This window comes from Pantherophis guttatus, chromosome 17, assembly GCF_059756535.1.
Source record: "Pantherophis guttatus breed Tessera chromosome 17, ASM5975653v1, whole genome shotgun sequence".
NCBI classification, from domain to species: Eukaryota; Metazoa; Chordata; class Lepidosauria; order Squamata; family Colubridae; genus Pantherophis; species Pantherophis guttatus.
The window spans coordinates 4,425,529-4,711,919 of record NC_142079.1 but is presented as its reverse complement, the minus strand read 5'-3'; the positions used below and the strand labels follow the sequence as shown (position 1 = coordinate 4,711,919).

The window sequence follows — 286,391 nt, the reverse complement described above, 5'->3', positions numbered from 1 at the left end:
TCCAGGTTGCCTCGACTGGCACCTGCAGAACATCTGCCAATCAACTTTAACAATGGGTTGCTGAATGCCCAGACATAAGGTGAAAGGTAAAGGTTCCCCTCGCACATCTGTGCTAGTCGTTCCTGACTCTAGGGGGCAGTGCTCATCTCTGTTTCAAAGCCAAAGAGCTTCTGCCACTGTCCGAAGACATCTTTGTGGTCATGTGGCTGGCATGACTCAATGCCGATTTATATTGATCGTTTCCTAGTATGATTTGATTGCTTATTTGTACCCTATGACTATCATTAAGTGTTGTACCTTATGATTCTTAATGAATGTATCTTTTCTTTTATGTACCCTGAGAGCATATGCACCAAAGACAAATTCCTTGTAGGTCCAATCACACTTGGCCAATAAAAATTCTATTCTATTCTATTCTATTCTATTCTATTCTATTCTATTCTATTCTATTCTATTCTATTCTATTCTATTCTATTCTATTCTATTCTATTCTATTCTATTCTATTCCATTCCATTCCATTCTTTTCTACTCTACTCTATTCTATTCCTAATTCTATTCTATTTCTATTTCTATTTCTATTTCTATTCTGTTCGGTTCGGTTCTATTTTCTATTCTATTCTATTCTATTCTATTCTATTCTATTCTATTCTATTCTATTCTATTCTATTCTATTCTATTCTATTCCATTCCATTCCATTCTTTTCTACTCTACTCTACTCTACTCTATTCCTAATTCTACTTCTACTTCTACTTCTACTTCTACTTCTACTTCTACTTCTACTTCTACTTCTACTTCTACTCTACTCTACTCTACTCTACTCTACTCTACTCTACTCTACTCTACTCTATTCTATTCTATTCTATTCTATTCTATTCTATTCTATTCTATTCTATTCTATTCTATTCTACCCTACCCTACCCTACCCTACCTTACCCTACCCTACTGTACCCTACTACTACTCTACTCTACTCTACTCTACTCTACTCTACTCTATTCTACTCTAATTCCTGGTTGTTGTTGTTTTGACACCTCTTTTGGATGTTTTTTGTTCAGGCGGATCTCCTTCAAAGGCTCCCTGTCTGAGGCCCAGATCCGAGAAGGCAGTTTGGAAGTGCTGAAGGGGTATTTGGCAGAGATTGTGGACGCCATTGTGGGTTCAACCGAGAACTGCCCTCCGCTCATGCGAGTGGCTTTCAAACAGCTGTACAAGCGGGTGGAGCTACGCTTTAAGGAAGCAGAGAACCAGGTAAGAATCGATAAAAGAGAATATTTGTAGAAACAGGGTTGAATTGTGGGGTCCTTGGTGCTCTCTAAGCTTGGTGGTTTTCTTGCAGATGTTTCATGACCCAACTAAGGAACATCTTCAGTGCTAGAAGGCAGTGGGGTTTATGGAGAGGAGGAGGAGGAGGAGGAGGAGGAGGACGACGACGACTGTGGGGTCCTTGGTGCTTCCTGAACTTGGTAGTTTTCTTGTAGATGTTTCAATACCCATCTAGGTAACATCATCAGTGCTAGAAGGGAGTGGTGTTTGCTCTCTGTTTATATACAGTGGCTTGCCCTGTTGACAAATATAACCTATTCCCTTCTAGCACTGATGATGTTACTTTGTTGGGTAGTGAAACATCTGCAAGAAAACCACCAACTTCAGAGACCCCCACGGACCCCCACACTCAAGGGAGTCTTTGAGGACCTAGTGGGCTGTTCCAAAGAGGTGAAGTCAACAGCTCTTCTCTTGATATGTGTTGTTTTCTAGTCAACAGAAGATGGGAAAGAGCTAGAAAGAAGCCCAGGTTGATAATCCAAAGAACCTGGTTTGGGGAGGGTGCAAAAGAGGTTGAGACTCTAGAAAAAGTGCGGAGAAGAGCAACCAAGGTGATGAGGGGACTGGAGACTAAAACAGGAAGAACGGTTGCAGGAACTGGGCATGGCTAGTCTAGTGAAGAGAAGAGAAGGACCAGGGGAGACAGGATAGCAGTCTTCCAATATTTGAGAGGCTGCCACAGAGAGAAAGGGGTCAAGCTATTTTCCAAAGCACCCGAAGGCCAGACAAGGAAGAATGGATGGAAACTGACCAAGGAGAGATTCAACCTGGAAATAAGGAGGAACTTTCTGACAGTGAGAACAATCAACCGATGGAACAGAAGTTGCCTTCGGAAGTTATGGGAGCTTCATCACTGGAAGCTTTCGAGAAGAGACTGGACTGCCATCTGTCAGAAATGGTGTAGGGTCTCCTAGTTTGGGCAGGGGGTTGGACTAGATGACCTACAAGGTCCCTTCCAACTCTGTTAATCTGTTAATTTCAGAGGTTCTGAGGTTGTTCTGGGTGCTTCCACATTTATAATTCAAATTTAGCAGGACAAGCCCTCCCCCCATAAGCGTGACTGGTTCTGTCTGTGCCTTCCTCATTCTTGGTGATCTCCTTCCAGGAAGCCAAATATATCGCCATCAGTGGTTTCCTCTTCCTCCGTTTCTTCGCCCCTGCAATTCTAACCCCGAAACTCTTCAGTCTCCGAGACCATCATGCAGATACGCAAACCAGCAGGACTCTCTTACTTCTGGCCAAGGTATATCTGAATGAGTTTCACCTAGGACGGGTGTCGGCAACCTGCGGCCCGAGAGCAGCATGCGAATCGTTGAGCCCTCTCTTGCGGCTCCCTGCCGACCCGGAAAAAGGAAAAACAAGAAATGAGAGGGAGGGAGGGAGAGAGAGAGAGAGAGAGAGAGAGCCATTTCCTACAGAAAACACCAAGAGACATGAAAAGCTGGGTAGGCGTGGCTGGGGTGGTCATGTGATTGGGTGGGAGTGACGTTGAGTTGGCCACGCCCACCCAGGTTTTGTGGCTCCCGGTGTTTTCTTTTCTATGGGAAACGGGTCCAAATGGCTCTTTGAGTGTTTTAAGGTTGCAGACCCCTGACCTAGGAGTTCCTCTAAAGCGATGTTTTTTTCAACCTTGGATACTTTAAGATGGGTGGACTTCAACTCCCAGAATTCCCCCAGCCAGCATGCTGGCTGGCTAGAGAATTCTGGGAGCTGAAGTCCATCCATCTTAAAACTTGCTGGCTGGAGAATTCTAGGAGTTGCAGTCTGTAGATCTTAAAATATGCTAATTAGGAATTTCTGGGAGGTGATGACGTCTACACGTCTTAAAAGATATTAGCTGGGGAATTCTGGCAGTTGAATTGGACACTTGTTAAAGATTGCTGGCTGGGGAATTCTGGGAATTGAAGTTCGGCCATGTTAAGATTCCCAAGACTAGAGAAAAACACTTCTCTAAAGGGAGCATTTGAATTTGGGAGTTCTGGAAAGAAAGAAAGAAAGAAAGAAAGAAAGAAAGAAAGAAAGAAAGAAAGAAAGAAAGAAAGAAAGAAAGAAAGAAAGAAAGAAAGAAAGAAAGAAAGATGGAGGGAGGGAGGGAGGGAGGAAGGAAAGAAGGAGGGAAAGGAAAGGAAAGAAGGAGGGAAGGAACGAAGGATGGAAGGAGGGAGGGAGGGAGGGAAGGAAGGAAGGAGGGAGGGAAGGAAGGAAGGAAGGAGCGAAGGAAGGAAGGAGGGTGGGCAGGCGGGTGGGAAGGAAGGAAGGAAGGAAGGAAGGAAGGAAGGAAGGAAGGAAGGAAGGAAGGAAGGAAGGCGGGCCATGGGTGTTGTCACTAAATGGCTACCACATGCAGAAGAGTGTTAACTCATGTTTGATACGTTGGCTTGTTCTTGTGTGGGTCAACTAGCATCTTTATGCCAATGGTTCCCTCTCTCCCTGGCAGGCAGTACAAAGCATTGGCAACCTCGGGCTCCAGCTGGGGCATGGGAAGGAGCAGTGGATGGAGCCTCTACACCCCTTCATCCTTGCCAGCATTGGGCGTGTCCAAGAATTCCTCGATAGACTCATAGATGTGGACACGGAGATGGGTGAGTCACCACATGACGCTATATTGCAGTGGTGAGACGACACTTGAAATACCGAATCCAATTCTGGTCATCATATGTGCAAAAAATCTATTGAGATCCTAGGAAGGGTGTGTTGTGGCTCCGTTGCCTGAGCCTGGGCTATCGACAGATGCAGACTCTGAGAGTGAGGAAGAGGAGTTGGCAAGGCCTCCCTCTCCAGGACCCTCCTCTCTGGCAATGCCTCCGGAGGACACCGAAGGCCAAAAGATAGGCTCAGAGCCAAGCACGTCCCCGCAGCCACAAGTGGACAGCAATGAAGGAGATAAGTGCTGGCTGGACCCTCGCCAGAGGTGCAGGGAGAAGCGTGCGCAGCAGAGGGGAAGGCGTGCCAGAGATTAGCTGAGTCACTGGACCACACCCCACAGGGTATAAATGTGGGTGTGGTGGCCGGTTCAGTTTGTGATGAGCAAAAACTAGAAATAATTCATGATCTCTGCGTTACTGGACTTTGCCTGCTTTATCGGACTGCATTTGGATTAATCCTTGTATTGTTGAAAACTCTGCCTGTTTTATCGGAATGCTGGCAGTCTAATCTTTGTTTTGTGTGAGTAAAGTCTGAATTGGCAGCTAACCACTGGGTTGCTGCCAGCTTTATTTTCAAAGAATTTTGTCGTGTGGCTTATTAACTCCGCGCCGTCTGTGGGGGTGCGTGAATGGAACGGGGACAGAACAGGATGCAACAAAGATGATGAAGGGATTGGAGGCTAAAACATACGATGAACGTTTGCAGGAAGTAGGTAGGTTTAGATCTAATGAAGAGAAGGACTATGGGTGACTTGAATGCAGTCTTCCAATACTTGAGGGTGTCAGGCCTGGAAGCCATCTTTTTACGTTGGGTCTTCAGACCTTCCGCATTTTCTACTGTGAAATATCTTCACAAGTTTTCATTTAATGGAGACATTCCCCCCACCCCACCCCCACCCTCTAGAAGGAAGCGAAAAACAACCTTGGACCCTCTTCCACTCTTCGGCCATCATCAAAGAAGGTTACCTGCAGAAACGTAAAGCAGAAGGGGTCCACCTGGTGTCCCGTTTCACCTTCAAAAAGCGGTACTTCTGGTTGAGCCATGAAAGCTTTTCCTATTCCAAATCTCCAGAGTGGCAGGTAAGAACTGGTCGTTCGTCGGCCTGCCTGCCTACCATCTATCATCTCTCCCACTCTCTCTCTTTATCTATCTATCTATCTATCTATCTATCTATCTATCTATCTATCTATCTATCATCTCCATACATACATACATACATACATCATCCATCCATCCAACTATCTATCTCCATCCACTCATCCATCCATCCATCCATCCATTTATCATCCATCCATCTCTCATCCATCCATCCACTCATCCATCCATCCATCTATCTATCTATCATCCATCCATCCATCCATCCACTCATCCATCCATCCATCCATCCACCCATCCATCCATCTATCTCCATCCACTCATCCATCCATTCATCTGTCCATCCATACATCCATACATCTATCATCCATCCATCCATATCTATCTATCTATCTATCTATCTATCTATCTATCTATCTATCTATCATCCATCCATCCATCTATCTCCATCCATCCATTCATATCCATCCATCCATCTATCATCCATCCATCCATCCATCCACCCACACACCCCTACCTACCTGCCTGCCTGCCTGCCTGCCTGCCTACCTACCTACCTACCTACCTACCTACCTATCTATCTCCATTCTCTCTCTCTCCATTCTATCTATCTATCTATCTATCTATCTATCTATCTATCTATCTATCATCTGTATCTGTTTATTTATGTCTCTGTCCGTCTGTCTGTCTGTCTGTGTCTGTCCGTCTATCTATCATCTATCTATCTATCATCTATCTATCTATCTATCTATCTATCTATCTATCTATCTATCTATCTATCTATCTATCTTATCTATCTATCATCTCTATCTATCATCCATCTATCATTCCATCCATTCATAATCTATTTATGTATCCATCCATCCATCGCTTCCTCCCTCTCTCTGATAGAGAGCGAGAGCTTTCTCATGGGAAGCCTTTCAGAAAAGACCCTTCCCAGAGAGTAAAAAGGGAAGGAGGGGAGAAATACTTGTCGCCTTGCAAGATGCTATTAATGTAACTTTACCCCAAAGGTAGCCTTCACCTTCTAACAGCAATTTGGGATCAGAACGTCTGTCACTAAGCCAGGCAGTCGTTAAGGGAGTCGTGCATGATTTTATTATGTTTTTACCAAAGCTGATGAGCAATTTCCTGCAGTTGTTAAGCGAATCACGGTCCTTAAATAAATCCCTTCCCTCCCCCCCCCCACCCCGTTGACTTTACTTGTCAAAAGGACAAGGACCCAGTTTGTGGGGGCAATAAGCTGACTTTGTATAAATATACAAAAGGATGAAGGCTATTGCTTAACGCACTGTAAGCCGCCCTGAGTCTCCGGAGAAGGGCGGCATATAAATCAAATAAAAATAAATAAATAAATAAAAAAAGTAGAGAAGATTGCAAATGGCGATCAGAGGAGCCTGGGACACGGCATGCCAGCTGTCAATCACCCCAATTTTGATCCCGTGACTGTGGGGATGTGTGCCACAACCCTAATCACATAGTTTTCCCAAGTGCCGTTGTAACTTCAAAGGGTCATTGAATAAACGGTTGGAAGTCAAACCAAGAGCGAGTACTGCTGGGCGTGCTTTTTATCTGGACTACCTCGCAGGGCTGGTGTGGTTTTTTTTTTTTTTTCTTTTCTCCATGCTCAGGTCCGTACAGCCATTCCAATCCAACGAATCTGCGCTGTGGAACGGGTGGATGAAAATGCTTTCCAGCAGCCCCACGTGATGCAGATCGCGACGAGAGAAACGGGGGGCCAGCTGTTTACCATGTACATTCAGTGTAAGGTAGGCCTGGTTTTAGGCTTACAGGCAGAGGTGGGCTTCAAAAATTTTAGCAAGGGGTTCTCTGCCTGGTTGCTGTGTGGGCGTGGCCATGGTAGGCGTGGCCTACTCAGCCTCTTGCGCCACAGCACGGGAGGGGGGGCATTTTTGCCCTCCCCGGGCTCTGGAGGCTTTCCTCGAGACTCCGATAGGGTGAAAACGGCCTCCCCAGGCTCCGGAGGCCCTTCCCGAACTTCCAGTAGGCCTGTTTTTCACCCTCCCTGAGCCTCTGTGCACGCCCTGCACTTACCTGCATCCAAAACAGGCCGTGTGGGGACTCCTGGGAGGGGCGGGGAGGGCCGAGGTGGGCGGGGCCAACCAGGAGTGGGATTTGCAGAGAATCTTATCTAGAGGTTCTACCGAACCCCTACGAACCCCCAGCAGCCCACACATTCGGCACATTCTGAGTTACGCTCTTTCAGCCGTTCGTCGAGCACGGATGCCGTGATCCAATTAGATTGTGAACTTCATCCGCCTTCCATCTTTTTTTTTTTTGGCAGAACGTCAACGAGCTCAACCAATGGCTGTCCGCCATCCGAAAAGCCACCGTCTCCAATGAATGCATGCTTCCCTTTTGCCACCCGGGGGCCTTCAGAGGCAATCGCTGGACTTGTTGTTTGCAGACGGACCGGGCCGGTAATCCGATTCTACATTGTAGAATCCCAGGGTTAGAAGGAAGCCTCTGACACATGATGGAAGAAAGGCTGATCTCCTGTCAAGGGTTCTCTAGAAGTTCTAGAACCGTAGGACTTGAAGGATTCTGTAGAAGTTCTAGGATTTGAAGGGTCCTCTAGAAGTTCTAGGATATCAAGAGTTCTCTGAAAGTTCTAGGATATGAAGCATTCTCTGGAAGTTCTAGGATTTAAAGAGTTCTCTAGGTTCTAGCATTTGAAAGGTCCTCTAGAAGGTCTAGGATTTGAAGGGTCATCTAGAAGTTCTAGGATATCAAGGGTTCTCTGGGAGTTCTAGAATATGAAGCATTCTCTGGAAGTTCTAAGATTTAAAGAGTTCTCTAGGTTCTAGGATTTGAAGGGTCCTCTAGAAGGTCTAGGATTTGAAGGGTTCTCTAGAAGGTCTAGGATTTGAAGGGTTCTCTAGAAGTTCTAGGATATCAAGGGTTCTCTAGAAGTTCTAGGATTTAAAGAGTTCTCTAAAAGTTCTAGGATATGAAGGGTTCTCTAGAAGTTCTAGGACATGAAGGGTTTTCTAGAAGGTCTAGGATTTGAAGGGTCTTCTAGAACAGGGGTCTCCAACCTTGGCAACTTTATGACTTGTGGACTTCAACTTCTGGCTGAGGAATTCTGGGAGTTGAAGTCCACAAGTTGTAAATTTGTCAAGGTTGGAGACCCTTGTTCTAGAAGGTCTAGGATTTGAAGGGTTCTCTAGAAATGAGGGCTCCTTGGTGCTCTTTGAACTTAGTTGTTTTCTTGCAGACATTTCATTTCCCAGCTAGATAGCATCATCAGTGCTCGTCCTGATTTTATTACCTAGTTTACATTATGAAACATCTACAAGAAAACAACCAAGCTCAGAGAGCATCAGGAACCCAACAGCCTTCCTCCTTGTCCCCTTTTCCTCCACTCTGCAAACCCCACTTCCTTCTAGCACTGATGATATTACCCAGCTGGCTAATGAATGATCTGCAAGAAACAAACCAAGCTCAGAGAGCACCAAGGTCCCCAAAGGAACAAATACACCTGGAGAGATCTTCGTTCTAAACTTCCTTTTCCCCATAACCCAAACTCAGATGAGAAGCTATTAGAGATTGAGGATTTGCATCTCTCTCCGAAGGTTGATCGATAGCAAACTTTGGTTTCTCAACCCATCAGCCCCATTGACCGAGATAACTGGCTATTGTAAATTAGCAGTATGGTGTGTGACAATTCACGAGGTTAGCATGCTGGGCTGATGATCAGCAGGATTGTGTTCAAGACCCGTTGCTGCTGCAGGGAGAGGTTGAGTTCCCGTCAGACTCTCCAGCTCCTTGCTGACCCAGCAGTTCGAAAGCAGGTAACCGCGAATAGATTAATGGGTACTACTTCAGTGGGGGACATAAAAGGAGCCCCCAACTTGGCATTCCACAGACAATGGTGATGATGTCACTGGCAAATCCTTTAATCCCAGAAGCACCTTGGTGTCTCCAACACAGGGGGAAAAAAGTTAGTAGTATCACAGGACTCTGTTCCCCACCTCTGGGCTACACAGCCATCTGTTCCCTCAACTTACAGGACCATCTGTGTGGTTGTGCTTTGGTTACAGTTCGGGGATGCAGCCGTACGCATTCTGCAGTGACCCTGGGCGATTGGAGCGACCCACTGGATCCCGACACAGAAGCTCAGATGGTGTACAAACAGCTTTTGTTGCATAAAGACAAGCTCAGGTTTGTACGGGGCAAAAGGATTGGTCCGATCCTATTGGACGGGGGGAAGGGGAGCACCGTACAGGCAGAATTGCATCCGAAGAAGAAGATACGGATAGTCCTTGACTTACAACTACAAGTAACTACAAGTAAATGCAAGTCAGGCTTCATCAGACTGAAATAGGTTTGATTATCCTTTTTGCCGCGGTCATTAAACGAGACACCACAGAATTATACTTGCGATCTTATCTGCTGGCTTCCCCAATGACTTTGCAAATAGCGGCGGTGGTTTAGAATGCAGGATTGGCCTTTTTTCCAGGGCCGTTGTAAACTTTAACCGGTCACTAAACAAAAGCTCGTAAATCAAGGACTAGTTGTACTAGAATTTATGCCCATCCTGCATAATCCGTCGGGTGGGGAGGAAATGCCTCCAGGTTGACACATCTGGCATGGTGTTGTCCTTTCGCTTGGCCAGCAGGAGGCAGTACACAGCGAGTTTCATTCCTGTTTGATGTTTATCAGGGCTTAAATTTCGCAGAGGTTTCCAGCAGAGGGCAGCCCCAGTTAAGAAATTGTCCCAAGGTTGTCAAGATGATGATGATGATGATGATGATGATGATGATGATGATGATGAAGATGATGATGATGATGCACAATAAAGCAATTAGGCTTGAACGAGGAAGTTTAAAAAGGTTGGAAGAGCAGATAAAGGATGCAAGAACATGAATGATGTGCTTGTTAAATGATTCATGAAGATGTGTGAGGTCGTCTTGGTTATTTGATGATGATGATGATGATGGAGGAGGAGGGGGGAGAGGAGGAGGAGGAGAATAGGAAGAAGAAGAAGAAGAGGAGGAGGAGGAAGATGAGCAGGAGGAGAAGGAGGAGAATAGGAGGAGGAAGAAGAAGAAGAAGAAGAAGAAGAAGAAGAAGAAGAAGAAGAAGAAGAAGAAGAAGAGGAGGAGGAGGAGGAGGAGGAGGAGGAGGAGGAGGAGGAGGTGGAGGTGGAGAAGGAGGAGAATAGGAAGAAGAAGAAGAAGAAGTAGAAGAAGAAGAGGAGGAGGAGGAAGACAAGCAGGAGGAGAAGGAGGAGAAGAAGGAGGAGGAGGAGAATAGGAGGAGGAAGAAGAAGAAGAAGAAGAAGAAGAAGAAGAAGAAGAAGAAGAAGAAGAAGAAGAAGAAGAAGAAGAAGAAGAAGAAGAGGAGGAGGAGGAGGAAGATGAGGAAGAAGAAGAAGAAGAAGAAGAAGAAGAAGAAGAAGAGGAGGAGGAGGAGGAGGAGGAGGAGGAGGAGGAGGAGGAGGAGGAAGAGGAGGAGGAGGAGGAGGTGGAGGTGGAGAAGGAGGAGAATAGGAAGAAGAAGAAGAAGTAGAAGAAGAAGAGGAGGAGGAGGAGGAAGACAAGCAGGAGGAGAAGGAGGAGAAGAAGGAGGAGGAGGAGAATAGGAGGAGGAAGAAGAAGAAGAAGAAGAAGAAGAAGAAGAAGAAGAAGAAGAAGAAGAAGAAGAAGAAGAAGAAGAAGAAGAAGAAGAAGAAGAAGAAGAAGAAGAAATAGTTAAATTGCTCTGCGACTTCAGAATGTAGACAGACAGGCACCTGCCAAACTTAACAGTTGTCCCTAAGAAAGAGAAAATGGATATGTGGCAGTGCCTGGACACAGCAGAAGAGAAGAGAAAGAACTGGAGAAGAGAACAAAATACAAACACCTACAAATAGGAATAGAACGACTATGGCCAAAGCAAGCAAGGGTAGTACCAATATAGTCATAGGCGCCTTGGTTGCAATCCCAAAACAACTGGAGCACCATTCGAACACCGTCGGGCATTGACAAATTCACCATCAGTCAATTGCATGGAACAGCTTCCATCCCGCGACAATATCTGTCACACTGTCGAACATCCAGATCTGCCTTTCCCAGGTCTTTGGTAAGGACTCGATAGGTAGACAATGATCTTGATCTTGAGTATAATTGAGTATACTTAATTATACATTAAAGATTGGACACCCCTGCTTTACAACATGCCTTTTTCTTCTTCTTTTTCATTCCTTCTCCTCGAAAGAGCCACTGTAAATAGCAGAGAAAGCTTGCATGCTCCTTTTCTCCAATATTCAACTGGCTTTTCTCATTCGGAGTTTGGATTGAAAACTATTTTTTAAAATCGGTGCTTTCTCTCTCTCTCTCTCTCTCTCTCTCTCCCTCCCTCCCTCCCTCCCTCCCTCTTTCTCTCTCTCTCTCTCTCCCTCCCTCTTTCTCTCTCTCTCTCTCTCCCTCCCTCCCTCCTTCCCTCCCTCTCTCTCTCTCTCTCTCTCTGCATTGCTTACGTAAAGGCCATTCCAGGTGTTGAAGATGTCCCGTATTCCTCGTGAGACGTCTGCTCCTAAACATTGTAATTAATGATGTCGGATGATTAATTGCCCCTTTTCAATTCGCTTTTAATACTTATTGGCCTGTGATTAATGGCTTGCTTTTCCTACGGTCCCTCTAGGGAAAAGTACCAGGAGATTTCCAACACGGAGGCTACGCAGGAACAAAGCAGTACAGCCAAAAAAGGTAGGCCGGAGTCTTTCGGGTTGCCTAGAAGCTGGGATGGAGGACAGGAAGAGAGGGGTAGAAGGTAGATAAAAATAAACCACCGCAGTGGCTTTGGCGCCATGCGTGATCAACCATGCGTAACTCAGTCAGCGTGTCGCTTCCGTTCAGTAGCTTGACTTTGGCGCCATTCCTCTGCTGTCATCTACACCCAGAGATCTGTCTCCTGTTTTGCACACCGCAGGACCATCGATATACACAAACAGGTTTGCGTACTGTTGCAATGGTCTGTGAGAAAGACCTTGGGAGACAGGAGGAAATGAGATACTGCCTAGGAAATGGACAGAGAAGTGACAGATTAGCCCTCAGCTGCATAGAGGGCTGTAAAAGAGATGGAGGAGACACTATTGCGGCTCGCCAGTGGCCAGCGGATCTGGCAGTAGATTCGGACAGTAAGGAGGGTGGGGAGAAACATGGGCCAGTCCTGGAGTCTGGAGAAGGCTCTGATGAGGGCTCTGCATTGGAGGCAGAGAGGGGGCCAGGGCGAAATGACAGGTATCAGCTGCCTTTGTAGTCAGACATCCGTGGCTCCAGAAGTTAGCAAACGGGCCAATTCTGGCCTCTGGAGGGCCTCCGGGGGGAGTGGGGAAACCTGTTTCTGCCCTCCCCAGGCTCTAGAGCCTGAGGATAGCAAAAAATGGGCCTACCAGGCCCACCGTGTCATCGCATGTGTGGGGTGCGGGGTCCATATAATTATGGGTATGGGCACGCACACACACAACCCTCCCGTGCTCCCCCACTTTTGGCATGCGATGGCAAAAAGGTTAGCCATCCCTGTTCTAGATGCAATGGCATTTTAGTGGGATCTTTCAAATCAAACAGGCATTTCTGAACTGAATCTGGGATTGGAGAGAAATCGTTCAAATCAAACAGAATCCCCCAGTTGGTTGGATAATTCAGAATGGGTTCATCCATCCACAGAAGTCCCATTTCCCTGTTGACTTTTGGATCCCTACTTGTCTTCCCCGATTTTTGGTTTATGAGCAACCCCATTAGATTTCTCTGGCCAAGCTGAGCAAGGTGGTGTTGTGGCTCCATTACCTGAGCCTGTGTCATCGGCAGGAGAGGACTCCGAGAGTGAAGGAGAGGAGTTGGCAAGGCCTCCCTCTCCAGGACCCTCCTCTCTGGCAATGCCTTCGGTGTCCGCCGAAGGGCAAGAGATAGGGCCGGGGCCAAGCACGTCCACGCAGCCACAGGTGGACAGTGATGAGGGAGATGAGTCTTGGCTGGATCCTCGGCAGCGTCACAGAGATAAGCGCGCGCAACAGAAGAATAAGGCATGCCAGAGATTAGGCTGAGTCACTGGACCACACCCCACAGGATATAAAAGAGAGCGTGGTGGCCAGTCAAACCTTGTGACGAACAAAGCTGAAAGCTTCCACGCCATTCTGCATTGCCGGACTTTTGCTATAGACTTTGCTGGTTTATCTCTGGACTTGATTAACTCCGTAATTATTGAGCTGTTTCTTTTGATGTATCAGAAGTGGGGAGAAGTTATCTCTCCTCTTTGTAAATAATAAACTCTTGGCAGGCAGCCACTAGGTTGTTGCCAAGTTCCGTTATCATAAGGAAAAGGATTTTGCCGGCTGGTTTGGTCTTTAACTCTTGAACGTCTGTTGGTGTGTGTGCGTGTGGTTGGGGACAGAACAGGTGGTGGAATTCTAGAAGAAGCACCATTAGAATGTCCGTCTTTGCTAACTCAAGGTTCTTTCTCTCCTTCTCTTCTCTATTCCATACCCAGCTTCAGACAAAAACCAGCGAAGGTTGACTGCAGCTGCCCATCTTCTAGAAGTCATCCAAGGACTCGAGCAGGCCCACAAGGCTTTTGAACATCAAGAAGATGGAGAGAAACCAGGGACTGGCACTGGCACGCTCCCACCCTCCTAGGTGTCATCTCCCGTTGGGACCCAGGTTGTTTCGTCTGTGTTGTCATGATGACGTCGTCTTTACGTCTGTTTGGAGGAGAAAGCAACTACCTACACTGCATTTTATGCTCTTGCTGAACAATGAAGGAGAACAAGAGACTGAGAAGAACATGGCAGAAATTAAAACGCCTTTCTGTTCAACCGGTGTTCCACACGAATCTTTCTCGGAAAAATAGGATGCGAGTCCAGGTTTCTGCTTACCACAGAGATGGATGGAAGTTCGTTCCTCAGGCCCACAAGTCTTCTGTAGCCTAGATTGTGGGTCTGGGCACCATCGTTAATGGTGAAGAGCTCTCTCTCTCTCTCTCTTTTCATTATCTTCGTTTAACAACCCCATAATCCCTTGCAGAGAGTGTTTACTGGCCAGATGCCCTTCCTGTTGCCAGTACGGAGTTTTGTTCAGCAGATATATTCTCATTGTGCCCAGAAAGAGAAATATCTGGCTCTACCTAGGATTGAACTCACAGCCTCCTGATTGTGAGGCGAGAGCTTCACCGCTAGGCCACCGCACCACTCCTTAGCGCTCTCTCTCTCTCCCCCCCCATCTCTCTCTCTCTCTCTCTCTCTCTCTCTCTCTCTCTCTCTCTCTCTCACACACACACACACACACACACACACACACACACAAAGTTTCTAATCTTTATCACAGAATAAGCTTGAAAATATTGGGGAGGAAGGTCCAATCACGAGAAGAGAGGCTGATGGTTGCACAACGTTTTCAGAGGGGCTGAATAAACTCCCTCTATAACTCTTTGAGCTGTTCTTCTGGGCTGGTAAAATGCGGGCCACGTAAGCAAACTTTGAAAACCGGAGAATAAAGTCATATAAAATGTGGAAATCGTTGGCTGTGTCTTGCCTAATTTGTCTGGATCAGGGTTCTCCAAGCTTGCAACGTTAAGACTTGTGGATTTCAAGTACCAGAATTCCCCACCCAGCATGGAAACCTCTGGTCTAGATCACCCAGCGTGCTGTTCTAATGAACTGGGATATCTTGGCTCTGGAATGTCAGTTTTCTATGCCCTCCTTCTTTCTTTCTTTCTTTCTTTCTTTCTTTCTTTCTTTCTTTCTTTCTCTTTCTTTCTTTCTTTCTTTTATTAAATTTATATACCGCCCTACTCCCAAAGGACTCAGGGCGGTGAACAGGCACAGAATAAAATACTGGTGTTTGTTCACCTTTGGTCCTCACCTGGTGCTCAGCTTTTCCTTCCTTCCTTCCTTCCTTCCTTCCTTCCTTCCTTCCTTCCTTCCTTCCTTCCTTCCTCTATCCATCCCTTCTCCCATTTCTCTCTCCAACTTCCTTCCTTTCTTCCTTCCATCCCTTCCTTCCTCTATCCATCCCTTCTTGTTTCTCTCTCCAACTTTCTCCTTCCTTCCTTCCTTCCTTCCTTCCTAGCTTCCTCCCTCTCTCTATCCATCCCTTCTTCCATTTCTCTCCAACTTTCTCCTTCCTTCCTCCCTCTCTCCCTCTTTTCATCCCTTCTTCCATTTCTCTCTCCAACTCTCCTTCCTTCCTCCCTCCTTCCCTTCTTCCATTTCTCTCTCCAACTTTCTCCTTCCTTCCTTCCTTCCTTCCTAGCTTCCTCCCTCTCTCTATCCATCCCTTCTTCCATTTCTCTCCAACTTTCTCCTTCCTCCCTCCCTCCCTCGTTTCTCTCTCCAACTTTCTCCTTCCTTCCTCCCTCCCTCCATCCATCACTTCTTCCATTTCTCTCCAACTTTCTCCACCCTCCCTCCCTTCTTCCATTTCTCTGTCCAACTTTCTTCCTTCCTCCCGCCCTCCCTCCCTTCATCCATCCCTTCTTGTTTCTCTCTCCAACTTTCTCCTTCCTTCCTTCCTTTCTTTCTCCCTCTATCCCTCCCTCCCTCTATCCATCCCTTCTTCCGTTTCTCTCTCCAACTTTCTTCCTTCCTCCCTCCCCCCTCCCTTCCTCTATCCATCCCTTCTTCCATTTCTCTAATTTTCTCCTTCCTTCCTTCCTTCCTTCCTTCCTTCCTTCCTTCCTTCCTTCCTTTCCTTCCTTCCTTCCTTCCTCCCTCCCTTTTTTTTTCTTTCTTTCTCTCTGACTGTTTTAACCACACCCTGTATGCTCCCCTGCTCAAATTCCCTGATCTCTGAAGGGAACCTGTGCAGTGCCACGGTGTCCTGCCACAGATGGTGAGGGATGTCAAAAATTACCCTAAGCCACCCCCATTATCCTCCCTTCTTCTTCTTCTTCTTCTTTCTCTAGCAAAACAGTTCGGCAGCTAACAGGAAACATGCCACCAAATTAGACTTAGAGGGCCAGAGGCAAACACATCTGTTGGTACCCACTGCAACCTCTCTCTCTTTCTCTCTCTCTGTTAAACAGATGGTTTAAATTTAAACAAAATAGAAAATACCTCCTGGCAGAGAAGGGCTGCAGTCTCCAGCGTGACCTTTATTTCCGAGAGTTGAAATCAATGTCCATCCTCATTTCCCCTTTATCCTTCTCTCCAAGTGTTATGAAGATTTAATTTATTTTTCATTGCAAAAGGGGGGAAAAAAATGAAATGCTTCATTGGAAGTCACTGCCGTTGGCTCATTGGAGGATGTTCCTGTCACCTCCAAATAAGGTTAGGAAAGACTCCAATTTGAACATCTGGAACATAAATCAGGGGCCGGATAGAGCAAGTTAAGAGAAACCAGGATTTTGAATTTTGCATAAGGCTGCTTGTCCTTCTCTTCGCTAGAATAAATGTACCCAGTTCCTGCAACCCTTCTTTGTATGTTTTAGCCTCCATTTATAACATGACAAAGCAGAGATGCCCCCCAGGTGTCCAGAAATGTACCTATCAGATACCTTTTTTTTTTAATTGATTTATATGCCGCCCTTCTCCGGAGACTCAGGGCGGCTTACAATGTGCTAAGCAATAGCCTTCATCCTTTTGTATATTTATACAAAGTCAGCTTATTGCCCCCACAAACTGGGTCCTCAATTTACCTACCTTAGAAAGGATGGAAGGCTGAGTCAACCTTGAGCCTTGGCGAGATTCGAACCTGCAGTAATTGCAGGCAGCTGTTCTTAATAACAGGGTACTTTAGACCACTGTACTCTGCTGATCCAGTTCTACAGGGGAATTATTGCACCTCTATAACTGTCTGGTTTGGCTCTGCAACCCAACAAGAGAGACCCAGACTTCAGAGGATCATTAGAACTGCAGAAAATACAATGGCTACCAACCTGCCTTCCATGGAGGACCTGTATACTGCACGAGTCAAAAAGAGGGCTGTGAAAATATCTACAGACCCCTCGCATCCTGGACATCAACTGTTTCAACTCCTACCCTCAAAACGAGGCTATAGAGCACTGCACACCAGAACAACTAGACACAAGGGCAGTTTTTCCCCCAAACACCATCACTCTGCTAAACAAATAATTCCCTCATCACTATCAAACTATTCACTAAGTCTGCATTACTATTAATCTTCTCATCATTCCTATCACCCATCTCCTCCCACTTATGACTGCATGACTGTAATTTTGTTGCTTGTATCATTTGTATCCCACGACTATCATTTTGTACCTTATGATCCTTGATGAACGTATCTTTTCTTTTATGTACACTGAGAGCCTATGCACTGAAGACAAATTCCTTATGTGTCCAATCACACTTGGCCAATATTCTATTCTATTCTATTCTATTCTATTCTATTCTATTCTATTCTATTCTATTCTATTCTATTCTATTCCATTCCATTCCATTCCATTCCATTCCATTCCATTCCATTCCATTCCATTCCATTCTATTCTGAGCTCTCTGGAGCTTCTCATGATGTTTGCTGACCAATCCTGCACTGGTGACACCACGGCCAATCAACATTTTGCTCTGTTTCGTCCCATTTTTATTTATTTTTTTATTGTTGCTGTTGCCGTCGTTATTGCATCTGCTTGATATGGACCAAAGCTGTGTATAGAAGTTACATTTTCTCCTGTAAAAAAGTCATTTCCATCCAATTTGGCAACTTGTCCCAGTCTTGCCCTCACATCTGGATAATTGAACATGCTACATAAGACGGTGGAGGATAGAAAGTTCACCAGCGCTGGCCCGGATGGGACCATCTCTTCCATCTCATCTCCAGAGCTGATCCAGGCTGTTACAAGAAACCAGAAACATTCTGGTCATTCGCTCTTTTTTTGTTTTCTTTCATCTTGCAACGTAGGAGAACCTCAAATTGTCACACGGATGTCAAGCAAGGGGAGACAAAGGAGGTGGCATCTTATTGGCTAAAGGCCTGGTCCTTTTCAGGAGTGGCAGAAGCAATGGGAGCAATTGCCTTCCCCCCCCACTCTCCCAGCTTCAGACATGCCAAGATCTCCCAATGGATTGGTACTTTGCTTTCACCATGTAGGAGGACGATTGTTCTCCAAGGCTTCAGAATATGGGCAGGGGTGGGCTGCTGGGAGTTCGCAGGAGTTCGGGAGAACCTCTAGCTAAGATTCTGTGCAGTTCGGAGAACCCGCAAATCTCACTCCTGGCTGGCCCCGCCCACCTTGCCCCTCCCTTCCCAGGAGTCCCCACGTGACCTGTTTTGGATGCAGGTAAGTGCAGGGCACATGCAGAGGCTCAAGGAAGGTGAAAAAAGGGCCTACCGGAAGTTCGGGAAGGCTGGAAATGGGCCTGTTTCTGGCCTCCGGAGCCTGGGGAGGCCGTTTTTGTCCTCCTGGAGGCTCGAGAAAAGCCTCTGAAGCCTGGGGAGGGCAAAAATGCCCCCCCTCCAGCCGTGGTGCAGGAGGCCGACTAGGCCACGCCCACCATGACAATGCCCACCCAGCAACCAGGCAGAGAACCCCTTGCTAAAATTTTTGAAGCCCACCCCATTGTCAACGAAGGACCAAAAAAAGTAGAATAGCGAAAGGGATGCAGATATTCGGTGTCGCGGGACGCAAGGAATCCGTCCCTCTTTCCATCACCGCCCAAGCGGTCCAGAATCCAGGTCCAAAACTTGTCTATTTTGGTGTTTGAGGAGATGACGAGAAGATGATGTACGACCGACCGTCAGAAAGGTCCGCTTGTTCAAGAATTGTGGGTGGGAGTCAGTGGTGAATTTCAATTTTTTTTTACTACCGGTTCTGTGGGTGTGGTTTTGTGGGCGTGGTGTGGCTTGGTGGGTGTGGCTTGGTGGGCGGGGCAGGGGAAGGATACTGTAAAATCTCCATTCCGTCCCCACTCCAGGGGAACTGCAAAATCCCTACTTCCTCCCGATCAGCTGGGACTTGGGAGGCAGAAAGTAGATGGGAGCAGGGCCAGTCAGAATTTTTACTACCAGTTCTCCGAACTACTCAAAATTTCTGCTACCGGTTCTCCAGAACTGGTCAGAACCTGCTGAAACCCATCACTGGTGGGAGTATTATAAAGGACCAAGTATCTGGTTTATCCTGCAACGTATAATTGTGGGTTTGTTAAATAAATAGCCAACCAAAGGGAATCTGTGTGGATTATGGGAAAGGAGATCTTGTGGGCTTTCCCACTCTTCATCCGCTGTAGCTCCACTTAGAAAAACCTCCCCCATTTTGCAATATATATATATATATATATATATATTTAAGAAAAAACATTGCGGCCCCTCAACCTTTGGGACACCAGGAACCGGTTCCATGGAGAGGGTTTTTTTTCCACGAATTGGTGTGGTTTGGCATTCTGCCGACATCCTGCGGATGGGGCTTTGCTTGTTCGCACGGTCCGGTTTCTGACATGCCACGGACCGGTGCTGCTCCACGAACCGGGGTTGGGGGACCGCTGAACTAAGAGGGCAAACTTTGCATTTGATCAGTGAAAGAGGCTGGGAGTCAAGAGACAGAGCCAAAGAGACGAGGCCCTTTTAAGTTGCACGGAAGGTAGACACGACAAAGCCGGTCGACAACGGATCTACCCCGTTTGTGAAGCCACAATGTCTGCCCTTCCTTAGGTGCTCCACTTGGATCTTCTTTCCTGCTTCTCTGGACAGAGCCACAAAGGCAACCCGAGAAAAAAGCGAGGAACAGAGACAAAAGGAGGCAGGACAACCTGGACGTGAGATTTTGAGTAGTTGGAGGTGGAGGGTTTGATGGGGTACTGAGCTTTGAACCCATGGGAATGGCCAAGAAATATACACCTATGTAGGGAAAAAAAAAAAGAAGAAGAGAAGAGCAAAAAGCTTGCATGGGTCGTTGCTCACTCACAAAGCTTCTGATTTGTTTCTCCGGGGAGGGAACCCCGGGATCACGTTGCGAATCCTGCCAGGGATGGTGGAGGAAAGCACCCTGCATCCTCCATGGTTGGAAGTCAAGCTAGTCAAAGCGACTTGGGAAGGTGGAAGGAACCATCCCAAACACAGCTGCCTCACCAGTGGGCGAACACAAGACACGGACAGACAGATGGAGGAGAGGAGAGACAGGCAGTGGCTTGCGCTGCACAGGGTGAAATGGAGGCAGGAGGAACGTTGGGTGGAGGGAGGAAAAAAAAAACCCCGCACACCTTCTCAGTCCTTCAGGTTGGCTTCCAAGACCCCCTGGGCCGTCAGTTCAGCCAGGACATTGTCCAGATAGTTCAGGTCAGGATAGCCGTGGCCAGTGAGGTTGGAGCCAAATTCGGTTTTGTGGTGGATCTCGTTCCACACCACAGTGTCCGATTCACCAGTCGTGTTCGAGGTTCCGATGGTGAAGATGAGCCGGCGTTCCCAGGCCACAATGAGGAGTTTCAAAATCTGGAGGAGGAGAAGGTAATATATATATATATATATATATATTGACTTTCCACAACCTCCCCAGTTCCTTCTTCAGGCCCTGCTACTTCTCCAGCTTCTCATACTTTTTCTTCCTGGTCTTGTTCTCATTTGGCACTTCTACAGCTATTACCACTACTGTCTTCTGGTCCTTCTACTAACCATGATGTCTGGATGATTGGCTAGCCCCTGTCTTCTGGCCCTTGTCTAGCACCATGATGTCTATTCGATTGGCTAGCGCCTGCCTGGACTGCCACTGTCTTCTGGTCCTTCTACTACCATGATGTCTGGATGATTGGCTACCACTTGCCTGTCTATCTGGACCATGATTGTCTTCTGGTCCTTGTACTACCACAATGTCTGGTTGATTGGCAACCACTTGCCTGTCTATCTTGACCACGATTGTCTTCTGTCCTTCTACGACCACGATGTCTGGTTGATTGGTTACCACTTGCCTGTCTATCTGGACCATGATTGTCTTCTGGTCCTTCTACTACCACAATGTCTGGATGTTTGGCTACCACTTGCCTGTCTGTCTGGAAGTCCCACAGGTGGTAGCTAATCAACATCCTGGTGGTAGACAAGGACCAGAGGACAGTGATGGTGATAGATGTAGTGGTGCCAACTGAGAGCAACACGAGGAAGAAAGAGAATGTGAAGTACCAGGGCATATATAGGAATACCATCAACACAAAACAGAAGCAATGAGTTCACGAAGGCAAGGAACGGTGACTACTTAAGTATGTTCTACTTGAAGCCCACTAAGGTCAGGGAAAGGGACATAGTGGCTCAGTGGCTAAGACGCTGAACTTGTCGATCGAAAGGTCGGCAGTTCAGCAGTTCGAATCCCTAGTGTGCTGCGTAACTGAGGGAGCTCCCGTTCCTTGTCCCAGCTTCTGCCAACCTAGCAGTTCGAAAGCAAGTGAAAAATGCAAGTAGAAAAATAGGGACCCCCTTTGGTGGGAAGGGAACAGTGTTCCGTGTGCCTTTGGCGTTGAGTCATGCCAGCCACAGGACCATGGAGATGCCTTCGGATAGCGCTGGCTCTTCGGCTTTGAAACGGAGATGAGCACCGCCCCCTAGAGTCAGGAACGACTAGCACATATGTGCGAGGGGAACCTTTACCTTTACCTTTTAAGGTCAGGGAAAGGGAGCACTTACCTTTCTGCCTTTCTCATTGTCCGGAAGGTAACAGTGACGTGGGAATCCTCGTGCGGTGAACTTTTTCCCAGGATTTGGATGCTCTATGCCCTGCTTAAGCAAAAAAAAAAAAAAAAAGAGTTGGGAAAGGCAACAAAACACGCGTCTGTTCCACAATGTGTGTCTTATGGAAGGGAGTACAGATAATCCTCGATTTACAACCGGTTGAAGTTACAATGAAGTTATCATCCATTAGAAATGACAGGTAGCCGTGGTGGCGCAGTGGTTAGAATGCAGTACTGCAGGCTACTTCTGCTGACTGCCAGCAGTTTGGCAGTGCGATCCTGACTGTCTCAAGGTTGACTCAGCCTTCCGTCCTTCCGAGGTGGGTAAAATGAGGACCCAGATCGTTGGGGGCAAGAGGCTGACTCTCTAAACTGCTTAGAGAGGGCTGGAAAGCACTGTGAAGCAGTATATATGTCTAAGTGCTATTGCTATTGCAGGCAAACTCTGCCCATTGCCAGGAGTTCGATTTTTCACCGGCTCAAGGTTGACTCAGCCTTCCATCCTTCCGAGGTGGGTAAAATGAGGACTCAGATTGTTGGGGGCAAGATGCTGACTCTGTAAAGCGCTTAGAGAGGGCTGTAAAAGCACTGTGAAGCAGTATATAAATCTAATCTATCTACCTATCTATCTATCTATCCATTCATCCATCCATCCATCCATCCATCCATCCATCCCTCTATTGTCTGTCTGTCTGTCTGTCTGTCTATCTGTCTGTCTGTCACGGTGGCGCAGTGGTTAGAGTGCAGTACTGCAGGCTACTTCTGCTGATTGCTGATTGCTGGCTGTCCGCAATTTGGCAGTTCAAATCTCACTGGCTCAAGGTTGACTCAGCTTTCCGTCCTTCCGAGGTGGGTAAAATGAGGACCCAGATTGTTGGGGGCGAGCGGCTGACTCTGTAAACCGCTTAGAGAGGGCTGTGAAGCACTGTGAAGCGGTATATAAGTCTAAGGGCTATCACTATTGCTGTAGTCCGCAACAACGACCCTGAAAATAGGGACTTATGTCTATTTCTCACACTTACGCCTGTTGGAGCATCCCTAAAGACTAACTCAACCACTGCAGTGATTCACTTAACAAATGTGGCAAGAACGGTCGTAAAACGGGGCAAAACTCACTTATCACAAATGTTTCACTTAGCCATATACATTTCAGGCTCCATTGTACGTCAAAGGCTACCTGTAATGCATTCTCCTTCTCACCTGGATCCCCGCAGGAATGTTGTACACAATGCGGATAGTTTTGCAATCCGGATAGCCAGGGAGAGAGTGAGGGATAATGTGGAATTCCATCTTTCCAGGAGGCTGAGTTCCCGTCTTCTCCCCATAGATGGCCTTGCAAGTCGGGCACTGGAGACTCCCATCCTGGGAGGCAGAAGAAAGCGAGAAGGTGAGGAGGAGGTCTAAGGACTTATTTACAATCTTATTTCATTTTTCAACATAGTGACTAAATTAGTAGACCAGCACAATACTATGGACAAAATGTACTTAGACCGCTTTTATTATTATTTTTTTTTTTTACAAATAATTCAAAGCAACAAACACACATAATAGTTTTTCCTCTTCCTATTTTCCCCACAACAACAACAACAACCCTGTGAAGTGATTTGGGCTGAGAGAGAGGGACTGGCTCTAAGTCACGAGGCTGGCTTTCATGCCTGAGGTGGGATTAGAACTCACCGTTTCTTGGTGATTGGCCCAAAGTCACCCACTAAGCCTTCAGGCTTCAAATGGAACGATAACTCACTGTCTGCTGCTTTCTAGTCTTAACCACTAGACCAATCTTTCTTTCTTTCTTTCTTTCTTTCTTTCTTTCTTTCTTTCTTTCTTTCTTTCTGTCTGTCTGTCTGTCTTTCTTTCTTTCTTTCTTTCTTTTCCTCCCTTCCTTCTTCTTCCTTCCTTCCCTCTTTCTCTCTCAACTATCTATCATGTCTATATCCATCCATCCATCCATCCATATCTATCTATCTATCTATCTATCTATCTATCTATCTATCTATCTATCTCTATCTATCTATCTATCTATCTATCTATCTATCTATCTTCTATCTATTTATCATGTCTGTCTTTCTGTATCTCTGTATCTCTCTATATCTATCATCTATCTTTCTATTATCTATCTTATCTTATCTTAATCTCTATTTATCTATCTATTTATCATGCTTGTCTGTCTGTCTTTTTGTATCTATCTATATCTATCTATCTATCTATCTATCTATCAATCATCATGTCTGTCTTTCTGTATCTCTCTATATCTCTCTATCATCTATCTATCTATTATCTATTATCTATTATCTATTATCTATTATCTACTATCTACTATCTACTCTTCTCTTCTCATCTCATCTTATCTTATCTCTATCTATCTATTTATCATGTCTGTCTTTCTGTATCTATCTATCTATCTATCTATCTATCTATCTATCTATCTATCTATCTAATTTATATACTGGTCATCTCACTGTTTGGGGTGAGTCCATATATTTCTTTATTTATTTCTATTTCTTTTCTGTTTCCAAATTCTCTAAATTCTAAAGCCATTTGGGCTCAATTCTATTTTCCATGGGGTGGGGGAGGGAGATTGAGACTCTCTGCCCCCAAACCAATAATGACCCCTCCCCCCCCGATTCCCCCCAGCTACCCATTGGAATCCAGGCTCACCTTATTGCCGTTGTTGTACATGGCAACGAGACAAAGGAGGTGGTACATGTGCCCGCATTTCCCCAGTTTTCCTACCAGTTCCGGCTTGGCACCCTTGTGCCTGAGGATACCCTCATAACCCGAGGAGGACACCAATCTCTCCATGCAGATGGTACAGTCCTGTTGGGGGGGGAGAACAAATAGGGGGTGTCAGCAATAATTAATAAGGAGGGAAGTTGGATTCCAGGGAGCTGCAAAGCACTGGGAGTAAATTAAAAACAATGAATATGGACTAATAGGGAGGGACCTTGGAGGTCTTCTACTCTACTTCTAGCCCTAGTTCTAATCTTGTTCTAGAGACAGATTGTTGCTGGGAGATTGTTTGTGCCAAGGATGAACCAGTTATTTATTAGGAGCTTCATGTCGGCACTTTCCAAGTGCAGCCAACTCTGACCCCACGTAATTTACGCCCCAATCATGACCCTGTTTCCCCCCTGCCCCCCCAGGGTGTGTCATCAATCACATTCGCCAACTGGAGCAATTTCGAGGATTGTAGAAATCACTCCCCTCCGGCCGCTGTGGGTAACCCTAGGAGACAGCCTTGAGAGAGATATGTCTGGAATGTGCCTTTGTTCTTGGCTGCCGTGCTGCTTCGTTGGTTTCCCATCCCCCCTTGCCTATGGCAACTCGAGAGCAGGCCAGGGATGCTTTGCGAGTTGACAGAGAGATTACCTATAGATCCAATTCTTCTATCTTCAATCCCCCCAAAAACAATCACTGGAGTTAAGAGAGAGACTGGCCCCAAAATTTTGTGGTTCAGGCTGGGAACTGAATTCTGGGTTTCCCTGGTGGCAACCCAGCCTCTGAACCACTGGACATGCTCAAGCAATCTCTGTGGGTGGAAATACATATTCACCGGTGCCTTTCAGTGACTCAGAATCCTGAAATGTATCACAAACTATTTCATGATAATAACCTGCACCACCTTGGTGCAAATATAAGCACTTTCCTGTTGCTGGAAATTAAAACACCTGAGATCTCACGTCTAGCAGCTCCTTTGCTCCAAGTCATTTGCTTTCTATTTTTAATCCTTATTTCATCTCAAACCTCTTCTTCTTTTAAACACCTCGAGACTGCAGGATCTCTCCTCCTTTTACTCCGCAAACAGCCTTGCAAAGTACGCTAAAACATAGAATAATAGGGTTGGAAGAGACCTTGGAGTCCAACTTCCTTCTCAAGCAGGATACCCTATATCACCCCAGACAAGTGGCTGTCCAATCTCTTCTTGAAAAGCTCCAGTGATGGATTTATATTTACCGACAAAGAAATAAAGGGAGGCTAGTATAGAATCTATTTCAAGCTATTTAGCTCTCATCAGCTAGCCATACCCTTTCTGGGACTCAAATCCTGGCTGCTTGCATATTAGGTAGATGTATTAACCTCTAAGCCACGGGCTCTCCTCATTTTGTCAGCTGTACCAGGGGAGAGATTAAGTGTTTTTTTTTTTTCAATCAGGGCAACCTGGTCTACCCAAATAATGGGAAGGAGGATACTTCGCAGGCATTCATTTTCACGACAAACTATTTTTGTGTTGAATTTATATTTACTGACGAAGAAATAAAGGGAGACTAGTCTCTTTATTTTAGATTCTTTACTAGTCTGTACTAGTAAAGTCCCTTTATTTCTTCGTCAGTAAATATACCATATTTTTCGGAGTATAAGACGCACCTTTTCCCCCAAAAAAGAGGGTGAAAATCTGGGTGTGTCTTATACTTCAAATGTAGCCTTGCCCAGCCTCTCAAACGAAGGTTTCAGAGGCTGAAAAAAGCCTCTGAAAGGAAGCTCCAGAAAAAAAGCCTCCAAATAGAGCTTCAGAAAAAAAAGCCTCTGAAAGAAGCTTCAGAAAAAAAAGCCTCCAAATAGAGCTTCAGAAAAAAAAAGCCTCTGAAAGAAGCTTCAGAAAAAAAGCCTCCAAACAGAGCTTCAGAAAAAAAGCCTCCAAACAGAGCTTCAGAAAAAAAGCCTCCAAACAGAGCTTCAGAGGCTTTTTTTCTGAAGCTCTGTTTAGAGGCTTTCAGAGGCAGGAAAAAAATTTTTTTTTCTGAAATGAAGTTTCAGAGGCTGAAGAAAAAGCAAGGCACAGAGCTCAATGAACCTGTTGCTAAAATTCACCTCTGGGAACAGCTGATTGGGGGTATTCCGGGAAGGCCGATCCACCCGCCAATCATCTTTTTTCTTATTTTCCTCCCCAAAAGCTAAGGTGCGTCTAATACTCCGGTGTGTCTGATACTCCGAAAAATACAGTAAATTTAACGCAAAAATAGTTTGTCATGAAAGTGATTGTCTGCGAAGGCTCCTGGATTGGGGCCGAAAGGTGAAAGGAAACCAGTATGCTCCATCCCACATTTGGGACACCAGGTTGCCCTGATAGGAAAAACACTCCAGTGATGGATCACCAGCGGTGGGTTTGACATTATGTTACTTCCAGTTAGCCATGCGCGTGCCCAGTTTGCACGCACACCTGCCTTCCACACATGTGCCCGGCCTAAAAAATGTGCCTAAATAGGATGGCATTTCCGCTACCAGTTCGGGCGAACCGGTTTGAACCAGCTGAATACCACCTCTATGGTGGTATAACTTCAGAAGGCAAGCTGTTCCACTGATGGATTGTTCTTAACGTCATGAAATACTACATTGGGAAGAGGGATCAATCGACTCATGTCTGGCTATTTGACCCTTTTTCTACCACAATGGTGTGTCAGAAAATAGGGTAACTCACCTCGTCGGGAGGGTTCTTCACTTTCTGGATGTAACGTCGCACCACATCCTCAGGGTTTCTGCCTGGAGAGAAGAGAAGAGTCAGTGCTGACTCAAAGGCACGAATACACCCACACCCATAGAGACAATGGAAATTGTCTTCTTAGACACGGTGACTGCTGCTGTTAGTTCACTGCTCTAGTCCTCATGAAAACCATTTTATGCCTCTCCATTCCCACCTGCGCCAATCAGTTTCAGTCAAACCAATGCAAAGTCTGATCCTATCCAGAGCCAAACAGTTGACTCTCTACGGCCTTTCAGAATTTCCCACAGTGCTCAGGGTACTTGATGCGGCATGCCACCTGGTTAGGATGCAAAATGGCCGCCAACCCTAAAAGGGTCCAAAAGGCAGTGCCCAGCGTGAGACCCCACATTTTAATCCCTCAGAGACCAAGGAGGAAGACAGCTTACTCTTCTTCAAATGTTTCTTCTTGGTTTTACGGCAAATGCCGGTAATGCCCGGCACGGCCTTCATGTCACTCTTGTTGACAGGCGGCGGGTGCAAGATGGGCTTTGGAGCTCGCGTCAGACAGACGGGCAAACCTGCTGCACACATCAAGATGCCGGTCATTCCTGGAAGAGAGAAAGAAAGTGATTCTAACAAAACTAATCCCATATGTTTTGATTTAACAGACCTTTGGATTTAACAGACCTTTGGATTTAACAGACCTTTGGATTTAACAGACTTTTGGATTTAACAGACCTTTGGATTTAATAGATTTTTGGATTTAACAGACTTTTGGTTTTAACAGACTTTTGGATTTAACAAACCTTTGGATTTAACAGACATCTGGATTTAACAGGCATGACGTCCTGTCAAACAGTTTGTTAAATCAAAGTTTTCACTGTTCCTTAATAAAAAAAAATCAGACGGGAGCACCTTTTCTGTCTAGCATATTTTACTAAAAAGGCATCATTTCATTTACTACTTTTACCTGCCAAGGCAGGGTGGACTGGACCAGTTCCATTCAGATTCTTCACTGGGAGAGCAGGAACCCTGGAAGAGAAAGATGGAGGAGATTTGAACAGGAATCCCTTGAAGGAACGCATGCTTTTGGAACATCCCAAAAGGATATTATTTTACCCTTCAAAATCTTCCCTTGCAGCCTTGCCAAGCACCTTAGTCCACCTGGCTTTCAAACAAACAAACAAATCACTTTCTCATAGTAGACAATGTATCTACTCAGGTTGAGTATGTTGGGTTCTCAGAATTTGGTTGATTTCCTGCAGATGTTTCATAACCAGGGTAGGTAACAGCATCAATATCCCAAAAATTCAAAATACTATTTTTCCCCCTGGGAATTCTTTGTAAAATATTCTTTAATTTGAAAGTTCTGATCCAGCTGGTCTCCTCCTCCTCCTCCTCCTCCTCCTCTTCCCCCCTCCCTTTCCCTTCTCCTCCACCTATTCCTTCTCCATCTCCTCCACCTCCCCTTCCCCTTCCCTTTCCCTTCTCCTCCACCTATTCCTTCTCCATCTCCTCCACCTCCCCTTCCTCTTCCCTTTCCCTTCTCCTCCACCTATTCCTTCTCCGTCTCCTCCACCTCCCTTCTTCTCCTTCTCTTTAGACTCTGTGTTTGCACTTGTGTGTGTTAGTATATATGGGTATGTGCATCGGTCAGTGTACAAATATGTGTCTATGTGTATGTATGTGGTTGTGGGCATATATGGTTATTTAACAGATTAACAGAGTTGGAAGGGACTTTATAGGTCATCTAGTCCAACCCCCTGCCCAAGTAGGAGACCCTACACCATTCCATACAAAGGGCTGTCCAACATCTTAAAAGCGTCCAGTGTTGGAGAATTCACAACTTCTGAAGTTTAAGTCGTTCCACTGGTTAATTGTTCTCACTGTCAGGAAATTCCTCCTTAGTTCTAAGTTGCTTCTCTCCTTGATTAGTTTCCACCTGTTGCTTCTTGTCCTGCCCTCAGGTGCTTTGGAGAATAGCTTGACTCCCTCTTCTTTGGGGCAACCCATGAGATATTGGAACACTGCTATCACGTCTCCCCTAGTCCTTCTTTTCATTAAACTAGACATACCCAGTTCCTGCAACCGTTCTTTATGTTTTAGCCTCCAGTCCCCTAATCATCTTCCTTGCTCTTCTCTGATACAGATGTTCTCAAGGATTATAAGCAGATAAAGAGAACATTGACTTTGTCAAACATTCATCAGTAAACTGTTCCTTTGTCACCAGCAGGATTAACTCCCGACCGATTCCTCTCTAGCGCAACCAGATGGCCGACCACATTTCGCTTGCAACTCAGGGGTCTTTGGTGGAAGGGCCTGCAAAAACATAACCAACCCCCCCACTTCCCCCGCCCCCCCCAGCAAAATTCTCTTCATCCTCCAGATGGTCTTACAAGCAGAGCTGCTAAAAATAACCACATTCCCCTTCTCTGCCAACAGGGCTGGTTTTGACAACTACGATGAGTTATTTCTCAAAGAAAGACACTCCCACCGTGTGTGTGTGTGTATGTTTTCCTAGTTTTATTCTCACGACGACAACTATGTCTGGAACCCGCACTGCATATCGGACGTTATTACAATTGAGCGCGTCCAGAAATATTTCGCAAGAAGAGTCCTCCACTCCTCTGCTCGTAACACAATACCTTATGCCACCAGACTTGAAATTTTGGGCTTAGGCAATTTAGAACTACGCCGCTTTCGGTATGACCTAAGAGTAGCTCATAAAATCATCTGCTACAATGTCCTATCTGTTAATGACTACTTCAGCTTCAACCACAACAATACACAAGCACACAACAGATGCAAACTTAAAGTGAACCGCTCCAAACTCGATTGCAGAAAATATGACTTCGGTAACAGAGTTGTTAATGCCTGGAATGCACTACCAGACTCTGTGGTCTCATCCCAAAACCCCCAAAACTTTAACCTAAAACTGTCTACTGTTGACCTCCCCCCATTCCTAAGAGGCCTGTAAGGGACGTGCATAAACGACTAGCACGTATGTGCGAGGGGAACCTTTACCTTTACCTTTTAACCATGGTGTGGAGATACTTGACAAAGGCCCCAATATCACAATTCAGGTAGTCCTCAACTTATGACCATTGGAAGGAAGTGTCTTAGAACTAACCTTCACCTTTGCTACAGCGTCCCCACGGACATGATCAAAATTCGGATGCTTACAAATGGCATGTATTTACGGCGCATCCCACGGTCTCATGAATGTCATTTGCAGCTACTCAGGGGGCAACTGACAAGGAAAATCAATAGGAGAGAAGCCGGATTCACTTAAGAACCATGTGGCAAAAAAAAGAGAAAAAGGTAAAAATGTTAACTGGGAGCCAAATTTCCTTCTTTGGCATCATTTTTGGGCCAAAATACCTGATTTTCACCTGCTGTCAGCAACTAACCTTACTACTCTGTTCCTAGCCTGGATCTCCAAATATAACTTGCAGGAGCGCTGGTTCCAGACATTCAAAGTCCCCTAAAAAATGCAAAACTCACAATCTAAAATGATCGCTGCACCCTTCAAGCACGGTAACCTGCTCGCACTCTTAAAGGTAAAGGTTCCCCTTGCACATATGTGCTAGTCGTTCCCGACTCTAGGGGGCAGCGCTCATCTCCGTTTCAAAGCCGAAGAGCCAGCGCTGTCCGAAGACGTCTCCGTGATGATGTGGCCGGCATGACTCAACGCCAAAGGCGCACGGAACGCTGTTACCTTCCCACCAAAGGTGGTCCCTATTTTTCTACTTGCATTTTTTTAACATGCTTTCGAACTGCTAGGTTGGCCGAAGCTGGGACTAGTCACGGGAGCTCACCCCGTTACGCGGCACTAGGGATTCGAACCGCTGAACTGCCGACCTTTCGATCGACAAGCTCAGCATCTTAGCCACTGAGCCACCACGTCCCTCCTCGCACTCTTACACAGACACATACAAAAAAAACTCCACACGTTCTTCCTCTCCGACTCCTTTTTTTTTTGCTGACAGTGACAGTCATCTCCGGTGCCGGCAGCAGTAAATCTCAGGACAGCAATTTGCCCATTGGCTCATCTTACCTAGTTGTTGACATAGCAGATCCTGCAAGGAGGAATAATCGTTGTGTAACATTCACAATCGCAACAGCCAAAAGAAAAAAGAAAAAAAAAACCCGAACAGCACTAGAAGGAAGTGCGTGCGAAGTGCAGCAAGAAAACAATGTTTGCAGGTGCTTAGCTTTTCTGGGTGTAAAAGGAACTTGCTCTAAACCTTCGCCACTTTCATTTTGACTAACAAATAAATATAAATAGCCCTTTCTAGTATGCCAACCTGAAAAAAAAAGTCTCTCTTCTGTAAATTGAGAAGATTTAGAATAACAGAGTCGAAAGGGACCCTTGGAGGTCTTCTAGTCCAACCCCCTGCTTAGGCAGGAAACCCTCCACCACTTCAGACAAATGGTTGTCCAACATCTTCTTAAAAACTTGCAGTGTTGGAGCATTCACAACTTCTGGAGGCAAGTTGTCCCACTGATTAATTGTTCTAACTGTCAGGAAATTTCTCCTAAATTGCTTCTCTCCTGGATTAGTTTCCACCCATTGCTTCTTGTCCTGCCCTCAGGTGCTTTGGAGAATAGCTTGACTCCCTCTTCTTTGGGGCAGCCCCTGAGATATTGGAAGACTGCTATCATGTCCTTCTTTCCTAGTCCTTCTCTTCATCAAACTAGACATACCCAATTCCAGCAACCGTTCTTCCTATGTTTTAGCCTCCAGTCCCCTAATCCTCTTTGTTGCTCTTCTCTGCACCCTTTCTAGAGTCTCCACATCTTTCTTACACCGTGCGACCAAAACTGGATGCAGGATTCCAAGTGTGGCCTTATTACCAAGGCCTTATAAAATGGTATTAACACTTCATGTGATCTTGATTCTATCCCTCTGTTGATGCAGCCTAGAACTGTGTTGGCTTTTTTGGCAGCTGCTGCGCACGGCTGGCTCCTATCTAAATGGTTGTCCACTAGTACTCCAAGATGTTTGACTAATAGATGTTTGACCCATATGTTTGACTAACGACTAATTCTATGCCAAAATGCACTGTATGGCATAACTATGAACAAATACCTGGGTTGGCTCTCCCAAAGGTGCTTTTTTCAAGAGGCAGCTGGACCTTCAGGTTTTTCTTTGAAGACGTTTTCACTTCTCATCTAAGAAGCTCCTTCAGCTCTGACTGGATGGTGGGGAGATGAAGAAGCTTCTTAGATGAGAAGTGAAAACGTCTTCGAAGAAAAATCCGAAAGTCCAGTTGCCTGTTGAAAAAAGCACCTTTGAGATAACCATGACCTGGATGGCCGAGAACCTCCATGGACACTTTGATGGCTCTTTTTATTTTAGCAATATGTAGTGTTTTCGTGCAATGTTTTCTCTTTCTCTTCCCATTTTATTTTCCTCTTAATGTTTTATGCTGGTTTTGATTAAGGGCCGGAATGAAAGGTTGAAGATCTTTCTCGCCTTTAACCATTGTTTAGGGAGCTTTAACGTCCGTGAAGTGAGTTTTAATGCTTTAAGAGCCTTGATTGTACAGTGGTTTAATGCACCCTCTTATTAACACAGCTGCCTGCAGTTACTGCAGGTTCGAATCTCGCCAGGCTCAAGGTTGACTCAGCCTTCCATCCTTTCTAAGGTAGGTAAAATGAGGACCCAGTTTGTGGGGACAATAAGCTGACTTTGTATAAAATATACAAAAGAATGAAGGCTATTGCTTAACGCATTGTAAGCCGCCCTGAGTCTCCAGAGAAGGGCGGCATATAAATCAAATTTAAAAAAAAAATGCTTGAAACAAATAAATAATTTTTGTGAGCAGAAGGCTGGAGATATCGGCTCTGGCCCCTGCCTTATTTCTGTCATAAAAAGGGGGAAAGGACTCTGGAAAAATTCTTGGTTGCTTTGTACGCAGAAGAACCGAGAGCTGGGTTTAGATATTGTGCTATTTATTATGAATAAATATGCTATTATTCAGACAGAGCTCATAAATTCGTAGGGGGAAAAAAAAGAGTGACGTGAGCCTATTTGCCAAACGCAAAGATGCTGATCTGAAAACACAGCCTACAATCCTTTGTCCGGGACCAAAAAAAAAGGAGCCTTGGTAGTACAGTGGTCTAAGGCACCCTGTTATTAAGCTGGTTATTAAGACCAGCTGCCTGCAATTACTGCAGGTTCGAATCTCGCCAAGGCTCAAGGTTGACTCAGCCTTCCATCCTTTCTAAGGTAGATAAATTGAGGACCCAGTTTGTGGGGGCAATAAGCTGACTTTGTATAAATATACAAAAGTATGAAGGCTATTGCTTAACGCATTGTAAGCTGCCCTGAGTCTCCGGAGAAGGGCGGCATATAAATCAAATTAAAAAAAAAACAAACCCATGAAATAGATTAAGTTCCTCCAAAACTACAAAATCATTTACTGTAGGAGACCTCATGAGATGGCCATTGGCCAAAGTTTGGTCAGATGCTGGAAAATGTGTAGGGAAAGGCTCAATCTCTCTGTAGAACATCTGTTGAAGAAGATGACGTGAAGGGAACAATGAAACAATGAACAATGAAAAGAGGCAGTGAAACACAGCTATGGGAGGCATAAACATCTGGACAACGATACCTTCCATCCCCTATGGATCCCCTATGGATATAGACAGAACAGAAGAGCTGTGCGGATAGTTAATGACTGGCTGGCTGGCGATAGGTAGACAAATGGATAATGGAGAGACGATAAACAGATAAGTGAGGGAAAGACAGATTGATAGAAGATAGGTAGTTATGTAGATAGGTAATAGAGAAGGGATTGATAGATGAGGAAGTAAAAATAAATAATATATAGATGGTGATGATGACAAAAAGACGACAGAACAGAGTGAGATAAATAATGTGCAAAGGATAGATAGATAGATAGATGAGAGATCAATAGATGAGAGATAGAGAGATAGATAGATAGATGAGATAGATGGAAGATCAATAGATGAGAGATAGATAGATAGATAGATAGATGAGATAGATGAGAGATAAATAGATGAGAGATAGAGAGATAGAGAGATAGAGAGATGAGATAGATAGATAGATAGATATAGATAGATGAGATAGATGAGAGATAAATAGATGAGAGATAGAGAGATAGATGAGATAGATGAGAGATAAATAGATGAGAGATAGATAGATAGATAGATAGATGAGATAGATGATAGATAAATAGATAGATAGATAGATGAGATAGATGAGAGATCAATAGATGAGAGATAGAGATATATAGATAGATAGATGAGATAGATGAAAGATCAATAGATGAGAGATAGATAGATAGATAGATAGATAGATAGATAGATAGATGAGATAGATGAGAGATCAATAGATGAGAGATAGAGAGATAGAAAGATAGATAGATGATATAGATGAAAGATCAATAGATGAGAGATAGATAGATAGATAGATAGATAGATAGATAGATAGATGAGATAGATGATAGATAAATAGATAGATAGATAGATGAGATAGATGAGAGATAAATAGATGAGAGATAGAGAGATAGAGAGATAGATAGATGAGATAGATGAAAGATCAATAGATGAGAGATAGATAGATAGATAGATAGATAGATAGATAGATAGATGAGATAGATGAGAGATAAATAGATGAGAGATAGAGAGATAGAGAGATAGAGAGATAGATAGATGAGAGAGATGAAAGATCAATAGATGAGAGATAGATAGATAGATAGATAGATAGATAGATAGATAGATAGATGAGATAGATGATAGGTAGGTAGGTAGATGATAAATAGATGATAATAATATTTCTATTTTTCTTATTGTTGGAACAGCTGGTGAAATTCTAAGGGCAGCTATTTTTTAAATCGCTTATGATGATGATGATCGTCATCATCGCTTTAATTATTAGCTTAAGCTTTTAATAACTTACAAAATAAATTAAACGCTGAATAAATAATTAAATATTTAGCTGAACCGCAGAGTAAATTATTAATAACATCCAACCACATTAGACTTCCGTCTAAAAAGCATCGTCCCAAATGCCATTGCCATTGTTATTAATACCGGGACCAGTAGTAATACTGCTAGGAATAGCCATGTAGCAATAGTAATAATATACAGATCATAATATATTCCACGCGTGTAAAACCATCCCTGACGATAAAGCAGGAAACATTGTTTTTGAAAAGAACATCGCGAGAAAGCAGATTTTTCAGGTGCCTATTAAAACATGCTAAGGAACTTATTTCGTATTTCAATAATTGCAGACGGCAGTAACAATTGGCTTTTAGTATGTATGGCTGATTGTTGTAACTCCTCTGAGTGAACTCTGAATAGCTTTTCTCTGTGATTAAACAAGGATGCTTAACTGGGGCACTTATATTTGAACTAAAAGCTAACAATCTTGACAGCATTTGGGGGAAGCCCAAAAGAGGTTTAAATTCAAATATTGAATTCAATATTGCGCATAAATTGCTTATGCGCAATATTGGAAAGGAAATAATGTACCACCAGAGGGATTAATTATTCAAAAAATATTGGAGTGTGCCAAAATGAATAAATTAACTTTAGAATTAATAGAAAAAGAAGATTCAGAATATTATGCGGTGTGGGATAGATGGTATAGGTGGATTGATAACCGAAATAAAAACAAATAATGTTTAGAAGAAAGTTAGGCTTTTTTTCAGGCAGCCAGCAAGCACTCTGCTGCCCATTGGGAGACTAAGAAGACTAAGATAGATCTATTTCGGACTTATTAGTCCTCATCAGTTAGCCACACCCTCATCCCATGTATCCTCCCTGTAAAGGTACAGTATTTGTTTTTTTTTCTTTTCGTAGGCCTTTATGTGTATTTCTCTTTAGCCAGGTTCTTCCTACGTAAACCAAGATTTTTATGCAGCCCTGGTTCAGTGAAATCACTGAAAGCTAAATCCAAAAATTCCTGGAAGCTTGGCATTCAGACAAATCGGCTATCAACAGACACACAGAGATAAGTTACATTTACTCACCATTCAAAATAAAAAGCTAAGAAGGAAGGAAACAAAAAGACCAAACCGCATACTCTCCAGCAGCCAATACCCAGATAAGCAGGGATTAACACCAGACAAACAATCAAGAAGAAAGCAATATCCTAATCAAATACCAAGGGGAAAATTACAACTCCACCAACGTTGGCAGGACAAGTTATTGTATGTAAAGAAGGAGCCAACCTCGCACTCAGTAGCACTGTTGAGGTTACCTAGTAAGGAAATGAAATGTCTGCAAACAAATTATTATGCTCAGAGAGCACCAAGTTGGGTATTGAAACATCTACAAGAAAACCACCAAGCTCAGAGAGCACCAAGGATCCTACAGTCTTCCTCCTCCTCTTCCTCTTCCTCCTCTTCCTCCCCCCCCACAAACGTCACTCCCTTCTAGCACTGATGATGTTACCTAGTTTAAATTTTAAATTTTAAACATAAATTTTTAATCTGTTTAATTAAGGGGGTATTTTAAAATTCAGCCTAAATTATTTAATTTGTTTTAATTTATTTTAGATTTTGTATTTCCTGTGTTTTATCTTCTGGCTGTTCACCGCCCTGAGTCCTTCGGGAGAAGGGCGGTATAGAAATTTAATAAAATAAATAAATAAATAAATGAAATGTTTGCAAGAAAACAAGAAAGCTCAGAGAGCACCAAGGACCCCACAGTCCTCGTTCTCCTCCTCCTCCTCCTCCTCCTCCTCCTCCTCTCCACAAATCTCACTTCCTTCTAGCACTGATGACGTTACCTAGTTGGGCTGTAAAACATCTGCAAGGAAACCACCCAGCTCAGAGAGCACCGAGGACTCTGCGGTCCTCTTTATTTTCATCCTTGACCATTTGACCTCGATGCGTTGGTGGAACACCAAAAGTTTCCGACACTTACCCTGGTGGGATGGAGGCTCTGCTACTTAAGATGGCGGCACGCTGTGTCCCAGGCCGGTTCAGGTTATTTTGACCGGGCACTTGTGTTGTATTGTTAGGTGCGCTCTGGCTTCGGGAGAAAGTGGCGGTAGCTTGCATCCCGTTGGCAGAACGGGACTGCTCCATCTTGGACATCCCTCCCGCTTGGACGGCGCCCAAAGACCACAACGCCGTCCCGTTGAAAGTATTGCTCTGGCGGACGGCCAAGGTCCCGTTGCTATTGCCCGAATACACCTTCCGGCGTTGGGAGGCCAAGATGGCATTTGACGCTGCCCGGGTGCTGTTGACCAGCAGACACTGCTGACACGAACAAGGATGGCCGGAATTGGTCCCCACCGGCCAGGATTGAGATTTCGGGATGGAGCCCATGATGAGCGGGTAAGCTAAGTCCATGCGTCTCCGGAGACGGCGCTTCCTCTGCGTCTGGCGGTTCACCTGCGACATGCTGTTGAAGTAAATCAGGTAGCAGAAGCCCAAGGAGGAGAGGTCCAGCCACGGATGCTGCTTCTCGTAGGCGTTCTGGATGGTGATGCAGATGTCCATGTCGTAAGGCGTCCAGGAGTTGTTGTCGTTCTCCCATTCCCACACCACCCCTTTGCCAGGAGCGGAAGAAGGATCGTAAAAATTCCTCCGGACCGGGCGCATGGTCCCTGCGAGAAAAGGAGACCACCAAGTGATATTAACGGATGCAGCACAGGAAATGGAAGCCCCCACCCACCCCCCCAAAAAAAATAGTTGCATTGCTGGGCAATTTTAAGGAAAGGCGAGACAACCAGCTGCTAAAGGTTTTTCTTGTTTTGTTTACATGACCTCTTATGGTCCCAAAAGATCAGGGGTGTCAAACTCAAGTCCCCGGGGCCCAGATCCGGCCTGCAAGCTGCTTAGTAACAACAAAGGACCAGCCTTGTGGTGCTTCTGCCAACGAAAAGGGAGGGAGGGAGGGAGGGAAGGAAAGGAAAGGAAAGGAATTAAGGGAAGGAAAGGAAAGGGAGGAAGAAGGGAAAGGAAGGAAAGGAAGAAGGGAAGGGAAGGAAAGGAAAAAGGGAAGGGAAGGGAGGGGAGGGGAGGAGGAGAGAAGGGAGGGAAGGAGGGAAGGAAGGAAAGAGGATGAGAGGAGAGGAATTAAGGGAAGGAAAGGGAAAGGGAAAGGAAAGGAAAGGAAAGGAAAGGAAAGGAAGAAGGGATGGGAAGGAAAGGAAAGGAAAGGAAAGGAAAGGGAAGGGAAGGGAAGGGAAGGAAAGGAAAGGAAAAGAAAGGAAAGGAAAGGAAAGGAAAGGAAAGGGAAAGGGAAAGGGAAAGGAAAGGAAAGGAAAGGAAAGGAAAGGAAAGGAAAGGAAAGGAAAGGAAAGGAAAGGAAGAAGGGACGGGAAGGAAAGGAGAGGAGAGGAAAGGGAAGGGAAGGGAAGGGAAGGATGAAAAGGAAAGGAAAGGATGAAAAGAGAAGGGAAGGGAAGGGAAGGGAAGGGAAGGAAAGGAAAGGAAAGGAAAGGAAAGGAGAGGAAAGGGAAGGGAAGGGAAGGGAAGGGGAAGGAAAGGAAAGGAAAGGAAAGGAAAGGAAAGGAAAGGAGAGGAGAGGAAAGGGAAGGGAAGGGAAGGGAAGGATGAAAAGGAAAGGAAAGGATGAAAAGAGAAGGGAAGGGAAGGGAAGGGAAGGGGAAGGAAAGGAAAGGAAAGGAAAGGAAAGGAAAGGAAAGGAAAGGAAAGGGGAAAGTCCTCCCACAGTGACCTCTGATGGAATCTGCTGAGAGTTGAGGAGCACAAAACGGAAAGGGATCACCAGAATGGTGACATCAGCAAGAACATCTGAACAGAAGCTTCCCTCCCTCCCTCCCTCCCTCGGCTGCATGGAAACCTCCACAGGAAAGCTGGCATTGTTCTACCTGACAAGGCCTGGCAAGGTAGAACAATGGCTGGGCTGACCGGTCGGAATGGCCAGAGGGCAAAGTCCTGTGACTAACCAACTCTGTTCCAAACTGGCGAGGCGGTTGAAACAAAGGGAGGAGCCGGCATGGATGGAAAGATACCCAGAAGAAGGAATGTTTGCTGTAGCAACACCCAGAGGGCGTCTGGAGGCAGCAGGCAGACAGGTGTGCTTTGGAGACGGGAAAAAGATGAGTGGGCAGACCCAATTTGGCCCGAATGGTCCCTGACCCTTAGGTTAGCAAAGCTGGGGACTTAACACCCGATATAAGATTTCTTATCATTGTGGTTTGTTTCGGGAAAAAATGGAATTGGAAGAGCCGGCTTGGTCTGGTGTTTGGACCACTTGGATAGAAACCGGGAGACTGGGAATGCTAGTCCTGCCTTGGCCATGAAAGTTGGCCTGGTGACTTTGGGCCAATCACCAGGAGACGGTGAATTGTAGTCCCGCCTTAGCCATGAAAGCTGATTGGATGACTTTGGGCCAATCACCAGGAGACGGTGAGTTCTAGTCCCGCCTTAGCCATGAAAGCTGATTGGATGACTTTGCACCAATCACCAGGAGACAGTGAATTCTAGTCCCACCTTAGCCATGAAAGCTGATTGGATGACTTTGCACCAATCACCAGGAGACGGTGAGTTCTAGTCCCGCCTTAGCCATGAAAGCCAGCTGGGTGAATCTGAGCCAATCACCAGGAGACGGTGAGTTCTAGTCCCACCTTAGCCATGAAAGCTGATTGGATGACTTTGCACCAATCACCAGGAGACGGTGAATTCTAGTCCCACCTTAGCCATGAAAGCTGATTGGATGACTTTGCACCAACCACCAGGAGATGGTGAGTTCTAGTCCCGCCTTAGCCATGAAAGCTGATTGGATGACTTTGCACCAATCACCAGGAGACGGTGAATTCTAGTCCCACCTTAGCCATGAAAGCTGATTGGATGACTTTGCACCAATCACCAGGAGATGGTGAGTTCTAGTCCCACCATAGCCATGAAAGCCAGCTGGGTGAATCTGAGCCAATCACCAGGAGACGGTGAATTCTAGTCCCACCTTAGCCATGAAAGCTGATTGGATGACTTTGCACCAATCACCAGGAGACGGTGAGTTCTAGTCCCACCTTAGCCATGAAAGCTGTTTGGATGACTTTGCACCAATCACCAGGAGACGGTGAATTCTAGTCCCACCTTAGCCATGAAAGTTGATTGGATGACTTTGCACCAATCACCAGGAGATGGTGAGTTCTAGTCCCACCATAGCCATGAAAGCCAGCTGGGTGAATCTGAGCCAATCACCAGGAGATGGTGAGTTCTAGTCCCACTTTAGGCATGAAAGCCGGCAGGATAACTTTGGGCCAATCACTAGGAGACGGTGAATTCTAGTCCCGCCTTAGCCATGAAAGCTGATTAGATGACTTTGCACCAACCACCAGGAGACGGTGAGTTCTAGTCCCGCCTTAGCCATGAAAGCCCAGCTGGGTGAATCTGAGCCAATCACCAGGAGACTGTGAATTCTAGTCCCACTTTAAAAGCTGATTTAGTGACTTTGGGCTCCTCTCTCTCTCTCAGCCCAACCCACCTCCCAGGGATGTTGTTGTTGTGGGGGAAAATTGGAGGAGGAAAGCGTGTTGCATATGTTCGCCACCTCAAATTTATTTTATTTATTTTATTTTATTTTGAATTTGTATACCGCCCTTCTCCCTGAGGATTCTTTGCAAAGAAGAATAAAGGCAGGATGCATGCAAACAAACGGGGATTTTGCTCTCTATTTTTTAGTCCTGGCGTGGTTGATAATGAAGGGCTCCATTGCTTAGGATGTACACGCAATGCACACAGAGAGAGAGAGAGAGAGAGGGAAGATACGTAAACACTTTCTGCACTACCTCCCCTCCCTCCTTCCCTCCCTGGGTTGCTGATGCAGCCCGCGCCACAGTCCATGCATGCAATCAATAATGATGTTTGAAGTGTTGCGTTAACTATGCATCCCTCCCCAGGGGCTCGTAAAACTAAGCAGCAGTACGCCAGCAGTTTCCGTGGTGTTTGCTTTCAGCCAGCACGGTTTGGCAAGCGGCCTGCGGCTTCGGCTTGCAACCGTCTCCAGCAACAAGATCCCAGGGGCAAGCGGGGTGAGTGGGTGGGAGATGTTATCCAGAAGGCAGGGGAGGGGGTCTGAATCTAGGTTGCAAGGGGCGCAGCGAACCTGAAAATAAAGGCTGGACAAGCTAAAGTGGGCTCTAGCACACCTACTTTAAAAAGGTAAAGGTTCCCCTCGCACATATGTGCTAGTTGTTCCTGACTCTAGGGGGCGGTGCTCATCTCCGTTTCAAAGCCGAAGAGCCAGCGCTGTCCGAAGACGTCTCCGTGGTCACATGGCCGGCATGACTCAACGCCAAAGACACACGGAACGCTGTTCCCTTCCCACTAAAGGTGGTGCCTATTTTTCTGCTTGCATTTTTTTTACCTGCTTTCGAACTGCTAGGTTGGCAGAAGCTGGGACAAGGAACGGGAGCTCACCCCGTTACGCGGCACCAGGGATTCGAACCGCTGAACTGCCAACCTTTTGATCGACAAGCTCAGCGTCTTAGCCACTGAGCCACCGCATCCCTACGCCTACTTTTAGCACACCACAATACAAAAAAAGATGTTGGCACCCTAGATGGGTGTTTTAATCTGTGTTTCGGCCAAAATATTTAATAATTTTAAGGGACTTTTAATGTTTGTGTTATCTGTATTTTCTCTTATCCTCCGGGAGTAGGGTGGTATAGAAACTTGATAGATAGATAGATAGATAGATAGATAGATAGATAGATAGATAGATAGATAGATAAATAAACAAACAAACAAACAAACAAACAAACAAATAAATAAATAAATAAATAAATAAATAAATAAATAAATAAATAAATAAATAAATAGAAAGAGTGCAGAGAAGACCAACGAAGATGATTAAGGGGAGCTGGAGGCTAAAATGTACAAAGAACATGGCAGGAATTGGGGATGTCTAGTTCAATGAAAAGAAGGACCAGGGGAGACATGATAGCAGTGTTCCGATATCTATGGGGCTGCCTTCTCCTGACTTCTTCTGGATGTTCCTCACTCCAAAATTGGAAGGACAGCCCTCTTGTTACTTGGTTCGCCTCAAGTATTAGTACTGCTTTACAAAGCCTCAATAAGACCACACTTTGAATATGTTAAGGCATCCGCTTTTGGTACCCATATTATAAAAAAGATGTGGAGACTCTGGAAAGAGTGCAGAGAAGAGCAAGAAAAAGGATTAGGGGACTGGAGGCTAAAACAGATAAAGAACGGTTGCTGGAATTGGGTAGGTCTAGTTTAATGAAAAGGAGGACTAGGGGAGACATGATAGCAGTCTTCCAATATCTCAGGGGCTGCCCCAAAGAAGAGGGAGTCAACCTGTTCTCCAAAGCACCTGAAGGCAGGACAAGAAGCAATGGGTGGAAACTCATCAAGGAGAGAAGCAACCTAGAACTAAGGAGAAATTTCCTGACAGTTTAGAACAATTAATCCGTGGAACAACTTGCCTCCAGAAGTTGTGAATGCTCCAACATTGGAAGTTTTTAAGAAGAGGTTGGATAACCATTTGTCTGAAGTGGTGTAGGACTTTCTGTCTAAGCAGGGGGTTGGACTAGAAGACCTCCGAGGTCCCTTCAAACTCATTTATTCTATGTTCTATTGCGGTTTGCTAAATGATTCAACTCTGCCTAAACAAAAAAAAAAGATAGAATAAAATAGAATCTCAAAAAGCTCTCCCCCCCCCATCTCATTAAAAAGAAGTAAAAAATTTTTTTTGATTTCCTATGATATCATTCCGACTCCACCCAACCGGCTTCCTGACTCAGTTCTAACCTTTCTATTGAAAAGGATGATCTGCTCAGCAATTTTGCCTTATTATTATTTCTCTCTCCCTCTCTCTCTGCCTCCTTCCCTCCCTCTCTCCCTCTCTCTCTCTCTCCCTCTCTCTCTCTCTCCCTCTCTCTCTCTTTCCCTCTCTCCCTCTCTCTCCCTCTCTCTCTTTCCCTCTCTCCCTCCGTCCCTCTCTCCCTCCCTCTCTCTCTCTCCCTCTCTCTCTCTCTCTCCCTCCCTCCCTCCCTCTCCCTCTCTCTCCCTCCCTCTCTCTCTCTCCCCCTCTCTCTCTCTCTCTCTCCCTCTCTCCCTCCCTCTCTCCCCCCCCTCTCTCTCTCTCAAGCCATCTGATCTTACCATGAAGACTTGCAAACTTGACCAAACATGGTTAAGATCCGGGAGATATTTTCATCTCGGCTATTTTCCGTCCTTCCTTAATTGTCATTCATTAAAGCCGTGTGGCGTTTCGGGTAATGAAAATGGCTCTCGACCCCATGTTCTCTATTCTTTCCTCTGATTGAGATTTTTAAACAAAAAAACATCCTTTCCAACGAGGGATCGGCAGAAAACCTCATTAACCATCCAATCACCTCTGGATTTCTAATGCATTTATCCCCCTGGCGTGTTTTTAACCATGTGTCTCCGAGCACTTTGAAAACGGCCTCGAAGAGGAAAAATCTCACACCCCACGGCTGCCCCGCACAGATATTCCACGGACCGCTCCGTCTAGCCGAAGGAAAAACTCTCAAAATAAAAAGCAAAGAGAAATCAGGGTTTTTTTTCGTTCACAGATAGTCCTCGGCTTAACGACGTTTCGTTTAGTGACTGTTCGAAGTTTAAAAACAGCCCTGAAAAAAAAAAAGGGACGGATGTGGCCATTTGTCACACAGACAACCCGTGGGATGGTATTGGGATCAAAATTCAGAGGCTCCCTCCTAGCACTGATCATGTTACCCAGTTGGGTCCTGAAACGTCTGTAAGAAAAGAAGCAAGCTCAGAAAACACCAAAGATCTCACAGCCTTCCTCCTCCTCCTCCTCCTCCTCCTCCTCTCCACAAACCTCCTTCTCTTCTAGCACTGATCATGTTACTTAGTATGGTAATGAAACGTCTGCAAGAAAAGGAGCAAGCTCAGAGAGCACCAAAGATCTCACAGCCTTCCCCCTCCTCCTCCTCTTCCTCCTCCTCCTCCTCCTCCTCCTCCTCTTCTAGCACTGATCATGTTACCTAGTATGGTAATGAAACGTCTGCAAGAAAAGAAGCAAGCTCAGAGAGCACCAAAGATCTCACAGCCTTCCTCCTCCTCCTCCTCCTCCTCCTCCTCCTCCTCTTCCTCCTCCTCCTCCTCCTCTTCTAGCACTGATCATGTTACTTAGTATGGTAATGAAACATCTGCAAGAAAAGAAGCAAGCTCAGAAAGCACCAAAGATCTCACAGCCTTCCTCCTCCTCTTCCTCCTCCTCTCCACAAACCTCCTCCTCTTCTAGCACTGATCATGTTACCTAGTATGGTAATGAAACGTCTGCAAGAAAAGAAGCAAGCTCAGAGAGCACCAAAGATCTCACAGCCTTCCTCCTCCTCCTCTTCCTCCTCCTCCTCCTCCTCCTCCTCCTCCTCCTCCTCTTCTAGCACTGATCATGTTACCTAGTATGGTAATGAAACGTCTGCAGGAAAAGAAGCAAGCTCAGAGAGGCACCAAGGACCCCACAGTTCAACCCTGTGCTGCAAATATATTCTCTTCCCTTGGTGCAATGCGTTTCCTTGCGGTTTGACTCCAGTAATCCGTTTTCCCACGGCCTCATGACACCACGGACCCTAAAAAGAAGGGCTGACATTCCACAACACGCAAATTTAATAAATTGTGGTTGTCGAACTGTGGGGCGTTCCACAAAACGCGTCCCATAATTTCCAAGCTACCTCTTTAATCACGGCCTCTTCCTCCTCCTCCTCCTCCTCCTCCTCCTCCTCCTCCTCCTCCTCCTCCTCCTCCTCCTCCTCCTCCCAAACAGTTTGGGGCAATTATTAAATGAATAACTCAGCAAACCACCTCTCGTCAACCAGATGTTGACTTCCCAAAACAGCTTCTGCTTTTTTGGTATTTGGAGACAGGGGTGATTTAAAAAAAAAAAACCCCGGGGAGATCCAGTCACAGCTGCTTTCGTGAGGCTGCCGGCCTGCTGTTGTGATCTGGTGCATGGAGGATTCCAGCAACCGCCCGAATGGTGCATTGCTCCCTGAGCCAATACTGCAGGAGCCGTTGGCATCCCTGCCTGGTGCTTGGACGAGATTCCTGGGTCACCCCCAAGCAGGTAGACAAGAGCTTTGTCACAACTGAAGAAACTTCTCTATCTTCTTCTGAGCTGGAGCCAACGAGGGAGAGGGAGGGAGGAAAAGGAAGGAAGGACGGAAGGAAGGAAGGAAGGAAGAAAAGAGGGAGAGAGGGAGAGGACGGAAGGAAGGAAGGAAGAAAGAGGGCAGGAGGGAGGGAGGAAAGAAAAGGAAGGGAGGGAGGAAGAGGAGGGGAGGGAAAGGAAGGAAGGGAAGAAAGGAAAGAGGGCGGGAGGGAGAGAGGAAGGAAAAGGAAGGGAGGGAGGGAGGGGAGGGGAAGAGGAAGGAAGGGAAGAAAGGAAAGAAAGAAAGATGGCGGGAGGGAGGGAGAGGAGGGGAGAGGAGGGGGAGAGGAAGGAAGGAAAGAAAGAAAGGGCGGGAGGGAGGAAGAGAAGGGGAGGGGAGGGGGAGAGGAAGGAAAGGAAGAAAGGAAAGAAAGGGAGGGAGGGAGAGAAGGGGAGGGGAGGGAGAGGAAGGAAGGGAAGAAAAGAAAGAGGGCGGGAGGGAGAGAGTAAGGAAAAGGAAGGGAGGGAGGAAGGGGAGGGGAGGGGAAGAGGAAGGAAGGAAAGAAAGGAAAGAAAGGAAAGAAAGAAAGAGGGTGGGAAGGAGGGAGAGAAGGGGAGGGGAGGGGGAGAGGAAGGAAGGAAAGAAAGGAAAGAAAGAAAGAAAGAAAGAAAGAAAGAAAGAAAGAAAGAAAGAAAGAAAGAGCGGGAGGGAGGAAGAGAAGGAGAGGGGAGGGGGAGAGGAAGGAAGGGAAGAAAGGAAAGAAAGAGGGAGGGAGAGAAGGGGGAGGGGAAGAGGAAGGAAGGAAGGAATAAGGGAGAGAATGCAAAGGAAGAAGGGAGAGGAAGGAAGGAAGGAAGGAACAGAGAGAGAGTGAGAGAGAAGGGGAGGGGAAGTTCTTGTCAACCGCAGGAAAACAGAAATCAAGGCAGTTCAGGTTTGTTGCACGTTAACACTTCTCCCTTTTCACAACCCTGTAATCCCTTAATTCAGGGCAGAGTCAGGGCGACTGGATGGAGCTGAGCCTTTATTAGCCGGATGCCCTTCCTGATGCCTATGCGGAGTTCAGAGCAGAGATATTTTCTCTTTGCGCCCGGAAAGCAGAGGAAACCTCTGCTGTCACCTGGGATTGAACTCTCAACCTTCCAAGAGGGAGGCGAGCGTCTTCCCCACCACTAGGCCGCCACGCCGCTCAGTATTGCACGCTAACGCTCTCTTACAACATTCTGATCTACTAACGCTCCAAGTAAATTGTTGGTCGACAAGAGTCAAGGAGGGCTGGGCTTAGATCGGTTGTGGACGCGCAGGGACTCCAGGCTGATGATACGCTTGCTCCCTCCTCCGCCTCCCTCGGGCATAGCCTGGTCATCTCCTACGATACGTTCGTCACCCATCCAAAGTAGAAAAAGCAGCGATCGCTTGCTTTTTCTGCAAACAGTTCACGCCCCGTCGCCCAGCTGTGAAGCCGAGCGGTCTCTTATGTAATTGTTTGCAACAAGACCCTTCATATCCGTTCTGGCCAATTCGGGTTTGGAAACGCTGCGGCCAGCCGAGCAGAGACCCCTCTCCAGACTTTGCACGGAAGGAGGAGGAGGAGGAGGAGGAGGAGGAGGAGGAGGAGGAGGTTGAACGAGGCAACCTGGGATTACTCCCAGCTGTCAGCTTCCCTAGGCCGCCTTCTCCACCCGGAGAAGGAAAGGAACTGATTCAGCAAAAAGCAGATGTCAAATTCAATCTTCTGCTTTCTCGCTAACACTGCTTAGAAGGCAGTTGATTAATAGCCATAATTACAGCAATTAACCAGGCTGGACAAACAGAGATTGGGGTGGGGTGGGGGCTGGGGGAAGAACCATGTGAGGAGGAGGCTTGCCCGTGGAAAACCTTCCTTCTAGGTTGCGTAAAAGACCGACAACAGCACCAGGCAGGGAAAGGGGGCAGTTGTGTGATGAGATCAAAATGGTCACAGTCCTAAAAGATTTGTATTTACGTGTCAAACATGTACAAGATAGCAGGTATAGGTATAAGGTCGGTATAGGTCAGGTGTCAGCAACCTGCGGCTCCGGAGCCGCATGTGGCTCTTTGGGCCCTCTCCATTCCCTCCCCACTCCTGGGGGAAGAATATTGCAAAATCTCCATTCCGTCCCCACTCCAGGGGAAGGATACTGCAAAATCTCCATTCCGTCCCCACTCCTGGGGGAAGGATACTGCAAAATCTCCATTCCGTCCCCACTCCTGGGGGAAGGATATTGCAAAATCTCCATTCCCTCCCCACTCCGGGGGAAGGATACTGCAAAATCTCCGTTCCCTCCCCACTCCAGGGGAAGGATACTGCAAAATCTCCATTCCCTCCCCACTCCAGGGGAAGGATACTGCAAAATCTCCATTCCCTCCCCACTCCTGGGGGAAGAATATTGCAAAATCTCCATTCCCTCCCCACTCCTGGGGGAAGAATATTGCAAAATCTCCATTCCCTCCCCACTCTGGAGCCAGCCAGAGGTGGTATTTGCCGGTTCTCTGAACTACTTAAAATTTCCGCTACCGGTTCTCCAGAACCTGTCAGAACCTGCTGGATTTCACCCCTGATATAAATGTTATCCTTGGATTTACTTTGGGTTGGTCCAAGACTAAATAAAATCAACGGAACTGTGTAAACCGTAGTTTCTGGCGGCTTACATTGAGGACAATCCAGCCACCGAAGTTTATACTTAAGAATCCGTGGCTTAGGCTGAGGTGTAAAATCCCACTGAAGTCAAAGATGAACTCTCTTGAAAAGTTGCAGCCAGAACTTTCAAACAATGCAGGGAGGAAACTAATGCTGTTTAAGCAAAAAAAGGGGGGGGAAAGCCCGTAAATCAAGTTTGGTAAGTTACTATATAAATAAATTAAACTCCAGGAAGTCACAGAGGCCAAATGCTTGACTAGAAAACAGAATAGCAGAATTGGAAGGGACCTTGGAGGTCTTCTAGTCCAACCCCCTGCCCAGGCAGGAAACCATTTCAGACAAATGGTTGTCCAACATCTTCTTAAAAACTTCCAGTGTTGGAGCATTCACAACTTCTTGTGGTCCCACTGATTCATTGTCCTCACTGTCAGGAAATGTCTCCTTAGTTCTAAGTTGCTTCTCTCCTTGATGAGTTTCCACCCATTGCTTCTTGTCCTGCTTTCTGGTGCTTTGGAGAATAGCTTGACTTCCTCTTCTTTGGGGCAGCCCCTGAGATATTGGAAGACTGCTATCATGTCTCCCCTAGTCCTTCTCTTCATCAAACTAGACATACCCAGTTCTTGGAACCATGTTCTTCATATGTTTTAGCCTCCTAATCCTCTTGGTTGCTCTTCTCTGCACTCTTTCTAGAGTCTCCACATCTTTTTTACATCATGGCGACCAAAACTGGATGCAGGATTCCAAGTGTGGTCTTAGCAAGGTACTCTTTGATAAGCTACTATCCAATTCAGCTTGTCCTGCCCTCAGGTGCTTTGGAGAAGAGCTTGACTCCCTCTTCTTTGGGGCAGCCCCTGAGATATCGGAAGACTGCTATCATGTCTCCCCTAGTCCTTCTCTTCATTAAACTAGACATCCCCAGTTCCTGGAACCATGTTCTTCATATGTTTTAGCCTCCAGACCCCTAATCCTCTTTGTTGTTCTTCTCTGCACCCTTTCTAGCGTCTCCACATCTTTTTTTTATATCACGGTGATCAAAACTGGGTGCAGGATTCCAACAGTGGTCTTACCAAGGCCTTATAATGCAGTACTAACACTACAGGTCTTCTCGTCCAACACCCTGTTTGAGCAAGAGACTCTGTACCATTCCCGACAAATGGCTGTGCAATCTCTTCTTGAAAGCCTCCAGCGATGGAGCACCCATAACTTCTGAAGGCAAGCCGTCAGGAAATTTCTCCTTAGTTCTAGGTTTTTGTTTTTTTTTTTAATTTGATTTATATGCCGCCCTTCTCCGGAGACTCAGGGCGGCTTACAATGCATTAAGCAATAGCCTTCATCCCCTTTGTATATTTATACAAAGTCAGCTTATTGCCCCCACAAACTGGGTCCTCAATTTACCTACCTTAGAAAGGATGGAAGGCTGAGTCAACCTTGAGCCTGGAGAGATTCGAACCAGCAGAAATTGCAGGCAGCTGTGTTAATAACAGGGTGCGTAAACCACTGTACTATCAAGGCTCTTTGGATCTCTCTTTAATGATCTTCTACCTGTTGCTTCTTCTCCTGACCTCAGGTGCTTTGGAGAAGAGCTGGACCTCCTCTTCTCTGTGACAGCCCCTCAAATATTGCAAGGCGGCTCTCGTGTCACAATAGGAAGAAGGACTTACGGAGAAAGAAGCATTCTTGGCCACTGAATCGCTGCTGTTCATTTAATCATGCTTGCCTCTTTTTAAACCGTAACTTTGGTCTTCTGTTTTTCAGTTTAAATGTTTTATTTTACACCACCCAGAGTCCCTCTTGGGTGCCCAATCGCACTTGACCAATAAAGAATGCTCTGTTTTATTTCTATTTCTAATTCGATTCTCTCTTCTCTTCTCTTCTCTTCTCTTCTCTTCTCTTCTCTTCTCTTCTCTTCTCTTCTCTTCTCTTCTCCTCTCCTCTCCTCTTCTTCTCTTCTCTTCTCCTCCCCTCCCCCTCTCCTCCCTCCCCATCTCATCTCATCTCATCTCTTCTCTTCTCTTCCCTTCTTCATCCATTTACTTCCTTCTCTTCTCTTCTCTTCTCTTCTCTTCTCCTCTTCTCTCCTCCCTTCCCTTCCTGTCTCTTCTCCTCCCCTCCCCCTCTCCTCCCTCCCCATCTCATCTCTTCTCTTCTCTCTTCTCTTCTCCTCTCCTCTTCTCCTTTCCTCTCCTCTCCTCCCTTCCCTTTCTTCCCCATCTCTTCTCTTCTCCTCCTCTCCCCTCCCCCCATCTCTCCTCTCCTCCCCTCCCCGCTCTTCTCTTCCCTTCCCTTCCCTCCCCATCTCTTCTCTTCCCTCCCCTCCCCTTCCTTCCTCATTCCATTTCATTCTATTCTTCTCTCCCCTGCCCTGCCCGGCCCGGCTCTCCCTTCCTTTCTCCTCCCTCCCGTCCCCTCCTCCCCTCCCCTTCCTTCCTCATTCCATTTCATTCTATTCCATTCCAGAGATGGGCAGTTCCAAATTGTGATCCATAAATCGATAAAAACAAATACATAATTGCTTTTGACAATGAGCAATCGTGCCCCCCTTCTGTTGAATCCCCGGGCCTATGGCATCAAAACGGCACCTGGTCCAGTTCTCCTCTGCAGCTGGACTTCTCTCTGCCAGCCTTTTCTTTGGAAAGCGATTTCTTTCCTTCCTTGAAAGATTGCCAGTTTCAAAGCTCCAGCATTAGAGTCTATGACAGGTTTGCTACAGAATAAATGAGGGCGACTTTCTTTTTTTTCTTTTTTCTTTTTTGGGTATTTCAAAGGATAATAATTAAAAGAAAAGAAACAGGGAAGGTAGCAATTAGAAAGAACAGGAGACACCCTGCGTCTGTTGGTGGAGCAGATCAAAGGTTTTAATAGCCAGGTAAGGATTCCTTTCCTATCCTTAAACAAAATACTCATCAAAGGAAGAAAGGAGATGTAAAGCGATAAACATTCTTGCATTTTAAATTCTAGGCCATCTTCAATAAACAGCGGGAGAGGGAGGGAGAGAGGGAGGGAGAGGGAGAGAGAGAGTGGAAGAGGGAGGGAGAGAGGGAGGGAGAGGGAGAGAGAAAGTGGGAGAGGGAGAGGGAGAGAGAGAGAGTGGGAGAGGGAGGGAGAGAGGGAGGGAGAGGGAGAGGGAGAGTGGAAGAGGGAGGGAGAGAGGGAGGGAGAGGGAGAGGGAGAGAGAAAGTGGGAGAGGGAGAGGGAGAGAGAGAGTGGGAGAGGGAGGGAGAGGGAGGGAGAGGGAGAGGGAGAGAGTGGGAGAGGGAGGGAGGGAGAGTGGGAGAGGGAGGGAGAGAGGGAGGGAGAGGGAGAGAGAGAGTGGGAGAGGGAGGGAGAGAGAGTGGGAGAGGGAGGGAGAGAGGGAGGGAGAGGGAGAGAGAGAGTGGGAGAGGGAGGGAGAGGGAGGGAGAGGGAGAGAGAGAGAGAGAGGAAGAGAGTGGGAGAGAGGGAGGGAGAGGGAGAGGGAGAGGGAGAGAGAGGGAGAGAGGGACCTCAGAGGTCTTCCAGGCCAACCTCCTGCTCAAACAGGAGATTCTGTAATCCATACCATTTCAGACAAATGGCGATCCAATCTTTTCTTAAAACTTCCAGTGATGGAGCATCCACAAATTCTGAAGGCTAGCTGTTCCACTGGTTTATGGTTAATTCCAATAACATTATAAGAAAGAAAGAAAAAAAGAAAGAAAGAAAGAAAGAAAGAAAGAAAGAAAGAAAGAAAGAAAGAAAGAAAGAAAGAAAGAAAGAAAGAAAGAATCCTCGTGTGCCTCTCTGGGTTAAACCCAAGGTGTGAACCCCCTCTAGGATAATTCTCCCAAATCCATTCTTCTCCCCATCTACTAACTAGAGTAACTTTGGAGTCACAGATGGGTTTTTTATTTTTATTTTTAGGTTTTTTGTTTGTTTTTTTTTGCAAAGCAGGGCAGCTGATGAAATCTTTCCGATCAGACCCGCCCCTCTCCAAAGCTTGGTGCGAGATGCTCAGCTGCCCCCTTGGCTGCTGTTTTGGAAACATCGCGCCTTCTGCAGAGGGAGATGGCTGCACGTACGCACACACACACACACAAATACACACAAACACACACAGAGACACTTATGGGAGGGGACCTCTGCAGGGAGGCAATTGTGTTGATGATCCGCAAGTGTAGTTCAGAGGCCCCGGGGGAGCCACAGGCGAGACTCAGAGGGAACGAGACCCAAAAAAAAAATAAAAATAAAATGTTTTCGTTGTTTTCCATAGGGACCTTCGTCACTAAGGGAGAATTAGTGTGACCCACACTGCACCGTCCTAGGAATAAACACAACTGTTGTTTTCTTCCAATCAGGCTGGGAAAGGGCAACCGGAAAATTTGCAAGCTTGGGGGAAAGCTGGAGAAAGGGATATTTAGATCTGGGTTGATGAGACAATGATGGTTTATTTCAAGCCAGCCAAAAAAAGAATTAACAATCAACCTTGCCTCCAGAAGTTGTGAATGCTCTAACGTTGGAAGTGTCCACTCGCAAAGCATCCCTGGCCTGCTCTCGAGTTGCCATAGGCCATGGGGGATGGGAAACCGGGGCGAAATGGCACAGCAGCCAAAGACAGATCCACATTCCGCGCTTCTCTCTCTCAAGGCTGTATCCCAGGGTTACCTACAGCAGCTGAGGGGAGTGACCTCTACAACTCAAGAAATTGCTCCCTTGGCGAATGCGATTGATGACACGCCCTGGGGGGACGGGGGGAAACAGGGTCATAATTGGAGCGTAAATTACGTAGGGTCAGAGCTGGCTTCACTTTTTTTTTTTTTTTTTAATTTGATTTATATGCCGCCCTTCTCCGGAGACTCAGGGCGGCTTACAAGGCGTTAAGCAATAGCCTTCATACTTTTGTATATTTTATACAAAGTCAGCTTATTGCCCCCACAAACTGGGTCCTCAATTTACCTACCTTAGAAAGGATGGAAGGCTGAGTCAACCTTGAGCCTGGGGAGATTCGAACTTACAGTAATTGCAGACAGCTGGTCTTAATCACAATGCTATCAGTCTGCTGAGCCACCAGGCCCAGTCACTTGCCGATGAAGCTCCTTCGGCTTTGAAACGGAGATGAGCACCGCCCCCTAGAGTCGGGAACGACTAGCACCTACGTACGAGGGGAACCTTTACCTTTAAAGAGTATTGTGTTCAAAATGGTGGAACCAGGAGTGAAATCCAGCAGGTTCTGACAGGTTCTGGAGAACCGGTAGCAGAAATTTTGATAGTTCAGAGAACCAGCAAATACCACCTCTGGCTGGCCCCAGAGTGGGGTGGGAATGGAGATTTTGCAATATCCTTCCCCTGGAGTGGGGAGGGAATGGAGATTTTGCAGTATCCTTTCCCTGGAGTGGGGACGGAATGGAGATTTTGCAATCTCCTGGAGTGGGGAGGGAATGGAGATTTTGCAGTATCCTTTCCTTGCCACTAAGCCACACCATGCCCACCAAGCCACGCCGACAGAACCGGTAGTAAAAAAAAAATTGAATTTCATCACCGGGTGGCACCCGCTGTGGCTGTTAATTTGACTTTTCCGACCTCATCCCTGGTGCTCAGCGTGAAGGATGATGGGGAACGTAGTCCAATCCGCTAGAAAACGTAGGTTTGTCTTGCCATCTATCAAGCCAACTCAAAACAATTGTGGGTTGTTGGTTTTTTGTTTGTTTTTTTTCCGGTGATCAAATAAGGATGTTCGAAGTCTATCATGCATGAAGATTTTTGAAAGGCTGACAGGCCGAGACGCTCAGCTGATCAGGCCGTTTTCGGTTCTGTTAAAAATAATCAACTCTCTTCCGTTGAAAATACACGCACACAAACAGACACACACACACACACACACCTGTTTCAACAGTCCCTCTGGATTTCTTTCACCCAAAAGAGGAAAAGAGGACAGCTAACATCAAAAATGTCATCAAAAAAAGCACAACAAAGAATGTTCTTTCTGCGCCAACTCAGAAAGCTCAAACTGCCCAAGGAGCTGTTGATCCAGTTCTACAGAGGAATTAATGGGGTCTGTCATCTGCACCTCCATAACTGTCTGGTTTGGTTCTGCAACCCAACAAGACAGACACGGACTTCAGAGGATAATTAGAACTGCAGAAAATACAATGGCTACCAACCTGCCTTCCATGGAGGACCTGTATACTGCACGAGTCAAAAAGAGGGCTGGGAAAATATTTACAGATCCCTCACATCCTGGACATAAACTCTTTCAACTCCTACCCTCAAAACGACGCTATAGAGCACTGCACACCAGAACAACTAGACACAAGGACAGTTTTTTTCCCGAATGCCATCCCTCTGCTAAACATTTAATAGAATTTAATAGAGAAGAGAACAGTGAAGGGAAAAGAAGAGAAGAAGAAAAGAGAGTAGAATTAGAATGAATAGAATAGAATTAGAATTTAATAGAGAAGAGAAGAGAAGAGAAGAGAAGAGAAGAGAAGAGAAGAGAAGAGAAGAGAAGGGAAGGGAAGGGAAGGGAAGAGAAGAGAAGAGAGAAGGGAAAAGAAGAAAAGAAGAAAAGAAAAGAGAATTTGAAAGAATAGAATAGAATTAGAGTTTAATAGAGAAGAGAAGAGAAGAGAAGAAGAAAAGAGAATAGAATTAGAATGAATAGAATAGAATTATAATTTAATAGAGAAGAGAAGAGAAGAGAGAAGGGAAAAGAAGAGAAGAAGAAAAGAAAAGAGACTTTGAAAGAATAGAATAGAATTAGAATTTAATAGAGAAGAGAAGAGAAGAGAATTAGAATGAATAGAATAGAATTAGAATTTAATAGAGAAGAGAAGAAAAGAGAAGAGAAGAGAGAAGGGAAAAGAAGAGAAGAAGAAAAGAAAAGAGAATTAGAAAGAATAGAATAGAATTAGAATTTAATAGAGAAGAGAAGAGAAGAGAAGAGAAGAGAAGAGAAGAGAAGAGAAGAGAAGAGAAGAGAAGAGAGAAGGGAAAAGAAGAGAAGAAGAAAAGAAAAGAGAATTAGAAAGAATAGAATAGAATTAGAATTTAATAGAGAAGAGAAGAGAAGAAGAAAAGAAAAGAGAATTAGAAAGAATAGAATAGAATAGAATAGAATAGAATAGAATAGAATAGAAAAGAATAGAATCTGGAAGGGACCTTGGAGGTCTTCTAGTCCAGCCCCCTGCTTAAGCAGGAGAACCTATACCATCTCAAGACAAATGATTGTCCAACATCTTCTTAAAATCTTCCAATGTTGGAGCCATTCACAACATCTGGAGGCAAGGCGTTCCACTGATTAATTATTCTCACTGTCAGGAATAGTTCTGTATTTTTCTTTTTAAATAATTCTGTATTTTTTTTTTTTGAAACTGAGAAGCAGGGCCAAAGAGACGCTACGAAACAAGCAAATCCTGTTGCTTGAATCCAAAACAGCTTCTAACGTACCTCCGTTCCCTCTCCCTGCCCTCCATGAGATCTAGAAGCTTATTCTTCAGTGAATTATTTTCCGTTCCGGAGCTACACCCCGCTGTCTATAGCAGCAAAGCATAAGAAGAGTCTTAGGGTATCAGATGGATGCTCTTAGGGTCCCCTAAGCCCCCCTTTCCCCCCCCTCCCTTTACACCCAAATCCATCGGGCCGCCACCCCCACAAATCTGACCAAGATGACTTGGGCTTCTCAGCCGCAGAAGCTCCCAAAAATCAGGCCCAAAAATCTTGTTTTGTTTTGAAAACCAACCTGTTTTTCTATTTTAAAAAAAATAATAAGATGACCACATCTTTGGCATCGTAGCTCCACGCAGGAGGGGAAATAAAAAAAGAAAAAATAACGCTCAACCCACACGCACAATTCTGGTCCAAAAGCTTAACCGCAGAGAGGGGTTCCTATTGATGTCAATAAAGCCGCCCGTTGCTTTCCATGGGTGTAGGACGGTGGAGCTAGCTATCACCCTGCAATGCTCCATTCTTTTTTGGGGCGGGTGGGGGGAGCTGGATGCAAAGCCGAAGGGTAGGATTGGGGCCTTGTCGTAACTCTACCCGGATTGTTGTTGTTATTTTCCTTATAATTACGATTGTACAGCGAAACACTGAAGAATCCTGGAGTACCAAAAATCAGACCTTAAACCTCCAAATATCTACTGGGTGTAAGCCTCGCTTTTTCAATCAATTGATATTGATTGTTTCCTAGCATGATTCGGTTGCTTATTTGTACCCTCTGACTATCATTAAGTGGTGCACTTTATGATTCTTGATGAATGTATCTTGTCTTTTTATGTACACTGAGAGCTTAAGCGCCAAAGACAAATTCCTTGTGTGTCCAATCACACTTGGCCAATAAAGAATTCTATTCTATTCTATTCTATTCTATTCTATTCTATTCTATTCTATTCTATTCTACTCTACTCTACTCTACTCTACTCTACTCTACTCTACTCTATTCTATTCTATTCTATTCTATTCTATTCTATTCCATTCCTTCCTTCCTTCCTCCCATTTTCTCCCTTCCCTTCCCTCCTTCTTGAACTTTCTCTCTTTCATTCTATTCTTGATTCCCCCTTTATACCTCTCTTTCTCTTTCTTTCTCAGCCTCTTCTTCCTTCCCCATTTTCACTTCATTTCAACTTTAAGACTTGTGGACTTCATGATTGCTTTGTACCTTATTTCCCAATTGCTTATTTGCACCCTATGACTATCATTAAGTGTTGTACCTTATGATTCTTGATGAACGTATCTTTTCTGTTATGTACATTGAGAGCTTATGCACCAAAGACAAATTCCTTGTATGTCCAATCACACTTGGCCAATAAAGAATTCTGTTCTGTTCTGTTCTGTTCTGTCCTGTCCTATCCTATCCTATCCTATCCTATCCCATCCTATCCCATTCCATTCTACTCTACTCTACTCTATTCCTTATTCTATTCTATTCCTTATTCTATTCTATTCTATTCTATTCCATTGCATTGCATTCCATTCCATATTTTCTATTCTATTCTATTCTATTCTATTCTATTCTATTCTATTCTATTCTATTCTATTCTATTCTATTCTATTCTATTCTATTCCTAATTCTATTCAATTTCAATTTCTATTCTATTTCTATTCTATGCTATGCTATGCTATTCTAAATTCTACTCTACTCTACTCTACTCTACTCTACTCTACTCTACTCTACTCTACTCTACTCTACTCTACTCTACTCTATTCTATCCCTAATTCTATTCTATTCTATTCTATTCTATTCTATTCTATTCTATTCTATTCTATTCTATTCTATTCTATTCTATTCTATTCTATTCTATTCTACCTTAACTTGTATTTTCAACCTTAACGTCTTGGTTGCTACTGCTAGTATCTTTGTTGGGATCATACCACCCTTCTAGGGATGGCGAGCATCGGTCTTCTGGAAGGGCAACGATCTGGCGTCAGCTAAAAAGATGGAGATTTGCACATACATACACACACACATATATATCTCAGTTCCTTCCTGACCCAACAGGGAACCAAATTTGGAAGAAATGGCGATTTGAACGCTCTTCTTCCTAGGTGCCATTTCCCTGCAGGGAGAAAGCTAGCCTGGCAGGGATGCCCTTCCAGGTAGAAATCTAGCAAGTCAGGGTTGTTTTCTTTTCTTCAATCTGTCCTGTTTTTTCAGCGCGCGATCCCTCCCTCCCTCGACTAAACCCCACATATATATAATTTAAATTACGATTTAAAGGAAGGGGTTTTAATCGTCCCTCCACGCAGCATTTACCATCGATGATACGCCGTAAGCCTTACCTGTATCCTGGCGGAATTGATGCATGGACTGTAAATCTATAATGTACGGAGACAGCTGGGCATCTACCTGTCCGAGGACTACGCTGCCCCGCGCATCTTCCTTTAAGATGTTCTCGATGTGGTGACAGACGGCCGCCGTGTAGGGCCTCCACCGGCTGTGCTCATTCAGCCATTCCCACACCACGACTCGGGCCACGTTGCTGGGAGGGAAGCCCAACCCGTTGGCGAAGAGCAGCGCCCCCGGACCAGGCCTTGCCATGATGTTGCCTTCTTTGGGCCAGGCATGGGCAGCCGGCAGCCTTCTTCTCACTTCTTTGGGGTGCCCCAGGATGGTTCAGGAGTAGCTTTCCCACCCCCTTCCTCAGGCTCTTCTCTCTTAGTGCCCAAACTGCAGCTCCATCCAGCCTTGGGCGATACTACGACTACGACGGGAACTGTGCGAAGCGGAGGAAGCAAGCTGAAAATTGGGCAGGAGGGGGCCAAGATGCCCAGGGCAAGGATGCAGCCAGTTTTTCCAGATCCGCAGGTCAGTTTCAAGCCGAAAGGATGAATTGAGTTTTTTTGCAGGTCAGTTTCAGGCAGAAAGGAAGAATTGAGTGGAGCAGAGGACTGAAATGCCAAAGTCCATCCTTTCAAAAAAGGGCAGTTGGAGCAAAGAGGCTCAGGACGGGACCAGAGCAAAAGAGGTGCCTGATTTTTCTGCAGCAGCTTTGGGGGGGAGGGGGGTGCAAGGAGAGGAGGGGGGCCGCAGCGTCCTCTCTTCCTTTCCTTCTGCTCAGAAATAGATGGAGAGCTTCTTTTGCCCAGGTGTTATCCCTAGTTTCCAGCGGCAATCTTCTTCCACCCCCCGACTCTGCTTTGAGGGACCCTCCATCAAGTTTGGAGGACCGACTCAAGCACCCCTCCAAGGCCCCCACGGAATAGACCCCCCCACACCTCAAGTCTCGGAGGGGAGATCCGTCTCCAGCCGATCGGTCCGGAGGGGTAGAGTTGGTGGAGGGTGGGTGGGTGGCTGGATGGGTGGGGAGGGTCTCCTCCTTCTCGGCCCCCAATTAGAGGAGAGCAGGGGGAGCCCCCCCAGCTGGAGATTCACCTCCTCCGCGAAGCCCCATCTTCCTGGTGCTGCTGTCACCGGCGAGACGGTGTCACTGGCCCGTTTGGCGCAAACCGGCTCCCAAACCTGATTTGGCTCCTGATGGATGTGGAGTTGGGGAGGAGCTGGAGAGACAAGCCTAGAAAGGGGTGGAGGGAGGGAGGGAGAGAAGAAAAAACGAATGAGGGTTGGGGGGGGAGGAGGAGAGAATCCAAATCCGGAGCTTCTCCGGATTCAACAGCGCTGACCATTCCCCGCTGCTGTGGTCTCCATCCGTCTGTTCCCACTTTCTCGCTCTCTCTCCCTCTCCCCCTTTCCTTCGTTCTCTCTTTCTCTCTCTCTCTCTCCCTCTTTCCTTCTCCTCCCTCTTCCGCTCTGTCTTTCCCTCTCCCTCCTTTTCCTCTCTGTCTTTCCCTCTCCCCTGCCTCCCCCACCTCTCTCTCTTTCTCTCCCTTCCTCCCTCTCCCCCTCTCCTTCTCTCTCTCTTTCCCTCTCCCACTGTCTCCACCTCTCTTTTTCTCCCTTCCTCCTTCTCCCCCTCTCCTTCTCTCTCTCTTTCCCTCTCCTACTGTCTCCCCCCACCTCTCTCTCTTTCTCTCCCTTCCTCCCTCTCCCTCTCTTTCCCTCTCCCCCTCTCCTTCTCTCTCTCTTTCCCTCTCCCCCTTTCCTTCTCTCCTTCTCTCTTTCTCTCCTCCCTCCCTCTGCCCCTCTCTCCCACTCTGTCTTTCCCTCCACTAACACCCCCCCCATCGCCCTACCCTCCCTCTCTTTGGGGTTCACAGTCTTTGGTTGGAATGAAAAGACCCCCCCTCTCTCTCTCCCTCCCTCTCCCCCCTCCCCCACACCCCAGCTGCCTCCTACCTGGCCGCTGGAGGTCCAAGCGCCAGACACAAAAGAGGGAGGGGGAGGCGAGACGGAGACGGACGGGCATCCAGTGGGTACCGTCCGGATGGCAGGCAGGACCACCCTCCACTCCGGCTGGGCTCTGCCCGCCCGTTCTCTTGCTCTCCTCGCCCACCCACCCAAAGATGCACAGCTGGCCCTCACCCCCCCCCTCCTCCTCCCGGCCAGGCTGCACACACGTCAGAATGCCTGGGAGGCTGAGAGCGAGGGTACCCAGGGAGGGAAGGATGGAGGGAAGGTGGCAGGGGGTGGGCAGAGAGAGGGGCGACGCCTCCCGGCTGCTAAGAAAGAACCAGGAGCGTCGCGCTCATCCTGCAGCACCCCCTCCCCTCCAGCCTTCCTCTATCCCCCCCCCCACAAAGTGGTCCAGACCCCTCCCCGCCTTCTCGCGCACTGCCCCTGAGCAAGAATGGCGCAGGCTAAATGTTGGCAGGGGTGGGGAGGGGTGGGGGTGGGGAACAGAGGGAGGGAGGGAGGGAAGGAGGGGAGGGGGGGAATCCCTGGCCCCTCCTATGGAGGCGGCTAGAAACCGCAGAGAATCAGCCGCCTGGCCTTCCTCCTCCCTCTCTCCTCCTCCCCTCCTTCCCGGGTACCACGTCCCCCGCATGGATAAATGCCAACTTCACTTCTCACCAGTCCCGCTTCCCTCCCTCCCTGCCCCTCGGGCCTCGGGCTCGCCTCTGAGCATACACAGAACGCCCCGCGGAAGAAGCCGAAGGGCCCATTCCCCGGATCGATCGAGGATCCCTCTCCTGTCGATCTGCTCCAGTGCCCCCATCATCACCAAGGCTGGAGAGATCTACCTGTCCGGTTCTTTATTAGCATCCTTACCTAGGAGGAACCCTCCACGCGTAACTGAGCCCTTTGAAAGAAAGCCAAGCTACCTTTAGGCTCAGCCGGGGGGGGGGTCGCGGCAAAGCAGGGGTTAAGCCAGTGAGTCCCCCCCCGTCTCCCCCTCCAGATGGCTTCGGTGGGGCCCCATAGGGAGGAGCAAGGAACCTGTGGCCCTCCAGATGTTGCAAGTGCAGAGAGAGAGACTGCACAAGCGGGAGGAACGCTGGGAGATGGAGTTCCAGGACATCTGGCACTTCGGAAGGACCCCTCGTAAACCAAGAGGCTGAAAGAGAGAAAGGTGCCCTGATGGTGTTCCCTAGTTGGGTAATGAGACGTCTGCAAGGGGAAAAAACCAAGCTCAGAGAGCACTAAGGATCCTACAGTAGTTGTTGTTGTTGTTGTTGTTGTTGTTGTTGTTGTTGTTCTTCTTCTTCTTCTTCTTCTTCTTCTTCTTCTTCTTCTTCTTCTTCTTCTCCTCCTCCTCCTCCTCCTCCTCCTCCTCCTCCTCCTCCTCCTCCTCTCATCTCAACACACCCCATCCCTTCTAGCACTGATGATGTTATCTACTTTGGTAATTAAATGTCTACAAGAAAACAGCCAAACACAGAGAGGATTAAGGACCCTACAGTTCTCCTCCTCTTCCTCCTCCTCTCCACACACCCCATCCCTTCTAGCACTGATAATGTTATCTAGTTTGGTAATGAAATGTCTGGAAGAAAACAGCAACACAGAGACCACTAAGGACCCTACAGTTCTCCTCCTCTTCCTCCTTCTCTCCACACACCCCATCCCTTCTAGCACTGATAATGTTATCTAATTTGTCTATCTATCTCTCTCCTATCATCTATGATCTATCACTATATCTCTATCTATCTATCTATCTATCATGTCATCTATTATCCATCTATCCATCTCCTATCTCTCTCTCTCTCTCTCTCTCTCTCTCTCTCTCTATCTATCTATCTATCATCTATCTACAGTATTATTTGTCTATACATCTATTCTCTATCATTCTCTATCATCTATCATTATTTATCTATATTTATATCATTATATCTGTCTGTCTGTCTATCTATCTTCTATCATCTATGATCTATCACACACTCTCTCTCTATTTATCATGTCATCTATTATTCATCTATCCATCCTCTCTCTCTCTCTCTCTCTCTCTCTCTCTCTCTCTCTCTATCTATCTATCTATCTATCTATCTATCTATCTATCTATCTTCCTAGTTGCCTTTCAACGAGCACAGACCCTGGGGAAGCTGGCAGGGAAGGCCACAAGTCACAGTGCTATGACCATGGCAAAAACGGTCATAAAATCAGATGCAGTCATGCACTCACTTAACCACCACAGAACAATAAATTTTCCTGTCCCTATTACAGTTGTAAGTTAAAGGCTCTCTGTAATTTCGGAACCGAGTTGTGGGTTGCACAAACACAATCAGGGAGAAGAGCAGGGAATCAGTGCGAGAAACTGCACTGCACATGTCTTCAAATCCAAGACTGTCATTTAATTTTACCTGGAGGAAAATTTTAGAGAAACCACACCCCATTTTTTTTCCCCTCTTCCCTTGGCCTATTCCTGCACCTTTGCTTTCCGGCTGTGTTTCGTTATCCTGTTTTTCAAATTGTGACTCCTGTTGCTGTTAGTACTTTAGGAAAAAAAAAAAATCAATTCACACCCAACATCTGCAGAGCTGCAGCCCTGGCCATCATGCAGGTTAGGAAGACCTCCGTTTCCGCAGAAGGGGGAGATCCGTTCAGCCCCAATTGTGGGTCGCTGACTGCTGCTTCTGACGAGATTAGACCATGATTAGACCACGCACGAAACCAGGCCAATGATTGTCTGCATTTTCCTGTAATGCTAACTAAGAGGAAGGATAAGATGAAGGATGAGCCAGAAGGCTAAGGAGTGACTCATAGCTCTTTAGCGCCTCCTGCTGGACCCAAGTGGCCCAACATTTCAGTAAATAAAGATAACTTAAAACTGGAAGGAAGGTAAAAGTTAAAGGTTCCCCTCGCACATAAGTGCTAGTCGTTCCTGACTCTAGGGGGCCGTGCTCATCCCCATTGTGTATGTCACATGTGTATGTTTCCTTAACTTGTGTATGTTAAGGAAAAATATATAAATAAACTGTTTTAAAGAGAGAGAGAGAGAGAGAGAGAGAGAAAGAAAGAAAGAAAGAAAGAAAGAAAGAAAGAAAGAAAGAAAGAAAGAAAGAAAGAAAAAGAAAGAAAAAGAAAGAGAGAGAGAGAGAAAGAGAAAGAAAGAAAGAAAGAAAGAAAGAAAGAAAGAAAGAAAGAGGAAGGAAGGAAGGAAGGAAGGAAGGAAGGAAGGAAGGAAGAAAGAAAGAAAGAAAGAAAGAAAGAAAGAAAGAAAGAAAGAAAGAAAGAAAGAAAGAAAGAAAGACAGCTTCACAATGGCCTCCTGGGAGGGGGACTCAAATTCTGCCCCCAACTCTTTGAGCCTGCCCCCTCCCTTCCGCCTCACACAGGAGCAAAAGGCTCATAGTCTGACATTATTGGGTAGTTGGTCTGACTATTGTTCTCCCTCAACCAATCAGGGAAGGTGAAACCAGACCCTCATTTGAATGCAGGAACCTATATAAGGGGGCGCCTGGAGTGAGACCCTCCTGATTTTCTAAAGACCAAGAGGAATGAGAAAAGAAGCCCCACCGAAAATCTGGCTGTTCTCAGAATGCAAAGGAGGTCTTATCTGATAAGCAGCAGGTGGAGGAGGAGGAGGAGGAGTCAGAAAAGGAGGCGGAGCCAAGTGAAAAGGAGGAGGAACCCAGTGAAAAGGAGGAGGAGCCGAGAGAGCAGGAGGAGGAGGAGCCCTCTGAGGAGAAGAAGACCTTGGAGGACATTGGTCAGAAGAAGGAGGAAATTACCGGTCAGATCCAAGAAACATATATGCATCATAAGATTTCCCAAACGAGGTTATCGGATGAATTGTCCTCTCATGTCCTGGTGTTTTGACCGGTGGATACGGGGCAGCAGGATTCCATTCCAAGTGTCCAAACCTCACCCGTCGTGTAAGAAAAGTGGCCCCTGCCTTAGGATGCCCTTCCGAGTTAGACGTAGGCCCAAGAAGAGACCCCACGCCCAACCTCGTCGCTGCCCGAACTTCCTACGCGCGGCCTTGAGGGAGATGGCCAAGAAGGAAGGGGCAAAACGGACAATGATGTCGGCGACCAAGAAGCGAAGGCATTACTCGGACGATGAGATCTTCTACAAGTTGGCCAACTCTCTGTCGATGAGGAGAAGGCAAGACGATGCTGGCGTGTCCGACAGAAGGTCTGAGGTGGTAGCCCCCGTGATATCTCAACCGACTGGAGAAACTTAAAAGACATCTGCCTCTCTCTTCTTTGAGGAACGTGCAGGAGAACCAACATGGAGAAGAGAGAGAGAGAGAGAGAGAGAAAGAGAGAGAAAGAGTGAGTGAGTGAGTGAGAGAGAGAGAGAGAAAGAGAGAGAAAGAGTGAAAGAGAGAGAGAGAGAGAGAGAGAGAGAGAGAGAGAGAAAGAGAGAAAGAGAGAGAGAAGTCAAGAACCTGCCCTACTCCAAAGATCCAGCAACCTTCAGGAGTCCACCTGGGCTGATATTTCAGTCCTGCAGGAAGGACCTTTTTCCCTGAACCTTTCCAACTAGTTGTATCTACAGCTGGAAGGCAAGGAAGAAGCAAGAACTCAATTCGAGGAGAAACGATCTCCCTCGGTCCTGACGGCAGTGAGATCGTTGTCACCAGCGATGGTCTCCTGCCCTGAACACACTCAAGGGATTTTTTTTTTCGTTTCGTTTTTGGGAAATATAAATAAAACTGGATCTTTTGCAACATGGACGCTGCATCCTGGGATGCTCAGGGGCTGCGGGGGTGGGTGTGTTTGTGTGTAGAGGCATTCCCCCCCCTCCCCAGTATGTGAGTTCAGGGAGAGTTTTAATCAGGGGTGAAATCCAGCAGGTTCTGACAGGTTCTGGAGAACTGGTAGCGGAAATTTTGAGCCGTTCGGAGAACCGGTAGCGGAAATTTTGAGCCACTCTGGCTGGCCCCAGAGTGGGGTGGGAAAGGGGATTTTGCAGTATCCTTCCCCCAGGAGTGGGGTGGGAATGGGGATTTTGCAGTATCCTTCCCCTGCCACACCCATCAAGCCATGCCCACAGAATCGGTAGTAAAAAAAAAAAAATTTGGAGTTCACCATCGGTTTTAATAACTCCGTTGAATCTTTTCAGATTCAGTGCAAGTTTTCTAATGCATGATTTGCAAAAAATCAGAATAGGAGCGTGAAGGCGATGGGGTCGTTTTGTCTTGAAAATTCTGCTCAGTACAGATAGACCTTCACTTACAACAGTTCGTTTAGTGACCAAAGTTACCACAGAACTGAAAAAAAGTGACTTGAATAGAAAATAAAAGAATAGAATAAGAATCTGGAACAGAATAGAACTTTATTGTTACTTTAAATGTACATGGATCAGCATAGAGTGGTCCTCACACTTACAGCCGTTGCTGCCTCCCCGTGGTCACGAAATCAAAATTCAGACACTTGGCAACGGATTCATATTTATGACGGTTGCAGTGTGAGCCCCTTTTGTGACCTTCCAGCGAGCAAAGGTCAACGGGGAAGCCCGATTAACTTAACCACCCTGTGACTAACTGAACAACGGCAATGATTCACTTAACAACGGTGGCAAGAAAGGTTGTAAAATGGGGTAAAAATTCACGTAACAAAAGCTTCACTTAGTGACAGAAATTTTGGGCTCAGTTTTGGGTTCAAGTCGAAAACTATCTGTGCTTATCTTATCTTTCTGAACGTGGAAACATTCTCAGCCAACAGGACCAAGACTAGGGGTGAAATGCTGCCGGCTCTATCTGGCTTGTGGGAGCCGGTACCGCAAGTAGTTCGGAGAACTGGTAGCGCCGGCAGCGGGAGGCTCCGCCCTCCGAAACCGGGATGTTGTTACGTCTCGGTTTTGACCATCTGCGCATGTGCAGAAGACTTTGCGTGCAGACGACGTGCACCTCAGCGAGCCGATAGGAAAGGCAAGTACCATTTCACCCCTGACCAAGAGCAGTGGTGGCATTCAATCGGTGTAACAACTGGCTCGTGTAACAACTGGCTCGCTTTGCGTGCGTTTTGTGCGCAATTTCTCACTTCCCTCGCACTGAACACGCGCTTTGCGTGCGCATGACGTAAGCTTGAAAACAGCTCTAAAACTTACCTTCTACTGCAGTCACGGTGAGTAAAACAGCTGAGGCACGGCAATCCACTCTGCCACGCCTATCAGCTGGGTTTCAAACAAAGGAAATATAGGTTGGTATAGTGCAGGGGCGGGTGGGCGGGCCCAGCTGATCGTCAGAGCGAACCAGTTTGCTCTCAACTGATCGTTGGAGCTACAGGTTCGCCCGAACCAGCTGAATCCCACCCCTGACCAAGATTCCTTCAAGAACAGGTGTATTCAGAATATCTCTCTCAAGTTTGATATAAATTCCTATCATTTCAGGGCAATAACCCAACCCCTTTGTGTCAGGTACAAAGTATCCGGACAATCCTTTAGATTGCAGCATGGCAGATTTTTCAAGGCTGCACAGAGGATGCTGGTCAACTAAATTCAACACTAAATTGGCATCAGATAAGGCCCAATGGGAATTCAGGCCTTGGAACCTTTGTGGCAACATAAAGACTCTAAACTGATGATGCGCTTAACTCCACCTCCAGCTCTGCCTGTCCTCCTTCTACTACGACGTTGGGAGTTGGGAGTTTTATTTTTCTCTTTAGCATTGGCGTCAAACCGACGCAATTTGTTGGTCTTCCTTGCCCCAATTGTTGAGCCGATTCTTTCCGAACTGAATTAACAACTCCACGTTGTGCCATCCTTTGCTTTTTGAAACTTAAATCCAGCCCCTTTCTCCATCTCAAAATGTTAAAAAAACAAAACACCCCATCCCTCTTAGTTGGGCCCACCCAGGAGTGGGCTTCAAAAATTTTAGCAAGGGGTTCTCTGCCTGGTTGCTGGGTGGGTGTGGCCATGGCGGGCGTGGCCTAGTCAGCCTCCTGCACCACAATGGTGGTGGGGGGGCATTTTTGCCCTCCCCGGGCTCCGGAGGCTTTCCTCAAGCCTCCAAAGGGGCAAAAACAGCCTCCCCAGGCTCTGGAGGCCCTCTGGAGGCTGGAAACAGGCCCGTTTCTGAGCTTCGTGAGCTTCCGGTAGGCCTGTTTTTCACCCTCCCCAGCTGCTCCGCGCGCCCTGCACTTAACTGCATCCAAAACTGGCAGTGCGGGGACTCCTGGGAGGGGAGGGGAGGGATGGGCGGGGCGGGTTCTTCAAACTGCACAGAATCTTAGCTAGAGGTTCTCCCGAACCTGGAGCCTGGATAGCTCAACGGACTAAAAGCCTGTTATTAACATTCAGTTGTCTGCAATTATTGCAAGTTCGAATCTCGCCAGGCTCAAGGTTGACTCAGCCTTTCATCCTTTCTAAGGTAGGTAAATTGAGGACCCAGTTTGTGGGGGCAATAAGCTGACTTTGTATAAAATATACAAAAGGATGAAGGCTATTGCTTAACGCATTGTATGCCGCCCTGAGTCTCCGGAGAAGGGTGGCATATAAATCTAATAATAATAAAAAAAAAAACAGCAGCCCACCCTTTAAATTCATCCTATTGACTCTAAAATGTTAATTTTTAAATATTTTCTTTGGGAAAAGAATTCACGAGATAGCGAGTTGCGTTGCAAAAGATCCTGCTTTTATTAGGATTTCGAGATGGATATCCTTTGAGGAACGGGGAGTTCGATAGGACGAAGAGTTATTCCATGGTCGCTATGATAGGATGGGAGATATCTTCACCATCCTGGTCGTCTTGTGGTGCTACTTGGTCTTCTTTCTCCAGGTGGCAAAATTCCACTGATGGTTCGAATGATGTTTCCCCCTCCCCTCACTTCTTTCTCTTTTAAGGATTGATAAATACTAATTTCATCAAAAACCGGGTACAGGATTGAAACGTGAGTGCAGGTGGCACTCCCCCATTATTACTGGATCTTTTGTGATTGTTAGTGGCTTCTTGGTGTTCTATTGTTCTATCTCGGCTCTTCTTGAAGCTTGCTCTGACGTGCCGAGAAGAAGTGAGGGCCATTCATTTAGCTGAAGGCTTCTTGCAATTCATTGGCAGTTGGTTGGGGTATCGCAGGAGGGTGGGAGGCTACGTCCCCCACCTCTCCCTCAGTAGGGGAGCCATCTGCATCTTCTGATACGGAGGAACTGTTGGCCAACCTGTAGAAGATCTCATTGTCAGAGTATCTTCTCCTCTTCCTGGTTGGTTCCACCACCCACTTGGCTCGTTTCTTTCTGGCCACTTCACGGAGCGTGGCTCTCAAAACACGAGGTCCCCCTCGGACAAAGGGCTGTGGCTTTCGTTGCCGGTCAAGCCTGAGAGAGAAGTTCTGGTGAGTGTCGGCTATGCAAGGGCTCAGGGAATGTCTACTCTTGTGCAAGGCAAGGACATCATCTCGCATCTTCCTGTTGAAATACCAGGACATCAGAGGGCACGAGGTTAAATAGCTGCTTCTGGGAAATCTTATAATGCACATGTTCCTCTTGGGTTTGGCATGGATCTTGCCACGTTTGATAACAATCTTGGCTGGTTTGTTGGGCCGGGTCCTTCTCAGAACCTCGCTCTTCCTCTCTCTTTTGACAACAGCCATGGCTTGTGATGTTGACGTCAGCACAACTGAGTTGACCCACCTGCGAATGATGAAGACCAGCTCTGAGCCCTGCCCTTATATAGTGATCAGTATTCAAATGAAGGGGTGGTTCCAGATACTCTGATTGGTTGAAGTGGAACAATAGGCTGTTTTCCCAATAATGCCATCTATGAGGTGTCGGCCCCGATGCAACCAAACTTGAGCAGCTGTTAATAGAGAGATTGAAGGTGGAGTGGAGGATTTGATGGGTCGTATATTGTAACCTAGGCCCAAGTAGTTATTACCAGACACAATCAGCCCTAAACAAACATATTTTATTAGAACAGCTGAGAATTACTTCATTCCCAGCTTAGTCCAAATTAAGTCCAAAACAAATTCTTCATAAACAGTCCTTCGGCCTTATCGCCAACCTTTGTCTATTTTGGCACCCTGCCAAAGGCTTTTCTTGGCAAAAGTTCAGAAGCAAGAGACGCCGACAAGAAACAAATGTAGCAACGTTTCTTTCCTACAAAGATCCCAAGAGCCGTTGCTGCTCTTTTAAGCCTTCTGAGAGGGACCAATCATCTCCTGGCCTTACTCCTGAGTCGTCCTTTTTGCTTTAGCTGCTCTTGCCTTCTGGCAGCTCTTCGCATGCGTGTACTAGGAACAGGCTCCTCCTGTTCCTCTGCCTCTCTGCTATCCGCCTCTGGAGGCTCCGGAGTCCGCGCATCGCTCCCAGATGGCCCTGGCCCCATCTCTGCCTCCGACACAGAGCCCTCGTCCGGGCCTTCCCCGACTCCAGGACTTGTCCTCCCCAGCCTCCTCACTGTCCAACTCTGCTACCAGCTCCGCAGGCTGCTGGCAGACTACAAAAGGTCGCTTGCAAACCTCTCACCCATAAAATCCATTGGCATAACTAAGTGTGGCAGTTATTCCACTTCCTTGTTCTGTTTTTCTTGTTATCTTGGAGGACGTGAATTGAAGTCAGGTCATCCAAAGGATTTTCAGCCAGAGTAGATACTACTACTACTACTACTACTACTACTACTACTACTACTACTACTTTAGAGCTTCAGCCGCCATTGAGGGGAGAGCTGACCAGGAAAAGCTGTTTTTTCTTCTTCTTCTTCTTCTTCTTCTTCTTCTTCTTCTTCTTCTTCTTCTTCTTCTTCTTCTTCTTCTTCTTCTTCTTCTTCTTCTTCTTCTTCTTCTCCTCCTCCTCCTCCTCCTCCTCCTCCTCCTCCTCCTTCACCTCCTCCTCCATTATCATCATCATGAAATAACCAAGGCAGCGTCACACATCTTCATGAATCGTTTTAACAAGCACAACATTCATGTTGTTGTGTCCTTTATCTGCTATTCTAACCGGACTGAGCAACCTTCTTCAACTCCGTATTTGCCCAAACCTTCCTCGTCCAAGCCTAATAGCTTTATTGTGCATTTCTCGGAATTAACAAACCCACAACACACTTACTTTTTCACATTTCCCAACAACCGAAGAGCAAGGATTGAGTGGCACGCCCTCGGCCGAGCCGCTGTGTGCCGCGCGCCCTGAATTTGATTCATTGGATTAGGATTTTGACAAAAATATTTTCCCAGGCACAGGAAAAAAAAAAAAAACACTCCCTCACGTTCCCAACAGTTTTTGCATTGTGCCTGTTGACCACAGCTTTCTCCCAATTGTCAATCACAGAATGTAGTCTTTACGCACAGACATGAAAACGTATCTCAACAAGACTCTGGAAGCAAATCATATCCATCTGGGTTAATTACAGCCATACACTTCTGGTCTATTTATATATATATATATATATATATATATATATATATATATATATATATATATATATATATATATATATATATATTTCCGTACCATAGCTGACCACCCGTCTCATTGGTTCCCCCGAACATTTACAGCATTTATTTCAATTTCCCCCTTTGACATTATCACCTCACGCAGATCTCCAAAACCCCTTTCCTCCGCCCAAAAAAATAATCCCACCTGTCTTGAATGTTAATTTGACTCCATTTGTGGCGCATCCTTTTTTGGCTATCTTCAAAACAAATCACCTGGCCATTTTGGGGGCTCTTTTAATTCCGCTTTTATTGATCAGAATGTTCTCTCTGGATTTAGAAGAACGAAGGCAGAAGCCGTAAGACGAGGAGGACTCACAACTGGTTGGGTTCCAACCTTGGGCCCTTCTCGGCCATCTCGCAAACTTCTGCGGAAACGTCACAATTGCATTTTATCAATGGCGGATTCGTCGACAACAGAAACATGTCCAGATTGAACTGGGATGAGAGTTTTCTGGACAAGGGAACGACTCATGGACATTATATCCATAACCAGGTCTTGCTATGGAATTATGGTCCTTCTGAGCCAAGAGTTGGAAGGGACCTCAGAGGTCTTCTAGCCCAACCCCATGCTCAAGCAGGAGACCCTAGATACGCGATGGCGAACCTATGGCACGCGTGCCACAGCTGGCACGCGAGCCATCCCCAGCTCAGCTCTACCACGTATGCGCCTCCCGCCGGGCCAGCTGATTTTTGGGATGCGCGGGGCACATGCGGGAGACATGCGTCCATGCGCAGGGGAGGTCGCATCGCATGCATGGGGAGCATGGGGTCATGCGCGCATGCATTGATGCGCATTGCATTATGGGTGCCGGCACATGATGAGAAAAAAGTTAGCCATCACTGTCCTAGATCATTCCGGATACCTCTTCTTTAAAAACCTTGGGAAACGATAAAATCCACGGGGAAAAGAGCACAATAAACTTTAACAACTCGCACCCGTCTTAAGTCAAAACCATTCAAAAAGAAACGTTGCCGAGCCCCCAATGAAGCCACGAGTCCAACCCACAGCTGTTGCGCATAGACCTTCGCCGTGGTGAAGCAGCTTCGGGGCCTTGCAATGCCCAATGCGACAGATGGAACGATTAAACGATTCAGCTGGCTGGATTACGCCAAACTTAAATTAACATTGTTTTCGTTTGCCACTCAATGACCTTCTGTCACTCCGACAACCCTCCCTGGGGGGTCTCTGTCCCCCCCACGCCTCTACTTTCCTAGCCAGGAGAGAAGATGCGGTTCCCGATTCTTGCATAACATTGTTGGCTTATTCTTATTCTCCATCAGAATTGGACAACTCGCCACAGTCACCTTGCCACGGCCAACTCAACAGTTCAATGTAATCATTTATATATATATATATATATATATATATATATATATATATATATATATATATATATATATATATATGCATATTCTTTCTAGCCAGGTTTTACCTACGTAAGCTAAGATGTTCTACAGCCCTAGTTCTGTGAAATCTCGTTCACAAGTGTCTGGGCTTTTTGTATCTTGCTGACAAGATACAAGAACATCTTAGCTTACGTAGGTAAAACCTGGCTAGAAAGAATATGCACATAAAAGCCTACGAAAAAGAAATATATCTATATCTATATATTAAAAAAAGCATTTTAACTTTTGTCATTAACATTCCATATTGTCCCTACTTTGGCATCCTTTCTTTTAACGCTTCTGTTTGACTATTTCTTCGAAATAGGTCTATTAGTGTCATTCTTGTCCCACAGCGAGTGGCCAGTTCTCCCGTGGCCAGTTGTCCTAGACCCGACCTCCATAGCGGTGAGACGAAAGCATAGTAGGAAGACCCACCGTCTTCCATCACAGGGCTAAGAGGTGAAGTAGGGTGATGGCAAGAGAGGGCCCCAATAGCTCTCCTCGGCTACGAAGAACAAAATAACAAAGAGTTGGAAGGGACTTCGGAGATCTTCTACTCCAACCCATCCAATCCACTCAAGCAAGAAACCCTAACCCAAGAGAGACCGCAAGCTTCAAAGAGCAACGCTTTTATTTGCAAACGTCCAATTCCACGTTGCCGCCGAGCGTCCCAATTCCAAGCGCGGCATTTTTTTATTTTATTTTTTTTGGGTGGGTGGGGTGGGGTGGGGGGTTTTGGGCTGTGCAAAAAAAACAACATCACTGGAGCATTTTGCTCTCGAAAAGGCATGCCAAAGAAAAGACCTTTTTAAAATCGTTTTTATTGTAAGAAAATACACAGTTTGAAAGAGTGAATAATGCAATATTTATGACCAAGATTATCCGGGATGGGGAAAGGAAGGGGAGGGTGTCAGAGGTGAGGTGGGGTGGGTGGGTGGGTGGGGGGCAAAGGTCAAGGAGCAGGAAGAGAGCAAGAGGGGGGTGGGGGCGGGAAGAGGGTCAAGGTGATGTGATTTGATAGACAAGTGTTCAACTCCAAAGATTTGACTTGGAAAAAGAGGCGGTGGGGAAGGAGGGGGGGGCAGGAGGAGAGGCCGGGGAGGTAGAGGGTTCGGCGTGGCTTGGAATGGGATCGAGGATCAGGAAGGTAGGTAGTAAAAAAACTTCTGATCAGAGAAACAGTTAAAATACAATATGAAAATAAGTAAATTTCTCCTTAAATTTCCTTCTATACACAAAATACACAATTTTGAGAAGGCCCAATTTGTGCTCTGGGTATCCTCTGGCCTTCTTCTCTCTCTCTCTCTTTTTTTTTTTTTTAAATTTTTTTATTATTATTTATTTATTTATTTATTTATTTTAAGTGTATTCACATCCTCTGCGACAGCAGAAAATGATTTATGATACAATCAAGAATGTGCCAAAGGCCAAGGCCAAATTGTACCCCCGCGCACCCACCCCGCTGGCCCGGCCTTGCCCTTTCCAAAAAAAGAAAGAAAGAAAGAAGGAAGGAAGGAAGGAAGGAAAGAAAGAAAGAAAGAAAGAAAGAAAGAAAGAAAGAAAGAAAGAAAGAAAGAAAGAAAGAAAGAAAGAAAGAAGAAAAAAAATTAAAGTTATAAAAAAAATTTTTCACGCTCTCCCTCTTTCCAACTCCCCCCACCCTTTCCTCCCCACCCACGAAGAAATGTCGACCACTGATATGTACACCACAATTCAGAATTCGTCATTATTAGTATTAGTATTAGTATTATTTTTTTTCTGCAAAAGGTTATCAAATTTCTCGATCCCTTCCTTAAAACGGTTTTATTATTTCCACGGAATTTCCTTTATTCCTGATGAATCAAGACCGAAAGGAAAAAAAATAAATAAAATAAATTAAATTAAAAAAAAAAAAAAAGGAAACGGTAACAAAATTCGAAAACGAAAAAAATAAAAGAATGATGGAGCAGCGGATTCAGGTAAAGGCTGCGAGATCTCCACGGACGTTATTTTTATTTATTTATTTTTTTCCTCTCCCCTTCTCTGGCGAGGGGTAGGGGGGGAAAAACGCTGAACGCTTCTGTTTTGTTTCTTTTTAAAATTTGTTTTTTTCCAGAAATAAATAAATTAAAAAAAAGAAGAAGAAGAGAGATGCTATTTATTCGGAGGGTTTTTGTGTGGTTTTCTTTCTTTTTGTTTTTCCAGGTTCCTTCTGAATTTTTGTTGGTTTGTGTGTGGTTTTTTTTTTCCCTCATGGGTTGGTGGCCATCCAGGAATGATTGCCCGAAAGCCAAAAAACTTGAATTTCCTTGTTTTTTTTTTTTTTGTGGTTGGCGTTGATCGGTTGGTTGGTTGGATTCATTGGAACGGTCTCCAAAGTTTGCACCGAAAAGGTAAATCGGAAAAAAAATATAAAAAAAAAAAGAAAAAGAAGAAAAAAAAAGAAAAAGAAAAGAAAACCAAAATGGCTTCCACAGAGACATCGATATTGTGAGACATTATGAAGTTTCCAGAAACAGCCAAGCATGGTCCAGGCTCCAACGAGACACTTGGTGGGAAGGTGGGAGGCCCTGATGGATTAAAAAAATTTTTTTTTACAGGCACTAAGTCCGACAGGACGTCAGTTAAGAGACAGAAAGAGAGAGCGAGCACGGCCATGAACTTGGGGGGACGGAGTGGGGAACGGGGGCCATGTTGGTTTGAGATATTTATTTTTTTTCTTTCTTTTCCCCTCCTTGGTTTGTATTTTTGCTCGTGTGGGTTTTTTTGTTTTTGTGGGGTTGTTGTTGTTTTTTTTGTTTTTTTGGAAAATGGCCAAAGGAATTTAATCTCATCTGTAGTCCTCCTTAGGAAATTCTAATGTCACCAAGTTTCCGAAGCCCATCCGTAAACTCTCCATGTCAAAAGTTTCAATCTCTCGCTCTTGCCTTTCCAACAAAACCTTGATCTTCTCGCTACGTTCCTTCTGCAAGGCAGCCAACTCCTCTTCAATCTGAAAGTGGGGGGGGGGGGGAGAGAAGAGGGGGGGAGGGCAGGGGAGAAGAGGAGAAAAGAGAATGTGAGATGATGGGGAGATGATGCCTTCTCCACATACATACAGACACACGCCCCCGACTGCACCCCAATTTTAGGTTCCTGGGACTGTGAGAGAGCTGAATGGAAGAGAAGGAGCAGCCGTTGCAACGAAGGAGAATATGGGTATATTCTCAGGGTTGAAAGGAAGGGTCCTGGGGGGGGGGTGCTCCCTGAGCTCGGTTACTTTCTTGCAGGCGTTTCATGACCCTAACTAGGTAACATCATCAATGCTAGAAGGGAGTGGAGTTTGGGAGGAGGAGGAGGAGGAGAACGACGACTGTGGGGTCCTTGGGGGGGGCTCTCTGAGCTTGCTCCTTTTCTTGCATTTCATTACCAAACTAAGTAACATCATCAGTGCTAGAAAGGAGGGAGGTTTGTGAAGGAGGAGGAGGGGGGGTTAGGGTCGTTGGCTGTTGTTTTCCTTGTGCTGCCCACCCATCACCTCCTAAGTGCTGTATTTGTCAGACTGTAAGACGCACTTTTTGGTCTCCCAAAAGCGGGTGAAAATGTCTGTGCATCTTATAAACCGAATATTGCCGAAGCCCCGCCCACCTGCCAGCCATTTTTTTTTGGCCTCCACATGCCTGTTTTCGGGCCTTTTCTCGGCCCTTTTTGGGGGGCTTTTTTCAGCCTCTTTTTGAGGCTTTTTGGCCCGTTTTCAAGGCTCTTTTTTGGATGCCAAAAAAGCATCCAAAACGGCCTCGAAAATGGCCCCCAAAAGCCCCAAAATGGCCCAAAAAAGGCCTAAAAATGGGCTTAAAAAGCCTCAAAAATGGCCCCCAAAAGCCCCCAAAAAAGCCTCGGAAACAGACCAAAAAAGCCTTGAAAATGGGCCAAAAAAGCCTCGAAAACGGCCCCCAAAAGCCCCAAAAACGGCCCAAAAAAGCCTTGGAAACAGACCAAAAAAAGCCTTGAAAATGGGCCAAAAAAGTCTCAAAAACGTCCCCAAAAAAGCCTCGAAAATGGGCCCAAAAAGCCGCAAAAAGGGGGCGCAAAAAGCCCCAAAAATGGGCCCCCAAAACGGCCCAAAAAAGCCTTGGAAACAGACCAAAAAAAGCCTTGAAAATGGGCCCAAAAAGTCTCAAAAACGTCCCCAAAAAAGCCTCGAAAATGGGCCCAAAAAAGCCGCAAAAAGGGGGCCCAAAAAGCCCCCAAAATGGGCCACAAAAAGCCTTGAAAATGGGCTGAAAAAAGCCCCCAAAGCTGGCCAAAAAAAAAAAAAAAAGCCTCAAAAATGGGCCAAAAAAAGCCCCAGAAACAGGCCAAAAAAAGACTGGAAAAGGCCCCAAAAAAGGTAAGCCAAAAACTTTTCGTTGTTGTTGTTTTCCTCTTCTAAATTTAGGTTCGTCTTATAGTCCGAAAAATACGGTCCCCGATAAGCTGGTGGTAAATCAGCCCTTCAGCTGATTGACCAGGGAACCGTTTCCTGGGCTTCAAGCACTTCCCCGGCTGTTTTTGCCCCTGCTTGTCCAACAATCTTAAGTCTTAGCTGCAAAACTCAATGGATCCTCTCTCCCGTACCTTTTGCTCCAGATGTGCTCTGCGCAAGGACACCCTCTGCTCCAACTTCTGGAGCTCCCGTTCGTGCTGTGCTTCTGTCTGCATCTTGATTTTGCTCTGGTAGGCGTTGAGCAGTTCCATCTCTTGCTGCAATTGCAGCCTCAAGGCTTGGCATTCCGCTTCCTGAGCCTCGTCTAGCCGCAGCTGCAAAAAAAGGCAATCGAGAGAGTCAAGGGAAGTGGCGCTCATTGGTCATCTCCTTTTTTTTTTTATGACCCCGTAATCCCTTGTGGTGGGGTGGAGTCTGGGGCAACTGAATGGAGCAGAGTGTTTTACTGGCCGGATGCCCTCCCTGTCGCCAATGAGGAGTTATATTCAGCAGATATATTCTCATTGTGCCCAGAGAGAGAAATATCTGCCTTTACCTAGGATCGAACTCACAGCCACCTGATTGTGCGTTCACATCTAGGCCACCGCACCCCTCAGCTGCTGCAGCGCACTGCTGGCTCATATTTAAGTGATTGTCCACCAGGACTCCCAAGAATCCTGCTACTGAGCCAGTTTCCACCTAATCTGTAAATCTTTGATTTTTCTTGCCTAAGTGTAAAACCTGATTTTTCACCTTAATTCCTTAACACCTACATCATCATCATCATCATCCTACTCATCCTTCAATCTTTGGACTGTGTCATGTTCGTGGCTCTTTCATACGTTCCCCAAATTCCTTTCTATTTTCAGATTTCTAATTTCCTATTCTCACGCCAGTAATGTCCCCCTTCTAACTGGGAGAACTGGAAAGTGAAAAGGAGACGATTTATACACCAAGGGCCGCTCGAGATTAAGAGAGGTCCTTCCTCCTGCTCGCTCTTAGCCATCTTCCCAATCATCATCATCTTTTAAAGAATCCTGGGTAATGCGGGTGGAGTCTGGGGCAATTGAATGGAGCTGAGTGATTACTGGCCGGATGCCCTTTTTGTCTCCAGTACAGAGTTTTGTTCAGCAGATATATTCTGTGTGTGCCCAGAGAAAGAGATATCTGCCTTTTCAGGTCTTCAGATGTTTCCACCTTGACAGTTTAAAAAGACGTGGAATTGGGTCTGATGGGCCACCTTATAGTCCTACTCAATTCCCAAGATCTTCTGTAAACGCAAAACCAGTTTGGTCTAATGGTTAAGGCGCCGAGACAGGAGACGGTGAGTTCTAATCTCGCCTTAGGCACCAAAGCCGACTGGGTGGGGGACTTCGGACCGATCGCCAGGAGGAGAAGGTGAAATGTTGTCCTGCCTTAGGCATGAAAATTGTCTGGGTGACTTTGGGCCAATCACCAGGAGAAAGTGAGTTATAGTCCTACCTTAGGCACAAAAACTGACTGAGTGACTTTGGGCCAATCACCAAGAGATTATAAATTTTAGTCCCGCCTTAGGCATGAAAGCCAGCTGGGTGACTCTGGGCCAATCACCAGGAGATGGTGAGTTCTAGTCCCGCCTTAGCCATGAAACCTAGTTGAGTGACTTTGGGCCAGTCCTTTCTGCCCAGCCCACCTCACAGGATCGTTGTGGTGGGGAAAATAGAAAGAGGTTTAGGTTTAGGTTTATTAAATTTGTATACCGCCCTTCTCCCGAAGGACTCAGGGCGGTGAACAGCCAAGATTAAAATACATGCAATATAAAAATTAAAATAAATTAAATAAAAAGGAAGAACGTGTTAAATATGTTTGTTGTCTTGAGGGACTTATGCACTCTAATGAAGGCTGGATGAAAATAATTCAATAATTCCAACATGGCTTTTATTTTACTTGTTTTTTAGGGCGGGAAGGGGCATTTCCTCACGAGCCTTTCTTCCCCAGGGACTGTAGACCACCCATCCCACCCAGTGGTGAAATCCAATTTTTTTTACTACTGGTTCTGTGGGCGTGGCTTGGTGGGCGTGGCAGGGGAAGGTTACTGCAAAATCTCCATTCCCTCCCCACTCCAGGGGAAGGATATTGCAAAATCTCCATTCCCACCCCACTCCTGGGAGAAGGATACTGCAAAGTCCCCATTCCCTCCCCACTCCTGGGAGAAGGATACTGCAAAATCCCCATTCCCTCCCCACTCCAGGGAAAGGATACTGCAAGATCTCCATTCCCTCCCCACTCCAGGGAAAGGATCCTGCAAAATCTCCATTCCCTCCCCACTCCTGGGGGGAAGGATATTGCAAGATCCCCATTCCCACCCCACTCTGAGGCCAGCCAGAGGTGGCATTTGCCGGTTCTCCGAACTGCTCAAAATTTCCGCTACCGGTTCTCCAGAACCTGTCGGAACCTGCTGGATTTCACCCCTGACCCCGCCCCTTCTTACCGCTTGCGACGCCATCATTTCATTGATGCTCTGCTCATACTGTTCCGCCAGGATGGCGAGCTTCCTCGTCTGCTCATCCTTCAGGCTTTTCAAAATAGTTTTGTGCTCACTCTTTGGAGTCACTTCCAGCTGGTGATTCTTGAGCGCTTTGTACTGCTTCGTTTGCACTTTGCACGTGTCTTGGAACTGCTTCTTGATCTGCATTTCCATGGCCTGCAGAGGAGAAGCGGGAAGAAAGTAAGGCCCAATATTATCAGCCGTCGGCTACCGTGATGGTTCTCTCCAAATGACGTTAGAATAAACTGAGTAGCAAAACTGAAAGGGGCCTTACAAGTCTTCCAATCCGATCTCCTGCTCAAGCAGGAAACCCTCTGCCATTTTAGCCAAGTGGCTGTCCAATCTCTTCTAAAAAAACCCTCTAGTGATAAGGAAGGAAGGAAGGAAGGAAGGAAGGAAGGAAGGAAGGAAGGAAGGAAGGAAGGAGAAGAAGGAAGGGAGGAGAGGGAGGAAGGAAGGAAGGACGAAGGAAGGAGAAGAAGGAAGGAAGGGAGAAAGGAAGGAAGGAAGGAGAAGAAGGAAGGAAGGAGAGGGAGGAAGGAAGGAAGGAAGGAAGGAGAAGAAGGAAGGAAGGAGAGAGAGGAAGGAAGGGAGGAGGAAGGAGAAGAAGGGAGGAAGGAGAAGAAGGGAGGGAGGGAGGAAGGAGAAGAAGGAAGGAAGTAAGTGAGGAAGGAAGGAAGAGGAAGGAAGGAAGGAAGGAAGGGAAGGGAAGGGAAGGAAAGGCAAGGAATAGCTGAATAACAAAATAACAAAGTGGAAGGAACCTTGCAGGTTTCTAGTCCAATCCCCTGCTCGAGCCCGAGACCCTCTACCATTTTAGACAAGTGGCTCTCCAGTCCCTACTTATGAATAGTTACAATAATTATTCTCTATGCCTGTGTTAGAAGAATTTCCCCCAGACTGTTTGCCTTCTCTCTGGGAACGGCCAAATAAGACTTCATGGATCTTTGCTGAAGTCAAGCTAATTGCCTGCTTGCAGCTATGCAACGATTCCAAGCTAGATCCTCACTTGACGCCTCCTTCCACCTCAACTGTCAGTTTCCGAACTTCAAGCTCTAGGAGGGGGGGGGGTGTCACCTAAGCCTCCCTGGGCTGGGGCTCCCACCCTCATCCCCTTGACTACCTTCAAATTCTTCGGCTGTTGCCGCAACTCCATGACGTGCTTCCTGTGCAGCTCTCGTTCCCGCCGCTTGTTATACTCCAGCTGGTTTTCAAGTTCCGTCTGGTGCTGCAGCCGGATCAAGTCCATACGCAGCTTCTGCAGCAAGTGCAACTGCCGGTATTCTAACTCCCGCGTCGACTCGTCGTGCCGTATTAGCATGGCATGTTCCATCTCCTTCTGGGTTCTCTTCTTGTTCAGCTCCTGCATTTGGGTGGTGGGGGGGAGGCAAGGAACAGAGGTGAGGAGAAGCCTTCCTGGCGTGGTCTGTGAGGATGACCTTGGGAGACCGAAGGAAGAGCCACAGCCAGGGGAACGTAGGGATAAGAGGCTGCTGAGCCCAGAGCAGAAATGGGGTGTGGCAAACATCTCTGAAGAGAACAACCTGTCAGCACGTCAAACTGCATTTACTCTAGTGCTGACATAAGAAGGAGAAGCGGAGGCGTCTGGAAAGGGACGTTTGACTTTTCACCTACTTATTTTCCCTGGAGATAATATCCCCTAGGAGATGGGAGGGGGGAAATTCCTTTGAGCTGGAGCAGTAGATTAGGGGTAGAATGACTTGGAAGATGGCCAATGAGTGCAGGGGAGTGGGGAACGGAAAGGGAGGGTTTTGGGGCTGGAAGTCAGTGTCGGCTTCGATGGAGTCAGGTTTTAGAATGCCGTGCTTAATAAATAGGAGTTTTTCTTCAACGACTTTGTTTGAAATGCAATTTATTTGAGACGACCTCGAAACTTAACACCTCCCTGGTATATTGGCTGGAGAAAAATGCCTTTTCAGACTTACAAAATTCTGTTAAGGTAACCTTACAATAAAGAAAAGAACTAATACCTCCCGGTGTGCTTCCTGTCTGGACTACCTTGCAAGGTTGACACTTCCTAAGGAGACAGCCAGAGAGCCTCCTGCCCTTCACCCAAAGCAAAAAACAGCAACAAACCATTTTGGTCAAGCTCAAGAAAATCAGGAAGTCCAGGCGGTTTAAAATGAATATAAAGGTTTTTTGCAAGCTCTTGTTCTCTACAAGAATCTGAGCTACTAACAGGTCAAAGCAAATTGGCGGTAGATAAGAGTCAACAGCATTCAAGGAGGGCTGGACTTAGATCTCTTGTGCAGGAACTGGGTATGTCTAGTTCAGGAGTTGGCAACCTAAAAACACTCAAAGAGCCACAAAGGTCCTAACCGGAAGCCCCCATTCAATTCCGGAGCCGACTGGAGGTCCGGTTCCCACACCATAGAGTCTCCTCCTAGCGCGGCATCCTTTTTCCTCTGTTGACCAGAAGTCCAGTTCCCCCACCATAATAGCGCGGCATCCTTTTTCCTCTACCTGTCCTAACCAAAAACCCTATCAATTGTGGAGCCGACCAGCAACAGGGAGCCGCAGCAGAGAGATGAAAGAGCCACATGCGGCTCCAGAGCTGCAGGTTGCTGACCCCTGAACTAAACCTTTCTAAAAGAAGACACCTTGGCTTCATCTCACAAAAGGAATTCCAGAACTTCATTTGCATTCTGTCTGGTTGCAGAGTTTCCTGCCACGGTCTCGCTGAGACAAACCGAACATCCTGCAGGCATGAATCTGAGCATCAAAGCCAAAAAAACCTTTGGGTAATACGCTCTTATGGCGTATTTCCCAAAACTGTCCAGCAGGTGGCGCACGAGCAAATGTGCGTGAGAACCAGGAGGCGAGTGGCCCTTGATGCTCTCTGAACTTGGTGGTTTCCTTGAAGACGTTTCATTACCAAACTAGGTTACGTCGTCAGTCTACCGATGGTGTTGCCTAGTTTGGTAATAAAACGTCTTCAAGAAAACAACATGCTCAGACAGCGCCAAGGATTCCACAGTCTGCTCCTCCTTGCAAACCCTACTCTGGTGCGCGGAGGAGCACCAGAAACCGGAAGAGCAGCTCCCCGATGTGCGTGCGTGGGAGCGCCGGAAATCTGGCCTTCCGGTTTCCGCCGCTCCTGTGCACACGAAGACTAGCTGGCCGGTGCTGGAATCCGGAAGAACAACAGGAGTTGCTGGCGTGCCCGGAGAGATGGCTCTGCGTGCCACTTCCAGCATGTGTGCCATAGGTTCCCCATCACAGCCTTAAGACTTACGATGGCTAAGAGAAAATGTGATTGGTTCAGCTCAGCTGCTATCCCCTGAGATTGCTGAAAACGTATGCAATTCTGATGAATTTCCCCCCCTCCCCACGGCAGAACAATTCAGAATTTAGAAGCAAAGACTGACCAAAAGAATTCCCTTTCATGAGACGTTACAGATAGTCCTTGACGTATGACCATAGCTGAGCCGAAAAATTGCTCACCGTGACAGTGATTTGAGTGAATTTTGTCCCGTTTTACGACCTTCCTGGCGACACTTGTTAAGTGAATCTGGCTTCCCCACACTGACTTTGCTCATCAGAAGGTCGCAAAAGGATCACGTGACTCTGGAAATACTGCAACCGTCATAAATATGAACCGGTTGCTAAGTGTCCTAAGTGTTTGATCATGTGGCCATGGGGATGCTACAGTGGTCCGAAGTCACTTTTTTTCGGCGCCGTCAAAACTTTAAACGGACACTGAAGGGACGGTTGTAAGGGGATTTACCTGGCTGAACCCACCTGAGTTAATTCGTGGGAAGATCCGGGGCCAACAAATGAGGAGGCCAGCTCTAGAACAGGGGTCTCTCTAAACATGGCAGTTTTAAGAGTTGTGGACTTCAACTCCCAGAATTCCCAGAATTCCTCAGCCAGCCAATTCCTCATGCTGGTTGAGGAATTCTGGGAGTTGAAGTCCCGAAGTCTGGAAATGGCCAAGGTTGGTGGGAGGGCACACCCTGTCTGTCTGTCTATCTGTCTGTCTGTCTTTCTTTCTTTCTTTCCTTTTCTTTCCTTCTATCATTATCTATCTTTCTATCACTATCTCTATCTATCTATCTATCTATCTATCTATCTATCTATCTATCCACCCATCATTCATCCATCCATCTCCCAGAATTCCTCAGCTAGTCATAGGGTTGGTGTGGCCCCCAAATCCTCTTTTGAAGGTTCTAGAACAGGGTTCTACAAACTTGGCCTCTTTAAAACTGGTGGACTTCAACTCCCAGAATTCCCCAGCCAGCCAATTCCTCCTCATGCTGTCTGAGGAAATCTGAGAGTTGAAGTCCCCAAATCTCAAAGTGGCCAAGGTTGGAGACCCCTGGATTTGGGGGGCACACCGACTTTCTTTCTTTCTTTCTTTCTTTCTTTCTTTCTTTCTTTCTTTCTTTCTTTCTTTCTTTCTTTCTTTTTCTTCCTTCCTTCCTTCCTTCCTTCCTTCCTTCCTTCCTTCCTTCCTTTCTCTCTCCTTCCTTCCTTCCTTCCTTCCTTCCTTCCTTCCTTCTCTCTCTCTCCATCCATCCATCCATCAGAATTCCTCCACCAGCCAATTCCTCCTCATAGTGGCTGAGGAATTTGGGAGTTGAAGTCCCCAAGTAGCCATGGTTGGAGACCCCTCGATTTGGGGGGCACACCGACTCTTTCTTTCTTTCTTTCTTTCTTTCTTTCTTTCTTTCTTTCTTTCTTTCTTTCTTTCTTTCTTTCTTTCTTTCTTTCCTTCCTTCCTTCCTTCCTTCCTTCCTTCCTTCCTTCTTTCTTTTCCTTTTTTTCTCTTTATCTCTCTCTCTCCTTCCTTCCATCCATCCATCCATCCATCCGTCCATCCATCCATCCGAATTCATCCGCCAGCCAATTCCTCTGGCTGAGGAACTTTGGGAGTTGAAGTCCTCAAGTCTTAAAAGTGGCCAAGGTTGGAGACCCCCTGATCTAGAACCTTCAAAAGAGGATTTGGGAGGGGACGGGCCACACCGACCCTATCTATCCAAATCTGCTCAGTATCGCCCCCTCGAACGTAGTTTTGGGGGGGGGCGGAGGGCAAAGGCTAAAAGCAGAGACCTCACGAATATTCTGCTGCTCCAACTCATGCCTTCGGATCATCGTTTTCCGCTTGAAGAAACGGCAGTTTTTGTCGTAGTAGAGTCTCTGCTGGCTGAGAAGATGCGCCTCCTCTTCAGCCTGTGTGTGCTGCAGGTTTTCTTTGTGTTTGGAGATCCTTTCCTGCTTCTCCTTCTTGGGTGTGCTGTGATCCTCGTTCATCTCCTAAAAGAGAGGCCGGGAGACGGGGGGGGGGGGGGCGTTGAGCAAAAGGCAACAGGGCTACAGCAGAAAGAAAATGGGCACGGCCAGGGTCCTCCTCTAATCTTCCCCCTCTAACAGGCTTCCTTTCGAACACTGATGACGCTACTTGGTTAGGTAATTAAACGTCTGCGAGGAAACAGCCAAGCCCAGAGGGCACCAAGGACCCCACAGCTCTCCTCTTCCTCTTCTCCCCTTCCCCCTCCTTCCTCTTCCCCCTCTTCTCCTTTCCCACTTCCCTTTCTCCCTTCCTCCTCTTCCTTTCCTTTCTCCCCTCCTTCTCTCTCCCTTCCTCTCCTTTTCCACTTCCCTTCTCCCCTCCCCTCCCCTCCCCCTTCTCCTTTTCCTCTTCCCCTTCTCCCTTTCTCCCTCCTCCTCTTCCTTCTCCTTCCCTCCTCCTCTTCCTCCCCCTCTCCTTTTCCACTTCCCTTTCTCCCCTCCTCTTTTTCCAATTCCCCCACTTCTCCTTTTCCTCTTCCCCTTCTCCTTCCCTTTCTCACTCCTCCTCCTTCCTCTTCCCCCTCCCCCTCTTCCTCTTCCCTTTCTCCCCTCCTCCTCTTCCCCCTCCCTTTCTCCCCTCCTCCTCTTCCTCTTCCCCTTCCCCTTCCCTTTCTCCCACCTCCTCCTCTTCTTCCCCACGGGGGCATGTCATTGTAGAGGTAGTTAATGGGATGAGATGAGACCCCACCTCCTGCCCAGACCCACAGTTCTCCTCCTCCTCCTCCTCTTCCCTTTCACCCCTTTCTCTTCCCCTTCTCCCCTTCCCCTCCCTCCTCTTCCCCCTCTTCTCCTTTTCCACTTCCTTTTTGCCCATCCCCCTCTTCTTTTATTCTACTTCCCTTCCTGCCCTCCTTTTCCTCTTCCTCTCCCCCTCCCCTCCTTTTCCACTTCCCTTTCTCCCTTCCTCCCCCTCCCCATCTCCTTCTCTGTCTCACCAACACCCTCTTCCTCTTCCTTTTTCCCTCCTTCTTTTCCACTTCCTTTCTCCCTCCCCTCCTCTTCCTCTTCCCCTCTTCCTTTTCTACTTCCCTCTCTTCCCTCCTCCTCTTCCCCTTCCTTCTCTTCCCTTTCTCCACTCCTCCTCTTCCCCCTCCTCTCCTTTTCCACTTCCCTTTCTTCCCTCCTCCTTCTGCCTCTTCTCCTTCCCTTTCTCTCTCCTCCTCCTCTTCCTCCCCATGAGGGTATGTCATTCTGGAGGTAAGTTAATGGGCTGAGATGAGACTCCTCAGATGCATTTTGCTCCTTCACCTTCCCCAGATCTGGAGAGCGTCTCCTTGCCTCTTTAATCTTTTCTTTGCAAATCTTGTATTGCTTCTTCTGACTTTCTAAGAAATTGGTCAGATCCCTCTTTTGCTGAGCCAAAATCTGTTGCTGGAACTTCTTCTCATCTGCTGCCGCTGTCTTTGCCTGTGAAGTGGGGGGGGGGAGAGAAAAAAAGAAAAAAGAAAGGCTTCTTTAAAATTTTAAAATCGATCCACGTTTTCGGAAAGACTTTCATTTAGGGCAGGGGTCCCCAAGCTTTCGGACCTTAGGGACCACTAAATTCATAATTTTAAATCCCGTGGACCACTAATATGATATGATAATGACCGGCTGGGTGGGCGTGGTTAGGTGGTTATATGACTGGGTGGGCGTGGCCAACTCAATGTCACTCACGTCGAGGGGCGCCTCGCCGGCCTCTACTCGCCCCTCCCCTCCCAGCCACTCCTCGCCTGCCTGTCCAGGCTCCTTAGGGTCCCAACAGGAAGCAGTTGTTGGAGCTAAGCAGCCCCCACGAGAAAGAGTTGGCAAAACAGCTCAGTTCAAATTGGATCTGGCTGAGAAGGAGGCTCAGCAGAAGCACCTCACTGAGGACTAGGAGCATAGGCTTTTCAAGCAGAGGGAAGACCTGCGGGAGTGCAAGGCCAGGTACCGGCACCTGGAGGCTCAGTTGGCTGAGATGATCAACCACTTCCATTCCATGATGCAGTCCCACTGGAACGAGGCCCTCCGGCTCTTCGCCACCAGCGGCCCTTCCCTCCAGCCTTCGCCCAAAGCCCCCCACCAGGAGGCTGAAGTCGGAATTTCTGCCCCCCTCCGACCCACACAAAAAGACCCCGAAGGGGGAGACTCTCTGCAGCAACACAAACATTCATTGCACGTATCCGGCCCAGGGGCCGTAGTTTGAGGACCCCTGATTTAGTGCAAGATAAAAAATGCAAATAATTTTTCTGCGGACCACCAAAATTTTCTCGCGGACCACCAGTTGGTGATCGCCTACTTAGGGGAGCGGAAGGCTAAATTAGGGGACGGAAGGCTAAAACGTAGGAGGAACGGTTGCGGGAATTTGGGTATAGCTAGTCTAGAGAAAAGAAGGACTAGGAATGACCTGCTAGCAATTTTCCAAGCTTTTTTTTTCCTTCTGTTCTATTGTTCAGTTTTTATGGTTGTAAGCCACCCAGACTCTTGTCTGTCCATCTTTCTGTTTTATACGGGCGCCCAAATGACGCAAAGTAACTCCGGTTGGTGTACAGCGTTGTCAACCCTGAAATGAACCTGGCTGAGGCTCATCTCGGGAAGCTTCAGGGTTGCCACACAACAGAGGGAGGGAGGGGAAATAGTTAGATGGGGTTTTGTAGCCGAAACAATAAAGCTCTCCTGTGGGAACCAAGGACATTCTCTCAGGCGGCTGGCCAGAGGCGGAGCGAAGTAACCAAGCAACCGGCCAGCTCCTGGATTGGACAACGTGACCAGGGACTTGGGGGCAGATGTGGGCTTCACATAACTTAACAACCGGTTCGCCCAGCACTAAATATGTGAGACAGAGAGTGCGCGAACGCTTGCTTCGCTCTTACACGCACCTTACACACATGTGTGCAGCAGTGGTGAAATTCAATTTTTTTTACTACCGGTTCTGTGAGCGTGGCTTGGTGGGCGTGGTGTGGCTTGGTGGGTGTGGCTTGGTGGGCGTGCCAGGGGAAGGATACTGCAAAATCTCCATTCCACTCCACTCCTGGGGGAAGGGTACTGCAAAATCCCCATTCCCTCTCCACTCCTGGGGGAAGGATATTGCAAAATCTCCATTCCCACTCCACTCCTGGGGGAAGGGTACTGCAAAATCCCCATTCCCTCCCCACTCCTGGGGGAAGGATATTGCAAAATCCCCATTCCCACCCCACTCCTGGGGGAAGGATACTGCAAAATCTCCATTCCCACTCCACTCCTGGGGGAAGGATACTGCAAAATCGCCATTCCCACTCCACTCCTGGGGGAAGGATATTGCAAAATCGCCATTCCCACGCCACTCCTGGGGGAAGGATACTGCAAAATCCCCATTCCCTCCCCACTCCTGGGGGAAGGATACTGCAAAATCCCCATTCCCTCCCCACTCCTGGGGGAAGGATATTGCAAAACCTCCATTCCCACCTCACTCCGGAGCCAGCCAGAGGTGGCATTTGCCGGTTCTCCGAACTGCTCAAAATTTCCGCTACCGGTTCTCCAGCACCCCTGCCTCTGAATCCCTCAGCCGCTAAGGTGGCCCATCCCACAGGAGAGAATCTGGCTCCTCACCTCCTTCTCTATGACGGCCACCTGTTTCTTGGCTAGCTTCTCCAGTTCAATGGACGAGTTGTTGGCATGGGTCTCCACCTCTTTCTGCAGCTTGAGGCGGTGTTCGTCCATTTCAGCCTTCAGCTTGTTCTCCAGGGCGATCAGCTGCTTCTGGTGCTGGCGCCGCATCCGTTTATATCCTGACATCTGTTCCCGCAACTCGTTCTCCTGCTCATGCTCATGGATCTGCCTTGTAACCTGCGATCGGCCGAGGGGAGGGAAGAAGACGACGACGACAAAGAGTTAGCGCCTGCCTGGAGGAGAGAAGCCACCTGGAGGCTGAGGGCCTGGGCTCAACGGCAACTCGCCGCGGCCAACTCTCCACGGCCAACTCATCGTGGGTGTCACCCCCCAACGAAAGAAAACTCTTGAAGTTCCTCAAAGTTCCACTTGATTAGAGACGTCATGTTGACCCACGTGGGAAAACCTGAATCTGAAAGCTTCCAGGTTTTCCCCACCCAGTTGAAAGTTCACAACCCTGCCCCACACCCACAATTTCATCACACGGCCCAATCCATCCGTCAGGCTCCACTGGGAAACAATCCCCCAGTCACTCCCATCCAGGTGCAGGCAAATGTCGACTCCCAGAACAAAGGATGTTGTTATGGCTATTCTTCCATCGCTCCAACGAAAACAACCCCGCCCCCCTCTCAATTTCCCAGGCTAAAATATGTAGCAGTCAGGAAGCTAAAAGAAACGGACAGTGGGACAACTCATCACCACCAATTTGCTGCGGTCAACTTGCCACAGTCAACTCGCCATGGGACAACTCGTGATGGCCAACTCAACGTAGGACAACTTGCCACAGCCAACTCATCGTGGGACAACTCATTACCACCAACTTGCTGCGGTCAGCTCTCCATGGCCAACTCTCCATGGCCAACTCATTGTGGGACAACTCATTACCACCAACTTGCTGCAGTCAGCTCTCCATGGCCAACTCTCCATGGCCAACTCATCGTGGGACAACTCATTACCACCAACTTGCTGCGGTCAGCTCTCCATGGCCAACTCTCCATGGCCAACTCATCGTGGGACAACTCATTACCACCAACTTGCTGCAGTCAACTCACCACGGCCAACTCTCCATGGCCAACTCATCGTGGGACAACTCATTACCACCAACTTGCTGCGGCCAACTCTCCATGGCCATCTCTTCATGTACAATTCGCTATGGCCAACTCCTCACCGCCAACTTGCTGCGGCCACCTCACCGTGGCCAATTAGCCATGGCCAGCTCACCACGGCCAACTGACCATGGGGTGGGGTAGGAGGCAGAGGGAGAGAGAGAATTTAAAGGGCCTGGTAGCTCAGCAGACTAAAAGCATTGTGATTAAGACCAGCTGTCTGCAATTACTGCAGGGTTCGAATCTCGCCAAGGCTCAAGGTTGACTCAGCCTTCCATCCTTTCTAAGGGAGGTGAAATGAGGACCCAGTTTGTGGGGGCAATAAGCTGACTTTGTATAAATATACAAAAGGATGAAGGCTATTGCTTAACGCGTTGTAAGCCGCCCTGAGTCTCCGGAGAAGGGCATGCCGCCCTAAATCAAATTTTAAAAAAAAGAAATTGAAAGGTGGGGGGGAGAGAGAGAGAGAGAGAGGGAGATGAAGGAAAGATGGTAGGAAGGAAGAGGAGAGAGGGAGAAAGAAAGAAAGAAAGAAAGAAAGGAAGGAAGGAAGGAAGGAAGGAAGGAAGGAAGGAAGGAAGGAAGGAAGAAAAACAGACTGAATTCCAAACCCAGCATGGAAGGTAGTCCTCAATTAATGACCAGTCATTAGTCACTGTTCAAAGTTATGACAGAGCCCCCCCCAAAAAAAACTACTTATGTCCCAAATTCAAATTTCCAATGGCCAGACCTTCCCTAAGGTCATGTGATCACAGTTTGGCCTGCATTTACAGTCATCTGTAATGTCACATTCTTGAAACCAGAAACCAGCATTTTCTTCAAAAATGTCTATCATGAACCATGGGTTCGCTTAACAACTGTGCCATTTACTTTACAACCGTGGCGTTCACTTTATCATCATCATCATCTTCATTTAACAACCCCATAACCCCTTGTGGGGTGGAGTCTGGGCAACTGAATGGAGCTGAGTGTTTTACTGGCCGAATGCCCTTCCCTGTCGCCAGTGTGGAGTTTTGTACAGCAGATATATTCTCAACGTGCCCAGACAGAGAAATGTCTGCCTCTACCTAGGATTGAACTCACGGCCTCCTGATTGTGAGGCGAAAGCCTCTACCTCTAGGCCACCGCGCCACTCCCGTGGCATTCACTTTGTGATTGTTGCAAAACAAAAAAAAAAGTCGGGAAATCGGTCAGTCACATCACCCCCTCAATGACTTAACGACCGTAATGCCGGGCTCAATTTACAGTTGTAAGTGGAGGACTGCCTCTAGATATCTTGAGCTCTGATGGAGTTTCACTACAGGTAGGCTTGTATGTTTGGGAGAAAAAAAAAATAGTTATTGAGGGGTCCTTGGGTCTCTCTGAGTTTCTGTGTTGTGTTTGACCTTGGGGGAACCATTGGAAAGAATACCCACCTGTTCTTTGTGGGGCGACGCAAAGCTCAACCCCACGGAAATTTTATTTAGAACTGTATCCCGCTGTAGGCAATGGGACTCTTTTACGGAAGGATGTGTACAGATTGTTGCTTGGAAGAGCTAGCCTGGGTGCTGAAGGAGGTGGGAATCAATGGAAGAGCTTGCCTTCAGAAGTATTCAAAATGGACAATGATATCTATCTATCTATCTATCTATCTATCTATCTATCTATCTATCTATCCATCCATCCATCCATCCATCCATCCATCCATCCATCCATCCACCCACTCTATCATGGTCTGTCTGCCTCTCTGTCTGTCTATCCACTCTATCTATCCATTCAATTACTACATGTATCTACTGTATCTGTCTATCTATCCATCCACTCTATCACTGCTTGTCTGTCCGTCCATCCATCCAACCACTCTATCCATTCATCCACTCTATTATCTATCTATCTATCTATCTATCTATCTATCTATCTATCTATCCCTCCATCCATCCATCCATCCATCCACTCTATCATGGTCTGTCTGCCTCACTGTCTGTCTATCCACTCTATCTATCCATTCAATCTCTACATGTATCTACTGTATCTGTCTATCCATTCATCCACTCTATTATCTATCTATCTATCTATCCATCCATCCATCCATCCATCCATCCATCCATCCATCCATCCACTCTATCATGGTCTGTCTGCCTCTCTGTCTGTCTATCCACTCTATCTATCCATTCAATTACTACATGTATCTACTGTATCTGTCTATCTATCCATCCACTCTATCACTGCTTGTCTGTCCGTCCATCCATCCAACCACTCTATCCATTCATCCACTCTATTATCTATCTATCTATCTATCTATCTATCTATCTATCTATCTATCTATCTATCCCTCCATCCATCCATCCATCCATCCATCCACTCTATCATGGTCTGTCTGCCTCTCTGTCTGTCTATCCACTCTATCTATCCATTCAATCTCTACATGTATCTACTGTATCTGTCTATCTATCCATCCACTCTATCACTGCTTGTCTGTCTGTCCGTCCATCCATCCAACCACTCTATCCATTCATCCACTCTATTATCTATCTATCTATCTATCTATCTATCTATCTATCTATCTATCCCTCCATCCATCCATCCATCCATCCACTCTATCATGGTCTGTCTGCCTCTCTGTCTGTCTATCCACTCTATCTATCCATTCAATCTCTACATGTATCTACTGTATCTGTCTATCCATTCATCCACTCTATTATCTATCTATCTATCTATCCATCCATCCATCCATCCATCCATCCATCCATCCATCCACTCTATCATGGTCTGTCTGCCTCTCTGTCTGTCTATCCACTCTATCTATCCATTCAATCCATTCATGTATCTACTGTATCTGTCTATCTGTCTATCTATCCATCCACTCTATCACTGTCTGTCCGTCCATCCATCCAACCACTCTATCCATTCATCCACTCTATTATCTATCTATCTATCTATCTATCTATCTATCCATCCGTCCGTCCGTCCGTCCGTCCATCCATCCATCCATCCATTCTATCACTGTCAATGGGGAAGCCATTCACTTAACAGCAGTGTTACTAATTTAACAACTGGGGTGATTCACTTAAGAACCGTGGCAAGGTAGGTCGTAAAATGGAGCTCAGTGGTTAAGACGCTGGGCTTGTCTGGAAAGCTGGCAGCCCAGGTTCGAGACCCAGCACCACGCGACGGGTTGAGCTCCCACCACAGCTCAGCTCTTGCCAACCTAGCAATTCGAAAGCATGCAAATGCGAGTAGATAAATAGGTACCACTTCAACGGGAGGGTAACAGCGCTCTGTGATTCTCTGTGGACATGTCTTCGGACAGCACTGGCTCAATGGCCTTGAAAGGGAGATGAGCAGCGCCCCCTTGAGTTGGCAATGACTAGCGGATTAAAATCCATAGGGTCTCTTTTTTTTAAATAATAGTATATGAGGTTTGAAAAGCATTGGTGTCCTTCCTGCACCAAACTAATTTGTGCTGTTGCCATCTCCAGTGAATAGATTATCACCGAAAGAAAGGAAGGAAGGAAGAAAATATTTAATTTATGCTAAGATGGTTGCCGGGTGCACTAAAGCTGCCACCTTGTTTTTGGGCTTAGCAACATCCGTAAATTTGCAAGGGGATTCAGAAGTCCCACCAATCCTCCACCCAAGAGACAATCGATTACGTTTGGGGGTCATCCACCTGATCGATGTCGCTTTTAAAGATTAATTGAGATTGAAAGTTTGGCGACTCAGCCCATTGCTAATTTTAATCCGAGTCCTCCTGTTTAACTGATTCATCCGAAGAAGCACTACGGTTGAGTCACAATGCCTGAGTAACTGTCTCTCTCTCTCTCTCTCTCTCTCTCTCTCTCTCTCTCTCTCTCTCACACACACACACACACACACACACACACACACACACACCAACACTAAGGGGATCTCGGCTTCTTCGTTATCTGATGCTTCTATTCAAGAGTGTAGGCAGAAAAGAAGAAGAAAAAAAAAAAGGCAAACGACTGGATAGAAATTTCCCCGGTGGAAAGTTTTTGAGACTCTAGGAAAGAGAGCACGTGTGTGCTTGCTCCCCGTTTCACCCAGGTGGAACTGAATTATTCATATCACCTATGATTTCTCCAGTGATAAAGAGTTTGGATCCGTTTGGGAAACGGCGAGACATTCGTCAAGAAAATCCGATGCAAAAATAAGATGTTTCGAAGGAAAAGCCTTCTAGAATCGAACCGCTGCCATGTGGTCCATGATTTCTCTGCAAGCAAGATGGCAGCTCGATGATCACCTTTTTGAGCTGATGTGTGCAAGAATCTGACATGGGCCTGAGGTGGACCAGAACTCACAGTCTCCTGGTGATTAGCCTAAAGTCACCCAGCTATCTTTGATGTCTAAGGTGAGACTAGAACTCACCGTCTCCTGGTGATTAGTCAAAATCACCTAGTTGGCTTTCCTGTCTAAGGCGGGATTAGAACTCAGCTTCTCCTGGTGATTGGCCCAAAATCAGCCAGCTGGCTTTGGTGCCTAAGGCGGGACTAGAACTCATAGTCTGCTGGTGATTGGCTTCAAGTCACTCAGCTGGCTTTCGTGGCAAAAGCAGAACTAGAACTCACAGTGTCCTGGTGATTAGTCCAAGGTCATTCCCACCAGCTTTCGAGCTTAAAGTGGGACTAGAAATCACCATCTCCTGGTAATTGGCCCAAAGTCACCCATCTGGCTTTCATGGCAAAAGCAGAACTAGAACTCTGAGTTTCCTGGTGATTGGCCCAAAATCAACCAGCTGGCTTTCATGCCTAAGGCGGGACTAGAACTCACGGCCTCCAGCTTTCTAGCCTGGTGCCTTCATCACTAGACCAAACTGGCTCTCTTCCTACCACCCACACAAGTCACAGTTTGGGTACTTAATTGAATTTTGGCTGCATCCCATTCTCTTACTACTATTGTGCTCCATATGGGGCATCAGTCATTCCATCAGGAAACTCAAGATTTTTCTTCTCATAAAGAACCGTATGACCAGCTCAAAGTTGACTCAGCCTTCCATCCTTCCAAGGTTAGTAAATGAGGACCCAGATTGTTGGGGGCAAGAGGCTGACTCTGTAAACCGCTTAGAGAGGGCTGTGAAGCACTGTGAAGCGGTATATAAGTCTAACTGCTATTGCTATCTATGTCTGTCTCTTGTCTCTCGATCTATCTGAATGCAATATTGCAGGCTAACTCTTCTGCCCACTGCCAGGAGTTCGATCCTGACTGGCTCAAAGCTGACTCAGCCTTCTACCCTTCCGACGTGGGTCAAATGAGGACCCAGATTGTTGGGGCCAAGAGGCTGACTCTGTAAACCGCTTAGGTAAAGGTAAAAGTTCCCCTTGCACATATGTGCTAGTAGTTCCCGACTCTAGGGGGCGGTGCTCATCTTCGTTTCAAAGCCGAAGAGCCAGCGCTGTAAGATGTCTCCGTGGTCATGTGGCCGGCATGACTCAACGCCAAAGGCGCACGGAACGCTGTTCCCTTCCCACCAAAGGTGGTCCCTATTTTTCTACTTGCATTTTTTTTACCTGCTTTCGAACTGCTAGGTTGGCAGAAGCTGGGACAAGGAACGGGAGCTCCCCCCGTTACGTGGCACCAGGGACTCGAACCGCCGAACTGCCGACCTTTCGCTCGACAAGTACCACCTCACTGAAGCAAGTGATATTCTCAAAGCCAAATTGGAAAAATTGCAGGCTTATAAACAGAATCCATTGGCCATAAACCCCAAGATCCCTAGTCCAAAGACGAAAGCAAAACCCTTTTCATAATTCTGGCACCACGCCAGCTGTTTCTCAACCAAGTCAAGTCTTACACTTAAGCAAGAAAAACCAAAAGTACGCATATAGACTGGGTGAAACCAGGCTTAATAGCAGTGACTGTGAGAGGGATCTTGGGAGTCTTAATGGACAACCAGTTAAATAGGAGCCAGCCGTGTGCGGAGGCAGTCAAAAAAGCCAACACCATCCTAAATTGTATTAACAGAGGGATACAATCAAGATCAAGAGAGGTACTAATACCACTCTATAAAGCCTTAGTAAGACCACACCTAGAATCCTGCATCCAGTTTTGGTCACCACACTATAAACAAGATGTTGAGAGTCTAGAAAAAGTGCAAAGAGCAACCAAGATGATGAGGGGACTGGAGGATAAAATATACGATGAATGGTTGCAGGAACTGGGCATGGCTAGTCTAGTGAAGAGAAGGACCAGGGGAGACAGGATAGAAGTCTTCCAATATTTGAGGGGCTGCCATAGAGAGGAGGGGGCTATTCTCCAAAGCACCTGAAGGCCAGACAAGGAAGAATGGATGGAAACTGAACAAGGAGAGATTCAACCTAGAAATAAGGAGGAATTTTCTAACAGTGAGAACAATCGACCCATGGAACAGAAGTTGCCTTCGGAAGTTGCGGGAGCTTCATCACTGGAAGCTTTCCAGAAGAGACTGGACTGCCATCTGTTGGAAATGGTGTAGGGTCTCCTGCTTGGGCGGGGGGTTGGACTAGATGACCTCCAAGGTCCCTTCCAACTCCGTTAATCTGTAACATCAATGTTTGCACATGAGTTTAGAATATGGACTAAATAAGGTTGGAGGTCACCTGGAATTGAACATCTTGCAAAAGTCGCAAATGGAGTTAGCAGAGGAAACATTGAACTCTGTTCTCCAGAAACCAATGTTTCCTGAGGAGGTCAATTGGTCAACTCTACTCTTCTAAATGTCTGAACCAGTTTGCTTCTGGCTTCAATCTTACCCAACCACGATCAAACTACCCAGATAAAATGGAGCGCTTGTCAGATCAATGCGGGAAGGAAGGTTCTCCGTTCATGTTGACTGGATCTTGGGAGCGATCTTCCCCCAAAATTATCCTCTGTTGGAGAAGATCTAAGGAAGGTGAAGGAGCCTGAGTGGCGTAGGAGGCTAATGCCTCCTACTAAGGCAGCATTTAACATCCAGTTGCCTGCAATTACTGCGAGTTCAATTCTCACCAGGCTCAAAGTTGACTCAGCCTTCCATCCTTTCTAAGGTGGGTAAAATGAGGACCCGGTTTGTGGGGGCAATAAGCTGACTTTGTATAAAATATACAAAAGCATGAAGGCTATTGTTTAACCCATTGTAAGCCACCCTGAGTCTCCGGAGAAGAGCGGCATATAAAAATAAATAAATAAAAAAAAATAATAAAAAGGTGCTATATTCCCTCATATGCTCCTCTAGACTAGGTGCTTGGTTGTTTTTGCCATCTGAGAGTAGTTGTTGGGCTCTCTTTGGTGACATACACAAACATCTCATTTGGCTTTACTACAGGACTGTGAAAGTGGGATGCGCTGGCTCAGTGGCTAAGACGCTGAGCTTGTCGATCGAAAGGTCGGCAGTTCAGCGGTTCGAATCCCTAGTGCCGCGTAACGGGGTGAGCTCCCGTGACTTGTCCCAGCTTCTGCCAACCTAGCAGTTTGAAAGCAGGTAAAAAAAATGCAAGTAGAAAAATAGGGACCACCTTTGGTGGGAAGGGAACAGAGTTCCATGCACCTTTGGCGTTGAGTCATGCCGGCCACATGACCACGGAGACGTCTTCGGACAGTGCCGGCTCTTCGGCTTTGAAACGGGGATGAGCACCGCCCCTTAGAGTCGGGAACGACTAGCACATGTGCGAGGGGAAGCTTTACAGGACCATGATCATGGCTGATATGTCCCTCAGGGAACATATCAGGAATGAATCTTCAAATCAGATGCCGAAAAGAAGGAAAGATGATTGACAGAGGGAGAGAGAGAGAGAACTACCAAGAGCCTTGGTAGCACAGTGGTCTAAGGCACCCTGTTATTAAGCTGGTTATTAAGACCAGCTGCCTGCAATTACTGCAGGTTCGAATCTCGCCAGGCTCAAGGTTGACTCAGCCTTCCATCCTTTCTAAGGTAGGTAAATTGAGGACCCAGTTGTGGGGGCAATAAGCTGACTTTGTATAAATATACAAAAGGATGAAGGCTATTGCTGAGCACATTGTAAGCCGCCCTGAGTCTCCGGAGAAGGGCGGCATATAAATCAAATTTTTTAAAAAAAATGAATAAGGAGGATGCGGCTTGTTTCAAGAGGACGCGAAGGTTGTGAAGCTAATGTCAGGCCTGGAAGCCAACTTTTGCATTGGGCCTTTAGACCTGCCACATTTACTACTGTGGGAAACTGGGAGGGGGGATTGTATGGAGCATGGGTGATATGTAGTCATAAGAACATTCCTTTCTCAGAGAGTCAAGGACATCTTGCCCTGCACCTGGAGGGGTGTGACTGGGAGGCATCTCCAGTTGGGACGGTGCTCTGATTGGACCACGTGATGGACATGTGGGTGATTGGCAGGGACTTGGACTTTCCTTTGGGTGGGGAAAACCTGGAAGCTTTCAGATTCGGGTTTTCCCAGATGTGCCAATATGACATCTCTTAATAAAATGGAACTTCGAGGAACTTCGAGCCTCAGAGTCTTCTTTCGTTGGGGGTGTTCCTTGGAACTGTGACAGCTAAACTGTAGGAGTAACTCCCATTTCAATTCAGGCCAGGTTTAACAAACACCTCATACAGGTAGTTCACCCTTTCCAGAGAAGATCTTATTCAGTCCTGTTGAACAAACCTTTTCATTTTCATTTTATTGAATTTGTATACCGCCCTACTCCCGAAGGACTCAGGGCGGTGAACAGCCATAGGATAAAACATATAAATACAAAAATTTTAAAATAGAATAAAACAAATTAAATAATTTGGCTGAACAAATTTAAAACCCCAATAATTTAAAACCAAATTTAAAATTTCCATTTAAAAAGGGGAAAAATTCACTGCACCCTCCTTTCATAGCAATGCACAGCAGCAGCAGCCAAAAAAGCTAATTCAGTCCTGGGTTGGTTAAACAGAGGCATAGAATCAAGATCACGCGAAGGATTAGTGCCACTTTACAAAACCCTAGTAAGGGCCACGCCTGGAATATTGCACCCAATTTTGGTCACCGTGCTACAAAAAGAGATGTTGAGACTTTGGAAAAAGTGCAGAGAAGAGCAACTAAGAGGATCAAAGGCCGGGAGACTAAAACATACGAAGAACAGTTGCAGAAACTGGGTATGTCTAGTTCAATGAAAAGAAGGACTAGGGGGAGACATGATAGCAGTCTTCCAGTATCTCAGGGGCTGCCCCAAAGAAGAGGGAGTCAAGCTATTCTCCTGGCTTCTTCTGGCCGTTCCTAATTCCAAAATTGGAAGGACAGACCTCTTGTTACCTGGTTCATGTGAAGTATCAGTACTGCTTTAGAAAGCTTCAATAAGATCACCCTTTGAATGCATTAATGCATCCAGTTTTGGTCGCCACGATGTAAAAAAAGATGTGGAGACTCTACAAAGAGCCTTGGTAGTACAGTGGTCTAAGGCACCCTGTTATTAAGCTGGTTATTAAGACCAGCTGCCTGCAATTACTGCAGGGTTCGAATCTCGCCAAGGCTCAAGGTTGACTCAGCCTTCCATCTTTTCTAAGGTAGGTAAATTGAGGACCCAGTTTGTGGGGGCAATAAGCTGACTTTGTATAAATATACAAAAGGATGAAGGCTATTGCTTAGCGCATTGTAAACCACCCTGAGTCTCCGGAGAAGGGCGGCATATGAATCAAATAAAAAAAAAAAAGAGTGCAGAGAAGAGCAAGGAAGATGATTAGTGGACTGGAGGCTAAAACCTATGAAGAACGGTTGCTGGAATTGGGTAGGTCTAGTTTGATGAAACGAAGGACTAGGGGTGACATGATAACATCTTCCAATATCTAAGGGGCTGCCTTCTCCTGGCCATTCCTCACTCCAAAATTAAAAGGACATGCCTGTGAAGTATTAGTACCGCTTTAGAAAGCCTCAATAAGACCACACTTTGAATGCATTAATGCATCCACTTTTGGTACCCACATTGTAAAAAAGATGTGGAGACTCTAGAAAGAGTGCAGAGAAGAGCAACAAAGAGGATTAGGGGACTGGAGGCTAAAACATATGAAGAACGTTTGCAGGAACCGGGTATGTCTAGTTTAATGAAAAGGAGGACTAGGGGAGACATGATAGCATCTTCCAATATCTCAGGGGCTTCCACAAAGAAGAGGGAGTCAAGCTATTCTCCAAAGCACCTGAGGGCAGGACAAGAAGCAACGGGTGGAAACTCATCAAGGAGAGGAGCAACCTAGAACTAAGGAGAAATTTCCTGACAGTGAGAACAATTAATCAGTGGAACAACTTGCCTCCAGAAGCTGTGAATGCTCCATCATTGGAGGCTTTTAAGAAGAGATTGGACAGGCATTTGTCTGAAATGGTACAGAGCCTCCTGCTTGAGCAGAGGAGTGGATTAGAACAGGGGTCCCTAACCTTTCGGACCTCAGGGACCACTAAATTTATAATTTTAAATCCCGCGGACTACTAATATGATCTGCCTAATGACCGGCTGGATAGGCGCGGCTAAGTGGTCATGTGACTAGGTGGGCGTGGTCAACTCAATGTCACCCACGTAGAGGGGCACCTCAACAGTCTCTCCTCTCCTCACCCTCCCCCCTCCCAGCCACTCCTTGCCTGCTCAAATTGGATCTGACAGCTCAGTTCAAATTGGATTTGACCGAGAAGGAGGCTCAGCAGAAGCACCTCACTGAGGACTAGGAGCATAGGCTTTCCAAGCAGAGGGAAGACCTGCGGGAGTGCAAGGCCGGTTACCGGCACCTGGAGGCTCAGCGGGCTGAGATGGTCAGCCAGTTCCAGGCCATGATGCAATCCCACTGGAACGAGGCTCTCCGGCTCTTCGCCACCAGCGGCGCTTCCCTCCAGCCTTCGCCCAAAGCCCCACACCAGGAGGCCGAAGCAGACCCCAAGTCAGAATTTCTGCCCCCTTCCAACCCACAGAAAAAGACCCTGAAGGGGGACACTCTCTGCAGCAAGGCAAACATTCATTGCATGTACAGTATCTGTCTTGGGGGCTGTGGTTCGAGGACCCCTGATTTAGTGCAATATAAAAAAATGCAAATAATTTTTCTGCGGGCCACCACAATTTTCTCGCGGACCACCAGTGGTCCACAGGCCACCAGTTGGTGACCGCTGGATGAGAAGACCACCAAGGTCCCTTCGTTATTCTGTTATTCCATCCATTTCCCCCCGAGTTAAAGTCATCGAATCGGTCGGACTGCAACTCGGGTTAGAAGTTCTGGAGTCACCATCCAAAGTAAGGATGAGAAACCAGGTAGTGGGGGGTGGGAAAGACTGAAAGTTGGCAGTTGAAGGAGAAACCTGTTGAATTGACTGCAGCTCCTTGGAAGACCAGACCTTAAAATGAACAGTGGCGAAATCTGGAGCCCAGCTGGGCAACCCCCAAGAGAGATGGCAGCCAAAAGGATGAATTCTCACCAGCTAATGGAGCCCCCTCAAGAGCTTGGTTGAACAGCCTGTTTTCAGTTACCTCCCAGAGGAAGCTGCCCAGGTGATACCTTCAGCAAACTGCTGACCACAGGAAGGTTACACAAACTTTTAATAGCTAAGGAACGCTGCCGGGGTAACTTATTTTAGGTGTGTCTAGTTTAATGAAGAGAAGGACTAGGGGAGACATGATAGCAGTGTTCCGATATCTCAGGGGCTGCCCCAAAGAAGAGGGAGTCAAGCTATTCTCCAAAGCACCTGAGGGCAGGACAAGAAGCAACGGGTGGAAACTCATCAAGGAGAGAAGCAACCTAGAACTAAGGAGAAATTTCCTGACAGTGAGAACAATTAATCAGTGGAACAACTTGCCTCCAGCAAGTTCCAACACTGGAAGTTTTTAAGAAGATGTTGGATAACCATTTGCCTGAAGTGGTGGAGGGTTTCCTGCCTGGGCAGGGAGTTGGACTAGAAGACCTCCAAGGTCCCTTCCAACTCTGTTATTCTATTCTTCCAAGCCTCAGGATAAAAAGATACGGCGACGAATGGAAACTAACCAAGGAGAGAAGCAACCTAGAACTAAGAAGAAATTTCCTGACGGTGAGAACAACTCATCAGTGGAACGAGTTGCCTCCAGAACTTGTGAATGCTCCAACACTGGGAGTTTTTAAGAAGAGGCTGGACAACCATTTGTCTGAAATGGTATAAGGTTTCCTGCCTGAGCAGGGGGTTGGACTAGAAGACCTCCAAGGTCCCTTCCTACCCTTGTTATTCTTCTTGTATCTAAACAGCGAGGTGCCTCGTTTTAGAGTTGTTGGGTGTTTTAGAAGATGTGGCATTTCTGGAGATATAAAGTCACATGACTTGGAATCCTCAACCTGTTAAAATCTACTGTTCCTCGCCCCCCCCCCCTTTTTTTTCTTTGCCTTTTCTTCAATTGTCTCCGATTCTCGGAGAGTGCTTGGACAAGTCCCTGCAAGGTTTTCTTGGCAAGGTTTTTCAGAAGTGGTTTGCCATTGCCGCCTTCTTAGGGCTGAGAAAAGGGGCTGGCTCAAGGCCACCCAGATGGCTTCGTGCCTTAAGGAGAGACTAGAACTCGCCGTCTCCGGGTTTCTAGCCCGATGCCTTAATCAGTGAGCTTTCACGATTTCCTTCAATGCATTCGGGTGGTTCTCGACTTACAGCCATTCATTTAGTGGCCGTTTGAAGTTACAACAGCCAATCCTCCTGATGACTATGACATTATTTATTCGTATCCATTTCCTGCATTCATAATCACGTTTATACTTATATCTGTTATCTTATACATGCTTGACAAACTAACTAACTAAATAAAAATGAATAAATGATGGCAATGTTCTAACCGACCCAGTTGTTGTACAGGTAGTCCTTGATTTACGACCACAATTGAGCCCCCAAATTTCTCTCGATAAGTGGAGACGTTTGTCCCATGAGTTTTGCCCCTCTTTTACCGACCTTTCTTTCCGCGGGTCGCTAAGCGAATCGCTGCCGTCGATAAGCCAGTAACCTGGTTGTTAAATGAATCTGGCTTCCCCAGTTGACATTGGCTTGCCCAAAGGTCGCCCAAAGGGGACCACGTGAATCATCCGAGAAGCTTCTTCAGCTCTGGACTGGATGGTGGGGAATGGAAGGATTGATACTCCTTGAAGACAGCTGGTCGTTTGCATTCTTTTAGAGAGCCGGTGAGGCCACCTGGAGGTTTTATCTGTGTCATCGGGGGTCACCTGAGTTGTGCACAAATGGGTGTGGAGCCTTCTTGGAACAAATGAAAGGCTCCACACCCATTTGCACTACTCAGGTGACCCTGAGGACACAGATAAAACTTCCAAGTGGCCTCAACGACCCTCTAAAAAGGATGCAAATGACCAGCTGTCTGCAAGGAGTAGAAATCCTTCTCTTCCCCACCATCCAGTCCAGAGCTGAAGAACCTTCTTTTGGATGAGAAGCGAAATGTCTTCAAAGAAAAACAAGTTGCCTCTTGGAAAAAAACACCTTTGGGACAACCATGGTATGTATGATTGAGAAATCTCCACCGATTTCCCCATCGACTCGGCTTGTCTGAAAGTCCCAAAAGGGCATCACAACCGTCATAAATACGAGCCAGCGGCCAAGCACCTGAATTTCGATCACATGACCCTGGGGATGCTTGCGACGGACGTAAGGGCGAAAAACGGTCACCAGTCGCTCTTTTCAGGGCCGCTGGAACTCCGAACAGTCGCTAAATCAACTGTCGTAAGACGAGGATTGCCTGTACACACTTCCTTGCAATTCTTAAAAAGTCTCCTTGCTTGGGGTTTCCTCAAATTTCAGATTCGGGATGTCGCGAGTGGGCAGAAAAAGCGATTTCCAGAGTAAAAATAAAAATGCCAATCAAGAAGGGAGAATTATTAAGGAGGTCAGATTAAGAAGGTCAACTTGGCAGCCAGGTGAGGAGGGGGCGAAGAAGGGGAGTGAGAATTGTGCCGAAATGTACAGCCCACAACTCCAAAAATCATCTGGTCCAATTAAGGCCTCCGAGAACGCCAATGTCCCCAGGGGAAGAGAAACAAAGCAAAAGTTGGAAAGAGCTACCTGTTGTCATATCCCTCACAGGTGAGCTGAAATCCTGAAGGGGAACACTCTTCCAACAGGTAAGAAATGCATTTATTCCCTTACAGACCTGGCTGTGAAGAATTAAGTCGGCAGAATGGCTTCAGAAGACATTTTTATGAATTAGATCGACCCTTCTAAGGAGTTAGCGTGTCATCTGAATGACACCCCGTGTCTTCCCGGAGGCGATCCCTATTGGAGACGGAGGAGGTGAATGCGAGGTTAACCTACCTGCTAGGGGTGGTCTGATTCTGGTTTAGTGGACTGCGTGACCCATGCTGGTTTACGATAAAATAAACCACCATTGAGTCTATGGAGATTCTCAAGTCATCCAACTCATGCTGGTTTATGATAAAATAAACCACCATTGAGTCTATGGTTTATGATAAAATAAACCACCACTGAGTCTATGGAGATTCTCAAGTATGACACCCCGTATCTTCTCGGAGGCGATCCCTATTGGAGACGGAGGAGGTGAATGCGAGGTTCACCTACCTGCTAGGGGTGGTCTGATTCTGGTTTAGTGGACTGTGTGACCCATGCTGGTTTACGATAAAATAAACCACCATTGAGTCTATGGAGATTCTCAAGTCATCCAACTCATGCTGGGTTATGTTAGAATAAACCACCATTCAGTCTATGGTTTATGATAAAATAAACCACCACTGAGTCTATGGAGATTCTCAAGTCATCCAACTCATGGTTGTCCAAAAAGTGTTTTTTTTTTTTTCAAGAGGTAACTGGACTTTCCGGGTTTTTTTCTTTGAAGACCTTTCGCTTCCCATCCAAAGGAGCTTCTTCGGTTCTCAGTTCAGTTCTTTCTTAAGAGCTGAAGAAGCTTCTTGGATGAGAAGAGAAACCTCTTCTAAGAAAAACCAGAAAAGCCCAGTTGAAGAAAAAAAAAAGAAAAAAGAAAAGAAAAGCAGCTTTGGGTGTGAAATGACAAAGGTTAAAACAGAACCAGAGCTGGCTAGCGATCCGATTTTTATTCTCATATAGCATCAACAGGCCCTAAAAACTTACTTTTTTCAGCTAGCCGGGCTGGCCTGATTCCATGTTGGTTTTAATGTTTGATACTGATTTTAATTGATATGTTTTAAATTATGGGCCAAATTTCGTTTAATTAGTTTTAATAATTATTTTAACTTTTGTGTACAAATGTTTTTATTTTGGCTGTTCACCGCCCTGAGTCCGAAAGGAAAAGGGCAGTATACAAATTTAAATAATAAATAAATAAATAAATAAATAAATAAATAAACAAACAAACAAACAAACAGGAGATAAAAGTCATGGGGTGGGGGACACATACCCACACACCTCTTTCCAGGCTCCATGGCAGTGGTCCTTTCTGTTCCACCACAAAGAAGGCAACTCAGACAGTTTTTAAGGATCTGGCCAACATTATTATTATTATTTTTTTATTTATTTATTTTTTTAAAAAAATCCCCTTTTGAGGTTGTCGGGAAAAGAGTGTGACTCTGCAAAGATGCCACACCGCTCGGAGTTTGGGGGGTGGGCAGCTCAAAACGTGGGATATACAGTAATTGATAAAATCAATGAATTATGTCCACGGGAGAGAAGAGATTGCAAGCCGGCCTACTGAACCGACCAAGTGCCTTGAGGGTTGGGGGCAGCCTTCGTGCCAACCCACCCAACTGGGATGGGGGGGTTCAGGTAGGACGGGGGATATGCCTTCTAAGCTCATGAATGATTGGGTGAGGGAACCTGCCAACGTTCCATGCCTCCCTGTCCTCTATCTATCTATCTATCTATCTATCTATCTATCTATCTATCTATCTATCATCTATCTATCTATCATCTATCTATCTATCTATCTATCTATCATCTATCTATCTATCTATGTATCTATCTATCATCTATCTATCTATCATCTATCTATCCATCTATCTATCTATCATCTATGCATCTCTATCTATCTATCTATCTATCTATCTATCTATCTATCTATCTATCTATCTATCCATCCATCTATCAATCACAAGAGTGGGTTGGAGCTTCAGCTATCTAAAAGGATGCCCAGCTAAGCATTTCCAAACCAAGGCATGAGAAAAAAAAAAAACAACCAAGGAGGTTGTCCATAGTAAGTTGTGCTGGAAGGTAGCCAGCTTCGTAGTAAAGAGAGCTTCTACCCCCGTCCAGGTATTATATAGATTCTCTCTTTTTTAAAAAGGGAGGAAAAAAAAGCCAAGGATGAAAAGCCCATTTGAAGCAGGTGGGGGGGGGAGGGGAAGCCTAGAGAGCCTTTGCCATGCATTCAGGTCAATCGCCAAGTTGGCACTTCCCCCTCGTGCCATAGAGGGAAAACACACTACCCTACACACACACACACACACACACACATACACACCCATCCTGGGCTCCGCGCCAGGAAGGCCAGCGTGAGCAGTGCCGTAAAATTCCCCGGGTTTTCAGCACCCAGGGTAAAGGACTTCCCGTGCCTGCCCATTCCTTTGCCCGTCTCAACCCCGCCAAGGCTCCCGGCAAGCTGCTTTGATGTGCTGGAAAAGCAGCGGCAGCAAACGGGGGGGATGGGCTGGGCTTGTGGGGGAGACAGATGCGCTATGGAAGGGAGAGGACTCCGGGAGACAGCAATGGAGGAGGAGGAGGAGGAGGAAAGGAGGAGAGGAGGAAGGAAGGAAGGAAGGAAGGAAGGAAGGAAGGAAGGGAGGAAGGGAGGAAGGGGGAAAAAAAAGCATCATTCAAATGCAAGGCAAGAGGAAAAAACCTATTGTAATTTCTGGGCTGGCTTCGGATGATGTCATAATGGCAGGCAGCAAATGCAACTGGCCAAACGCTGGGCACCTTGTAAATCTCTCTCTCTCTCTCTCTCTCTCTCTCTCTCTCTCCTCTCTCTCTCTCTCTGCCCATGTGACCTCTAATACCGAGATTTGGCCGAAATACTAAATGATTTCTTAGCGTTTTGCATGGAGGAGGAGGAGGAGGGAGGAGAAAAAAAAAAAGAGAGAGAGAGAGAGAGAAGGGTGGGGGGGAAAAAAAAAAAGAGAGAGAGAGAGAGAGAGAGGAAAGGAACCAAATAGGCGAGCTTGCTGGCTACCCATCTGGTCCAGAGGGTTTCGGGGTTTTTTTTTTTTTTTTTTGCATCCCTGATTCCCAGCTCTGCCTATCTTATCTGCGTGAGCGCGTGTGAGTGTGTGAGCGTATGAGAGAGAGAGAGGAGAGAGAGAGAGAGAGAGAGAGAGAGAAGGGGAGGTAAGGATGGGGGGAGCCCAGACATTCCACTCCATCGGTACACACCCCTTTTCTTACTACAAAGGCAGCGCTAGCAACCACATTTGCTAGAGTACAAATTCCGCTCCCGCTGTTGCTACCAGCCTCGCTTGCCCTCCTCCTCCTCCTCCTCCTCCTCCTTCGCCAGCCTCCCATTTTCAGGAGAAAACACCCTCCACCCTTTAATATATATATATATATATACATATAATATATACATATATACATACATATATATATATATACACATATATATATATATATTCCACAAAACAAGCTTTTGCTCCTTTGCTAGATCCTAGTCTCTCTCCCACCCTTTCTCTCTCTCTCTTTTTTTTATTTAAAAAAAAAAAAAACATGGACCGGTGGGAACGAAGGAGAAAAAAAAAAAAATCCGCCTTTCGCTTGCAAACGGTACGGACGCCGCCGTCGCCGGAGTTATTATTGAATGAAATGCAAACAGCTTTCGCTCGCCATCCGGGGCTGAGTGGAGCCAGCTGTCCCCCTTCCCTTCGCTCAGATCCATCACCGCTCGTTCAAATTAAAATGATAATCATCAATACTTCGAGTCGGCCCCGGGCCCCACCCCCCTCGCTGCCCCACCCCCACCCCAGACAGATAATGCTCCCCAAAAATGGATGCGATTTGGAGCGAACCAATTAGAGGCGGATGGAAAGAGAGAGAGAGAGAGAGAGATTAGATAGATGGATGGATGGATATAGATGGATAGATAGATATAGATGGATGAATGGATAGATAGATAGATAGATAGATGATAGATAGATAGATAGATAGATAAGGCAAGTACACACATACACACGCTCGTGTAAGCGTGCAAGCACGACCCTCACCAAGAGGCATGCACGCATCCTTCCTTTTACACCCATCCCTCTCCAGAGCCCCTCGTCTCCCTAAAGCCCCTTTCCCTTCGCCCTCCCCTCTCTCCCCCACCACTATCCCGCTTCTACAGGGAAAAAAATTAAAATAAATCCCGCTGCAAAAGAGAAACCTCGCTACTGAAGGGAGGATTTGCACAAAAAAAAAAAAAAAAAAAAGGAAAGAAAAAGAAAGAAAAGAAAGAGGAGAGAGAGAGAGAAAAAAATAATCCGCATGGCACCGAACGCCGCCGCTGCCACCGCCGCGCCCCCCCCCCTCCTCCCCATTCCCGTTGCCGACCCCCGCTCGGTCCCCATCATCATCATCATCATCATTTTATTTTATTTTTTTGCAATATCTGGTTGCTATGCCAACAGCCCCCCCCTCGTCCTCCTCCTCTCCCTTGCCTCCGGGAGGAGGGGTGGGGGGGTGGGGGGAAAGGAAGAAAAAGAAGAAATATCTTTTTTTTTAAAAAAAAAAAAAAAGAGAGAGAGAGAGAAATGGGTGGGAGACATGGAATGGAGGGTCTTTGGGATGGGTGGGTGGGGGGGTGGGTGGGAAGAGGAGAATGGCTTGACCCCCTTCCCTAGACCGGAGTGTCACATCGGGGGGAGGAGGCGATGGGGTGATGGGGAAGGGAAGGGGGAGAGGATGAGAGAGAGAGAGAGAGAGAGAGAGAGGGAATGAGAGAGGGAGAGAGAGAGAGAGAGAGAGAACAGGGCAAGGGGTGTGGTAGCGGCTTACCAATGATGCTGATTTGATTGTGGCAAATGGTTCTCTGTTCCGGTAGTGAAGGGCCTGATTCTGGACCGAATGAGTAGGCCGCAGTTCAGGCCTGCGCTCCCCGTGGCCCACCTCATCCCTTATGAATACATGATCCTGCAGAAATGGATAAAAAGAAGGAGAAAGTCCAGTTGTGCTCTTCCTTCGCCAGCAGCCTTGCGCTCACCCTGTTTTTCACATAAGCCCGGCTGTTTGAAATGCATAGTTTGGCTCTGAGGCTCTTGATAGACCCTCACAGCAATCGCGGTACAAAACGAATCGGGAACCACATTGTCAGCCTTCCTTCTTCTTTCTTCTTCTTCTTCTTCTTTCTCCTTCTTCCTTCCGTCAGCTGATTGCTAAGTGGGATGCTGCCGTCTGGATTCCCCGGCAGGTTTTCTCTTCTTCTTCTTTTTTTCTTTCTTTTTCTTTCTTTCTTTCGTTTCTCTCTCTCTCTCTCTCTCCCCTTCCTTCTTTCCTTCCTCTTTGCTCCTTTGCTCCTTCTCTCTCTCTCTCTCTCTCTCTTTTTTTTTCTTCCCTTCCTCTTGGAGGTGGGGAAGGGGGGGGGCCTTTAACCTCCAAAGAAATCACATCGGTCCCAAAAAGAGCATTGGAAACGCCGCCACCGCCGAGCACTGCAGAGCTGTGAGAGGAGTCCTCAGAAGCACTGCTGGCTGAGAATGCTGCGCCCAAATAATCGCTTTAAAAAAATGGTTTCCATGGCTAGGAAAAACGCTGCTCCTGTTCCTGCTGCCGTCTTTGAAAAGAGGAGTAAGGATTTGCCTCATTCCCTTGTCCAGCCTGGGTTTTTTTTTGTTTTTTTTTTTTCTCTCCTTTTTTCCTTTCTCCCCCTCTCTCCTTTTTTTTTTCTCGCCCCCCCCTTTCTCTCTCTCTCTCTCTCTCTCTCTCTCCCCCCCCCCCCCTTACACCTCTCTGAACTCAGCTATCTGCTCTGGAGAAGAATTTTCTGCCTGGATGGCTGCAGCCTCGAGGAGGAGGAGGAAGAGGAGGAGGAGGAGGGGAAGAAAGGAAAAGGGAAAAAAAAAAAAAAAAAAGCAAAAGCCAAAAAGGGGGGAAGCAGGAAAAAAAATTAAAAAATAAAATAAAAGAAGAAGGTGGTGAAAAAAAAACCCAAAATTTAAAAAAAAAAAAAAAACACCCCAAAAACACCCGCTTTGGCTTCTAATCGGGTTGCTCCCAAAGATTTCGGTGGCTGCTCAGAGATGCTGCTTTCTAGTCATGATCGTACACGATTCTAGCATTTTCTCTCCATAGCCTTGCAAAGGGATGAGAAGGGTTTTTTTTTTTTTCCTTTCACATTTAAAGAGACAGAGCACACTATTTCCCCCCCCCCCTTCCACACACACACACACCCGTCGTACAAGTGTGAGCCTGATCCAACAGGCGAGGGAACTGGGAGGATCGTGCAGCTGGCTTTAGCTGTGACTTGTGCGTGCCCCTTTGGGGCGTGGGGAAGGGAAGGGAAGGGGAGCAGGGCCGAAGGAGATATAGATATGATCGAAGAGAGGGGAGGATATGCAGGGCCTTTGGTGGGGGAGAGTGGGGAAGGGGGCTTTTGACCCAGAGCGGGTCCCGATTCGGGAAGACACACATGCGTGCACACGCGTGACGGCCCGTGAATGCACGGGTTGGATGGCCCTAAGTTTTGCTACCTACCTACCTACCTACTTCCCACCCCACCTCGAGCCTTAGTGGGTCATCTGTGAAATGGGGGGGGGGATAAATGGCTGTCTTCCACCAGCTTTGGGCTGAATGTGAAAACGGGCACACTGGCACGTGTGTAAAAACCCCACTTACGTGGGGGGGGGGGGTCATCTGTGGTCAAGTCAGCGAGCGAGTCATAGAGGCTGGTAAAAGTCGCCGCGTTGGCGCATGTTTCCTTAGACAAGGGTGACCGACGTTTAAATTATTATTTTTTAAAAATATATATATATAAGAGACCATCGCTTGCATTTTCGCCAGGGGTAGGAATGCGGGCAGAAAATAACAGGGTTTTTTTCCCCCCCTCGTTTAACGACCACAACTGGGGCCGCCGAGCGAAGCAGCCGCTCCCTTAAAAAAACCGCCACACTCTGCCGATGGCCGGATTGCAAGTTTGCTTCGTTTTACAACACCTGAGAAGGTCATCGGTGCAAAGGCTGGGGTTGCGGGTAGTGGGGCAGGGGATTGATTTATTTTTCGTCACCGTCGTCGGGGGCTTGGGAAACGAGGCCGTCGTTAAACGAGGATTACAAGGTACAGTCCAGAGTGTATTGGCTCTGGCGCCGTTTGGGTTTGCTGCCAAGAGACTCTGGCAGGAACAGGAGTGAAGTTGCCTACGGATTTTAAAGAGTCGAAGTGGCTGGGAAACACATTCGTTTTTAAAAATGAAAACACAAGGAAAGGCAGTATCGAACAATTGCGGGAGGCGTATTCCGGGACACACAACAAACGCACAAGGGTGTGGGCCACAAACCAGGTTCTACAAGTCGGCCAAATTTTAACCCGGGGTGGAGTGGGGGAACCTGGCTTAGGGTTATTATTCTGCCTGCATCCTCAATGCTTCCTTCAAGGTTCCCAGCTTTGCAGCTCCGTCAAGACGTGGGAATTTCCTAACGAATTCTTAAAGACGGTCCTCCTAAAACGATCATCTCATGCAGGTAGTCTTCGACTTATGACCACAACGGTGCACCAGAACTTCCACCCCTAAGCAAGGCGGTCTTTAAGTGAGTCACGCACAGTTTGGATCCTCTGAGTACAGGGACGCTACGGCGTAAAGGTTGGAAGTGCAAGGACCAGTCCGTAGGTTTACTTTCCCCCCCCACTTTTTGCCGTTAAACGAAGGGTTGTAACTTGAGGAGTCCCTGTTCTCTTCTGTGCCGGTGAGAGACCTTCGATTTTGCAAAACTTTCTAACCTTCCATCATTAAGCAAAAGCAGATCTTGCAAGAAATTTGATGGGACACCATTTAATCATCTCAAGATTTGGAAACCTGGTATGGATGGTTAAGCCATGGTGGTTTTTTCTAAGCCGTGGTTTATCACTTATAAGCTACGGGTGGTTCTCGACTTACGGCAATTGGGCCCCACATTCGTGTCGCTAAGCGAAGAGTGGTGCGGTGGCCTAGAGGTGGAGCTCTTGCCTTACAATCAGAAGGCTGTGAGTTCGATCCGAGGTAGAGGCAGATATTTCTCTCTCTGGGCGCACTGAGAATATATCTGCTGAACAAAACTCCGCACTGGCGACAGGAAGGCATCCGGCCAGTAACCACTCTGCTAGCTCCATTCGGTTGCCCAGACTCCACCCTGCAAGGGATTTTGTGGTCGTTAAAAGAGGAGGATGATTTGTGTTGCTAAGCGAAACTTTTGTTAAGTGCATTTTGCTCCGTTTTTAGAACCTTTCTTGCCACAAATGTTAACTGAATCCCTGCAGTTGTTAAATTGGTCACTTGGTTGTTAAGTGAATCTGGCTTCCCCATTGACTTGGCTTGTCAGAAGGTCGTAAAAGAGGATCACAAAACCCCGGGACACTGCGACTGTCATAAATACGAGCCAGTTGCCAAGCATCTGAATTTTGATGCCTGCAATAGTCATAAGTGTGAAAAATAGTCCTAAATCACTTTTTTCCAGTGCTGTTGTAACTTGTTGTAACAGTCACTAAAATGAACTGTGGTTGAGGACGACCTGTAGTCCTCAAGTTAAGACCATTCGACCAAAGTTAGAGCAGTCCTGAAAAGAGTGATTTAAGATTGGTCCTCGTGCTTACAACCATCGCAGCATCCCCGCAGTCAGGTGAGCAAAGTCAATTGGGGGGGGGGGAATCAAGATTCACTTAACAACCTTGTTGCTAACTTCAAGTGGGATAATTACACCAGTTGAGACCAGAAACGGGTATCTGCGGTCTCAACAATATATCTAATTTTCGTTAAAACTATTGAGCCTGGGCAGCACTTTTGATGCCAAAAGATGCTTCGGTCCAGCTGAGGTCAAGAATCTGTTTGCACAGGAATCGGTTTCTTGAAATTTGTTTGCGACAGGATTCCTGTAAAAAAAGCCGCAACCCCTCCAAAGTACCTTTAAAATCAACCCGGACGACCCATGACTTGTCGGGGGTCATCCTCTCAGAGAGGCTTCCTTACCTAAACAGGTAAACAGAAAGGCCACGGTGGGCAAAAATAACAGTAGGAGCAGGAGTGATTTTCGATTTCCCGCTGGCTTCCCCAATGACTTTGCTTAAGCCAGTGTTTCTCAACCTTGGAAACTTAAAGATGGGTGGACTTCAACTCCCAGAATCCTCCAGCCAGCGCTGCTTCTTTGCTGGGAGCTGCTGAACCAGTGGTGGGATTCAGCCAGTTCACACCTATTCAGGAGAACCGGTTGTTAACTTTCTAAACAGTTCAGAGAACCGGTTGTTGGAAGAAATCTTATTTTGTTTTTTTCCACTTTATTATTATTTATTCAATTTATATACTGCTCTTCTCCTATTGGACTCAGGGCGGTGCACAGCCAAGGATAAAAAACATGCCAATACAAAATTTAAAATCAATTAAAAGAATTATACAACTTTGGCCCACAATTTAAAACAATCCAATTAAAACCCAATTTACACTTAAAAAGCTAAAAAGAGCTAAAAAAGGGCTAAAAAGGGGGGGGTGTTCACACCAGCCCTGCTTGATGGAAAAGTTTTTAGGGCACGGCCAAAGGCCCGGAGATCTGGTATCCTTCGTATCTCCGGGGGCAAATCGTTCCAGAGGGCAGGTGCTGCCACAGAGAAGGCCCTCCCTCTGGAGGTCGCCAGCCGATATTGTCTGGCTGACGGCACCCTGAGGAGTCCCTCTCTGTGGGAGCGTACTGGTCGGTGGGAGGCTATCGGCGGCACTTTACAGGGCTAATCCTGTAAGGAAGGCAGGAAGGAAACATTCTGGTGTTGTTTCTAGCCTAATCTTTATTGCCCTGTTTACAGAAACTGCCTCTCGGTTTAACCCTTATTACATTGTAACAGCTAAGGCGAAGCACCCATCGACCTGAGTGATGTTGAGTTGGCCACGCCCACACGGTCACATGACCACCGAGCCACACCTACCCAGCTGGTCATTAGGGCAGAGAACCGGTTGTTAAATTATTTGAATCCCACCACTGTGCTGAACCAACTCATTCTTTCAACTTCCCAGGTAGCCCTTGACTTCCGAGTGTTTATTTAGCAACTGTTCAAAGTTACGAACATGCTGGGGGGAAAAAAACAACAACTTACAAACAGACTCTCCGACTCACAACCTTTGCATCATCTCCCGTCCTGTGATCAAAATTCAGGAGCTTGGTTAACCTGTGTGTACTTACAACGGTTGTGTCACATGCTCTCTATGTCTTCCGACAAGCAAAATCGACCAGATTTGACTAAACGACGAAGTGGCTCGCTTAACAATCTTGGTCATTGGCTCAGAGCAAGTATGGAAAAATAGGTGATTAAATCGGGTGTGACTCCCGATTTATGACGGACTTACTTAAAAAACGGAGGTTCCGGTTCCGTTGTGGTCATAAGTCGAAGACTGGCTGTATTTATTTTTGTTTAAACACGCTTCTACACTGCCACAATGAAAAGTATTCCCAGTAGCTCAAGATGGCAGACTCTCTCAAATGCAAAGAAGAGGGATTGGGGGGGGGGCAGGGGTGATTTGTTTAGTTTCATTTCATTCGCACACACTCACACAAATCTGGCCTTTGCCTAAATAGATCCACCCGTTGGGAGAGCAACCAAATAGAGGAAGGATCAAACAGGGAAGTAGCATGGAATCATTAGGTAAAGACAAGAGGGGCAAGATCAGAATCTCCTTGAATGTCTTTGAGCTTCAATCTGGCTTTTCCCAGGTGAATCTGCCAGCCTGGGATGATTCCTGTAAAAGAGGCATGGAGCAATCAAGGAGCTAGTTTGAACTCTACCACGTGTGGGGCTGGTGGCTGGCGCCTGACATCATCCCACAGAAATCACATTGGATCAGAAGAATTGTTTTACTGAGACCACGTGTTATGTTCGGGCGGCCAGCGTGATCCGAACATTGTACTGACGTGAGCCCTGGACCACGTACCTTCTCGGGGAGATCCGTGAGCAGCTATTTGGTCAAGAGAAGAATCCACGTGCAGATCAGGATCGGGTGGGAAGCTACTGAAGTTACGGTGTTAGTTTAGGGACTGTGACAGTTTCAGCCAAAGGACAACCACTTAGGGGGGGAGACAAAGTTGGGGAGACAAGGTGGTGTTGCAGGACAAGGACAAAGGTACGCATGCAAGGTTGAAGGACACAATGAGAGCAGGATATGGCAGAGGCTGGCAGGCATTCTGTCTTAAAGGCGGATCTTAGAAGCTTCCACTCGTCGTTAACTTTCTTATTTTCGTTTCCAACCTAACCATCAAGAACCGATTCCCACTGTCACCTACGTTTCATCTTCGCCCGCAGCTTGACAATAACAGGGAGGGGGATGGTGGTCGGAATCCAAGGGAGGAAGAACGATATTCAAGCGTCCGTCGGCTTCCGTGAGACACTGCTGGCATCTCAAGGATGCCCCGAGCAGATGTCCCAGCGTGGCTGGCCTGTTTCCCATAACATAAATGATTGTTCGAAGTTTTGGACTGTGGGTGGCCCATGGGGAAAAAAGGGAGAATTAACTATACTTGCTTTTGCGCGGGAAACCCAGAGCTGGTTTTGTTTCTTCGGTGCCAATATGGTTTAATGCAGTAAAGCTTCATATACTCTTGGTAAAATAATGTTCCTTTTTCTGGATTCGCTAATTGGACACCAACACTACTCAAGATCTGTTCTGGACACCATCCTTTACATGAATCCTGCATGGACACTGACCCTAAGCTCTTAAAGCAGGTATGCCTTTAAGGTAGTCCTCAATTTACAATCACAATCAGAATTTCCATTGTTCAGCAAGTTCGTTGTTTAGTGATTCGGGCCTGATTTTTACCTTTTTTTTTTTTTTTGGCCACAGTTGTTAAGCGAATCACTGCAGCTGCAATTGTTTTAAGTGAATCTAGGTTTCCCCCGTTGACTTTGCTTGTTGGAAACCAGCCGGGGAGGTCAGAGACGGCGATCGCGTGACCTCAGGATGCTGCAACCATCATACGTACATGCCAATGGCCCAGCATTTGAATTTTGATCCCAGCGGATAACATGACGGATTAAGTGCGGGGACCGCTCATTGGTCTCTCTTTTCTTTTTCCAGTGCTGTCGTAACGGTCACAATATGAATGGGTTGTAAGTTGAGGACTACCTGAACTGATTAATATGTCCATGAGGACTCGATCATCCAGGCCAAAGTGTCTAAAAGGTTGAATCATGGCAAACGGGACCAAAATTTGTTAATCGGAGAGGTTTTGTTGCCCGTCCAAGCAACTTGGGTCAAAAAATTTTTTAAAAAAAGTATGCAATGCAATAAATCAGGGATGTCAAACTAGATTTCTTTGAGGGCCGTATCAGCATTGTAGTTCTCCTCCGCGAGCGGACCTGGGCCGGGGTGGTGGAAGACGGGATGGACGATTCCTGCAGCACCCTGCCGGCCGAAATGGGGCACTGGGGTGTAAGTCCTGCATGTGGCGGCCCTGCACCCCATTTTGGCTGGCAGGGTGCTGCAGGAGGCCATCCAGGCCGAAAACGGGGCACGGGGCACGGGGGGGGGCATGCAAGCCCCCCCCCCGTGCCCCGTTTTGGCTGCCAGAGGCACCCTGGGCCAAATTTAAGCACCTTGCAGGCCGGATTCGGCCCATGTACTTTGAGGCCTCTGCAACGCATCAATGGAAACTCCAATCATCCAGGCCAGTAGTCCCTAACTTTTGCGGGCTTGGAGGAGGTGTAGAGGGGAACTGGGATGCGTGAGTGGTGGGCATCGCGCACACGAGAAATCTTTGGGGTGCGGTTTTGCGCTCCCTCGGGCTTCTCCACGCCAAAAGCTAGCTAGCTAGCTAGCTAGCTAGCTATTTATTTATTTATTTATTTATTTATTTATTTATTTATTTATTTATTTATTTAAATTTGTATACTGCCCTTCTCCCGAAGGACTCAGGGCGGTGAACAGCCAAAATTTAAAACACACACAGTATAAAAATTAAAAAGAATTAAAACAGAATTAAATCAGTTTGGCTTCCCTAAGTTTTAAAACCCTTTCCCCATAAAATAAGCCATTCAAATTTTAAGCCAGCCCGGCTTGCTGGAATAAGAAGGTCTTTAACGCTCGGCGGAAAGTACGGAGGTCCGGGATCAGTCGTATTCCTGGGGGTAGCTCGTTCCAGAGGGCGGGTGCCCCCACAGAGAAGGCTCTCCCCCTGGGGGTAGTCAGTCGACATTGCTTGACCGACGGCACCCTGAGGAGACCCTCTCTCTGGGAGCGGATTGGCCGGTGGGAGGTTATCGGTGGCAGAAGATGGTCTCGTAAGTACCCGGGCCCTAAGCCATGGAGCGCTTTAAAGGTGAGAACCAATACCTTGAAGCGCACCCGGAAGACCACCGGGAGCCAGTGCAGCTCGCGCAGGAGAGGTGTTACATAGGAGTGCCATGTCGCCCCCATAATTACCCGCGCGGCCGCATTCCGGACCAGCTGGAGCCTCCGGGTGCTCCTCAAGGGGAGCCCCATGTAGAGAGCATTGCAGTAGTCCAGGCGAGAAGCAGAAAGGCCTGAAGCAGCGCGAGATTATTCCCCCGAAGCTTTTTACCTGCGGGCCAGGGGTTGGGGACCTCTGATCCAGGCTAAAGGTATCTAAAATTACCTAACTTTTTTTTAAAAAAAACGTTTGGACCGAGGAAGTTGCTCAGATGAGCAATGAAACAATCTCAGATTAACATTAATTTTGTTTCCCGTTGCCATCATCATCTTTTAATAACCCCCTAATCCCTTGCGGGGTGGAGTCTGGGCAACTGAATGGAGCCGAGTGTTTTACTGGCTGGATGCCTTTCCTGTTGCCAGTGCTGAGTTTTTTCCCCCCGGCAGATATATTCACACTGTGCCCAGAGAGAGAGAGAGAGAGAGAAATATCTGCCTCTACCTAGGATCGAACTCACAGCCTTCCTCACGGTGAGGCGAGAGCTCCACCTCTAGGCCACGGCACCCACTTTGGTTTCCCGTGGCCGTGGGTCGACTTTTTTTTTAGACGCCGCACCGATCAACGGACGGTGCGTTCAAGATCTGCAAAGAAAGTGCGGTAAAGCAGAGATCAGGTGAGAGCGGAGGAGGAAGGGTGGGTGAGGAAGCAGCAGCCCAGACATACCTTCTTAATGACAACAGAGGAAGTGGAATTAATGGCGCTCTCGTGGTCATGCATCAGAAGCAGCTCAGAACTGCTCTCCTCCATTACCTCCTGCACGCTGTTGACACTGCTGCTCTGGCTGCCTGTGCTGATAGACATGCTGGGGATGGAATGATTGCTGCCCAGACTGTCCATCTTCCTAGTCAGGTTTGTCCCATGCTCACTGTCCTACAAAATAAGGAGCGGCAGCTTTAACGGCGGGATGAAAGGAACCGCCGCCAACCAGGGGGGAAGACTAGAACAGGGACTGTTCTAGAGGAGACCCCAAAAAGGTTCTCGCCTACTTCTGGGTCAGTGATGGAGAACCTTTTCGGCACCGAGTGCCCAAACCGGAATGCGTGTGTGTGTGTGTGTATGTGTGGGCGCCGGAGCACCCGAAACCTGAAGATCAGCTAGCCGGCGTGTGTATGCCTGTTTTTTTGGCCGTTTTTCAGGCTGTTTTCAAGCCGTTTTTCAGCTGTTTTCAAGATGCTTTTCAGCTGTTTTCAAGATGTTTTTCAGCTGTTTTCAAGCCGTTTTTCAGCTGTTTTCAAGATGCTTTTCAGCTGTTTTCAGGCCATTTTTCAGCCGTTTTTGGCCCATTTTCAGGCCATTTTCTGGTGTTCCGGCACCCACAAAGATCAGCTGGCTGGCATGCCGGAAACCAGAAGAGCAGCTGGTGATGGCGCACGTGCCCACAGAGAGGTCTCTGTGTGCCACCTGTGCACGCGTGCCATAGGTTCGCCATCACGGTTCTAGGTCCTTTCCTCCTTTTGTGGGTTCCTCGGGGCTCTCCGAGCTCAGTGGTTTTCTTACAGACGTTTCATGACCCAACTAGCTAACGTCATCAGGGCTAGGAGGGGGTGGGGGCTTGTGGAGAGGAGGAAGAGGATTGAGAAGGAAGGAGGAAAGAAGAGGAGGAGGAGGATAGAGGAGGAATGTGGGGTCTTGGGTGCTCTCTGAAGTTGGTTGTTTTCTTGTAGACATTTCACTACCCAACTAGGGGACATCATCAGTGCTAGGAGGGAGTGGTAACGAAATGCCTGCAAGAAAACCACCAAGCACAAAGAACACCAAGGTTCCTCCTCCTCCTCCTCCCTTCTAGCACTGATGATGTTACCTAACTGAGTAATGAAATGTCTGCAAGAAACCCACCAAGTTCAGAAAGCACCAAGGACCCCACAGTCATTTTCCTCCTCCTGTTCCTCCTCCTCTCCACAAACCCTACTCCTTTCTAGCACTGATGATGTTACTTAGCTGGCTCATGCTTAAAGAGCACCAAGGATCCCACAGTTCAACCTTGAGCTACAAATATTTTCTTTTCTCAGCTTCCTTCTTCCCTGGTAACCCCCCAAAAAAACCTGGTTACTGGGAAGTGGCAGGAGCCAAACAGCATCTCCCTAATGCCTGTTATCTGCAAACCGGTTGATCTTTGCCAGTCTTGCTTAAATCAAGACAAGCGTGAGAAACTTTACTAATTTGGGACTAAGTATCCTCAAAATCCCATCTTTTAGGCACCGGGTACGGAAGGGGAGAATCGCTTCACAGGAAACTCCTATTTCACTTCTATTTTTAACCTGGGGATGGAGTAACTAATGGAAATTAGTTAGATTCTTGCTATCCATCCCAGATAGCAAGAAATAGTTAAAATAAAAAATAAAAAAGTTAGTTGCTATCTGCCTTGGGTCATATTCCAGCAGCCATACTGACAAGAAGCAGATGAAGGGGTTTTCGACATGCGTTCAAGTACAGGTAGTCCTCGACTTACGACCACAACGGGAAGGGGGGGAGGGGCTGGAATTTCCATCGCTAAGCAAAGCGAGGCGGTTGGTTAAGTGAAGGGCGCCCAATTTTACAAAACTTTTCTGCCACGTTGGTTAATGAATCCCGGGGGGGGGCATTGTTAAGCGAACAAGTGAAGGTCGTTAAGTGAAACCGGCTTCCCAGTATTGACTGGGCTTGTCAAAAGGCGGTCATGTGACCCTAGGGTCAAATGCCAAGCACCCAAATTTTGATCGTGTAACTCTGGGGATGCCGCCACACAGTTGTAAGTGTGAGGGTGCTGGCCGTAAGTTACTTTCTTCAGGGCCGTTGTAACCTTGAATGGCCACTAAACGAACGGTCGTAAGTCGAGGACTGCCCGAGCTCAGGTTTGCATGCTGCATGCAATGATTATTTGGCGGGATGAATGACCACTTTGTCAAAGACCGCTCCGGAAGAACGGTGAGGGTGAAGGTGAATTCACGCCCAAATCACAACCGAACGAGCTTTCTCCAAACTCTGTCTCTATCCTTGCTAGTTGATGGCCACGTTTGGTGGTTAAAATGTCTGGGAGGAAGGATCTTGGTCACCGGCCATTCTCTATGGCTCTTGTTGCTTTTTTAAACCAAGATTCCTTCTAGTCTGAAAGAGCCGTGGTGGCGCAGTGGTGAGAATGCGGTACTGCAGGCTGACTCTGCCGAATGCCAGCAATTTGATTACCTGACCGGATTAAAGTTGACTCAGCCTTACATCCTTCCGAGGTCGGTAAAAAAGGTAAGTGTTGGGGACAAGAGGCTGACTCTGTAAAGCGCTAAGAGAGGGACGTATAAGGCTACTGGTCAGTTGTCCTGATCCTTTCTTTATTTTCTAAACACCACGTTAACTCACTAGCACTGTGTTGTATTGGGCAAAAATAGCCACCCCCTGCGTAAATAAAGAAGAAGATCCAATGAGGAAGACATCCTCCAGTTGTCCTCCATACGGAGTGTCCTCCCCCTTGATTGATGGGCAGGTCGGCCACGGACTGGTCTTTATCCCCATTTCAAGCGGGAATGAAGTGACCCTTGGTCCATCTCATCTTAATTCAGCCACAGGGAGAAGTTGTTGTTGTTTCTGGTTGGGCTGCACACGCTCTATCACAGTGATGGCTAAACTTTTTGTTCGTTGTGTGCCGAAAGTACACGTGCGTGTACTTGTGCGTGAACCCTCCCCCCAGCACTTCCCCCTTCCTTGTGCGCATGCGCACGACCCTCCTGCCCCGTTTTGGGCCTAGTAGGCCTCCCTGCAGCCTCTTGGGACCAAGAACAGACACCACCCCCCCGCGGCCCATTTTTGGTCCCAGCAGGCTTCAGAGAGTCCTGCTAGGCCCAAAACGGGCCATGGGAGGGGGAGGGGGGTGTGGTGCAGCCCTTCACGCTTCCCCTCCCCCTGCATGCGACCCCCTTGCCCCATTTTGGGCCTAGTAAGCCTCCCTGCAGCCTCCTGGGACCAAAAACGGACACACACCTCCGCGCCCCATTTTTGGTCCCAGGAGGCTGCAGGGAGTCCTGCTAGGCCCAAAATGGGCTGTGGGGGGGGGGTGGTGCGGTGACTCCTCTCCAGCAGCCCGTTTTTGGCCCCGGAGGCTGCAGGAGTCCTGCTAGGCCGAAAACGGGCCACGGGGGGAGGGGCAGCGCAGCCCACCACGCGCCCCCCATCCCCTGGCATGCACACATGTCTCCCGCATGTGGCCAGCCCCACCCCTGGGCATGTGCAGCTGGCCGGTGGGAGGCGCGCCTGCATGCGTGCCACCTGTGATGGTTCGCCATCACGGCTCTATCATCTCTGTTGGACGTGGTCATGACGGAAAATATCTTGAGTCACGTTCTTTAGTCCGGGTACGAAATGGCAACTACCGGGCCCTGTTTTGGGGATCTAACTGTTTTGGGAGCGACTGTTTTGGGATCTAAGTAGGGCCGTGACTCCAAAACTGAGAGCAAACTTTATCTCAAGGACTGTCTCCAAAGCAATCAGTGTGCAGAAGTCAAGAGGTAAGACAGCCTTGTTCCCAACTACATTCCTCAACATTGTGCTGGGAAACCCATGAAAAGGGACTTGCCAGGGAGCTCTGTGAAGCAGGAGACACGTTATTATGACGATTATTGTTATTATTATTATTATTTATCGGCGGTATAGATAAACTTGATACCTCCTCGTCTTCCTGAGACTCGTTCAGAGGGCCATTGTAGACCTCCTGGAAAAGGATTTTGTTCATTTTGCGAGACTGGAGGTTATCCAACTCTCGGACCGCATCCTTGGTTCTTTGAATCAAGTCTACGAGGACCCGGGACGGACGCTCGCATCGTACAAATTCGTGCTGGGTTTTAGAAGGGATGACAGAAGCGTTCTGGATGAGAAGACATAAAAAGAGGCAAAAGACGAGACCACCCGACCCGCCCAATCTCTCCCACAACCTCCTCCTCCTCCTATAGTTGTACAAGGAGAAACTCATTATGAAGTCGAGAAAATTTTAGATTCGAGGCTATATAGGGGTCGCTTACAATACTTAGTAACCTTTGTCTGAAGCAAGATAGGTACCATTTTATCATCTTTTTTATCATTATCATCTTCATCATCGTTGGATAATTCAGGAAGACTGAATTATTATGAAATGTAGCACTCCAATGAAAATTTGGTCATTTTAAAGAGGTGGGTTTTTTTTTACATAAAGAGCAAGTTCAAAGTTGACTGATGTCATGTTGTTGACGAGATATGGCCTTGTTCATATAGACTCACTTATATATTGTTGACTGTTGTTGATGGGACATGCCCTTATGCATACGGACTCAAGACAATGTATTGTTGACTATTGATGATGGGATATGGCCTTATTGGTACAGACTCATCACTAGGTATTGTTGACTATTGATGATGGGATATGGCCTTATTCATACAGACTTATCACTATATATTGCTGACTATTGATGATGGGATATGGCCTTATTCATAGAGACTCATCACTAGGTATTGTTGACTACTGATGATGGGATATGCCCTTATTTCTACAGATCCATAACTATATATTGCTGACTATTGATGATGGGCTATGGCCTTATTCATACAGACTCACTTATATATCGTTGACTGTTGTTGATGGGACATGCCCTTATGAATACAGACTCAAGACAATGTATTGTTGACTATTGATGATGGGTTATGCCCTTATCCGTACAGACCCATAACTAGGTATTGTTGACTATTGGTGATGGGATATGGCATACAGACTTAAGACTATGTATTTTTGACTGTTGTAATGAGATATGCCCTTAGAGACTCAAGACTACATATTCTTGACTCTTGTTGATGTCTTATGCTCTTATTCATATGGTCTCAAAATTCACGAATGAAGGCAAATATACATGTCCAGGGATAATGTTGCGGGATCCAATCTGGACCGGTTGCCAGGACCGAAGGTTTTGTCTTCCAAGTTTTTGGACTCATGCTTGAAGCCCTTCCTTGGGGAACTTCTCTCTCACAAGAATGTCACCTTTTCCCTCACCAAAAATCACATTCTGGTTAGAGAGAAGATCCCTGAGGATGGGAGTCCAAAAGATTGAAAGGTTATACCCCTGGTCTCAGTGACCGACCCAGTTTGGACTCAAGACTATGTATTGTTGACCGATGACCGGTCTACTTTCTTTCACCAAACAAGGAAGTAGACTTCACAGTACATCTCCTTCTTGGTCTTCAACGTCTCACTTCTTCTATTCCACTCACTCTGTCCTTACTTTGATTTCTGCTTCTTTCAAACTACTCGTCTTACTGATGGCCTCTTCTTTTACTTCCCCAGAATCCTTGGTGGGGAAAAGTTCTAGGGAGCAGGGCTAAAAATGGACCACTTGGGTTTGCTCAAGCTTGTCTGATACATCTGAAGAGAACTTTCTAGGGGTGGAACCAAATAGGGAGGAAAAACCAGGCAGTCCCTGGAGGAAAACTAAAAGGAGAGTCAGTTGCCTCTCCATGACACGTATTTCCCAAGGCAGAAAGGTGAAACGTTACCCTCAAAAGTTCGGATGACGATGGACGCTCCTGAGGTATTTTCTGCAAGCAGTAATCAACAAATCTTCTAAAAGAGTCTGTCCTGAATATGGGAACAGAACGGATGTCAGAACATGTTCCGGTAGGAGAAGGGATAGAAAAGTCAAGGTGTGGCAGTTGAGAATTGCTAGCGTTGATGCTGTTATCCAGTTGGGTAATGAAATGTTTGCAAGAAAACCACCAAGCTCAGAGAGCACCAAGGACCCTACAGTTGTCCTCCTCCTCCTCCAACCCCACTGCAAACCTAGTGCGCGCATGTGCAGAGCTGCCAGAAGGCAAGAGCAGCTGAAGAAAAAAGGACGACTGGGGAGTAAGGCCTGGAGATGATTGGCCCCTCCCATTAGGCTTAAAAGAGCAACAAGGAGCCGTTGGGTTCTTTGTAGAAAAGCAACGTTGATTCCAGTGCTTCTTGTCAAAGTCTCTTGAGCTTTGTGGGGTCTTTGACAAGAAAAGCCTTTGGCAGGTTGCCAAAAGACATCGAAGGTTGGTGATAAGGCCGAAGAATTTTATTTTGGACTAAGCCGAGAATGAATTAATTCTCAGCTGTTTTAATAAAATAAGTTTGTTGGGGACTGAATTGTGTTTTGGTAATCACTACTTGGGCTTCGGTCACAACAAAACCAAAGCAGACAGACACCCCCCACCCCCACCCTTGAACTCTTACCACACATTGGACTGTAGCGTGGGGGAATCGTTCTGGGCGATGTGATATAAGGCACTCATTGCGTTCATATTGAAGAGGGGTGGTTTCCGTTCCGCTGTATGGAAAAACAGAGAAGGGGGAGAAAAAAAAAAAATACGAGGTACGATGGAATCACTGGGCGACTCTGGCCGGTTTACAAACCGTAGGAAGATTACAGATTAACAGAGGTGGAAGGGACCTTGTAGGTCATTTAGTCCAACACACTCACACCCCGCCACCTAAGCAGGAGACCCTACGCCCGTGATGGCGAACCTATGGCATGTGTGCCACAGCTGGCACGTGGAGCCATATTGGTGGGCACGCGAGCATTGACCTAGCTCAGCTGCAGCGCACATGCACGCGCAGGCCAACTGGTTTTCAGACCTTCTGGGCCCACCGGAAGTTGGGAAACAAGCTGTTTCCGGCCTCTGGAGGGTCTCCGTGAGGGGGTAAGGAAGGCCCATTTTTCGCCCTCCCCAGGCTCCAGAGGCTTTCTAGGAGCCTGGGGAGGGCGAAAACAGCCTTCACCACCACCCCAGAGGCCAGAAGCAGCCCGTTTGCCGACTTCCGGTGAGACCAGAAGGCCTGTTTTTCACTCTCTCCAGGCTCCAGAGACTTTCTAAGAACCTGGAGAGGGTGAAAACCGCCTTCCCCACCCTGGAGGCCGGAAATGGCCTGGGGCACATTGAATTATGGGTGTGGGCACACAAACGTGTGACCCCTCCACTTCCCCCCTTCATTAGAAAAAATATGTGTGTGTGTGTATAGATAGATAGATAGATAGATAGATAGATAGATAGATAGATAGATATAGATATAGATATAGATATAAATATAGATATAGATATGATCAATTATGGATAAGAGAATGTACATTTACAATATGTGTATAAGAAATAAAAATAAAAAACTTTTTTCAAAACAAAAAACAACAAAAACCAGAATTAGCCAGACTTATTGCATTAAATCCAACAAGTTGTAAACGCCGGTTGACTTACCTAACTCGATGCAGGTAATTCCCAGCGACCAAACGTCGACTTTCCCGTCGTACTGCCCATCGTCCATAGCCAAGATTACTTCTGGAGCCATCCTACCGTACATGAATTCCAAGAGTGAAGGTTACGGGATGTCAGTAACAAAAAAAAAAAAGAAAGAAAGAAAGAAAGAAAGAAAAAGGAAGGGGAAAAAAAGGAAAAAAAGGCACAGCACTGCAACAGATGCACTCACCCCGCCCCTCTTCAAAGTCGTCCCCATCCTGCCCCCCCGATCAACTCAAAAAGAATAAAATCAGCATGGAACAGAATTAAGCCATGCTGGGGAGGTTTTTTTAAAAAAAATAAAATAAAATAAAATACCGTATTTTTTGGAGTATAAGACGCACCTTCCCCCCCCCAAAAGGGGGTGAAAATTTAGATGCGTCTGATACACCGAATGTAGCCCTGCCCACCCACTGGCCCCCACCCTTTGGCCTCTGCCTCGCAGCAGCTTACCTCCTTGCAAGCAAACAGCAAGAAAAAAAAACAGCTCCTTTCAGGTTCAGCACAGCCTGATTAGCACAAGTTGATTGGATCGGCCTCCCGACACTCAGCTCTTTTGCTCTCAGCAGTTTTGCTCTCAGCTGTTTTGCGTGGGCCTCTGCTGCTGGCTGCAAGGAGGTAAATTGCTGGCAGTAGATATTTTTTTTCTCCTTGTGCTAATCAAGCTATGCTGAAAACGAAAATGAAAGTAAAGCAGGCTGTTTGCTGCAAGGAGGCAAAATTGCTCAGAGGCAGAGACAGGGAGATTTCTTTTTCTTCTTTTCCTCACCAAAACAGGTAGGTGCGTCTTATACTCCGAAAAATACGGTAATAACCACTGTCGTCGTCCATCGTACTCGCCTCCTTTTAAGCCAAGAATTCTTTCTGGGGGTGAAAGGGGGGGGGTTTGGGGAGGAGGATGATTATGGATGTATGGAGAATGCAAAATCAAAAAAAAGGGGGTTTTTTTTTTTTTTTTTTTTTTTCATGATCCATCTCAGTGCAACATGCTGGCAAACGGGCAGCCGGCACTCAGCCCATTGGCACTGTACCTGGATCCAGCCAAGCAGGGCCTGAAAACGCTCCTAAGGCACCACTTCTCACCAGATACGGTGAGTTTTCCCACTGACACACCAACAGTGATTTCTCGGAGATGTTCAGCCTGGGATTGCAGCTATGAAAGAAATAAGGGGGATCTGGAACACAGAAGGGAAAAGGGGAAGGGGGGGGGAGTGGGGGAGAAGGCAGGGTCGCAAGGCAAACACAGCAGGGAAACCCACACGCTACAAGCATGTTTACGGGGGGGGGGTTGACTTGGAAGAGGGGAAGGGACCAACGCTCAGATGCAATTGGCTGGGTCCTCCTCACCTGAAGCTAAACTCCTGCAGGTAGTCCTTGAGTTACAGAGAGACCATGGACATTGTTCAAAACAAAAGAGCCTTGGTAGTACAGTGGTCTAAAGCACCCTGTTATTAAGACCAGCTGCCTGCAATTACTGCAGGTTCGAATCTCGCCAGGCTCAAAGTTGACTCAACCTTCCATCCTTTCTAAGGTAGGTAAATTGAGGACTCAGTTTGTGGGGGCAATAAGCTGACTTTGTATAAATATACAAAAGGATGAAGGCTATTGCTTAGCGCATTGTAAGCCGCCCTGAGTCTCCGGAGAAGGGCGGCATATAAATCAAATTAAAAAAAAAAAAACCCTACAAGTGGCCCTTGACTTACAGAAAGACCGCGGACGCTGTTCGAGACATATGGAAAGCCATACAGGTGATCCTTGACTTACAGAAAGACCACGGTCGCTGTTCGAGACCTATGGTAAGTCCTTGACTTACAAAGTTCATTTAGGGACCGTTCCAATTTACAACAGCACACACACACAAAAAAAATGGGAACTCAGGAATGGTTTTCACCCCTTACAACCGTTGTAGCCTCCCCCATGGTCACATGATCAAAATCCAGCCCCCCCCCCGGCAACTGGCTCATATTTATGACACAAGCTGCACTGTCCCGGAGAGTCACGACGTGGTCTTTTGCGGATTTCCGACCACCACAGTCAATGGGGAAGCCAGATTCACTTTAACTACCTGTTACCGACTTCACAACGGCAGAGATTCGCTTAACAGCGGTGGCCAGAAGAGTTGTAACCTGGGGTAAAATTCACGTGACAAATGTCTCATTGAGCAACAGAAACGTTGGGCTCGAGTGTGGTCGTACACCGAGGACTACCGTATTTTTCGGCGCATAAGACGCACCGGACTACCTACCTGAGGAAAACAAGGAAAAGAAATCTGCCTCTGCCTCCCAGCAATTTTGCCTCGTTGCAGCAAACAGCAAACAGCCTGCTTTACTTTCATTTTCGTTTTCAGCATAGCTTGATTAGCACAAGAAAAAAAAAAAATCTGCTCCCAGCAATTTACCTGCTTGCAGCAAGCAGCAGAGCCCTGCGCAAAACAGCTGAGAGCAAAACAGCTGAGAGTCGGGAGGCCGATCCAATCAACTTGTGATAATCAGGCTGTGCTGAAGCTGAAACGGGCTATTTCTTCTTGCTGTTTGCTGCAAGGAGGTAAACTGCTGGGAGGCAGAGGGAGGCCAAAGAGTGGGGGCCAGTGGGTGGGCAGGGCTACATTCGGTGTATAAGACAGATCTAAATTTTCACTCCCTTTTAGGGGGGAAAAAGGTGCACCTTATACTCCGAAAAATACAGTACGTATGGGCATCTAAGACGGGCAGCTGCAGACAGTCCACAACTTACAACTGAAATTGCGGTTGAAAAACTGGCTGGAGTAGGGTCAATTTATCCGTTTTAGCTGTAAAGCTTACTACAGGTAGTTCTCAATTTACAACATATTCCTTTAGTGATCGTCCAAAGTTACAACAGCACTGAAAAAAAAGTGATTTATGATCAGTTTTCACACTTAATAGCATTTCCAGTGGTCATGTGACCAAACTCTGAACGCTTAACTGACTCATATTTATGACTGTTGCAGAGTGATCCTCTTTCATGACCTTCTCACAAGCCAATGGAGAAACCAGGTTCGCTTAACAACCGGGCGACTAGCTTAACAACTACAGGGATTCACTTAACAAAAAATGGCAAGAAAGCAGGGGTGAAATCCAGCAGGTTCTGGCGAACTGGTAGCGGAAATTGTGAGCAGTTCGGAGAACCGGAAAATACCACCTCTGGCTGGCCCCAGAGTGGGATGGGAATGGAGATTTTGCAATATCCTTCCCCCAGGAGTGGAGAGGGAATGGGGACTTTGCAGTATCCTTCCCCTGAAGTGGGGAGGGAAATGGAGATTTTGCAGTATTATTTCCCTGGAGTGGGGAGGAAATGGGGATTTTGCAGTATCCTTTCCCTGGATACTGGAGTGGGGAGGGAATGGAGATTTTGCAGTACCCTTCCCCTGCCATGCCCACCAAGCCACGCCCACCAAGCCACACCCATAGAACCGGTAAAAAAAAATTTGAATTTCACCACTGCAAGAAAGGTCATTAAATTTAGGTGCAACATTCACTTAAAACAATTCTCTTCCGGAACAACGGGAAATTTCGGGCTCGACCGTGGTCGTAAGTCGAGGACTACCTGTCTACAAATCAAATCAATCAGCCAACCTACCAACCAACTAACCTATGAGCAACTGAGATTGGGGCGGAGGGGGTGGGGGGAAGGGGCTATATAAATCAAATCAACAATTTACACGGATAACCCAATCAACCAATCAGTGGGCTTCTAGAAGGTGCCATGCATTGGAAGCTCACACCAAAATGACACAAACAGAATGTGCACAAGAACATAGTGACTGAAGAGGCTTGGGTGGGACGTATCGATAGGCAACTGGGCTAGATGCCGACAAGGGATGCAGGCCCTCCAAAGTATACGGATTATAAAAATGATAAAAGGGGGGGGGGGAGCCTCCAAACTTGGTAACTTCTGGACTTCAACTCCCAGAATTCCCCAGCCAGGCAATTCAATTCTTCGGTTTTTGGCGTTGCAAGTCTTACAATGTCTTAAAAGTTGCCAAGTTTGGAGATTCTTGGAGTAGAGCCAGGGATGTCAAACTCAAGATCCCGGGGGGCTAGATCTGGCCCACGAGATGCTTAGATACGGTTGTCCTGGAAACAGGGAAGGACCGGCCTGCGGTACCTCTGCCAGTGAAAACGGAGCTCGGGAGGGCTGTGCGCGGCCCTCCCAGGTTCCATTTTCAGCTGGGACGGCCTCCTGCAGCCCTCTGCCAGCGAAAACGGAGCTCTGTTTTCGCTGGCGGAAGGCTGCAGGAGGCCGTCCCAACTGAAAACCGGCCCTGTGAGCTCCGTTTTTGCTGGAAGAGGGCTGCAGGAGGTCGTCCTAGCTGAAAACAGCTCCGTTTTCGCTGGAAGAGGGCTGCAGGAGGCCGTCCTGGCTGAAAACAGGGCCTGTGAGCTCCATTTTTGCTGGCAGAGGGCTGCAGGAGGTCGTCCTAGCTGAAAACAGGGCTGTGAGCTCTGTTTTTGTTGGCAGAGGGCTACAGGAGGCCGTCCTGGCTGAAAACAGGGCCTGTGAGCTCCATTTTTGCTGGCAGAGGGCTGCAGGAGGTTGTCTTAGCTGAAAATGGGGCCCGTGAGCTCCATTTTTGCTGGTAGAGGGCCACACTCACCCCATCTCGGCCACGCCCCCCTCCAGCCTCCCGAGGTCAAACGCAACCCTGATGCGGCCCTCAATGAAATTGAGTTTGATACCCCTGGAGTTGAGAATTCGTACTACCCATATATTCCCCGATAGTTGCCAGACTACCAGCCCTGTCTCTGAATATTTACTCTCTGAAATATTTGCTCTTTTTCCACGACGCCTGCCTGGTGCCACCAAAAGGGGCACTTATTTGCATCGTAGATTGGTTTTAGTTATTTAGCCTGTTTTTGGGAGGGCGGGGGATAAAAAAAATCATGGTAAGTGGCTTCACATGTTCCACCTTTCAGCATCCAGTGTGCCAGGATGGTAGAATGTGCCACGTTTACATACAGATTCTTGATTTAGAACAGGTTGGCAACTTTAAGACTTGTGGACTTCAACTCCCAGAATTCCACAACTGGCTGGCTGGGGAATTCTGGGAGTTGAAGTCCACAAGTCTGAAAGTTGAATTCTGGGAGTTGAAGTCCACAATTCTTAAAAGTTGAATTATGGGAGTTGAAGTCAGTAACTCTTAAAGTTGAATTATGGGAGTTGAAGACAGTAATTCTTAGTTGAATTATGGGAGTTGAAGTCCACAACTCTTAAAAGTTGAATTATGGGAGCTGAAGTCAGTAACTCTTCAAGTTGAATTCTGGGAGTTGAAGTCCACAACTCTTATCGTTACCAAGTTGGGAGGCCCCTGATCTAGGACAAGGTTTTCCAAACTTCGCCATTTGCAGACCTGTGAATGTCAACTCCCAGAGTTCTCTGGAACAGCCACGATGACTGAAGAATTCTGGGAGTTGGAGTCCACATCCACGGAAGGTGGGAAATGCAGATTTATTTTTTTTTTGAAGGTCAGGATTGTATTTTAAAGCAAAACGGATGTTTTAGTTCCCCCATTTGTTCAGCATCTTTTGAAAGGCTGCAGGAAAAGTGCACCTCGGCTTCACTTACCAGTAAGGTGTTCCCACGAAAGAATTGGCAGGAGAGGCTATAGAAGCAGAGCCGAAGTCCGCTAGTTTCACTTGGCCCAGTTCTGTTAGAAGAATATTTCCTGCTTTAATATCCCTGCAAGAAAAAAAAAAGGAGTTGTTTACCGCAGGTAGTTCTTGACATACAACAGTTCGGTTAGCAACCATTCAAAGTTAGAAAGGCACTGAAAAAGGGACTTAGGACCATATTGTCGGAGCCTGAATCTGTGGGGGAAGCTGGAACCCGAGCCAACAGAAATTGAGGCGGCGGCTTCATTGGCTTTGGAGGAAAATGGGGAAGGGCAGGGCCTTTCAGGATTACGACAGCTTGTAGGCAGGGAGGAACAGGGTTAGGATGAACATGAGAGAGAGAGCGCTCAGGCGATGAGCAAGGACCACTCCCTCCTGATCCGAGAGCATGGAGAGTGGAGAGAAGGCAAGAACAGCGCAGGCTGACCTGACTATTTGGGAGAAGAGCGCCCAATCCCTCTTCACAAGGCACACCTGGGGAATGAGACTTAAGGAGATGCTGTGGGGAGGGGCATTTGTCGGGAACAAACGCTGAGTTCCTGCAGTGTTGTGTCCCGACGTTTGAACTTTCCAAGAGTCCTTGCATTTTTTTCTGGCTTTCTGGACTAATTACCTGTATCCTTTGCTTCCTGAACTTCTTGATTTGCCCTGCTGGATTTATTGCTGTGCAGCTTTAGTGTACACAACACCAGCTGGGCTGGAGTATTTGCAGCCAGAGGCTGCTTGAGGTGTGTGTGGCGGGGTTTGTCATCACTTTGCTCTGGGACTGGTTAGAAACATGGTAGCATTTGGGGAAATCTGGAGCAATAAAGGGGCAGTCTGAATGGCCAGCTGCCTGTGTTACCTCTGTGCCATGCCCTGGGTCATCACGCATTGTTTAGAGTTACGACCTTTCCAGCATCCCCCGTAATCACAAGATCAAAATTCAGATGCTTGGCCACTGGTTCGTATTTTATGACGGTTGCGGTGTTCCGGGGTCACGTGATTCTCCTTTTGCGACCTTCTGACAAGCCAAGTCAATGGGGAAGCCGGATTCACTTAACTTACTAATTTAACAACTGCAGTTGTTAAGATAAGAGATTGAGATAAGAGTCCCTTGGCCAGGTTCACTCAAACAATTGTGTCAAGTAAGGTCGTAAAATGAGACAAAACTCCCTTAACAAATTCTCACGTGGCCACAAAAAAATTTGGGCTCAATTGTGGGTCGTAAGACGAGGGCTACCTGTTGCACTCACACATCTGGAAGAAGGTAGATGGCAGGAGGCAGGGAGGAAACCAACGCCGAGAAATGATAAACCAGAGAAGGAACCTCGGCTCTCACCTGTGAATTTTATAATGTGAATGAAGATATGCCAATCCCTGCAAGGCACCGTCGGTAATGGCAGCGATCTCTACTTCCTGGAGTGGCTTTTTATGTACTGGATTGGAAGAAAAAGCAGATTTTAGTCTCACCCGGAGCAACTTTTAAGATGTGTGGACAAGGTTGAATAAAGGCGGATTCGCTCCTTTCAATGGCACAGAAAGTTTAAAAGTGGGGCTAATGAAGGATCCGTCACGAACTGGCCTAGAGAGAAGCAATGAAGTAAGGCTCGAAACTGGGAGGCCATGAGTTCTAGTCCCTCCTTAGGCATGAAAGCCGGATGGGTGGCTTTGGGCCAATCACCAGGAGATGGTGAGTTCTAGTTCCTCCTTAGGCACGAAAGCCAGCTGTGTGACTTTGGGCCAATCACCAGGGGATGGTGAGTTCTAATCCCGCCTTAGGCATGGAAGCCAGCTGGGTGACTTCAATGGCACAGAAAGTTTAAAAGTGGGGCTAATGAAGGATCCGTCACGAACTGGCCTAGAGAGAAGTAATGAAGTAAGGCTCGAAACTGGGAGGCCATGAGTTCTAGTCCCTCCTTAGACATGAAAGCTAAAAAAATAAAATAAAAAATAAAATAAAATAAAATAAAATAAAAATAATGAAATGAAAGGAAATAAAATAAAATACATACACATGTACATACACACAAACACACATAGTCTTGGGTTATTTATAAAAATAATAAAGGCAGGAAATAAATAAAATAAATAAAATAAAATAGAACTAAGGAGAAACTTCCTGACAGTTAGAACAATTAATCAGTGGAACAACTTGCCTCCAGAAGTTGTGGATGCTCCAACACTGGAAGTTTTTAAGAAGAGGTTGGATAATCATTTATCTGAAGTGGTTTAGGGTTTCCTGCCTACGCAGGGGGTTGGACTAGAAGACCTCCAAGGTCCCTTCCAATGTATTGTGTTGTGTTATGTTGTATTGTATTGTATATGTAATTGTACTGTAGTATTGTATTGTATTGTATAATAAAATAAAATAAAATAAAATAATGAAATAAATAAAATAAAATAAAATAAAATAAAATAAAATAAAATAAAATAAAATATAATAAAATATATACACATGTATATGCACACAGACACACAATCTTGGGTTATTTGTAAAAATAATAAAAGCAGGAAATAATATAATAAAATTAAATAAAATTAAAATAAAATAATAAAATAAAATAAAATAAAATAAAATAAAATAAAATTAAAAATAAAATAAAATAAAATAAAATAAAATAAAATAAAATAAAATAAAATAAAATATATACACATGTATATGCACACAGACACACAATCTTGGGTTATTTGTAAAAATAATAAAAGCAGGAAATAGTATAATAAAATAAAATAAAATAAAATAAAATAAAATAAAATAAAATAATAAAATAAAATAAAATAAAATAAAATAATAAAATAAAATAAAATAAAATAAAATAAAATAAAATAAAATAAAATAAAATAAAATAAAAATAAAATAAAATAAAATAAAATAAAAACACATATACACACGCGATTTAGATTTGTAACCAACCAGCACTTAAAATGTAAACTGGAAAAATATATATATATTTTTTTAGTTTTTCTCCTGACCAAAGAGCCCACCCTCTCCATATCTCATTCTTCTGGTTAACTACTCTGGGAATAAGAGCGTGGGAAAGGACCACGGAGAATTTGTCCTAGTGCCACTGAAGAAAAAAAAAAAGACAGACCCTTCTTTTCAGCTTCTTAAATAAAGATATCGTGCAAGGAAACGATCTCGGATGAGAGTGTCTCTTGGCCAAATCTGTCAGCCTCGGTTGCCAACGACGGAAAGAAAACACAGCCGGATCCAGGAGGATGGAAATTGGCAACGGACGGTTAGAAAAAGACTTGGAAACGTGCTCCGGACCTACCCCGCTCTCTCTCGTCGTTCCGAGCCATCATCCAACCCGAAACAGGGAAAGATGGAAACCAGACCCCCACGCCATTACCGTACTTTTCGGAGTATAAGACGCACTTTTTTGCCCCCTAAAAGAGGGTGGAAACGTTGGTGAGACTTATACACCGAATGCGGCCATTTTTGGCCTCCCGAAAACTCGCCCCACGCATCCAGTTTTCGGCAAAAACAGGCCCATTTTTCAAAAAAACGGGATGCGCAGAGGAGTTTGGGAGGCCAGCAGAGTGCCCCTGGGGGCTGGGGAGGCCAAAAACGGGCCCATTTTTTGCGAAAATAGGCCCGTTTCTGGTCTCCAAAAGTACCCACGCATCGCGTTTTTGCCCTCCCCAACCGCCAGGAGCACTCTGCAGGCCTCCCAAACCCTCTGCGCATCCCGCTTTTGCGAAAAACGGGCCTGTTTTTGGCAAAAACTGGATGTCAAGTTGCAAAGCTTTCAAGTTGCCATGAGCAGGAGAGAGGGATTAATTAGGGCATCTTCCGGAAACTTCACACTGGACACACAGGGGGTTGGGAAGCCTGCAGAGTGCTCCTGGGGGCCGGGATGTGCGGAGGCCAAAAACCTTTTTTTTCCTTGTTTTCCTCTTCGAAATCTTGATGCGACTTATACTCCGGTGCGTCTTATAGTCCGAAAAATACGGTAATTCAGACGTTAAGTTGACTGCCTGGAAATTTCCAAGCTTAGACAGTCAGCGGAATGGAAATTCAGTGCGTAGGACAGAAACCGCCCAACGGCTAGAGAGGAAAAGATTTGGCGGTCGCTGTAAGGAGCTGCGACGGGCCTAAGAAATGCTGCCGTGGAATGTAATTCCCTAAAAACCTGAATCATGTGGCCTAAAAGACACAGTGGGAAATAAAGAAGGCTTACCTTCCAACAGATCTGAAGCAGATCCCAGGCAGTATTCCATCACTAGCTGTGAAAAGATGGAAAGAAATGGAGCCGTTAAGGAAGGGTTGGAGCCCTTGGGGGTGTCTGAGCTTACTTGCAGACGTTTCATTACCCAACTAGGTAACATAATCAATGCTAGAAGGGAGTGGGGTTTGCGAGGAGGAGGAGGAGAAGGGAAGGAGCAGGAGGAGGAGGACTGTAGGGTCCTTGGTGCTCTCTGAGCTTGCTTCTTTTCTTGCAGATGTTTCATTAACCAACTAGGTAACATGATCAATGCTAGAAGGGAGTGGAATTTATGAGAAGGAGGAAAGGAGGGGGAGAAGGAGGAGGAGGAGGAGGAGGAGGAGGAGGAGGAGGAGGAGGAGGAGGAGGAGGAGGAGGAAGAGGACTGTGGGGTCCTTGGTGCTCTCTGAAACATCTGCTTGTTTTCTGGCAGATGTTTCATTACCCAACTAGGTAACATAATCAATGCTAGAATGGAGCGGGGTTTGTGGAGAGGAGGAGGAGGAGGAGGAGGAGGAGGAGGAGGAGGAGGAGGGGGAGAAGGAGGAGGAGGAGGAGAAGGAGGAGGAGGAGAAGGAAGAGGAGGAGAAGGAAGAGGAGGAGGAGGAGAAGAAGAAGGAGGAGGAGGAGGAGGAGGAGGAGGAGGAGGAGGAGGAGAAGGAGGAGGAGGAGGAGGAGGAGGAGGGAGAAGGAGGAGAAGAAGAAGGAGGAGGAGGAGGAGGAGAAGGAGGAGGAGGAGGAGGAGGAGGGAGAAGGAGGAGGAGAAGAAGAAGGAGGAGGAGGAAGAGGAGGAGGAGGAGGAGGAGGAGGAGGAGGAGAAGGAGGAGAAGGAAGAGGAGGAGGAGGAGGAGAAGAAGGAGGAGAAGGAAGAGGAGGAGGAGGAGGGAGGAGGAGGAGGAGAAGAAAGAGGAGGAAGAGGAGGAGGAGGTGGGGGGGAGGGAGACTGTGACCCTGCCTCAAACGACACTTCCCAGCATCATTTGCGAATCGTCGTGTTCTTTAGGGGTCCCCGCCATGAGATCAAGCTTGCGAGGCAACGTATGGAAAGCGGTGGATGCTCCATCACTGGAGGCTTTCAAGGAGAGGCTGGACAGCCATTGGTCTGAAACCATAGAGACTCTCCTGCTCGATGAGGGAGACGGACGAGATGACCTCCAGGTGCCCTTCCAACTCTTGTTATTATTCTATTCTATTCTGCGGGGCGGGGCGATGCGATGCGATGTGAAGGCACAGCCCTTAATATATCATCTGGGTCAGGGGGTCAGCAACCTGCGGCTCTGGAGCCGCATGTGGCTCTTTCACCCCTCTGCTGCGGCTCTGTCACTCAAAATATGTGTCATAACCGCCAATGTGCAACACCCACCGGCATGTGATTTATTGAGCTTTTCAACCCCCGGTAGGCCAACCATGGATAAATCCAAGAAAAGAAAAGTTTCAGAAGAAAACAGGACGTTTAATTCAACTACAGATGCTAGTTTTGTGGCCGCTCAAGAAATAGTCAGGCCCGGGAAGGGTTTTGTGGCTCCCGGTGTTTTCTTTTCTGTGGGAAACGGGTCCAAATGGCTCTTTTGAGTGTTTAAGGTTGGAGACTCCTGATCTGGGTATATCATTAGGACTGCAGCTTAAAACAATAACGTCAAAACAGGAATCGTGTTTCCGTTTTGGTAAGGTTGGTTTTTTTTTTCTTCTCCAAAGAACGAAAGATCTAGCCCAGAGGTCTGCAACCTTAAACACTCAAAGAGCCATTTGGACCCGTTTCCCACAGAAAAGAAAAAATCGGGAGCCACAAAAACCCTTCTTGCGCCTGACTATTTCTTGACCGGCCACAAAACTATGTAGTCGAATTAAACGTTCTGTTTTCTTCCGAAACTTTTCTTTTCTTGGATTTATCCATGGTTGGCCTACCGGGGTTAAATCAATCAATCAATCAATCAATCAATCAAATAATAAACTTACGGGACCGTCTACTACCACAAACAGCCTCCCACCAGCCGGTACGCTCCCATAGAGAGGGGCTCCTCCAGGTGCCGTCAGCCAAACAATGTCGACTGGCGGTCCCCAGGGGGAGGGCCTTCTCTGTGGGGGCACCTACTATCTGGAACGAGCTCCCCCCGGAGATACGGAGGATCCCGGATCTGCGCACCTTCCGCGGTGCTTTGAAGACACTACTATTCCAGCAGGCCGGCCTGGCCTAATTTTCTCCCCTTCTTTTAAATTTTTAAATTGAAATTTTAATTTGTTTTAAATTATTGGGAATTTTAATTGTCTCGGGCAAAATTATTTAATTTGGTTTTAATTATGTTTTTTTAACTTTTGTATTTATGTGTTTTATTTTGTGCCTGTTCACCGCCCTGAGTCCTTCGGGAGTAGGGCGGTATACAAATTTAATAAAATGAAAATGAAAATGAAATGAATAAATAAATTCAATAAATCACGTGCCGGCAGGTGTCGCACACTGGCGACTTGTGATGCATATTTTGAGCGGCAAGGAGCCGCAGCAGAGGGGTGAAAGAGCCACATGCGGCTCCAGAGCTCCTGATCTAGCCTCATGCTTCGGTCCCTTCTAAGAAAACATCCTTGCTCAAAACATCTCAAAAAACCTCTGGCGGAGAACGCAACTCACCCAGGCGGTATGTTCTTTCAAATAGCAGCCTTTGTACTCGATGGTGTTGGGGTGCTTTAGCTGTTGGAGAAATCGGACCTCTTTGATGATATCCTGCCATTTCTGTTCATTTCAAGGGAGGGGAGGGGAGAAGAAGGGGAAAAAAAGAAAAAGGAAAGGAAGTTTAACATCAAGATTCGCTCGATCGGGAAAATTCCAAAGATGAACCAACTGGGAAAGGGCAGAGGTCAAAGAGCTTGGCTTTCTATATTTTTGTTCACGATGATATGACAAGGAATGACTTGGAAGTGACATCTTTCAGGTTACGAAAGATTAGGAGGGAATGTTAATTATTCCTTATCTCTTTAAGATAATAAAAGACCGAAGGGCACTTATTCAAGGCTAAGAGTTTGCCCAGGGAGCTCAGAATAAATTGTGCAATGCTTTACAGCTGGGAGGAAAAGAGAAAATAAAACGGAAGTCACCTCTCGGTGAGAAGGGTAACACACAAAATCGATAAATGAATGAAATAAAATAAACACACACACTGCCTTAAGAGTACAGTTACTCCTCAAGTTAGGACCGCAATTGAGGCTATAGTTCCGTGATGGCGAACCTATGGCACGGGTGCCAGAGGTGGTGCGCCAGCCAGCTGGTTTTCGCAGGCACTGGAGCGCCGGAAAACGGCCGGAAAACAGCCGGGAAAACGGCCTGAAAACAGCCAGAAAAACGCCCCAAAACCAGGCTGTTTTCAGGCCATTTTTTTCCCCTAAAAAACATCTTGAAAACGGCCTGAAAAATGGCCCCCAACAGCCAAAAAACAGGTATGCATGTGCTGGCCAGCTGATCTTTGGGTTTCCGGGGCTTTCAAGTGGCAGTTGGAACAGAGTTCTTTTCAGGTGGGGATGGGGGTAGAATGTCTAACTCCTTTAGCATCAGCGCGTGTTAATAATAATGTATGAAATACGAATGATCTGATGGTCATTTCAAAAAAACCATTTCTTAACGAGCACCTAGAAGCCAAGAGGAACATACGTGCCAAATTTCAAGTTTATAGGCTTTTCGGTTCGGGAGATTTCATGACGATGCGTGAGTGGTATTTCGCTTTTATATCTATAGATATATATTTTAATGACTTCCTTTTTCGATAGTGGCAGCAAATAATAATATGCATCTTTAGGGCATTGGTCGAGACGTCAAATATGTTCTTCTTACCTCGTTAGTTTGTTTTCCGCTGTAAGACATTTTCTTGATCGCCACCACTTCGTTGGTGCGGGCATTGGTGGCCTGGAAATGGAAGAAGAAGGGAGGGGGAGAGAAATTAAATTTAATAAAGGCTCTCGTTTCTTCCAAAGGTGCTTTTTTTTTTTTTCCAGGAGGCAACTGGACTTTCTTGGGGTTTTTTCCTCGAAGACGTTTCGCTTCTCATCCAAGAAGCTTCTTCAGCTCTGACCAGATGGTGGGGAAGGGAAGGATTGATACTCCTTGCAGACAGCTGGTCATTTGCATCCTTTTAGAGAGTTGTTGAGGCCATTTGGAGAGGTTTATCTATGTCCTCAGGGTCACCTGAGTGGTGCAAATGATTCCAGTGGTCTGCCATTTTTTTCTTTCTGGAAATCTGTTCATACTCCTATGCCAGAGGTGGGTTTCAGCAGGATCTGACCAGTTCTGGAGAACCGGTACCGGGAAATTTTGAGTAGTTCAGAGAACCGGTAGTAAAAATTCTGACTGGCCCCACCCCCCATCTATTCTCCGCCTCCTGGGTCCCAGTTGATCAGGAGGAAATGGGGATTTTGCAGTATCCTTCCCCTGGAGTGGGGAGGAAATGGGGATTTTGCAGTATCCTTCCCCTGCCACGCCCACCAAGCCACGCCCATCAAGCCACGCCCACAGAACTGGTAGTAAAAAAATTTGAAACCCACCACTGTCCCACACCATTTGAAGGGGATTCATCCCAAACTGGATAGCTAAAAGTTTATAGAGATTCTCAGTCATCCAGGGTCAACCTTTGATCAAGATTTGATTCCACCCTGAAGGAATCAGCAGACAACTTGAATTAAGAATTCATTCATTCATTCAGTTCTGAAGGAATATTGGTTGGAAGTCTTCAAGAACTACAATGATCTTGATCAAGAAATTGGCCTGCTTAGTCTTCCCATTTCTAGGTGCCAGGTGCTCAAAATTAATTCTCTCAAGGGATGAAAAATTCCAGGATTATTATTATTATTATTATTATTATTATTTGTCGATGCATGAATGAAATTTTGCCTTTAAATCAACTATCGCTGCTATTTATCGTCTTAGGAAGAATCTTCCTTAAACAGTATACTCTTTGGAGGAGGATTCTCGAAGTTCACAGATCTAGAAGCCATTCCGGTTGGAGGAGGAGATAACAGACCGGTGTTTTTCTCAACCCTGGCAACCTGAAGAGAGGTGGACTTCAATTCCCAAAATGCTGAAGCCCACACTGCTTCATGCTGCCAAGGTTGAGAAACACTGTCCTATACCAATATTGCTGAATTGGGTTTGGAGAGCAGAGATATGGGCCACAAATAAATGCTTGAGAGGTGAGGGGGAGAGGGATAGGAGGAGAGAGGGGGGGGAGAGACAGAAAGAGACAGAGACAGAAAGGAAGACATGGAGAGGGAGAGAGAAGGAATTAGAGAGGAGGAGGAAGAGAAGGAGAGGGGAGGGAGAAGGGAAGAGACAGAGGGGGAAAGGAAGGAGAGATGGAGAGGAAGAGAGGAAAAGAGGGAGTGAAGGAGAGAGGGAGGGAGGGAGGGAGGTACAGGAGGAGAGAGAAACAGAGAGTGGAAGAGATGGAGAGGGAGAGAGGAGGGAGAGGAGGAGAGAGAGTGGGGAGAGGAAGAGAGAAAAAGACAGAGGGGGAAAGGAAGGAGAGATGGAGAGGAAGAGAGGAAAAGAGGGGGTGAAGGAGAGGGAGGGAGGAAGAGAGGGAGAGGGGAGGGAGAAGGGAAGAGACAGAGGGGGAAAGGAAGGAGAGATGGAGAGGAAGAGAAGGAGTGAAGGAGAGAGGGAGGAAGGGAGGGAGAGGGGAAATGAGGAGGGAGAGGGGGAGGGAGCAAGAGGAAAGAAGAAAGGGAGAGAGAAAGGGAGAGGGAGGAAGAGAGAGAAAGGGAGTGAGGGAGCAGTGGAGGCAGGGAAAGAGGGGGAGGGAGAGGAAGGGAGAGAGGGAGATGGGGAGAGAGAGGGAGAGGGAGAGAAAGGGAGAAAGGGGGAGGGATGGGGGGAGAGGAAGGGAGAGAGAGAGAGGGAGAACGGAAAGCACAAGCTACTTACAAAATAAACCGCTCCAAAACTTCCATGCCCGATTTCATGTAAACCCACAAACAGCTCCTGAGGATCATCTTTGTAGAAGAGCTCGGCGATATCCGGATCCTTGGGCGCCCCTTTACGCATGTTGGGACAGAATCAGGACCTCGCCCACACTTCAAAATCCAAGGCGGTTTCTTCCTTCATTGACGGTGCGATTTTCAAGGGTTTCAGAGCCTTCCAGGGTGGGGGAAAAACAAACAAACCCCAAAGTGATTAACCCAAGTTTTCTCTCTCTCGGCACATTGAGATTATATCTGCTGAATATAACTCCGTACTGGCGACAGGGAAGGGCATCCGGCCAGTAAACACTCAGCTCCATTCAGTTGCCCAGGTTCCACCCCGCAAGGGACTATGGGCTCATTCAAAGATGACGATAGTGACCGGGCGAAGTTACAACAGCACTGGGGGGAAAAAGGGACTTATGACCGTTTTTCACGTTTATGACCGTTGCAGCATCCCCGTCACGGGATAAAAATTGGCAAACTTGGCAAACTGACTCCTATTTATGACGGTTGAAGCGTCCTCGGGGTCACGTGCTTCCCTTTTATGACCTTCTGACAAAGCAAAGTCAAGGGGGAAGCCAGGTTCACTTAACAACCGTGTGACTGACTTAACAACTGCAGTGATTCACTTAACAACCATGGCCAGAAAAGTTGTAGAAGGGGGCTGAACTCCCTTAGCAACATAAATGTTGGGCTTATAAATGTTTTTATGTCGCTATCTCCCCTACAAGGTAACTCTGGGTGGCTTATCAAAGAAGTAAAAAATAATTAAAGTTATCATTCAAACATTAAATGGATGGCCAATTAGAAAAAAAGCCACGGAAGATTGTTTTTATCTAGGATTACGGTTCCGAGAATCTTTATATGTCCCAAAATGCAAAAGACTCTGAAATACTCACAATGGAAGATGGTTGCTGAAGATGTCAAAACTGGCAGGGATGACAAAAATTAACTTGATTAGAGAAAGATCAACAACTTCCATTTATCAGGGCATGGAAACTTCTTTTGCTAAAAGAGAGAGAGGGAGAGGGAGAGGGAGAGAGAGAGAGAGAGAGGGAGAGATGAACTTGTAAGTTTTGGGTTTAAGGATTAGAAAGGGTAGAATATCTCAACTCTTCTCTTATCAATACAATTTTAAAGCCTAGTTATTCGGTCATAATCGACAAAAGTCCATGGAGAGTTACCAGCAATTACATCTATATTTTAACCTTAATCAAGTAAGCTAACTTTGTATTCCTTTCCTTTTCTTTTACGATCAAAGGTTATCGGATGGGATCGCTTCCCAATTAAATGTAATAAGTTCATTCCTCACTCTCCTCCAAACCCCTTAAAAAAGACCCATTTTTTAACATGACATTTTTTGGGGGTCTCCTTTCAAATATTTGTCAGGTAGTCCTCGACGTACGACCACAACTGAGCCCCAAATTTCCGTGGGGCTAAGCGAGACAGTTAAGTAAGTTTTGCCCCATTTTACGACCTTTGCAGTTGTTAAGTTAGTCACACGGTTGTTAAGTGAATCCGGCTTCCCCGTTGATTTTGCTTGTCAGAAGGTGTTGTGGCCCACCAGCGGCCAAAGGAGTTGGCAGCAGAGTCGGACAGTGAGGAGGTTGGGGAGGAACATGGGCCAGTCCTGGAGTCTGGGGAAGGCTCTGATGAGGGCTCTGCGTCCGAGGCAGAGAGGGAGCCAGGACCGTCTGACAGTTATCAGCTGCCTTCGGAGTCAGACATCAGTGAGGGAGAAGAACAGCTGGAGCCTGTTCCCAGTATGCGTATGCGCAGAGTTGCCAGATGAAGGGAACAGCTAAAGAACAAGGGTCGACTTGGGAGTAAGGCCACAGGTGGACAATGAATGGCCTCTCCCAGAGGGAATAAAAGAGGAGTGAAAGGGGAGTGGAGTTTGCAGGAGACAATTAGTTCGCTTACTTGGTTCGTGACTCTCCGAGACTCCTTGCCAAGTTTTGAAGATATCGGCCTGGCAGCTCTCCAAGCCAGATAAGGTCCGTGACTGTCAATTCTCCCTTGAAAGACTTTGCTGGATGTGACCGAGAGGAATTCACAGTAACTTAATCAAAAGCGGTTTTTGTCGGGACACGGAGTCTGCTTCATGCTCTTGGGAAGCCTAGGTTGGAACAGAAGGTCGCAAAAAGGGATCACACAACGCCGAGACACAGCAACTGTCATAAATACGAGTCAGTGGCCAAACATCCCCATTTTGATCACGTGACTGTGGGGATGTTGCAACGGTCGTTAAGTGTGGAAAAACAGTCCTACGTCACTTTGTTTTCAGTGGTCAGTCAGCGAACTGTTATTAAGTCCCTGTATTGTTTTTATCTCGTTAAACATTACCTCAGCAAAATTATATTTTTAAGGGAAAAAAAAAATCCTCAAATGACCTACACACAGCTGGGCTTCGCCTAGGGACGCAAACTACAAGATGCCGGGATTCTGAAGTCCCAAATATAAAAATGAAATGACATCACCCATCCCAACGGGAGTGACTCATTCCGACAGATGATATGCATTTGAATGGGAGAAATCTGAGGGGAAAAAGAAAATTAGGATATTTTGGAAAACACGACGGAGGAAAAGGCTGCGGAATGCTTCCAGGCAAAAGGAGAAGATGGCTGCTAAGACTGACAATTTGTGGGATGAGTCAAATTTGTAGTTTTCACTAGTGTCCATTTTCCTGAGAGATTCTAGGGGTCTGGGTACCCTAACCTCTTCCCCTTCTCTCCACCCAATTTAAGGCTGCATAGGGTCTTAATCTGAGCCCCTCTCTAGGAAAGCTTGTGTTGTGCTCCCCCTCAAATATCTCCCACTTCTCCAGATGCACATTTCATCACATGGAAGGAGATATACCCCGTTCCCCCGAAAATAAGACATCCCCTGATAATAAGCTCAAACGGGCTTTTGAGTGCATGCACTAAGATAAGCCTCCCCCCGAAAATAAGCCCTCCCCGAAAATATTTAAACACAGAACTGGAAATCGGGTAAGACGGCAAGAGGAGCTCCCTCTTGCTCCATGCGCCCCAAAATAATAAGACCTCCCGAAAATAAGGCCAAGCGCTTATTTCGGGGTTCAAAAAAATATAAGACAGGGTCTTATATTTGGGGAAACACGGTATATATTTGCATTTTTTTTTCATTTCATTTTTTTAAAAAAAAAGAGAGAACAGAATTTTGGAGATGTCCTCACACAGTATACAGAATAGGCATTTTATCAGTCATGAGTTCATCTGGTTTTTAATGATCTCATTCTCCCCCTGGAGGGGTTTGCAAACTGTCTGGTTTCTCATGTTTCCAGGAAGGGGAAAAAAAAATATCCTGAGAAGAACCGTACAATTAGGACTTCTTTAGGTATGGTTGACTTAACAACTGTTCGAAGTTACAGCGGAACTGAAAAAATGTTTCATGCTTACAACCGTTGCAGAATAGAATAGAGTAGAGTAGAGTAGAGTAGAGGGTAGGGTAGAGTAGAGTAGAGAGTAGAGTAGAGGGTAGGGTAGGGTAGGGTGTAGAGTAGAGTGCAGAGTAGAGTAGAGTAGAGGATAGGGTAGGGTAAGGTAGGGTAGAGTAGAGAAGAGTAGAATAGAGTAGAAGGTAGGGTAGGGTAGAGGGTAGAGTAGAATAAAGAGTAGAGTAGAATAGAGGGGAGGGGAGGGGAGAGTAGAGTAGAGTGTAGAGTAGAGCAGAGTACAGAGTAGAGTGTAGAGTAGAGTAAAGAATGCCATCATTCTGCTAAACAAGTAATTTCCTCAACACTGTCAAACTTTTTACTAAGTCTGCATTACTATTAATCTTCTCATCGTTCCTATCACCCATCTCCTCCCACTTATGACTGTAACCTTGTTGCTGGTATCCTTAAGATATATATTGACTGTTTCCTAATATGATTTGATTGCTTATTTGGACCCTATGACTATCATTAAGTGTTACACCTTATGATTCTTGACGAATGTATCTTTTGTGTACACTGAGAGCCTATGCACCAAAGACAAATTCCTTGAATGTCCAATCACACTTGGCCAGTAAAGAATTCAATTCAATTCAATTCAATTCAACAATTTCTATTCTATTCTATTCTATTCTATTCTATTCTATTCTATTCTATTCTATTCTATTCTATTCTATTCTATTCTATTCTATTCTACTCTATTCTATTCTAAACAAGACCTACGCTCAAATTCTTCACCTACCTGGACAATTATGGCATTAACCATAGTCTACGGCTTAAACGCATTTCGGCCAAACGTCAGGATTTTTCTTCCGGAGTTTCTGTTGGTTCTCGGTACGCTGATTTTCTGACCTGCAAGAGAAGGGAGAAATTAAAGCCAGAATTAAAATAAGCAATACACAGTACAATGTTTTTTAGATCATGGGCAACTTTTTGAACAATTTATGGGAACTGCCATTTCACCACCTCTTGGTTTTTTTTCCTCTTTGCTTTTCAAAAGATATCCCTTCCTTCACCCAAGGAGACACCTACGAGCAGAGAACAAAGGAGGATAACAGAGTTGGAAGGGACCTCGGAGGTCTTCTAGTCCAACCTCTTGCTCAAGCAGGTGACCCGATACCAGTGGTGCCAAACCTTTTACTCAACGAGTGCCGAACAGGTACGCGCTTTGTGCGTGCATCTGTCATCCGCGCTAACACGCGGCACCTCCCTGTGTGCTGCATGCACAATCGCACATGCATGTGGTTTTCACATGCGCAATGCACATGCACAAACGTCATCTGCGCATGTGCAGGCTGGACGCAAGTACTCTCGCACGCATGCGGCAAATGTGCGCGCATGCACAGAAGAGCTCCGAAGACACACACACACACACCCGTATGCACACGCGATCCCCGCTTTTGGCACATGACGGCAAAAAGGTTACCGGTGGGCCCAATAGGCCCGTTTTTCGCCCTCCCCAGGATCTTTCTTGGAGCCTGGGGAGGGCAAAAACGGCTTCCCACCCACCCACCCACTCGGAGGCTCTCCAGAGGCTGGAAACGGCCTCTGGAGGACCCGAAAGGCCCAAAACTCAGCTGGCCGGCATGCACATGCCTGCTGGAGCTGAGCTAGGGCAATGCTCTCGTGCCCCGAGAGATGGCTCTGTGTGCCGCTTCTGGCACGCGTGCCGTAGGTTCGCCATCCCAGCCCTATACCACTTCAGACAAATGGTTGTCCAGTCTCCTCTGAAAAACTTCTTCTTAGTTCTAGGTTGCTTCTCTCCTTGGTTCGTTTCCATTCGTTGCCGTATCTTTTTATCCTGAGGCTTGGAAGAATAGAATAACAGAGTTGGAAGGTCCCTTGGAGATCTTCTAGTCCAACCCCCTGCCCAGGCAGGAAACCCTCCACCGTGAATCCGGCGTGATTCATCATTTGGGATTTGCATGATCTATGGTAGCTTCTCTTTTTGATCTCCAGCAGTAGATCCCATGCCGTTGGACAAAATCCTTGTTACTTCCTGCATCGCCAACTAAAATACATTCTCTTGGGGACAGTTCTATCATTGGGAAATCTGAGTTGGATGATAAGATAGCAGCCAATGTGCTGGGAAACTTTGATGGGGCTTTAATTCCTCCTGAAATCAAATTGATTTAGAGTTGGTAGGGACCTTGGAGGTCTTCTAGTCCAACCCCCTGCTTAGGCAGGAAACCCTCCACCACTTCAGACAAATGGTTATCCAACATCTTCTTAAAAACTTCCAGTGTTGGAGCATTCACAACTTTTGGAGGCAAGTCGTTCCACTGATGAATTGTTCTAACTGTCAGGAAATTTCTCCTTAGTTCTAGGTAGCTTCTCTCCTTGATTAGTTTCCACCCGTTGCTTCTTGTCTTGTCTTGGATCCCGTCGACTGCGATTTTCTTTTGAAATCTTCATGCTTTTTCTCTTTTTTCCCAAAGTGTGATTCTAGAAAGAGTCTGTAGCCAGAGGGCCGTTTGCAAAGCATCCGACGGTATGACTAAGGATGAAGGCAGAGAGAGGGGCTGCCCACACCGTTGGGCTCGGCAGCGGAAGCTATGCAAGCCATGATGCGCCCACCACGTCACTTTCCTTTTCTCCAGTTTCCCCCCCCCACTTCAGATTTGCTGGGGGTGGACATCTATCCAAACGCATGAGTCAGACTTAATGTTCTTCAATCTTACTCATCGGCAGGGAGTTTTTAAGACAGGCTGAAGCACGGCACAGACCTATTGTCAACCCTGAATTTGGCCAAACTGTGGCCATTTTCATTTCGGTCCCTTTTCTCTAGGGAAGTTTCTCTTCTCAGAGCTTCGGGGCTGACACAGCCTAGAGCGAAGGGGTGTTGCAGCCTAAATAAAATTCTTTCCCCTGGGAATCAAGGAGGTTCATGCAGGTTTTCGCAAGGTGGAGACTGAAGCAGGGGTGAAATGCTCCCAGTTCGGAATGGATCGCCCGATATTGATGGAGGCGGGTGGTTAGGAGAACCGGTAGCAAAAATCCCTGCCCCCCCCACCCAATTGCCCAGCTGAGTCGTGCAATCATCAGAGGCTTTTTTATTTATTTTTAAAAGCATTTTTTCTACAACCTCTTCGCCCGAAAAAATGCTTTTAAAGGTTAAAAAAAAAAGCCTCTGACGATCAGGCAACTCAGCTGGGATCGTCAGAGGCTTTTAAAAGCATTTTTTTTACAACCTCTTCGGCCGAACACAACACAAACCAGCGGTCCTCTCTATCCAAAATATGGACTTTGCTGTCTTCAAAAGAGCGGTCTTTGTCTGTTAAGTGCAGATGGACTGCTGAATCTTGTCCTGATGGGTTTGTTCTCCTAGGTTGCGCCATGCGTTTATGAAGTGGTTGTTTTGTTTCCCCAAGGGACAGATCTGCACGTATTGTATTGTATTGCTCACTGCATTGTACTGCATATACCAAAAGAATATAAATCCTTCCATGCCCCACCATCCAGGCAGAGCCGAAGAAGCTTCCTTGGGTGAGAAGCGAAGCGTCTTCAGAGAAAAATCAGAAAGTCCAGTTGCCTCTTGAAAAAAGCACCTTTGGGACAACCATGACCTGGATGACTGAGAATCTCCGTAGACTTCTAGCAAACCTGTTTTATAATCTGTGAAGATGAATACAAAATCCAGACGCCTTCCTGCCCAATCCAGGAATACAAAAAGCGTTTGCATAACTGTGAGAGACTATTAACAGAGAAGTGAGAGACTATTAACAGAGAAACAATCATTAGCAAGTCTTACACCTACTGTGCTGTCAAAAACAAGTGTTGGCTTACTCTCAGGTAAGCTTCCTATTTCATTCTGATATTATTCGAAACGTCTTGTTCAACCCATCTGCTCAACAAACAGAAAGGTGAAAAAGTTGACTTGGGTGGGGGGGAAAACCCTGACATGAAGACTTCGAAGCCCATCAGATGCCTTCAGAAATATCACGGGCAACCCCACCGACCCAAGTAGAAGATTTACAGGACAAGAAGTAACAGGTGGAAGATCATTAAAAGAGAGGTGCAACCTAGAACCCAGGAGAAATTCCCTGACATTGAAAACAGTGGAAGGGTCTGCGTTCAGAGGTTGTGGGTCCTCCCGTCACTAGAAGTTTCTAAAAAGGGACTGGACAACCATTTGTCCTGAATGGCATAGAAGGTTGGACTAGCTGACCTCTGACGTCCCTTCCAACCCTACTATTTTATGTTCTATGGAGGGGAAGGGAGAGAATAGCAATAGCACTTATATACCGCTTTTTAGTGCTTTATAGCTCTCTCTAAGCGGTTTACAGAGTCAGCCTCTTGCCCCCCAACAATCTGGGTCCTCAGTTTACCCACCTTGGAAGGATGGAAGGCTGAGTCAACCTTGAGCCGGTGAGGATCGAACTCCTGACAGTCGGCAGAGTTAGTCAGCAATACTGACTTTTAACCGGGGGAAGGGAAGGGAAGGGAAGGGAAGGGAAGGGAAGGGAAGGGAAGGGAAGGGAAGGGAGGAAGGAAGAAAGGGCACTAGCACTCAGACCTATATATATACTGCTTTACAGCCCTCTCTAAGCGGTTTACAGAGCATATTGCCCCCAATAATCTGGATTCTCATTTTACCCACCTCGGAAGGTTGGAAGGCTGAGTCAACCTGGAGCGGAGTGGAGTGGAGTGGAGTGGAGTGGAGTGGAGTGGGGTGGGGTGGGGTGGGGTGGGGTGGGGTGGGTGGGGTGGGGTGGGGTGGGGTGGGGTGGGGTGGAGTGGAGTGGAGTGGAGTGGAATGGAATGGAATAGAATAGAATAGAATAGAATAGAATAGAATAGAATAGAATAGAATAGAATAGAATAGAATAGAATAGAATAGAATAGAATAGAATACTGATTAAGTCAGGCGATCCAACCGGTCCGTCCTAGAGGAGACCAACCCTGACTGCTCTTTAGAAGGCCAGATCCTGAAGAGGAAACTCAAATACTTTGGCCACCTCATGAGAAGGAAGGACTCACTAGAGAAGAGCCTAATGCTGGGAACGATGGAGGGCAAAAGAAGAAGAAGGGGACGGCAGAGAACGAGGTGGATGGATGGAGTCACTGAAGCAGTCGGCGGGAGCTTCAATGGACTCTGGGGGATTGTAGAGGACAGGAAGGCCTGGAGGAAAGTTATCCATGGGGTCGCAATGGGTCGGACACAACTTCGCGACTAACAACATGTGTTCACATCAAATATGTTAAACTACTACAAATAGATGGTCATAGTAAGTCATTACCCCTACAGTTAATCATGACCTGATCTAAATATTTTGTCCTCTTGGAAACGGCCTGGAAGAGAAGACAGAGAGAGAGAGGTCTGTTTATGAAGTAGGCCAGGAAACAAGAGCAACATGCCCCATTCTTTGGAAGAACAAGCCAAGGGCTGAAGAGGCTGGCAAAAACTCCATTGTTCCACCCATCTGTAGGCATCTCCTGATCTTCTCCACCACATACTGCAGGCCGCGCCTAAGATCCCGGTTGTTGGTTTTGCTAATGAGAGAAACGTATGACCTCAGCAAGGAACAGACAGGTTGGTCTTAGCAGAACTCTTTGGTTGAAAGACAGGCACGCAGGAAACAAAAACAAACTTCAGAATGATGGTAATTCATCCCTCCTTTACGTAACTCAAGAAGAACTCAAGAAGAACCTCTGTCAAAAGACACCTACGTTTGGGATTTTCAACTAAATTCAGAGACTGTTTACCTGTTAGAAAGATACCACTTGGTGGGCAGGTTTATGACATTTGACTAGTTCACATCTTCTGGGTGAGGGAACCTCTAAAAGGCAACAGATGTTCTGAAGTTCTAGAGCAGGGGTCTTCAAATTTGGCGGTTTTTCAGACTTGTGGACTTCAACTCCCAGAATTCCTCAGCCAGGCATGTTGGCTGGGGAATTCTGGGAGCTGAAGCCCTCAAGTTGGAAGTCCACAAGTCTTAAAGTTGTCAAGTTTGGAGGCCCCTGTTCTAGAGTTTAAAATCGCTTCTTGCAGGATGCCAAGAAGTCCAAGATTTACAGGATAACAGAGTCGGAAGGGACCTTGGAGGTCTTCTAATCCAATCCCTTGCTCAAACAGGAGACCCTCCACCATTTCAGACAAATGGCTGTCCAATCTCTTCTTAAAAACCTCCAGTGTTGGAGCACCCACAATTTCTGGAGGCAAATTATTCCACGGATTAATTGTTCTCAGTGTTAGGAAATTTCTCCTTAGTTCTAGGTTGGATTTAGGTTGTTGCTTGATCAGTTGAGAGTTTTAGGTTGATTCTTGATCGGTTGAGAGTTTTAGGTTGATTCTTGATCGGTTGAGAGTTTTAGGTTGATTCCTGATAGTTCAGTTGACAGTTTTAGGTTGATTCTAAACAGTTCGGTTTACAATTTTAGTTGATGCTTAATAGTTTGATAGTTTTAGTATCAGTTGATTCTTGGTAGTTTGGTTGACTGGCTTAGGTTGATTCTTGATTGGTTGAGTGTTTTAGGCTGATTCTTGACTGGTTGAGAGTTTTAAGTTGATTCTTGATTGGTTGAGAGTTTTAAGTTGATTCTTGATTAGTTGAGAGTTTTAGATTGATTCTTGATTGGTTGACAATTTTAGGTTGATTCTCAATAGTTTGGTTGACAATTTTAGTTGATGCTTGATAGTTTCATAGTTTTAGTTTGATTCCCGATAGTTCGGCTGATAGTTTTAGGTTGACATTTGATATTTTAGTTAATAGTTTTAGATCGATTCTTGATAATTTGGCTGAAAGTTTTAGGTTGATACTTGGTAATTTGGTTGATAGCTTTAGGCCGATATCTGATAGTTAGGTTAGGTTCCTATGGAGCTGATTTCTACCTAGGGGGGACTGACAGCGCAGGACTGATTTTAAGACTGATGTTCCACCTACCTAAGACAGATTCTCCTTGAGGTTTCTCACCAAGAAAGCAGCCCAACAGTGGGAACAGCACTGTTGGAGGTCGTGAACTTTCTTTCTCTGGGTGTGACCGAGCACAAGTTGGGCAGCCGTCTCTCAAGGAGGTTTTCATTAGGTTTCTTACACTGAACAGATGTCTGGACCCAGCAGTCCACTGGTCCCTTCCCATTCTATGATTCACGATATGCCCAGTGGAGATGTTCTCACAACCAGAGATTTGCATCTATATTCCTTGCGTTCTTGTTACTTGCTCATTATTCATGGACAGGAACGCCACATATCATGTCATCTGCACCTCTATAATTGTCTGGTTTGGTTCTGCAACCCAACAAGACAGACACAGACTTCAGAGGATAGTTAGAACTGCAGAAAAAATAACTGCTATCAATCTGCCTTCCATTGAGGACATGTATACTGCACGAGTCAAAAAGAGGGCTGTGAAAATATTTACAGACCCCTCGCATCCTGGACATAAATTGTTTCAACTTCTACCCTCAAAACGATGCTATAGAGCAGTGCACGCCAGAACAACTAAACACAAGGACAGTTTTTTTCCCGAACGCCATCACTCTGCTAAACAAATAATTGCAGAAGCTGGGACAAGGAATGGGAACTCACCCCGTTACATGGCGCTAGGGATTCGAACCTTTCGATCGACAAGCTCAGCGTCTTAGCCACTGAGCCACCACGTCCCTCTAAGACAGATGAGGAGGATGCTAATGAGATTGCAGGAACACAAGCGAGCGGTCCGATGAGGAGACCCGAACTCATTGGCAGCCTCACGTTGCCATGAACAAGTACATACATTCAATTTCGCAGCTACGATGATTGTCGGCTGAGCAGGTGCAAAAACAGCCAGGGAAAATGATTGAAGGCTGCGAAACGGGCCCCTTGGCAGTCAACAAGAGGGCTGATTTACCACCAGCCTGTCAGGAGCCGAGAACCTGGCAGCCCAAGGAAACAACAGCCAACAACTTAATAGTCGGCCATCAACACCCCAATCAACCAAGAAGAAACCGCACCCAGCAAGGCACCACATAAACACTATGAATAGAATAGCCCAAGGCACACATTCTTGTAGAGAGAAGTTCCCTGAGGATGGGCTCCAGCATGAAGCTGAAAGCTCGGAAGACTAAAACCTCTGATCCCTGTGGTTGACCCAGATTTGATCCTGCAACATTATCCTGGGACACCTGTATTTCCCTTCATTTGTGAGATCAAACCTTGGATTATCAACTACTTTGTTTCCCCAAAAATAAGATCCAGGAAAATAAATCCTAGCATGATTTTTTTCAGGATGCTCATAATATAAGTCCTACCCCCAAAATAAACCCCCGTTAAGATTGTCAACCAGATGGATGCACTTACTGTGTTTCCCCGAAAATAAGACCCTATCTTATATGTTTTTTAACCCCGAAATAAGCGCTTGGCCTTATTTTCGGGGAGGTCTTATTATTTGGGGGCGCATGGAGCAAGATGGGGCTCTTCTTGCCGTCTTACCTGATTTCCAGCTCTGCGTTTAAATATTTTCGGGGAGGGCTTATTTTAGGGGGGGAGGCTTATTTTAGCACATGCACTCAAAAGCCCGATTGGGCTTATTATCAGGGGATGTCTTATTTTCGGGGAAACAGGGTAGTACAGTATTTTCCCCAAAATAAGACCTAACCAGAAAATAAGCCCTAATGCGTCTTTTTGGAGCAAAAATTAATATAAGACCCGGTCTTATTTTCGGGGAAACATGGTACTGTGACTACTATGGAGTCGTAACGGAGAAAGTGTGTACCAAGCTTATAACATTCCTGCTTTAAAAGCTTAATTCCCAAGTCCACCGAGATTGGAACAGAATGTTTGGTGATTTTAAGCAAAGCAGAGAGGAATGTAAACTGGAAAGGAAAGAATTGTTAACAGGCGATCAATTCATGCATCTTTGTCCAGAGCCAGCAAATGTTTGGCTCCTGCTCAGCCTTGAGGGTGTGGTAGTTATTACAGTATTATCAGCAGAGTGAAGTGTCCGTATATTATGACTCCTTCCATTACTCTACCGTTCTGGTAAACCTCTCCCAACATTTGCACAAATCTGCAAAATTGTACCGTTTTTTTGAACCCTCCAACAAAATATTCCAACTTCCACATGGATTAACAGGGGCAAGAGAAACAAACTTTGCAACCAAATCAGCAACAGAGAGTAACTTTCTTTACAAGAAGTTTGCTCAGTCTTACTCTGTATTTTATTCCAATTTCATTTTTAATCGTACTTTATTCCAATTTCATTTTTAATCGTACTTTATTCCAATTTCATTTTTAATCGTACTTTATTCCAATTCCATTTTAAATTGTTTTTTTATCAGATTTTAGTAATAGCTACTAACTCTGCATTTCGATATGGCCCAAGGGCTAATCAATAAAGTAACCTGAACTGAACTCTGAAGTAGCATTTTGTCAACTTTGGTGACTTTAAAAGACGCGTGGATTTACAACTGCAAGAATCCCCCAGTCGGCATGCTTTAAGTTCCTTAACCTTGGCAACTTGAAAAGGTGTGGATCTCACGACCTTCGTCACTTTAAGATGTGTGGACTTCAACTCCCAGAATCCCCTAGCCAGTTGATGCTATCCACAGTATGATGCAATTTACAGGAAATGAAGAAGACGACCTGGCTTTGGGGAGGGGGCTAAGGAGGAAAGGGGGGGTAAGGTTAAAATCACGAGAGAGGGAAACAAAATGCCTGCTTTCAACTTCAATACTGTTTTTACTTATAGGCAGAGTGCCGATGACAGAGAACCAGCTGGAAAATTAATATGTTGACGTGTATATCCAAAATATTATGACAATGTCAGCAGACTTAATCTTGATAGCATATGCATAAGTGCAGTAACTGCAGACAGAATTGGGCCTGTTTCAAAATACAACAGTTGCTATCGCTGTTTCGAAACGACAAGCTTAGCAATTAATTTCTTAACCGATCTATCGCTAAAGAGAAAATGCCAACGAATGTTAGCTCCTGTGATTTGGGTTCTCCTTTGTTGACGTGTGGATTTAAGATAGTTAACATATTGTTTTTCCGCTTCTCCGCCTAAAAAGGGGACCAACAAGGGACTTCGAAATTACAAAGCTAAAATTCGGAGGGGGGGGGACATTTAATTTTAGAACTTGGCAGGAGGAGAAAAAAATGTGCTAGGAAGGCACGAAAGCTAGGCAGAAATGGTATAGGACTGTGATGGCAAACCTATGGCACATGTGCCACAGGTGGCACACGGAATCGTATCAGTGGGCATGCAAGCGTTGCCCTAGCTCAGCTCCAGCGCGCATGTGTGCGCCAGCCAGCTGATTTTCGGGCCTTTCGGGCCTACCAGAAGTCAGCAAACGGGCCATTTCCGGCCTCCGGGATGGGGGAAGGCTGTTTTTGCCCTCCCCAGGCTCCAAGAAAGCTTCTGGAGCCTGGGGAGGGCGAAAAACAGGCCTACCATGCCCACTGTGCCATGGTGTGCCAAAAACGGGGGGAAGCATGGGGGGGTCGCACACACATGCGCGGGGGGCAGGGCGCATTGAATTATGGGTGTGGGCACATGCGCCCATGACCCCCCCTGCACTCCCCCCCCCCCGCTTTTGGCACGTGACGGCAAAAAGATTAGCCATCACTGGTATAGGGTTTCCTACCTAAGCAGGGGGTTGGACTAGAAGACCTCCAAGGTCCCTTCCAACTCTGTTATTCTAAACAAAGAAAAGAGAGCTGCAAAGTGATTATCACTGATTAAGAGGCAGAGAAAATGAAGGGCGAGTGATCAATCAAAACGAGTTTTGAAAGTGGACAGAGGGCTAAACAAGAAGCTTCCGACAGAACGAAGTGAGTTAGAAATAAAAGGGGTGAAATGAGGATGATAGAAGAAAGGTTTTAGAGATTTGTACGGACAAGAAAATAATATACTAAAAAATGGAAACTGAAGCAAATGCTTTAACGTCTAAGAAAAAGCGGATAAAAAAAAACCCTAAATGAAACCTCAATTGGAGAATTGTAAGACTGCAGGTGTAGACGGTATAAAAACAGAAGAAATATTAAAATAAGGTTTCACAACCTTTTTTTACCAGGAAGGCACCTTTATTCGGGTCTCAGGGAATACTTGTATAACAATGATTCTATCTACAGATAGCATTGTACAATGCACAGTTTAAAATGATTTTTTTTTAAAAAAAAAAAGGAGATTTCTCATAGAACTCCAAGCAAAGGAGGGAACCAGCACACAGAGTTGTGGGGTTTGCAAAGTTCAAACTATAAACTCAAAAGGAAAAAAAAAAATAGAAAGGAAAATAGAAAAGAAAGAATGAATGCAGAAAATGAAAAGAAAAACATAAATGACTTTTTCCTTCATCACAAATATAAATAATTTTACTAACTTATCTCCTTCTCTTCAAATACAAGAAACAATATCTTTTTCCCAAACTTCATCCTTTATCTATAAATAAATCCTTAAAACCTTGTCATTCAGTTCTGATTTGCAAAGGCCATTAAGGGTTACCAGGGATATTATTTATTTATTTATTTATTTATTTATTTATTTATTTATTTATTTATTTATTTTGTCGCATTTCTATGCCACCTAACTATATCTATGTTAACCTTGATCAAATAATCTAACTTTAAATTCCTTCCTTTTACTTTTAACAGTAACAGATACTTTTATCTTTTTTTCTCTGCCTGTCACAAAATTGTTTAAAATTTTAACAAGTCCCTTTTGAAATTCAATATAGGAAAATTGTCCAGGTCATTCTTTTGGTCTGTTATTTGTATGTCCTTTTTAATTATTGAGACATCAGCAGCTTTCATTTGTATATCCAGTATAACAACTTTTTCTACATTATTCTTGCAGCCTGTCATTTTTACATCCACTTTTAAATCAGTCTTAGCCTTGTCTGGTAAAACTTGTTCTTCTTCCATACAATCTTTTAAACACAGTCTATTTATAATGGCAGACACTATTATAATTATCTTCTGGATCCATTGTTCACAAATATCCATTCAGTTCATCCAATGTTAAAATATTTTGCTCTGTCCTGTATTAATAATTTATGTATTCTTCCCCTTTAATTGCAATATTTTATTCTTTCCAGTTCCAGCTTTCAAAGTTCCATCATATCATGTTGTCTGTAATTCAACTGCTTCAAAACAACAGCATTTATCCATAGGAAGGATTCTTAAAATTAATTTTAATACCTTATTTCAAATTCCTCTGGAGTCCTAGCCCGTTGGTAACTTTCCAAAATCAATGTTCTACTCAACTATTTGCTGTTTCTTCCAAAAAAACCCAAAAAAACCCCTCCCCCAAAGAATATTTTAAGTCATTAAAATTATATTTAAACCTTATTTTACTAAGGATTGATGGAGACATACCCAGTGCTCTAAAATATGTTGTTGCAAAGCTTCCTAATAGTTAAAAAATTAGTTAAGAAGCAATTTCTGAAAGTGATTAAGAAATCAGGGTTGGCAAATTATATGTCCATAAATAATAAAGATGGGATTTAAAAAAAAAAAATCTATAATGAAATAAAATAGGCTATATTACAGATTTGAGCTTGATTGAAATCGCTCAACTCTCAGCTGCTCAAATCACAAGCTGATGACAAAAAACTCGCTTCCCGCAGTCTACTCATAAAAAGCAGCTGTCCAGAGTATCAAGTGGGTGATCTCACCATCTCTCCTTTTTCCAGAGAGATTTTGTCAGCTAAAATTCACTGTCTAGCACCATTGATCTCTGCTACAATGCAGTCCACAATCTTTCAGCGACATCTAGTTCACCACAGGGTGGATTTGATTTAAATTGAGTTGATTTAAATCGCAATTTAAATCATGATTTAAATCACTAGTAAAAAGGCTTGATTTAAATCAACTCAATTTAAATCATAATTTTGAAAGAGCAACCGTCATCTCTGCTACTCCTTTGACCCGCTGTTGACTCACCGATAGTCCCAGTGTTGCAGAATATACAGCCTCATGCTACGTAACTAAGCTCCATTTCATGCTGAATAAACTAAATGATTTATGTATCTTAAATAGAAAACTATCTTACGATAGATTTTGACCCCAAAAGCTTTTTATTAAAATAAATTCGATAAAAATAAAAAAAAATCCGATTTAAATCAAAAAAATCCGATTTTTTGGATTTTTTTAAAAAAATCATTGATTTTTATCCACCCTGGTTCACCATGAATCCCCCCCCAAAAGTTCTTCATCCAATTTAAAAAAACAAAACAAAAACTTCACCTTGGAAGTAGTGACATCCAATTGCAAACACCATTAAATTACCCAAGAGCGGATCAGGTTCTGATATGTACAAATAATACCTCTTTCTTCCTCTCCCAAGCTGCCATAATGTATTTATATTTATATTTCACTGATAAATCTTGGGCTGCCTGCATGTTAGGCAGTTGTATTAACCTCTGAGCCACAAGTATGCTCCCTCCCACATGCTGGGGTAGACCAGGTGCCTCGATAGAAAAACGCTTAATCTATCTATCTATCTATCTATCTATCTATCTATCTATCTATCTATCTATGCCACTGTTTCTCAACTTTGGCAATTTTAAGATGGCTGGGGAATTCCGGCAGTTGAAGTCCGCCCATCTTAAGGTTGCCCGAGTTGAGCCTGGTGGCTCAGCAGACTGATAGCATTGTGATTAACACCAGCTGCCTGCAATTACTGTAAGTTCGAATCTCCCCAGGCTCAAGGTTGACTCAGCCTTCCATCCTTTCTAAGGTGGGTAAATTGAGGACCCAGTTTGTGGGGGCAATAAGCTGACTTTGTATAAATATACAAAAGTATGAAGGCTATTGCTTAGCGCATTGTAAGCCGCCCTGAGTCTCCGGAGAAGGGCGGCATATAAATCAAATTAAAAAAAATAATAATGACCCGAACACTGGGTTTTCCTCTCAAGATTAAGTGGAACTTGGCCATCCAGCCACAAAACCAGTTTAGGATTATTGGCCTTTTGGGGAAAGCATCAAAACGAAGTGCTACACAAATACCAGCGCGAATGTTCAGGATTTGGCCGAAACCAATTTAGGCAGGCGTTCGAAAACGAACTGCCATGGATCTGAACAGATGGCAGGCCCCGTGGCTATCATGAGAGGGCTAGGAAATGCGATTAAAGCGAACATGCTCGCTTGCTGCCTACATTACAGGAGGTCTCATAATAATCTTAAAATGCCTTTGGAGGCTAAAAAGCTAAACATAGCTTAGGCCAACTCCCAATGGATTTCCTCCTCCTCCTCCTCCTCTTCTTCATCTAACGGGGAGTCTTCCCCTTCCTTCTCAAATTCTTTAGGATCCTGAGGAAGACTCTCTATTTTGTTCTTAAGGACAAACCAACAACAAGAAAAGATGTTGAGACTCTTGAAAGAGTGCAAAGAAGAGTAATCAAGATGATTAGCGGGCTGGAGGCGAAAACCTATCTATGAAGAACGGTTGCAGGAATTGGGCATGGCTAGTCTATTGCAAAGGAGGACTAGGAGGGACATCATAGCAAGTCTTCCAATATCCCGCTTTCCCCAAAATAAGACATCCCCTGATAATAAGCCCTATCAGGCTTTTGAGCGCATGGCAATAAGGCCAAGCGCGTATTTCAGGGTTCAAAAAAATATAAGACAGGGTCTTATTTTTGGAGAAACACAGTAGATAGATAGATAGATAGATAGATAGATAGATAGATATAGATAGGCAGATAGATAAGTAGGTAGGTAGGTAGGTAGGTAGGTAGGTAGGTAGGTAGATAGATAGATAGATAGATAGATAGATAGATAGATAGATAGATACCCTGTTTCCCCCAAAATAAGACATCCCCTGATAATAAGCCCTATCAGGCTTTTGAGCGCATGGCAATAAGGGCAAGCGCTTATTTCAGGGTTCAAAAAAGTATAAGACAGGGTCTTATTTTTGGAGAAACACAGTAGATAGATAGATAGATAGATAGATAGATAGATAGATAGATAGATATAGATAGGCAGATAGATAAGTAGGTAGGTAGGTAGGTAGGTAGGTAGGTAGGTAGATAGATAGATAGATAGATAGATAGATAGATATAGATAGGCAGATAGATAAGTAGGTAGGTAGGTAGGTAGGTAGGTAGGTAGGTAGGTAGATAGATAGATAGATAGATAGATAGATAGATAGATAGATAGATACCCTGTTTCCCCCAAAATAAGACATCCCCTGATAATAAGCCCTATCGGGCTTTTTGAGCGCATGGCAATAAGGCCAAGCGCTTATTTCAGGGTTCAAAAAAAATATATAAGACAGGGTCTTATTTTCAGGGAAACACGGTAGTTGAGGGGCTGCCACAGAGAAGAGGGGGTCAACCTATTCTCCACAGTAACCTGAGGGCAGGACAAGAAGCAATGGGTGGAAACTAACCAAGGAGAGGAGCAACCTAGAACTAAGGAGAAACTTCCTAACAGTGAGGACAATTAATCAGTGGAACCGAAGTTGCCTCCAGAAGTTGTGGGTACTTCATCACTGGAGGCTTTTAAGACAAGACTGGACAACAGCCGCTCCTGCTTGAGGAGTCGGAGTAGAAGACCTCCAAGGTTCCTTCCAATGATGATGTTGGTGGAATATTATATGTGGTATGTGTTGGGAGGTTCTATTGAAAACATTCTTCAGTGGGTCTGAAATCTAGATGGAGGTAACTAAACTATCTAAGAAACATAGAAGTAGTTGAAGTAGCTAGCAAACATGGAAATCCAATGACTGACTTCCTTCTTTCCTTTCCTTCCTTTATGCATTGATTCCTTCCTTCCTTTATGCATTGATTCCTTCCTTCCTTTATGCAGATTCCTTCCTTCCTTCATGCATTGATTCCTTCCTTCCTTCATGCATTGATTCCTTCCTTCCTTTATGCAGATTCCTTCCTTCCTTCTTTCCTTCCTTCCTTCCTTTATGCATTGATTCCTTCCTTCCTTCTTTCCTTTATGCATTGATTCCTTTCTTCCTTCATGCATTGATTCCTTCCTTCCTTTATGCATTGATTCCTTCCTTCCTTCATGCATTGATTCCTTCCTTCTTTCCTTCCTTCCTTTATGCATTGATTCCTTCCTTCCTTCCTTTATGCATTGATTCCTTCCTTCTTTTCTTCCTTCCTTTATGCATTGATTTCTTCCTTTCTTCCTTCTTTCCTTTATGCATTGATTCCTTCCTTCCTTCCTTCCTTCCTTCCTTCCTTCCTTCCTTCCTTCCTTCCTCCCTCCCTCCCTCCCTCCCTCCCCTTCCCTTCCCTTCCCTTCCTTCCTTGTCCAAGGTCAACCACAATAAAAGACCAGCATACAACAACATAAAACAATTTGCTGTTCAATTCGTCCCCAACTCAAGACTGATTGATCGATTTAATCCGCTGGTATGCAAACGCCAGTCGAGGCGGTTTACACGTGAAGCTCGAAATAAGAAGAAGAAGAAACAATTATATCTCTCAGCACTTCAGAGAAGAACAAAACCAGAGAAGAACAAATACGGAAATACAACATGAATCAGATCCCATGTCCAGGAATAGTTGACTTCATGGATGACGGTGGGTGAGTAATGACCCTATCATACATCGAGACAATGCTGTCAAACCACCGGCCGCCATCGCTACCAGTTTGGGCGAACCGGTCCAAGCCGGGAGCATTTCACCCCTGGCTTCCAGTAAAATATAAATAAAATATAACAATAAATAAAGTAAACGCTGCTACCCATCGCCCAGTCCTGAAAAAGTGGAACAATCTTGTTTCAGATCATTGTAATAATTGGGATTAGCCTCTTCAATGCTTCTGGAGCGCAAGACGATCAGTTTATCCACTTAATTTCACTTGTTTTCATTTCGCGTGGATGGGGATGTGCTGTGGGCCCACACATATCCTGCTTACAGGCGTCTCCTTGGCAATTTTACAAACAGCCTGTGGTCTTCTTTACCATGGCTTTTTTTTTAAAAAAAAAATCTTTTTTACAGCTTCCTCTGCAGGGACTCTGAGTTGCAGCCCCTCCTGGGCTAGCGTTGGCCTTGCTGTCTACGGAGATTCTCTCCGTCATTTAGGTCTTTATCTTTATCTTTTATTGGATTTGTATACCGCCCTACTCCCGAAGGACTCAGGGCGGCGAACAGCCACAGAATAAAACACATAAATACAATATTTAAAAACAGAATAAAACCGAATTAAACAATTTGGCCCAGACAAATTAAAAACACCCAATAATTTTAAAAACAAATTAAAACTTACATGGTCGTGGTTGTCCCAAAGGTGGGGTTTTTTTTTTTTCCAAGACTGGAAAAAAACTGGACTTTTTGTTTTTTCTCTGAAGACCTTTCGCTTCTCATCCAAGGAAGCTTCTTCAGTTCTCAGCTCAGTTCTTTCTTCAGAAGCTGAAGAAGCTTCTTGGATAAGAAGCGAAACGTCTTCAGAGAAGAACAAGGGAGAAGTCCAGTTTGCCTTTTGGGAAAAAAAAAACAAACAAACACCCACCTTTGAGACTTTGGCCTTCTTCAATTTTTATTCCAACCTGGAAATTGAGTTTCTTGGCGCACTCGCTTCCGACCAGCTCCAAACCGCTGAAGGACGGGCCCTCGAATCACTGACCAACCTCTGACTTTGAAAAGTTCTACGTTCTTCATTAAGAGGGGCTTAATGAAAAGAAGGACCAGGGGAGACATGATAGCAGTCTTCCAATATCTCAGGGGTTGCCCCAAAGAAGAAGGAGTCAAGCTATTCTCCAAAGCACCTGAAGGCAGGACAAGAAGCAATGGGTGGAAACTAATCAAGGAGAGAAGCAATCTGGAACCAAGGAGAAATTTCCTGACAGTGAGAACAATTCATCAGTGGAACTGCTTGCCTCTAGAAGTTGTGGGTGCTTCATCACTAGAGGTTTTCAAGAAGAGATTGGAGAAGCCATTTATTTGGAAACGTATGGGGTCTCCTGCCTGAGCAGGGGGATGGACTACAAGACCTCCAAGGTCCCTTCCAACTCTGTTATCCTGTATTATGTCTATCCAACCCCACCCTCCCCAATTAGCCTAAACACAACTTTTACCTAAAGAGAGCAACTGAACATCTCGCTTAGGAAGTATGTAAAACTTGTTTGATACCTGTAACGCCTTCTTGTGGGGAAAAAAATAATTAAATAAATTCTAATGCAAGAATTTCCGAACGACACCGACTTTCCAAAGATGCATTTTGCTCCTTTCTTATTTACTTAATGGGACGCGGCGGCTCAGTGGCTAAGACGCTGAGCTTGTCGATCAAAAGGTTCGGCAGTTCAGCGGTTCGAATCCCGAGCGCCGCATAAACGGGGTGAGCTCCCGTGACGTGTCCCAGCTTCTGCCAACCTAGCAGTTCGAAAGCACATAAAAAGAAATGCAAGTAGAAAAACAGGGACCACCTTTGGTGGGAAGGGAACAGCGTTCTGTGCGCCTTTGGCGTTGAGTCATGCCAGCCACATGACCACGGAGACGTCTTCGGACAGCGCTGGCTCTTCGGCTTTGAAACGGAGATGAGCAGCGCCCCCTAGAGTCGGGAACGACTAGCACACACGTGCGAGGGGAACCTTTTATTTACTTAGGCAAATTATATCCAAGTTTTCCGCCCAAGGGAGGGAACTCAAGGAAGCTCAAGCATTTAAAACACCCAAACCCAAAAGGTTATAATCTTCAACTCCTAAACCAGTCTGGCAAAAGAGACGCCTCTTTGCAGATTTTCTAGAAGCGAAGAAGGTAAGGGGAAAAAAAAAAAAAAGGCTCTGAATTGAAACCGAGCTCCTGCTGCCTACAGTGACACATCCATGCAGTTTTCCTAGCAACAATAAAAAAAAAAAAGAAAGAAAGAAAGAAAGAAAATGAGGGTTTTGTTGCCGCTGTCTTTTTTTTTTTTTAAATATTATTTTCCAGGATACGTTTTTCTTTGACTTCCTAGTCTAGCTTTTTAAAAAAAAAAAAAAGAAACAAAAAACTTGCAGAAATGGAAGGGAGCCTGAGCATCCCCCCCACCCCAAATCAGAAAAAGCCACAGCAAAATAGAGGACAAGCCAGTAAAAAAAAAAAAAAAAAAAAAACCTAAAAATCGCAGTTGCCTTAAAAAAATGCTAAGTTGAACTGCGATGCTTAAAAATTTTTTTTTTTTTAAAAAAAAAAAAATTGGGGGTGGAAAGAGGAGGGTTCGAAACTTCCTCGGTTGGCTATTTCTCGCGTCCGAGATTCTTCGAGCGGTTTTTGCACGTCCCTAAATGATGGATGATGGCAGGTTAAAGGAAAAGAAGAAGAAGAAAAAGAAGAAGAAGAAGAAGAAGAAAAAATCCGACGCGTTATTGGTGCAAAATGTAAACAACGAGCATGTTGGTTTTTACCCAGAAAGTAACCAATAGTTACACTCACCACATATTTATGGACTCAGCCAGTCAGGAACCAACGAAATTATAGACCAAGCCCCTTCCTCAAATCCTCCACGAGCTGCTGGGGGTGGGGGGGGAAGAGAAGGAGGAGGGGAGAGGTCTCCAGAAGGAGAATTCAAGAGTTCAAGCCCCTTCCCCAGATTTCTCCCCCCCCCAAAAAAAAGTACAGTAACATACCCGTCAGTCTGCTGGCGATTTCTTTGCTCGAAGAAGTGGCAAGAGGAAGGGGGGAGAAGCACCCCCAAAAATACATATAAGCAGCCCCCACCCCCACAATGCACACAGTCCTTATGCACCAGCATCTGCAACCACAGAGTCTCAAGCTTGCAATGAGATAACTTCAGATGCTAAAAATAACCAGCCGGTTGCAATTCCCCCTGTATGTAGCTGGGCAGAAACGGTTCCTTCTTCTCTCTTTCTCTCTTCTCCCCCCCCCCACTCCCCGCTTCCACCCTCCCTCCCCGGACCGCCTTTCTCCCGGAGCCGCCAGCTTTCCATCAAAAAAGCTAAATTTAGGGGAGGGAGGGGGGAAGAAAATAGACCAGAAAAGCCCCTGGGAGGGCACTCCATAGGAAAAGATGATGGAGGGAAAGGAGGAGTGGGGAGGGAGGGAAGGATAGGTCTTAATGCATGGCACAATTTTGGGAGGGGGGGACAGAGGGAGAGAGAGAGAGAGGGAGGAAGGGGGGGATCGCTCAGGATGTGACTCATGCATTTTATTTTTTTTTATTTTTTTACCTTCAGGCCTGCTTTGCATTCTGCAGGGATGCCACCCCCCCCCCCACCTTCCCCTTCTGCTAATATAGGACAGCTTCCAAAATCCAGCCCCCTTTCCCCCCCCCAACGAAGAGTGGATAGCTCTTCACCCCATCGAGGCTGTCCGTGAAGTTTCAGGTTCTCCATCGATAATCCCCTCCAAGGATTTATGGGAGAAAAATACTTATTGCTGTAGCAATAATAGGAGGAAGAAGATGGAGAGGAGGAGGAGGAGGAGGAGAGGAGGAGGAGGAGGAAGAACAAGAAGAAGAAGAGGAGGAGGAAGAGGGGGGAGGAGGAAGAGGGGGGAGGAGGAAGAGGAGGAGAAGGAGGAGGAAGAGGAGGAGGAGAAGGAGGAAGAGGAGGACGAGGAGAGGAGGAGGAAGAACAAGAAGAAGAGGAGGAGGAGGAAGAGGGGGAGGAGGAGGAAGAGGAGGAGAAGGAGGAGGAAGAGGAGGAGGAAGAGGAGAAAGAGAAGGAGGAAGAGGAGGACGAGGAGAGGAGGAGGAGGAGGAGGAGGAAGAAAAAGAGGAGGAAGAGGAGGGGGAGAAGGAAGAGGAGGAGGAAGAGGAGAAAGAGGAGAAGGAGAAAGAGAAGGAGGAAGAGGAGGAGGAAGAGGAGGAGGAGAAGAAAGAGAAGGAGGAAGAGGAGGAGGAAGAGGAGGAGGAGGAGAAGAAAGAGGAGGAGAAAGAGAAGGAGGAAGAGGAAGAGGAGGAGGAGAAGGAGAAGAAGGTCTGGAGGTTTATCTGTGTCCTCAGGGTCAACTGAGTGGTACCCCTGATTCCTGTAGTCTGCATTTTTTCCCTCTGGAAATCCATTCCTACTCCCACACCCTTCAAAGGCTGTTTATCCCAAATTGTGGACACAGATAAACCTCTCCAAGTGACCTCAATGACTCTCTAAAAAGGATGCAAATGACCAACTGCCTGCAAGGAGTATCAATCCTTCCATTCCCCACCATACTGTTGAAGCTGGAGAAGCTTCTTGGGATGAGAAGCGAAACGTCTTCAAAAGAAGAAACAAGAAAAGTCCAGTGGCCTCCTGAGAAAGCCCCTTTGGGATAAAATTTAGCCAATTACATCATCGTCCATCCAGAAATGACTGCAGGAATGAACCCAATTTTATAGCTTGCGGGACAAAGCACTAATTGTGAAAGGTGGCGAGATTATATGGCAAATAAAACAGAAATATTAGAGCATCTGGAAGAAAAAAAACAGGCAACGGAGAGATATGGTTGCCAACCTCAGGACTCTATCTGTATACTGAATTTTATTTCCGCTTTCGGAATCAGCTGGAGGAAGTGGTTATGTTTCAAACTTCTATTCCACCCTTCCTCCAGGGAACGAAAGTCATGACACAGCTCTCCTACGCACTACACACACACGGGTGTGTAATTATTTTATCCCTGTATGAAGACGCTGCTTATTTAAAAGGGAGATGGATTCAAGATGCGTGCACGAGCCAAGATTTTCCTCGCCGATTTTCCCGGTCCTTTAAGGCCAAAAAAAAGGGGGGGGGCTGTGAAAATGTGCCAGGATGACATGAATTCATAAAATTACATTTTTTTGGCGGGGAGTCCTCCATTTACGGCCACGACTGGGCCAAGTGTTTTTGCTGCTAAGTGAGACAGACGCTAAGTGAATTTTTTCCCCATTATATAGGGGACTGGAGGCTAAAACATACAAAGAACAGTTGCTGGAGAAGAGGTGGTATCAGAGGCGGGGATTCAGCCAGGGCCTCCAGAACCTCCAGAAGCTGCCATAAGTGAAGAGGAAGAGGAGGAGGAGCGTCTTCTCGATGCACGGGCGCACAGAGCTGCCAAAAGGCAGGAGTGGCTCCTCAGGAGGAGGTCTCCTCGAGAGTAAGTCTTGGGGCTAATTGGCCGCTCCCCTAGCCTATTTAAGGAAGGACGACAACTGAGGCAATTTGCAGGAAACAACTTCATTCATATTCCTTCGCGTCTTGATTCCAGAAACATTTGATTCGGCTCTTGTTTATCTCTTATCAGTTTTCCTGCAAATTGCTTCTGGGGCATTCTGCCAACCACAGTAAGATTACGGTTATTTGAAATATTGTGCCTCAGAATTGAGTTATTATTCTTTGGATTCTTGTCGCCTGTTAATGAAGTTAAATGAACAGCCCTTGTTCAGAAAAGACTGATTTAAACTGTACTTGTGTTCGAACAACTACTAAGAAAGTTCATTAGTAGTCCTTAATTAGTAAACTAAGGTTTGTACGGACTTTGTGTGTGCTGCGTTCTTTGGGGTCCGTAGCTGGGGCAAAACATCTCTCTGGGCACAATGAGAATATATCTGGTGAACAAAACTCTGCATTGGTGACAGGAAAGGCATCCGGCCAGAAAAACACTCAGCTCCATTCAGTTACCCAGACTCCACCCTGCAAGGGATTATGGGGGAAGAAGAAGAAGAAGCAGAAGCAGAAGCAGAAGCAGAAGCAGAAGCAGAAGCAGAAGCAGAAGCAGAAGCAGAAGAAGAAGAAGAAGAAGAAGAAGAAGAAGAAGAAGAAGAAGAAGAAGAAGGACACTATCCTAGGGTCACGCGATCACCTTTTGCAGCCTTCTGGCGAGCAAAGTGATGGGGGAAGCTAGATTCACTTTAACCACTGAAGAACTGCAGTGATTCACTTAATGATTGTGGAGAGGTAGGTCGTAAAATGCAGCAAAACCCACTTGGCAAGTGTCCGGCTTAGCAACGGGAACTTTTGGGCTCGTTTATGGCCCGTAAATCGAGGACCTCCCTCAACCGTTCATCGAATGCAACGAAGCAAAACTTCGTGGCTTCACTCTCAGCAAAGTGGATTAAGGCTGCCTTGTTCTCTCTCAAATCTGATTATTTACCCGGTGAGAAATTGGAAAAGCAGATCTGGCGGAGATTTCCCTAATTCGACTAAACGGGTTTTAAAGAGGACTGACCTACGTAAGGCAAGCGGTCAGATTTCCTATCACACATTCCAAAGGAACCAAATAAGCTTTGCACCAAGTCAAAAAGAGGGCTGGGAAAATGTCTACAGACCCCTCGCATCCTGGACATAAACTGTTTCAACTCCTACCCTCAAAACGACGCTATAGGGCAGTGGTCCCCAACCTTTTTATCGCCGCGGCCCGCTGAGCACGCGCAGGGGTGGGGGCACAGCCCAGGAGCTTTTGCGCACGGCCCATTGCGCACGGCCCAGGAGCTTTTGCGCACGGCCCAGGAGCCTTTGCGCTGCAGCGTTCATGTCCCCCGGCCGCTGCGCGGCCCGGTGCCAGGTACTCCACGGCCCGGCACCAGTCCGCGGACCGGGGGTTGGGGACCACTGCTATAGGGCACTGCACACCAGAACAACTAGATACAAGGACAGTTTTTTCCCGAACGCCATCACTCAGCTAAACAAATAATTCCCTCAACGCTGTCAAACTATTCACTGCACTACTATTAATCTTCTCATCGTTCCTATCACCCATCTCCTTCCACTTATGATTGTATGTAACTTTGTTGCTGGTATCCTTAACATTTATATTGATTGTTTCCTAGTATGATTTGATTGCTTATTTGTTCCCTATGACTATCATTAAGTGTTGTACCTTATGATTCTTGATGAACGTATTTTTTCTTTTATGTATACTGAGAGCATATGCACCAAAGACAAATTCCTTGTGTGTCCAATCACACTTGGCCAATAAAAAAATATATTCTATTCTATTCTATTCTATTCTATTCTATTCTATTCTATTCCTATTCTATTTTCAATTCTATTCTAATTTTTATTTCTACTTTTATTTCTATTTTTTAATTGTATTCTGTGCTTCTATTTCAATTCTAATTTCCACTTTTTAATTCTATTCTTCTACTCTATTCATTTCTATTTTTTAATTCTATTCTATTTCTATTCTATTTTTAATTCTATTCTATTCTAATTTTTATTTCTATTTTTAATTCTTATTTTTTAATTTCTATTCCAACTTCTATTCCTATTCTATTTTTTAATTCTATTCTATTCTTCTACTCTATTTCAATTCTGATTTAGAATAGAATAGAATAGAATAGAATAGAATAGAATAGAATAGAATTAGGAATAGAATTAGGAATAGAATAGAGTAGAAAAGAATGGAATGGAATGGAATGGAATGGAATGGAATGGAATGGAATGGAATAGAATAGAATAGAATAGAATAGAATAGAATAGAATAGAATAGAATAGAATAGAATAGAATAGAATAGAATAGAATAGAATAGAAATTCTTTATTGGCCAAGTGTGATTGGACACACAAGGAATTTGTCTTTGGTGCATAGGCTCTCAGTGTACATAAAAAGACAAGATACATTTGTCAAGAATCATAAGGTACAACACTTAATGATAGTCATAGGGTACAAATAAACAATCAAATTGTATTAGGAAACAATCAATATTTGTCATAAGGATACCAGCAACAAGGTTACATTTCTATTCCTATTTTTTAATTCCATTCCATTCTATATTCCATTCCCTTTCCTATTCCTACTCCGTTCACAAAGGCCTCACTTAGCGACAGAAATTTTGGGCTCCACTGTGGTCGTAAGCCGAGGACTACGTACTGTACTGCCACGTCCACTATCCAGACTTCCTAATAATAAATAATAATCCGTGCCCCCCAAGGGGTTATTGGCCAGCCATGCCTGTTCTGCTACTTCCTTCACACCGGACGAGATTCAGCAAGCAGCCGAAAATTAATTTAGCATCAGCTCACTCAAACGCTAATAACGCTTCCGTCTTTGGAAGGAGGAAGAAACTACCGATATATCTTGAACTGCCTGACATAGACAAAAATGAATAAGCCCCCACCCTGTTTTCTTTCCTGCTTCCGTGGTGTGGAGACAATAACTTGGGTCCTTAACACAAATAAGGACATTAAGAGCCTTGGTAGTACAGTGGTCTAAAGCACCCTGTTATTAAGACCAGCTGCAGATTCGAATCTCTCCAAGGCTCAAGGTTGACTCAGCCTTCCATCCTTTCTAAGGTAGGTAAAATGAGGACCCGGATTGTGGGGGCAATAAGCTGACTTTGTATAAAATATACAAAAGTATGAAGGCTATTGCTTAAGGAGCCTTGGTAGTACAGTGGTCTAAAGCACCCTGTCATTAAGACCAGCTGCCTGCAATTACTGCAGGTTCGAATCTCTCCAGGCTCAAGGTTGACTCAGCCTTCCATCCTTTCTAAGGTAGGTAAATTGAGGACCCAGTTTGTGGGGGCAATAAGCTGACTTTGTATAAATATACAAAAAGGATGAAGGCTATTGCTTAGTGCATTGTAAGCCGCCCTGAGTCTCCGGAGAAGGGTGGCATATAAAATCAAATAAATAAAAAAAATAAGACTAAGGAGTTTATAGTGGACTATAGAAGGAGTAGATCAGACATCCAGCCCTTGCTTAGCAATGGAGACCGAGTGGAGCAAGTGGCCAGTTTTAAGTTTCTGGGTGTTGTCATTAAAAGAGGACCTGATCTGGGACGCTCACATTGCAGCACTGGTCAAAAGGGCCCAGCAGAGATTATACTACCTGGGACTTCTCAGGAAACAACAACTGAATGGAAAACCGCTGGGGACCGTCTACCGCTGCACCATAGAGAGTATTTTAACTTAACTGCACCTGTGTCTGGTTTGCCAATGGCACAGTGGCAGATAGGAGGATAGGCGCTCCAGAGGGTCAACGTCATTGTCCAGAGGATCATGGGTTGCCCCCTCCCCTCTTTGGAAGAGCTTTTATAGCTCCCGCTACCTTCAGAAAGTTCAAAACATTCTTAAAGATCCATCTCAACCTGGGTATCTTTTTTTTTTTTTTTTTGAACTATTACCATCTGGCAGCCGGTACAGGATAATGAAAACGAGGACAAACGGGCTGAAAAACAGCTTCTATCCCAGGGCAGTAACGGTATTGAATTCTACGGTATAGTGCCGTAATGGCGAATGTATGGCACGAATAGAATAGAATAGAATAGAATAGAATAGAATAGAATAGAATAGAATAGAATAGAAGGAAGAAAGAAAGGAGGAAGAAAGGAAGAATAGAAGAATAGAATAGAATAGAATAGAATAGAATAGAATAGAATAAGAATTTAGAATAGAATAGAATAGAATAGAATAGAATAGAATAGAAAAGAATAGAATAGAACAGAACGAAGAAAGAAAGGAGGAAGAAAGGAAGAATAGAAGAATAGAATAGAATAGAATAGAATAGAATAGAATGGAATAAGAATTTAGAATAGAATAGAATAGAATAGAATAGAATAGAATAGAATAGAATAGAATAGAATAACAGAGTTGGAAGGGACCTTGGAGGTCTTCTAGTCCAACCCCCTGCCCAGGCAGGAAACCCTACACCACTTCAGACAAATGGTTATCCAACCTCTTCTTAAAAACTTCCAGTGTTGGAGCATCCACAACTTCTGGAGGCAAGGAGTTCCACTGATTAATTGTTCTCACTGTCAGGAAATTCCTCCTTAGTTCTAAGTTGCTTCTCTCCTCGATGAGTTTCCACCCGTTGCTTCTTGTCCTGCCTTCGGGTGCTTTGGAGAATAGCTTGACTCCCTCTTCTTTGGGGCAGCCCCTGAGATATCGGAAGACTGCTATCATGTCTCCCCTAGTCCTTCTTTTCATTAAACTAGACAGACCCAGTTCCTGCCACCGTTCTTCATACGTTTTAGCCTCCAGTCCCCTAATCCTCTTTGTTGCTCTTCTCTGCACTCTTTCTAGATAGATAAAGTTTGGTGAAGATTGGGGTAAGTAGAGGGACGTATTCAAGATGGGCATATGTTTGGGCAGGCTGTTACGCAACTCTGAAGAAATAATGATTCAAGAGTCGGGTTTTTGTTTCCGGTTATATAACTTAGCAATTTTGCACTATTAGTAGAAGGCCTATTTAAAGATCTGAAAGCATTTAAGTAATCCGGTAACCCAGACCAAAGCTTCTGAGAAAAACAGCCTCGACTTGGCCCAAAATTCTCAATCCAATCCTGTTCTATCAAGGCTGACTTTATTTCTCCCCCCCCCCCCCGCCGCCACCTCCTTCCAAAGGAGGCTAAATTCACCCACTTTGCAATTCCATTTCTCCGCCACGCTATTTTAGTACATGTCGCCTAGCATCAACCAAACTCCAAGCTGGCTGCTGGCCTACATGGAGATTTAGGGGAAAATAACACAGAACTGGGATTGTAAGAAAGGAAGGAAGGAAGGAAGGAAGGAAGGAAGGAAGGAAGGAAGGAAGGAAGAAGGGAGGGAGGGAAGGAAGGAAGGAAGGAAGGAAGAAGGGAGGAAGAGAGGGAAGGAAGGGGAGGGAAAGAGGGAGGGAAAGAGGGGGGGACGGAAGGAAGGAAGAAGGGAGGGAGGGAGGGAAGGAAGAAGGGAGGGAGGGAGGGAAGGAAGGAAGGAAGAAGGGAGGGAGGGAAGGAAGGAAGGGGGAGGGAAAGAGGGAGGGAGGGAGGGAAGAAAGTTCCTATTTTTCTACTCGCATTTTTTTTACCTGCTTTCGAACTGTTAGGTTGGCAGAAGCTGGGACAAGTCACGGGAACTCACCCCATTATGCGGCGCTAGGGATTCGAACCACTGAACTGCCGACCTTTCGATCAACAAGCTCAACGTCTTAGCCCCTGAGCCACCGAATCCCTTTAAATTAAAGTCAACCTGCTTAGGTTGACATTTATTTATTTATTATTTATTTATTTATTTATTTATTTATTTATTTAAAAAAAAATTCCGATTTAAATCAAAAAAATCTGATTTTTTTTTTGATTTTTTTTAAAAAAAATCATTGATTTTTATCCACCCTGATCTCTAGTCTAGTTCAAGGTGGATTTTTTTGGGGGGAAAAGAGGGTTTGGAAATTGAGGGGGGGGGAAGTTTTGGAAATTGTGACTTTGAGCTAATCCCCAGGAGACTGGGAATTCTAGCTCCACTTTAGGCTAGAACTCCCAGTCTCCTGGGGATCGGCCCAAAGTCACCCAGCTAGACTTCATGCCTAAAGTGGAGCTAGAACTTCCAGTCTCCTGGGGATCGGCCCAAAGTCAGCCAGTTGACTTTTATGCCTAAAGTGGAGCTAGAACTCCCAGTCTCCTGGGGATTGGACCAAAGTCACCCAGCTAGATTTCATGCCTAAAGTGGAGCTAGAACTCCCAGTCTCCTGGTAATTGGCTCGAAGTCACCCAGTTCAATCTTATGCCTAAAGTGGAGCTAGAACTCCCAGTCTCCTGGGGATTGGACCAAAGTCACCCAGTTGACTCTTATGCCTAAAGTGGAGCTAGAACTCCCAATCTCCTGGGGATTAGCTCAAAGTCACCAAGTTGACTCTTATGCCTAAAGTGGAGCTAGAACTCCCAGTCTCCTGGGGATTGGACCAAAGTCACCCAGTTGACTCTTATGCCTAAAGTGGAGCTAGAACTCCCAGTCTCCTGGGGATTGGACCAAAGTCACCCAGTTGACTCTTATGCCTAAAGTGGAGCTAGAACTCCCAGTCTCCTGGGGATTGGACCAAAGTCACCCAGTTGACTCTTATGCCTAAACTGGAGCTAGAACTCCCAGTCTCCTGTGGATCGGACCAAAGTCACCCAGCCAGATTTCATGCCTAAAGCGGAGCTAGAACTCCCATTTTCCTGGCGATCGGCCCGAAGTCACCCAGCCGGCGCTTCATGCCCAAGGCAGAACTAGAACTCCCAGTCCGCCCCCTTAGCCACTACACCAGATTGGCTCGATTCTGTTTTATTTTTCTGCCTAAAGTTATTTATTCACGCTTCGAACGCAGCATGTGGGGGCACGGATGCAAATGCGAGCGAGTGCACAAGAACGAGAAGTGTCGCTATTAACATGCCACATGCTTTGCATCTCAGTCTCTGTGTGTGTGTGTGTGTGTGTGTAGGTATAGGTGTGTGGGAGGAGGCATCACAAGAAAACTCAAAATCTGGTTCTGTTTTCCCATTTGTCTCCTCCTCCTCCTCCTTTCACCCAACAACTCTGCTTCTCATTCTCACCCCAGAGAACCCTGGAGCACCCCAAACCAGATTTCCTGAAGTGGGGTGCCCTCCTGCTGCCCGGGGATCCCCATGGCCAGAAATCCACGGGATTAAAAACAAAAAACACACACACATTTATTTAAATGTACTATATGCCAACCATCTCACTTATCGAGCGACTCTGGGTGACTCACATCCTAAAGGCAAGGAGAGTTGTAGTATCCGAAGAGTTGGGGACAAAGCCCCCCACCCCGGTTGCAAAGGTTGCTTCCCCCAGCGACCCCCCCTTCTCTGCCCCCTCCCAAATTCTCTTCCTTATAGTCCCCCCCCAACACCTGGGGGTCTCCCTTCCCCAGCATTTCAGGGGTTAAGGTCTTTGCATCGTTTTTCCTTAAAGCAGCCCCCACCCCATCCCCATCAGCCATTCCAGGTCCCCCCCCCTACAAACCATGGAGGGCTCTTTGCAGCCTCCAATCCCTTCTTTCCCCTTCCCCCCCAATATAGCCCTCCCCACCCTCTCCCCATCTCTTCCCCTCCTTCACCCCTTCCATTAGAGCCCCCACTCACCCTCCCCATCTCTTGCCCTCCCCCACTGACCTCCCATTGTAGCCCCCCTCCCCGTCTCTTGCCCCCCAGACTACCCCATCTCTCGCCCTCCTCCACCCTCCCAATATAGCCTCCACCCGCACCCCTCTCCCCATCCCTTGCCCTCCGTTACCCCCTCCAATGATAGCCCCCCTCCCCGTCTCTCGCCCTCCCCGACCCTCCCAATAGAACTCCCTCTCCACCCCTCTCTTGTCCACCCCAGATCCCCCCCTCTTCCTCCCCAGGTCCCCCTCCTTCCTAATCTGCCCCATCCCTCCCTCTCTCTCCTCCCCCCCACTGGAACTCTTTGGACAGCCAGTCTCCGCTTGGTGGCGGCGCCCTCCCCCTCCCCTCCCCCTGAACCGAAGAGACCGACTAGATGACCTCTGGTGTTTCCCCCTCCCCTCCCCTCTTTTTCTTTTTTTCCCCTCTTCCTCCTCCTCCTCCTCTCCCCCAGATCCCCCCTCCTCCTTCCTAAACTGCCCCGTCCCTCCCCCCTCTCTCTTCCCCACCATTGGAACTCTGTTCAAAGAGTTCCAATGGGGGGGGGGGAACAGAAGAGAGCGACTAGATGACCTCTGGCGTTTTCCCCTCCCCTTCTTTTTTTCCCCTCCCCCCTCCTCTTCCTCCTCCTCCTCCCTCCCCCACCGCAAGCCTTTCAACTTCTTCCGGAGGGAGGGAGGGGGGGGAGATTAAAAAAAAAAATCCTTAGGAAAAGATAAATAAAATAAAATTAAATTAAATTAAATAATTAATAAAATTAAATTAAATTAAAATAAAATAAAATAAAGTAAATATACTAAAATAACATAAATAAAATAAATAAAAAAATAATTAATAAAATAAAATTAAAATTAAATTAAAATAACATAAATAAAATAAACAAAATAAATAATAAAATAAAATAATTAATGAATAAAATAAAATTAAAATAAATAAAATAAATAATAAATAAAATTAAAATTAAAATAAATAAAATAAATAATTAATAAAATAAAATAAATAATAAATAAAATTAAAATTAAAATAAAATAAGTAAAATAATTAATAAAATAAAATAAATAATGAATAAAATAAAATTTAAATAAAATTAAATAAATAAAATTAAATAAATAATTAATAAAATTAAATTAAAATAAATAAAATAATAATAATAATAAAATAAAATAAATAAAATAAATAATAAAATAAATAAAACCAAATAATAAAATAAAATAAAATAAAATAAAATCCTCTCTCCCCCTCCATTCCACCCCCCCTCCCCCCCACCGCCGTCTTTCCCCCCCCCCCGTGTTCCCCCCCCTCCTCCCCCCCCCTCCTCGGCGGCTGCTTTTTTTTCCCTTCTTCCTTCCTTCCTTTCCTTCTCCGGCCGCGGCATTTTTCCTTGTGACGCGACCCCCCCCCCTTTTTTTTTTTTAAATCGCCCCCCCCCACCCTTCTCCCCCTTTTTCCCTCCCCCCCTTCTCCCTCCTCCCCCCCCCCGCACCGCCCCAAAAGTGCTCCCTCACCCGTGTGGCGCTGGGAAAAGTTCCTCGTCGGCGGCCGCTCAGCTCCGGGAAGGAGAAGCCAGCGCCGCGTCCGCATTCGGAGCCACCTCCGCCCGCGCCGACAAGCCAAAAAGCAGCCGCTCCGCTCCGTCAGGCGCGGCCGAAGGCGATCGAACGCCCGGCGCTCCGTTCCCCCTGCCTGGGTGAGCCCTCCTCCCGGCTAGGTCGAAGCGAGGAAATCGGCGCTCGATTCTTTCGGTCTGCCCCGCTCCTCCGCTCTCACGCCCCTCCTCCCTCTCTCGAGAGTGGACCAATCAGATGCGCTTCCGCATTCCGATGGAAAGCAGGAGACGGGCTCCGCCCACGCGTCGGGAGGGGCGGGCTGTGGGGGGGGGGAGAGAGGGATTTCGTAGGTTGTGGGAAAAGATTCTATTCTACTTTAATTCTATTCTATTCTGTCCTATTCCCATCCTATTCCATTCCATTCTATTTTAATTCTATTCTATTGTATTCTATTCTATTCTACTCTACTCTACTCTACTCTACTCTATTCTATTCTACTCCTACTCTACTCTACTCTATTCTATTCTATTCTACTCTGTTCTATTCTATTCTATTCTATTCTATTCTACTCTATTCTATTGTATTCTATTCTACTCTATTCTATTGTATTCTATTCTATTCTACTCTACTCTACTCTACTCTATTCTATTCTACTCCTACTCTACTCTACTCTATTCTATTCTACTCCTACTCTGTTCTATTCTATTCTATTCTATTCTACTCTACTCTACTCTATTCTATTCTATTCTACTCTATTCTATTCTACTCTATTCTATTCTATTCTACTCTACTCTACTCTATTCTATTCTATTCTACTCCTACTCCTACTCTGTTCTATTCTATTCTATTCTATTCTACTCTATTCTATTCTATTCTACTCTACTCTACTCTATTCTATTCTACTCCTACTCTGTTCTATTCTATTCTATTCTATTCTACTCTACTCTACTCTACTCTATTCTATTCTACTCCTACTCTGTTCTATTCTATTCTATTCTATTCTACTCTACTCTACTCTACTCTACTCTACTCTATTCTATTCTATTCTACTCTATTCTATTCTACTCTATTCTATTCTACTCTACTCTACTCTATTCTATTCTATTCTACTCCTACTCCTACTCTGTTCTATTCTATTCTATTCTATTCTACTCTATTCTATTCTATTCTACTCTACTCTATTCTATTCTACTCCTACTCCTACTCTGTTCTATTCTATTCTATTCTATTCTATTCTATTCTACTCTACTCTACTCTACTCTACTCTACTCTACTCTACTCTATTCTATTCTATTCTACTCTATTCTATTCTACTCTATTCTATTCTACTCTACTCTACTCTATTCTATTCTATTCTACTCCTACTCCTACTCTGTTCTATTCTATTCTATTCTATTCTACTCTACTCTACTCTACTCTACTCTATTCTATTCTACTCTATTCTATTCTACTCTACTCTACTCTATTCTATTCTATTCTATTCTACTCTATTCTATTCTACTCTATTCTATTCTACTCTACTCTACTCTATTCTATTAGCGAATTAGTGAAGCCTGCTCTGCAAACAGTTCTACGTTCTATGATGTTGGAGCTATGAATTCTGGGAGTTGAAGTCCATGCATCTTAAAGCATGCTGGCTGGGGAATTATTGGGAGGGAGGGAGGGAGGGATGGATAGATAGATAGACGATCTAGATCATAGATGATAGATAGATAGAGATAGATAGATAGATACGATAGATAGATAGATTGATAGATAGTAGATCTAGATCATAGATGATAGAAATAGATAGATAGATAGATAGATATAGAGTAGAGCTACATTATAGATAGATAGATATAGATAGATAGAGTAGATCTAGATAATAAATGATTGATTGATAGATAGATGATAGATAGATATTGTCACTTTAAATATACACTAATCGACATACATTAAAATGAAATTTAGTTGCATAGAGCTCTCAAAGGGTCACCACCTCCAATATACACTGTATAAACATAAATAAATAAATAAATAAATAAATAAATATGTATATGTATATGTATATGTATATAACCACATATATTATATGATACAGAGAAACAACACTGTAATTCTGAGAGTGGAAGTCCATATTTCTTCAAGGCTCCAAGGGTGGGGGGGTGGGGGAGAGAGAGAGAGAGAGAGAGACGGAGCCCGGAAGTAGTCGTTTCGCGTACACCTCTACTGACTTGAGTCTAACTACCCCATCCTGGGCGGCCGAAGCCCCGCCCAGGCGTCTACGGAAAGAGCGACGGGCCAGACGAAGTGGACGGAAGCGGCTGGCGCGCCTGCGCGGAAGAAAGGAGCGCGCTTCTGTGGGCGCTCGCCTGAGGAGGGACCGGCGTCGCCGGACGGACGGACGGACTGAGCCTCCTCCGGCTTCGCGGGCCATGAGCGCCGCCGCGCTGGTTTCCCCCGCGCTGCCCGCGGGGCCTCCGCTGCCGCCGCCGGCTTCCACGCTGCCCCCGGGGGCCGGAGCCGCCGCCGCTGCCGCCGCTGCTGCTGCCGCCGCCGCCGCCGCCGAGAGCTATGAGGAGGAGGAGCTGGAGAGCCCCGCCGAGGAGGAGGACGGCGAACGCAGCGGGCGCGCTCGGGACTCCGACGAGGGTGAGCCGCGGCCGGTCTGTCTGGGGGTGGGGGGTGGGGGGGGGCGGCCGGGCGGATGGAGGGCTGGACTCCAAAACCCATCATTCCCCGCCGACCGCGGAGGGCGACAGAGGCGCTAGGCTAGAGCGTCGTTTCCTGTAAAAAGGGGGGGGGGGGGTTTGCGGAGGGGGCTGGACTACAATACCCATTTCCTTTGGCTGGTGCTCGACCCCCCCCCAAGACCCATCATGCTCTGCCGGTGATGGAGACTGCATGGGGTGAACTCCACAGCACCCATAATTCCCTCTCTGGGGTAGTTGAACTACATTAACCATCGCTTTCGAGGTGGGGGGAGGTGCTGGAGCCCAATGCCCATCATCCTCTGCCAACAATATAGACTGCATGGGATGTACTCCAGCACCTATAATTCCCTATCTGGGGTAGTTGAATTACACTAACCATCGCTTTGGAGGTAGCGGGGAGGTGCTGGAGCCCAATGCCCATCATGCTCTGCCAATGATGGAGACTATATGGGGTGAACTCCAGCACCCATAATTCCCTCTCTGGGGTAGTTGAACTACACTAACCATCGCTTTGGAGGGAGCCCAATGCCCATCATGCTCTGCCAACAATATAGACTGCATGGGATGAACTCCAGCACCCATAATTCCTTCTCTGGGGTAGTTGAACCATACTGACCATCGCTTTGGAAGTAGGGGGCAGGTGCTAAACCCCAATGTCCATCGTGCTCTGCCGGCAATGGAAAAGGCATGGGGTGAATCGCAACACCCATCACTTCCCATCTCTGGTGGCTGGACTACAGTACCCATCGCTGGCTGTTTGTAGGTGCCCAATCACAGCGCCCATCACTGTGCCCTAGCTAAAGGGAGTGCAGATGCTGGACTACAACACCTATCACTCTGCAGACAGTGGAGACTGTAAGGGCTAGATCACAACCCCCATCACTTCCTATCTCTGGTGTCTGGACCACAATACCCATAACTGGCTGTAGTGAGGGCAAATGCCTATCCCAGTACCCATCATTCTCCCCATGACATTAGAGACTGTAGGGGCAAGACCACAACACCCATCACTTCCTATCTCTAGTGTCCGGACCACAATACTCATCACTCTACAGTCAGGTTAGATGCTCTCTACCTACCCCAGCTACATGTTTTCAGGACCTGTTCGTAAGTCACTTTTTTTCAGTGCCGTAACTTCGAACGGTCACTAAACAAACTTTTGTAAGCCGAGGACTGACTATACCTATTACTCTTCCCATCTACATTGACTAAAGTGGCTGGACTACAATACCCTCCTTTTCCCGGCCTTGGATTGCAAGCGTCCGACCACAGCACCCATTGCTCTAACCGCAAACACGGCAGTTGCTGGTTCTGGACCACAATACCCATGACTGTCTCCCTACCATGGAGACTCTGGGTGGTGATGGACCACAATACCCATCTCTGCCGCTTTTCAGACTCACCCCTGCTGAGGTCCAGCATCTCTAGCATTTTAAAAAAAAGGCCAGTTTGCAATTTTGGCCCTGCAGGCTCAGCCTGGAGAAACTTGTTTGAGCAAAAAAACAAAACAAAAATGACTTTTATTTGATGTTTTCTGACATGATTGATGCTGATCCTGTTGCTTAGATACGGAAGATGCCAGTGAAACGGATCTGGCGAAACACGATGAGGAAGATTACGTAGAAATGAAGGAGCAGTGAGTATTGTGGCAGCTCTGGACTATCTAGTATCCAACTTCTTACTCTCTTTCCACTCTATATTCAAAATGGACTGTGATTAATATACCTCTGTGTGTATGTATATGTATATGTGTAAATATAAATATACGGTATGTATAACTATATAACCGCACATATACATGCACACACAAATACACTGTGTATCTCTCTCTCTCTCTCTCTCTCTTTATGTATGTATGTATATGTATAAATATAAATATATGTATAAATATATAACCACATATATACATGCCCACACAAATTCACACAATGTCTCTCTCTCTCTCTCTCTGTATGTATATGTATAAATATAAATATATGTATAAATATATAACCAAACACATACATTCACACACAAATTCATACACATTGTGTGTGAGTGTGAGTGTATACATAATTAGTTTACTGATTAGCCCATGGGCCATATCAAAAGTGCAGAGTTCAGACACAAATTATTACTAACATCCAATAAAAACAATTTAAAATGAAATTGGAATAAAATACAATTTAAAATGAGATTGGAATAAATATACAATTTAAAATGAGATTGGAATAAAATACAACAGTTATACTCACATTCCCTCCCTCCCTCCCCCCTCTCTCTCCATACATACACACCCACAGAGAGAAAGAGATGTAGATATATAAATATATCTCATGTGTATATGTGTGCGTATGTATGTCTGTGGTTATATATCTTTCTTTTGAGAGTGAGCATCAGAATTTCATTTTTTTAATCTCTGCCAGTGCATTCACAGAAAAAAGTGACAATAACAATGATGTTTCAGTTGTTTTGGGATTGCACCCAAAGCATCTTATCACTAAGGGTACCACCTTTTCTTTCTTTTGCCACAGTCATTCTATTTCTATTTGCTATTCTTTGTGCTTTGTTGTCTTCTCCAATTCTTTCTCATCCCTTTTGCTGTTTGTTTATTATTATATTACTATTGTTGTTATTCTTATCATTATTAACATTTGCTTGTCACCCATCCCACTGCCAGGTAACGCTGGGCAGCTTATAACATTAAAACCTATTCTCTTTTCAGGATGTACCAGGATAAATTGGCATCACTAAAAAGGCAGCTGCAGCAACTACAGGAAGGTAAAACTTTTCAGTTGCTAATTACGATACCGTTTAGCTTTGTGAGTTTGCCTACACTGGAATGTTGAGTTCTCGGATCTGGTCTCTTGCAAAACCTGCAGAGGGGGGTTCCAATATTTTGAGGGGTTGCCCCAAAGAAGAGGGGATCAACCTATTCTCCAAAGCCCCAGAAGGCAGGACAAGAAGCAATGGATGGAAACTAACCAAGGAGAGAAGCAACCTGGAATTAAGGAGAAACTTCCTAACAGGGAGGGCAATTAACCAGTGGAACGACTTGCCACCAGAAGTTGTGGATGCTCCATCACCAGAGGTTTTTGAGCTGGACAGCCACTTGTCTCAAATAGTATAGGTTCTCCTGCTTTTAGCAGGGGGCTGGACTAAAAGACCTCGAAGTCCCTTCCAACTCTGTTACTCTGTTAAATTCTGTACCTATTATCTCCAGCTAACATGACCAGTATCAAGTGGTAGAGGTGGGGGATTATACCTCAAAACCTTGAGAGAACACAAAAGTTTTTGGTAAACTATTAATATAATTTCCTGAGTAAATAGATGATAGTATTTTAAATCTTACCAGGCAACTGGCGTCTATAGGAAGAAATTAAGAAAAGGGGAGGGTTTTCTTTTCTTTTTTTCTTTTTCTTTTCTTGGTGTGTGGTTGCAATCTCTCATACCGTGACTTTTTTATTCCATAGGTACCTTACAAGAATATCAGAAAAGGATGAAAAAGCTGGATCAACAATACAAAGAGAGGATCCGCAATGCAGGTGAGCAGGTTGGACTGAGGTGGCAAATTCATCCTAACGTGTCAAATTACCTACTCAGGATTCAAACCTTACAAAGTGAGATATAGGTAGTTCTCGCTCCGCCACCACAATTGAGCCCAAAATTTCCATCGCTAAGTGGTTATAACTAGTTATTTGGTGTTTCCTTTTGGAATTAGCTGGAGCTATCATTGATCACCAGGTTCATTTATGAAATCAAGAAACAGCCTGCTGTGACCCCTGTGTTAGCTCTCACAATTCGGTCCTATCTGTTGTGACCTAGTAATTACAATATCCAATTAGTCCCAAACAAACATATTTTAGTGTAACAGCTGAGAATTATGTTCATTCTCAGCTGAGTCCCAATTAGTTGCAAAACAAGTCCTTCGGAAGAAGTCCTTAGGGATAATCACCAACCTTTATCTTCTTTGGCACCCTGCCAAAAGCCTTACTTGGCAAAGCCCCACAAAGTTCAGAAACAAACGAGATGCCGACTGGAAACAGAGTTAGCAAAGTTGCTTTCCTGCAAAAAGGCCCAAGTGCCTCTGTTTCTCTTTTAAGCCTTATGGGAGGGGCCAATCATCTCCTGCCTTACTCCTGAGTCGTCCCTTTTGTTTTAGCTGCTCTTGCCTTCTGGCTTTGTTGTGCGCTGCCCAAAGGGACTTTTGATGAGCTGGACAAGCTACATAAATCTAAATCAAAATTGTATAAATACAATATAAATGCTGAATAAACAAATGTTGTGTGCATGCATTTGTGTGTGGATTAATTATGAACTTTTGGGGGATTTCGTTCAGAGAGAAGTATATTCGAAGTTCACTTGTCTTATTAGCATTAAAACTTACTCTTAACTCTCTTGTCATTCACAAACCTATCCCAGAACAACAACTCCAGTATTCTACTAAAATTAAACATGTTTGTACCTTCCCTCTAATAATTGTCATGTCTGTTTCCTTCCAGAGCTTTTTCTTCACTTGGAAGTAAGTATATCTTACCGAAACTATTTTATGTTAGAACTTCAGGATTATTTCTGTTTCCTGCATTGGATTCCAGCCTAGACAGATTTGCAATAGATTCACCAAAATTTAAACAAAGCTGCTGTTAACGGATTTTAACGAATCTTGTACAAAAAAAAATGTTTTACCCTGTTTTCCCCCCCCCCCAAAAAAATAAGACATCCCATGATAATAAGACCAATCTGGCAGCTCTGTGCATGCATGCACTAAGAACAGGCTCCTCCTGTTCCTCTGCCTCTCTAATGTCCAACTCTGGAGGCTCCGGAGTCTGTGCATCACTCCCCGATGGCCCTGGCCTCATCTCTGCCTCTGACGCAGAGCCCTCGTCTGGGCCTTCCCCTGACTCCAGGACTGGCCCATGTTCCTTCCCAGCCTCCTCATTGTCCGACTCCCCTGCCAGCTCCGCAGGGTGCTGGTGGACCACAACACTTATACTCCGAAAAATACAGTAATGAACTCAACCTAATGCTTAATGACGAGCAACCTACGTTTCGCCTTAACCTTGAAAATGCTCTCCTTTTTTTTTTTGGATGTGGATTAGACAGAGCAGGTGGAACGAAACTACATCAAAGAAAAAAAAGCAGCAGTGAAGGAGTTTGAGGATAAAAAAATCGAGCTGAAGGAGAGCCTGATCGCTGAATTGGAAGAGAAGAAGAAGATGATTGAGAGCGAGAAGCTCACCATGGAACTGACAGGAGGTAAAGCAGAGACTAAAACGTTTCCGAACCGTTGAGACCAACCACTTTGGAAGCCCTTGGCTCAAGACACAGGGTCAATGCGAAGTTTACGGAAGTGTTCTGACCCAGCTCCCCAAATACAACAAACCCTCTGACGTGAACGCAAAAGATGCCTTTAATTAGGAGCACCGGCAGCCCCAGCCAAAAGTTTCTCTCACCGCAGGCTAACAAGTCCGTCTGGCCGGAAGATGAATAGTTGTCTGCCTCATCTATTCATCTCCACCCCCTGCCTTTTATCCCCAGAGCTAGAGTGGGGCTTCACTAGCAGCGGTGGCTCTTCCTTCCCAAGGACCGGCCCATAGATTTCCACCGCTCTCCTCTCCTCTGCCTTCTGTGCATCCTTGCATCTGGCACTGGACCCAGCTATTCCTCCTCTTCCTCATCAGCCACCTCCAGACCTGAGGGATGTTAACTCTCCATCTGAGGGCCCTCTCTCTCTCTCTCTCTAACCTGGTTTGGAGATTCAGTGAAGTTGAATAACAGAGCTGGAATAACAGAGTTTGACTATAGAATTAAATAGAATAAAATTAGAATGGAATGGAATAGAAAAGGAAAAAAAGAAAAAAGAAAAGAAAAAAGAAAATATGGAATGAAATGGAGTAGAATAGAATAGAATAGAATAGAATAGAATAGAATAGAATAGAATAGAATAGAATATTGGAATGAGGACTGGAATGGAATAGAATAGAATTAGAATTAGGAATAGAATAGAGTGGAATGGAATAGAATAGAATAGAATAGAATAGAATAGAATAGAATAGAATAGAATAGAATAGAATAGAATAGAATAGAATAGAATAAGGAATAGATTAGAATTAGAATTAGGAATAGAATAGAATAGAACAGAATAGAATAGAATAGAAATAAGGACTAGAGTAGAATAGAATAGAATAGAATAGAATAGAATAGAATAGAATAGAATAAGGAATAGATTAGAATTAGAATTAGGAATAGAATAGAATAGAATAGAATAGAATAGAATAGAATAGAATAATAGAATAGAATAGAATAGAAATAAGGACTAGAGTAGAATAGAATAGAATAGAATAGAATAGAATGGAATAGAATAAGGAATAGATTAGAATTAGAATTAGGAATAGAATAGAATAATAGAATAGAATAGAAATAAGGACTAGAGTAGAATAGAATAGAATAGAATAGAATAGAATAGAATAGAATAGAATAGAATAGAATAGATTAATATTCTTTATTGGCCAAGTGTGATTGGACACACAAGGAATTTGTCTTGGGTGCATACGCTCTCGGAGTACATAAAAGAAAAGATACATTCGCCTACATTCCATAGATGTGAAAAATATATCTGGGAGTGGAGTGGGGAGTAAAGAAATAGGTTTTTTTTTTATTATTGTGCCTCAATACTCAGATGGGGTTTTGTTTCCCCCTGTCGCTTTTAATAGAAATGTGTGGACTTACAGTCCAATTGGTTTGTTGCTGTCTTCAGATTCCATGGAAGTGAAGCCGATCATGACCAGGAAATTGCGGAGGAGGCCGAACGATCCGGTGCCCATTCCTGACAAAAGGAGGAAACCAGCTCCAGATATCCTTTCTGCGATGAAACCTTGCCCTAAAAACTCAAGGCTTGGCCAGTATAGGTAGTCCTTGACTTACCACGGTTCCTTTAGCGGCTGTTCAAAGTCACAACGGCGTTGAAAACAGTCTTAACAGTTTGCTTGCACGCTTTGGGTACCTGGCACCGAAAAGGTTAACCATCACCGGCCTAAGCGGTTGCTCGAGTGTTTTTGCATGACCCTTAATGCGGATTACCTCAGCTCAATTATCTCCTCACGGACGAGCAGATCATGGAAGATTTGAGGACTCTCAATAAGGTAAGTCCCTAGGGAGTTGGGCGGCATAGAAATGCAACAAATAAATAATAAATAAATAAATAAATAAATAAATAAATAAATAAATAAATAAAGTGCGGCTAGGAGAAGAAGAAAAACAAAAAACCCCACCAATCCTTAGTTTTCTGTCTAACCATCCCAATTTTATTTTCTCTGGATTTGAGCCAGTATCCTGTTTTTCGTTAGAAAGAACTGGTTTTACGTGTGTCTCCTGAATTCAGGTGTTGATGTGAAAAGGGGGGGGGGAGAGAGGATATATTCTATATCAGGGGGTGTCAAACTCGATTTCAAGGAGGGCTGAATCAGGATTGTGTTGGACCTTGGGGGCGGGACAGGGTGGGCGTGGCCACTTTGACGTCACTCATGTTGGGGGCCGCCTGTGGAGGCCCGAGTGCTCGGCCAGTGAAAACGGTGCTCCCCCCCCCCCGCCCAAGCTCTGTTTTCGCTGGCGTTGGCCCCACGGGCTGGTCCTTCGCTGTTTCCAGGGTGGCCCCGCGAGCCAGATCTATTTTCTTGGTCGTACTTTTGTGACTATTCCTTCAACAGTTTTCCTCTTCTTTCTTTTTTTTTTTAGCTTAAATCACCTAAAAGACCAGGTGAGTAATATGACCATGGGGCATTGTTTGAATTTAATTAGTTATTTTGCTTGTTTTGGCTCGGAACGGAGGGAAGGACTGCAGCTTAGTGCTCTTCTTGCCATATAGAAAATCCCAGATTCAGCCACTGTCCACCCTGCCGTTGGTATATTAGAATTACTTCATTGTCACTTTAAATGTACACAAATTGGCATACATTAAAATGAAATTGCGTTGGATACAGCTCTCAAGGGTCTCCACCTCTAATATACACTACATAAACAATTTAAATTTAAACAATTTAAGTACCGTATTTTTTGGAGTATAAGACGAATTTCATCCCTAAAAGGGGGTGAAAATTTAGGTGCGTCTTATACACCGAATCTAGCCCCCCCCCTCTGGCCCCCACCCTTTGGTCTCTGCCTCGCAGCAGTTACCTCCTTGCAAGCAAACAGCAAGAAAAAACAGCTTCTTTCAGCTTCAGCACAGGCTAATTAGCACAAGTTGATTGAATCGGCCTCCCAGCTCTCAGCTGATTTGCTCTCAGCTGTTTTGCACGGCTCTGCTGCTTGCTGCAAGGAGGAAAATTGCTGGAGCAGATTTTTTTTCCCCCCTTGTGCTAATCAAGCTATGCTGAAAATGAAAATGAAAGTAAAGAAGGCTGCTGTTTGCTGTAAGGAGGCAAAATTGCTCAGAGGGAGATTTCTTTTTCTTCTTTTCCTCAGCAAAAAAGGTAGGTGCGTCTTATACTCCGAAGAGTAAGTAAGTAAATAAGTAAAACATATGCACATACCCACCTATATTATAGGACACAGAGAAACAACACATTTTAGTTCGGATGTATAAATATACGGTAGTGGCCAAAGTTGTGGAAACCTTTTTGGAAAAAGTACTTTTGAGGTTTGATGGCTAATAACACCACTTTTTTGGGGGGGGAGTTTCAAGATAATCCTATTCCACTGCTGGAATGGCCTGAGAATAGCCCAGACCTTGACCCAATTGACCTTGACCTTAACCGAAAGCCCTATCAGTTGTGGAGCCGACCAGCGACAGGGAGCCGCAGCCGAGGGATGAAAGAGCCACATGCGGCTCCAGAGCCACGCGGGTTGCCGACTCCTGACATAGATGCTTATCGCCCGGTCCTCTTTTTTTTCTGTTCCAGCATCTCCTTCCTCGCCCGAGCATCTTCCAACGACTCCTGCAGAATCCCCCGCCCAACGATTTGAGGCACGGATAGAAGACGGGAAGCTTTACTACGATAAACGATGGTAAGGGGCGCGGGTAGAACGAGGGGCTTTTTTTAAGAGCAGCATTTTAAGAACGCTCGGGAAGTCAACGTTTATTTTGTCAAAATTGTGACGTGGTTTGCTTGTCCAGAAGCTTAAGTGTGGAGAGTAGTCATGGCTGTTCACGCTCAGAGGGATTAATCCTTTCTAGGTCAGCCTGGCAGGGGGATTCCGGGAATCATAGTCCCAAAGTCTCCGCGTGGAACCGAATTCAGGAGGAAATGGAAATCACGGTTGTTATGGACGTTTTATACCACTAGGTGGCAGGAGACCACCAGAAGTGCTCTCTTTCTCTGAGAAAATGCCTTTTTCCTCCATTTTTCCATAGCTGCCATATCTTTAGAAAGATCCTATCTACAGTCCTCGCTTAATGACCGGTTACCCAAACTAGGTAACATCATCAGTGCTACTAGGGTGGCACCGATGAGGTTACCTAGTCTAGGAGTGAAACATCTGCACGAAAACAACCAAGCTCAGAGAGCACCAAGGACCCCGCGGTCCTCCTCCTCCTCCTCCCCTCCTTCTCCACCTCCTCCCTTCCTCCTTTACTCCACAAACCTCATTCCCTTCTAGCACTGATGATGTTACCTAGTTGGGTAATAAAACGTCTGCAAGAAAACCGCCAAGCTCAGAGAGCACTAAGGACCCTACAGTCCTCCTCCTCCTCCTCCTCCTCCTCCACAAACCCTGCTCCCTTCTAGCATTGATTACATTACCTAGTTGGGTAATGAAACATCTGCAAGGAAACCCCCAAGCTCAGCGAGCACTAAGGTTCCTTCCCTGTCATTTAACTACCTATCTGCCTTCTTTCCTTCCTTCCTTCCTTCCCTCCCTCCCTCTTTCTTCTCTTCTCCACAAACCCCACTCCCTTCTAGCGCCCGTATTCACTGGTTTTGGGGTTTTCTGCCTACAATAGAATGTTTGTTACATTTAGGCTAAACGTTTTTGTTTAATTTCAGAATGTTTGTGGTTATTTTTGTTCTCCTTTCGCAGGTTTTTCCTATGCTCAGCGTAGACATTCCCTTTTACCGTTAGAAATGTGTATTGTAATTTTAAAAAAAAAAGATTAATTGCAATAGTTTGGCAGAAAGTTGATCCTTTTAAAATAGCTCCCATGTGTAGGAGGACAATTTCGACCGGCAAATTAAAATTCCCCAGCTATTCTATGTCTTTAAAAAAACGAATCTGCCGGCTGCTGCAAAAATATATTTCTTTCCCCCCCCCACAACCCCCCTTTTTTTGATAGGCAACATATAAAAGGATCATTATCTCCAAAGAACAAATGATTATGGCTAGGAATGGAATATCTAAAGCTTTAATGGTATTTAGACTTACAAAAATTGTGGTTTTCAGGCTGGAACCCAGAATCTGCGCAAAGCGTTGAGTGAAACCTGGTTTTTTAGTGGAAATACACCCTCATTTACGGAATCAGGTGTGATAGACAGTGGCTTGGTTACGACAATTGCACGCGGGAGCGAAAAAACGACTGTAACATCTATGGGATGAGAAATTCCATTGCTAAGCAGAGTGGTGGTTATCGTAAATGAGTGTGCTGGCGGCAGAGTTGGACAATGAGATTGGGGAGGAATTTGGGCCAGTTCTGGAGTCTGGGAAAGGCTCTGATGGATGCTTTACATCGGATGCAGAGATAGAGCCGGGGCCGTCCGACATTTCCCAGCCATCACAGAGGCAGCTGCCTTTGGAGGCTGAGATGAGTGAGGAGGAAGAAGAACAGCTGGGGCTTGTTCCAGATGCATGTATGTGCAGAGCAGTTAGGAGAGGAGAACAACAGAGGACAAGGAGTCGACTCGGGAAACAAAGCGCACGTGGGCGCTGAATGGCCCCTCCCTGGCTGGGGAATAAATAGAAGGAAAGGGGAGTGGTTGTCGTAGAAGACAACCGTTCGTATTTCTGAAGATTTTGCTCATTGTGTTTCGTGCCCCAAGGAATTGCTTGCCAGAACTTAATTTGCAGCCTTTTGGCTGGGAGCTCAGGGCCTTGCAATTATCGCAAGGAACTGATAAGGTCTGTTGCTGCAGGAAGGACTGACTTTTCGGTGGGTGAATGCAATTAATTCACAAGAGGTAAATAAAGAGGGGAAAAACAGGAGTCAGAACAATGAGTCACTCGCAGGAAATCAAAGCTGCTGGATTGGACACCCTCATATGTTCAAACCCGTGCCTAACATTTTCGATCCTATCAGAAAGCAAAAAAGCTTTTCCTTGCTCTTGTTAAATCCTGTGGTCGTTTCCGTTAAAATTGGCAGGCAGGGTAAAAAAAAGCAACAGTCCTCAATTTTAAATGCCAGAAATTGGAAGAAGCGTAAAACAACATCTCCTCTTCCCTCCTGCGTACGGTTGCAGGTTTTTTTTCCCCCCCTACGTTTCTTGCAGGCAGGTGAAGTTCCCAATCAATACGGTAATGCAAACAGCGGAGAGGAAATTGCACAAACCACGATGGAAGCAGCATCGTGAACGTTGTTGGGCAGGAGATTGAGCTATTAAGGGCAATCGGAAATGGGGAGAGAGGCGCAACGGTTCTCTGTACTTACCTTAGATACCCAAGCGGAGCAGCGTAAACAGGAAGCGTGTCAAACAATTTAGGCTGCCGATTTAGGGGATGGTTAATCTTAGTTGAGCTCTACCTGAGACACTTAATCTCTAGAAGAAGATCAGGTAAAAAAATGATGCATTGGAAGAAGAGAAGATAATGTTAGTGTCTTTTTTTTTTTTTTACTGCGAGTACATCGGCCCACATTAAAAATGAAATTCTGTTACCTGCTCTCAAGAGAGTGTGTATCTACCCAAACATATACATATGTTATGTTGTTGTTAATCGTGAAGTTGTGTCTGACCTATTGTGACCCCATGGACAACGTTCCTCCAGGCCTTCCTGTCCTATACCATCCTCTGGAGTCCATTGAAGCTCACACCAACTGCTTCAGTGACTCCATCCAGCCACCTCGTTCTCTGCCATTTTCCCAGCATTAGGCTCTTCTCCAGGGAGTCCTTCCTTCTCATTAGGTGGCCAAAGAATTTGAGTTTCCTCTTCAGGATTTGGCCTTCTAAAGAGTTGATCAGGGTTGATCTCCTCTAGGACTGACCGGTTGGATCACCTTGCAATCCAAGGGACTCACAGGAGTCTTCTCCAGCACCAGAGTTCAAAGGCCTCCATTCTTTGGCCTTCTCAGCCTTCCTTATGGTCCAACTTTCCCAGCCATACATTGCAACTGGGAAAACCATCGCCTTGACTATACGCACTTTTGTGGGCAGGGCGATGTCTCTGCTTTTTAGTATGTTATATGGTATGGTATGGTATGGTATGGTGTATGGTATGGTATAATTATCAGTGGTGAAATTCAAATTTGTTTACTACCGGTTCTGTGGGCATGGCTTGGTGGGCATGGCAGGGGAAGGATAAATTTGATTCGGCGTATTATATAAGTATGTCGTTCGAAAACCGATCTTCCTGTTAAGATTTCAGATTTTGCATTCTATGTTTTGTATTTTATTTCCGTGTTCCTTTTTTTTAAAAAAATTGAAATATGATATGAATGTGCCCTACAATCAAATCAATAAAGGTTTTCTTTATTTCCAGGTATCACAAGAGTCAGGCTATTTATCTGGAGTCAAAAGAGAACACCAAAATCAGTTGTGTGATCAGCTCGGTGGGAGCCAACGAGGTAAGACGACGTCTCCTTTTCATCCGGGGGTTTCCGGAGTTGCGAATCAGGATCGGCCTTCCCCGTAACTTTGGCGTGCGATAAACGGTATTGTTCTTGCTTCCGTTGCATGGCAACCATCCGGCTGGAGGGCTTCGGGGAAGGATCCTTCAGAGCAGGAAGGGAGATTTTCATCAAGCAATTATTTCTTTGGATTACACTTCTGATCTTAACCACCGCTCTCCTTCTGAAACTTAATCAGAACTCTCGTCTAGCTTTTCTGGCGGTGGATCAGAAACAGATACCCTTATGGCTCCGCTGCTTTTTAGCCAGTTGCGTTTAAATCCATGTGCTCCTGGGATTTCATCTCTTTCTTTCAACCCTTAGGTGTGTTGCTAAAATGGAGAAATAAGCTGAGCGTGGTTGATTTGTAGCTGGATTATGATGGGCTCTTCAATGGAAGGCTATAATCTTTCCTGCCTCTGTAGGAGAAGAGCAGATAGAGACAGAGGGCGGAGTTAAGCATGTCATCAGCTTGGAATCGTTACGTTGCCACAAATGTTCCAAGAAACTTAACTCCTCTTGAATTCTATTGAGTCTTATCTAGCCCCAGTTTAATACTGAACTTTAGTTGACTAGAGTCTTGTGTATAGACTGAAACAATACATCTTCTGAACCGCAACTTAATGCCTGATAGCAGTCTTCCGGTACTTTGGGGAGGGGGGTGGGCTGTCACGGAGAAGAGACAAAGATTGACTTGTTTGCCCAAGAGCAGGACAAGAAGTAACAGGTGGAAAAGATCATTAAAGAAAGATGCAACCTGGAACTAAGGAGAAATTTCCTGACAGTGAGAACAATTAAACAATAGGACAGCTCACCTCCAGAAGTTGTGGGTGCTCCCTCATTGGAGATTTTCAAGAAGAGACTGGACAGCCCTTTGTCCAGCAATAGCACTTAGACTTATATACCGCTTCACAGTGCTTTCCAGCCCTCTCTTAAGTGATTTACAGAGTCAGCCTCTTGCCCCCCAACAATCTGGCTCCTCATTTTACCAACCTCGGAAGGACGGAAGGCTTAGTCAACCTTTAGCCTGGTGAGAATCGAACTGTAGCCGGTAGGCAGCAGAAGTAGCCATGCATCACCATGGCTGCTATAGGGTCTCCTACTTGAGCATGGGGTTGGACTAGAAGACCTCCAAGGTCTCTTCCAACCCTATTATTCTATGCTGTAGTTTAACCAAAGTGGGTGGAATTGCAGGGAAGAATCGAAGTGGACTTCCGGCTACCATAACATCATATCGAGCAATCTAGTTCTAAAACCGCTCCGTAACAGAACAACTGTCTCTAGCATCACAATTTCTCTCCTTCTCTCTGTCTGTCTGTCTTTCTTTTCCCAAACCTTGACAGATCTGGGTGAGGAAAACCAGCGACAGCACAAAAATGAGAATCTACCTTGGGCAACTCCAGAGGGGCGCTTTCGTGATTCGCCGGCGATCCGCCGCTTGACTGTCGTTTTTTTTCTTCCACCCCTGGCAGACCCTCGTAATTGAGGACAATCGGCCGTCTGCGAGATGTGTGCTTGCGCCCCTTAGGTGTGATTAGGCCCCCAAAAAACCAAACCATCATTCTTCCCTCCTTTGGAAGTGCGTCTCCACCAGCTGCGTATTTCTCTCGTGGAACGCCCCGCCACCCGGACTGACGATGTTGTTTTTCGCCGTCTCGTGGTCTCCACAAAGTTTCAGAAGGACCTCCGGGGTTTTTTTCGTCTTCCCATTATTTCATTCGGTCGCCAACGGTTTCCGTCGAGGAAAAAAGACCGGCACGCGGTCAGCCTGGAGGAAGCTCCGCCAAAACCTCCGGGGAAGCGGAGCGTACGCCAAACGTCTCCGGAGGAGGAGGAAGCGTCGACAGCGTCGAAACGTGGGGGAAAAGGACGGCGTCGGCATGCCGGGAAATGGTTGGGGAACTCTCGGGACCCATCTCGGCGCCCAGGATTTTGCGTTATTTATACGGAACGGAGTTTCGCGATTTTTTTTTTTCTTTCTTGATTTAAACCCAAGCGACGTTCAGAGCTTGGCCTGTTTTTTTTTCCGTTCTTGGTTTTGCAGGCAAAGATGGACAAACACAGAGGGGTGGGAGGTGTCTCTTCTTTCTGTTTTTTTTTTCCTCCTCCCCTGATCCCCCTCCCCTGCTCAAAGCAGCACCAGGAAGGCTCTTCGGCTGAGGCTGATTGTGTCAGCAAAAGTACCACCTTTGCCGGGCTACCTTCCCCTTCGTCAGGCTGGCCTTCTCCAAACCTAAAAAACTTTGGGTCACATGGTTTGAAAGGGCCTTGACTTTTGTGCATGCAAGTTGATTCCTCCCTTGGCTCCTCCCCTTCCCCAAATGTAAATACTAAGAGAGTAGAGCTTGGATCTCAGTCTGAAAGCACGGGCTGAGTTTCCCAACATTGTACTGTTTTTATGACACGTTGCCTCCCCAAATACTTTTTATCTCTCCGGTTTTTATGTGTAGCATTGGATTTATTTCTCCCGGCCTCACAACGCTGCGCGGTTTTTGTGTGGCTTCACCTTCTGGCTCCACCGTCGGCCTTCTTTGAAGAGCGAAGGTCCCTATAATTATTCCAGATCGCTCTGCAGATGGTTATGGGTGGAACGAACCGAGAAATTGGGTGTTGAAAATAAACACGGGATAATCTACCAGTTAAACCAAGATTATGCATCACACGGGCATGTACTCCAAGATTAAATATTCCAGAAATGCAGTGGGAAAAAGGTAATAGTAATACCAGCTTGTGTCCTCAAGGTTGGGTGGAATACCTGAGCCTTCACAGAGAACCTGCCGATTGGCTCAAAATACCCCCAGCTGATTTTCATGCCTAAGAACTCAGGGCTAGAACTTCCAGTCTCCTGGTGATTGGCCAAAGTCACCCGGTTGGCTTTCATGCCTCAGGCAGGTGTAGAACTCACGGTCTCTTGGTTGACTGGCCCAAGGTCACCCAGCTGGCTTTCGTGCCTAAAGTGGGACTAGAACTCACAGTTTCCTGGTGATTGGTCCAAAGTCGCCTAGTCCGTTTTCATATCTCAGGCAGGACTAGAACTCACGGTCTCTTGGTTGACTGGCCCAAGGTCACCCAGCTGGCTTTCGTGCCTAAAGTGGGACTAGAACTCACAGTCTCCTAGTGATTGGTCCAAAGTCGGCCAACCAGCTTTCATGCCAAGGACTAGAACTCATCATCTCCTGGTGATTGACCCAGAGTTACCAAGGCAGCTTTCATGCCCAAGACACCAACTCACCATGCCCAATTCACCATCTCCTGGTGATTGATCCAAAGTCACCCAGCCAGCTTTCACACCCAAGGCCTAGAACTCACCATCTCCTGGTTTCTTAACGCAGCATCTTACTGGCTCCAAGTAAACCTATAGTGAGCCTTGTGCAAAAATATTGAGTATCCCAAGTCTGCTTTTTCCAACCTGGGTACACTCCGCATGTAGCCCAGTTGAATTGTTGGGAATCCCAAGACACGCGTCATCCGTATTTCCAGAGGATGCCTATATAAGCCATTCCTTCCCTACCTTTCCCCAGCTGTTGCCTTCCAGGTGTGTAGAATTGACAAGCAGTGTAGACATTGATGTAGGAATTGAGCTCAACAACATCTGGAAGGCAGCTAGCCAATGGACCTTTCTCCTCTCCCCCAAACACACACACCCCACCTCCCTTTGTAGCTGTGCTCCAAAATCAGGATGAAGAGAAGCAGATTGATTCCATCACCTTTGCTGGGAGAGCATCTCAACTTCAGGTTTGGCAGCTTTTAAAGATCTGTGGGTTTCAAAGTCATACGCTTCTCGTTGCCTATGTTGTTCATCGTTTAATGACCCCGTAATCCCTTTCACGGTGGAGTCGGGGCAACTGAATGGAGCTAGTAGAGTGTTTACTGGCCAGATGCCCTTCCTGTCACCAGTACGGAGTTTTGTTCGGCAGATATATTCTCATGATGCCCAGAGAGAGAGAAATATCAGCCTCTAACCTAGGATCGAACTCGCAGCCTCCTGATTGTGAGGCGAGAGCTCCACCTCTCTAGGCCACGCTTCTCACTGCCTACGCCGCCTGTGAATTCCCCCACATCGGGAGTTGCCAAGTTTGAAAAGCACCGAGCAAAGCGATTTCACCCAAACGGTTATCAATTAAAAAGAAATTGTGTTTTCCTTTTTTTCCCCCTCATCCCTTTTCCTTCAAATTCCTGTTTTTTTTTTTTTAAAGACCGTAAAACTCAAGGCAGGGTTAGTTCCACTGCTCATCCTTGTAAAAAAATGTTTTACGATTGGGTTCCCCACTCCCTCGCCTGCCTGATTTCCGAAGAGTAAAGCTTACAAGCCAACCTGGCTCATTAGATCTAATCAGAAGTTAATCTGTGCACGTTAATCTCTTAATTAAAAGGTTGCTTTAGCATAACCTCATCAGTATAACGGGGGTAGGCGAGCGCAGGGAGGAGAAACATGCTTGACATACGTAATGGGAAAGGCCTCCATTTTGTGCGAATTTACTCGGAGGGCCTTTGCTTCCAGATGGTGCGTGAAGGAGAAACGGAGGCTGTGGTGTGTTCACGCAAGTCAGGTGAAGAGATACCTAGCAGATGTATTCACACAACGAGCGCAGCTCAGTTAGAATCGCCACAATCTTGTGCGATCAAATTTCAGATGCTTGGCAGCTGGTTCATACTTACGACCGTCGCTGCGTTCCGGGATCGCCGGGATCAACTTTTTCTGACCTGACAAGCAAACCCAGCGGGGTGGCCAGATTCACTTCACAACCGGGTTACTCGCTTATCAACTGCAGTGACAACGGCGCACTTAACAAGAGTGGAAAGAAAAGTTCTAACATGGGACAAAACTCACTTAACAGATGTCTTGCTTAACAGCAGAAATGTTGGGCTCAATTGTGGTCGTAAGTCGAAGACTACCTGTATTCCTAATGTGGTCTCAACACTTGGCAAACCGCAACAAGCCAAATTTAATGATTTTTAATTATTAGATAATGATTGGATGGATGGACAGATAGATAGTAGATGATAGACAAAGATAGATTGATAGATATAGATAATAATAAAGATAGATGATGATAGATGATAGAAGAGATTGATAGATGATAGATATAGTAAATGATATAGATAGATATAGATAGAAAATGATATATATAGATAATGATAAAGATAGATCATAATGATAGATGATAGAAGAGATAGATGATAGATATAGTAAATGATATAGATATAGATAGAAGATATATATAGATAATGATAAAGATAGATGATAGATGATAGGTGGATAGAGATGATAAAGATAGATGATAATGATAGTAAACGATTGATTGGATTAGATGATAGATATAGATGATATATAGATAGATAATGAGAGATAGATATAGATAATGATAAAGAGATGATAATGATAGTAAATGATTGGATTAGATAGATATAGATGATATATAGATAGATAATGAGAGATAGATATAGATAATGATAAAGATAGATGATAATGAGTAGATGATAGATCAATATAGATAAGATAGATGATAGGATAGATAGATAGATAGATAGATAGATAGATAGATAGATAGATAGATAGATATGTGTTAGCAAATGTAGCTCTGGATTCAGCAAACGTTTATTCTTTAAAAAGAAAGTCTCCAAGACTGGAATCTTGTGCTCTCTGGCACTCCATGTCACGTCTTAATTATCTCCTTATTTGCAGAATAAATGTTTGATCATCGTGACAGCAATTACAGGATAAATTGCACATTTAACCTTTACTGATACCAGGCATTATTTTCTGGGGGAGCTTCAGCCTGTCAAAAGACGAAGGTGCCATTGCTAAAACAAGATGCCTTTTGCCGTTAATTTAATTGCCATTGATAGATGGTTACGCTTTCTTCCCCCCCCCAGAGACCGTGGCTTGGAATTGGGTAAGGATGAGCTGCTTAGCAACATGGGTCCAGCTTGAGTGTCTTCCTACCACTGAGGTGAACATCAGATGATGGGGAAGGCCAACATTGTCTTAACCTTTCAATCATAGCCTTGCTACAGGGCTCCTAAGAGACACACCTGAGATATAATTTAATGGGAAGGCAGAAGGAAATGATAAAAATAATGCTGGAGTTGTCACACGCTGAATTTCAGGGAGCTTAAAAGGTTGGTTTGCTAGTCCATCCCAAACCATAATGAGAATAAAGGAAGGAAGGAAGCATAATGAGAAGGAAGGAAGGAAGGAAGGAAGGAAGGAAGGAAAGGTTAAAATAATAGTGGGGTTGTCATACATGCTGAATTTCACCTACTGAATTATATCGAATTGTATCATCTGTCCCATTGCAATTCTATGGGTCCATTTTATGGTGATTTTGTTATGGTTCTATCTTAATTTAATATATTACTCCATATAGTATTATCCACATACCTTTATGTACATCTATATCTCTATTTATCTCTCTCTCCATCTCTCTCTCTCTCATCTATAATAATATCTACTATCTATTCAGCTCTCTCCATTCTTTATTATCTATCTAGTCATCTATCCATCCATCTATCTATCAATCAATCATGTCATCTATTCATCTGTCTATCTATCTATCATGTCATCTATTATCCATCTGTCTTATCAGTTTATCAATCAATCATGTCATCTATTATCCATCTGTCTACCTGTACATCCATCCGTCCATCCATCCATCCACCCATCTATCATCTATCTATTTTGTCATCTATTATCCATCTGTCTATCTCTCTATCAATCAATCAATCATGTCCTCTATCCATCCATCCATCTATCATCTTATCTATCTATCTATCTATCTATCTATCTATCTATCTATCTATCTATCTATTTCAGTGGATGAAATCCAGCATGTATGGCAATTCCACCATTATTTCAATTCTTTTCTTGCTCCCATTTCATTACGCTACAAGTTGGGACTGTACGAGCAACCTTCCTTTTTAAGCTTCCTGAAATCCAGTGAACGAAATTTAAACTTTATTTAAACAAAAAAAAAATTGTATATCAGTCCCATGGCGTGACCTCTTTAGATGCCGCCGTGCGCTAAGCAAAGACAATAAATTTCAGAAAGCTTAAAAGGAAGGGGGGGTGTCCGGTCCATCCCACCTCGTAGCAAATGGGATGGCAGGAAGAAAGAATTAAAACAGCTGTGGCGTGGTCATGCCTGCTGATTTTCATCCCCTGGACTTCAGGAAGCTTTAAAGGAAGGCTTGCTAGCCCATCCTATCATTAGGATAAATGCTAGCTAGTTTAGAGGCCTGTTGGTGGCAAGGAGATATATAAGATTCCCGCTTGTTTTTTAACTTCGAGGGTCACGCCAGGAGGCAAATTGGATTAAAAGGAAGAAGTGGATCAAACCGAGGGAAAAATGAAATTTGATTTCATGTAACCGAATGGAATTCAATTAGCTTCCAACAAGGCTGCAGCTGCTGAAGGGAAGTCAGGTTGATCTGAAAGGCAAAACTTTGATCCAGGCAGCCTGTGAACGCAACCCCGTAAGCGAAATCGGGCTCTGCTTTGGCTGTTTGCATTGAAATTCCTCCCTTTTTGGAAGGCATTTCTGAAGTAAATTCTCCTTTATTAAAATCAAATGGAGATTTGGTACCTCCGTTAACAGGCAGCCCTCAACTTAACGTCCACAATTGCAAAGCAGGGCAGTGGTTACGCGAATTGTGCCGGATTTATTTATTTATTTATTTATTTATTTATTTATTTATTTTTGTTGATCTTTTTTTCCCATGGTCGTTAAGCGAATCACTGCAGTTGTTAAGAAAATCACACGGTCATTCAACGGAGTCTCGTTGCAACGGAGTCCCAAGCACCCCACAGCCCTCGACTCTTGCACAATATGCTAGTCGGGGCAAGTTAATTTCACCTCAACTAAGTTACTTGGGAGTCACGCAGTGCAACTAAGCTAAGAATACTGGTTAGGCAGCGGTGGGCTGCTGGGGGTTCACAGAGGTTCGGGAGGACCTCTAGGTAAGATTCTGTGCAGTTCAGAGAACCCCCAAATCCCACTCCTGGCTGGCCCCGCCCCGTCCCACCTACCCCTCCCAGGAGTCTCCACACAGCCCGTTTTGGATGCACGTAAGTGCAGGGCGTACATGGAGGCTCGGGAAGGGCAAAAAACGGGCCTACCGGAAGTTCAGGAGGGCCTCCAGAGCCTGGGGAGGCCGTCTTTGCTCTCCCGGAGGCTCGAAAAAAGCCTGCAGAGCCCAAGGAGGGCAAAAATGCCCCCCCGGGTGCAGGACACTGACTAGGCCACGCCCACCATGGCCACACCCACCCAACACCCAGGCAGAGAACCCCTTGCTAAAAATTTTGAAGCCCACCCCTGCGGTTAGGTTGGCATGGCATGTAATGCTGGTCGAAACACATTTTAACCTGCTGCGATCTGTGACTGATTGATGACCGAGTTTTTAAACTTTTTTTTGGTGGTTAAACTCAAATGGTCAACCTTGACGTTTTCCGGGACTACTTCGTTCAGATAGCAAACAAAATTTTGCCAACCCAGGCAAAATTCTATGCTCTAGCAACTTTTTAGATCTCTATTTCTGCAGGGCAGCCTAGTTAACTTCAAGAAGATCTCATTATTTCCTTTCCTGCTAAACTGGCTTTGATTCAAGCTACAGTTTACGGAAACCAGTGGGCTGATATCTCAAACCGAGATAGGATCTCCCTCTCCAGCGGAGTTTAATAAAATATAGATATACTGAAAGAGTTGATTCCCTTATCACTGTCTTACACCCAGCTGGGCTTCGTTGAGGAGTTTTGTGTTTAATAAAAGCAGAAAGCAAAACCCTTTTTTTACCCCCAAAAGGCTCCGTGCTAATCTGAATGAGAAAAGACAAAAAATGGCAATGGAGCCATCAAAAAAAAACAGCCCTATTTTTCCAGGAGTCGCACAGCTGGTTTACTAGTGTTTGAAGTAGGAAGGAGGTTGGCTTGCAATGCTTATTATTAAACCAGTGGTGAAATGCTACCGGTTCACACTGGTTCGCCCGAACCGGTTGTGATAAAAGCTTATCAGTTCGAGCGAACTGGTAGTAAAAGAAAGCTACTGGTTGGTCCGAATCGGTATTTCCAACGATCAGCAGGAAATCCTGCTTTCTAGTGAATCTAAATCGCGCGGCACAGCTGTTTCCCCTCCCTTCGCTGTTCTACATCCCTTGTTAAGTGTCCTTTTTCTGTGCGAAGCGTGCGTTTGGCGCGCACCGGGCATGTACGCACTTGCACCATATGTTTGCCACGCACCGAGCATTGCCGGGCAGCGAGCCTGTGGCAAACCACGGAGGATTTCACCACTACATTAAACCAAGAATTAAAAGTTACCAAATGGCAACTAGAGACTTTACGGGAAGGGAAATCGGGATAAATGTAGATTTAAAGATGTTAACAGGATCTCTCTTTGAGAGCAGAACGTTACACGATGGTTAATATTCCAGCTTGCTTCCTAAAGACAACAGCTGCCCTGCTTTTATCTTCTGGATTGTTCCAACACTGAGAACCAGTTTTGTGTAGTGGTTAAAGTGCTGGCTTAAAAAACAGCACTGGCCCAAGAGACTGTGAGTTCTAGTCCCATCTTAAGGCATGAAAGCCGATGGAGTGTTAATGGGCCAACTGCCAGGAGATGATGAATGCTAGTTCCACCTCGGGCATGAAAGCCAGCTGGGTGACCTTGAGCCAACCACCAGGAGACTGTGAGTTCTAGTCCTGCATTAGGCTTGGAAGCCAATTGGGAGACTTTGGGCCAATTACTAGGAGACTGTGAGTTCTAGTTCCACCTCAGGCATGAAAGCCAGCTGGGTAACCTTGGGCCAACCACCAGGAGATGGTGAGTTCTAGTCCTGCATTAGGCTTGGAAGCCAACTGGGAGACTTTGGGCCAATTACTAGGAGACTGTGAGTTCTAGTTCCACCTCAGGCATGAAAGCCAGCTCGGTAACCTTGGGCCAACCACCAGGAGATGGTGAGTTCTAGTCCTGCATTAGGTTTGGAAGCCAACTGGGAGACTTTGGGCCAATTACTAGGAGACTGTGAGTTCTAGTTCCACCTCAGGCATGAAAGCCAGCTGGGTGACCTTGGGCCAACCACCAGGAGATGGTGAGTTCTAGTCCTGCATTAGGTTTGGAAGCCAACTGGGAAACTTTGGGCCAATTACTAGGAGAGTGTGAGTTCTAGTTCTGGCTTAGACACGAAAGCCAGCTGGGTGACCTTGGGCCAACCACCAGGAGACTGTGAGTTCTAGTCCTGCATTAGGTTTGGAAGCCAACTGGGAGACTTTGGGCCAACCACCAGGAGACTGTGAGTTCTAGTCCTGCATTAGGTTTGGAAGCCAACTGGGTGACCTTGGGCCAATCACCAGGAGACACTGAGTTCTAGTCCTGCCTTAGACATGAAAGACAGCCGAGTAACTTTGGGCTAGTTCTGTCTCAGCCCAACCCACCCCTGTGTTTGCCACCTTGAGTTCTTTGTAAAGAACTAATAAAAATGTATTCCCTTACTGGCTGGGGAATTCTGGGAGTTGAACTCCATCCATCTTCAAACTGCCAACGTTGAAAAAAAAATAACTGATCTATACTGTCAATTTTGCCCTGGCAGCATATTTCCACATTTAATCTCTCAGTCCGATATCATAGCCAAGATCTCTCTTTTGAAACTTGCTTGATTCATTCCTGCTGCCAATTATGATATTTTTTTTTTCCTTTACATTTTCTGGAACGATGCCTAATAGGTGGATGAAGCTCCAGGTTTATTTTTAGATCGTTGTGGGTGTTTGTTTTTCTTTTAATGGATTCCTTTCCAATACGGTTGAATTGTTTTGGCACAACCATCACAAGAGGGCAAAATCTCCCTCTTAAGCAACCCACCGAAGAAGAAAGCATTGCTACTTTATTTCTTGATATCCTGAAAGGTTTGGAAATTGTGAGAACAATTAATCAGTGGAACGACTCGCCTCCAGAAGTTGTGGGTGATCCAACACCGGAGATTTTTAAGAAGACATGGGACAACCATTTGTCGGAAATGGTATAAGGCCGTGATGGCGAACCTATGGCACACATGCCAGAAGTGGAACACAGAACCCTCTCTGTGGGCATGTGTGCCATCACCAGCTGGTCTTTGCGGGCATCAGGGCGCCAGAAAATGGCCTGGAAAATGGTCCAAAAACAGCCTCAAAATGGCCCAAAAAACAGCCTCAAAATGGCCCGAAAACAGCCTCTAAATGGCCCGAAAACCACCCTGAAAATGGCCCCAAAACAGCCTCAAAATGGCCCAAAAAACAGCCTCAAAATGGCCCCAAAACAGCTTGAAAATGCCCCAGAAAACAGCCTGAAAATGACCTGAAAAGCGGCCTGAAAATGGCCCCAAAACGGCCAAAAAAACAGGCTGGTTTTGGGCCATTTTTCGGGCAAAAAACGGCCTGAAAATGACCTAAAATGGCTTGAAAATGGCCCAAAAAACAGCCTGAAAATGGCCCAAAAACAGCCTCTAAATGGCCCCAAAACCACCCTGAAAATGGCCCCAAAACAGCCTCAAAATGGCCCAAAAACCACCCTGAAAATGGCCCAAAAACAGCTTGAAAATGCCTCAGAAAACAGCCTGAAAATGACCTGAAAAGCGGCCTGAAAATGGCCCCAAAACGGCCAAAAAACCAGGCTGGTTTTGGGCCATTTTTCAGGCAAAAAACGGCCTGAAAATGGCCTAAAATGGCTTGAAAATGGCCCAAAAAACAGCCTGAAAATGGCCCGAAAATCAGCCTGGTTTTTGGCTATTTTCAGGCCGAAAATCAGCCTGAAAATGGCCCGAAAAATGGCATGGTCACACCAGAAACCAGAAAAGCAGCTGATGACGGTTCGTGTGCCCACAGAGAGAGCTCTGCGTCAGGCATGAAATCCAGCAGGTTCTGACAGGTTCCGGAGAACCGCTAGCGGAAATTTTGAGCAGTTCGGAGAGCCGGCAAATACCACCTCTGGCTAGTCCCAGAGGAGGGTGGGAATGGGGATTTTGCAATATCCTTCCCCCAGGAGTGGGGTGGGAATGGGGATTTTGCAGTATCCTTCCCCTGCCCCGCCCACCAAGCCACACCACGCCCACCAAGCCACGCCCACAAAACCGGCAGTAAAAAAAAATTGGATTTCACCACTGCTCTGCGTGCCACCTCTGGCACGCGTGCCATAGGTTCGCCGTCACGGGTCTAAGGTCTCCCATCGTGGGCAGGGGGTTGGACTAGAAGACCTCCAAGGCCCCTTCCAGCCCTACGACTCTATGGTTCCTCCTATTCCACTCTTGAAAGTTCAGAGACTTTCTCTAGCGCTTCTAAAATTTTGACCACTGCTTCTCAGACTTAATAAATACGCCGTACGGACTTTCAGGCATCGAATCTGGAGCGTATCCAAGCAGAAGAATTCACTACTTTTATTTATTTTTTGTTTTCACGAGCAAAATTTTTGTCATGCTCTCCCCTGCGTTTCGGACTTCAGGAAGAACCATCTGCCTGGCTGATTAATGGCCTTTCTCTGCCAATGCAACAGAGACAAATTTCATCTGGACTTCGACAAAGAGAAACAAAGAAAAAAGTAATAATAAGGGGGCTAATTTTTAGCCATTATTCCCAAAGTCCAGCCCACGTTTTTTTTCCCCCCCCCCAGCATCAATGTAGTGATTATTTCAAAAACTAATTAATCTTCATTCAGCCAGCTCGGAGGGGCCTGTATTTAGATAATTAACAGCCTGTGGTTTATGAAAGAAAAGGGCGATACGTTCAGCCCCGAAGGTTTTTTTTCTTTCTTTCTTTCCTTTTTTCTTTGCAAAGCTAAACATTACTGTGCAGCTGTGTTTCATTAGTCCAGGCTTTCCCTGACAATTAAGAAGAAATAATTAGTTATGACGAATCTTACTTGCTTCCGACAGGCTTGTGAACCTTCTCTGCTCTTGCTGCCCCAAACCGTTTGCCATCTGTGCCCGTTTTTCAGGTCTTGTCAACTCAAGATAATGACACAGGTGACTTCAAAAACAACAACAACAACAACACAAAAGCTCTTGATACAGTTCTTTAGAAACAAGAAAACTTCTGTCAGTAAAATCCTTATTGTTACAGTTATAGACCATCGTAAGAGGCATGGAATATAAAACAATAATATTAAAAGCTAAGGTAGGGGGTGGATGGATGGATAGATAATAGATTACATGATAGATAGATAGATAGATAGACAGACAGACAGACAGACAGACAGACAGACAGATAGATAGATAGATAGAAATAGATCATAGATGATATAGATAGATAGATAGATCATAGATACATACAGATAGATAGAGATAGATAGATCATAGATGATAGAGATAGAAATAGATCATAGATGATAGATAGAGATAGAGATAGATCATAGATGATAGAGATAGATCATAGATAGATGATAGATAGATAGAGATAGATCATAGATGATAGATAGATAGAGATAGATCATAGATAGATCATAGAGATAGATCATAGATGATAGATAGAGATAGATCATAGATAGATAGATCATAGATAGAGATAGATCATAGATGATAGAGATAGATAAATAGATATAGATGATAGATGATATAGATGAGAGAGCGAGCAAGATGGAGATAGGTAGATCATAGATGATAGATAGAGAGATCATAGATGATAGAGATAGATAAATAGATATAGATGATAGATGATATAGATGAGAGAGAGAGCAAGATAGAGATAGATCATAGATGATAGAGATAGATACATAGAGATAGATAAATCATAGATGTTAGATACATATAGATCATAATGATAGAGATAGATGATAGATAGATAGATAGATAGATAGATAGATAGATAGATAGATAGATAGATAGATGAAAAGCAAACTGCCAAACAGAATGCCAACAGTAAAGGAGCTGGATTTTTTTTTTTTTTTTTTTTTAGCCAATTCCACCTTGTGAAATGAAAAAAGAATTCCTGCCCATGACATTGACTAAAGAATTGCAGGACAATCACAGGCATGGAAGATAGATGAGGACAGGGATACCGAGAGCCTCGAAGATGCTGACAAAGCCCAGCAAATCATCATTTCTGGCCTTATCACGCAGTAGACACAAAAAAAGGGTATTATTGCACAAAACTCCAGGGTGCTGCACTCTTGTGCAAAGGGAGATCTGCGGGGACACAATTAAGTGCCAGAGACTCACAACCTCGAGGCTTGCAGAAGAACTAATTAACGCAGGCAGTGATTCCCTACTTGGCTCTCTTTTCAAATTGGCTTCTTCATTCTAGAAATATTGGAAATGCCCTTATTGTGTGCAGCTAGTCCTCGATTTACAGCCATTTGTTTAGTGACTGTTCGAGATTACAACAGCACTGAGGCAAAATGACTTATGACTGGTCATTGCACTGATATCTGTCACAGTGTGTCTATCTGTCTGTCTGTCTCTACCTACCTACCTACCTACTTATCATCTATCTATCTATCTATCTATCTATCTATCTATCTATCATCTAGCTAGCTATCACCTATCTATCATCTAGCTAGCTAGCTATCATCTATCTATCGCTATTTAATTATCTCTACATCTATATCTAGCTATCATCTATGATCTATATCTATCTCCATCTATCATCTATCTCTAGCTATCTAGCTATCTATCATCTATCTATCTATCATCTATCTATCTATCATCTATCTATCATCTAGCTAGCTAGCTATCATCTAGCTAGCTAGCTATCATCTAGCTATCATCTATCATCTAGCTAGCTAGTTATCTATCGCTATTTAATTATCTCTATCTACATCTATATCTAGCTATCATCTATGATCTATATCTATCTCCATCTATCATCTATCTCTAGCTATCTAGCTATCATCTATCTATCTATCATCTAGCTAGCTAGCTAGCTATCATCTATCTATCTATCATCTATCTATCTCTATCCATCATCTACCTACCTATCTACCTACCTATCATTTATTTATCTATCTATCATCTATCTATGTCTATCACCTAACTATATCTGTCTGTCTGTCTGTCTGTCTATCTATCTATCATCTATATCTATCTATCTCCATCTATCTATCTATGTATCTATGTATCTATCATCTATCTATCTATGTATCTATCATCTATCTATCTATCTATCTATCTATCTATCTATCTATCTATCATGATCTGCCCCTCTCTCTCTCTCTCTCTGTCCATCCATCCAGCTAACTATCCACACACACGTATATGTTACCAGGGAGTAACTGCTCTTTTCACATACATTTCACACTGATAGGAATCCTTCAGGAGCCTGGGTGGCGCAGTGGTTAGAACAGAGTATGGCAGGCTGATTCTGCCCACTGCCAGAAGTTCAATCCTGACCGACTCAAGGTTGACTCCGCCTTCCATCCTTCCGAGGTTGGTAAAATGAGGACCCAGATTGTTGAGGGGCAAGAGGCTGATTCTGTAAACCGCTTACAGAAGGCTGTAAAACAGCATATTTAAGCAGTATATAAGTCTAAGTGCTATTGCTGTGACTGTCATTTAGACTCGGTTTTGCCTGTGATATTGAAATAATGGGATAAATAAATTCTTTAAGGCAAGGAAGTTCGTGTTACCTAAAATCTCCATTCCTCTATTTCAACTTCAAAAGGCTCCCGTTACCCCTAGAGAGCTTCTGCAGTGGAGAATTGGTTGTGTAATTGTGCAAAGTTTCTGGCACCGAGCTGGCAAGGGTGTTGGAAGGAAAGGCGAGGGAAGGCAGAGAAGGAGGCACGGGGAAGGAGCAGAAAGCGTCACGATAATTGAAAATAAATGGTGCATTATATGAAATCAATGTTCCTGGAGCTGGGTGTTTCTCTTATTTATTTGTTTGATGGTTAACATATTGCAGAGACGGGACGCTGCAGCCCACGAGAAATGAGATGTGGAATAACTGAATGACAAAACGGGCGAAGCTCCCGAGATTAAGTTGTTGCGATTCGAGGTGTCTCCTCTCCAGATTTTTCTCCGCTGAAGGAAATGACAGCGATAAGAATATTTAGATTGGGTTGTGAGCAGAGAAGACAATTTGGATGAAAGACAAATATTGCCAAGTCTTCCTCAACCGGCACAAATGTTATCGCAGCCAAAACAAGAGAGGCCACCTTTGTCCTGGTGGCTGAAGTTAGAACGTAGAACGTATAATAATAATGTTGGAGGGGACCCTGGAGGTCTTCTAGTCTGTTGTGACCTAGGCTTCCTGAGTCATTAAGACACGAGTAGTCCCAAAAACCTCTTTTATTGCAACAACTGTGAATTACGTTCATTCACAGCTGAGTCCCAATTAGTTGCAAGAAGTCCTTCGGGATAATCACCAACCTTTATCTCCCGTGACACACTGCTGAAGTCCTACTTGGCAAAGCCCCACGGAGTCCAGAATCAAACACCAATGCTGACTGGGAACAGAATTAACAACGTTGCTTTCCTGCAAAGGGCCCACGTGCCTTTGCTCCTCTTTTAAACCTTATGGGAGGGGCCGATCATCTCCAGGCCTTACTCCCAAGTCGTCCCTTTTGTTTTAACTGTTTGTGCCTTTTGGCAGCTCTGTGCATGCCTGTTCCTCTGCCTCTCTGATGTCCTGGTTGCTCTTCTCTGCCCTCTTTCTAGAGTCTCAACAACTTTTTTTTATAGTGTGGTGACCAAAACTGGATGCAATACTCTAGGTTATTGTTCTAACTGGCAAGAAATTTCTCCTTATTTCCAGGTTGAATCTCTCCTTGTTCAGTTTCCATCCATTATTCCTTGTTTGGCCTTCAGGTGCTTTGGTAAATAGCTTGACCCCCCCCCCTCCTCTCTGTGGCAGCCCCTCAAATATTGGAAGACTGCTATCCTGTCTCCCCTAGTCCTTCTCTTCACTAGAAGAGTTCCTGCAACCATTCTTTGTATGTTTTAGCCTCCCCTAATCATCCTGGTTGCTCTTCTCTGCACTCTTTCTAGAGTCTCAACATCTTTTTTTATAGTGTGGTGACCAAAACTGGATGCAGGACTCTCGGTGTGGTCTGACTAAGGCTTTATAGAGTGGTATTATTTCATCCCTGTCCCCTGAATCCCAACATCCACCACCTCCTCTCCTGCACAGATTTTTTTATCTCCTGAGATTGCCTTCGGCTTAATTGTCCTGAAGAACAAGCTGAGTTTCACGAATGAAAATGGCACCTCATCTGTTCCGATTAGTTCTGCTCGCTGGAGCCATTGACACATCAAACTCCGTTGGTGGCGAAAACGCATCGTTGTATAAGGGCTGTTGCAAGACGGGGGAAAGTGGGGTGAAGCATCTGAATGCAGAATAACAGAGTTATGGAGGTCCTTGGAGGTCTTCTAGTCCAACCCTCTCCTCAGGCAAAAGACCCTGTAGACGTGATGGCGAACCTATGGCACGCATGCATTCCATTCCATTCTATTCTATTTTCTTATTCTATTCTGTTCTGTTCTATTCTATTCTATTCTATTCTATTCTATTTTCTTATTCTATTCTATTCTGTTCTGTTCTATTCTATTCTCCTTGTATTCCATTCCATTCCATTCCATTCTCCTTCATTCTATTCTATTCTATTCTATTCTATTCTATTCTATTCTATTCTATTCTATTCTATTCTATTCTATTCTCCTTGTATTCCATTCCATTCAATTCCATTCTCCTTCATTCTATTCTATTCTATTCTATTCTATTCTATTCTATTTTCTTATTCTATTCTGTTCTGTTCTGTTCTGTTCTGTTCTGTTCTGTTCTATTCTATTCTATTCTATTCTATTCTATTCTATTCCTATTCCTATTCTATTCTATTCTCCTTGTATTCCATTCCATTCAATTCCATTCTCCTTCATTCTATTCTATTCTATTCTATTCTATTCTATTCTATTCTATTCTCCTTGTATTCCATTCCATTCAATTCCATTCTCCTTCATTCTATTCTATTCTATTCTATTCTATTCTATTCTATTCTCCTTGTATTCCATTCCATTCAATTCCATTCTCCTTCATTCTATTCTATTCTATTCTATTTTCTTATTCTGTTCTGTTCTGTTCTATTCTATTCTATTCTATTCTATTCTATTCTATTCTATTCTATTCCTATTCTATTCTATTCTATTCTATTCTATTCTATTCTATTCTCCTTGTATTCCATTCCATTCAATTCCATTCTCCTTCATTCTATTCTATTCTATTCTATTCTATTCTATTCTATTCTATTCTATTCTATTCTATTCTTTATTACGAATAAAAGCAAATATACATGTCCCAGGATAATGTTGCAGGATCCAATCTGGGTCGGCCACCATGATCAATAATCGAATATAAGTGCTCTTTATTATATTGGAAGAAGAAGTTGGAATTCATTCTGTGTGTGTGTGTGTGTATGTGTGTGTGTGTGTGTGTGTGTGTGTGTATGTTTTCTCAGGTTTTCGAGGGTGTTTGTATGTAGGTCTTTGGTTTTTCGGGTCTTCTCCCACGTAAAATTGGAAGTGTCTTGGCGACGTTTCGACGAAGTCTCATTCGTCATCTTCAGGCTGGTGTTCTCGGCTTCGTGCTTCCAGGAGCACTTCCTGGAAGCACGAAGCCGAGAACACCAGCCTGAAGATGACGAATGAGACTTCATCGAAACGTCGCCAAGACACTTCCAATTTTACGTGGGAGAAGACCCGAATAACCAAAGACCTACATATATATACATATACATATACATATTTTCCTTTCTTTTCCTTCGTGCCTCTCTGCATGCTTAATCCTACTCTCTTTTAACTCTTTATCTTTTCTTTTTTTGTGTGTGACGGTTGCTTTGCCTTGTTTTTTTTTTAACGTGTACGCCTTTGTAAAAATAATAATAATAATGAAAGTATTGCGATGGGGATGCAAATTGTCTCGGACAGTCACGTCCTCTTCTTTTTACCTTCAGATGGTTCATTGCATCATTTTTGGGCTGATATGAATCAAAGCTATCATGCCTAGGTCTGTCTTTCAGGTCTGAGTAAATCTAATCTCTTTTCCTTCCCCTGCTCTGGGAAGAGTGATATTCTGGGAGAAGATGACTGAACTTCATTTAAAAACCCACCTCTGTAACTCTAGCTGATGAGGGGGGAAAACCCCTCAGCTCTTCAGCCCCAAAGAGCTCACGCTGGGAAATTGTTTTCTTTTCTAATAGAATAGAATAGAATAGAATAGAATAGAATAGAATAGAATAGAATAGAATAGAATAGAATAGAATAGAATTAGGGATAGAATAGAATAGAATAGAGAATGAATGAATAGAATAGAATACGAATGAATGAATAGAATAGAATAGAATAGAATAGAATAGAATAGAGAATGAATGAATAGAATAGAATAGAGAATGAATGAATAGAATAAAATAGAATTCTTTTTTGGCCAAATGTGATTGGACACATAAGGAATTATATAGTCATAGTAACATTCCTTTCTCAGGGAGTCAAGGACATCGTGCCCTGCACCTGGAAGGCTGGAACTGGGAGGCGTCTCCAGTTGGGATGGTGCTTCGATTCGACCATGTGATGGACACCCAACACAATCTGTTCTTTAATACCTGGATAATAAAGTCCTTCTCATCTTAGGTAAATATAAAACTATTGTGTCCATTTTATGCCTTGATTTTCTATGCTCCCTTCCGGTTTCCCACCAGCAAAATCAATGGGGAAGCCAGCGGGAAGTCGGAGGTCATTCCATTTCCAATTCCTTCTTTCTGTTTTAGACAAGTAAAAAAATCTCTAAAGGGATGGCCCAATGCTGTCTATAAAGGGACGCGGTGCCTCAGCGGCTAAGACGCTGAGCTTGTCGATCGAAAGGTCGGCAGTCCAGCGGTTCGAATCCCTGGTGCCGCGTAACAGGGTGAGCTCCCGTGACTTGTCCCAGCTTCTGCCAACCTAGCAGTTCGAAAGCACGTTAAAAAAAATGCAAGTAGAAAAATAGGGACCACCTTTGGTGGGAAGGGAACAGCGTTCCGTGCGCCTTCGGCGTTGAGTCATGCCGGCCACATGACCACGGAGACATCTTCGGACAGCGCTGGCTCTTCGGCTTTGAAACGGAGATGAGCAGCGCCCCCTAGAGTCGGGAACAATTAGCACATATGTGCGAGGGGATCCTTTACCTTTACCTTTAATGCTGTCTATTTTTTTCTAATCCGTTTCACAATTTAGAAAAATGACTCGTTGAATCCTCCTACGTCTGGGTACCCAAAATGAATCAGAGTGATACAACGGATGGCATCAAAAGTTGAGAGTTGACAAGGTCCATCATAAAAGCAGGTGAGGAATTTTTGATTTTATTTTTAAAAGGGGGATTTCTGCCTAGAGGAAAAATCGATGTGTATTTGTTCCCAGGGGAGCTGATTGTTCACCCGGTGAGAAAAAACACCACTGTGTAACCAACTGAAGTGTCTTGCACAATCCTTTCATTGGAAAGCAGTTTTTATGGATTTCACAACTTCTCATTCTTTCCCTCACCTTGTATTTATTTTATTTTATTTTATTGATTTGATTTGATTTTTATACCGCCCTTCTCCAGCAGGACTCAGGGCGGTGAACAGCCGAGATAAAACAGAGCATACCAAATTTAAAAAAAACAGTTTAAAAGGTAATTAAATAATTTTGGCCCACCATTTAAAACAACCCAATTAAAACCAATTTCAAATTAAAACCAAACGGATGGGATCAAGCCAGCCCGTAATGTAATGCTGAGACGATAAGGGGTTTTTCTCCTTCTTGTAAATTTATTTATTTATTGGTTCGATTTATATGCCGCCCTTCTCTGGAGACTCAGGGCGGCTTACAATGCGTTAAGCAATAGCCTTCATCCTTTTGTATGTACCTGCTTAGTAGGGCTTTCGCCCCCCCCAAGCGGTGTTCTTTTTTATACAAAGTCACCTTATTGCCCCCGCAATCCAGGTCCTCATTTTACCTACCTCGGAAGGATGGAAGGCTGAGTCAACCTTGAGCCTGGTGAGATTTGAACTCGCAGTAATTGCAGGCAGCTGGTGCTACTTAACAGCACTTTAGTCCGCTGCTCCACCAAGGCTTCTTATAAGAGTTCCGTGACCGGAATCAGATGTGATGGTGCTCATTAGCCAATCCGAGCGACAAAGGGCTCTTACAATCACAAGACAATAGAAGAGGCGCAAATATTATTTTAATAGACTCGTTGCTTTTGTTAACGGCAGCCTCCCATCTGTTCCTCCTCTTTAATTACAAAATGCAGAATGGTTCAGGACGCTCGGCAGCATCATAACAAGGGGGGAAATGGTGATTTAAAGGCTTACATCTTTTCTTAATTCATCGACTCGCCGATATGCTTGAAGTGCTCTGCACTGGGGCATAGGAAGGCATACAATCGAAAGGCCGGAAGGGACCCTGGAGGTCTTCTAGTCCGACCCCCTTGCCAAGGGCAGCCAAAACTTATACCATCTCAGGCAAACGGTTGCCCAGTCTTTTCTTGAAAAACCTCTTCACAACTCGGAGGGTGGGCAAATTGTTCCATTGATTAATTGTTCTCAATTAACCAGCGGAACGACTTGCCTCCAGAAGTTGTGAGAGGTCCATCCCTGGAGGTTTTCAAGAAGAGATCGGATGGCCGTTTGTCCAGAATTGTGCAGAGGGTTGGACTCGAACAGGGGTCAGCAATCTGCGGCTCCAGAGCTGCATGCGGCTAGGTAAAATGAGGACTTGGATTGCGGGGGCAATAAGCTGACTTTGTATAAAAAAAAGAACACCGCTTAGGGGGGGCCGAAAGCCCTACTAAGCAGGTATATACAAAAAGTATGAAGGCTATTGCTTAACGCATTGTAAGCCGCCCTGAGTCTCCGGAGAAGGGCGGCATATAAATCAAACCAATAAATAAATAAATAAATAAATAAATAAATAAATAAATAAATAAATAAATAAATAAATAATAGGGAGCAGGATTTTTTTTTTTTTTAAATGACAATCTTCTTTATCTCATCCACCTCCGGCAGTCAAAACCTGCCACAAAAAGTACCAAGCACCTTGCAAAGAAGATTTTGAAAAAGATGGTTTTGCAAATGAATAAATAAATCCGCAAGGGGTAGTAGAAACCACGGGGAGCGATTGTAGTAAGGTTGATTTCAGGGAAGGGATGTAAAACGACCCTCTCGCACCATCGCAGTTCGCCAAAGGCGCTCGGTGACAAATCCACACGCGATCGCTAATCGTGTTTGTCAAGGATTTGCGGCCGCGGAAATCACCTTTGGCGACTCCCGACAGGCGCTCGTAATCTCGGTTCCGCTGGCTGAGATTAAGGAGTAGATTTGCAGGAGCTCCATCAAACCTGAAGCGTTAGGAAGAGAAACCCACTCATATCCTGGCAGATGGTTTCGTGTCTTCGCAGTTACCTGTGACGTTTTTTTTTTTTTTTTTCCATTATGTGGCTGCCCTTTGGCACTTGTTCTGGAGCTGCCATGCTCAAATCCTAAAGGGGGGGGGAAACGAGATGCGTTCCCGAGATGATTACTGATTAATTATGAGCAAAAGAGGAGCCATCATGAATGGAAGCTATGAGGAGAGAAGAGGGTAAGACTCTATAGAGTAGTTGTTCCGCGATAAGAGGAGAATATTTGTGGTCCGGGGTTGAAAGGATGGGTCCTTGTGCTTCCAGAGCTTGGTTGTTTTCTTACAGACATTGCATTACTCAAGTAGGCAACATTATCAGTGTTGGAAGGGAATGGAGGAGGAGGAGGAGGAGGAGGAGGAGGAGGAGGAGGAGGAGAGGAGGAGGAGGAGGAGAAGGAGAAGAAGAAGAGAGGAGGAGGAGAAAAGAAGAAGGAGGAGGAGGAGGAGGAGGAGGAGGAGAAGAAGAAGAAGAAGAAGAAGAAGAAGAAGAAGAAGAAGAAGAAGAAGAAGAAGAAGAAGAAGAAGAAGAAGAGGAGGAGGAGGAGGAGGAGGAGGAGGAGGAGGAGGAGGAGGGGGGGGGAGGAGGAGGAGGAGGAGGAGGAGGGGAAGAAGAAGAAGAAGAGGAGGAGGAAGAGGAGGAGGAGGAGAAGGAGAAGAAGAAGAAGAAGAAGAAGAAGAAGAAGAAGAAGAAGAAGAAGAAGAAGAAGAAGAAGAAGAAGAAGAAGAAGAAAGGAGGAAGAGAAGGGGAAGAAGAGGAGGAGGAGAATGACTATGGGGTCCTTGTCCTTCCTGAGCTTGGTTGTTTTCTTGCAGATGTTGCATTGCTCAAGTAGGTAACATCATCAGTGCTGGAAGGGAGTGAGGTTGGAGGAGGAGGAGGAGGAGGAGGAGGAGGAGGAAGACGACGACTAGGACTATGGAGTCCTTGTGCTTCCTGAGTTTGGGAGGGGTTGTGAAGAGGAGGTGGTGGAGAACTGTGGAGCCCTTAATGTTCTCTCAACTTGGTAGCTTTCTTCCAAACATTTCATTACCAAACTTGTTAACATCATCAGTGCTGGAAGGGAGGGGGGGTTTGCAGAGACAAGGAGGAGGGGGAGCAGGAGGGGGGAGCAGGAAGACAACTGTGAGCTTGGTGGTTTTCTTACAGACGTTTCATTACCCAACCTAGGTTGATGAATGATTCAGAGGCAATTAGATTTTTGTTTTTTTAAAACAAAATCCCAACTTTTCCTTTCTACAAGTCTATAATTTTTGGGGGGGGAATGATTAAGAGGCCAGGAGGTGCCAAGCTGTCCTCTTGATTCAGAGAACGGTTTGCAAATGCACCAAGGATGTGGAAGGCGATGCACAAATAAATTAAGAATTTCTGCAAAGGGAGCCGGATAGAAAAAGGCAAGTGAATGGGCCTGAACAAAAGGAAGGAGAAGAACTGAGAGGTGTGTAGCTGGGTTTCCTGTTAGCCTCGGTTTGTCTCTTGAAGCAGTCAGTAACCAGGCAACTAGGACAGACGATGGGAGGAGAAAATAAAGAGGAGAGGGAAGAATAGGTTATATCTACTCTAACAAAGATTCAGGGAAATAAGGAATGACGTGCCAGGTAGAAATACAGGTAGTCTCCAACTTACAACAGTTCGTTTAGTGACCGTCCGAAGTTACAATCATCATCATCATTTAACGATCCCGTAATCCCTTGCGGGGTGGAGTCCGGGCCACTGAATGGAACTAGCAGAGCTTTTACTGGCCGGATGCCTTTCCTGTTGCCAGTGTGGAGTTTTGTTCTTCAGATATATTCTCTCTTTTTAAAAAAAAACAGCTTTTATTGAATATTTTACATTTTTAAAACCAAAAACATAATAGAAAAAGACAAAAGAAAAAGAAAAAGAAAAGATATATGCATATCTTGCATAGACTAATGGCGGCCAGAATTACTCCGGCACAAATGCGGAAACCGATTAATACACCACCTGAAGAAATAGTAATTAAAAAAAGATCCTCCTAAAAAGGATTTCTATTCCTTATATTTATATTCCTTGCAGAATTTATATTCTGCAAGGAGTATAAATCCTTCCATTCCCCACCATCCAAGTCAGAGCTGAAGAAGCTTCTCGGATGAGAAGCGAAACATCTTCAAAAGAAAAAAAAGAACAAGAAAATCCAGTTGAATCCTCTTGAAAAAGGACCTTTCGGACAACTGTGACCCAAATAACTGAGAATCTCCATAGACACTCTTGTAAAAAGGGCTGTCTTTGACCTGGAAAAAAAAAATCTAATTGAGAAACTCTTTTGCCAACATCCTTAGTTGGAAACGAAAGAAGCAGCCAACCTTCCTCTCTATAGCCTGGGGGGGGAACCAGGCTCCTTCATTGATTGTGGAAACCAGTCCCTGTCGTCACAAAACCAGGAAAAAACAGGAGCTTGGCACCGCTGATAACAAGCACAAATCATCGTGCTGGAAGTCCGTAACTGGCTGGCTTGGAGCAAACATCTCAATTAACAGAGAATTCCCCCCCCCCACCCCCAGCCCTCTCCTCCCTCTCCCTATTTCAGGTAGCTGCTGGCAAATTTGTCTTTGCAATTTAATCCATTGCTGACAGCATAGCTTGCGATGGACAACGCGAGGAGCCTCTGAATATATTTATTTACTTGCTTGGTTGTTTATTTATTGACAGAGTACAGAAGAAGAGTTGGGAGAAACTGTTCTGATCTAAGCTTCCCCAGCAGCACCGAGTCCTCGTCCCGATAAACCCCTTTTATTTAATCGACAGTGAATTCCTCTCCAGCAAAGTCTTTCCTCTCTCACAGTCTTTCAAGATGGGTCACAATTACCGACCTTGATCAGCCTTGGAGAGTGGCCAGGCCGATATCTTTCAGACGCTGCAATACTTGGCAAGAATGCAGGAATGAACTAATTGTCTCCTGCAAACTCCACTCCCCTTTCGCTCCTCTTTTATTCCCTCTGGGAGGGGCCCTTTATCGTACATCTGTGGCCTTACTCCCGAGTCGACCCTTGTTCTTTAGCTGTTCCCTTCACCTGGCAACTCTGCGCATGCGCACACTGGGAACAGGCTCCAGCTGTTCGTCTGCCTCACTGATGTCTGACTCCGAAGGCAGCTGATAACTATCAGACGGCCCTGGCCCACTCTCTGCCTCCGACGCAGAGCCCTCATCAGAGCCTTCCCCAGACTCCAGGACTGGCCCATGTTCCTCCCCAACCTCCTCACTGTCCGACTCCGCTGCCAACTCCTCAGGAACCTTGGAAGTCTTCTAGTCCAACCCCCTTTAAAAGCAGGAAGCCCTAATACCATTTCAGACAAATGCTTGTCCAATCTCTTCTTCAAAACCTCCAGTGTTGAAGCACCCACAACTTTTGGAGGCACCTGATTCCACCGATCCGTTCCTCTGCCAAGGTCGTAACTCCTTCCTGGAGTGGGGTGGGAATGGAGATTTTGCAGTATCCTTCCTGGAGTGGGGTGGGAATGGGGATTTTGCAATATCCTTCCTGGAGTGGGGTGGGAACGGAGATTTTGCAGTATCCTTCCCCTGGAGTGGGGTGGGAATGGAGATTTTGAAGTATCCTTCCTGGAGTGGGGAGGGAATGGGGATTTTGCAGTATCCTTCCCCTGGAATGGGGTGGGAATGGAGATTTTGCAATATCCTTCCCCCAGGAGTGGGGGAGGGAATGGAGATTTTGCAGTATCCTTCCACCGAAGTGGGGTGGGAATGGAGATTTTGCAGTATCCTTCCCCTGCCACACCCACCAAGCCACGCCTACAGAACCGGTAGTAAAAAAAAAATTGAATTCCACCACTGCATAAAACGTCCCCTCTTTACTCTCTCTTTACCACTGTCTTATGGTTAAGTCGGCTTCCTTTCCCCCCCTCTCCCTCTCGTCCTGCCAAGAACTGGAATATCCGCTGCGTTCTTGATTCTAGACAATAGCCAGATGTCCCGGGAGAGAAAAAAAAACTTAGCCTCCCGTCCCTTGGCAAAGATAATCTTTTGCGCACCGATGCTCCGTTTCTCCCTTCCCCGCCTCCCCCCATCCCGCCTCAAAGCAGCAGGAACTTCTAAACGCAGCTGCTTGGATGGGGGTCAGTTCCTTTGTGAAGAGAGCGTTTCCGAGATTTATGGGGCTGGTTTTGAAATATCTCTTCGGGCACCCGGCGAGACACACACCGTGAGCAAATGGAGATAGACTGAGTCCTGACGGGGTAGTTTTTATCTATAACCAAACAGCTGCTTGCTAAAAGCAAACAGCAGGCGCGTGGCGTGTTCCTTTCGGAGCATCGGTGGCCAGAAAATGGACATGCGGATCTCTCCCCATCCACCCAGGGTTTCTATTCAGCTGTGATGTTCCAGCAAAAAAAAACACCCGGGACTGTTTCACCTTTTGTTCAAAATTCTTCTATTCCGATACGGCGAAAGATTGAAGCCGGACTTGACCAGAAGGTTCCTGGTTTGCGAAGTCTTCTGAACTAGGTTAAAAATAAGAACAGGGTAGGAGAGAACAACAGAGTTGGAGGGGACCTTGGAGGTCTTCCAGTCCAGCCCCCTGGTCAAGCAGGAGACCCTATACCCGTGATGGCGAACCTATGGCAAGCGTGCCACAGGTGGCACACGGAGCCATATCGGTGGGCACGTGAGCTCAACTCCCGCCAGCTGATTTTTCCAGCCTTCTAGGCCCAGTAGAAGTAAGGAAAAAGACTGTTTCTGGTCTCCGGAGGGCCTCTGAGGGGGTGGGGGAAGGCCTATTTTTTTCCTGTCCCCAAGCTCCAGAGCCTTTTTTAGGAGGCTGGGGAGGGTGCAAACGACCTCCCCCCCACCCCCCGCGGAGGCCCTCCGGAAATGGCCCCTTTGCCGACTTCCTAGAAAGGCTCTGGAGCCTGGGGAGAGCGAAAAACGGGCCTTCCGGTGGGACTGGAAGTTAGCAAATGGGCCATTTCCGGCCGCTGGAGGACCTCAGAGGGGGTGGGGAAGGCCATTTTCGCCCTCCCCAGGTTCCTAGAAAGGCTCTGGAGCTGGGGAGAGCAAAAAATGGGTCTACTGGACCCACCAGGTCATTGCATGCCAAAAGCAGGGGAAGCACGGGGTCGCACACACATGCGCGATGGGGCGGGGCACATAGAATTATGGGTGTGGACACACACACACGACCCTCCACACTCCCCCCGCTTTTGGCACATGATGGCAAAAAGGTTAGCCATCACTGCCCTATACCATTTAAAGACAAATGGCCGTCCAGTCTCTCCTTAAAAGCCTCCAGTGATGGAGCAACCACAGCTTCTGAAGGCCAAGCCATTCCACTGGTTAGTTGTTCTTCTCCTTGTTTCATTTCGATCCATTGTTTCTTGCCTTCTGGTGTTTTTCAAAACAGGTTGACTCCCTTCTTCTATGTGGCAGCCCTTCAAATATTGGAACATTGCTAGCATGTTATCCCAGTCCTTTTCACTAGACTAGACATATCCAATTCTCCGCGACCATTCATCCTGTGTTTTTGATTTGATTTGATTTGCGATTCAGCATGAAGTGGCACCCAGTCCCTGTGTCAACTCACAAAGCATCCCTGGCCTGCTCTCGTGTTGCCATAGGCAAGGGGGATGGGAAAACGGCGAAGCAGCACGGCAGCCAAAAACAAAAGCACATTCCAGACATATTTCTCTCAAGGCTGTCTCCCAGGGTTACCCACAGCAGCCGGAGGGGAGTGATCTCTACAATCCGCGAAATTGCTCCATTGGTGAATGTGACTGATGATACACCCTGGGGGTGGGGGTGGGAGCGGAGAAACAGGGTTAAGTCTGGGCCGTAAATTACGTAAGGTCAGAGTTGGCTTCACTTGGAACACGCCAACATGACGCTCCTAATAAATAACTGGATTTCTTTTGAAGCTTGTCTCAAGGCTCATGATTTAATAGTAGCGCAAACTTAGTAAATAATTTGACAGTGTTGAGGGAAGCGAAATGTCTTCAAGGAAAAAACAAAAGTCCAGTTGTCTTTGACGTTGATCTTGATAACGATCCGTCTGTCGATCTCCGCCTAGGACTGCCTCAGCTTTTTGGGCAGCTGCAATGCGCAGCTGGCTCATCCTTTAGCAGTGGCCCACCAGGAGACTTAGATCCCTCTCCCAGCGATAGACACAAGTTCTACACCCAGTTGACGGTGGAAAATGGCTCCGTTGCGTCAAGTCTCGCTAACGCCAAAGTTTACCAAACGCCGCCCTCTCCAATGGCGGCAGAGCCAAGTCACGGGCTGACATTCCCAAGCTATCAAAGAGGCTATTTGTGGAGCAATTAATCCTCTTCTGATCATCTGCTTTATGAAACATTCGCTGGCAGGAGTTAATCATGCATAGCAAACGGCTCCTTTTTCTTCCTTAATGACTATTGAATCATGATCAGCATCTGTTTAGTCCCCACACTTTTCATCCGCTTGGCAGTTTAAACAATTAATTGAACCAATAAACGGCATTCTACTATTTAAAGAAGAAGAAAAGAAGGGTGGTGGGGAGAGAGAGAGAGAGAAAAAAAACTCCACCCCTCAAAGCAAACATCTTCCACTCCATTGCTGTCTGGCTTCATCTTTTCATTTTTTTTTAAAAAAAAAAATCACTTTAATCCACCTTATTTATCATACAAATGAATAGCGTTGGAGGCAGTCCATGAATGTATACATTACCGCTTGCATTTCAAGCTAATGAGATCCATAGCTCACTGGGAGGACATAATCAGAAAGTCCATTTCGGATTTCTCCGTGTCGGATAAACTCAGAATCTATCGAGGAAAATTGCTTTTACTTGAGATCTTGCCCTTTATTAGAATAGTCAATGCTAGGCTAGACTGATGGCTTAATTATAGAGTAGGTAATGCTTATCTGTCTGTCCATCTGTCCATTTATCCATCTTGTCTGTCTGTCTGTCTGTGTCTATTTTTATAACACTCTCTCTCTCTCTCTCTCTCTCTCTCTCTCTCTATCTATCTATCTATCTATCTATCTTATATCACTATATCTCTATCTATCCTGTTTTCCCCAAAATAAGACATCCCCTGAAAATAAGCCCAATTGGGCTTTTGAGCACTTGGCAATAAGGCCAAGCACTTATTTCAGGGTTCAAAAAAATATAAGACAAGGTCTTATTTTCGGGGAAACACGGTATCTATCTATCTATCTATCTATCTATCTATCTATCATCTATCATCTATCTATCTATCTATCTATCTATCTATCTATCTATCTATATCATCTATCTATCATCATCATCTATCTATATAATCTATCTATCTATCACATCTATCTATCATCATCTATCTATCTATCTATCTATCTATCTAAGCTATCTATCTATCTATCTATCTAATCTATCTATCTATCTATCTATCTATCTATCTATCTATCTATCTATCTATCTATTAGCTGGGAATTAGGAGGCAGAGAATAGATGGGGGCGGGGCCAGTCAGAATTTTTACTACCGGTTTTCTGAACTACTCAAAATTTCCGCTACTGGTTCTCCAGAACTGGTCAGAATTTGCTGAATTCCACCTCTGGATGGATGGATGGATGGATGGATGGATGGATAGATAGATAGATAGATAGATAGATAGATAGATAGATAGATAGACAGACATCATCCACTATGTGTCACCTATCTCCATCCATCAACCCATCCACCCACCCACTCACCCATCCATCCATCCATTAGAAGACAATATGCAGCCATTGAGAAAACGTAGACTTGTCTTGAAAGACAGGAAGAAATAAGGAAGAAACTCAAGGCTGCCTATCCTTGATTCTCTTTGGCATAAGAAGAAGGAAGGGAGAGAAATTCCTCTAGGCTTTCCAGACTGCTATCAGCCCTCCAAGGTAGGCTAGATCAGGAAGCAGAAGTACTTTTACATTTTTATAGGGGATGATGATGATGATGATGATGATGATGATGATGATGATGATGATCGGACAACCATTTGACCAGGATGATATAAGGACTCCTGCCTTGGTCAAGGGGTTGGAAGTAGCCCTATAATTCTATAACAAAAAAAAAAAAAACAGGCAAATTCACGTTCAGATCAAGATTCAAATATCTCGGAGGGCTTTGAATCAAGCTGGATTTTCAATTCAATGAAATAAAAACGAGCCAGTGGCCAGTTCTGCCTGTCCGAATCGAACGGCCCACACTGCCCGATAGAGCCGAATGTCAAAAATTGACTCGGAAAGAAAAGTTCCTTTGCAGAAGCGTTCAATTCTCTCTCTTTTTTTTCCCCCAAATCCATTTGCAGAACCCCCCCAGCTGCAATTGGAGAGGTCAAAGGCAGCCATTGAGTGAATTCACAACCCAGACATGATTGAATCGCCTTTCCAAGCAAACCTTCGGAGCCGTGTATTGTTCTTGACCCGAGGATCAAAAATCATAACCCAAAGCTAGAAAATTTGAAATAACCACCTTATTTCTTCCAGCTCGTATTTTAAACTCAAAGGGATCTTTGCCATCATTTCTTTCCTTTTATCTTCTTCTGGCTTTTTCCTCTTACCTCGGTGCGATTATCTCAGTGGAGCAAGACTGACCCATCCTCACCTTGCAAAATCATAAAGATGTTGGTTTTTTTTTTTACGCATTTGTTATCCCGCCGTTATTATTTCTGCAAATAACTCAAGGCAGTGAACATATCTAATACTCCTTTCTCCTCCTGTTTTCTTCACAACAACAGTCTTGTGAGGTGGGTTAGGTGGAGAGAGAAGAACCTGCTAGGTCAAAGTTACCCAGTTGGCTTTCATGCCTAAGGCAGGACTAGAACTCACAAACTCCTGGTGATTGGCCCAATGTCACCAAGTTGACGTTCATGCCTAAGGCGGGACTAGAGTTCAAAGGCCTCCATTCTTTGGCGCTCAGCCTTCCTTGTGGTCCAACTTTCACAGCCATCCATTGCAACTGGGAAAACCATCGCCTTGACTATACGCTCTTTTGTTGGCAGGGTGATGTCTCTGCTTTTTAGTATGCTGTCTAGATTTGCCATGGCTTTCCTCCCCAGGAGCACGCATCTTTTAATCTGCAAAGTTACCTGAACTAATTAGTGGAATGGCTTACCTCCAGAAATTTGAATGCTCCATCGCTGGAGGTTTTCCAGAAGAAAGTGGACAGCCATTTGTCCAGAATGGTATAGGGCAGTGATGGCTAACCTTTTTGCCATCGCGTGCCAGGAGAGGGGGGGCGGGGGGAGGGTCGCGCATGCACGTGCCCACGCGCATGCACACGCAACCCCACCCACCCCCGCTCCTGGCACATGATGGCCTGGTAGGCCCATTTTTCTTTCTTACCTGATTCCAGATCCTTTCTATGCATCTGGGAAGGTCGAAAACAGCCTTTCCCACTCCCTTGGAGGCCCTACAGAGGCTGAAAGGGCCCATTTCCCAACTCTCGGTGGGACAGGAAGTGATGTTTGTTGCTGTCCCCAGCCTCCAGAACCTCTCTAGGAGTCTCTAGGAGCTTTTCTAGGAGTCTCTGGAGGCTGGGGACAGGGAAAAAACGTCACTTCCTGTCCCACCGGGAGTCGGGAAATGGGCCCTTTCAGCCTCCGTAGGGCCTCCGAGGGAGTGGGAAAGGCTGTTTTCGCCCTTCCCAGATGCATAGAAAGGATCTGGAGCCAGGTAAGAAAGAAAAACGGGCCTTCCCCACCCCCCACTAGGCCCTCCAGAGGCAGGAAACAGCCTGTTTCCCTACTTCTGGTGGGCCCAGAAGGCCCGAAAATCAGCTGTCCGGCACGCGCATGCGCCCCAGAGCTGAGCTGGCATGCCCACTAATATGGCTCCCCACTAATACGCGTGCCATAGGTTCGCCATCACGGGTATAGGGTCTATGGTGGACTTCCTTGTTGAAGCAGCCCTCAGATCTCCCTCAGATTTCTTTGTTAATGGATAAATAGTGGACACTTACAGTTCTTGGAATCATTTCCATCCAGCCAAACCCACATTTGAAAACTCGCACAGGGTTGATTTTCTATTACCTCAGCTTGGCCAATTGTGTAACCTCTACAGCTAAGAAAAGGGGCTAATATTGTGCCTCTGCAGCTCTTTACCCACAAAAGTTTAGCCTTTTCATCAAATGTAGATTTAGCCTACTTTTACGGGCCGTTGCATTAGCCACAAATGGAAGCACTTCAAAATATGCCAACGTAGCTACCGGATAGCTGAGAGAAATAAAAATAAAAATAAAACCTTTTTCACATTTCATTAGTGCTTCTAAATGGAAATAGTCTGCTCTTGAAATTTGCTATTTATTCTGCGGAGTCATAAATGTTTTACGATTAGCAGTTGGACTCAAGATGATTAAGCCCCGATGATTCATAGAATCCAAGCGTTGTCGTCGGCCAGATGTATCTAAGCAAGGATGGTGGGGTTCAGGAAGACACAGATACTCAGTGATTTCACAACCAGGAAGAAACCGTAACGGTTCTCATTTGAAACCTAGAAGTACTTGGGAAGGAAAAATGTAAAATTAAAGTTATTGGATTGAGCTCACTTTTATGAGGATAGGATAGGATAGGATAGGATAGATAGGATAGGATAGGATAGGATAGGATAGGATAGGATAGGATAGGATTTAGAATTTTTAGAATAACAGAGTGGGAAGGGACCTTGGAGGTCTTCTAGTCCAACCCCCTGCTTAGGCAGGAAACCCTACACCACTTCAGACAAATGGTTCATCCAACATCTTGGCTACCTTGGTAGTACAGTGGTCTAAAGCACCCTGTTATTAAGAACAGCTGCCTGCAATTACTGCAGGTTCGAATCTCGCCAGGCTCAAGGTTGACTCAGCCTTCCATCCTTTCAAAGGTAGGTAAATTGAGGACCCAGTTTGTGGGGGCAATAAGCTGACTTTGTATAAATATACAAAAGGATGAAGGCTATTGCTGAGCACATTGTAAGCCGCCCTGAGTCTCTGGAGAAGGGCGGCATATAAATCAAATTAAAAAAAAAATCTTCTTAAAAACTTCCAGTGTTGGAGCATTTACAACTTCTGGAGTCAAGTTGTTCCACTTGTCAAATTGTTCTCACTGTCAGGAAAGTTCTCCTTAGTTCTAGGTTGCTTCTCTCCTTGATTAGTTTCCACCCATTGCTTCTTGTCCTGCCCTCAGGTACTTTGGAGAATAGCTTGACTCCCTCTTCTTTGGGGCAGCCCCTGAGATATCGGAAGACTGCTATCATGTCCCCCTTAGTCCTTCTTTTCATCATACCCAGTTCCAACAACTGTTCTTCTTTATATGTTTTAGCCTCCAGTCCCCTAATCCTCTTGGTTGCTCTACTCGGCACTCTTTCTAGAGTCTCCACATCTTTTTTACATCGTGGCCCCACCCCTCGCCCTCCTCTTCCAGTCACTTCTCGCCTGGCCTGAGAGAGAAGAGAGAGACAGAGAGAGAGAGACAAAGACAGTGAAAGAGACAGAGAGAGAAAGAGATACCACAGAAAACACCGGGAGCCACAAAACCTGAGTAGGCGTGGCTGGGGTGTGTGTCATGTGACTGGGTGGGGAGTGAGTGACGTCGGGTTGGCCACACCCACTCAGGTTTTGTGGCTCCCGGTGTTTTCTTTTCTGTTGGAAACAGGTCCAAATGGCTCTTTTTGAGTGTTTAAGGTTGCAGACCCCTACGTCCAAAGTCTCCCCTATACCTATCTTGGCCTACCTGGTTAAAGGTAGGGTCTCCCAGATCCTCCTGTGACCTCTCTTGTTCCTGTATTCTTCATTCCGCAGCCTCCTTCTCCAAATTGAAATTTTGGGAAGCGGAGACGGGTGACATCTGCCAAGCGGCCCATCATGCGGCAATCAAAGCTGAATGCTGCCATCCTCCCCGAAGTCCTTCACTTGTACTTCCTTCCCAAGTTCTTTTTTTCTCTCTCTCTCTCTCGCTGAGCTACTTCACACCACATTAGCCCGCAACCAAAGCTTCCAGCATTCATTTGCAAGACGGGATTGACGCGTCCCCGAGAAAAGCAAAGGGGTGACTTCGGTGAGCTCTCTCAAGCACGCAAGAAAAATCTGTTTAATCAAGGCAAGTGAGATTCCTTCTCCTCCTCCTCCTCCTTCTCCTCTGCCTTCCTCTTCACCTTTCATGGTGGAAAAGTCAGCTCTTCCGGAGGTGACTCCTTCTCCCCCCACCCCAAAGTCTCGAAGTTGGCTATGATCGTAGGCAAACGCTGACGGCAAAACTTATAGAAACAATCCACCGTCTGTCTGCTCTCGGGCCAAAAGGAAGGGAGAAAAGCCGAGTCTATAACACACACACACCCAAAAAAAAATCCCTAAAGCAGACACGACCTAAAATGTAGGATCCAATCTGGGTCAGTCAGCGGGACCAGAGGTTTAAAGTCTTCCGAGCTTTCGGATTCATGCTGGAGCCCATCCTCAGGGAACTTCTTTCTCACTAGGATAAGATAGGATGGGATGGGATGGGATGGGATGGGATGGGATGGGATGGGATAGGATAGAATAGAATAGAATAGAATAGAATAGAATAGAATAGAATATAGAGTGGGATGGAGTGGGATGGGATGGGATGGGATGGGATAAGATAGAGAAAATATGGAATAGAATAGAATAGAATAGAATAGAATAGAATAGAATAGAATAGAATAGAATAGAATAGAATAGAATAGAATAGAATACCTTGCCTTCAGAAGTTGTGGGAGCTTCATCACTGGAGGCCTTCAATAAGAGATTGGACTGCCATTTGTCAGAAATGGTGTAGGGTCTCCTGCTTGGATGGGGGGTTGGACTAGATGACCTACAAGGTCCCTTCCAACTCTGTTAATCTGTGAATAGATTAGACTAGATTTAGCCTCCAGCTAAGTTTGACTTTTTATAAGCGTTGTTTGCGAAGAAGGAGGAGGAGGAGGAAGAAGAAGGAGGAGGAGCCGGAAGGAGGAGGAGGAGGAGAAGAAGGAGAAGGAGAAGGAGAAGAAGAGGAGGAGGAAGAGGAGGAAGAAGAAGAAGAGGAGGAGGAGGAGGAGGAGGAAGAGGAGAAGAAGAAGAAGGAGAGGAGGAGGAAGAGGAAGAGGAGGGGGAGGAGAAGGAGAAGAGGAGGAGAAGAAGAAAGGAGGAGGAGGAGAGGAGGAGAAGGAAGAAGAAGAGGAAGAAGAGGAAGAAGAGGAAGAAGAAGAAGAAGAAGAAGAAGAAGAAGAAGAAGAAGAAGAAGAAGAAGAAGAAGAAGAAGAAGAAGAAGAAGATGCTTAGAAGACCCTTGGGGGGCAGATTGCCTACCAGGCCTGGTGTTCTCCCTCAGCTTGTAAAAGAAAATTACATTTTGATCTACACCCTTCCTCCCACCTCTAATGTTTATATCGGAGCCAGCGAGAGCATCAGGAGGTGGGCCGAGGGCGCCTTCCCGCCGCTTCTTGCTCCCCGCAGCCAGCAATAGATCTGTCTTGAGGTGACAAGGGGTGTCTGTCACCCGTGAGTGCCATCTTCCAATCTCAGGCCCGAAAATGTTGGGAGCCCAGGAAGATGCCACGAGGCTAGGAAATGCCAGCATCCCAGAGGCATTTTTTGGCGTTCTTCGTTCCCCTTGTTCTTTTTTCCCATGATTTTTCCACATAATGGAGGTTTGTTTCCTTTCTTCTCTCTCCCTGCTGAATGGCGGGTTGGCAAGTTTGTATTTTTGTCTTTCCTTCCTTTTCAGTTTTTTTTTAAAAAAATGTAAAACAGAGATTTTTTTTTAAAAAAAAGTTAATGTCTATAGATGGACAGATAGTTACTGAGAGTACATGAAGCTGATCCTTCCTTCCCATCTTTATTTCTTCCTTCCTTCCTTTCTTTTTACCTCCCTCCCTCCCTCTTTGTTTTCCTTCCTTCTTCCCTCCCTCATTTTCCTTCCTTTTCCGTTCCCTCACTCCTTTTTTGTTTTTCTTCCTTCTTCCCTTTCTTCCTTCCTTCCTTCCTCCCTCCTTCCACCTTTGTTCTTCCCTCCCTCCCTTCCTTTTTGTCTCCCCATCCCTCTTTGTTCTTCCCTACCACCCACTCTCCCTCCCTCTTCGTTTTCCTTCCTTCTTCCCTCCCTCCCTCCATTTTTGTTTCCCTTCCTTCTTCCCTTCCTTCTTCCTTCCTTTTTTCCTCCCTCCCTCTTTGTTTTCCTTCCTTCTTCCCTCCTTCATTTTCCTTCCTTTTCCCTTCCCTCACTCCTTTTTTTGTTTTTCTTCCTTCTTCCCTTCCTTTCTTCCTCCCTCCCTCCTTCCACCTTTGTTCTTCCCTCCCTCCCTCCCTTTTTCCCTCCCCATCCCTCTTTGTTCTTCTTCCTTCCCTCCCTCCCTTTTTTCCTTCCTTTTTCCCTCCCTCCTTTTTTGTTTTCCTTCTTTCTTCCCTTCCTTCCTTTTTTCCTCCATCCCTTTGTTCTTCTCCCTCTCTACCACCCTCCCTCTCTCCCTTTATTTTCCTCCCTCCTTCTTTGTTCTTCTCCTTCTCTACCACCCTTCCTCCTTCCCTCCCTTTCTCTCTCCTTCCCTCCCTCCTTTCTGTGTTTCCTGCCCCACCCATCCCTTTCCCTGCCTCCATAAGCTGCTTGTGTTAAGCCTCGCATTCCCCCCCCCTCAAACTTTTGATGCATGGGGCAGCTCTTTGCCAGCGCCATATGATGAGAGGCCTACAATCTTTATGGAAGGCTGCACTTCCAAACATGATGCCTGTCACTGCTTGATTAAGAGCCCGGCGGAGAAAATACAATATCTTCTTCCTCTCCCAGCCGGCCGTTTGTCCTTGAGGTCACTTGCTAAATACAGGGAAGAAGCATCTGCAAGGTTGACATGACCCTTGATACCTTCTAATCAAGAACATTTATCACGAATCTCACCACGACCCCGGAGGCCCCTCTCAGTCTTTCAAGTCATCTTCCGTGGCCCGGAACAATACTTTGCAGGCACTTATCTCGGAGGGGGGAAAAAGATGACATCCATCTCGTGATAAAAAACCAAAAAAATCGGAGCTCTGGTTAATGAAAAGGCCTTGCTGGCTAAACTATATTAAATTAAAAATGAACTTGAGGGCAAAGCAGAGCTAGGAAACGGAAGCCATTGCTCTGTTCCGAAGCTCTCTTTTCCTGTATTTTTTTTTTAAGTTTAATAAATACATGTTTAATGACAGGCTGTGAAATTCTTTTAGTCTTCCTCTATGGAAAGTATTCAGAAGTGGCCCTAGGTTAATTTGAGTTTTTCCAATATAAATTCACATTCCGTGTCTTGCAAATGCCCTAATATCGTATTTCCCCGAAAATAAGACCCTGTCTTATATCTTTGATACCAACAAACATCCACATCTGCCTATCCCAGATTCTTGGGAAGGACTCGATAGGTGAACAAAAAAACAACAATGCCAAATCCAGACTGAACATCTGGCTGATGGTGCAACCGACCATAATTTCCCATCAGCCCACCAGAGAAACCGTGAGATGGGTTTAAAGAAAACAGGCCTGTTCGAATCCCTAGGACAGGTCTCCTGCGTGAGCAGGGGGTTGGACTAGATGACCTCCAAGGTCCCTTCCAACTCTGTTACTTGCCAGGAAAAAAATTTTTTTTGTTTTAATATTTTAGGACATCATTACCAATGTTCTCCGATACATTATTGAGGTGCTGTGCTCCAGTGAAGCAAGCTGACCCCGCTCTTAGGATCCTGCAGAGATTTCTTCTTTTCATAAATTAATGAGGTTTATGTGTCCCGGTCCTGAAATTGGAACCAGAATAGAGGTTGGGGAATGTCGAGCCCATTTCAGATCTTAATTGGTTTGTTCATGGCGGCATTTCATGTTTTAGAGGAATAAGGGGGAGGGGTAGTGCGACAGGTGTGATGGGGAGACGACAGAATAGCGGGAAGGGGAGACCATCTCGCTGCCTCCCTCCCCCCACCCACCCATCTTTATGGGAAGAGGCAATCGTGGGAACACTATCACGAGAATGAATTTTTCACCACCACTCCCTTTTTTAAAGTCATTTGGCATCAGATATGCCTCCGGAGCTGGAGGGCCAGGCATATAAAAAAAGAAGAAAACAGAAGTTGCTGAAAAATTGGAAATAAACTGAGACACAAATTTATAAATTGCCCCTCTCCCCCATTCATTCATGGCAAAAGGATTTGAAGGTATTATGATGCTTGGTAGAGGTTTCAGACTGGTTTTGGTATTTTGGTCCATTCTATCTTTTAATTGAAAGTCAGCCACTAAGAATGACCACAGAATAACAGACTTGGAAGGGGCCTTGGAGGTCTTCTAGTCCAACCCTCTGCTCAGGCAGGAAACTCTATACCATTTCAGACAAATGTTTGTCCGCCTCTCATCTTGTAAACCTCCAGAGATGGAGCACTCACAACTTCTGGAGGCAAGCTGTTCTACCGATTCATTGTTCCGACTCTCAGGAAATTTCTCCTTTGTTCTCGGTGGCTTCTCTCCTTGATTGGTTAGCTTCTTGTCCTGCCTTCAAAACTGAACAAATGGTGGTAAGTGTTGTGGCCTGCCAGTGGAGTCGGGGAGTGAGGAGGTTGGGGAGGAACATGGGCCAGTCCTGGAGTCTGGGGAAGGCTCTGATGAAGGCTCTGCGTCAAAGGCAGAGAGGGAGCCAAGACCGTCTGGCAGTTATCAGCTGCCTTCCGAGTCGGACATCAGTGAGACAAACGAACAGCTGGAGCCTGTTCCCAATGTGCGCATGTGCAGAGTTGCCAGATGAAGAGGACAGCTAAAGAACAAGGGTCGACTTGGGAGTAAGGCCACAGGTGGACAATGAAGGGCCCTTCCCAGAGGGAATAAAAGAGGAGCGAAAGGGGAGTGGAGTTTGCAGGAGACAATTAGTTCATTCCTGCATTCTTGCCAAGTATTGCAGCCTCTGAAAGATATCGACCTGGCCACTCTCCAAGCCTGATAAAGGTCGGTAATTGTGAGCTATCTTGAAAGACTGTGGGAGAGGAAAGGCTTTGCTGGAGAGGAATTCACTGTCGATTAAATAAAAGGGGTTTATCGGGACGAGGACTCGGCTTCGTCCTGCTGGGGAAGCCTAGGTCAGAACAGTAAGTCAAGAACTAACCTGTATGCAAAGCAGGCTGATAACTTTGAAAACAATCGAACTCTTGATTTCTCTGCACCAATATACAGCCCTCTTTTCTTCCCCTCCCCTTTGTTCATGCTTTTTTTTTAAAGCTTTCTTCCACCCTTTCTTTCTTGATGGAACCCCACTTTTTTTAAAAAAAAAACAACAACAAAAACCTGACATGCCTTTCAGCTAGATTTGGCAAGGAGCACGAATTACATTAGCTCAGAACGTCCAGCATCAAACGGTGGCTGACAAATTCGGAGGAATATAATGACACCTTGCAGATATTAGCAAGGATGCCTGGCCTCCTGGTGACAGTTGATGGACCCCTGGCTGCTATTTGCATGTCTCTCCCAACAGTGGAAGGACTTATGAGCCCTTCACGCCAATTGCGCATGTGGCATTTTGCATAAAAGCCTGTCTCCGGGTAGAGCTGTGATTTACGGTCGCTTCCCGGAAAAACAGTCGCACCTTTTCGTCTTCTTTTGCAAATCTTTGTTGAGATGCTTGGCGCATTTTCTCGTCCGTCAACTTTCCCGAGTCTAGAATGTTCTACTGTCTACAGAAGGTGGCTTTGCAAAACCGCCTTCGGCCAATGGCAAACAGCTGTTGTACTTGGAACAGGTTATAGGTCCCCTATAGGAGATACATTTAACACCGTTAAATAACAACATCTGCCTTGCTTACAGGGGTGAAATCCAGCAGGTTCTGGAGAACCGGTAGCGGAAATTTTGAGTAGTCCGGAGAACCGGTAGCGGAAATTTTGAGTAGTTCAGAGAACTGGCAAATGCCACCTCTGGCTGGCCCTAGAGTGGGGAGGGAATGGAGATATTGCAATATCCTTCCCCCTGGAGTGGGGAGGGAATGGGGATTTTGCAGTATCCTTCCCCCAGGAGTGGGATAGGAATGGAGAGTTTGCAATATCCTTCCCCTGGAGTGGGGTGGGAATGGAGATTTTGTAGTATCCTTCCACTGGAGAGGGGAGGGAATGGGGATTTTGCAGTATCCTTCCACTGGAGAGGGGTGGGAATGAAGTTTTTGCAGTATCCTTCCCCCAGGAGTGGGGAGGGAATGGGGATTTTGCAATATCCTTCCCCTGGAGTGGGGTGGGAATGGAGATTTTGCAGTATCCTTCCCCTGGAGTGGGGTGGAAATGGAGATTTTGCAGTATCCTTCCTTCCTTTTTTAAAACTTCTGCTCTCTGCACACACAATCGTAGCTAGGTTTTTCCCACCAACGTGGTACCCATTTATCTACTCGCAATATTGCATGCTTTCAAAACTGCTGGGTGGGCAGGAGCTAGGGACTGAGCAAAGGGAGCTCGCTCCATCTCACAGAACTGGACTCGAACCGCTCATTTCTGGCCACACGATCCAGCGTCATTAAGCCTCTGCACCACCGCGTCCCCTTAGAGGTTGTATTCATAAGCAGAGAGTAGATATAAAAAAACCAAGAGTTTTAAAGAAGGAGAAGGAGCATTGGATGGATAGGGAGCATAAATATTATTACATGGAAGGGTACATCTATCAAATTACAGAACCTTATAGCATGGCAAAGTAGATGCTCATTAAAACTAGTTTATGACCATATCAGAATATAAAATGCAGAACGATAAAAATACCATGTGTTACAAAACAGAGTGAAAGGCAGAACTAAAACGAAAGTGCAAATCATATTTTATGTCACAATTTACTCCAATTCGATCCCCATATGCAGTTCTTAATTGTACTCTTGTGTTCAGATAAAGGGGCCAAGTTATGCATAATATTTAGGTTCTGACCGCATGTGAAATATGGCTATTTTAATGTAGACATCCCAATAGGCTGTGCATCTAATGGCTGGACTGAGATATTAAGGACTCTCTTTCTTACACGGTTGACATTCAGATAGTAGATGCAGTGCATTTTCCTATCTCTATAGAGTTCAGAGTTTTAGAAAACTCTACAACGTAGATGGAGCCAAGCCTACAGAGATGGAGGTTCAGGTGGAGATGGAGAGAGATGATAGAGATGCTAGAGATAAGAGACAGAGATGGAGATTAGAGATGGAGATTAGACAGGAGAGATAGAGATTAGAGATTGGAGATGGAGATTAGAGATGGAGATGGAGATTAGACAGGAGATAGAAGAGATAGAGACAGAGATGGAGATTAGCGATGGAGATTAGACATGAGATAGGAGCAATAGAGGCAGAGATGGAGATTAGAGATTGGGGATGGAGATTAGAGATGAGATGGATATTAGACAGGAGACAGGAGAGATAGAGACAGAGATAGAGATTAGAGATTGAGGATGGAGATTAGAGATAGAAGAGATAGAGACAGAGATGGAGATTAGCGATGGAGATGGAGATTAGACATGAGACAGGAGCAATAGAGGCAGAGATGGAGATTAGAGATTGGGGATGGAGATTAGAGATGGAGATGGATATTAGACAGGAGACAGGAGAGATAGAGACAGAGGTAGAGATTAGAGATTGGGGATGGAGATTAGAGATAGAAGAGATAGAGACAGAGATGGAGATTAGCGATGGAGATGGAGATGGGGATTAGACAGGAGATAGGAGAGATAGAGACAGAGATGGAGATTAGAGCTGGAGATGGAGATTAGACATGAGACAGGAGTGATAGAGACAGAGATGGAGATTAGAGATGGAGATTGGAGATGGAGATCAGACATGAAATAGAAAAGATAGAGACAGAGATAGAGATGCATTTAACTGGACTAGCCAATAATGTGCATGGTGCAATCAATCAATTCATAAGCTACCTCCAAGGCTTGGATTCGCACATGCTAAGCCACACACACGCACACACAAGATATTCAAAATTTAAAACAAGCCAAGTTTGGCCTGTGCTACCAAGGCAGGCTAATGAGTTGGTAGTTCGTAGATGACTTGGCAAAGAAGGCTACCCGAATGGTTCCACAGTGTTTCTGAAGTAACTTGAAGTTATTTCAACTAATGCTCTGTGGAGCCAGCAGACCAAAATCTCCGTTTCCAACACTAATTTATTTATAGAGCTTCCGGGAAGATTTGAGGATTACAGCGAGTGGAATCTGGGCTTGGATGCATGGACAATAATTATTAATCTTTCCCTGGAGTTTCTCTCCCTGTGTCTGTAAAATCGAGAGTTCCCGTTCACAACTAAGTGGGGAGGGGAAGGGAATTTTCTTACTACTACTCTACACAGTTGCTATGCAGAGAAGCCTCAGAGGCAGTCCAATACATAGTAGCAGGACATTTATTTATTTATTTATTGTATTTATTGGTTCGATTTATATGCTGCCCTTCTCTGGAGACTCAGGGCTGCTTACAATGCATTAAGCAATAGCTTTCATACTTTTGTATATACCTGCTTAGTAGGGCTTTTGCCCCCCCCCCCCCAGCGGTGTTTTTTTTTAATACAAAGTCAGCTTATTGCCCCCACAATCCGGGTCCTCATTTTACCTACCTCGAAAGGATGGAAGGCTGAGTCAACCTTGAGCCTGGTGAGATTTGAACTCGCAGTGATTGCAGGCAGTTGGCAACTAAGTGTTACTTTAACAGCACTTTAGTCCGTTGCGCCACCAAGGCTCAAGGACATAAGACGCAGGCAGCAACAGCCTACACTGAATGGCGCAACCAAATAACTTGCATTGTGTACAGGAACAGTTGCCCAGAATAAGTCCAGATGATTGAGAAAAACAGGTAGATGGATGGGTAGCTATGGAAGAAGAAGGAGGAGGAGGAGGAGGAAGAGGAGGAAGAGGAACAAAGATATGGATGGATGGATGGATGGATGGATGGATGGATGGATGGATGGAGAGAGAGAGAGAGATAGCGATGGATGGATGGATAGAGAGGGGGGAGAGGGAGAGTAAGATAGATAGATAGATAGATAGATAGATAGATAGATAGATAGATAGATAGATAGATATGACAGATAGATAGATAGATAGATAGATAGATAGATAGATAGATAGATAGATAGATAGATATAGATGATGATAGATAGATAGATAGATAGATAGATAGATAGATAGATAGATAGATAGATAGACAAGGCAGAAAGATAGGTAGATAGAGAAAAAGAGAGAGAGATAATAAATAATAAGTAGAGTGATATGATAGATAAATATGATAGAAAGAGAGAGATAAACAGACAGAAAAACGGATGGAGAGGCAGAGATAGAGAGAAAAAAAAGATAAAAATGAATACAAACTAATACGAAGTAAGGAAGAAAAAAGAAAGAGAAAGAAAGAGAGAAAGCCAAAAGTGCAAGAAAAGGAAAAAAAAGTTGAAGAAGAATAGAAAAGAAAGGGGAAAAAAACACACACAGAGAGAAATAACTTCCAATCTTCTTCCCAGCAATTATAAAGTGCAATTATATCGTAATCTCTCTCTAGAGTTCCATCACAGGCTCTCTTCTTTCTACAATCCCATCCTGTCTCATCATCGAAGCCATAAATCACACGCTCATTTCCCCCCCCCTTTTTTTTTTAATGCAGAAAGTCCATCCGAGGTTTCCGGTCACTAATAAAAAGCCGCTAATGTCATTTCTCTCATCCAAAAGGAAGTTTAATTTAGCCATCTCGGCTCGCTTCTAAAGCCACGAGACATGCACAAAAAGAAGAGAAGAAAATACAAAACGGGAGAACAAATCAGCAAATAAAAAAACCCTGAGCATTTCAGGCCAAGACCTTTATCGTGTTTGCTTTCCTGAGTTTTTCCAACCCCCGTAGTAAATCGCAATGGCTCGATTTGTTTGGATAAGCCAAATAAACCAATACATCCCCTACCTTCTTTGTAATTTTAACCACCGTTTTATGCCCCTGCTTGCATTTTTTTCCCCCCGGTCACAAGCCAACTTAAGCAGACCAAAAGACCCAACAACTCCAGAAGAAGAAGAAAAAAAAAACCAGGAGTCTTCTAAAACAGGGGTCCCCAACTTTTCGGACCTCAAGGACCACTAAATTCATCATTTTAAACCCCGCGGACCACTAATACAATCTGCCTAATGACCGGCTGGGTGGGTGTGGCTAGGGGGGGTCATGTGACTGGGTGGGTGTGGCCAACTCGATGTCACTCATGTCGAGGGGTGCCTCGCCGTCCTCTACTCGCCCCTCCCCTCCCAGCCACTCCTTGCCTGCCCATCCGGGCTCCTTAGGGTCCCAACAGGAAGCAGTTGTTGGAACTAAGTAGCCACCATGAGAAAGTTGGCAAAACAGCTCAGTTGAAATTGGATCTGGCCGAGAAGGAGGCTCAGCAGAAGCACCTCACTGAGGACTAGGAGCATAGGCTTTCCAAGCAGAGGGAAGACCTGCGAGAGTGCAAGGCCAGGTACCGGCGCCTGGAGGCTCAGCGGGCTGAGATGGTCAGCCAGTTCCAGGCCATGATACAGTCCCACTGGAAACAAGGCTCTCCGGCTCTTCGCCACCAGCGGCGCTTCCCTCCAGCCTTCGCCCAAAGCCCCACACCAGGAGGCCGAAGCAGACCCCAAGTCGGAATTTCTGCCTCCCTCTGACCCACACAAAAAGGGGGAAATTACAATTGCTTAGCGCATTGTAAGCTGCCCTGAGTCTCTGGAGAAGGGTGGCATATAAATCAAATTAAAAAAAATATAAAAATATTAGAATGTGCAGAAATGAATAGATTAATGTTAGCATTTAAAGACAAAGAGCAAACTGAATATTATATGATATGGGAAAGTATTTTATCAATGGTTGGAGACTAAAAAATGGAGTTTGGAAACGAAGGAGACTATGAATAAGTAGCAAATATATTAAGAAAGAGTTTAAAGAAGATGAAAACGGTTAGCCTATGTATGAAGAGAATAATGATATTTGACGTTAATGGGGTATTATTATTATTATTATTATTATTATTATTATTATTATTATTGAAAGATGCTAAGAAGAAAACGGGGAATTTTACAATATTTAAATGTGCAATGTACTTAACACATTATTAAGTGGGTTGGGTTAAAAATCTTTTAATTGGGGAATTTTATGGGTAAGGGGTTTTAAACTGGGGAAGCCAAAGATAAATTTAATTTCGTTTTTATAGTATTTTAATGTTTGTATTGTGTGTTTTTAATTTTGGCTGTTCACCGCCCCGAGTCCTTCGGGAGAGGGGGCGTTATAAAAATTTAAAAAATAAATAAATTATAAAATTAATGTTAATGTGAACAGGAACGAGGTGATAAATGGGGAATGATGTAGCACAGAGATGTACGTACCCAGACGATACATTGCATTGGCATCCTTCAGTCTCAAGAGACGATGGTATCGTGCTCTGGAAAGAGGTCCTAAAACAGCATCTAGTGTGACCAAAAAGGCCAATTAGAGAGTAGCCATCCCTTCCATACTGAGGGCAGATACATTCTGTCCCCACAGTCCTCCTCCTCCTCCTCCTTTCTAGCACTGATGATGTTACCTACCTGGGTATTGAAACGTCTGCAAGAAAACAAGCCAGCTCAGAGAGCATCAAGGACGCTGCATTTTTCCAGTTTGAAAGAAAACCCAGCAAGGCAGATTGTTCGCCTCTGTCGAACAATCTATTGCTCTGGCTTCATCAGTTTATGAATTAATAATAGCTTAATAATAGCTCATCTTCTGCATCCGGTTCTCCTTTGGCGATCGTGACAGATGGACCCTCTTAAGAGCACGTCAGCTGGAGGACTCTGAAAGAGGAACTAAAATAGCTACCATCCTCAGGGTATATCCTCCGTGGTGGATTACAGTCAAAACGAGAGCGCCATAGGACTACAAGAATGTGACTTCTTTTTGGCGTAACCTTTGCTACTACAATGTGGGCTCTTCTGCAAGCGACCCATCGCGACCCCATGGAGAACGTTCCTCCAGGCCTTCCTGTCCTCTACTATCCCCCAGAGTCCATTGAAGCTCCCGCCGACTGCTTCAGTGACTCCATCCAGCCACCTCGTTCTCTGCCATCGTCCCCTTCTTCTTTTGTGCTCCATCGTTCCCAGCATTAGGCTCTTCTCCAGGGAGTCCTTCCTTCTCATTAGGTGGCCAAAGGATTTGAGTTTCCTCTTCAGGATCTGGCCTTCTCAAGAGCAGTCAGGGTTGATCTCCTCTAGGACTGACCGGTTGGATCGCCTTGCAGTCCAAGGGACTCGCAGGAGTCTTCTCCAGCACCAGAGTTCAAAGGCCTCCATTCTTTGGCCTTCTCAGCCTTCCTTGTGGTTCAACTTTCTCAGCCTTTTTAATTACAGCACTCCAATTCATACCAACTAAAGACGGTTCAACCTGCAATTCTAGACATCACAAATTCTGGCAGCGTTTGTCATAGACTGGAGTCGAGTTTGGGCTTTCTCTCTGGTCTAATCTAAGTTTTCCTTAAGGTACTTTTTCTTCCAAACCTCAACGCCCTTCAGATATGTAGATGACAACCCCCATCTTCCCCAGCCAGCAAGCGTTGGTACAAAACATCGAAGGACATCAGATGGGGTTAAGGAAAGAGAAGGGGAGCTGTCCGTGGTCCTGTTCGAGAAGTGATGAATGTTAATTCTTGGCCCGCTAGGTTGGAAAGTGTGATGGCGCTGCTGATAAAATATAAAGACGGGCAATTAATACAGGCTGTCAGGTACGTTTTAAAGGCAGCCTGGAGTCAGGGATCAGCAAACTGGTTTCAGACTGACCAGAGGGGGGGAAAAAATCTCCCACCCTGCAGACGTCGTCTGGCACTCTACCTTGCCATAGCAACTTGGTTTATGACAGATGGATGCGGCTTTATTTTTTTATCAGGCCATTAATTCTCATACCGTTCATGTCTAAACACTGCTTGCCTGTAAAAGATAAGATGCTGGGATCCCTTGGTGGTTTCGGATTGAAGATCAAGTCCAATTTAGATTGTGAACGATGAGACAGGGAGACTGGAGGAAGGGAGGTCAGCCTTCCGCCTTCTTCCTTCCTTCTCTCTTTCTTTTCCTTCCTTCCTTCTCTGGGATGCTTTCTTTTCCTTCCTTCCTTTCTTTGATCTTTCTTGTTCTCTTTTTTCTCTTCGCTCTTTATCTTTCTATTCCTTCCTTCCCTTTCTTCTTCCCCTTCCCTCCTTTCCTCCCTCCCTCCCTCCCTTTATATCTTTGTTCCTCCTTTCTTGCCTCTCTTTCTTTTTCTCCTTCTCCTTCCTTCTCTTTCTTTTCCTTCCTTCCTTTCCTATTCTCTCTTTCTTTTCCTCTTTCCCTTCATACCTTCCTTCATTCCTCCTTTCTTCCTTCTCTTTCCTGTTCTCCCTCCCCTTCCTTCTCTTTCTTTTCCTTCCTTCCTTCCCTATTCTCTTTCTTTTCCTCTTTCCCTTCATACCTTCCTTCATTCCTCCTTTCTTCCTTCTCTTTCCTTTTCTCCCTCCCCTTCCTTCTCTTTCTTTTCCTTCCTTCCTTCCCTATTCTTTCTTTTCTTCTTTCCCTTCATACCTTCCTTCATTCCTCCTTTCTTCCTTCTCTTTCTTTTTCTCCCTCCCCTTCCTTCTCTTTCTTTTCCTTCCTTCCTTTCCAATTCTCTATTTCTTTTCCTCTTTCCCTCCTTCTCTTCTTCTTTTTCTTTTCCTTCCAAAATGGGACTATAATAAAACCAGGCGCAAGCAGTGTCTTGACAGCTGCTTAATTCCATCTTAAACTGGTCATTAAACCAATTGTGGAATTCTCTCCATTCTCTCCATCTGATGTTGCAGGACGAAGCTTGCTGGCAATTAAAATGCCATATTGCAAATACAAAAAAGCCATTTTTCCAGCCGCAGCAAAGGCCCATCGCCATTTCCTAGGAGAGCTTGATAGTCAGGGTCCATAGGCTGAAGGGGTCACTGTGGCGCAAAGCAGAAACATCACCTGCTCGGATGGGTTTCTGATTTACTCGTAGGGAAAGCCTCACTCTTCAAGAGCCCTTCCAGCTCCATCTGCTAAGGCAGGCTTTCGCAAACCTTTTCTGGCTGCACAAGTTGAAAAAACACAAACGGGGAGAGAGACAGACAGAGAGAGAGACAGACAGAGAGAGAGAGACAGAGAAAGACACAGAGAGAGACAGGGAGAGAGGGGGGAAGACAGAGAGAGAAAAAGAGAGAGATGGAGAGAGGGAGGCAGGGAGACAGAGAGACAGAGAAAGACACAGAGAGGGAGAGGGGGGAAGACAGAGAGAGAAAAAGAGAGAGAGAGAGAAAGAGACGGAGAGAGGGAGGCAGGGAGACAGAGAGAGAGACAGAGAGAGAGAGACAGAGAGAGGGAGGGAGAGAGAGAGAGGGAGACAGAGAGAGAAAAAGGGAGGGAGAGGGAGGGAGGGAGACAGAGAAAGAGAGATGCAGAGAGAGGGAGGGAGGGAGACAGAAAGTGATACAGAGAGAGAGAGAGAGACAGAAAGAGACAGAGAAAAAGAGAGAGAGAGAAAAGAGAGAGACAGAGACAGAGAGAAAAAAAGAGAGAAAGAAAGAGACACAGAGAGACAGAGAAAGGGAGGGAGACAGAGAGAGAGAAAGAGAGAGACAGAGAGAGGGAGGCAGGGAGACAGAGAGAAAGAGAGAGAGAGAGATCCAGATGTGGCCAGAACCCTTCAAAACTGATTAAAAACCCAGTGGAAGAGTGTCGTTTCGACAGCTTTGCCAAATGTCAGAGGGACGAATGAGGCACCAACTGCCAGAGGCAAGCTGAAGACCATGCAAGATTTTTGGGGGGTTGCATAGGAAGCCCTCCAACCCCTCCCTCTTGTTGTCTCCTAGAACAGAGGACATGCAGGAGAAGAGAAAAGGGACTGCTCTTCCCCTTCTACCCCAGGAATGGGAAACATCGAACGAAACAGCATGATGAGGATGAGGAGAAGAAGAAAATAATGCATGGGGTTCTTTCACCCATTCAGCTCATCTCCTAATGGCAAAGGTTTTCCGTCTCTGCCGTAACCCATTCAAGGCTGCAGCCTGTGGATAGCACCCCACTTCTCCGGTGTCCATCAGAAAATCCTGCTTTCTAGCAAAGCTAAACTGCGCGGCACAGCTGATCATCGGATCGAAGCTTTTTTTACTACCATTTCGCCGGAACTGGTAGTTTTTATCACTACCGGTTCACTTGAACCGGAGCGAACCGGTAGCATTTCACCCCTGGTCTGGTTGCATGTGTTCTGACTTAGACTTCTCCAGCAGCACGAAGCCGAGTCCTCGTCCTGATAAGCCTCTTTTATTTAATTGACAGTGAATTCCTCTCCAGCAAAGTCTTTCCTCTCCCACAGTCTTTCAAGATCGGTCACAATTACCGACCTTGATCAGGCTTGGAGAGTGGCCAGGCCGATATCTTTCAGACGCCGCAATACTTGACAAGAATTCAGGAATGAACTAATTGCCTCCTGCAAACTCCACTCCCCTTTCGCTCCTCTTTTATTCCCTTTGGGAGGGGCCATTCATCGTCCACCTGTGGCCTTACTCCTGAGTCGACCCTTGTTCTTTAGCTGTTCGTCTGGCAGCTCTGTGCATGCGCACACTGGGAACAGGCTCCAGCTGTTCTTCTGCCCCACTGATGTCCAACTCCGAAGGCAGCTGATAACTGCCAGACGGCCCTGGCCCCCTCTCTGCCTCCGACACAGAGCCCTCATCGGAGCCTTCCCCAGACTCCAGGACTGGCCCATGTTCCTCCCCAACCTCCTCACTGTCCCAATCTGCTGCCAGCTCTGCTGGCTGCTGGCGGGCCACAACAGTATGACTCAACCTCCCGACGACACCTTGTGTTGTGTTGATCTACTCGGCATGTTCTTTCCGTGCAAGTGGGCGGTTGTACGAATTCCCTCGTGTCGTCTTGACAGAAGTGGCATTGGCCCTGTGGCGCTAACAGCTTGTTCTGCTCTGAAACGGCGACGGGGGCTATTTTAAGAAAAACGAGAGGGACTTTTCGGGGACCCGATCCAGTCCGGCAAGCCGCTTCCTGCGAGCAAAACATGAGTTTGTCAACCTTCCTAGCCTTTTTTTCTCCTCCTCGCCATCTGTTAACCGAAGGTTGATTTGGCCTCCGAGGGCTTATTGTTATCCGTTTATTTCCTGCTTTCTGAGCCCTCTTTCACTGGATTTATTTATTTTTTGTAAAAGCTCCAGTGTTGTGTCACTAGCATTGATAAGATGGATAAGCCCCTTTCTACATTCCCTCTTTTCTTGTCTGCTTTCCTTCCATCAATCTTTCTCTTATCCCTCTCTCCGTTTTTTTTTCTTTCTTCCCTATTAACCTTCCTTTCTTTCTTTCTTATTCCTTCCTCCCTCCCTCCCTCCCCTTCTCTATCTCTCCCTTATCCCTTCCTTCTTTCCACACTCCCTTCCTTCTTGTCTTCCTTCCTTCCTTCCTTCCTCCCATCCATCTTTCTCTTATCCCTCTTTCCCTGTTTTTTCTTCTTTGTCTTTTCTTTCTTTCCTTCCCTCTTAACCTTCCCTTCTCTCTTATTCCTCCCTCCCTCCCTTCTCTCCCTTCTGCCTCCCTCCTTTCCACACTCCCTCCCTTCCTTCTTCCTTCCTTCCATCCATCTTTTATCTCTCTTTCCATTTTTTCTTCTTTGTCTTTTCTTTCCTTCTTTCCCTCTTAACCTTCCCTTCTCTCTTATCCCTCCCTCCTTTCCACACTCCCTCCCTTCTTATCTTCCTTCCTTCCATCCATCTTTTATTTCTTTCCGTTTTTTCTTCCTTGTCTTTTCTTTCCTTCCTTCCCTCTTAACCTTCCCTTCTCTCTTATTCCTCCCTCCCTCCCTCCCTTCTCTATCTCTCCCTTATCCCTCCCTCCTTTCCACATTCCCTCCCTTCTTATCTTCCTTCCTTCCATCCATCTTTTATCTCTTTCCGTTTTTTCTTCTTTGTCTTTTCTTTCCTTCCTTCCCTCTTAACCTTCCCTTCTCTCTTATCCCTCCCTCCTTTCCACACTCCCTCCCTTCTTATCTTCCTTCCTTCCATCCATCTTTTATTTCTTTCCGTTTTTTCTTCCTTGTCTTTTCTTTCCTTCCTTCCCTCTTAACCTTCCCTTCTCTCTTATTCCTCCCTCCCTCCCTCCCTTCTCTATCTCTCCCTTATCCCTCCCTCCTTTCCACATTCCCTCCCTTCTTATCTTCCTTCCTTCCATCCATCTTTTATCTCTTTCCGTTTTTTCTTCTTTGTCTTTTCTTTCCTTCCTTCCCTCTTAACCTTCCCTTCTCTCTTATTCCTCCCTCCCTTCTCTAGCTCTCCCTTATCCCTCCTTCCTTTCCATACTCCCTCCCTTCTTGTCTTCCTCCCTTCCATCCTTCCATCCATCCATCTTTCTCTTATCCCATTTTCCCTGTTTCCTTCCTTCCCTCTTAACCTTCCCTTCTCTCTTATTCCTCCCTCCCTTATCCCTCCCTCTCTCCTCCCTCCTCTCTCTCTCTCTCTCTCTCATCCTTCCCTCTCTCCCACCATATAACACACTGTGAAAATGACCTTGGGCGACAGAAATAAGAGCTGCAGCTTAGACCACGGTCTGATAAACAAACTCTTAAGTCCAAAGAAGAGATGAGGGCGGACAAAGCATCTCCGTCGGGACCCTCCCTTGTTCTCTGACATGCAAAGGCGTGGGGCGTGGGGCGGGAGGGGAGGGAGAAAAGGCCTCCAGGTTTGCACATTTTTGCTGCTGGCACCTGTCAATAAAGATCGCATTACCCGCTCACCGTTTTGGAATTCCTGTTTGCATCACCTGGAACCGCTGACAGGTAATACCAAAACAGCAGAATATAAACGGGGGGGAGGGGAGAGGGGGAGTAAGGATTTCTGAAGTGCCACTCGGCTTGGGAACAGTGAGAAGAAGGTGCCCGGAGAAGGATTCTTCTGAGAAAGCAACCGGTTTCCACGATTCTGCCTTCTTCCCTGACCATTGAAGCTTCCAGCCAGTGGTGAAATCCAAATTTCAAAATCCAGTGGCTTGGTGGGTGTGGCAGGGGAAGGCTATTGCAAAATCCCCATTCCCTCCCCACTCCTGGGGGAAGGATACTACAAAATCCCCATTCCCTCCCCACTCCAAGGGAAGGATACTGCAAAATCTCCATTCCCACTCCACTCCAAGGGAAGGATACTGCAAAATCCCCATTCCCTCCCTACTCCTGGGGGAAGGATACTGCAAAATCCCCATTCCCTCCCCACTCCAGGGGAAGGATATTGCAAAATCCCCATTCCCTCCCCACTCCAAGGGAAGGATACTGCAAAATCTCCATTCCCACTCCACTCCAAGGGAAGGATACTGCAAAATCCCCATTCCCTCCCCACTCCTGGGGGAAGGATATTGCAAAATCCCCATTCCCTCCCCACTCCTGGGGGAAGGATACTGCAAAATCCCCATTACCTCCCCACTCCTGGGGGAAGGCTATTGCAAAATCCCCATTCCCTCCCCACTCCTGGGGGAAGGATATTGCAAAACCCCCATTCCCACTCCACTCCAAGGGAAGGATACTGCAAAACCCCCATTCCCTCTCCACTCCTGGGGGAAGGATACTGCAAAATCCCCATTCCCTCCCCACTCCAGGGGAAGGATATTGCAAAATCCCCATTCCCTCCCCACTCCCGGTGGAAGGAAATTGCAAAATCTCCATTCCCACCCCACTCTGGGGCCAGCCAGAGGTGGTATTTGCCGCTTCTCCGAACTGCTCAAAATTTCCGCTACCTGTTCGTCAGAACCTGCTGGATTTCACCCCTGCTTCTAGCCCTGTTACTTCTTCCCCCCCCTCCCAACTACATAAACACCCACTCACACCTTTCAGGGATGTGCCAAATCCAGTGTTTTCTGCAACCGGCAACGTTGGCATATATATATATATTTTCCCCTTCTCCCCCCCCCGTGACGACGGATTCATGGCCAGATAATAACAGCTTTTAGTGGGCAGCCATTAGGTTTGAAAACAGTCATCGCTTCCCGAGGCATTTCGAAAAGGTGCCCTTTAAAAACCCAGAGACTGATGGGCTCCCCATTCCAAAAGCTATTTGGTGGCCGACAGCTGCCAAGAGAATCGGAAGCAAAATTCCTCTTTTTATCTCTCCCTCTTTCCCCCACCCCCACCTATCCCCACCCCCAGTTTTCATAATCATAAGTTTATTTCTCAAGCATATATAAGATAACAGGTAAAAGTATAAACATAATTTGAATACATGAAAAGAGTAAGAGTGAAAAGGAATATTAGGACAAGGAGGGAAGGCACGCTGGTGCGCTTATGCACGGCCCCTTACAGACCTCTTAGGAATGGGGTGAGGTCAACAGTAGACAGTTTAAGGTTAAAGTTTGGGGGGTTTGGGGATGAAACTACAGAGTCAGGTAGTGCATTCCAGGCATTTAAATTTGTCTTAAGAATTTGGGGTGTTTTAAATTTCGTTTTCTAGGCCAAATTATTTAATTGTATTTTAATGCTTTTTTAACATTTGTATTATATGTATTTTATCTGGCTGTTCACCGCCCTGAGTCCTTCGGGAGTAGGGCGGTATACAAATTCAATAAATAATAATAATAATAATAATAATAATAATAATAATAATAATAATAATAATAATAATAATAATTGACCACTCTGTTGCTGAAGTCGTATTTTCTGCAATCGAGTTTGGAACAGTTTACCTTGAGTTTGTATCTATTATTTGCTCGTGTATTGTTGTGGTTGAAGCTGAAGAAGTCATTGACAGGAAGGACATTGTGGCAGATAATTTTATGTACTACGCTTAGGTCAGACTGAAGCTGGCGTAGTCGTAAGTGGCCTAAGCCCAAAATTTGGAGTCTGGTATTTTATTGCGGTTAGAGGAATGGAGGACTCTTCTCGTCCAATATCTCTGGACTCTCTTGATTGTATTTATGTCCGATGTGCAGTGCGGGTTCCAGACAGAGGAGCTGTATTCGAGAATTGGTCTAGCAAAGGTTTTGTATGCTCTAGTTAGTAGTACAACATTACCAGAGAAGATTAGGTTAACAAATTTTAAAGGACTGGAGATTTGTTTGCAAAAAAAAAAAAACAGCTCGGAGTGATAGCGATGGAGCTCCCAGAGACAACTTCATTGGATTCCCAGGCTTCCTAAAACCCTAACATGTTTTTTTACCTACGAGACCGTCTTTTGCCACCAATAGCCTCCCACCGACCAGTTTGTTCTCACAGGGAGGGACTACTCAGGCTACCGTCAGTCAAATTATGTCGACTGGCGACTCCCAGGGGGAGGGCCTTCTCTGTGGGGGCTCCAACCCTTTGGAATGAACTGCCCCCGGAGATACGGAATATCCCTGATCTCCGTGCTTTCCGCCGTGCCCTCAAGACCCTGATGTTCCAACAGGCAGGGCTAAACATACAAACATGCGAATGATTTTTTAAATGTTATCTACTTCTGGGTTTTATTTAATTGACCAAACTAAGTAACAATTTTAATTAGCAATTTTATGATGTTTGTGTGTCTATATTTTTCTTGACTGTACACCGCCTTGAGTCCTACGGGAGAAAGGCGGTATAGAAATATAATAAATAAATAAATAAATAAATAAATAAATAAATAAATAAATAAATAAATAAACTGCAGGACACATTCTAACGGCAGAATACAGAATGTCAGAAGGGACCTTGGAGGTCTTCTAGTCCAACCCCCTGCTCAAGCAGGAAACCCCATATCATTTCAGACAGATGGTTGTCCGATCTCTTCTTTAAAACTTCCAGTGTTGGAACATTCACAACTTCTTGTGGTCCCACTGATGAATTGTTCTCACTGTCAGGAAAGTTCTCCTTAGTTCTAGGTTGCTTCTCTCCTCGATGAGTTTCCATCTGTTGCTTCTTCTCCTGCCTTCAGGTGCTTTGCAGAATAGCTTGACTGCCTCTTCTTTGGGGCAGCCCCTGAGATATTGAAAGACTGCTATCATGTCTCCCCCAGTCCTTCTTCTAATTAAACTAGACATCCCCAATTCCTGCAACCGTTCTTCATATGTTTTAGCCTCCAGTCCCCTAATCCTCTTTGTTGCTCTTCTCTGCACTCTTTCTAGAGTCTCCGCATCTTTTTTTTTAATCTGCAGGCAACTAATGCATTTGTTTATTTCGCTTTTCCTCCAAGGAGTTTTGGAGAAGTCGCCTCCAAGATGGTGTGTGTAGTTTTCCACCAATCTTAGACAAAACTCTTCTGTCCCCCACAAAAATCTCCAGTTGAAATTGGGACCTGAAATTGGGACCTGTAGCTCTGAGGCATCTTTTAAATTTGATGCCTATTTTTTTCTCTCCCCTCTCAATTCCAGCTGAAATCCTTACAGTCTCTGCCTTCCGCTGGGTTAAAGACTTCTTTCAATACTCAAGACTATTATGGGCTAGATTGCCACTTCAGCCGTTCCCGACGGGCTTGCCTTCCCTCCGGGGGATCTTGCAAATATGCAGAATTTGAAATATCTATCTACCCAAAAGCTTGTCTAATCGTACAAGTAAATACACAGCGTTAGACAAGCCATAAAGCGGAATCATATAACAGCAATATCGTAAGCGGTTGGTATCCCCGAGTAGCTATTTAGAGATAAAAATTAATCTGTCTTGCGGAATTGGAAAAAGAGCTTAATGCTTTTTTTTCCCAGCACCTTTCCTAATAATTTTGCTCACCAGAAATATCCCTTCGCCCCCTGTGTGGTGTGTTGATGGCTTCATAATACCGATAGACTCGGTATTACCACCGTTAGTGTCCGTTCAAAGTTACGACGGCACTGGGGAAAAAAGTGACTTAGGACGCCTTTTTCACACTTATGACAACTGCAGCATCCTCATGGTTAGGTGCTCAGATTTCAGATGCTTGGCAACTGGCTCGTATTTATGACAGTTGCAGTGTCCCGGGGTCGTGTGATTCACTTAACGCCCGGGTTATTAACTTAACAGCTGCTGTCACAACATTCTCTTCTCTTCTCTTCTCTTCTCTTCTCTTCTCTTCTCTTCTCTTCTCTTCTCTTCTCTTCTCTTCCCTTCCCTTCCCTTCCCTTCCCTTCCCTTCCCTTCCCTTCCCTTCTCTACTCTACTCTTTCCTACTCTTTCCTACTCTTTCCTATTCTATTCTATTCTATTCTATTCTATTCTATTCTATTCTATTCTATTCTATTCTCTCTTCTCTTCTCTTCTCTTCTCTTCCCTATTCTACTCTACTCTACTCTATTCTACTCTACTCTTTCCTACTCTTTCCTATTCTATTCTATTCTGTTCTATTCTGTTCTGTTCTGTTCTATTCTATTCTATTCTATTCTCTCTTCTCTTCCTTTCCTTATTCTACTCTACTCTACTCTACTCTATCCTATTCTATTCTATTCTATTCTATTCTATTCTATTCTATTCTATTCTCTATTCTATTCTATTCTATTCTATTCTCTATTCTATTCTATTCTATTCTATTCTATTCTATTCTATTCTCTATTCTATTCTATTCTATTCCATTCCATTCCATTCCATTCCAGCAGAAGCCTGAATCACTTTTCAACGTGGGGGTCATTCCAAAATGAGTCGAAACCAGAGAAATGTGTCCCGTTGCTTCCAATTCATTTGAAACTGTTTCCTTCTTTCGATCTGGCCCAAGGCTGCTATCTTTTTTAAAAAATAAAAAAATAAAATAAAATAAAATAAAATAGAGCTATGCAAATCAAACCATGATTGATAGCTATCCTGAATGATGTGCGTGCACTAGACTGGCAGGGTATAAATTGTTTGCATATGGAATTGTCTCCCTTGTCCTTGAGTAACAAAAGGACTGTGCCGTTGCTAGGATCTGCCAGAGATGTTCAAAACTCCTGATCCAACCGAAGAAAAGCCGGTGGCATCATAGACCGTCACAATGCACGATCTGCATAATTGGTCCTTATTTAAGGACTTTGTGGCTGTAATGACACAACGAGCTAAATTCAAGTCAATCTTTGGTGGTGGAGTGGGCTGGGGGGGGAAATGTTGGTAAGGTATAGCATTTGATGTGCACACAATAATAAAAAAAACGAACTCAATCTTAGGCTGCATTAACAGAGGGATAGAATGAAGAACGGTTGCAGGAACTGGGCATGGCTGGTCTAGTGAAGAGAAGGACCAGGAGAGACAGGATAGCAGTCTTCCAATATTTGAGGGGCTGCCACAGAAAGGAGGAGGGGGTCAAGCTATTTTCCAAAGCACCCAAAGGCCAGACAAGGAATAATGGATGGAAACTGAACAAGGAGAGATTCAACCTGGAAATAAGGAGAAAATTTCTGACCGTGAGAACCATCAACCAATGGAACAGAAGTTGCCTTCGGAAGTTGTGGGAGCTTCATCACTGGAGGCTTTCAAGAAGAGACTGGACTGCCATTTGTCAGAAATGGTGTAGGGTCTGCTTGGGCAGAGGGTTGGACTAGATGATTTACAAGGTCCCTTCCAGCTCTGTTAATCTGAATCTATCTAAGATGATCAAAGGCATGGAGACTAAAACATGCCACGAATGTTTGCAGGAACTGGGCATGGCTAGTCTAGAAGAGAAGAGACCAGGGGAGACAGGATGGCAGTCTTCCAATATTTGAGGGGCTGCCACAGAGAGGAGGGGGCCAAGCTATTTTCCAAAGCACCCGAAGGCCAGACAAGGAATAAGGGATGGAAACTGAACAAGGAGAGATTCAACCTAGAAATAAGGAGAAATTTTGTGACAGTGAGAACCATCAACCAATGGAACAGAAGTTGCCTTCGGAAGTTGTGGGAGCTTCATCACTGGAGGCTTTCAAGAAGAGACTGGACTGCCATCTGTCTGAAATGGTGTAGGGTCTCCTGCTTAGGCATGGGGTTGGACTAGAAGACCTCCAAGGTCCCTTCCAACTTGGTTATTTTTTTTTCATTCTGGTCAATTAAGTATTTAATATGTGCCAGCCTAGGAAACAGATTGATTCAATGACCCAAGTTACACATGTAACTCGGAATGCAAATAGGCTTGTACTTAACCAGGACACAAATCATAGAACACAGAATCTAGAATAAAACAGTTAGAAAGGACCTTGGAGGTCTTCTAGTCCATCCCTCTGCTCAATTATGGTCATGATATATCTTCCAGACAGCCATCAAGCTCAGAGACCACCAAGGACCCCACAGTTCGACCCTGAGCTACAATAAGAGCCTTTGTAGTACAGTGGTCTAAGGCACCCTGTTATTAAGCTGGTTATTAAGACCAGATGCCTGCAATTACTGCAGGTTCGAATCTCGCCAAGGCTCAAGGTCGACTCAGCCTTCCATCCTTTGTAAGGTAGGTAAATTGAGGATCCAGTTGTGGGGGCAATAAACTGACTTTGTATAAATATACAAAAAGGATGAAGGCTATTGCTTAACGCATTGTAAGCCGCCCTGAGTCTCTGGAGAAGGGCGGCATATAAATCAAATTTAAAAATATATATATTTTCTTCTATCGACAACTATTTAAGCCTTCTAGCCAGATTTTTGTATTTTGCGCTGGGTGGGAAGTGGGAGAACTAATAAAAGTTTTCAAAATGACGATCCTTCTTCATAAGAGGGATACTTTTCGGTATTGGGTAAACTTTGGATTCAGAGACGCCACTTTAACCAAGTCACAGATCCAATCAAGATCTTATCAAAGACATTCAGTCATCTTGGATTCAAAAAATGGTCCCCTAAATGCATCCCCAATGCGGTGGCTCAGTGGCTAAGATGATGAGCTTGTCAACCGAAAGGTCGGCAGTTCAACGGTTCGAATCCCTAGCGCCGCATAACGGGGTGAGCTCCCATTCCTTGTCCCAGTTTCTGCCAACCTAGCAGTTCAAAAGCACGTAAAAAAAATGCAAGTAGAAAAATAGGGACCACCTTTGGTGGGAAGGGAACAGCGTTCCGTGCGCCTTTGGCGTTGAGTCATGCCGGCCACGTGACCACGGAGACGTCTTCGGACAGCGCTGGCTCTTCGGCTTTGAAACGGAGATGAGCACCGCCCCCTAGAGTCGGGAACGACTAGTACATATGTGCGAGGGGAACCTTTACTTTTTTAAATACATCCCCAGCTATATTTTTAAAAAAAACACAAAAAAAACCACACACCACCTTATTTTAATGCTTCCAAAATCCACCAGAGGGCGCACTTAACCATTGATCTTACCTGGCCATTTACTCTTAAAGGCATCTGGTTATTTAACCTTAGTTCCTCTCTTCATTTCAATTTTATTTTTCCAGTGCCGTCACTGAATGAATGGTTGGAACTCGAGGACTGCCCATCATCTAATGCCAGGGGCCAATCTGGTACGGCGTTGGGAGTCATCGGATTAGAGACCCCCGAGTTCTAATCCTGCCTTAGGCACGAAACCAGGTGAGCGACTTGGGCTCAGAGCTGCTCTTCTACCCTTTCTTCCCTCATTTTTGCAACAACCCTTCTTTTTCTTCTCCTCTTTCTCTTCCCTCCCTCCCTCCTCTCCTCTCCTACTTTCTCCTTCCTCCTCTCCTACCTCATCCTACTTCCCCTTCCTTTCCCCCACTCCTCTCTTCTTTTCCCCCTTCTCACCTTCTCTCCTACTCCTGTCCCCTCCCCTTCCTTCCTCTCCTTTTCCCTTCCTTCCCTTCCTCTCCCTCCCTCTCCTCTTCCTACCCTCTCCTCCTCTATCCGAGAAGCTTTTGAGAGAACCAAAGAAGCTGCTTGGGTGAGAAGTGAAACATCTTCAAAGAAAGTCCGGTTGCCTTTTGAAAAAGCGAACATGCGCCCGGTCTCAAAACGCGCCTAAATCAGTGGTGAAATGTAAAATTTGTTACTACCGGTTCTGTGGGCGTGGCTTGGGGGGGTGGTAATGTGACTGGGTGGGTGTGGCCAACTTTTTTTTTTTTTTTACTTTTAAAATCATTTTTTGTACAACTTCTTCGGCTGAAGAGGTTGTTCAAAAAAATGCTTTTAAAAGCCTCTGACGATCCCAGCTGAGTTGCCTGATAAGCAGGGGCTTTTTTTTCTTTTAAAAATGTTTTTTAAAACATTTTTCTTTTAAAAAGCATTTTTTTTAAATGCTTTTAAAAGCCTCTGCGGATCAGGCAGCTCAGCTGGGATTGTCGGAGGCTTTTAAAAGAAAGAGATTGTAGAAAAAATGCTTTTAAAAGCCTCTGACGATCCCAGCTGAGCCGCGCGATCATCAGAGGCTTCTTTCTTTCTTTCTTTCTTCTTTCTTTCTTTCTTTCTCTCTTTCCTTCTCTCTTTCTTTCTCTCTCTTTCTCTCTTTCTCTCTCTTTCTTTCTCTTCCTCTCTCCTTCTTTCTTTCTCTTTCTCTCCCTTTCTTCTCCCTTTCTCTCTTTCTCTCTTTCTTTCTCTTTGTCTCTCTTTCTCTCTCTTTCTTTCTTTCTCTCCCTCTCTCCTTCTTTCTTTCTCTTTCTCTCCCTTTCTCTCTCCCTTTCTCTCTTTCTCCCTCTCTCTTTTAAATGGTTTTTCCACCCTGCTTCTTAAATCTTGAATTTTCACCTTTGAGCTTTGTCTCTCAAAATGCCATGCAAACTCTCTTGTTAGCTTGTCCTCGTTGAATCACTAAAGTTTGAGTCTCCATAGCCAGCTTGTCCAATCAATTAGAAATGAACCTATTTTTGGGGAGGAGGAGTTCATAAAATATCTTGGACTATAAATTAATCAGCCTGGAGTAGCACAACCCACAATGCCAAGAAGGGGGGGTGGGGGATGGGGAAAAACAGCCCACGTCACATTAACCAAGTTTAGGCGATTGTGCAATTCAGTTGTTTGGTCTTTAATTGGCCTGGTTGAAGAATGTCAGCTCTGCTACTATCAGATTTTGGCAGCTTAAACTAGCTTTCTGCTCCTTCAGCAAGATGAGGTCCTCTTGACTCTGAAGTCACCCCAGTTCTAGTTATTAACCTCCTGTCTCTAAATCTGGAAGGTTTTCATCATTCTCTAACTGACTGGAATATTTTTCGGGAATCACTCGGGCCTGTCGTGAGGTTTATTCTTACATCGTTCCTGTCCCCTTCCGTTTATTTGATTTTTTTTTTTTTTAATTTGATTTATATGCCGCCCTTCTCTGGAGACTCAGGGCGGCTTACAAGGCGTTAAGCAATAGCCTTCATACTTTTGTATATATTTTATACAAAGTCAGCTTATTGCTCCCACAATCTGGGTCCTCATTTCACCTACCTTAGAAAGGATGGAAGGCTGAGTCAACCTGGAGCCTGGCGAGATTCGAACCTGCAGTAATTGCAAGCAGCTGTTCTTAATAACAGGGTGCTTTAGACCACTGTACTACCAAGGCTCTATTTTATGGTGGAACCATCTTTGCAAATTCCTGTTAGAAGGATGAAGAGCACGAAAATGCAAATCGCTTCGATTTTTTTTTTTGCCATCTGGAGCAATTCCTTAGTAAGAGAATAACCAAGGTTTGGGCTCAGAAGGAGAAAATGCGATTCAGTGACTTGGACTGTATATTAAGTCATTAGAGGTAGTTCTTTTGACTTACGACGGTTCGTTTTAATGACCGTTCAAAGTTACAATGGCACTGAAAAAAAAGTGATTTCTGACCGTTTTCCGTGGTGGTGCAGTCATTAAATGCAGTATTGCAGGCTAACTCTGCCCACTGCCAGGAGTTCGATCCTGACTGGCTCAAGGTTGACTCAGACAACCAGCCTTCCTTCCTTCCTTCCTTCCTTCCTTCCTTCCTTCCTTCCTTCCTTCCTTCCTTCCTTCCTTCCTTCCTTCCTTCCTTCCTTCCTTGCAGTAGTTAGAATTCAGTATTGCAGGCTGACTCTGCCCACTGCCAGGAGTTTAATCCTGACTGGTTCAAGGTTGACTCAGACAACCAGCCTTCCTTCCTTCCTTCCTTCCTTCCTTCCTTCCTTCCTTCCTTCCTTCCTTCCTTCTGTGCAATAGTTAGAATGCAGTATTGCAGGCTAACTCTGCCCACTGCCAGGAGTTCGATCCTCACTGGTTCAAGGTTGACTCAGCCAGACTTCCTTCCTTCCTTCCTTCCTCCCTCCCTCCATCCCTCCCTCCCTCCTTCTGTGCAGTAGTTAGAATGCAGTATTGCAGGCTAACTCTGCCCACTGCCAGGAGTTCGATCCTAACCGGCTCAAGGTTGACTCAGCCTTCTGTCCTTCCGAAGTGGATAAAATGAGGATCCAGATTGTTGGGGTTTGGAGTTTGGAGGCTGACTCTGTAAACCGCTCAGAGAGGGCTATAAGGCACTGTAAAGCAGTCTATAAGTCTAAGTGCTATTGCTGTTGTTATTTCAATCCTGCCTTAGGCGCAAAGCCAGCTGGCTGACTTTAAGCCAGCCTCTCTTTCTCAGCCCTAGGAAGGAGGCAATGGCCAACCACTTTCCGAAAAACCTCGCCAGGAAAACAGCAGGGATTTTTCTAGGCAGTTGTCGGAAGTCAACACTGATTCGAACAGACAAGGGGGTTGAGTGGAAAAGAGGGCTTAGATTAAAAGTAATCTAAGTGAAAGCTTTCTGAGTAATTTGGGAGGTGTGTCCCCTCTATTTAATAGAGCGCTAGGCAGGCAGAACTTTATTTTGGTCATTGACCAATAAAAACCCAATCAATAAAATGTGTACAATGCAGAACGATCCCTTGACAACGAGAGCTACGAGTGGGCAAAGCTTCCCGACAAAGGAGCAAAAAAAAAAAAAAAATTGTGCTTCAAAATTTATCTCGATTATTTCACAGGTAGTGCAAAACGCCGGCTAGCCGAAGTGCTTTTCTTTTAATTTAAATTCACTTAATTAAAAGAGCAGCAGGCAAGGAGCTTGAGCAATTAAATCCCCAGAAACTAGAGGCGGCATTAGGAATTACTTGGATTTTAAGATAAGCATTTTTATTTTTTTTATTATTTTTTTTTTACTGAATTTACCTTCTGCCACAAAACCTCTTTTCTCTATCAGAGAGATTCTGGAGTTGCGATACGATAAATCCATATGGCACCGTTTCTGATGGCTGGGACTTCAGCTCCCTCTCCTGTAGAGGCTGTGGTTAATGGGGGGTGTAATCCAGCATACACACACACACGCGCGTGCACACACACACACACACACACACACCCCAAGAGGGCAGAGAATTGAAGAAGGCCATGCCTTGCTACCTAAAGCAAATTCATAGCAATTCCCTACTGCCCAATTTATCTTGTATGCTTCTATGCACAACTTTTAACAGAAGAGAAGAGAAGAGAAGAGAAGAGAAGAGAAGAGAAGAGAAGAGAAGAGAAGAGAAGAGAAGAGAGTAAATGGATGAAGAAGGGAAGAGAAGGGAGAGAAGAGAAGAGAAGAGAAGGAGAAGGAGAAGAGAAGGAGAAGGGAAGGGAAGTAGAAGGGAAGAGAAGAGAAGAGAAGAGAAATAGAAGGGAAGGGAGTAAATGGATGAAGAAGGAAAGAGAAGGGAGAAGAGAAGAGAAGTAGAAGGGAAGAGAAGGAGAAGAGAAGTAGAAGGGAAGGGAAGTAGAAAGGAAGAGAAGAGAAGAGAAGTAGAAGGGAAGAGAAGTAGAAGGGAAGGGAAGGAAGTAAATGGATGAAGAAGGAAAGAGAAGTAGAAGGGAAGAGAAGTAGAAGGGAAGAGAAGGAAGAGAAGAGAAGGAGAAGTAGAAGAGAAGTAGAAGGGAAGAGAAGAGAAGTAGAAGGGAAGGGAAGGGAAGAGAAGAGAAGAGAAGAGAAGAAGAGAAGGGAGTAAATGGATGAAGAAGGAAAGAAGGGAGAAGAGAAGAGAAGGAGAAGGGAAGTAGAAGGGAAGAGGAGAGGAGAGGAGAGGAGAGGAGAAGAGAAGAGAAGAGAAGAGAAGAGAAGAGAAGAGAGAGAAGAGAAGAGAAGAGAAGAGAAGAGAAGAGAAGAGAAGAGAAGAGAAGAGAAGAGAAGAAAAGAAAAGAGAAAAGACAATAATAAGAGTTGGAAGGTCCCAAGAGGACAGAGAACTGAACTCCTTGTCTACCTAAAGCAAATTCCTAGCAATTCCCTACTGCCCAATTTAACTTGCATGCTTATACACACAACTTTTAACACAGAATGGGGATGGGGTAGGGGTAGGGATAGAATGGGAATGAAAGAGGAACAGAAGAAGAATAGAAGAGAAGAGTTGGAAGGGACCTTGGAGATCTTCTAGTCCAACCCCCTGCTCAGGGAGGAGGAAACCCTATATACCAAAAAGGGTTGGATTTGAAGTGGAGGAGCGAGTCTATTGACCGAGGTTACTTAAGCAGGCCAGGAAGGAGACTTCGGGAGAAATTCTGGTAATGCGTGTGTTGGGTTTTTGGTGCTGGGTCAGGAGGAGGTCACAAGGCATCTCAACATCTCCAAGGGGCAAGCAGGTTGCCCCTGACTTCCCAACTAGGAACCCTTCCGAGCTGGTGCTGATACGGCTTTACACAAAAGGGAGAGCCAGAGCTGCAGTCTTCTCACTTACCCGCCAAAGCTTCTTGGCTTGGGGGGTGGGCCGACAGTTGGCACCCGTCCCAACCAAAGAGAGGCAGGTTGGCGAAAGCGGATTTGGTTGGCAGCTGACAAATTGGCTCGGTCGGTATTTGTGTGGTTGTGGTTGTGTGGTTGTGTGTGTGTGTGTGTGTGTGTGTACCTCCCTCCTGACTGCATGGGGAAGTTGCCAAGACTTGGGGGCCCCAAGGACCAATGCTCTCCCCGCACACACACTTCACTCCACCACGAGGTGGCGAATGTGGATTATTTCATCCTGGCTACCTCTCCCTCTCCTCCTCTCCTCCTCCTCCTCTCCTCCACCTCCTCCTCCTCTCCTCCCACTCCTCTCCTCCTCCTCCTCTCCTTCTTCTCCTCCTCCTCTCCTCCTCCTCTCCTCCTCCTCTCCTTCTCCTCTCCTCCTCTCCTCCTCCTCCGTCTCCCCCTCCTCTCCTCCACCTCCTCCTCCTCCTCTTCCTCCTCCTCTGTCTCCCCCTCCTCTCCTCCTCCTTTCCTCCTCCTCTCCTCCTCCTCCTCCTCCGTCTGCTCCGGACTGAAGTGTGTCTCCGCCTGTTCGCGTGTGTCCTTTGTGTGTGTGAGTGTGCCCAGGCAAGCTCGAGGGCTTCTGCGCCTTAGCCTCTCCTCCTCCCTTCCCCAATTCTGCCGCCTCTGAGTCAGCGCCCTCGCCTCGCCCCCTTCCCCTCCCAAGCTATTGACAAGCACACGACCACCACCCCCAGCCCCCACCCCACCGGCACCGCCTCGCACCGGGGTGGAGGGAGAGAGAGAGAGAGAGAGAGTGGGAGGGACCCACGGGGCGTCTTTTGTGATGCCAATCGGAGCGAAGAGCGCGCCTGCCTTTTGTGTCCCTTTCTGAGACAAGACGGAGCAGGAAGAGGAGGAGAAGGGAGAAGAAAGGCAGAAAGAAAGAAAGAAAGAAAGAAAGAAAGAAAGAAAGAAAGAAAGAAAGAAAGAAAGAAAGAAAGGAGGAAATTGAGCATCCCTCAATTGTTCGTCGGGTTGAAGGGGGGCAGGAAAAAAAGAAACGCCTCGGTCAAGGTAGCTGGATCAAGAGGCAGGGAAAGCCCCCCATTCCTCTCCTCCAGGGTCGTCTACTCGGGAGTCCCCGACCCAGGGGTCCCAAAATCCTGCCTGCCTCCTCCGGGCTCCGAGAAAACCCCCCACGCCCTTTCTGGATGTCCACGCGGGGTGCCTTTTCAGCACCTCGGAGAGCTCAGCGACATGGCCAGCCTACAGCAAGGCGAGAAGCAGCTGTTTGAGAAGTTTTGGGAAGGGACCTTCCGAGCCGTGGCCACCCCCAGGTTGGGAAGCATCATCATGACCAAGATCACCTCCCGTACCAAGCCCCTGGCCAGGTAAGACCCTCCGTCCCGGCCACTCTGTGACCGAGACACCGAGACAACCTGGAGAAATCAGGTCGCTCTGCTGATTCGCTGGCTGGGATATTCTCCGTTGGGAGAGTTGATGGATGGGAAGGCTGTTTTCATTGGGGGAGGTGGGGGGTCATCATTGGGCAGGGTTGAAAACTTTTCTCAAGGTCCTGGGTAGCGGAGAAAGATTTCGCCTCGGATTCCTTGACAATTTGGTGCCGCAAATTATATGAACGCTACGTCTATTGCATTTATTACAATTCGTATTATTTACAACTCCGGCTTTTACGCTCGCGTCTAATATTGTTGACATTGTATTGTGGTTCTGTTAATATTGCTACCTACCCCTGCTCTTTATTTCTTCTGTCTTATTTTTGCTTGGATCGACCGCTGGGATGAATCTTCTTTTTGAGCTGCTCTGGATTTGAGTTGATCTGGGATGCTCTTTTCAAATTAATTTTCCCTTGGATGGCAAGACCTTCTCCTGCTCTTCCACGCCACCTCAAATATTCGTGGGACAAGCCACGAGCCCAAGAAAAAAGGTTGATTCTTAATCTTATCATCCAGTGATGGTAAACATCCTGATGGATTACAGAAGGTCATTCTTGACCGAAGACTGTCAATTTTTTTCTGACAGATAAAGATAGATTGATCATATAATGGATCTCCCGTGACCTTCAAAGATCAAGGCAGGAAGGGAAACTGTCAAGAGGCAGAAACGCAGAGGTGTACACATTATTTGGCTGAAAAAGTGAAGGAGGAATATTCTTTAGACAGACCCTTTAGTATTTAGCCTTCTTTTCTTGCCAGTTTCATGCATTCCTGAAACAAAACTCTAGCAGAGTTATTTCAATGGTGGGAGAAGACAAACAGCCCTGGAATTTCTCAGAGGAATATTATGGATTAAGAAAGATAAATGTAGAAACTAGAAGTGATTGATATCCCTCTACAGTACGTTGGTTAAAAGTGTTGGTCTAGGATCGTGAAAAACCTAAGTCCATGTTCAGCCATGGATCTCCCTGGTTCTTTGGACCAGTCATTCTCTCTCCCTCCAGCTTATCCCATGTGGTTGGGAGGAAAACTAAGGAAGAGAGAGAGAGAGAGGGATATGCCTATAGCTTTGAATTCTTGGAGAAAAACAGGGACTTGTAAAAACTAGAAACCATAATATGATTTCTCGGAGGAGGAATTCCAGTGATGGTTTTCACCCAAGCTTTCCTGCCATTACTCAGCTGCCTGTCTGGAGAAGACATGTCACCTCCTAGGAGCTTCCTGAAGGACAAATGTGTATAACCTCTTATTATTTATTTATTTATTATTATTTATTATTTATTAATTTGATTTATATGCCGCCCTTCTCCGGAGACTCAGGGCGGCTTACAATGCGTTAAGCAATAGCCTTCATACTTTTGTATATTTATACAAAGTCAGCTTATTGCCCCCACAAACTGGGTCCTCATTTTACCTACCTTAGAAAGGATGGAAGGCTGAGTCAACCTTGAGCCTGGCAAGATTCGAACCTGCAGTAATTGCAGGCAGCTGTGTTAATAACAGGGTGCTTTAGACCACTGTGCTACCAAGGCTCTTGGCCCTGATGGTAGCAAACAGGGCTGTTCTTGATAGCTTCCTTATCTGCTTTTTCCCTGAAGTGGCCCAAAATAACATTTGCTCATTAGGAACAAGAGCAGAGTGGTGATCATACAGTATGTGCGGTGTCGTGCGAAAAGTACTGGAGTCGTTTTTCTATTTGCTTTCAAGATAATTGACAGGGTGTTCTCTTGAGATGCTGTTTTCCCATCCCTGACAGCAATATCCTCCAAATCACAATGCCCTAGGGGTATATCCTTGTGACGTTAGGTCAGAAGTGGAGAAGCTTTCAGAGAAATGAGTTTCTCGTAACACGGGAGCAGGAGGCTACAAAATGTGCACCGTCGCATCCCGTATTTATGTGAAGTTGCTTTTGTTGTTGTTGTTGTTGTTAGGGAAGAGTTTTGAAGGGGCTGTTTATTTAACAGCTAAAATAATCAAGGTTGCCTGGTCTTCACCAAGGTTCGACTTGGTCAACATTTAGAGAGAGAGTGAGAGATTAGGAGAAAATCATAAGGTTGTAATTTAGGGAAGGAAGGAAGGAAGGAAGAGCTTCACTTCATACAAATGCCTCAATTTCCCCCCAAATACACATTAATTTCTTGTATAGCTGCACTCGAGAAGAAAAGATTCCACCTTGTTTCATTGACTGGCAGAGGTAAAAAAAAAGAGAGAGATGGAAACACCCATGCAATCCAGAAAGATGCACCCAGATTCTGTCGTTCTAAGAATTTTAGGGGTCTGGAAAAAAAATAAAGACCAATGATGGCAGGTCCAAGTATTCCTTTTCAGATTTCAGGATCACAACAGTTTTGTTTTTTTTTAAAAAAGACTGCCATTTCGAAGCGAAAAACATACGAAAACTATAAGCAAAGACTCGGCCAAGTCAAACTCAACTCTGAGAGGCCACATGGATACATTTTGGGCCAATTCTGTAGAAGAATAATGAAGCGGTTTTATTTATTTAATTATTGATCAGCTATCAGGTTCAAGTTCATCATTTATCAGCTGCAGGAGAAGAAGCCATGGGGGGGGGAGAGATTTTTTAAAGAGAGATCCAACCTAACATTAAGAAGAAATTTCCTGACAGCGAGAACACTTAATCAGTGGAACAGCTTGCCTCCAGAAGTTGTGGGGGCTCCATCACTGGAGGCTTTTAAGAAGAGATTGGACAACTGTTTGTCCAGAATGGTCTAGGGTCTTCTGCTTGAGCAGGGGGTTGGACTAGAAGACCTCTAATGTCCCTTCCAACTTTATTATTCTGTATTCTGTAACTTTACATAACTGCCTTTCTCATAGCAATGATTCTGGGTGGTTTATCCTTCCCTCCCTTCCTTCCTTTCCATCCACCTATTCATCTAACCATCTTCCTTCCTTCCTACCTTTCTTCCCATCCACCTATTCATCTAACTAACCATTTTCCTTCCTTCCTTCCTTCCTTCCTTCCTTCCTTCCTTCCACCTATTCATCTAACCATCTTCCTTCCTTCCTTCCTTCCGTCCTTCCCATCCACCTATTCATAGATAGATGAATAGGTGGATGGGAAGGAAGGAAGGAAGGAAGGAAGGAAGGAAGGAAGGAAGGAAGATGGTTAGATGAATAGGTGGATGGGAAGGAAGGAAGGAAGGAAGGAAGGAAGGAAGGAAGGAAGGAAGGAAGATGGTTAGATGAATAGGTGGATGGGAAGGAAGGAAGGAAGGAAGGAAGGAAGGAAGGAAGGAAGGAAGGAAGGAAGGAAGGGAGGTGGCTGCAAGTGCGGATTTTTGTAGTCTTCGTTGCTTGTTCTTTCTTGGAAACTGTTCTTGACATTGCTTGACATTATGACTCTTTCAGATTTCAAACCGGGGGTGACAATCTGCTTGATAAAACTGCTTTCTTTTTTGCCTTTTTTTTCTTTTTTTGCTAGCTCTTTTTTTTTTTTTCCTTTCCCCCTTTCTAATCTGAATCTAATCTTGGATCCTTTCTTGAGGAATTTTCTTCCTGCATTTCCGTGGTTTTATCCATAGCAATGGACGTGTTTTTAAATGGCTTGTGGTTTCATTTAATACAGCCATTCAGAGCGGTTGGGAATTTCTAAAGAGCATCCCTTTTTTGTTTTCAAAAAGGAAATGACGGACAGAAAAAGAGTGTGGTTTAATTATGGGGGGAATCCCAAGGTCAACTCAGCTGCCTTTTCTTACACCCGTTCTTCCCTCTCACTGTTTATCCATCCACCCCATCTCCATCTCACTCTTGTTCCTTCCTCCTCTCTCTGTCTCACTGTCTCATTCATCCATCCATCCATCCATCCATCCATCCCTCTCACTATCCTTCCATCCATCTCCATGCCCATCTCAACACTCTCACTGTCCCCCCTCCCTCCTTCCCTCCCTCCCTCTTACTGTCCATCCATTTATCCCTCCATACCACTGACCTTCCATCTATCTCCAACTCTCTCAGTCCTTCCTCCATCTCTCCATCCCTCTGTCTCACTGTCTATCCATTCTTCCCCCATCCCACCATCCTTCCATCCATCTACATCTCCCTTTCAATTGTCTCACGGTCCTTCCTCCCTCCCTCCCTCTCTCTGTCATCCATCCGTCCATCCATCCATCCATCCATCCCTACATACATACATACATCCATATATATGTCCCACCATCCTTCCATCCTTCTCCACCATCTTCATCTCCAATCCCCTCCCTGCCTTCCCTCCCTCCTTCCCTCCCCCCCCACCAACTAGGCCGACCTCCAGACATAACTGCCAAAACTTAATAAGTGTCCTGTTGCTTTTTAAGGTAGGCAGCGAAATATATCCAGTGCAATCTAATTTCAATCCCAATCTAATCAAGGAGAGAAGCAATTTAGAACTAAGGAGAAATTTCCTGACAGTGAGAACAATTAACCAGTGGAACAACTTGCCTCCAGAAGTTGCGAATGCTCCAACACTGGAAGTTTTTAAGAAGAGGTTGGATAACCATTTGTCTGAAGTGGTGTAGGGTTTCCTGCCTAAGCAGGGGGTTGGACTAGAAGACCTCCAAGGTCCCTTCCAACTCTGTTATTCTATATAAAGAATGGTTGCAGGAACTGGGCATGGTTAGTTTGATGAAAAGAAGGATTAGATGTGACATGATAGCAGTCTTCCAATATCTCAGGGGCTGCCCCAAAGAAGAAGAGAGTCAAGCTATTCTTCAAAGCACCTGAAGGCAGGACAAGAAGCAATGGATGGAAACTAATCAAGGAGAGAATTCTGTCTTCTATCTTCTTTCTTCTTTTCATTAGGGAATAGGGCTTTGTAAAAAAAAATAGTGAGGTAAAATAAAATAAAGTAAAATAAAATAGTGAGGTAAAGTAAAATAAAACTCTGTTATTCTAAAATTCTAAAATACTAGGGGTGTTTTTTTTCTTTTAATAAAACAAATTCCCCTCTCAAAACCTACGAGGGGAAGAATTCCATCCGACGGAGAACAAATGAGTTTTGTTAGGTTGCAAATTCCCCAACCTATTTATGGACAGCTAAAGTATTCCGAGACCTTCTTTGGGGGGCAGTAAAACTATTCAATCATTTATCAAAGGCAGGACTTTCCCCTAGCATTCATAGTAACACCAGAATTTTTTTTGGGGGGGGGCAGGGGAAATCCCCCCCCCCCAAAAAAAATCCCCTGGAGAGAATTTCCTCCTGATTTTCCTCGGGTGAAGCGTGAAAAAAACCAGAGCGAATGCAAGACTGCTGGAGAGAAGTTTGTAGAGCAGAAGGCGAATCATTCCCAACCACCATTTTACCGCATGTCATCGCTCCAGGTGCCCAAACTTCGCCTTTCTCCCTTGAGAATTTCACTAGCATTTTTATTTATTTTTTACCTCCTCTGGGGGGAAAAAAAAAGCAGATTCTCTTCCACCAAAGCTGAATGAGAGAGAACGGTGAGCGAACGAGGCCGCGTTTCGGAGTCCTTCGACGGAAGGACGAAACGGCGTGTTTGGGGAATAAGCTCGGTGCGTTTTGCCGAAAGCTGTCACTCACGCGCAGCGTCGATCACTCACAATTTTAGCTAAGCCGGTAAGAGATGAAAGGAAGGGGGAAAAAAAAGAGATTGTAATGTGGTGAAGAGGAATCGCTTTTCATCACTCTGCGATCTGTGACATGATAGCAGCCTCCCAGAATTTGAAGGGCTGTCATTGAGAAGAGGGGAGGTCAACCTGTTCTCCAAAGCACCTGAAGGCAGGACAAGAAGCCATGGATGGAAACTAATCAACGAGAGAAGCAACCTGGAACTAAGGAGGAATTTCCTGACTATTAGAACAATTAACCAGTGGAACTGCTTGCCTCTAGAAGTTGTGGATGCTCCATCACTGGAGGCTTTTAAAGAAGAGATTGGACAATCATTTGTCTGAAATGGTCCAGGGTCTCCTGCTTGAGTAAGAGGTTGGACTAGAAGACCTCCAAGGTCCCTTCCAACTCTTTTCTCTTCTCTTCTCTTCTCTTCTCTTCTCTTCTCTTCTCTTCTCTTCTCTTCTCTTCTCTTCTCTTCTCTTCTACTCTCCTCTCCTCTCCTCTCCTCTCCTCTCCTCTCTCTTCTGTTCCCTTCCCTTCTTTCTTCTCTTCTCTTCTCTTCTCCTCTCCTCTCTTCTCCTCTCCTCTCCTCTCCTCTCTCTTCTGTTCCCTTCCTTTCTTCTCTTCTCTTCTCTTCTCTTCTCTTCTCTTCTCTTCTCTTCTCTTCTCTTCTACTCTACTCTACTCTACTCTACTCTACTCTACTCTACTCTCCCCTCCCCTTCACTCCCATTCCATTCCATTCCCTTTGGTTTTTCCTGTCTGAAGACATCTCCGTGGTCATGTGGCCGGCACATGGAACCCTGTTCCCTTCCCACCAAAGGTGGTCCCTATTTTTTCTCCTTGCATTTTTTTTTACGTGCTTTCAAACTGCTAGGTTGGCAGAAGCTGGGACAAGTCACGGGAGCTCACCCCATTACGCGGCACTAGGGATTCGAACCGCTGAACTGCCGACCTTTCGATCAACAAGCTCAGCATCTTAGCCATTGAGCCACCATGTCCCTCTTTCATTAGACTAGATGTACCCAGTTCCTGCAACCATCCTTCGTATATTTTATGAGCCTGTTGCTCTTTGCTCCACTATTTCCAAAGCCTCTACATATATTTTTTTATTTGCTTATGGCTACAATATATTGGGTTGGGTGTCCCTGGTTCTTACATATACATTCTTCTTCCTTCTTTTGTCTCCTTCCTCTTCCGTTTACCCTCACGTCGGGTTTCGAACTCGTCCATGTGGAAGCTCAGAGGTCCCCTTGACTCATCTTGCATCAGCCGTAATCTGCACTGAAACAACTCATTTCCTCTGCCCTGTCAGCATTGGCAGACTATTATTTCCTTCTCCTGCCAAACCGAGACACGAGGCTGTTTTGAAACAAGGATGTAATCCTATCAGAGATAGATCTCTCTGGCTAGGGACCATGACCTTCTAACTGGCTAGAGGAGATCCTCTTCAATAAATAAATAAATAAATAAACCAAACCTACCGTGTTTCCCTGAAAATAAGACCGGGTCTTATATTATTTTTTTGTTCCAAAAGTTGGAGTAGGGCTTATTTTCTGGTTAGGTCTTATTTTTGGAGAAATACAGTACTAATTGTGTCCAATCTGGCTTATGATTTTAATTAACTGGGGCTTATTTTTCGGGGTAGGGCTTATATTACCAGCATCCTGAATAAGAGCCTTGGTAGTACAGTGGTCTAAAGCACCCTGTTATTAAGACCAGCTGCCTGCAATTACTGCAGGTTCGAATCTCGCCAGGCTCAAGGTTGACTCAGCCTTCCATCCTTTCTAAGGTAGGTGAAATGAGGACCCAGTTTGTGGGGGCAATAAGCTGACTTTGTATAAATATACAAAGGGGATGAAGGCTATTGCTTAGCGCATTGTAAGCCGCCCTGAGTCTCCGGAGAAAGGTGGCATATAAATCAAATTTTAAAAAAAAAGAATCACGCTAGGGCTTATTTTCCAGTTGGGTCTTATTTTCAGGGAAACAGGATAGAGAAACGAAAGAGAGAACAACACGGGGTGAATTTTAGCTTAAGGAAAATTGAGGGGAGACACGATGTCTGTCTTGCAATGCTTGAAGGGCTATCACCGAGAAGAGGGGAGTGGGTCAAACACTTCTCCAAAGCATCTCAGGCCAGGACAAGAAGTAATGGGTGGAAACTCATCAAGAAGAGACCCAACCTGGAATTAAGGAGAAATTTCCTATCAGTGAGAACAATTAGTCAGTGGAACGACTTGCCTCCGGAAGTTATGGGTGCAAGTTTTGAAGGAAAGATTGGAGAGCCATTTGTCTGGGATGATACAGGGTTTCCTGCTTGAGCAAGGGGTTGGACTCCCTCCCTCCCGGCCCCATTATTCTATGTCCTATCTCATTGTCATCCTATAAAACCTACACATAGGACAGGACGCCACTAGGCAGGAGAAACATGGCAAAACGGACTGATTCCAAGTTGGCTAATGCCTGAGGGAAGATTAGCCACCATTCCCTTATTCGTTCAATCTGTAGGCTGAATATGCTTTAGAACGGAATGGAATGGAATGGAATGGAATGGAATGGAACGGAACAAGTAGAGTAGAGTAGAATAGAATAGAATAGAATAGAATAGAATAGAATAGAATAGAATAGAATAGAATAGAAAATATGGAATAGAAGGGAAGGGAGTAGAGTAGAATAGAATAGAATAGAATAGAATAGAATAGAATAGAATAGAATAGAATAGAATAGAATAGAATAGAAAATATGGAATAGAAGGGAAGGGAGTAGAGTAGGGTAGAGTAGAATAGAATAGAATAGAATAGAATAGAATAGAATAGAATAGAATAGAATAGAATAGAATAGAATAGAAAATATGGAATAGAAGGGAAGGGAGTAGAGTAGAGTAGAGTAGAGTAGAAAAATAGAATAGAAAAATATAGAATAGAAAAATTAGAATAGAATAGAATAGAAAAGTAGAATAGAAAAATAGAGAATAGAAAAATAGAGAATAGACAAATAATAGAACAGAACAGAATAAGTTGGAAGGGGCCTTGGAGGTCTTTTAGTCCAACCCCCTGCTCAGGCAGGAAACCCTATACCATTTCACACAAATGGTTGTCCAATCTCTTCTTAAAAACCTTTAGTGATGGAGCACCCACAATTCTTGGAGGCAAGTCATTCCACTGATCAATTGTTCTCACTGTCGGGAAATTTTCCTTAGTTCCAGGTTGCTCCTCTCCTTGACGAGTTTCCATCCGTTGCTTCCTGTCCTGCCTTACTCAGAGAAGGTGGGGAGGGTTTTTAAAATTGTAGAAAGACACATCACCACCTTGTACTGTGCTGATGACACTATTCTGACAGCCGAGCTTGCAAATGATCCGCAGGCTCTAATAATGAAAGTCAAGGCGCGGAGCGGGGGGGAGAAAAATGAGAATATGATTAAATATCAGGGAGACTAAACTACTGACAAGTGCAGCAACCTCTGAATTGACAGGAGAGATATTGAAATGGTGTTTGAGCTCTGCTTTTAGGGTCTGCTGTCAACTTGGGAGTCTCCAGGGGACGTGAGCCGATGAGACGGTGCCACTTTCTAAATCAGAATCAGAATAGAGTTGGAAGGGACCCTGGAGGTCCTCTAGTCCAGCCCCCTGTTCAGGCAGGAGATCCTTGCTTTTTAATTATATACGTTATTCTTGATCATTGTTTATCTTGCTGCCTTATCATTTCTTATTGCAAGGCATCCAGAATCATGTTTTATGAGATGGGCAGGGAGCTCTATAAATACAATAAATAAAAAACTTTGGTACCCATATTATAAAGAAGGATGTTGAGACTCTGGAAAGAGTGCAGAAAAGAACCACAAAGATTTTTAGAGGGCTGGAAGCTAAAACATATAAAGAATGGTTGCAAGAATTGGGTATGTCTAGTTTAATGAAAAGAAGGGTTAGGGGAGACATAATAGCAGTCTTCCAATATCTCAGGGGCTGCCACAAAGAAGAGGGAGTCAAGCTATTCTCCAAAGCACCTGAGGGCAGAAGAAGAAGCAATGGGTGGAAACTCATCAAGGAGAGAAGCCACCTAGAACTAAAGGAGAAATTTCCTGACAGTGAGAACAATTAATCAGTGGAACAACTTGCCACCAGAAGCTGCGAATGCTCCAATACTGGAAGTTTTTAAGAAGAGGTGGGATAACCATTTGTCTGACATGGTGTAGGGTATCCTGCCTAAGCAGGGGGTTGGACTAGAAGACCTCCAAGATCCCTTCCAAGTCTGTCATTCTTTTTATAGAAGCCGTATTCCTTTTCTTGGGGGAATTTATTTCTTGGTCTGCTCTACTTAAACGCAACTGACAAGGAACCAGATCATGGGCCAGTCTCTTCTCCTGGCTGACAAGCTTGTGCAGTTGGGGAAGTTCTTACTTGACCTTTAGCCCATCTTGACCCAACTTTCCAGTCGCATTAATTCATTCGGTTCCCCCCTCCATCCCTGCCCTTTGGGGCAGGGAGAAAATAAATCTTCTGTGTGACAGTTTTTTTCCCTCAACGGGACGCTTGCTATCACAATGCTGTCATCAAATTGGCTGTCCCCCCTTGCTGATGTCTCTCTCTCTCTCTCTCTTTCCTACTCCTCTTAGTCCCTTTTTCCAATCCTGGCGGTCTTCCAGATGTCCCTCCGAGGCCGACGGTGACGAATCCTAGCTGATTTTTTTTCATTCCTGGAGGTCCTACATTGGGCAAAGGACCCTTTGAATAACAGTGCAGCTGAGGACAACGGGCTGTTAGGTTGGGGAAACAGATGTAGGCATTCTCGGAGAGGGGCAGAAGAGAAAAATAGCCAGGATTAGAACCTCGGGGAGGAAAAAGCTACAGACTGAGTAGAGCTGGAAGGCAACATTTGAAGTCCTTGCTTTGTCATTGCCTTGGGTGAGCGCGATTAATTTCATCCACGGATGCCCAACGAATCTGAGCACAAGCTGCAGTTTTCAGAGAGGAAAACACTTTGGGGAGGGGGGAAGCTTGCCTTTTTTCGGGGGGAGGGAATGATTATTCAGGAAATTTCCTGCCACCCAGCTAATCCCAAATTCTTTTTTTTTTCCAGTACAGCTAGTTCTTGACTTGACTAGTCCCTTTCTTTAGTGACCAGTTTGGAGTTACAATGGCACTGAAAAAAGTGACCGTTGCAGCATCCTCCCTTGTCTCGCTTAGCAACAGAGCGCGGTCGTAAGTCTAGGACTACCTGTAATGCCAAATCCAGCCTGAACCTTCTGGCTGACTGTGTGGTAAACCAATGCTAGGTATACCATGAAGGCAGGGGTGAAATCCAGCAGGTTCTGACAGGTTCTGGAGAACCGGTAGCGGAAATTTTGAGTAGTTCGGAGTAGCGGCAAATACCACCTCTGGCTGGCCCCGGAGTGGGGTGGGAATGAGGGTTTTGCAATATCCTTCCCCCAGGAGTGGAGAGGGAATGGGGATTTTGTAGTATCCTTCCCCTGGAGTGGGGTGGGATGGAGATTTTGCAGTATCCTTCCCTTGCCACGCCCGCCAAAGCCACACCACACCCACCAAGCCATGCCCACAGAACCAGTTGTAAAAAAAAAATTGGATTTCACCACCGCATGAAGGATGAGTGAATATTGGAGAGCTACGGTGGAGATTGTAGCACCTGGAGACAGCAGAATGGAAGAGAAAGACTTGGAGAAAAATCACAAGATGTAAAGACCTGTGGGTACCGATCATGATAGGCGGCTTGGGTGCAATTCCAAAAACATCTGGAGCAGCCCTTGAATACCATCGGCATTGACACAATCCCCGATCGGTCAATTGCAAAAAGGCAGTTCAACTTGGAACAGCTTACATCCTGGGACAATAGCTTTCAACACCATCAAATATCAACATCTGCCTCTCTAAGGTCTTTGGAAAGGACCCTATAGGTGGACAGAAATGCCAAATCCATCCTGAACATCTGGCTGACTGTGTGGCGAACCAAATCTAAGTATACCGCGAAGGATGAACGAATTCTAGAATGCTACGGTGGAGGTTGTAGCACCTGGAGACAGCAGAATGGAAGAGAAAGACTTAGAGAAAAATCACAAGATTTAAAGACCTGTGGGTACCGATCATGATAGGCGGCTTGGGTGCAATTCCAAAAACATCTGGAGCAGCCCTTGAACACTTATTGGCTGTCAGCATTCTGATGCTGCCATAAAAAGATGAGGCTTGACTTTTCACCTACTTATTTTCTCTGTAGATAATATCCCCTTGGAGATGGGATGGGAGGGGGGAACATTCCTGTGGGGTGAGGTCAGAAGCTGGGGAGACTGACTTGGAAGATGGCCAATGAGAAGATGAGAATTGGGGAACGGAAAGGGAAGGGTTTGGGGGTCAGAGGGTTAGTATCGGCTACGACGAAGTTGGGGCCAGATCTGTCGTACTCAATAAATGGAATATTTCAGCAAAGATTAATTGTTTGGGAGTGCAATTTATTTGAGATGACATCGAAACCTGACATCGGCATTGACACAATCCCCGATCGGTCAATTGCAAAAAAAAAGGCAGTTTGACTTGGAACAGCTTTCATCCTGCGGCGAGATTTTTAACACCGTCAAATATCAACACCTGCCTCTTGGAAAGGACTCGATAGGTGGACAAAAGTGACAACTCCAGTCTGAAGACAGTTGGTGACTGTCAGTCCAACAACAACAACAACAAACAAACAACAACAATAATAAATGTCTCTGATTCACTGCAGCTTCACCAATTCTCTTCCCCATACTGAGGTTCAGTTTCAAGCAGCCGGTGTTTTAATAAGGTCTCTCCCACCCCTTCCAGTTTTGCTGTCTCAGCCTGCTTCGTGAGTAATGAGGGCCTGCAGGCAACACCTCAATATTTCTTTCTTTCTTTCTTTCTTATTCTGCTTGTTTTCCTGGAATTAACGTGGCTGAGGGCACTTTGTAAGTGCTGGAAACAGAACAATCCTGCAAAAAAGGAACAAAAGGAGCAGTAGGGGAGAAGGGATGAAAAAATGCAAACAAAGATTGGCGAAAACATTCACGCAAGGCTCTCTTAGAAAGAGAGAGAGAGACAGAGAGAGAGAGAGAGAGAGAGAGAGAGAGAAAATCTGTCCGGTTAAGATAAATTATCCTTCAATTTTTCCCGTGTCCTCTAGATCAAAATCCCTCCCCGAGATCCATATGGCTCCTATTTGGTCCAAAAAACACACTGAAAACCTGGCTTTTTTCCCAGGACTTGATGTAATGGAAGCACGGGAGCCCCTGTGAGGGTTTTTGTGCTGTAGAACATACGATGAAGGGACCTTGGAGATCATCTAGTCCAACCCCCTGCTGGAGCAGGAGGTCCTACGGCTATTCTGGACAGATTGGTTGCCCAATCTTCTCATTAAAACCTCTGGTGATGGAGCCACCCAGAAAGGCCAGCCCTTCCGCTGTTTGATTGTTGTCTCTGTCAGGGAAATTTCTCCTTAATTCTACGTTGCATCTCTCTTTGATAAGCTTCCAACCTGTTAGTTCTTGTCATGCCGTCAGGTGCTTTGGAGAATAAATCAATTCCCTCTTATTTGTGACAGCAACTCAGGGACTGGAAGACAGCTATCATGTCCCCTCCAATCGAGGAGAGGAGAGGAGAGAGAGAAGGGAAGGGAAGGGAAGGGAAGGGAAGGGAGAAGGGGAGAGGAGAGGAGAGGAGAGAGAGAAAGAATGGAAGGGAAGGGAAGGGAGAAGGGGAGAGGAGAGGAGAGGAGAGGAGAGGAGAGGAGAGAGGGAAGGGAAGGGAAGGGAAGGGAGAAGGGGACAGGAGAGGAGAGAGAGAAGGGAAGGGAAGGGAGAAGGGGAGAGGAGAGGAGAGGAGAGAGAGAAAGAAGGGAAGGGAAGGGAGAAGGGGAGAGGAGAGGAGAGGAGAGGAGAGAGAGAAAGAATGGAAGGGAAGGGAAGGGAAGGAAAGGAAAGGGAGAAGGGGAGAGGAAAGGAGAGGAGAGAGAGAAGGGAAGGGAAGGGAAGGGAAAATGGGAAAGGAGAGGAGAGGAGAGAGAGAAGGGAAGGGAAGGGAGAAGGGGAGAGGAGAGGAAAGGAGAGGAGAGGAGAGGAGAGAGAAAAGGGAAGGGAAGGGAAGGGAGAAGGGGAGAGGAGAGGAGAGGAGAGAGAGAAAGAATGGAAGGGAAGGGAAGGGAAGGGAGAAGGGGAGAGGAGAGGAGAGAGAGAAAGAATGGAAGGGAAGGGAAGGAAAGGGAAGGAAAGGCAGAAGGGGAGAGGAAAGGAGAGGAGAGAGAGAAGGGAAGGGAAAAGGGGAAAGGAGAGGAGAGGAGAGAGAGAAAGAATGGAAGGGAAGGGAAGGGAAGGAAAGGGAGAAGGGGAGAGGAAAGGAGAGGAGAGAGAGAAGGGAAGGGAAGGGAAGGGGAAAGGGGAGGAGAGGAGAGGAGAGAGAGAAGGGAAGGGAAGGGAGAAGGGGAGAGGAGAGGAGAGGAGAGAGAGAAGGGAAGGGAAGGGAGAAGGGGAGAGGAGAGGAGAGGAGAGAGAGAAGGGAAGGGAAGGGGAAAGGGGAGGAGAGGAGAGGAGAGAGAGAAGGGAAGGGAAGGGAGAAGGGGAGAGGAGAGGAGAGGAGAGAGAGAAAGAATGGAAGGGAAGGGAAGGGAAGGGAAGGGAGAAGGGGAGAGGAAAGGAGAGGAGAGAGAGAAGGGAAGGGAGAAGGGGAGAGGAGAGGAGAGGAGAGGAGAGGAGAGGAGGGAGAAGGGAGAAGGGAGAAAGGAAGAGAACCCTAACCCTTCCCTTCCCTTCTCTTCCTTTCCTTTCCCACCCTGTCCTCTCCTCTCTTCTCCTCTCCCCTCCCCTCCCCTCCCCTCCCCTCCCTCCCTCCCTCCCTCCCTTCCAGAAAACATAACTTCAGCTTATTTCGAAACCAACCGAAGACTCTTCTATTCCATCAAAATGTGCGCCTTTAATCCTCAAAGGTCAGGTCCTGCTTCTAAGCTCCATCGTAGCCCCATCTATTCAACGCATCCCTGTTTTCTGCTGGCTTTTATTTTTGACAGCCGGCGGTTACGTCAGGGTATGGCTGTCTCCGGACGTAAAGCTCTTATTGGAATGGATGGATGTTTTTTTTCCTCCGAGCGGTAATTGATGTCATTACCAGATCTCTTGGACGGAGGGGAGGGGTCTGCCCCATTTCTTCCAGCAAGATAAATATATACCATAAGCATGGAAATAGATTGTTATTTTCTGTAAATTTTTTTTTTTTTTTTTTTGAAAGATGTACGTCGGAGTCCCTGCTAAGGACGGGGTGCAATTTATAACTCAAGACTCGATTGGCCTTGTTCCTTGGTTAGGAAATGAACCAGAGAGCCAAGATACAAATGATATATAAGATGTGTTTTGATTTGTTACGTCCAATTATGCCCAGGTATATATATATATCCCATTCTAGGTAATGAGAAAAGGAATTTGTCTTCACAGAACGTTAAGTTCTGCTTAAGAAAAAAATGGGAAAAGCTGGTTTCTAGTCCATAAGTGTTGTGGTCCACCAACAGCCCATGGAGCTAGCAGCGGAGTCGGACAGTGAGGAGGCTGGGGAGGACCGTGGACCAGTCCTGGAGTCAGGGAAAGGCTCGGATGAGGGCTCTGTGTTGGAGGCAGAGATGGGGCCAGGGCCATCTGGGAGCAATGAACGGACTCCGGAGCCTCCAGAGTCGGACAGCAGAGAGGCAGAGGAACAGGAGGAGCCTGTTCCTAGTGCATGCATGCGCAGAGTTGCCAGAAGGCAAGAGCAAGTAAAGCAAAAAGGACAACTCGGGAGTAAGGCCAGGAGATGATTGGCCCCTCCCATAAGGCTTAAAAGAGCAGCAACGGCTCTTGGGATCTTTGTAGGAAAGCAACGTTGCTAACTCTGTTTCCAGTCGGCGTGTGTCTGAACTTTGTGGGGCTTTGCCAAGAAAGGCCTTTGGCAGGGTGCCAAAGAAGATAAAGGTTTGCGATAAGCCCGAAGGACTTATTCTGAAAGATTTGTTTTGCAATTAATTTGGACTAAGCTGGGAATGAAGTCATTCTCAGCTGTTATAATAAAACAGTTTTGTTCGGGACTAATTGTGTCTTGTAATGACTAAGTGAGCCTAGGTCACAACAATAAGAATGCACAGTGGTGCTTGTCTAGTGCCTGGAGCTCCGAAACCTGTATTATTATTTTAGTTCGTGGCCTAGTCGGCCAGATGTTCAGAATGGATTTGACATTTTTGTCCACCTATCGAGTCCTTCCCAAGAATCTGGGAGAGACAGATGTTGATAGTTGATGGTATTAATGATCTCGATGTAGGATGTAAGCTTTTTCCTAGTAAAGCTGCCTTTTGCAATTGACTGATGGTGAATTTGTCAATGCCGACGGTGTTTAAGGGGGGGGGGCTCTTTGATATGCCTCTATTGCTGCTGCTTCAAAAGCGCCACACAATTCTCCTCACAACTCTGGGGTTTCTGCTGGGAGGAAGGGACAAAAAGAAAGAATGAGTTGTGGTCACAAACATGGGATCCACTCCCGATCCCCTTTTTACATGTGATGCAAGCAGAATGTTGCCTGCTTGTATCACGAGTAAGGTTCTACATTTAGTAAGATTTTACATTTAGGTAAGAAAGACAAAATGCACAGGTACAGTATACTCACTCAATAGTAGTAACTGTGTAACTTTGGAGTCCTAGTGGACAATCATTTAAATAGGAGCCAGCCGTGTGCAGCAGTTGCCAAAAAAGCCAACACAGTTCTAGGCTGCATCAACAGAGGGATTAGAATCAAGATCACGTGAAATGTTAATACTACTTTATAATGCCTTGGTAAGGCCACATCTGGAGTAATGCATCCAGTTTTGGTCGCCACGATGTAGAAAAGATGTGGAGACTCTAGAAAGGGTGCAGAGAAGAGCAAGGAAGAGGATTAGGGGACTGGAGGCTAAAACGTATCTAAAGAACAAACGCCCTGAGTCTTCGGAGAGGGGCGGCATACAAATTGAATTAATAAAATAAATATATAAAGGTATCAAGAACAGTTGCAGGAACTGGGTATGTCTAGTCTGATGAAAAGAAGGACCAGGGGAGACATGATAGCAGAGTTCCAATATCTCAGGGGCTGCCCCAAAGAAGAGGGAGTCAAGCTATTCTCCAAAGCACCCGAAGGCAGGACAAGAAGCAACGGGTGGAAAATAATCAAGGAGAGAAGCAACCTAGAACTAAGGAGAAATTACCTGACAGTAAGAACAATGAACCAGTGGAACAACTTGCCTCCAGAAGTTGTGAATGCTCCAACACTGGAAGTTTTTCAGAAGATGTTGGATAACCATTAGTCTGAAGTGGTGTAGGGTTTCCTGCCTAAGCAGGGGGTTGGACTAGAAGACCTCCATGGTCCCTTCCAACTTTGTTATTCTATTCTATTCTATTCTATTCTATTCTATTCTATTCTATTCTATTCTATTCTATTCTATTCTATTCTATTCCATTCCATTCCATTCCATTCCATTTATATGCTGCTCACCTCGGCCCGTAAGAATTGATCGACTCGTTTTTAATCCACTTTGGTTATGCCAGATTCTGGGCTGTTGGCCAAACAATTTGCAGGATTCTAGATGCAGAAATGTTGGGGGTGGAAGACTAGGAGGAGGAGGATAATGCAAAAAATTGGAAATTCTCCAAGAATTTTTTGTTTTGTTCCCGCTTTGCTTTGGTAAAAGATTCACTCCGTTTGCAGAAATGGAGTTGGGTACAAATTGGGTCCCTTCCCTCCCACCCTTTGAAGCCCTTAAAATTCTTCTTCAAATCAGGACAAAGACAGATATCTCGGTCCACCTGTGTGTGTGCTATGATCTCCATCACTCAGCCTCATTCCCACTGCAGTCCTCTGGCCCCTTGCCTGAAAAAAAAGAAAGAAAGGTGAGTTTACCTTTTAATTACTGCCTTATTCATGATTTGATTGTTTTTGGCTGGAGGGGAGTTACTTTGTTCTAACCTAGGCTTCCCCAAACCACGAAGCAGACTCCTTGTCCCGACAAAAGACTCTCTTTTATTAAGTTACTGTGAATTCCTCTCATTCACTTCCAGCAAAGTCATTCAAGGGAGAATTTACAGTCACGGACCTTATCTGGCTTGGAGAGCTGCCAGGCTGATATCTTCAAAACTTGGCAAGGAGTCACGAACCAATTAAGTGGACTAATTTTCTCCTGCAAACTCCACTCCCCTTTTGCTCCTCTTTTATACCCTCTGGGAGGGGCCATTCATCATCCACCTGTGGCTTTACTCCCAAGTCGACCCTTGTTTAGCTGTTCTCTTCATCTCGCAACTCTGCACGTACACGTACTAGGAACAGGCTCCAGCTGTTTGTCTGCCTCATTGATGTCTGACTCCGAAGGCAGCTGATAACTGTCAGACGGTCCTGGCCCCCTCTCTGCCTCTCCTTTCGCTCCTCTTTTATTCCCTCTGGGAGGGGCCCTTCATCATCCACCTGTGGCCTTACTCCTGAGTCGACCCTTGTTCTTTAGCTGTTCCCTTCGTCTGGCAACTCTGCACATACACACACACTGGGCACAGGCTCCGGCTGTTTGTCTGCCTCACTGATGTCTGACTCCGAAGGCAGCTGATAACTGTCAGACGGCCCTGGCTCCCTCTCTGCCTCGGACGCAGAGCCCTCATCCGAGCCTTCCCCAGACTCCAGGACTGGCCCATGTTCCTCCCCAACCTCCTCACTGTCCGAATCTGCTGCCCGCTCTGCTGGACGCTGGCGGGCCACAACATACTCTGAATTGTCTTCCCTTTTTGCTTTTCCTTGCTGAGAAGGGTAGTGATGTCCATTTGTATGGCACTCTGGGCTTAGTCTTGGGAGGAAGAGCTGTGTGTCTGTCAGTCTGTCTGTGGATTATTCCATAGAAATGTCCCCAAAATGCTTTTTCAAGAGGCAACTGGATTTTATTTTCATTGGAAGACGTTTTGCTTCTCATCCAAGAAGCTTCTTCAGCTCTGACAGTATAGTGAGGAATGGAAAGACTTATATTCTTTGCGAGAATCTCTACAGACTTTTAGCTGTACAATTTGGGATGAACCTCCCCTGGAATGGGGTGAGAGTAGGAATGGATTTCCAGAGGAAAAAATGGCAGACTACGGGAACCATTTGCACCACTCTGATGATCCTGAGGACACAGATAAACCTCTCCAAGTGGCCTCAACGACCCTCTAAAAAGGATGCAAATGACCAGCTGTCTGCAAGGAGTATCAATCCTTCCATTCCTCACTATCCTGTTAGAGCTGAAGAAGCTTCTTGGATAAGAAGTAAAACATCTTCAAAGAAGAACAAGAAAGTCCAGTTGCCTCCTGAAAAAGCATCTTTGAGACAACCATGACTTTTAAAATATTAAAAATGCTGGCTTAGAAACCAGGAGACGGGGAGTTCTAGTCCTGCATTAGCCATGAAAGCTGGCTAGGAGACTTTGGCCAGTCACCAGGAGACTGGAAGTTCTAGTCCCGCCTTTGGCATGAAAGCCGGATGGGGGACTTTGGGTGAGTCACCAGGTGGAGGTGAGTTCTAGTCCCGCCTTTGGCATGAAAGCCGGATGGGGGACTTTGGGTGAGTCACCAAAGGAGGTGAGTTCTAGTCCTGCCTTAAGCATGAAATCTTTATCAGCCTCTTTTTTCAGATGTCCAAAGCGGGAGGGGGGGAATGAAAGAAAAAAATCCACCGAGATCCAACACTGAAATCAAGTGGATTAGAAACAAATTAAATTCACTCAGTGTGGGTGACAGTTTTTGAAATGTCACCAGATGTTCAATCACACACTTTTTCTAAGCCTGCAGGGAGAAGTTTGAATGAAAAAGATATGTTTGGGGGAGGGGGGATTCATCAAGATTATCCAGAGCAGACAAATGAGTTATTTTAAATAAAGATTTCTTTTTTTCTTGTCCATCAAGAAGATGAACTGGTGGTTAGGAAAAATGCTGGGTTTATATTGATAAATAGTAATATATTTCAGAGAGCAATGCAGACAGGAAACAGTAAATTTTAAGGAGGGAGGAAGGAGAGAGGAGGGGAGGGGAGGAGGAGAAGAGGAGGAAGAAAAATATGGATGGATGGATGGATGGATGGATGGATGGATGGATGGATGGATGAATAGATAGATAGATAGATAGATAGATAGAGAGGAGGGCAGGGGAGGGGAGGAGGAGAAGAGGAAGAAAAATATGGATGGATGGATGGATGGAAGGATAGATAGATAGATAGATAGATAGATAGATAGATAGATAGAGAGGAGGGCAGGGGAGGGGAGGAGGAGAAGAGGAAGAAAAATATGGATGGATGGATGGATGGATGGATGGATAGATAGATAGATAGATAGATAGATAGATAGATAGGAGGGGAGGGGAGGAGGAGAAGAGGAAGAAAAATATGGATGGATGGATGGATGGAAGGATAGATAGATAGATAGATATAGAGAGAGAGAGGAGAGGAGAGAAAGAAGAAGAGGAAGAAGAAGAGGAGGAGAGGAAGAAAAATAGGGATGGATGGATGATGGATAGAGATAGATAGATAGATAGATAGATAGATAGATAGATAGATAGATAGAGAGGAGGGCAGGGGAGGGGAGGAGGAGAAGAGGAAGAAAAATATGGATGGATGGATGGATGGATGGATGGATGGATAGATAGATAGATAGATAGATAGATAGATAGATAGATAGGAGGGGAGGGGAGGAGGAGAAGAGGAAGAAAAATATGGATGGATGGATGGATGGAAGGATAGATAGATAGATAGATATAGAGAGAGAGAGGAGAGGAGAGAAAGAAGAAGAGGAAGAAGAAGAGGAGGAGAGGAAGAAAAATAGGGATGGATGGATGATGGATAGAGATAGATAGATAGATAGATAGATAGATAGATAGATAGATAGATAGATAGATAGAAGAGGAGAGAAGAGGAGGAGGAGGAAGAAGAAGACAGATAGGGATGGATGGATGGAAAAATGGATAGAGATAGATGATAAATAGGTAGGTAGGTAGGTGAGGAGAGAAGGAGAAGGATCGGTAGCAAGGGGGATCAACTCAGTTCCTGTGGCAGAGGGAGCCCCATGGAAGGAGCTGGACCGGGTTAGAGACGGATTGTCATGGAGAAAATCTACCTGTGTGGTGGCTAAGATCAGATCATCGCTTGATGGCACGTAATCAATCAACCAATCAATGAAAAGAGATTAATGCAGCTATTCCTTGTTGATGGATATCTTACAGCCTCCTAAATCAACTTTTTAAAGAGGCTTCTTTCACCAGCCGGGGGGGCAGAATTCGTGCCGGTCTTAGTCTGAAGGATCTTCCCCCCCACCCATCCACCCCCCCCAAAAAAAAATAAAGGAAGAAGGCCAAATTCTTGGGAAAGCTCTCAGGTGGATTTTTTTAGAAAGCCAGGGTGGATTTACTTCAGCATCTCTGCCTACCGACCTATAATGATCTCCTGTGTTGATGTGTGGCAAGTGGCATCTGCGTGCAAATTTCCCCCTTCCCCCTTTTGGAGGCTGGTTGGTGTGGGGGGGGGAGGCAGCCAGATGGCAGATGGCCTCTTAAGGCAGTCACTTGAGGTTGGGTCTCTAGAGAGAGAAGGGGGGGGTGGGGAAAGAACCTTTTAACCCTTTATCTTCTGGAAAACATGGCTAGGAAAAACCGGGGTGCCGAAGAAAAAGAAACGAATTTTTAGCATGCCGTTTATTTGTCCGAATCAGTTTTGGGGAATTTTGGTTCTTTATCGTGGAGATGGGTACGTCTGTGGCCCGGGTAAGTTTTTCCCCAGTTGATAGATAGATAGAAGAGGAGAGGGGAGAAAGAAGAAGAGGGAGAAGAAGAGGAGGAGGAGGAGGCGAGGAAGAGGAAGAAAGAGGGATGGATGATGGATGGAGATAGATAGATGATAGATAGATAGATAGATAGATAGATAGATAGATAGATAGATAGGAGAGGAGAGAAAGAAGAAGAGGGAGAAGAAGAGGAGGAAGAGGAGACGAGGAAGAAATATAGGGATGGATGATGGATAGAGATGATAGATAGATAGATAGATGATAGATAGATAGATAGATAGATAGATAGATAGATAGATAGATTAGATAGATAGATAGATAGATAGATAGAGGAGAGGAGAGAAAGAAGAGGGAGAAGAAGAGGAGGAGGAGACGAGGAAGAGGAAGAAAGATAGGGATGGATGATGAATAGAGATGATAGAGAGATAGAGAGAGGAGAGGAGGAGGAGGAGGAGGAAGAAGAAGAAGAAAGATAGGGATGGATAATGGATAGAGATGATAGATAGATAGATAGATAGATAGATAGATAGATAGATAGATAGATAGAAGAGAGGAGAGGAGAGGAGAGGAGAGGAGAGGAGAGGAGAGGAGAGAAAGAAGAGGGAGGAGGAGACGAGGAAGAGAAAGAAAGATAGGGATGGATGATGAATAGAGATGATAGAGAGAGAGAGGAGAGGAGGAGGAGGAGGAAGAAGAAGAAGAAAGATAGGGATGGATGGATGGATAGAGATTGATGATTGATAAATAGGTAGATAGGTAGGTGAGGAGAGGAGAGGAAATAAGGAGAAGGAAAAGGAAAAGGACTGGTAGTAAAGTGGATGAATTCAGTTCCTGTGGCAGTGGGAGCACCATGGAAGGAGCTGACCCCCCTATCAGATACAGGCTGGCCATTGACCATTCCAAAGCGATAAGTAAAGATATGAATTTGATAAAGAATGAGCTGAAAGGATAGGGGTTTAATCCTATCTGATTAAAGTAATACCTGACTAGGTGGCTCAGTGGCTAAGACACTGAGCTTCTCGATCAGAAAGGAAGTCAGCAGTTCAGCGGTTTGAATCAGTCCTCAACTTACAACCGTCCGTTTAGTGACCGTTCGAAGTTACAACGGCACCGGGAAATGCGATCTTATGATGACCATTTTTCAGGAGTACAACCATTGCAGCGTCCCCATGCTGATGTGATCAAAATTGTCAGCTTGGTGACTGCTCATATTTATGACGGTTGCTGTGTCCCAAAGTCACATGATCTCCTTTTTTGTGACCTTTTGGACAAGCAAAGTCAATGGGGAAGCCAGATTCATTTAACGACCAGGTGATTAAACTAACAACTGCAGTTTTCACTTCACAATTGTGGTAAAGTCATAACATGGGGCCAAAGTCACTTTAACAACTATCTGTCTTAGCAGCAGAAATTTTGGGCCCAGTGGTGGTAGTAAGTGTTGTGGTCCACCAGCAGCCTGCAGAGCTGGCAGCGGAGATGGACAGAGCAGCCAAAGCAAAAGGGACAACTCGGGAGTAAGGCCAGGAGATGATTGGCCCCTCCCTTAAGGCTTAAAAGAGCAGCAAAAGCTCTTGAGCTCTGTGTAGGAAAGCAATGTTGCTAAATCTGTTTCCAGTCGGCATCTCCTGTTTCTGAACTTCATGGGGCTTTGCCAAGAAAGGCCTTTGGCAGGGTGCCAAAGAAGATAAAGGTTTGTGATAAGCTGGAAGGACTTTTTCTGAAGGATTTATTTTGGAATTAATTTGGACTAAGCTGGGAATGAAGTCATTCTCAGCTGTTATAATAAAATAGGATTGTTTGGGACTAATTGTGTCTTGTAATGACTAAGTGAGCCTGGGTCACGACAGTAAGCCAAGGACGACTTGCATCCTTTTAAATTTCCTTTTAAATATTGGAGGATGATCTTTGCAATTGCAACCGACTGATTACAATCCATAAAACTTCTAGATTGGAGTAGAAAATAATTCTTTTTTTTTTTTTTAAAGAATCAATTTTCTGCTTTGCCTGTTCTCATATCTATGACAGTTGCAGTGTCCCGGGGGTTACGGGATTCCCCTTTTGCGACATTCTAACAAGCAAAGTCCATGGAGGAACCCAACTCCCTTACCGTTACCAACTTAACAACGCGGTGGCTCACTTAACGGACGTGGCAAGAGAGGTTGTAAAACGGGACCAAGTTCACTCCACAAAATTCTCCCTTCAGCAGAATTATGTTGTCGTACGGTTCATGGTCTACCTGTAGCATTTCGGACAAAGGGTTGTCCAATCTCTTTCCCCCAGTGCCCTCTTCGTGGTGCTTGCCATCTTGGCTTTTTTTTCGACCTACATAATCTAATCTTGAAGTAGTTTTACAGCTCATCTGCCTGGAACACGCACTGTGCATCAGACATTAATACAATTGAGCGAGTCCAGAGATATTTCACTAGAAGAGTCCTCCACTCCTCTGCTCACAATAGAATCCCTTATGCCACTAGGCTCGAAATTTGGGGCTTAGACAATTTAGAACTATGCCGCCTTCGGTCTGACCTAAACATAGTACACAAAATTATCTCCTACCTGTCAGTGACTACTTCAGCTTCAACCGCAACAATACACGAGCACACAATAGATACAAACTCAAGGTAAACCGCTCCAAACTTGATTGCGGAAAATACGACTTCAGCAACAGAGTGCTCAATGCCTGGAATGCACTACCTGCACATCCAAAGCCCCAAAACTTTAACCTTAGACTGTCTACTGTTGACCTCACCCCATTCTTAAGAGATCCGTAAGAGGGTGTGCATAAGTGCACCAACACGCCTTCCGTCCCTGTCCTACTGTCCCCATTTATTCGTACCCATTTCATGTATTCATAATCATGTTTATACTTATAAAAAGGTAAAGGTTCCCCTCGCACATACGTGCCAGTCGTTCCCGACTCTACGGGGCGGTGCTCATCTCCGTTTCAAAGCCGAAGAGCCAGCGCTGTCCGAAGACGTCTCCGTGGTCATGTGGCTGGCATGACTCAATGCCAAAGGCGCACGAACGCTGTTCCCTTCCCACCAAAGGTGGTCCCTATTTTTCTACTTGCATTTTTTTTTTTTTTACGTGCTTTCGAACTGCTAGGTTGGCAGAAGCTGGGACAAGTCACGGGAGCTCACCCCGTTATGCGGCGCTAGGGATTCGAACCTCTGAACTGCCAACCTTTCGATCGACGAGCTCAGCATCTTAGCCACTGAACCATCGCGTCCCTTAGGGTTTATACTTACATCTCTTATACGTATTTGACAAATTAAATCAATCAATCAATCAGTCAATCAATAAATCAATAAATCTATCTATCTTCTGGGCAGCTTCTGGCTGTCAGGATAGAGAACCCCTTTCCCTGGAGTACACTCCTCGTTTGGCTACTTAATCTCTCTTCCCCCACCTACCCACCCACTCCCCCTACCCCCTGCCCTTGTTCTCTGACCTTTGATGTTAATTGATACCGAGTGGCCTTTAATCCTCGCCCTCTCCCCTCCCTCGCTCTTGTTCTTGGGGGCATCTGCTCGGCGAGGGGAGGAAGAGGAGGAGGAGGAAGCCGGCTGTTGAACCGCCTGTCCGCCTGTTTGCCATCTGCTTCCACCCTGGGCTCCTTCTCCATCCTGGTGAGCAGAATCCTTAATGAACCCGGGGAGCGTCTGTCCAACGGCGGGGGTGTGTGGTAAGGAAGGGAGAACAAGAGATTTGGGGAGGGGGGACAACAGAGGGAACAAGAAAGGAAGAGGGGGAAACTCCCCGCAATTAAAAGCCTGGCTTTTGTTGAGTGATCCTTGACCCGAGACATGGACATTTCGAGGGGAATGCTGGGGGCAAGCCAAATCTCTAATGGGAAAACCCACTTCCCCTCCCTGCCTATCCCCAGGGAGGTGGGAGATGGAGAAGGGAATGCAAACAGACGACTGGGATGACTGGAAGGGATGGGAAAGGCTGGGAGAGGTTCCTGGTCGGAGGAGGAGGAGGGAAGAGTTTGCATCCTCAGAACAAGCAGTTTCGTTTCAATTCCTGGTCTGGCCATCTGCCTCTTCGCTTCGACTTATCCCCGTATTGTCGGTAATCATATTAGGGGCAAATGTTGAATGTTCAACAGCTCAGCTCGGCTTTCTGGTTTCTCTGACTGGCCGGAGCCTGAATGAGATGGAGTTCGATGCAGGACCGTATATGCATATGGGAGATAGCCAATGATGCAAACTGACCGGAAGGGAAGTGAATTCAAATTAAATTAAATAATTAAAGGAATAAAATAAAATAGTGAGGTAAAGTCAAATAAAGTAAAAAAAAAAAAATAGCAAGGTAAAGTACAATAAAGTCAAATAAAATAGTGAGGTAAAGTCAAATAAAATCAAATAAAATAGTGTGGTAAAGTCAAATAAAATAGCGAAGTAAAGTCAAATAAAGTCAAATAAAATAGCGAAGTAAAGTCAAATAAAGTAAAAAAAATATAGCGAGGTAAAGTACAATAAAGTCAAATAAAATAGTGAGGTAAAGTACAATAAAGTCAAGTAAAATAGCGTGGTAAAGTCAAATAAAGTCAAATAAAATAGCGTGGTAAAGTCAAATTAAGTCAAATAAAATAGTGAGGTAAAGTCAAGTAAAGTCAAATAAAATCGTGAGGTAAAGTCAAATAAAGTCAAATAAAATAGCGAGGTAAAGTCAAATAAAATAGCGTGGTAAAGTCAAATAAAGTCAAATAAAATAGCAAGGTAAAGTAAAATAAAGTAAAATAAAATAGTGAGGTAAAATAAAATAAAACAGTGAGGTAAAGTAAAATAAAGTAAAATAAAACAGTAAGGTAAACTAAGCTGAACTAAAATAAAACAAAAAATAAGATAAAGTAAGATGAAATGCAATTAATTTTTTTTTTTAAGTAAAACAATGTAAACTAAGCTAAACTTTAAAATTTACAAAATAAAGTACGGTAAGGTAAAGTAAAAGAAAATAAACATGAAACAAAGTAAGATAAAGTAAACTAAAATAAAATAAAAAGTAAAATAAAATAGTAAGGTAAAGTAAGCTAAAATAAAATAAATAAAAAATAAGATAAGGTAAAGTATAGTAAAGTAAAGTAAAATAATAATATTAAATTAAATAAGAAAGTAAGGTAAGGTTAAGAAAAATAAAATACAATAAAAATGAAATGAAGTAAGGGAAACTAAACTAAACTTAAAAAGTGAAATAAAATATAAAATAAAAGAACATCGCAAAAACTTTCTCTCCCTCTTCACTCACAACACGCCCTCCCAAAACATAAATCCAGGGGTTAAATGTGCAAAATTTTGCAGACGAAGCATTTCTAGCCAGCTTGGGTGCATGGATGCGTCATCAAGCATATGTCACTTTTAAAAAAGGAGATGCAAAAAAGATACCATTTTGCATGCATTTGCATATTTTAAGGGACTATTTTTATGATGAGGCTGAGATATTTTAGTTCACGCTGCTCAGTTGTCCCTGGGCAGCTGTGAGGTGAAGAAAAGAACAGCGCAGAATTTATGAATTGCTCAGAGAGGCAGGTTTAATCCCGGCCGGGTTCGCACAACCGGCTAAACCCAGCTTAATAAAACACGGCGACGCCAGTTGCGCCCAAATGAAGACACCGTATGAAGGAGGGACAGGATCGCTTCTTCTTAAATCGAGGTTGCTTCTCTCCTCGATTCGTTTCCATCCATTGCTTTTCAGATGCTTTGGGGCGATGGCTCACATGCCTGTGGCACGCGTGCCATGGGTTCGCCATCACGGCCTTACACCATCCCAGACAAATGGTTTTGCATTTGCCCCCTCAACTCCAAGAGGCAAAGCTCTTCCATTGATTAATTATTTTCACCACCAGGAAATTTCTCCTTAGTTCCTCGTTGGATCACCCTCTGGTGAGCTTCCATTCAACCCTTCTTGTCCAGCCCTCTCAGGCGCTTTGGAGAATACATTTATTCCTATTTTTAACCTCAAATGAGTGGATCGGTTATGCAACGTCAGCAGTTCTCTCTGAAATTTTTAATCCTTTTCTTAATCTGTACAATTTGTCCGGAGAACAAGTCCATGTATTCTGGGGGAATCAAAAGTAGGTTTGCAGGGACTTGCAATAAATAACAAATTACTGTTCAATAGTGAAGTTAATGGCCAGGATATATGGCATTAGCTAACTTCCTCCAGAGCTCTGGCCTTCGTTAAGATCCTAATTCTTCCTGCAATTAAGCATTAGGCCTACTTGCTTTCAAGTGATTGATTCTTCGACTATGCGTTGGATGTTCAGAGTAGGTTAATGCTGTTAGTACTCGGAGATGATGACACTGAGTTAAGCCGAAAGGAAATGTTAAGATAATAAATACTAACCTGAACATGAGCATATAACTCCTCTCTCTTTTCGATAAACCTTCTATTGTGCTTCTCTTTGGAAAGACAACGAAGATATTGAGAGCTTAGAAAGAGAGTAGAGAAGGATAACAAAGATAATTAGGTGATTGCATGCTAAACCCTACAATGAACCGTTGCAGGAACTAGATATCAGGGATGAAATCCAGAAGGTTCCGACAGGTTCTGGAGAACTGGTAGCGGAAATTTTGAGTAGTTCGGAGAACCGGCAAATACCCACTCTGGCTGGCCCCAGAGTGGGGTGGGAATGGAGATTCTGCAATATCCTTCCCCCAGGAGTGGTGAGGGAATGGTGATTTTGCAGTATCCTTCCCCTGCCATGCCCACCAAGCCGCACCACGCCCACCAAGCCACGCCCACAAAACTGGTAGTAAAAATATTTGGATTTCACCACTGTTAGATATGCCTAGTCTGATGAAAAGGAGGACTAGGAGAGACATGATAGCAGTCTTCCAATATTTGAGGGGCTGTCAGAGAAGAGGGAGCCAACCTATTCTCCAAAGCACCAGAAAGCAGGACAAGAATGGATGGAAATTAATCAAGGAGAGAAGCAACCTAGAACTAAGGAGGAATTTCCTGAAGGAGAGAATAATTAACCAGTGGAACCACTCGCCTCCAGAAGTTGTGGGTGCTCCATTACTGGAGGTTTTTAAGAAGAGATTAGACTGCCATTTGTCTGAAATGGTATAGGGTTTCCTGCCTAAGCAGGGGGTTGGACTAGAAGACCTCCAAGGTCCCTTCCGACTCTAATATTCCGTAGATCTCCAGTGCCGGCTGGCTTTGAATCTCCCAAACAGTTATGCTTGCCACCATGATTGAAAAGCAGAACAATGCAAAATAAATAAATAAATAAAATCTTGGTCTATTGTTGTGACAGGAGCCTGTTTTCAATTTTTAGAAAGCAATATTTTCTTAAGCCCGATTTTTCTTCCTTGTTTTAAACCGCCACTGACAACATGATTGGAAGCCTCCTCCAGCTGTCTAAACATTACGATAATTTAAATATCATTGATTCATTGGTTCTACCAGGTTTTCGGATGCAATCGGAGCAACTGGCTTAAAAAGAAATGCATTTCTTTCTCTTTTTCTTCTCAGTCATAGCCATGTTTAATAAGAACAAACCATTTGAAGGATGGTGTTTTGATCTAGGCTTTCCCCAGCAGCATGAAGCCTCATCCCCCAAAAAAACCCTTTTATTAAATTTACGGTGAATTCCTCTCCAGCAAAATCTTTCCTCTCTCACAGTCTTTCAAGATGGGTCACAATTACCGACCTTGATCAGGCTTGGAGAGTGGCCAGGCCGATATCTTTCAGACGCTGCAATACTTGGCAAGAATGCAGGAATGAACTAATTGTCTCCTGCAAACTCCACTCCCCTTTCGTTCCTCTTTTACTCCCTCTGGGAGGGGCCCTTCATTGTCCACCTGTGGCCTTACTCCAGTGTTGAAATCCAAATTTATTTAACTACAGGTTCTGCGGGCATGGCTTGGAGGGCATGGTGCGGCTTGGTGGGCATGGCAGGGGAAGGATACTGCAAAATCTCCATTCCCTCCCCACTCCTGGGGAAGGATATTGCAAAATCTCCATTCCCACCCCACTCTGGGGCCAGCCAGCGGTGGTATTTGCCAGTTCTCCGAACTACTCAAAATTTCCGCTACCGGTTCTCCGAACTGCTCAAAATTTCCGCTACCGGTTCTCCGAACTGCTCAAAATTTCCGCTACCGGTTCTGCAGAACCTGTCAGAACCTGCTGGATTTCACCCTTGCCTTACTCCCAAGTCGACCCTTGTTCTTTAGCTGTTTCCTTCCTCTGGCAACTCTGCACATGCGCACTCTGGGAACAGGCTCCAGCTGTTCCTCTGCCTCACTGATGTCTGACTCCGAAGGCAGCTGATAACTGTCAGACGGCCCTGGCCCCCTCTCTGCCTCCAACGCAGAGCCCTCATCAGAGCCTTCCCCAGACTCCAGGACTGGCCCATGTTCCTCCCCAACCTCCTCATTGTCCGAATCTGCTGCCCGATCCGCTGGCGGGCCATAAGAAATGGGAACTCGTGTTCTCGGATTGAGGAGAATCACCAACTATTTCCAATTTATCTCGGGGAAATTCTTCACTGGAGATGGTGTTGCAAGCACCTTGAGAATTCGAGGAGACACTTTGCTAGGCCCCATGTGGTCCAGAAAGCTAAAAAAAAATGTACAATTTAATGGTCAAGAAAAGCCAACAGAACAACATGACTGGAGAAGGGTCCTTTGATAACCCCATTCATTTCAAGTATGTGAAGAGTTGGAGCGGTTGTGTCTTAATTAGCAAATGCCCCTGTCTCGGCGAAGCAACCTGCCATCACTCATGCAGTTGTGTATCTCCTGCAACCACAACGCTTAAGTCAACGGGCAGCAGTCATTAGCCGGAGAGCGAGAAAAAGGGGCACATTAGCAAGACGCCCCTGGCTGGGAGCTTGTGCATCATTTTGACAAGCCTATTTGCCACCTACGGAGCCCACATCCCCTTAAATACATTTTGCATGCATTTTCCACCATTGCACCCCCCCCCTTCCCTCCCACCAAGCTCCATATTTTAAAAGTGTATTTTGGACAGTTGTGGAGCCTTGATCAACTTATTTTCCAAAGCACCGGAGGGCCAGGAGAAGAAACAACGGATGGAAACTCATCAAGGAGAGAAGCAACCTGGAATTAAGGAGAAAGTTCCTAACGGTGAAAAAAATGAACCAGTGGAGGCCCAG

At 45.5% G+C, this 286,391-nt stretch overlaps 5 protein-coding genes across 34 annotated transcripts in view; 3 read left to right on the top strand and 2 right to left on the bottom strand.

The window, feature by feature from the left end:
- Positions 1-14,579, top strand: part of RASAL1 (RAS protein activator like 1) — a 44,480-nt gene extending 29,901 nt beyond the window's left edge. Inside the window, exons 14-22 of one of the 2 annotated variants that reach the window (XM_087880544.1) lie at positions 1,056-1,248; positions 2,429-2,566; positions 3,761-3,905; positions 4,873-5,048; positions 6,696-6,833; positions 7,370-7,505; positions 9,129-9,249; positions 11,713-11,777; positions 13,558-14,579. In XM_087880544.1, the coding sequence (XP_087736670.1) occupies positions 1,056-1,248; positions 2,429-2,566; positions 3,761-3,905; positions 4,873-5,048; positions 6,696-6,833; positions 7,370-7,505; positions 9,129-9,249; positions 11,713-11,777; positions 13,558-13,703 (1,258 nt within the window). In that variant the 3' untranslated portion in view covers positions 13,704-14,579. The remainder of the gene's footprint in view (positions 1-1,055; positions 1,249-2,428; positions 2,567-3,760; positions 3,906-4,872; positions 5,049-6,695; positions 6,834-7,369; positions 7,506-9,128; positions 9,250-11,712; positions 11,778-13,557) is intronic. The other variant, XM_087880545.1, reaches the window with a different exon arrangement.
- Positions 14,580-17,580: 3,001 nt separating this feature from the next.
- On the bottom strand, positions 17,581-58,770 carry DTX1 (deltex E3 ubiquitin ligase 1). Its single transcript, XM_087880547.1, has 9 exons — positions 57,539-58,770; positions 36,993-37,680; positions 28,057-28,118; positions 27,533-27,694; positions 27,084-27,145; positions 24,326-24,484; positions 22,868-23,029; positions 21,624-21,713; positions 17,581-20,444 (listed from the first exon to the last, which is right to left on the bottom strand). Exons 1-9 carry the CDS (start codon positions 57,795-57,797, stop codon positions 20,220-20,222), a joined length of 1,869 nt encoding a protein of 622 aa, XP_087736673.1. The 5' UTR covers positions 57,798-58,770; the 3' UTR covers positions 17,581-20,219.
- A 14,498-nt stretch (positions 58,771-73,268) lies between these two features.
- Positions 73,269-174,598, bottom strand: TAOK3 (TAO kinase 3). 29 transcript variants are annotated; one of them, XM_087880512.1, is made up of 23 exons: positions 174,318-174,598; positions 143,924-144,033; positions 141,651-141,846; positions 140,627-140,735; positions 139,690-139,899; positions 137,605-137,676; positions 136,411-136,512; positions 133,764-133,809; positions 130,919-131,015; positions 129,551-129,664; positions 123,929-124,020; positions 122,913-123,006; positions 122,210-122,291; positions 120,360-120,527; positions 116,393-116,599; positions 107,118-107,252; positions 87,106-87,342; positions 84,805-84,963; positions 83,317-83,520; positions 79,367-79,606; positions 78,187-78,399; positions 75,869-76,051; positions 73,269-74,264 (listed from the first exon to the last, which is right to left on the bottom strand). In XM_087880512.1, exons 5-23 carry the CDS (start codon positions 139,807-139,809, stop codon positions 74,103-74,105), a joined length of 2,727 nt encoding a protein of 908 aa, XP_087736638.1. In that variant the 5' UTR covers positions 139,810-139,899; positions 140,627-140,735; positions 141,651-141,846; positions 143,924-144,033; positions 174,318-174,598; the 3' UTR covers positions 73,269-74,102. The 29 variants fall into 29 exon arrangements, with proteins under 29 accessions (XP_087736638.1, XP_087736644.1, XP_087736650.1 ...); XM_087880518.1 differs by having other exon boundaries at positions 84,835-84,963; XM_087880524.1 differs by having other exon boundaries at positions 116,480-116,599.
- A 1,996-nt stretch (positions 174,599-176,594) lies between these two features.
- Positions 176,595-192,215, top strand: SUDS3 (SIN3A corepressor complex component SDS3). The gene is made up of 12 exons (XM_034407654.3): positions 176,595-176,990; positions 178,619-178,688; positions 179,757-179,812; positions 180,505-180,576; positions 181,534-181,553; positions 182,131-182,287; positions 183,789-183,884; positions 184,112-184,173; positions 184,766-184,787; positions 185,929-186,034; positions 189,650-189,734; positions 191,120-192,215. The coding sequence occupies exons 1-12, from the start codon at positions 176,774-176,776 to the stop codon at positions 191,216-191,218; spliced, it is 1,062 nt and encodes a 353-aa protein (XP_034263545.2). The 5' UTR covers positions 176,595-176,773; the 3' UTR covers positions 191,219-192,215.
- Positions 192,216-255,148: 62,933 nt separating this feature from the next.
- The window catches only part of SRRM4 (serine/arginine repetitive matrix 4), a 95,093-nt gene continuing 63,850 nt past the window's right edge, over positions 255,149-286,391 (top strand). The window contains exon 1 of the mRNA XM_087880548.1: positions 255,149-255,852. Within this exon, the coding sequence (XP_087736674.1) occupies positions 255,719-255,852 (134 nt within the window). The 5' untranslated portion in view covers positions 255,149-255,718. The remainder of the gene's footprint in view (positions 255,853-286,391) is intronic.

What these genes read in the sequence shown, in the direction of transcription:
- SUDS3 (XM_034407654.3), top strand. Translation starts at nt 176,774, where the DNA reads ATGAGCGCCGCCGCGCTGGTTTCCCCCGCGCTGCCCGCGGGGCCTCCG. An exon ending in CGCTCGGGACTCCGACGAGG is followed by an intron (nt 176,991 to 178,618) that starts GTGAGCCGCGGC and finishes CCTGTTGCTTAG; the next exon opens with ATACGGAAGATGCCAGTGAA. An exon ending in AGCTTTTTCTTCACTTGGAA is followed by an intron (nt 181,554 to 182,130) that starts GTAAGTATATCT and finishes GATGTGGATTAG; the next exon opens with ACAGAGCAGGTGGAACGAAA.
- TAOK3 (XM_087880512.1), bottom strand. Translation starts at nt 139,809, where the DNA reads ATGCGTAAAGGGGCGCCCAAGGATCCGGATATCGCCGAGCTCTTCTAC. An exon ending in TCACATTATAAAATTCACAG is followed by an intron (nt 129,665 to 130,918) that starts GTGAGAGCCGAG and finishes TTTTTCTTGCAG; the next exon opens with GGATATTAAAGCAGGAAATA. An exon ending in TGGCCGTCATAGAGAAGGAG is followed by an intron (nt 84,964 to 87,105) that starts GTGAGGAGCCAG and finishes CCCACTTCACAG; the next exon opens with GCAAAGACAGCGGCAGCAGA.
- DTX1 (XM_087880547.1), bottom strand. Translation starts at nt 57,797, where the DNA reads ATGGCAAGGCCTGGTCCGGGGGCGCTGCTCTTCGCCAACGGGTTGGGC. An exon ending in AGAGCCTCCATCCCACCAGG is followed by an intron (nt 28,119 to 36,992) that starts GTAAGTGTCGGA and finishes TTTCTCTTCCAG; the next exon opens with GGTTCCTGCTCTCCCAGTGA. An exon ending in ACAATGAGAAAGGCAGAAAG is followed by an intron (nt 20,445 to 21,623) that starts GTAAGTGCTCCC and finishes CTCCTCCTCCAG; the next exon opens with ATTTTGAAACTCCTCATTGT.